This window comes from Panthera pardus, unplaced genomic scaffold (assembly GCF_024362965.1).
Source record: "Panthera pardus isolate Hobbes unplaced genomic scaffold, ASM2436296v1 HiC_scaffold_15, whole genome shotgun sequence".
Lineage (NCBI taxonomy): Eukaryota > Metazoa > Chordata > Mammalia > Carnivora > Felidae > Panthera > Panthera pardus.
In genome coordinates this window covers 15,593,786-15,882,143 of record NW_026526710.1, presented here as the reverse complement: position 1 = coordinate 15,882,143, position 288,358 = coordinate 15,593,786, and the positions used below count along the sequence as shown (strand labels likewise).

The 288,358-nt window shown below is 43.2% G+C and overlaps 5 protein-coding genes, 2 long non-coding RNA genes and 2 pseudogenes across 23 annotated transcripts; 5 read left to right on the top strand and 4 right to left on the bottom strand.

Annotated features, from left to right (window-relative positions):
* The first annotated feature begins 5,623 nt into the window (after window positions 1-5,623).
* LOC128777022 (uncharacterized) lies at window positions 5,624-13,655 on the top strand. Its single transcript, XR_008422166.1, has 2 exons — window positions 5,624-5,671; window positions 13,073-13,655. It is a non-coding gene; the product is annotated as an uncharacterized LOC128777022 (long non-coding RNA).
* On the bottom strand, window positions 13,372-31,572 carry PATZ1 (POZ/BTB and AT hook containing zinc finger 1). 6 transcript variants are annotated; one of them, XM_019426734.2, is made up of 5 exons: window positions 30,296-31,572; window positions 28,840-28,903; window positions 22,287-22,458; window positions 16,343-16,480; window positions 13,372-14,868 (listed from the first exon to the last, which is right to left on the bottom strand). In XM_019426734.2, the coding sequence occupies exons 1-5, from the start codon at window positions 31,564-31,566 to the stop codon at window positions 14,450-14,452; spliced, it is 2,064 nt and encodes a 687-aa protein (XP_019282279.1). In that variant the 5' UTR covers window positions 31,567-31,572; the 3' UTR covers window positions 13,372-14,449. The 6 variants fall into 6 exon arrangements, with proteins under 6 accessions (XP_019282279.1, XP_019282281.1, XP_019282282.1 ...); XM_019426736.2 differs by having other exon boundaries at window positions 13,372-14,865; XM_019426739.2 differs by having other exon boundaries at window positions 14,712-14,868; window positions 16,343-16,415.
* Window positions 31,573-64,117: 32,545 nt separating this feature from the next.
* Window positions 64,118-88,962, top strand: DRG1 (developmentally regulated GTP binding protein 1). The gene is made up of 9 exons (XM_019426741.2): window positions 64,118-64,267; window positions 65,115-65,238; window positions 67,163-67,338; window positions 74,397-74,466; window positions 77,482-77,651; window positions 79,656-79,786; window positions 81,477-81,644; window positions 81,920-82,042; window positions 88,328-88,962. Exons 1-9 carry the CDS (start codon window positions 64,226-64,228, stop codon window positions 88,425-88,427), a joined length of 1,104 nt encoding a protein of 367 aa, XP_019282286.1. The 5' UTR covers window positions 64,118-64,225; the 3' UTR covers window positions 88,428-88,962.
* Window positions 88,963-93,542: 4,580 nt separating this feature from the next.
* On the bottom strand, window positions 93,543-138,276 carry EIF4ENIF1 (eukaryotic translation initiation factor 4E nuclear import factor 1). Of its 4 annotated transcripts, none has more exons than XM_019426768.2 (19): window positions 138,164-138,276; window positions 137,100-137,219; window positions 124,939-125,012; window positions 120,871-120,998; window positions 117,838-118,124; window positions 117,346-117,547; window positions 112,477-112,652; window positions 107,399-107,534; window positions 107,006-107,185; window positions 106,041-106,273; window positions 103,105-103,176; window positions 102,469-102,649; window positions 101,410-101,489; window positions 100,946-101,088; window positions 98,164-98,248; window positions 96,744-96,882; window positions 95,319-95,663; window positions 94,880-95,044; window positions 93,543-94,296 (listed from the first exon to the last, which is right to left on the bottom strand). In XM_019426768.2, exons 2-19 carry the CDS (start codon window positions 137,190-137,192, stop codon window positions 94,055-94,057), a joined length of 2,961 nt encoding a protein of 986 aa, XP_019282313.2. In that variant the 5' UTR covers window positions 137,193-137,219; window positions 138,164-138,276; the 3' UTR covers window positions 93,543-94,054. The 4 variants fall into 4 exon arrangements, with proteins under 4 accessions (XP_019282313.2, XP_019282312.2, XP_019282314.2 ...); XM_019426767.2 differs by lacking the exon at window positions 138,164-138,276 and adding an exon at window positions 137,867-137,981; XM_019426769.2 differs by lacking the exon at window positions 138,164-138,276 and adding an exon at window positions 137,867-137,980 and having other exon boundaries at window positions 100,946-101,085.
* LOC109253625 (uncharacterized) lies at window positions 95,663-98,042 on the top strand. The gene is made up of 2 exons (XR_002074490.2): window positions 95,663-95,815; window positions 95,863-98,042. It is a non-coding gene; the product is annotated as an uncharacterized LOC109253625 (long non-coding RNA).
* A 4,180-nt stretch (window positions 138,277-142,456) lies between the features above and the next one.
* On the top strand, window positions 142,457-247,793 carry SFI1 (SFI1 centrin binding protein). Its single transcript, XM_019426763.2, is given in 35 exon segments — window positions 142,457-142,870; window positions 143,002-143,229; window positions 151,710-151,833; window positions 165,929-166,102; window positions 167,999-168,070; window positions 176,356-176,416; window positions 176,418-176,453; window positions 176,455-176,468; window positions 181,130-181,224; window positions 195,789-195,906; window positions 198,178-198,280; window positions 208,187-208,343; window positions 209,707-209,868; window positions 211,684-211,754; window positions 213,083-213,175; window positions 215,223-215,320; window positions 216,712-216,778; window positions 220,847-220,977; window positions 233,499-233,580; window positions 233,897-234,075; window positions 234,842-234,917; window positions 235,384-235,479; window positions 235,878-235,954; window positions 236,975-237,077; window positions 238,920-239,016; window positions 241,894-242,054; window positions 242,503-242,577; window positions 243,455-243,529; window positions 243,653-243,829; window positions 243,907-244,166; window positions 244,916-245,020; window positions 245,118-245,349; window positions 246,588-246,919; window positions 247,396-247,507; window positions 247,580-247,793. Coding segments are annotated over 33 exon segments (3,894 nt in total). The 5' UTR covers window positions 142,457-142,870; window positions 143,002-143,229; window positions 151,710-151,735; the 3' UTR covers window positions 247,685-247,793.
* On the bottom strand, window positions 160,705-161,071 carry LOC109253624 (40S ribosomal protein S20-like; annotated as a pseudogene).
* LOC109253499 (60S ribosomal protein L32-like) lies at window positions 166,175-167,987 on the top strand (annotated as a pseudogene).
* On the bottom strand, window positions 247,740-284,533 carry PISD (phosphatidylserine decarboxylase). 9 transcript variants are annotated; one of them, XM_019426773.2, is made up of 10 exons: window positions 284,449-284,530; window positions 280,433-280,541; window positions 275,683-275,762; window positions 271,731-271,906; window positions 252,262-252,427; window positions 250,625-250,861; window positions 250,320-250,458; window positions 249,969-250,115; window positions 249,588-249,748; window positions 247,740-249,026 (listed from the first exon to the last, which is right to left on the bottom strand). In XM_019426773.2, the coding sequence occupies exons 4-10, from the start codon at window positions 271,820-271,822 to the stop codon at window positions 248,802-248,804; spliced, it is 1,167 nt and encodes a 388-aa protein (XP_019282318.1). In that variant the 5' UTR covers window positions 271,823-271,906; window positions 275,683-275,762; window positions 280,433-280,541; window positions 284,449-284,530; the 3' UTR covers window positions 247,740-248,801. The 9 variants fall into 9 exon arrangements, with proteins under 9 accessions (XP_019282318.1, XP_019282316.1, XP_019282317.1 ...); XM_019426771.2 differs by lacking the exon at window positions 280,433-280,541 and having other exon boundaries at window positions 271,720-271,906; window positions 284,449-284,533; XM_019426772.2 differs by lacking the exons at window positions 252,262-252,427; window positions 280,433-280,541 and having other exon boundaries at window positions 284,449-284,533.
* Window positions 284,534-288,358: the final 3,825 nt, after the last annotated feature.

Here is a 288,358-nt window from a genome sequence, read left to right as displayed (position 1 = left end):
TAGTGGGGTAAAGTGGTAGGTATCTCATTGTGGTTTTGATTTGCATTTTCCTAATGAGTAATAACAAGATGTTGAGCATGTTTCCACATGTTTGTTGGCCATTCTTTGGAGAAATGTTTATTACAGTCCTTTGCCCATTTTTTAAAAAGTTTGTTTATTTATTTACTTATTTATTTATTTATTTAGAGAATGGGGGAGGGGCAGAGAGAGTGGGAAGAGAGAGAGAGAATCCCAAGCAGGCTCTGCACTGTCAGTGCAGGGCTCGAAACCACAAACCATGAGATCATGATGTGAACCAAAGTCAGACACTTAACTAACTGAGCTACCCAGGTGCCCCTGCCCATTTTTTAAAAATAGTTACATTCAAATTAGTTAGCATATAGTGCACCAGTGATTTCAGGAGTAGATTCCTTAATGCCCCTTACCCATTTAACCCATCCCCCCTCCCATACTCCCTCCTGTAACCCTCTGTTTGTTCTCCATATTTATGAGTCTCTTATGTTTTGTCCCCCTCCCTGTTTTTATATTATTTTTGTTTCCCTTTCCTTATGTTCATCTGTTTTGTCTCTTAAACTCCTCATATGAGTGTAGTCATATGATATTTGTCTTTCTTTGACTGACTAATTTCACTTAGTATAATGCCCTCCAGTTCCATCCACCTAGTTGCAACTGGCAAGATTTCATTCTTTTTGATTGCCAAGTAATACTTCATTGTGTATATATGTATGTGTGTATGTATATATACCACATCTTCTTTATCTATTCATCCATTGATGGACATGTGGGTTCTTTCCATACGTTGGCTATTGTTGCTAGTGCTGCTATAAACATGGGGGTGCACGTATCCCTTCGAAACAGCATACCTGTATCCCGTGGATAAGTGCCTAGTAGTGCAATTGCTGGTTCACAGGTTAGTTCTATTTTTAGCTTTTTGAGGAAACTACTGTTTTCCAGAGTGGCTGCACCAGCTTGCATTTCCAACCCCTGCCCATTTTTAAATTGGGTTGTTTGTGTTTTTTGTTGTTGAGTTGTTAGAGTTCTTTATGTAATCTGGTAGTAGATTTTTATCAAATATATGAGATATTTTCTTCCAATCTATGGGTTGTGCTTTCACTTTTTTTTTTAAATATTTATTTATGTGTTTATTTATTTATCTGTTTGTTTATTTTTAAGTAATCTCTACACCCAACTCGGGGCTTGAACTCACGACCCCGAGATCAAGAGACGCAAGCTCCAACAACGGAGCCAGCCAGGGACCCCTGCTTTCACTTTCTTGATAGTTCTTTGATGAATAAAAGTTTTCAGTTTTGATGAAGTTTAGTTTGTTTTGTCTTTGGTTGCTTGTACTTTTGGTGTCATATTTTGCATGTGTATATCCAGCGGTCCCAGCACCATTTGTTGAAAGACTATCCTTTCCTCATTGAATGGTCTTGGGACCTTGTGGAAAATCAGTTGTTCATGGATGTATGAATTTATTTTTGGACTCTTAGTTCTCTATTCTATTGATATATGTGTTTATCCTTATGCTGGTACCATGTTGTTTTGATTACTGTAGCTTTGTGAATTCCTCTACTTTTATTATTTCAAGTGTGCTTCTGAGTACATTTGTGTATTGTGGTCAGTATTTTGTATTTTCCTTTTTTTTGGAACATGTACTTCTTCTTGGATCATATGTATTATCAGTACCTTTGTCATTTAAAATAATTATGAAGTGTTTGTTTTATTGCCTTGCTGTGCTGTGCTACTTTTGTTAAGCTTTTATTTCACTCTATTTCCTGGGTTTCTTTTAACTTTTCTAGATAGCCTTGTTTGCACTGTTTCTTCTGGAACCAGACTCATTAGCTGTCAAGCCCCACCCCCTGGATGTCAGAGAATGCTAGCTGCGGTTTTTAGGTCATCTTCACAGAAACTCAGACCACTCCCATCTGCCTCAGCTCAGACTCAATACTTCCTGCCAGTTGTGAGTTGAATTTCTGGGGTAGAAGTCCTGCTAAGGAAACATATTTCTTGAAGCAGAGCTCTCCAGAGGTCAAGAGTGGCACCAACCTTACAATCTGCTGTATGCATATTTGTAAATTACCATTCCTGAAATATCATACTGATGAGACACATGGGAAAGAACCTATCTTTTGAACTTTTCTCATGCTGCCAAAACAAGCATTTACAAATGCTGTTTCCATATGCAATATGTCCCTGTCTTTAGAAAGGAGGAGCTTCCAGAGATTATGGGATTTGTTCAAGGTTACCCAGTGACCTTACAATGCTATGAGGAAAAGAATTCATCCACCACTCCCACTGATCCCTTTCTCATCATCATTACCCCGCACTCCTTCCCTATTGGTCAACAGAAGATAGAATTTACTTCTCAATATTTTCCCCAAGGGAGGTTTCAAGTTTCTTCTTCTTCTTCTTCTTCTTCTTCTTCTTCTTCTTCTTCTTCTTCTTCTTCTTCTTCTTCTTTGGTAAATAACACAGGTAAGGGGCCTCAGTGGATAACTTGCATTCATTGTACCACTCTTTGAAGGATCAAAATCATGGGTTCTGGCAACAGATCTATGAGAGAAGGGAGACAGGAGAGAAAATAATCGATAGCCTCAATGTGTTCTGAACTCTTTAGGAATTTTGGATGAGCAGAGATGCTCAGTTTTCCCCCATAACAAATAGGGTGTCTTCTGTGAAACTTGATTGTAGTGGTTATTGATCAAGTTGGAATTTTCAAACATATGCAAAAATAAAGGGAATAATATAATGAATTAGCAGGTACCTGCCACCCAGCTTGTAGAATCATCAACATGTGGCCAATCTTGTCTTATCTCTACTACCATTTACTCCTTTTCCCCACCGGATTATTTTGAACCAAAGCCAGTATACTGATCAAGTTTTCAGTTTCTAGTTGTTGTTGAAGTTATTTGCCTTAGATACTGGGATGTGTGCTCTCATTTAGATTACTTTTAGCATTTTTATTGAGCCTGACATTCTCTGGCAGGTTTTTGTTTTTTGTTTTTTGTTTTTGTTTTTTGCACTGGTAGAATCACAGGAGTTTTCTGGCTTCACACTCTGTTCTTTTGTCTCTCCCTCCCCAGAGTCCTATGACCCTGTCAGGTTTGATCCAAGTGCCTAGACCTCCACTTACTTATTCTCCTAGTTCACTAACTCTAAAGTATGAGGTTAGAGACTTTAACAGTCTTTGTCATTAATTACCCTATATACAGTGCCTAGCCTGGCATGTAATAGGTGCTTAATAAATGTTGTTGATGACTGAATGGATGAATTCCATATGGCTTTCCACTCACCTAAACCTCACAATCAGCTGTTTTAACAGTGCACTTGGTTCTATGTATCTTTTTTTTAATGTTTGTTTATTTGTTTATTTTGAGAGAGAAAGAAAGAGGCAGAGAGAGAGGGAGAGAATATCCCAAGTAGGCTACATGCTATCAGCACAGAGCCTGACATGGGGCTCAATCTCAGGAACCATGAGATCATGACCTGAGCCAAAATCAAGAGTCAGATGCTCAACCAACTAAGCCACCCAGGCATCCCTGGTTCTGTTATCTTCAGTGAGGAGAAAACTACCTGAGCCTCTTGAGAAGTAGCTTTTATCCTTGACCCCTTGTCTAGCTGAAGAATCTGAATTTTCCTGGCTCCCCCTGCTGGTCTCTCCCGGGTAGTTGCATACAGGTGCCTCAGGTGGCAAAGAATGGGAGCCAGAGCCAAGTTCTGCCAAGGAAAAATAGAACATTGTTGTGGAGTGCCCTAGCCAGTCCAGGCAGGTCTGAGGAGGAAGAGAGCAGCTTGTTGAAAACAGTTCAGGGAAGTGCAGCTTTCTGTATAAGAGGCAGGGATGGTAGCCCAATGCCAGCAAAGGTCGAAACAGATCTGGAGCCTGTAGCGCTAGAACTCCACAAGTATCACGACCACATGGGCCCATAAATGAGCTGGTCATTAGGTGGGGATCAGCCTCTACATTGACAATAGACATGTGCTCCTTGTCTCCTTAAGACAAAGCACCCTGAGGTCAGACATAGTCACCATGCAGGCTAAGTGGCTACAGAGTTTTATTTTGGCTTCCTGTGAAAGTTGAGGCAAGTGGGGTGGTGAATGTAGTTGGGAGTGTCCCTAGAGTTCATGGTCTTATGTTGGATACATGACCCCATCTCCAATTCTTAAGACCAATAATATAAAATCTCTGTGGAGCTCTGGGTGTATGCTCTACTGGGGCCTCCTCCCTCCACCCTCTGTAAAAACAATAAAATGCCCCACACCTACCCACTCCTTATCACATTTCTTTGTTATTTACATGTATTTGTCTTTTCCACAACGCAACTTCCCAGAAAGTGGGCTGTGGCAGAATACATCTTGCCAGACTCCAGCCAGCTACAGACATCAGGAAGAGGGTTAAAGATGGCCAGACACTAGGGGCAAATCCCCTCCTCTTCCTTTCAACCCCAAACCCCAAGTACCAAGGTAATTACACTTAAAGTTGAACATGGAAGTAGGCTTTTGTTACCTTTCAGGACCTAGAAGAAAACATGTGACTTTCCCCAGTATACAAGGAAAGGAACCCAATCCAGAAGAACCCAATGGCATGAAAATTGCCACTGGACAATTCAGGGGATGTAGCAGAGGCCAAAGCAGATAAATATGTAACATGTCAGGGATGCTAAATGCTAAGAAAGAAGAAAAAGCAAGAAAGAGGAATAGGGCAAGAGTGTGTTGTTTTAAATTTGGTGGTCAGAGAAAACAATTTTGTTGAAGTGAGGAGCAATGTCTGTGATCATCTGGAGAAAGAATATTCATGGCAGAGGAACTAGAGAGTGCAACAGCCCTGAAGCAGGAGTATGCTTCACTTGTGGGAGGAGCAGTGAGTAGACAAAGTGGCTGGAGCTAGGTGAGTGAAGGAGAGAGCAAGGTCAGAGAAGAAACCAGCAGCCAGATCATATGGGGGCTTGTACACCTTGGCAAGGGCTTTAGGTTTTGCTTTGAGTGAGATGGAACGCCACTGAAGGGGTTTGGAACCAAAAGCAATGTGGACTGACTTAGGTTCTACAAGGCTCACTCTGGCTGCAGTATAGAGACCAATCAGAAGGAGGCAAGGGTGGAGAAGGAAAACCAACTAGAAGACAGTTGCCAGAGAGAGGTGAGTGAGGTGGCTTGGACCGAGTAGTAGTGAAAGTGGGAAGAAGCTCTTGACTTGTAAATGTGGTTTAAAAATACAGTCAGCAGAGTCTGCTGATGGGTTGGAGGTGGGGTGTGAGAGGAGGAAAGGGCCATGGCTGCCTGCAAATGTTTTGGCCTGCGTCACTGGAAGAATGGAGTTGCTCTTTATTGAGATGAGGAAGACTGAGAGAAGAGCAGATTGGGGCAGAATGGGGAGAATTCACCAGTTCTGTTTCTACCTATTGAGTGAAATACCTATTTGATTTCTTAGTGGAGGTATCCATTTCAAATGATAGTAGACATTCCAAATAATAGGCTCCCCCAAAGAATAATAATAGCTAATACCATTTACACAATGCTTTACAGTTGGCAATGCTCCCACATACATTATCTTATTCTGTTTCCACATCACCCACATAAGGTAGTTTGTTTCTTTCCATTTTACAGGTAAGGAAGCTGAGACTCAGAAAGGTTCTGCACAAGAGAGGCAGTGTTTGAATGTTGCCTCACAGAGGTAGGTGGCAACCAGCAGCCAGTTAGCCTTTAAGAGTAGCAGTCAACCAAAAGAGAGACCACCTCTTACCCAAGGCTCTCAGGTAGGAAGACCTAGACCTCCCTAGCCCTGTCCCCAGCCCTCTCACAAAGAAGAGCCAGCAGGAAAGTGGAGAACAGGCTGTGTCCCCTCCCCTCCCCTCAAACCACCAGAGCCATGGCCAGGTCTAGCGTCCCTGGGAGGGGCAGGGCAGAAGCTTTGAAGGGGAACTTGAGATGGACATTTCAAAAATGAATATTTTTATTTGTGTACACATTTAAAATTAATCTTGAAGACCAGAGGGAGACTATTCTAATTCCTAAAAGTAGCTGAGAATCCGTGGCATCCATCATTAAGCTACCCAGTGAAAAAAAGGGGTTTGACATGGCGTCACTGAGGGCAGCCATTGAAAAAGATCAAAAACCTTTAAGTTTATACAGGATATGACACCCAGAAAAACCAGTGGCAATTGCATTTCCTTCCAGCCTTTTTCCCATGTATCTTTTTAACATTGTTCAGATCTTACCAGCTAGGCAAGTTTGTTTTTCCGTAACCTGTTGTTTTCTCATCACTACTTAATACAAACATTTCCCCCCAAGGTCTTAAACATTTTTTGTAATCATCATTTTCAAGTGGCTGTATACTAACCAGCCACTTAGGCTGCTTCCACAATTTATATACATCTTTGTGCATTAAGCTGTTGAGGGTTACCTTGCTAGATATCTCACAATGAGTAGACTTATTGGTTTAAAAGATAGAAACGTTTTTAGACTCTTGATAAATTCTAATAATTTTCCAGAAAAGTTCTTCTAGTGGCATAGGAAAATAAGAGTGAGCCTTGGAAGATCTTCTGGTTCTAAATCTCAGGCTTTTATTTATTTACTTATTTATTTTATTTATTTATTTTTTAAATTTCTGTGCTGGTCTTCTTGTGAAATGGAGACAAGTGCATGTGTCATGATCACAAGAATCAGAACCATGACCTCAGTAAACAGCAGTGGTGCTTGTTATAATGAGAGAAGATTTGCAGAATTCCTAGGAAATTGTCTTTGTTCAGTCACCCACACTGGCCCCCACATTGGAGGACAGTCTGCCCTCACCAGTTCTTCTTCTCAATCTGATGGCTGGCAGACTTTTCTCAGCAGCTCCTACACAGTCTGAAATGACCCTTTTTTCCCTCAGTGACATGAAGGGGTTTGTCGCTTTGATTGTCAGCTCCTATCTGGGCTTCAAGGGCAAATTTCCCCATGTCCTGCTTTCTCTGAGCTCCTTGCTCCTCCCACACCCATTCTACATCTTCAAGTCCTAAGGGTACCTCAAGGTCCTACTCTAACACTATCTTTTCAGACCTGGCTGGCACTTCATCCTTCTCCAAATCATCAGAGCATTTATTTCCCTTCACCTCTCACATTACATTCTCTCTTATGGTACAGACATCCATTTATGTGTATGTCCCATATCCTACTCTGTATTCGTAAGCTCCTTGAGAATGGGAATCGAGTCTTTCTTAGTACACAGAATATCTGTTCCATGAATTAGTGGTTGCTCAGTGCCAAGTACTATTCTAGGTATTGAGAATACAGAAATGAATTATCTTTGCATGAATACCATTTGCAAAGAAACCTGGTCTCATATGGGGAGATCAATTCATAAAAACGTGACGCAGAAGTAGAAATATGTGCAGAACAGAGAGATGGCACAGAGGGAAGCACAGTGATGGAGCCCTGGGCTCCACAGTCAGGCAGTTCAGGACCCCAGTCGGCTCCGCCAACTTCACAGCTGTGTGACATTGGTGGTTACCTTTTCTCTCTGGGTCTCAGTGAGAATAAATTAGTACCTACCCCACAGGGTTGTCAATACACATAAGGCCTCTAGTGTGGTGTGTGGCACATGGTAGTGACGTAATAAATGAAAACTGGGGTGCCTGGGTGGCTCAGTTGGTTAAGCGTCCAACTTCAGCTCAGGTCATGATCTCACAGTTCATGAGTTCAAACCCTGCACTGGGCTTTCGGTTGTTGGCACAGAGCCTGCTTCCAATCCTCTGTCTCCCTCTCTCTCTGCCCTTCCCCTGCTCTCTCTCTCTCTCTCACACACACACAAAAAGAAAAAGAAGAAAGAAAGCTATCTCCCTTCTGGAGGGGGAGGGAAAGCTGTGCAGACGAGGGGCCATCTGAGCTGAGCTTTTGAATAAAAATTCCTCAGGTAGGCAAGAGATAAGGACTTTACAGGCAGAGGAAACTACATGAATAAGCAAATAGTTTATCAGGATCCAAAAGCCCTGCCACTCATGGAGTTTGTGCTCCTTAACATGGACACCAAAGCAGTCAACAGGCTCAAGGCATGGATTTTGACTCAGAAGAGGAGAAAATCAGGAGCGAATGCCCTTGCAGGAGGGAGAGAGATGTCAATAATCACGCAGTTTCCTTTTCAGTGTTGCTGCAGGCTTTGACCTCTGCCTGGTATGGACAGGCCACCAGATAGGGCACCAGATTTGGGGAGGGCAACAGACTTTCCCTGAAGCAGAAATAAAATTTGCCTGTTGTGCCAATCCATAGTGATACAAAAAAGCTTTATTCAGAAGCACCTACCTCCACACTGCCTTGTCCTCCAAGGAAACTTGTTTTGTTAGGAAGAATTCTTCTCTTAGATAAATATTTAGCATTTCCTTTCACAGCAGTTTAGCAAGAGCTGCAGATCCAAACATTAATTGCTCTACCCTCCTCCTCTCCACCCCCGTGAGAACTGCTTCACAGGGCATGAAGGCACCCTCCACTCTTAGAGAGGTACAGAGGAGGGTCAGAGGTAGCCATAGGGAGGGCGGGGATCTGGCTGTGTAAGGACTAGAATTCTGGAGGCCCTGCTGCCAGGTACTCAGTGGCTAGGGATGATTATGTAAATTAGAGGAAGTCCCACCAGCCCACTTTCTCCAGGGCCCAGGATAGATTTTAGAGATGCTGCTGATAACATTAGGGTCAGTTTCAGGGTAACTTTAGGGTGAGTGCTGACTATTGTCACTCAAATGTAAGGGAGGGCATGACTGTGGAATTTCCTCTTGCAAGGGGCCCTCAAGAGAACTGGGAAATTCTGAATTCGCTGCCCAAGCTGGCAGCCATGACTTCATCCCTGGTGCTTCAGAGTCCAGACCTTTCAGAAAAGCCAGAAAGCAGATAGATAAGCCCTCAGAAGAACTGGGGCAGATGGTAATGGGATTCATTCACCACTTCCTCCAACTCCTTCCTTTTGCCAGCTCCCTGCCCACTCTCTTCCCTTTTTCCTTCCCCTCCTACTTCTACCCCCAAAAAGCAGACCTAAAGGAAAACAAAAGGACCAGGAAACAGGACAGGTGACCCCGGCAGACAGTTCTTGTTCTGAGCACATTAGGCCCTTCTTTGCGTGGGCTCTGAAGTTCTCGGAATGACCTTGGTTTGGCAATGTGGCATTGCACTCTGCATGGATCGATGGATTGATCCGAAGACCAAGAAATCACAAGCTCTGCGGGTCAGATAAGCTTAACTCACACAAACAAGGAGCCCGTGGTGGGCTGGGACCCCAGTCTGGGTGAAATCCAAGATTTGAAACCAGGGGAGGACCTGGAGAAACAGGCTTGGGCAGTGGTCAGCAAACTCTAGCCTCAGGGAAAGTCCAGCCTGCCACCTGTTTTTGTACAGCTTGTGAGTTATGAATGGTTTGTACCTTTTTTAATGTTTGGAGACAAATCAAAAGCAGCAGAATATTTTGTAACATGTAAAGATTGTATGAAATTCAAATTTCAGTGTTCATCAGTGAAGTTCTGTTGGAGCCCAGCCATGACCATCCATTTATGTACTGTCTGTGCCTGGCTGCTCTTACACAATGGCAGAGTTGAGTAGCTGTGACAGAAACCATATGGCCCACAAAGATGAAAATGTTTACCCTCTGGCTCTTTACAGAAAAAGTTTGCCTGCGTTCATTATTTTGAGAGCGTAGCCTGGAGAAGGAGATAGTGCAGGTAAACTAAAAGGGAGCTTTGTGTTTCCTAATGTGCTCATAATGGATCAGTCCATGTAATCCTCGCAGCAGCCTCGTGAACAGGAACTGTTTGCTATCCTTGTTTTCCACACGAGGAAGAGGAGACACACCTGCCAGAAGTCACCCAGTTAGAAAGTGGTGGCGCTGGGCTCTGCACCCAGCTGGCTATCCCCAGAGACCACTGTGAACCAGGGCACCGTGGTGAAGACCCAGGAGGGTGAGATTCAGATGCCCAGAGCCGCGGAGGGAGAGCCTCCCAGGTGGAGGGTGTTCCATGGGTGAAGGCCCGGGGCTGGCGATGAATGGTGCACACTGAAAATGTAAGGAGCAGAGTGGGGAGTTCCAGTTGGATGGGAGAGCTGGGGTCAAGCCATGACACTTCCGGTGCAGGGTAGTCGTGAAGAAACAGTCTGGGCCTACGTTCAGGTTCTCAGTGTACCTCTTAAAGCTGTGTGTTTGGGGCAAGTTGCTTAACTGTAAAAATAGTGTCTACCTCTTTGGGCAGCTGTAAGGACAGACTGAAGCAATGTGTGTGAGGTGTTTAGAAGGGCACCTGACACTCAGTAAACACAACATGTGCTGTTATTATTAAGGTTATTGTTGTCAGAAACTGGATGTGTTGAAGGTTGGCATAAACAAAGGCCTGATACATGAAAAATGAAAGCACAAGTGGGACTTGTGCTTGGGGCATATCAAGTAAAAAATGTGGGATAGGAGCCAGGGAAATACATACGAGGCAAGTTGCTGTGGAGAGTTAGTTTTGGGGATCCCCCCAAGGCTCTAGAGGGACAAAGGAACAGAGAGAGTCAGGAAGGGCTTAAAGTTCACTGTCACCCATCAGGAGCCTGGCTTTGTGCCCAGCACCTGGTATACATTATTAATCCTCACTACAACCCTCCCAAGTCAGTCCTGACACCCCCCATTTTACAGATAAGGAAGGCAAGGCTTGGAGAATTGCCAGAATTATAAGTGTCTCAGAAAGTATGTCCTAAGACTAGCCATAGCCCAAATGCAACAGGCCTCCAGGTCCTACTTTTGGCTATCAGTAGACAGATTTCTCAGTAGCCCTATGTACCAGAGGTTCCTTGGTGCCACAGGGCTTCCCTCACCTATGCCAGCGGCAGAGATGGGTGATCACTGCTGTGGGGAAGTGAGGCCAAGTCTTTGCCCAGGCCATCAGGCAGTGGCTGGACAGGCTTCTGGTGCAGCAGCTCTGCCTGGAACAAGTGACTTGGGAGTGGGGTGCAAGTCACCTGAGAGGGTTACCTAAGCATGAAGAGTGCTTACCCAATAGGGTCTCTGGGCACTCTTTCCAGCACTAACCGTGGCTTCCTCCGTGGCTTTTTTGTGCTGCACTGTGCAAGCCCTTGTCCCGGGGCCCTGGCAGAGTAAGGGCCTGCTCTGTGCTGAGCACGGTAGTGGACATTTACATGTGTGTAAAGGCACTGTCGCTGGAGCTTGGGAATGAAAGTTCTGGAGTCAGAGGTCAGAACTGAGTTTGTATGCTGGCTCTGACACTATGTGACCTGGGGCAGGGGTGGGTGGGATGCCTCTACCTCTCTGAGCCTGTTTGCTGGCCTGCAGGAGGAGGATGGTAATGGAACCAACTTTACAGGTTGTGCTGAGAATTAAGCACAGAAAATGTTAGCTCATGATGGTCTCCCCTACTCTTCATGCCTGTTTATCTGATGAGGAAATTGAGGCTCAAAGATTGCCCAGGGTTGACAGCAAGCAGATGGTGGATCTGTACAGCCAAAGCTCAGGGTTTTTTTTGTTTTTTTTTTTTTTAATGTTTATTCATTTATTTTTGAGAAAGAGAAAAAGTAGGGGAGGGACAGAGAGAAAGGGAGAGAATCCCAAGCACGTGGGGCTCGAACTCAAGAACCGTTGAGATCATGACCTGAGCCTAAATCAAGAGTCAGATGCCCAACCAACTGAGCCACCCAGGCGCCCCCAAAGCTCAGGCTCTTTACCCTTAACCATGGCAAAGTAATTCCACCTTTACGCACCCATGTTCTGCACAGCTTTCCTCCCTCTGGCCTGAAGGGCACAGGTGTACAGAGGAGATGCAGAGGTTGGGAGGCAGGCAAGGGTACCTCCTCTTGCTGCTCAGGCCTCCAGGTGAGTAGTGCTTTGGAAGAAGCAGCCTGCTTGCTTTGTCGTTCCCCTCCTGCCATGCACAGATACTGCTTCCTAACTGTGGTCCCTCCCTGTCCATGGACATGTAGGGGTTTTGCAGTGGGGGTGGGGGGTTTGGGGGAACAGGGCCAATGATGTCCTCAGCTCAGGCCAGATTCTCTGCCTTGACACCTGGAGGGTGCCACCAGCTGGCAGATCTTGTGGTCACAAGGCCACATGAACAGGGCCTCAGCATTTCAAAGTTGCCCTTTCCTCTGATACTGACACCAAATGGCCCAAGCCTCCATCCCACACACTCCACAGAACCCAGCAACTTACCCAAGATTTCATGTAGATGGCTTAGAGGTTTTTTAAAAAATCCAGCTCAGAGCTTTTGCCTTTAAACCAGAGCATCGTAATTAATATTAATGTGGGTCTAAATAATTTTGTGCTTTGTTTATTCCTCCTGGTCTATGTTTATTTTTCTCTCCTTTATCATTTTTTTTCTACTTGTTTGGAGGTTAAATGCTGTTTCTTTTAGTTTAGGGGTTTCCCTCTTTCTCGAGGTTTCTCAAGATGCCCAGGCTGATTTAAATCTGCCATACCCTCTCACTAAAATTCTTGCTCCCATTAATTCTTCACTCTGCTCACTTCTTGTCTCTTGTTTGCTGTTGTCTTTCCCCCTTCTTTTTTTTTAAATTAATTTATTTATTTTGTGAGAGAGAACACAAACAGGGGAGGGTCAGAGAGAGAGAGAGAGACAGAGAGAGAGAGAATTCCAAGCAGGCTCCACACTGTCAGCACAGAGCCCGATGTGGGGCTCGAACCCACAAATTGCGAGATCATGACCTGAGCCAAAACCAAGAGTCCATGCTTAACTGACTGAGCCACCCCGGTGCCCCTCCCCCTTGTCTTGATACATTCACCACAAAGGGTGCAACAACCTTTTACCTAACCCTGTAGGTAACATAGGGTTGGGGGGTGTTTCATGTTGCTGAACTTCTTAGAGCCCTTTGGCCATGAGAACCCTCTCCCTGCCCATGTCCCTTCTTAGGTCCTAGCTAGTCATTATATTGGGTCCCCTTTAACTCCAGGTCTTCTCTCCCAGAGCTCCACCCCCAGGCCCTCACCATCCTGGACCAACCTACCTACCCTCCCACTGTTACTATCCCTACCTTGCCCAGTTTTTCTCCCTGGACGTCTTGTTACCTGAACTCATGGTTAGCTCTGCTTATTTGTTAACTGTCTCTTTCCCAGTAAGTTCCACAAGGGTGTCCTGCTCACCACCATGCCCCCAGGGTCTGAGGCTGGGCCTGGCACACAGCAGTACAGACAACAAGGAGTGAGTATCTGTTGAACAAATGGGTGAATGCCGGCAGCAGAGCCCTCAGTGGGAACATCCACCTATCAATCCCAGTGCAGCTGCAGCTGGTGCAATGAGGAGGCAGAGAGGTCTCCTGAGATCCCACCTCTCCCCCAGGTGCCCACCCTTTGCATCCCAAAGACCCCCACCCCCACCCTTAGCTGAAAAACTGGACTCAGGGGAGCAGGCAGAGTAACGTACTAACGTTTTTAATACAGTCTGATCAGATCAATTCACAGCACCAGGTCACCCTGGGCCTGCTCACACGTGACACAGCCGAGGTACACAACAATGTCCCCACCTGCCAGCTCTCCTGCCTTCCTGGCTACCAACAACACTGAAACCCGCTACTTCCCTGACCAGACTGGCATTTTTAAAATTTTGCATAAAACTATTTCTTCCATAGACTTCAAACAATCAACTAGCCAAGTTAATTATGGTACATCTAAACAAAGTTTAATACTAACCCTAACGTGTGACTGCGGTTTACAAAGAGCTCTGTATCACCTGGGATAGCTTTCAGTAGCAATTCACTACAACTGGTCCTAAAAAATAACAATAATAATAATAATTAGAGAATTAAAACCCAACAGCAAGTTGAATGGTTAAAATCACATAAGAACTGGAATTTGGGGTGGGGGTGTCCTCAATAGCCCAGCTTGTCCTAGTAGCGAAATGCTAGCCTCTAGGTAGGGCTCAGAAAGGTCTGAGGCCCTCCAAGTCAAGGGTCAAGCTCAGGGGCTCTCAGAGGGCACTCACCCCATGGTCCATGGGATGCTGTAGGCTTCCAGCTTTCTTGAAAATAGTTGGGCATCAGCACTGTGTAAGTGGGTGGAGACCCTGATGTGGTTTCTCTTAAGGGATATGAGAAGGGGGAGGGGACCCAAATCACTGAGTTCCCTGAATGCCGTCACGTGTGGGTTTGGGATTGGGATCACTAAGAATTGAGCACCAGGAATTCCAGCTTCCACCCATTAGAGAAACCGGGACTGGTGTGGCCTTGGAGGCCTATGTAGTGTTTTCTGCCCTTGTCCCATACCAGGTCTTGCAGATATTTCTGCAGAGTATCAGATGAGAATCTATTTCTAAAGACCACTGAAGGGATGGGTGGTGGAGAGGGAGAGGGTGGGGTGACAGGGTGGGGGGAAGGGGGAGTTAAAAATGAATAAAAATCTCTCAGCTACAGAACCCAAAGACATTACTTCCCTCCGCATTCACAGCATTTCTCAGCGGTCCCCGGTGGCCATTTCCGTGGGGACACAGCATCTGCCTCACTTCCCCTCAGGCCCCATGGGCTGCTGGTCAACCTCGGGATCTACTAAAGATGATGCAAACGCTGACTGAACAATCTGAAACCCAAAGGACTCGAGGAGAGACATGTTCTGCTGGGGAGAAAAAGGTGAGCCGAGGGCAGGGCCCAGGTCCCCCAGGGGGCCCCCAAGCGCCCGGACATGCACCTTCTGGATGTGTTTGTTCAAGTAGGACTTGGAGCGGAAGAAGCTCCCGCATTCAGGGCAGGGGTACTTCTTCTCTCCGTCAGACTCCATTTTGTTTTTGGGGACTGCCATGTCGCAGGAGAAGGAGCCATTGGTGCTCTGTTTCTCAGGCGTCTTCAGGTCACTGGCGTCCGAGAGGTCACCGTAGGAGTCAGAGCTCTCAATCGGATCCTGATGTGAGCATTTCTGGCCTTCTAGGAGAAAACAAAACACACAGGAGAGATGAGGCCAGGCTTTGGAGATGCCCCCTCCTGGAGGGGTCGGGAAAGGCCAGCTCATAGGCCTGTGGAAGGCAGCGGATGGCCAGCCACTGCCCTGGCAGAACCCACGGAGGTTCAGCTGGTCAGTCTGGGAGCCTTGTGTGCCTATGGGCGTGAGACAGCAGGGCCCTGGGGCTGCCAGCCTCCCTCGCCGCGGACTCTTCATGCAGGTGCACGTGTATCGCTCACCACCATCTCAGCCTGCTTCAAGGAAGAGGGTACGGAGAAGGGGCCTCCACTGCTTCCACCCAGAACAACTCAAAGACCCCCAGTTCCTAGGCACTTTGCTGGCTGCCCCTGGGGGTAAGATGGCTGTTCTGATGATGCTGAACAGGTATATCAATGGCCTCACCTCCACACCAGACTAGCTGCACCCTAGCAAGGCAGAACCAAAGCCGTGAGGTCCTCAACCCGGCAGACCCCACTGATGGCTGAGACAGAAGCCAATCCTTTTCCCAATGCTGCAAACACAAGCCCTGCCCTTATTGCCTTCCTTCTGCCAAAACCCATCCAGGGCCCAGCGGCCAAAGCATAGAGATTAAAAAGTAACTTTGAACAACTCGGTCAGCTGACTGTCCCCACACAGGGCTCAGGACAAGCTGGGCCTCAAGACAATCCTCATTGCTCTGCCTTGTCCTGCCCACACTGCAGTCCACCAATCAGAAGCTTCCTGCCTGGGTTCAGAGAGCCATGCCGGGAAGGGAGGTCTGTGATGGGAGCGTGGAGCATGCCATCTCTGCCATCTCTGCCGTCTGCCAAGCCCCTGGCATCATCCCCAAGGCAACAACTAGAAATACCACAGAACAACCTGAATCAACACGTGAAGGTGGGCCCTAGGGAGCTCTCTGCAGACCAACTCCAAGTCAGAGGCAGTCACATATCTCATTTATCGCCATGCATTTCACAAACGCAGCCAGAGGCCCGCCAGAAAGGGCCACTCACAGCAACCAGTCACCCCTATCAAGGAGGAAGCCAGCCCTTGGCTCCCCCTTGCCCACAGGGTCAAAGAAAAAGAAAGCATTCAGCCGCAGCTCCACACCATCCTTAAAGGGCCACAGGCAATGGACAGGCCCAGAGTGACTCATCATGCAGGACTTGCTTCCAGCCTTGGGCCCGGGGCATCCCTGCAGGGCTCCAGACAGTGGGGGCTGGCCAGGAGCAAGGGAGGAAGGCTGGGGAAGAGGAGGCGGGGGCTGGATCTTGGCAGTGCCCTAAAAGCCTCACTCACTGCCCTGGAGTGAGATACCCACTTGTGACTTTTGTCCTGGAGGCCACTGCCACTCAGATCTCAGAGCCTCCTTGAGGCGGCCAGCAAGCCGGCAGCCTTCCCGCCTCCCCACGCCCGGCCCAGCGCCCCCACAACACAGTCTGCGCAGAGAAGCAAAGTGCAGAGCAAGGGGTCGCTTGCCTTTGTTGCCATAGGTCCTGGCGCAGTGGAACGCTGCTCCCCCATTCGGGATGGGCTCCTGGTGCCTGGAGACCTGGGGAAGGGGAACACCGTGGTGGGTTTTAACATGGACCTTTAAGTAGGAGGCAGAGGAGAAACCTAAACAAGACAAAAGGAGATGAGATCCCGCGGCCAGCACAGAGGTACCTCTCTGCTTCCCCCACGCCTCTCCTCTGGCCGCTTTGGCTAGCATTCCCAGGTCAGCTGCACCTAGAAGGGGCCCCCTTGTTGGTTCAAAAACGGTTGCAACCACAGGAGCCACCTGGCTCAGGACGGGTGGCACTGTCCTCGAATCGGCTTCTCTGCAGAGCCCACTCTGCAAGGCTGAGGTGTAGGACCCAGGCTGGCTGCCTGGAGGGATGGCCTGAGATCCTGCTCCTGCCAGGGCCAGAGGCCAAATGCCCCTCGGCTTGCTTGGTGCCTCAGTAATAAGCGGTTGGAGAAGATGTCCCACAGCCCCAGGTCAGCTGCAGAGACCCTGGCTAGAAATGTAGTCAGAAAAGCAATGAGGCTCAATGGCAGCCACAGGACTCCAGCCAGCAGAACGCCTGCTTAACACTTGTAAAGGCAAACTGCACAACAAACCAGATGGAGGCAAGATGAAATCCCAAAGGAATGCCTCCAGGAGTCCCCTTCCTTCTATCTAGCAGGACATGTTCTATTTTGCTAACTTTCTCACTTTCCAAATAACTGGATTTAGTAATTCTTCAGACCTTCTGAGGAACAACAAAAATAGCAAGTTACATTAAAGAGGCTCAGTCAGCTCTTATTCATGGTCATCTTTTTGGTTTGGGTTTGGAGCATCCATCAGGTTCACTTAAGGAAGAAAAAAAGATAATCTTTGCTTTCATTTTGGAGGAGGGGCAATCCAGCCATCTTGAAAACTGCAGCAGCCCAACCCAGATGTTCTGGTCAGTTCGAGCCATACGATAGCTCACGCTGGGAAGTGTAGATCTTGGGCCAACTTCCACACCAGCCACAAGTCTGAGGACATGAAACCAGGTGGGCCAGTCAAAGGAAATTGACTTGGGTTTTGCAGGAAGTTGTGTCATCAAACTCCACAGTGGTCAAGGATCAGGACGTGCTTTCAGCAGGAACCGAAGCATTTTAGCATAAGGTCCACCTGGTGTCTAGTGCCCTTTAATCTACTCCAGATCTGGTTGACACATTCTCAAGTGCTTTTATTCCCCTTTAAAATTACAGTTATAGGATAACAGTGGGATCCACTCTGAACATGTCAGAGGCTGCAGGGTACTGTGTAATGTCTGCACAAGTCTGATTTGGCATGGCCTTTCAAATGCTGCTGGAACAGTTTATTAGGTTCACTTTTAGCAAGTGATAATGGTGTGCCAGGGCCCAGCACGTTGCATGCTTTATTCTATAGAATTCCACCAGTCACCCTATGAGCTGGGAATTATGAATATACCTATTTCATAGATGAAAAAACAAGAGGGTTGGTAAGGTTAAGTGACTTGTGGTCACATGTACAGCTACTAGATGGCAGAGCCTGGACTCCAACCCCAGGACCATGTGCTACCGTGTGGTACTTAACCACTGAGAAGACTCTTTAGTAGGCCCTGGCCGCAGAAACATCCCTTGGATTTCGGTGGTAGGTTTCATTTATCACCATTTGCCCTTATGTATTTCCGCCATATTGGTGGGTTAGAATGGAAGCAGCCAGTAGACAGGAGCTGACCTGTGAAAATCTTTAACACACACTCCCCTGACAGTAGCAGTTGGTGGTTTCGGAGGAAAGGGGCACTGAGTGACTTTTCCTTTCTTTCCTGATACAGCTACTCTATAGACCCCTGGTCCAGTTTCTGGAGTCCTGCCCTGCCTAGTAGAGCCAAGTTATCCTGTGCTGTGACCAAGTAGTCTGCCTGGGGCCAACCACGGGGGACAGACTGGCTTAAGAGGGTCCCATATAAACATTCTTATGAGGGAGGCTGCAGTCAGGAATGAGTAGACAAGGCTAACAGGAAAGAGGACCTTAGCCCTGCCCCCTGGGATTGGTACTGTGGCCCCTGGCAACCAGCATAAGATATCAGGCCTTTCCAAGAACATCACAACTCCATTTTAGAAGGGATTTGTTTCGTTTTCGATTTTTAATTCCCGTGGAGCCTCGGAAGTGGTGTGAAGCCCTCTCCATGGTATAGCAGAGCAGGTCCACTGAGATTAAAGGGGACGGGAAAGGAGGAAAGGAGCACTGGGAATTATTATATTTACTCCTTGTGGAAAGAACTACACCAGGGGAACACAGCAAATGCTCAATGAAAATCTGCTGTGTTTTCCTGAAAAACAGTCTGAGAAACACATGGCTAGGTCCTCTTAACTTTACCCCAGCTGCAGACTGTACTATCTATAGCAAAACCACATGGCAGGGTAGTAGGAGTGGATCCACAGCTGCCATTTAAAGCCCAGAATTTAAACACAGAGCAACTCAGCAGCCAAGTGTTGGGATAAAACGGAAGCTGAGTTTCGGAGAACACATCTTTGAAGCCAGAAACGTTTACTGGGAATTCAGAACTCACCTGCCCATTCACCACTGATTAACCAAGAACCAGAGAGGCAGTTTGATCCAGGCACCAGAATGATGTCAAGACAGTGAGCACACACACATGTGACTTCACTACAACCAACAAGCTAGCCTCCCCCGCACTCCAGAGATGAAGAGTTCACAGCCAAAGACTGCTGCTCCTCCACGGCATTTTCTTGCTTGGTGCGCTGCAATTTGCACTTCAGAAGCAATCTCCTTTCACAAATTCCACTTACACAGAGGGGTCAGGGACTGCTTTCTTCTTGTCCAAACCCTGCTGGGACCATGCCCAACAGAGCTGTGCTGGAGGGAGGCACTAAGTAGGTTTGTATCAGCTCAGTCCAGGAGAATGGCAGGCTGGCTGTGTCCATTACTGGCACCGGTGACAACTTGCGTGCTCATCTCTGACTGGGGAGAAGGCTTCCTCCCCTTTAAGCAATGATGTTGGAGTTCAAATGCTGTCTCTGTCAAAGGCAGGTTTCCAATAAGCTATCCCTCTTTCTCATACCAGTACGTGTGCATATATACAAAGACCTTGCTACAGAAACTTTTTAAAAGGAAGAAAATCATGGTGAATCTACCAGGTCCTTCTCTCCTTCCCACTATCCAGCTCAACTCATTTCCTCAATTTGAAAATGAAGAAACAAGCTTTTTCTAGCATCAAAACTCCTTCCACTGCAAATAATCTTCCTCTACAGATGGTATGACCCACATCCTGGTATGTCTCTAGGACAAAGACAATGTCATCTATCTCAAATGTGGGGCTAGAGCAGCCAGGTTGCCTGCCTCCCTTCTTTCTCATTCTTCATGGGCAAGAGTCATTTGTGTGGCAAAGACCGGAGGATCTATAGGTAGTTAAGTTGACTGCCTGAGATTGAAGGGTGTCAGAGGGTACCTGATCCAACCTCGACCATCTGACCATCTGGCTGACATCAGCCTTTGCTTGAACCCTTGTGGACATAAGCACATTCATTTATTTGTGCTCCTCTTCCTATATCACAGCCTTGGTGGTGGGCAGGGAGAAGAATGACCCAGAGTTTTCTGCATTCTGATTCCAGGTCTCGATGTCTTTGGTATCCTTATCCTCTTCCTGGACAAACTACATTCCTCTTCCTTTTTCTTTTTATTTCCTCAGGAGTCGTCTCCTTCTATTTCTGCCAATGAATGAGTCTTGAGATAGAATCCCGCTCCTTTACTTCTTATAAAGACCAAAATTGTTTTCTCTTCCTCCTGTATGCGTAGGAGGGTGGGACCAGAGTCCTCTTCGTCTTGTTGGAGGGATGGGGCTTCCCATTCTGACTCTGAGACCCAGAGCTATGATCCAGATCTAGTCTTGGCTTTTCTGAGCAAAGGTGGGCTCTGCTTTGACTCTTCCAGCTCCCCCAGTCCAGTCACGTGGTCTGTGGCTGCTGCCCAAGTCCTGATGTACGCCAGTTGTTGGCTTTTCCACATCAGCTGTCTCCTAACTGGGTCGACTTTCCCTGCTGTTCCCTGCTGCTCTCAGCTCTTCTTTCCTCCTGAGCTGGGCCCCCAGGGGCCATGGCCCTGGGTCTCCCGTTCAGTTCTTGCCCGACTCGGCAATCTGAGCTAGGCTCTGAGTTTCACCATTAACATCCTTCTCTGCTCTCACTGTTTTCCAGCCTCTGGTCTCTGACCTCAGTTCTCAGATGGAGAACCTCAGGCTTGAAAACTTGACCAAACGCCTGCTGACGGCATGTTGCAGGTTTAGTTATTTGTAAGGAGCCGGTCGGGGGACAGGGGAATTCTGTCAGAAAGCCAGGTTAGGATGAAGCAAGATAAGAAACCAGCTTTTTCTAGAGCTGGGGCAGCCACAGTTAAGATGGTCAGCCACAGCCTGATAACTCCCTGCACGCACAACCCCATTGCCCACCCCCCAGGGGAAGCTCCTGCCAGAAAGGGTTCAACTGACGTGTCAGAAAGTAGGACAGACGCTTAAGCAACTTTTATTTCCACCTCCCCACTTTCACAGCAGATTTCCTGGTGGTACAAACATCTATATCCAGTGGCCTTCAAGGCAAACCCCAGGTGTGCAATCCCAGGGAGGGACCCAGCTCCAGGGCACCAAGAACACCCAGCTACTCAGCAGTCTCCCTCCACCAACGACCTCAGGGCATATGGAGATAGCAGAAGCACCCGAAGATTCCAGCCAAGGACTGCAGGGGTGCCTGGTCCAAACCAGAGTGTCAGTGAGCTGTGTCTTTCCTAACACTGTTACAAAGCGCAAGGATGGGACCTCCCAAGGATGCAGGTCCTTGTGGGGAGTTCAGAGATCTTTCACCTACCTTGTCTCCTGGGATCATCACAACAACCCTACAAGGTAGGCAAGGCAGGGTGTTCTTAACCCCATTTAAGTGATGAAAAAACAGGCTCAGAAAGGGGAAGGGAGAGCTCAAAGTCACAGAGTAGGGCAAGGTAGGAGGGGCGTGGACTAAACCCTCAGTCCAACTCCAGTTCAGTACTCAATCCACTAAGCCATACCCAAGACTTCCAGAGGCATTGGGACAAGAGAGTCCCAGGAGAAAGGACTTCCCAGCAAGGTCCCCACCTGGCCAAAGCAAGCACACCGTGCAGAAGCATCTTCATGCCCACCACAGACGGCTGCCCCAACCTTCGGCACAGATACGGCGCAAGCCTCCTCCACTGACACTGTGCTTGCATGACACAAATCTTAGCCCTCCAACCACCAACAAGCCCTGGCAGAAGCTCAGGGGCAGGCCAGACTTCATCCAACACAACACTGGGGCCACAGAACCAGACTCCACCTAGGCCCACCTCGGCCTCAAGCACACTGTCCTGCTCAGAGCACCGTCTATGTTCCTGTCTCATCCAGGCCACAGTCACCTGGGTTTGGGCTCTTTCCTGACCATTTGTGTTAGAAACTTTCTGCCCCTTGTCCATCTCCAGACTCAACCTCCTTCCTTGGTTGCTGAATTTCACATGCCAGTGAAATCAGCCAGTCAAAGCTCTCAAGCAGGACCCTCTTTTTCCCCCACTTCTTGGGGCTTAATGACTCTCCCACCAACCTCAGTAGTTCAGTGGTGTCTACGAAATGTATCCATCCTGCCATCTGCCCAGCACATGTGTTATGAGCCCAGACTTGGAAACAGTACTCTCTCCTTCCGTTCCCACTTGCTGATCTCCTGGGAACTCCTATCCCAAGCACCCCAAGTCTGGGAAGGAAGAGGTGGCAAATAGCCGCCTGGGCAACGAAGGTGTTTATCGTTCAGTGGGAAGGGAGGGCCGGCCGTGCAAGGAGTGGAGTCTGAGGCAAGGTGATCAGGACACCCCTGGCCTCCCACACAAGCTCAGGCCCATCCCCTGGAAATGAGGAAACAGCAGGGAGATTACCTCGATTACAAATACTGCAGAAGTTGCTGGGCCCCTCACTGTGCTTCTTCAGGTGGTCTGCCATGTACGCTGCCCGCAAGTACTTCCCACACACCTGACAAGGCACCTTGTCTTCATGACAAGCCAGGTGGGAGCGCAGACGGTCTCGAGTGGCAAAAGAAGCATTGCAGGTCTGAGGGCAGAAAGGAAAACGAGATGAGGTGAAAACTAGCATCACATTCCTGACTTCCCACCAAGCACACCAGGAAACAAAAACTGTTTCTGGCCAACACATAGACTCCCTGTAATAAAGAGAGCTTTACATGTGGCTCATGCTTTCTCCCCAGAATGGCAAGTAAGCTGCTCTTATTTTCCATGATGCCTCCTCATGAGACACCTGAGTTGGAATTATTGGTTCCAGATGGCTACCACAACATGTCCAGAGCCTGGTACATTAAGTTCCACACTCCTTTACAGAATAAAGAAAGATGAGGCATTTGTTCATTCTTAAACATGAAGAACTGACTTTAGTTGCACTGACTATAAGTGAATTTACAGCAGTAAACTGGCATGTGAACAGACCAGTCTTCCTGTTCTCCATCCTGAGTTTTCTCTACTTGCTTTATGCAAAGAATTCAATTTATCCACTTTATTCAAACATGACATTAGTCTTGGCCATGGGGAAATGGAAAGGAAAGGCAGGACAAAGCACAGAGATTACTCCTTATAATACTCTTGCGGGCTTGTATTGAGAAAGCAGCCCATAAAATGATAGTCGATTCTGCTAACGTGAGAATTGAGCAGAGAGAAGGAAGGCTGCATGATTCAGAAGCATTTGTGGGACATGAAGCTGGGGAAAAGCTGGTAATGACAAGAATGATACCACCCCACATTGATAGAGCATGCATTCTGTGCCAGGCAGGCACCACGATTAGCCTTTCGAAGACACTGATCTCCTGCAATCCAGCCTTACAGCAGCCCTCCAAAGCAGGCCATGTTATCACCCTCCAAGGGAGGATGGCCATAGAAAGCTGTGATGTGAGCACCAACTCCTAGCAAGAACCTGAGCGGATGACCCAGAAGCTGATGGTCAGCACCAGCATCCTGGGAGGCAGCCCCAGGTCCCCAGGCATTTCCTGTACCCGAGGGTCTGACTCAGTCTCAGTCCCTGACCTCCCCCCACCAAGAGCCCTTCCTCATATGGGGCTCACCCAGTTACCCCAGCCTTGGAGGTCACAGAATGTCAGGGAAGTCCTTGGGAGAGTTATAGTCTGGTGACTTTCAAGCTGTTTTGGTTCCATGGAGATGTTTTAGAGGTTCATGTCAAGTCTGACTCCTTTTCTGTGTGTGTGTGTTTACTATTTTAGAACCCCAAGAGAAAGCAACATTCACCTTTAAGTGCATTACAGAGTGACAATTAACCCACTGAAGACCTGCCACCCCATTAACTCTCTAGAGTGGAGCTGCTCCTGCCGTCTCTGTTTAACAGAAGCATAGCCTGAGATCCCGAGACCTCAAGGTAAATGTCTGAACCCCATCACCTCAGGTACAAACGTTTATCTCCTTACTGTGTAATCAAAGGAAGACACCAATGTATTCGATATCGTGGAGGCTAAAGACACCTCTGTTCCTACTCCCGTCCCAAATGTCTGTGCACATCAGGACAGGCCTTACCATTCTCGGTCATTAGCTTTTTTTTTTTTTTTTTTTTTTTCGGTCATTAGCTTTTAAGTAAATGTTAACACATTTGAACAGAACACCATATGCTAATGAGATACCACCTGTAACTGTTTTATGCCTTGAGTTTATTCATTTGACAAATGAGGAAGCTGAGTGTGGAGAGCGATTTGCCTGAAGCACAGGACTCTACTACTAGAGAAAACAGCAGTCAAAACACTGCCACTGCCAGGCCAGTCCCCTACCCGTCCTTTCTTCCCAGCTTCCCTGAGGTATCCCTCCCTTCCCCACTTTACAGCTGGCCAGACAGAGGTCCTGAGGGGATATAGGACTGCTGGAACAGGAACCAGCCCCTGAGCCTGTGCCCCTCCCATTTCCAGACTTGGCACCCATAGCTTCTGGAGAGTGAAAGGTACTGATATTTTCTAACGCAGTGTGTGGGGTGGCCAGGACTCCCCTGAAAGGGAGAGGTGACAGAATTTGTGCAGACAAACTCGAGCACTCAGGTGACTCAGGAAGCATGATGGGTGCTTGGTCTCAAGGCCACAAGTGGGCCCCACCTCAGGGACCTCATGATCCAATCGTAGGTGACAGTGGGGGGAACATTCCATCTTCCACCCAGCCCACCAGCCTATAAACCAGAAGGGGCTGCCAAAAACACCCCCAGGAGAGAGGGGTGCACCTGCCTTTTTATCTGGGGATAGAGCCAGCTTTGCCAACCAGTGACTTGAGGACCGGCTCCCCAGCAACGAGAGGCAGTGTGGTCTACGCCTCAGAACTCAAAGGAACCAAAGATGGACCAGGTGTAAGAAAGTGCGGTGAAAGACACATTCAGAATTCCATCTTCCGCGGTCCCTGGGAAAAGCGCCACTAGAGAGATGTGAAAGCGATGCCTTGTTTCTCTTGCCAACCTCCTTTCGGGGTCTGTCCTTTAAAGCATTGCTTGTCACACTGTGCTACCTAAAGATAATGGACAGCCAAACCTCAATTATCCACAAGTAGATTATCCATTTGAGGGATTAGCTAGGCAAAATTAAAATCCCAGACCAAGTAGATTTTCCCCGCCCCCCTCCTCCATTGATTATCTCTCAAGGAATGAAAGCTAACTTTGGCCTGAGCAAACATAATTAGGAATAGAAATCTGCTGCTGGGGGGGGGGGGGGAGGGGAGCACAAACACAACAAAAACTTTCACTGTATTACGAAGCCAAGCTGAAGTGATTGTTGGCTTCTCTGTGCCAGAATTGACCCTTCATGGCTCAAGTCTCCAAGGTTTTCGGGGGGAATTGTCAAAGTGTACAAGCCTGAGTCTAGGCCTGCCCGAAGTTCAGACAACACACAACATAAAGAGTCTGGGCACAGGACACAAAAGAGTGGCCAAAGGGGAGACAGATCCCAAAGAAAGGGACACCTAGAATCTCTATACTGGGGCCACTCAGGAGAAAGACATTTCCCATCCTAGAGACAGGGAGAAGACAGAGGGTCCCTGATGGGACAAGAGCGAGCCAGCATAGCATGCTCTGATCACCACTGATGTTTGGAATGGCCGCACCTTGCCCACGGCCCTGTGCATAGTCAGCCTATTGTTAGGAGCACACCTGCCAGGTCCTGGCCCAGCCACCCTGAGCTTGGGCCACCTCTGGTCATCACCACTCAACAGTGAGTCCTAGTCATGCTCCCTTCACTCCCCCGACAGTTTCTCCCCATCCCAGAATTCCTAAAGCTTTTCTTCCCAGAGGTTGAGCAGCTCAGGAATGGGGCCCAAATGGTATCAGGGACACTTAGTGCACATCCAACCTTTGGTGACCTTTGAAGTCTGGCAGCCTGGGGGTAGGGATGGAGGCATGGTCTTAAGCAGTCTTTTTTATAGCCCTGGAAAAGTCTAAGGGCAATAAATGGAGGCCTAGTGCCATTGTCCTCACTGGCCCCCTTCTTGGGGGTGCCAGCTCCCTTGTTCCCACTTCAATTCATTCCTTCTCTAATGAGCTATCCTCCAGCCCAAACCACCCCAACTTGCCCCTGAGAAGTGGGGCCACTGGAAGCAATGGGAGAGGTTTTGAGTTGCTCTGGTCTCTCAGCTTCAGGCCAAACTCCACATGGAGATAATGCCACAGCCCCACTGCACCATTAAGCCAGCAATGCCTGAGGCATCTGAGCCAGTTAAGAGAGATTTGTGTGTCACTGCCAAGCCTGAGGCTTCATGCCCCAACATTCAAATGGCCTTTTCACACAAGCTGTGGCATCAGTTTCTGTAACTGGCCCCTTTTGTCATCTATGGCATCAGGAGAGGTGGAGAGGTATACCCCGCGCCCAGCTCTTGCCCAGGGAACCAACTCCCAGAGAGCCCATCTCTTCACCTCTGACGCTTTCAGAATATACACGATGCAAAACAGATGCCCCTGCTGTTAAACAAAGTCCGGGCACAGCAGCTGGCCGGCCCAGAGCATGAAAGCCACCATGTCTTCACCTGCTGGGTCACCATGAGGGGCATTCTAGTTAAGGGGCTGGAGGTGGGGCCAGCGGGTCTGTAAGAGTGTGTGTTGGAGGGGCAGGGCAGGAGCGGGCTTGTACGTACACCAAGGGACAATGATGTCAGTGTTATGACAGAGACCAAGGACAAAACACACAAAGCCTCAAATGTTAGAATGAAAACTTTTATCATCACTCCTGTTATCCCCGCGGAGGCTGCGGGGGCTAAAGGGCACACCACTGGGATCTGAGGGGGGAGGTGTCTACATCTGCTTTCTCAGCCCCCAAAGCCATATACTGGGGTGACCCAATATAAAGCTACTGGTTAGTCTAGTTCCTGAGCAGACCTGCTAGTAAACCTCAAAAACACAAAAGTCTAACTCACTAGCCAGAAATGAAAGCAGGACCTGTGTGAGTGGGAAGGGAAGAGGGCAGCACGAGTTGACGCACTTGGAATTGGTCCATTCTCCTCTGGAGGGGGATTCACCCCTAGAGTAGGGGAGAGGGGCAGCCAAGCCCCATTCTAGAAACCCCACACCTTAGGGGAGGCCATTGTAGGGGAGGGGAAGCACCTAAACCAGTGACTTAGTTATTGGGAAAGCACCAGACTCTAAAATCACCCCAGCAAGGACAGGCAGGCACTCAGCAGTGCCATCTGTTAAAGGGGGAGAAAAAGGCAAGAGAACCCAGAAAGAAACCTGGAGGCTATGAGGGGGATCCAGAAAGGAGCTCCTTACTACCCCTGGGGTCCCTGAGCTGGGAAAGACTCCAAGTTACACAAGGAGGAGCTGGGCATCATGGGCAGGAATCATTGTGCTGGGCTCTCTGAAAAGCAGGGGTCTCAGAGCAACCGCCATTCCCGTTCCCCTCCAGAGAAAACCCTCTCTGGGGAGGCCGAGGCTAGCCTACAGGCCACTGAGTAAAGGCCCGGCTGCCCTCTGAGGCAGTCCAGCCCTGCCTCAGATATCCTGGCGGGGCTGGGCAGAAGAGAGTGCTGCTGGAGTGTGCTGGGCCCAGGTTTTCAAGGGCTGGGAATGATTTTTTTAGAGAAAGGGAAAAGGTGGTGTCAGGAACCGAATGGGACGACCTCCACAAAGCAGGCTGGGCAAAGTCCCATGATGGCAGGTCGCTAGGAAGAGATTCCAGGGGCGGCAGGCCGCTGCTGCTCCCAACCCACACCTGGAAAAAGGGCAGAGAGTGCAGGTTACCCCCCCAGGCCACCGGGCACGCCCCCACTGCCCTCTGGGCTCCTCCTACTCTGCCAGGCTGCTCAGCACACTACCTGGGAGAGTCAGAATGTGCTCCGTGATTAGAGAATCAGAGACAGAGAGAAGGCAGCGAGGCACAGACGGATCCCAGCATGCCCACCCTGCGTCCTTGTCCTTGGGGGAGGCTACCTGGCTGGCTGTGAACACCGACCACACCTGGCCCCTGGGGGCTCACTGCCCTACCTACAGTACGTCCATTCCTCCCTGCAGGTCCCCCTGAACCCTCCCCTCCCTCCTTGCCACCAACAGGATAAGAGAAACAGGTTATCCTACCAGAGGCTGTAAAACAAGCACCCACCACTCTGTCTCCCCCTCAGACGGCAGGAACTTGGCATAGGAGGGGAGATAGCCAAGAAGACACAGGCATTTTCCATCCACACAGGAATGCTCAGTGGCCAGGAGAGGAAATTCCATTTTCTGGTCACACAGGGCCCCCAGATATTGTTGAAGAAGACAAACCAAGGGTAAGAATCTTGCCCAGCCTTCCCTACCTACTGCTACACAAAGAGCTCACAAGGAGGAAACCACCCTCCTCTCTAAGTCCTCAGAAGCCCTAGCTGATGGCACATGTGGTTCAGAATGAGTTAAACAGGTGCCAGCACTCAGAGAATGAGACCATCCGCTCTCATCCTCCTTCGCTGTCATTCTTACTGCCACCCCTTGTGCCCTAAGCTCAGGGGACCCAGAAGGTCAGGGTGCCTGGCAGACAACGGGTAAGAGCTGTTAGCTGAATCACCAGGAGCTCCTTACAAACCCTGCCCTCTCCATGGTAGCCCCTGCAAACTGCTGGGAACCAGAAGCAGGCCCAATGGGGAGCCAGTGTCCCCAGGATGATACTTGCACAATGTGACCCACCATCCAAGGAGCTGGCAAATACCAGGAGAGGAAAGCCAAGCAAAAGAGCGAAGACAGAGGCAGGGTGGGAACCAGGACCCAGCAACCAGGAAGGAGGGGATATTAGCAGTTGAGGGGGGAGAGGGGGCCAGGGAGAAGAACAAAGGATGAAAGCAGATGGAGGGTGGGGAGGGACAGAGGGGGAGGTGTGCAAAGCGGTGGTGGTCAGTCAGCCGGCCCAGCATACACATCAGCTGGCTTGTGGCTGGGCTGTGAGAAACAGCAGCATTCTCTTTCAGCCCATCTCTGCCCTGGCCCGACCCCTACCTGACACTTGTGAGGCCGCTCAGAAGTGTGCACCTGCTTGATATGTCCATTCAAGTGATCAGGCCTGGAAAAGAGAACCAAGACGAGACTTTAAAACAAGACCTCAAAAGACAGGGCTACAAACTTGGCCAGACCCCCCCGCCCCCTGCACACACCCCATTGGAGAGGACTCTCTCTTCCCCATCCTAGCGTGACAAAGACAAAGTCACCACCCAGCTCCACAGGCCCAGGGCCTCTCTGCCCCGGTTTTCTCTAAAGGGGGAAGGGAAGTGAGTGTCTCTGACCTTGCCTACCCCCCCACACCCCCCCACCACCAGAAGCTCAAATGATTTCGAAGACCCGAGGACGTGGCTTTAGAATAGGACAAGGCTGCCTTACTGAGGCCTTTCTGGGAGGGGGTATGTGTGATTCATTGTCCAGACTAAAGCCCCTTAGAAACTCAGTATTCCCCTCCCCCAGCCTCTCCCACCAGGACAGCCAATGAATGCCACCCGGATGGAATTCAGTCCCCAGAGGCCAAGGGATAGAGCCTTAAGTCCCCAGCTGGGCTGGTAAACCAGATGCCCACTGGAGCAGGTGGGCAGGGGCTGCCTGACCGGTAAGACTGGTTTCTGGTTGGGGCCCCTCCAAGGGAGTTCTCCTTCTGTAGGTTCACACAGACACAAGTCCTAAGTATCCAGGCAAGTTAAAACCAGCCTTTTATTCTGAATATTCTCTTAAGATGAAAAACAAAATAGCCCTCTGCTCCCAGACAAGTCCTTAGTTTCCTATCAGGCTCACTAAAAAGTGAATCTAAAAGGACATCTTGACCCCTCCTCTCTGTCCTGAAAACATAAAGATGATCTGTGGGTTCAGTTAGGTTCTGGAGCTACCAGATCAGAGGAGATCAAAGATTTTGGTGCTAGGAGACTCTGGGTGCAGAACTCTGTGCCCCATGATCCCAGGAGGCTGAGAAGGGCGAAGCTTGAGTGTGCCCATCCAGGATCGCTAGTGCTCTGTTGGGGGAGGGATTTGGTGGCAGGGAGCATAAGAGTCCCAGATGCACTTGTTTCAGCCCCTCCCTGGGCAGCCATTCAAGCAGGGAAAGTCGGTGGAGGAAAAGCCTCCCGCCCCCAGAGGGGGCCCCACGCCTGGTGCCGGAAACACAAAGGGAGCCTGGGGAGAAGAATGGTGAGGCCCAGTGGCTGTGGCCAGAGGAATCCAGCCCCTTCCCACAAGGCCCAAAGGAAGACAGACAGTAGGGCACGCCTAGTGCCAGAGAACTTCCCTGAGGAAAGAGAAAGCAGCTCCCGACCACAAAACTAGGGCCATTAAAATACTCTCTGCGGTCTCCAAACCTGATGTGGCCCTAGAGGGTCAAGTGACTCCCACCAATCCCACACCCCCTGATCTTAGCAAGAAACTATCCCATGAGCCAGAAACAGGGCAGATCATGAGGAGGGACGCTATTCCTCACCTGGAGAAGCCTTTCCCACAGCTCTGGCAGATGTAGGGCTTGCCCACCGACCCATCGTGGGACCGCACATGGTAGGACATACGATCTTTTCTCTTGAACCGCAGCCCACACACTGGACAGGAATAGGGCTTCTCCCCAGAATGGGAAAGCTTGTGCCGATTGAGATGGTACACGTCTCGGAAGATCTTGCCGCAGATCTCACATGCCACCTGCTTCCTGGTCCGGCTCCTCTTTCGGGGGCCATCGGGGTCCTCAGAGATGGGTAGCCCATTCTCACCCAGCCTCGGAGGAGGAAGGTCGATATAGCCCAGCTGGAGGCTGGTGACACCATGCTGGGCCTCATGCTGCCGGAGCCGGTTGGCATCAGTGAACACCTTCCCACACAGGCCACATGGAAGGATGCCTGCCTCCCTCAGGCCCCCTGGAGACCCAAACATTGAGTCCAGCAAGTTGGCCTTCCTTGGGCGGCCCCGGCCTCGCTTGCCAGTCAGGGGAGGGGCACTGGATGCCACATTGGGGAATGGGGAAGTCAGCAGTTGGGGGGACAGGGGTCCAGCCACCATGGGCAAGCGGTCCACCCCAGGTAACACAGGCAGAGAGGCTTGGCTGGCAATGGCTGCACCAGCAGCCCGGGCTGCCTCCTCCTCGGGCTGCATGCTACCTGCGATGCCATTGCTGTTGGCTGCCAAGGCTGCCCCATTGGTCATGTCCAAAGGGAAGCCCAAGTCCGAGGTCCCAGGGGGCCGAAAGAGCATGATGTCTGCCCGGGCAGGGGGCACCAGGATCTGCACATTAGACTGTTTGATGACTTCCTGGCAGATCTCAATGACCGACCTCATCAGTAGGAACTTGGCAGCCGTCATGAGCTCGGGGAAGCTCTCCAGGCGAACCACGATGCGGGAAGTGTAGGCGAAGTCCAGGATGTCCCCAAACACCTTGGAGCTGATGGTGTGCATCTCCAGCTCCCGGCTGCCCCCAGCCCCGCCGCCTGGAGCCGCCGCTGCGCCCCCCACGTCAGCGGGACCCCCGTCTGCAGCTCCGCCGTCGCCCAACTGGGCGCTGAACACCGACTCAAAGTACTCGCTGCAGGCGGCCAGCACGGCGCGGTGCGCTGGGAAGCTCTCGTCGCCCACCCGCAGGAGCACGTCGCAGAAGCGCCCGCCGTTTTTGCGCTGCTGGTTGAGGTTGTGCAGCATCTCCGTGCTGTGCCTGCTCACCTGGTAGGTGTAGCAGCCCGATGGGCCGCAGGAAGCATCGTTCACCCGCTCCATGGCCGCCGCCCCCTCCCCACAAACCCGGCCGCGGCACTTGCCCGCCCCCCTCCCTTCCCCTAGGCAGTAAGAAACGGGGCGCAGTCGACGTTATCTACACTCCCCACACGTGCCGGCCCCGGGCTCTGTAGTCTCGCAGGTGCCCCGAGCACACACGCCCCCTGCCCGGATCGTACTGTCTAGACGGCAGGCCGCACCACCTCCCACATAGCTGCCCCCACCGATTGCGCGCTCCTCTCTCCTCTCCGCCCGCCCGCCTCCCTTCTTGGTCTACCTCCGGGGGGGTACGCGAGCAAAGAGGTGCGCCCCTCCTGCCAACGCGCCTGCCACCTCCCCTCCCGCCCGCCAGGCGGCGCCGGCGCGCAGCCAAGATGGGCGCGCGCGCGCGGGGAGGAGGCGGAGGGGTCTGCCGCGCAGGCGTGCGCGCGCGCGCCGCGGCTTTTCCCGGGCCCGCTGGGGGCGCGCGCTGCGTCCCCTGCAAAGCGCGAGCCGGGGCGGGGGCGCCGGAGCGGAGGAAACAAAAGGCGAAGGCGGCGGCGGCGGGGCGCGCACAGGGGCGGCAGCGCGGGCTTGGTCCCGGAGCCTGGCGGGCGGTAGCAACGGCGAACGCTGGAGCGAGCAGGCGGCGGCGGCGTCAGGATGGGCCCTTCCCCGGGCCGGGCGAAGGCGGCGGCGGAGCGGCGGCGCTGCGGCCCCGGCCTCCGTGTGTTCGGAGCGGAGGAAAGATGGCAGCGGCTGCACTTCCTCTTGCACTTTCACCCCTGGGGGGAGGAGAAGGAGGGGGCGATACCAACAACACCCCCCCCTCTCGCTTGCAGGGAGGAAAAAAAAAGAAACGGCGAGCTCGGCGTGGGGGGCCCCCGGCGCCCCCGGCCCTGCACGTGCGCACCCGGATCTCTGGCCCGGGCCGCCCTGCGCTGAAAACTTTACACTTTCTTTGTGCCGAGCGCCCCCCCCTCACCCAGCCGAGGATGCACGTCCCCCCTTCCCTATTTATACACCCCCCCCCCGCAGCTCCGCTCCCCCCGCTTCCTGCCCCCCCCCCCCCATTCCCCAGCTCCGCCAATGCTGGCGCAGACTGAGCCCCCGTCCGGCCCCCGCCTCCCCACCCCGCCCGCGGGGCCGGGGGCTGCAGTCTCAGCCCCCCCGGACCAATGCAAACGAAGCGCCAAGCCAGCAAACCAGCTCCCACTGTCCCTCCCTCCCCGCCGAGAGTGGCGGCGAGCGGACGGGAGGGAGGGGGTGAGGGACCGAGGGGTGCAGATCGGGGGCCCCCCAGCCTGTGGTGTGCACCCGTAAATGGAGCGGGCGTCGGTTACCCTTCGGAGCCCCACTTTGATGAGCGAAACCCCAGAAGTCGCCGGCGACCGCCTCCCTGCTCCCGACCCCAGAGAGGGCCCGGGGTTCTGGCTGGGGGCAGGCCGAACCTCCGGAGCTGCTTCTGCACCCCGCTCACTGACCGAACCCAAGGGGCTGCGTGCCTGGGAGAGCTGGGGAGATGAGGCCATCGTCCAGCCTTTCCCCCAAACACCACACGCCGAGCTTTGTGCCCCTGGGAGCGGGAAGTCACTAGCTCAGGGAAGCGACAACATAGAGTCAAGGGCGGTGGACAGGAGCAGGGGGCTCCGCGCACCCCGGCACCCCCCAGGGAACTGGGGTTACTGGAGGGTCCGGGGAGCGCTGTAAAGCCTCCTTGGGCCGATAGCATCCCCAGCGCCCGCAGCCCAGAGAGTCGACGAGCGCTCAAGCCACGGGCCCCGCCGGCAAGACAGGGCGCTTTGTCCCCGGCGGGCCCGGGGATGCTGCCGTGCGCGGGTTGGATACGGAGGTTCGCCTGCCCGGGAAGCGCTGGCGACCGCCGCCGGGCAGCGGTGCTTGGAGTTCGGAGCTGCAGGCACCGCGTGTGCGGGAGGGAAGTTCCCACAGTTGCAAAGAGGGAGCAAAGTATGTGTTCCAAACTTTCCACGGTTCCAAACTGAGCGCTTCCATTAAGAGAAGCGGTGTGAGGGGAAAAGCATTCTGGGTATTAGCATGCAAATGAACGGTCCCGGCTTCCAACTCCGCTCGGGATTCCCACTGCCGCGCGCCTCGATTTCGCTGAGCCACGCGCGCCCTGGGGGGCTTCCAGGCGAGGCGCCTTGGGGAGACCCGAGTTCGAATTCGAGACCTCGGCTTTCGGGTTGTGTGTTCTGGTGTCACTTGGCTGCTCTGAAGCTTCAGAGTCAGTTTCCTAGTATGTATAACCGGGACAGCAGCACCTGTCTCATGAAGTGATGAGGATTCAAAAGGTCACGTTTACACAGCACGCAATTCTGTGGTGGGTCTCTCTTCTCCCTCACCTCTGCCCTTCCTAGGGCGTAGTAGGTGCTAAACGCCTGTTGGAGAGAATACATGAAGCTTGGAGGCTTGAGGAAAGTTCCCTGTCCCAGGAGTTAGGCAATCTAAGTTCTAAACCCAAACTGGTTGTGTCCCCTCAGGCTAGTGTTTTATCCTCTCTGAGCCATAGCTCAGAGTTCTTGGGCGGACCCCAGGATCCACAATATTTGTGTTCAAAAGTGTGTGCAGGGAGCAGCCACCAAGAAAGAGGAAAGAGATCTGATTATTGAGTGCTTACGGTATACACACGTCATCTCTCTAAGTTACATGTAGATAGATACATTCTACCGCTGAAGAAACAGGGAAATGAGTGACTCACCCAAGGTCACACAGATCCAACCAGTTAACCTGAGTGTGCCCTTTCCATACCAGTGCCTCATGATCTAGGAACTGGCTCTCCAGTGCCTTGCTTAGAAGACCATTCTGTGACTGGCTTCATCCCAGAGGGTTTGCCCAGTGAAGATGGATTCACAGAGTGAGCTCAGGATGGACCCTCATCCACAGTGCAGTGAAGGTAACAGAAAATGCATCAGCCCCATTTGCAGATAGGAAGCCTGAGGTTCAGGGAGCTTGAGTGACTGGCCCAGGATCCCACCATGGAGAAATGGACAGAGACAGATCTAGATCTCAGTTCTGGCTCCAGCTGCATGTCACCTAGGCAGTAGAATTGTTACGGGAGCACAGAGACTGTGATGATCTCTCAAATTAATCTCTAACTCTACCTTCATTTTTGCCTATCTCTTTTAGGCTCCCTCCCAGGATTCCATTCTGTACTTCAGGCTACAAGGTGTGCTTAGAGGACATACTTTTTTTTTTTTTGTAATTGAGGTGAAATTTACATACATCACAAAATCTACCCATTTTAAAGTGTGTAATTCAGTAGCACACATGATATTCAGTGTCCTACAACAATACCTCTATGAAGTTCCAAAACATTTTCAACACTCCAAGAGAAAATTCTGTACCCATTAGGCAGTCACTCCGCACTTCCAGCCCCTTTCAACCAGCAAGCTGCATTATGTCTCTATGGATTTACCCGTTGTAGGTATTTAATATAAATGGAATCACACAATGTTTGATCTTTTGAACTGGGCTTTTTTTCACTTAGCATAATGTTTTTGAGGTTCATCCATGTTGTAGCATAAATCAGTACTTCATAATTTTTTATGGCTAAATTCCATTGTAGGGATATACTATCTTCATCCATTCATCCATTTATGGTCTTTTGGCGATTGTGAATAATATTGCTATGAACATTCATGTACAAATAATTGTTTTAGTTCCAATTTTCAATTCTCTTGGATATATACCTACCAATGGAAGTGCTGGGACATAAGATAATTCTATGTTTAACTTTTTGAGAAACCAAACTGTGTTCCACTGCTGTGGTACCATTTTACATTCTTACCACACACATATGTTTATAAGTAATTTTACAGTTGGTCAAGCTTCCCATTTTATAAATGAACATGCTGAGGCTCAGAGAGGTTAATCTCTCCAAGGTCACACAGCAAGGTCCAGACTAGAACCAAACTTTCCTGAGTCTCTAACCTTTCACCCACCAAGAGCCTCCCACCCTCTCAAAGGCCCAAACTACCATCCTGAGCATTCATTGATATATTTGACAAACCTGTCCAGTGAAGAACTAAGTTAACCGTATTTATGAAGCTCTTTCTCTTCTCTCAACATTTGTTGAAAGAGCCCACCACCATGTTCCCAATTTCCAGGCTGCACCTTGAAAAGATGCAGACCTTGCAATCCCTGCATCTGCCTCCTGCTGCTGGCCTGGCGGCCTCTCTTCTGTTGCCATGGAAACCACGCACCTCGTTTTGGCAGTGCACCAGCTGGACAGGGAACTGAGAGCATCCTTGTCTCCCAGGCTAAGTGGAGCTGTCAAGGTTATTCGCTCGCTAAGTCCGTATTTATTGAGCACCTACTAAGCACTAGGTTTTGGGGTTCTTTGTTTTAGGCGCTAGGGATATAGTTGTGGACAAGCTAGACCATGGATGGTGCCACCAAGGAGCTCACAGCCTCGGGAAGGAGACAGACAGAACACAAAGAAATAAAAAAGGCTTTTTCTGGCTCCTTTCCCCAGTTCTTCAAATTCTCCCATTTTTTCAAGCCCTGCTCAAATCCCATTTCCCCTGGGGCATCCTCCTCACAAGCTCAGATCCAAGCGATAGCTTCTCTCAGCTCTCACAGCGCTTTTTTTTTTTTTTCTAATTGCAAGTGATATGTGCATTGCAGAAAATGTAGAAAAGACATGAAAACACAAAGAAAAATAAAGATCTCCTGAAATCTTACCACCAAGAGGTAAGCATTTCCTTCTGGTCTTTTCCCCTTTCTACATGTGTATAATATTTTTCGGGTTTATTTGTTGTTGTTGTTGTTGTTGTTGTTGTTTTTTAACAGAACTGGGTCCTATTTTAGTTATTGCTTTATAATCATGTCTCATAATAATATATTTTCTTCTCAGCACATTTTGAAGTTCCCCAAGGGCATGGACAAGGCATTGATAATAACAGAGAACATTTGTTGAACGCAAACTGTGCCAGCCACGGTACTGAGTGCATTACTTAGTGTACCCTCTGTAGTTCTCAAAACACCCTTATGAGGTGTCTGCTCTGGGATTCTCATTTTACAAATGAAGAAACTCAGGACTTGGCCAGGTAAAGAAAGGAAAGTGATGGCCAAAAGCATGCATGAGACAGAGTGGCCCCTGGACCTTGATTTGCTCCTAGGGACTTCCTCATGAACCCCAGCTGCCAGGCTTTGTTGAATGATTGGCCATTAGCCAGGGACCCAATAGGAGGATTTGATAGAATAAAGCACAGGAGAGAGGCACCCTTGTTTCTGCAGGACAACAAGAAGCCTCCCCACCTGCCTTTACTTCTTTTTTTAAGTTTTTAAATTTTTTTAGTAATCTCTACACCCAATGCAGGGCTCGAACTCACAACCCCAAGATCAAGAGTCCCCCGCTCTTCCAACTGAACCAGTCAGACACCCCCCACCCCCTACTCATCCTTATTGGGCTTGCTTAGAAGGCCTGTGAGGCCAACCCACCTCCTTCGATGACTCTCTTATGCTGCGCTGTGTTTGGCTCTCTAATAACAATAAGCGACAAGATTATTCATGGAGTAATCACCTCCTGCGGGAGCAGAGCTCTGGGTTTGGAGCCAAACAGACATGAGTTCAATTCCAGCTCTGCCTCTTGCTAACAGTGTAGCTCTGGGTGAACTGGGCCAGTATACTTAGCTCCCCCAGTCTTTCTCTAAGACTAGAATGATTGCCCACTTTTTAGAGGTAACTGCAAAGTTAGGTGGTTCATCCAAGTCTGCACCGGTGAGGATGGGGTCCAAATTGAGTACAGCACCCCCTGACTCTGACAGCCAGGCTCTTTCCACTGAACCCTGGGCCTCTTTTCTTTCTCTTGACGATTGGGTTCCCTTTGTGACTGGAAAGAGTGTGCAAATCATCTGCCTGTTCTGTTCTTCCTGCTCTTTTAGCTTCACTAAGAATCATGCAAGAGGCACAGGCTCAGAAACTCCTGCCTCCTGCCCCCACCAGGGTTATCTGGGGCCCTCTTGCTGTGGTCTTTGGGGGTGACAGTGCTCCTGTGGGCCATGGTTTATCATCTGCAGTCATTTCCTGCCTCTGGGTCACCAACAGGACCTTAACTCTTTTTCAGTTAATCAGGAACAAGAAAGGAAAAAAATCCTCATAAGCAATTGTTCTACATTTTCTGTACTCAAATTTATGAAGACTCTCTTTTTTGTTCCTAATTAACTAAAGGACAGTGAAGGTGCTGTTGGTGACATGGGGGAAGGAAAACATGACAGGTGGTAACCTGTGACAAACACGCCAATGGCGAAAACTCTCTCTCTATGTATGTATGCATATATATATATATATATATATATATATATATATATATATATATGACAAAGAGTTAATCTCTTTAATGTAGATAGAGTTCTTAAAGATGGATTTTAAAAAAACAACTCAAGGTATTTTTTACTGTTTTTTAGACATTTTGTAAATTTGAAATTTTTGAAAATAAATTAATTTTAAAAATTGTGAATGAACTTAAATGCCACAATGAACTTAAATGTACACTTTAAAATGGTTACAACGGTAGGGCTGCTTGGGTGGCTCTATCAGTTAGGCATTTGACTCTTGATTTCAACTCGGGTCATGATCTCACAGTTCGAGAGTTCTAGCCCTGCCTCGGGCTCTGCACTGACAGTGCTAGGGATTCTCAATCTCTGCCCTTCCCCTGCTCTCCCTCTCAAAATAAATAAATAAACCTTATTAAAAATAATAAAAAAATAAATAAAATAGTTACAATGGTGGATTTTATATATGCATTTTACCTCAATTTAAAAATTCTTTAAAACAAAATTTTTTTTAATGTTTATTTATTTTTGAGAAAAAGAGAGCACGAGCAGGGGAGGACCGGGAGAGAGGGAGACACAGAATCTGAAGCAGGCTCCAGGCTCTGAGCTGTCCGCACAGAGCCCAATGTGGGGCTCAAACTCACAAACCATGAGATCATAACCTGAGCCGAAGCTGGAAGCTTAACTGACTGAAACACCTAGGTGCCCCTCAGTTTAAAATTTCTTTAAAAAAAAATGCCCTGCTCAATCGGTTAAGCATCCAACTCTTGGTTTTGGCTCAGGTCATGATCTCACAGTCTGTGAGTTCAAGTCCCATATCAGGCTTGGGATTCTCTCTCTCTCTCTCTCTCTCTCTCTCTCTCTCTGTCTCTTTCTCTCCCCACTCTCTCTCTGCCCCTAGCCTGCTCATGCTCTGTCTCTCAAAATAAATAAATAAACTTAAAACAAAATAAAAGAATGCCCTAAAGGAAAAAAAAATGTGCAAAGGGCACAAGTAGACAACTCCACAAAGAGGAAATACAAATGGCCTATAAAAACTAAATATTAAGGACACCTGCGTGGCTGAGTCCATTAAGCATCTGATTCTTGATCTCAGCTCAGGTCTTGATCTTAGGGTTGCGAGCTCAAGCCCTGCAGTGGGCTCCATGCGGGGCATGGAGCCTACTTAAAAAACAAAACAAAACTAAATACTAATCCAACATACCAATTGGCCTCTGCAGCTTCCTCAAAGAGGCTGTCTCTCAGTTAAATCCTGTTACGTTTCCAACAGCGCCCTGAGCTTCCCCAACACTGACACCACTACTCTTTAAGGTAATAATTACCCCCTAAATTGGGTTCTCTCCCACTAGACTGAGTCTCCAAGGGCAAGGACTCTTACTATTTTGACCCCACAGCATCTCCATTGCTCAGCGGAGTGCATGGGTCTCATAAATTTTTGTTGGATCAATACATGAAAAATCATTTTTGGCTATCAAATTATCAAATATTTTGCGACCTGCCACCATGGCTGGCAAGGGCCTAGAAGGATCCAGTGTTCTCATATCACGCTGCTGGGAGGCTACACTGGGACAACTTTCTAGAAAGTGGTCTGGCGACACATTTTAAAAGCCTAGGAAATACACTTCCCCGTTGACCCAGCAATTTCACTTGTAGGAATCTGATGAAATAAGCAGAGCTGTGCGTCATGATGTAGGTTCAAGGGTGTTCACTGGAGCACCGTTTTCTATGATGAAAACCGGAAACCATTTAATGTCAATAGTAGGGGTCAGTTGCATGAACAAAGGTGATGGGGCTTGGACTGAGTTAGTTGAAGACTCGGGGTGATGTGTGATCCAACCAGCAGCCCCTTTTCGGCACTTTGTGTCAGCACAACCAGACTGTGAGAAGGCAGAATGGTCCCTTGGGTCCACTCTGACTCAGGAATTTGGAGTGTCAGTCCAAGCTGGTTAATGGTCAGTCACCTCAATCCTGGGTTGGGGACAAGGATACATAGGTGGCGATACAAGCAAAACTTTGTGATTCTTGGTTCACATTTACAAAAACATTGCCAAGCTCTTTGAGGTTCCTTCCTAGGGTGACTCCCCAGCCCCCATCTGTGCAGACCTGACCTTTCAAGATTCACACAGAGAACCTGAAAAGTCAAGGTGATGGAGTAAACGCACATCTTCAGGCCTTCAGGTCTCATTTGGTTCTGACTTATAGCAACTGAGGTACAGAAAATAGGAAGAGCATCAGCTTCTTTTTTTTTTTTTTAATTTTTAAATGTTTATTCATTTTTGAGAAAAAGAATGTGAGTGGGGGAGGGGCAGAGAGAGAAGGGGACAGAGGATCTGAAGCGGACTCTGCGCTGACAGTAGCCAGCCCAATGCAGGGCTCTAACTCACAAAGCAGTGAGATCGTGACCTGAGCTGAAGTCGGATATGCAACTGACTGAGCCACCCAGGCGCCCTGGAAGAGTATCAGCTTCTTGTCAGACAGAGGTCTGAACCCACTTCCAGCCGTGGGATTTGGGGTAAATTTACTTTACTTCCCAGAAGCTAGGGCATTCTTATGGGAAATTAGTGAGAATATTATTATGCAGACTGCAAATGCAGAAGCAAATGGTAGCTATTTTGTTGTTATTGTTTTCAATTTAATGTTAAATGCTGTGATGAGGGAAGCACAGGATGAAAACTCATATCAAGGATGATGAAACCCAGTCTGGGGGAGCAGGGCAAGCTTCCTAAAGGATGCCACCAACACATCCTGAATGGTAAAGGAGAAAGGCCCAGGGTATTTCTTTTCTGGCAGCTAGACCATTCTGAGAAAGAATGTACAATATTCCAATGCCAGGTGATTCCCAAACCTGTCTGGAGTAGGGGTGAGGAGGTGGAGGGTTTGGAGTAGCAGGTTATAGCAGGAACTGCTATTCCATTCTATGTGAGGCCCCTGGTATACAGTAGTCTTTCGACCTTCACTTCAGGCATGAGGATTCCTGCTTTTCTGGTCCATGGCTTATTCTCCAAAAGAAACAGAACTAGGAGTTGTACCCTGGAAAATAGTTGGAGTTTCCAGTCTTTGTGACCCCAGCTAAGTCCCTTCCTTTCTCTAGGATTCAGTTTCCTCACCTATAAAACAAGGTGGTCGACTCAGCTGAAGGGTCTCAAACTCACATTCCTCCGGGGTCCAAGTAACTTGGTGAAGTGTGTGGGGTCCATTGGGGACTTCAGGGCTGAGGAAGACACCACAGAAAGGGATGACCAGAGTCCAGCCAACAGTGGGAATGTGTTGTCAGGTCTTCCCAGTGTTGTCAGGACCCAGTGTTGTCAGGTCTTCCCATTTTTCATGAGAATCTAGAAACTTGAAAATCTCTCATTTTTAACAAGAGATTGGGTAACAGTCTCAATGGTAACAGGTAACAATGTTGCCTTTTTGGCAAACATTCAGTAAAGTGGCCAAATGAAACAGGCCAGTGGGCCAGAGTGGGCTTCCAGCCCCCAATTTATCATCCCTGGGATGGCTCTTCTCAGAGGAGTCCTCTGACTCAGTTTGCCATTTTATGTGCCTGAAAATTGCTCCCGGAACTCCCCAATGGGCCTTTCTCTGCTATAGTATGTAATCTATGACCTTGGACAGTGAGATCAAGTGCTTTGAGCCTGCAGGCTGTACCCCCACCATAGAAGCCCTCTGAGATGGGGCCTGGGCCTTCAGATAAGTCTCTGGTAGCCTCCCAGAAACTTATATCTTTCTTAGAAATCCCTAGAAACCTTGGCAGAGTCCCCCACCCTTGGAAGACTCATATAATCTACCCAGAGTGGCAGGCAAATTGTATCTCAGAACTTGGATTCACAGGAAGTAAGCCTGGACTGAGCCTTAGGTATCATCAAGTTCAATTCCATCACTTTATGGACCCAGAGTGGGAAGCAATCTGCCCCAAATCCAGGAGGTCCAGATCCCTGCAGAACGGATGGTGGTTACTAGTGAGCACTTAGAGGAGTCAGGTAGGCCCGGATTCAAATCCTGGCTTTGTCACTTGCCAGCTCCTGGTGTTAGCCCTTTTTCAAGATAAATAAGTTTGTTCCATAATCCACTTCTGTTTCTTGCCTCTACAGAGGCACTTTGCTTGAAATCCTACAGGAATTCCCCTTTTCCTACAGTGTTTTCTTCTAAAAAAAAAAAATCCTTCTTGTTTTTCAACAGTCAGCTCAGATTTCAACTGCTCTCTAAAGATATTCATCCATCTATTAGTTTGAATAGGTTATACATTCACAAACACACTCAAAATTCAAATGCAGCAAAGTCCTTCTTGATCTCTATCCTTTATCCCAGTAACTTTGACCTCTCCCACCATTAAGCCACTGCAGTATCCAGGATGGGGTCTTGCAATGAAGGGGAAATGGTTGTGAAAATTAAGATTCAGCTCTGGGATGAAATCCTATGCAGCCGTTAAAAATGAGGTGAAAGAGGGGCGCCTGGGTGGCTCAGTCGGTTAAGCGTCCGACTTCGGCTCAGGTCACGATCTCACGGTCCGTGAGTTCGAGCCCCGCGTCCGGCTCTGGGCTGATGGCTCAGAGCCTGGAGCCTGCTTCCGATTCTGTGTCTCCCTCTCTCTCTGCCCCTCCCCCATTCATGCTCTGTCTCTCTCTGTCTCAAAAATAAATAAACGTTAAAAAAATTTTTTTAAAAAATGAGGTGAAAGAATTGTGGAAAATATTTACAACCTGTTCCTGAGTTGAAAGAGTAGGATTCTAATTTTATCAGGCAAAAAGAAGATAGAGAAAAAAAGGACCCTACCTGTGGCATTTAGTCACGGGCAGAATTACAGGTGAATTTGTTTTCTACTTCCCTTTTCATGTTATTCTTTATTCAAAGTTTTCTACATAACTGGGGTACCTGGGTGGCTCAGTCGGTTAAGCAGCTGACTGACCCTTGATCGCAGCTCAGTTCTTGATCTCAGGGTCATGAGTTCAAGCCCCACATTGGGCTCTGCACTGGGTATGAAGCCTACTTAAGAAAAGAGGGGCACCTTGGTGGCTCAGTTAGTTGAGCGTCCGACTCTTAATTGCACCTCAGGTCACAAGCTCGCAATTTGTGAGATTGAGCCCTGTATTCAGCTCTGTGTAACAGCATGGAAACAACTTGGGACTCTCTCTCTTCCTCTCTCTCTGCCCCTCCCATCCCAAATAAATAAATATACTTAAAAAAAAAAGAATTTTCTATATAACTATGTATGCACTTTGTAGTCATTATAAAATACCAGTTCTTTACATCATTGACTCTCTTATACTCTTTGATCACTGAACAATTCCAGTGATCAGTAAAGTAAGGACTATTATTCCCATTTTATAGATGCACAGACTAAGGTTCAGGGGGACCTAGGGCTTGCCCAAAGCCTAGAGCTAAGATGCAGAGCCAAGACTGAAACCCAGATCCTCCCAAGTCCTATTCTTTGCTTTCTTAAGGGAAATCCCCCAGTCACTTCCTGCATTCTCTTAGCTGTGCACATGTGGCATCTAAAGATTGTGCAGGGGACAGAGAGGCCAGTGAAAACAGTCATAAAGAGACATCCTGTACTAAGGCTGGGGGAGTTTTGTTCAATGTTGATTTCCACATACATATGGGCATATGTCCATACCTTCACTGTGTTGTTTTAGTCAAAGCTCCTTTGGAATCAAACAGCAAAGATCTAGTAAAACTAGCTTAAGTAGGGGCACCTGGGTGGCTCAGTCGGTTAAGCGTCTAACTGGCTCAGGTTATGATCTTACAGTTTGTGGGTTCAAACCTTCAGTTGTGCTCTGTGCTGACAGCTCAGAGCCTGGAGCCTGCTTCGGATTCGGTGTCGCCCTCTCTCTCTCTCTGCCCCTCCCCAACTCACACTGTCTCTCTCTCTCTTTAAAATAACTAAACATTAGAGGCGCCTAGGTGGGTCAGTCAGTTAAGTGTCCAACTTCGGCTCAGGTCATGATCTCGCCTGTTGTGAGTTCTAGCCCTGCATCGGGCTCTGTGCTGACAGCTCAGACCCTGGAACCTGTGTCAGATTCTGTGTCTCCATCTCTCTCTCTGTCCCTCCCCCACTCATGTTCTGTGTCTCTCTTTCTCAAAAATAAATAAACATCAAAAAAAAACCCCACTAAACATTAAAAACTTAAAAATAAATAAAAATTAAATACTAGCTTAAGTGAACAGAATATGAATTTACTGGAAGGGCACTGCCACATCTTGCCAAACCCAAAAGTAATGGGCCCTCAGAGGCCTGCAATGAGACATTTCAGGAAGGAGTCAGGAGTCCTGAGAATCAGTTAGAGCTCTTTTGGGTACTGGTAATAAGGTCAGCTCAAACTCGGTAAAAGAGGACTTTATTCGAAAGACACCAGGTATCTCCTAGAAGAAAGCAGAAATGCCAGAACTTCCAGGAGAGAGAAGAGCACTTTGGCAACCAAGGAAGTCCTTTCTCTCCATTTTTTGTCTCCAACATGTGCACCAGTTTCTCTGCTTCTCTGGTCTCTGTGGGGAATCCAATGTGCCTTGTTCCCCAGCATCCCAGTGTCATGTGTGTCATTCTAGCACACAAAAGACTGGACCTCTCACTAAATTCCTAGGGGAAAGACTAAGTGACCATACTTGGATCTGTTGCCACATGGGTCCAGTCAGCTCTGGTCACAGGCAGGATGGTACAAACAAAGCGGCCAGGAGCTGGCTCTTGTTTCTCCTTTCCCTGGAGCATCCTCACCCTCAAAGATTGGTTTCTCAAAAATTTTCTAAGTTTTGTTATGTTCCTCATCCCAGCCACACTAGACACAGGACTAGAACTGCTGAGCCCAATGCTGAATCCCTTGGGGAGAGAATTGGATGAGTCCCACTCAGATCTCAGTCCCTCAGGCTGACCGTGGTGCCAGTCTTTCTCCCCTAGGAGAAGGGGAGAGGTCTTGTCTTACCCCATAGCTGCCCTGACCCACACAGGGGGAGAAGGAAGTTCTCAGAAAATGTGGATTGTTATGAACTGGTCAGATACCTCACAAGATGAAGTTTCTTCCCAATGCAATTACATCATGTTGCACTGCTAAGCTTGAAAGCATCTTCATAAATGAGGCCCTCGCTTCATTATCTTCCATTGAAGCCCCAGAAAAACTAGGGCATCTTTTCATTTCAAAAACACCAGGGTTAGAAACCTTTGTGCACACCGACTAATTCAATTTGGCCAACATATTGAGCACCTACCTTGAGCTAGGCACTGTGCCAGGCCCTGACCATCCAAAGATAATGGAATATCATCTCTGCTCAGTAGATCCCTCCCCCTGCCCCCATTATTGTGTTTATATCAGTCAAGCTCATTTAGAAATCTGTTATTTCCGACCCAGCTGCTTTGGAACTTCCATCTGACTGCATTAGGAGGCACTAAATTGCATGAATTCATCTGAGAGTCAAGATCACAGGAACTAATAATGTACTTGATCTCCTTACTCTGAATCATCATTCTTTAAAACAAAAATATTATGAAGGCCATCGACAGTGGTGAAATTAATATCCGGTTGGGATTTCCCAAGCAGCCATGGAGGCCTGTCATTATGGAGTGGGATCTGGGCCAGACGCACTTGTGATGCTCTCTCTCCAATGTATGCTTTGGCTTGTTGTGGTATTAATGGTTCTGCTGAGGGCATGAGGGGAACACACTCAATATGAGAGGCATACCTATCTGGGTGTAAGTCCTGATCCCTCCATGTACTAGCTGGGATGGCTCACGTCCTCTCTCTGAGCCTCAGTTACCTCCTCTCTGGAAAAGGGCAGATTAGCTGTCGATTCTTCTGGGAGGAGTAGGAATTCCAGTGAGAAGCAAAAGGAAATTTTCTTTAAAAAAAAATTTTTTTTTACTGTTTATTTATTTTTGAGAGAGAGAGAGAGGGAGAGAGAGATAAAGCACAAGCAGAAGAGGGGCAGAGAGAGAGAGGGGGAGACTCAGAATCTGAAGCAGGCTCCAGGCTCTGAGCTGTCAGCACAGAGCCCGAACCGGGGCTCCAACTCAGAATCGGCAAGATCATGACCTGAGCCCAAGTTGGATGCTTACCTAACTGAGCCATCCAGGCACCCCAAGGAAAATTTCATATATTACTTCATTAGATAATGTCTGAATGAACTATAGAGAGCTTGTGTTTCTGTTAAGATATTCAAAACAAATTTTAAAAATTCAGAGTAAAATAGACAAAGGTAAGTTAAAAAAAAAGTTGCATATCAGCTTTTTTCATTTTCTCATTAATCCAGCAGCATCCCATGTAGCAAGCAGAGAGATGCTCCCTACATATCAACTTTAACATGCCTAGGCACATATTACTGTTAATGTCACATTGTACTCAAGCCAAATAAATGGTGCTGCTGTCTCAGCTGGGGTTTTTCTTTTACCGTGAGCACCTCATTCAAAGGCAGAGATCCTCAGATTTCTGGGATCTTGGCTGCCCCCCGGGCTGGCTGAATAATCGGTAGGATCCCATGCAAAATGAAAATGCGGGGCCCCTTTTACAACAAGCAGAGAAGGGGCGCCTGGGTAGCTCAGTCTGTTAAGTGTCCAACTCTTGATTTCAGCTCAGGTCACAATCTTATGGTTTGTGGGTTTGAGCCACGCATCGGCTCCACACTGACAGTGCAGAGCCTGCTTAAAATTCTCCCTCTCTCCCTCTCTCTCTCTGCTCCTCTCCTGCTTGTGCTGTCTCTCTCAAGATAAAAAAATAAACTTAAAAAAAAAACAAGCAGAAAAAAGTGTTGTTGAAAGTAATAACATGTTGGGGCGATTGGGTAGCTCAGTCAGTTAAGCCTCTGACTTCGGCTCGGGTCATGATCTTGGGGTCCGTGAATTCTAGCCCCGTGTTGGTCTCTGTGCTGACAGCTCAGAGCCTGGAGCCAGCTTTCAGATTCTGTGTGTCCCTCTTCTGCTTGCACTCTGTCTCCCTCTCTCAAAAATAAGTAAACATTTAAAAAAATTAAAAAAAAAGAAAATGATAACATGTAAAGCTTTTGCTTTCTTCTTGACTTGTTTTTTATTTGCTATATATTTGCTATTAATGTCTTTCTAAGAAAAGAAAAAATAAAATTTTAAGTTATTAGCATCAATATTACCATTTGGGTTTCTATTGTGCGATGCCAGTTTCCAATGCAAAAAATAGAATTTAACTCATGTGTGGAATCACCAAATTGACACAATGATATTTTATATCTTGTACACGCATTTGTGTTTTGTTCTTGCTATGACACTGGAAATGCTGCACAAAACAGACTCAACTGTTTTTCTTTCACTTCCTGATACATGTACATTCCATCAACACTCTCTCTCAGCTCACCAATGAGTAAAGAAAGACCGAAAGGGAAAGGAACTAAGGGTTGTCCTATCTTTCCCTTTTTTTCTGGCATTTTCTGCATAAGTAGTCAGCTAATACAGAGAAGGCACATGAGTAAGAAAGACTACAATAGGGTTCATTTGTCATTCGTGTTTCTAAGAATGTTAGTGACTTCTAACTTTTTTTTTTAATGTTATATTTACTTTGATGGGGGGATGGTGAGGGGCAGAGAGAGGGGAGAGAATCCCAAGCAGGCTCCATGCTGTGCCAAGCCCAATGCAGGGCTTGACCCCAGGAACCATGAGATCATGACCTGAGCTGAAATCAAGAGTAGGATGCCCAACTGACTGAGCCACCCAGGACTGTGTTCTCTGTGTTCAAGCAAGTTCTGATTCAAATGGAAAACATGTCTTCCCAGGACTGTGCCCCCACTTACTCATTCTTAGAATACCCCATTTACCTTGTATTTGCTTTGAGTCTCCCTGAACTCCCATGCTCCATGGGTTCACTGGAATTCTGTGCTCATGGGGCATCAAGAATGCTATGACCTTTCTTGGGGTGCCTGAGTGGCTCAGTTGGTTAAGTGTCCGACTTCAACTCAGGTCATGATCTCATAGTCCATGAGTTTGAGCCCCATGTCAGGCTCTGTGCTGACAGCTCAGAGCCTGAAGCCTGCTTCAGACTCTGTCTCCCTCTCTCTCTGCCCCTCCCCTGCTCACACTCTCTCTCTGTCTCTCAAAAATAAATAATCATTTAAAAAAATTTTTAAAAGAATGCTATGACCATTCTTGACATATAAGTATATATAATTATATAAGTACACCCATATTGTACTTGTTTCATTTGGTCTGTTGTCCCATAGGACTTCAGTTACAAAATGCCATTTCAGAGGTAAGACTATTAAGAATTTCAAGACGGTGACAGCAGGGCATTACATTCCAAGCTCAAGGCCCTTCTTGTTTTTTTTTAAATGTTTATTTTTTAATATTTTTATTTTTTAATATTTATGTTGAGATAGAGACAGAGAATAAGAGCAAGGAAAGGGCAGAGAGAGAGGGAGAGAGAATCCCAAGCAGGCTCCACACTGTCAACACGGAGCATGATGCAGGGTTTGAACTCACAAACCGTAAGATCATGACCTGAGCCGAAATCAAGAGTCAGATGCTTAACCAACTGAGCCATCCAGGTGTCTCTCTTTCCTTTTCTTAAGTGACCTCTACATCCAGTGTGGGGCTTGAATTCATGACCTTGAGATCAAGAGTTGCATGCTGTACTGACTGAGCCAGCCAGGTGCCCCTGTTTATTTTTTCTTTTTTAAATTGAAGTATAATTAATATACACTGTTATATTAGTTTCAGGTGTACAATATAATGATTTAACAAGTCGATGCATCACTCAGTGCTCATCAGGATAAGTGTACTTTTGATACTCTTTATCTATATCACCCCTCACCCCGTGCCTCCTCTCTGGTATCCACAAATTTGTTCTCTGTTTTTAAGAGTCTGTTTTTTTCTCTTTCTTCTTTGTTTTGTTTCTTAAATGCCACATATGAGTAAAATCATATGGTATTTGTCTTTTTCTGATTGACTTATTTCACTTAAATTATACCCTGTAGGTCTGTCCATGTTGTTGCAAATGGCCAGATCTCATTCTTTTTGTGGCTAAGTAATATTCCATTTTCCATTACACACACACACACACACACACACACACACACACACACACCCCACATCTTCTTTATCCATTCATCTATGGATGGAATGGACACTTGAGTTGCTTCCATATCTCGGCTACTGTAATTAACGCTGCAATAAATGTAAGGGTACATATATCTTTTCCAACTAGTGTGTTAGTTTTCTTTGGGTAAATACCCGGTAGTGAAATTACTGGATCATATAATAATTCTATTTTTAATTTTTTGAGGAACCTCTATACTGTTTTCCACACTGGTTATATCAATTTGTATTCCTACCAATAGTATACAAGGGTTCCTTTTTCTTTACATCCTTGCCAACACTTGTTGATTCTTTCTTTCTTTATTTTAAATGTTTTATTTATTTTTGAGAGAGAGAGAGAGAGAGCAAGCTGGGGAGAGGTAGAGAGAGAGAGGGAGACACAGAATCTGAAGCTGGCTCCAGGCTCTGAGGTCAGAACAGAGCCTGACATGGGACTTGAACTCTGAATGGCAAGATCATGACCTGAGCCAAAGTCAGACACTTAACCAACTGAGACACCCAGGTGCCCCATCATTTGTTGATTCTTGTGTTTTTTATTTTAGCCATTCTGACAGAGGTAAGGTGACATCTCATTGTGGTTTTGATTTGCATTTTCCTGATGATAAATGATATTGAGCATCTTTTCAAGTGTTTGTTCACTGAGACCATTTTATTTTGTTATGTTTTGTTTTATTTTATTTTATTTAAGATTTTTTTTTTATTTTTAAGTAATCTCTACACCCAACGTCATGCTCGAACTCACAAACTTGATATCAAGAGTCTCACACTCCACTGACTGAGCCAGTCAGGAGGACCATGTTAGATTTACAGAAAATCTGAGGAGATAGTATAGAGAATTTCTATATACTATACACCCAATTATTATTACACCCCTATTAATATACCTTTATTATTAACATCTTACATTAGGATGGTACATTTATTACAATTAATGAGCAATATTGATACATTACTATTAACAAAGGTCCATAGTTTATTAAGATTTCCTTGGGTTTTTACCTAATATTCTAGATCCCATCCAGGATACCATGTTACATTTAATTGTCTTGCCTCCTTTGTTTCCTCTTGGCTGTGACAGTTTCTCAGACTTTCCATGTTTTTTTTTTTCTTTATGTTTATTTTTGAGAGAGAGAGAGAGAGAGAGTGCGAACTGGGAAGGGGCAAAGAGAGAGGGAGATACAGAATCCCAAGCATCCTCCAGGCTCTTAACCTCAGCACAGATCCCGACGAGCCAGGAGATCATGACTTGAGCTGAAGTTGGACGCTTAACAGACTGAACCACTCAGGGGCCCCTCAGACTTTCCGTGTTTTTGATAACTTGACAGTTTTGAGGAGTACTTGTCAGGTATTTTATAGAATATCCCTCTATTGGGATTTGTCTGATGTTCTCCTCATAATCACACTGAGGTTATGGGTTTGGAGGAGGAAGACTGCAGAGGTAAAGTATCATGTTCATCCTATCCTACCAAGGGCACATATTATGTACATGATTTAACACTGTTGATATTGACCTGAATCACCTGGCTACAATAGTGTTTGTCAGAGTTCTTTGCCAAGTTACTCCTCCCGACCTCCACCTCCATACATACTGTACTCTTTAGAAAAGTCACTATGTAGAGCCCACACTTATGTTCCCTTTCCTTGTTGATGGAGTGTCTGTATAAATCATTTGGAATTCTACACAGATTTGTCTCTTCTTCCGATTGATGTATTTATTCAATCAATTATATCAGTATGGACTTGTGGACATATCTTACTTATGCTTTGGGTCATAATCCAATACTTCTATATTTATCTTGTTGCTCAAAGTGTTCCAGCTTTAGCCATTGGAAACTTGTATCTACAGGATTTTAGGTGAGGTTTTGTGTTGTATTTTTACAAAAATTAGGCAAACTGTACATATTAGTCTTAAATTGATTTTATATACTATATACAATGTCCATAACTCTTAGTAAAAATAGTACAGGTCTTACACATTCTTTTTTAATAGTTATGTAACATACCATATTGTTCATATACATAATGGATTCTATTGTTCCCTTACTGATGGACATTGTTTTAGGATTTTTTCTTTTCTTTTCTTTTGTAGTCACAAACAATACAGCCATAAACATTCTTGTACTTATTCCCAAAGTGGGAACGTGGGGTCAAAGAGCACGTATGTTTTGCATTTTAGTAAATATTATCATTTCATTTCCCAAAAGGATTGTAACCATTCACCTTTCTAATAGCAAGGAATGAAAGTGCCCTTTTCTCCACATTCTTATTAGCAGTGGATATCATTTCTTTTTTTTTTTAAGATTTTATTTTTTTAAGTAATCTCTACACCCAATGTGGGGCTCGAAGTCACAACCCTGAGATCAAGAGTTACACACTTCAGGGGTGCCTGGGTGGCTTAGTCGGTTGAACATCTGACTTCAGCTCAGGTCATGATCTCACAGTTTGCCAGTTCAAGCCCTGCATTTGACTCTGTGCTGACAGCATGGAGCACGGAGCCTGGAGCCTGCTTTGGATTCTGTGTCACCCACTCTCTCTGCCCCTACCCTGCTCACACGCACACTCGCTCTCTCTCTTTTTCAAAAATAAATAAACATTAAAAATTTTTTTTAAAAAAGAAAAAGAGTTGCACGCTTCAGTGATTGAGCCAGCCAGGTGCCTTGGATGTCATTTCTGTATTTTTATTGATATGATGGCAGCAAAATGCTCTTTCATTGTTTCTTTAACTGGAATTTCCCTGATCAGTAGACAGGGTAAGGATTTTTTTATGTTTATTGGCCATTTGAGTTTCTTCTTGGAATTGCCTGTTCATATCCTTTGCTCACTTCTCCATCAGATTGTTTAGCTTTTTTTTCACAATTTATAGAGGCTTTTTTGTATAGTAGTAATTGTAAATGTTTGTCTTTCATATGTGTTGCAAATATTTTTTTACCAATTGGTCATTTATTTTTTACTTTGTTTTGGTGTTTTCTGCAGTCCAAAAATACATATTTTTTTTGGTAGTTAAATTTGCCAGTCATTTCCGTTAAGGCCTCTGGGTTTGCCTTATTTTAGAAGGTTTCTCTCACCCACGGTTTTATAAATGCTTTCTTATGGTTTCTTCTAATACTTTAAATTGTGGTCATTTAAAAAAGATTTAAGGGGCGCCTGGGTGGCTCAGTCAGTTAAGCATCTGACTTCGGCTCAGGTCATGAGCTCACAGTTTGTGAGTTCAAGCCCCACATTGGGCTTTGTACTGATAGCTCAGAGCCTGGAGCTTGCTTGCTTCAGATTCTGTGTCTGCCTCGTTCTCTGCCCCTCCCCCATTCATACTCTGTCTCTCTCAAAAATACATAAACATTTTAAAAAAAGATTTAGTATTGTAGCATTTCATGTGAAATATAAGACTTATAACAATATATAGTTGACCCTTGAACAATGCAATGGTTAGGGATGCCAACCCTATGCCCAGTCAAAAATCCACGTATAACTTTTGACTCCTCCAGAACTTACATATTCACCTATTGTTGATCAGAAGCCTTACCGATAACATAAACAGTTAATTAACACATATTTTGTATGTTGTATGTATTATATGCTGTATTCTTACAATAAAGTAAGTTAGAGAAAATGTCATTAAATTCTACACCTGAAACTAATATTATACTGTATGTTAACTAACTGGAATTTATTTTATTAAAAAAATTGTTTATTGTTTATTTTTAGTTTTGAGAGCGAGACAGACTGCAAGGAGAGGAGTGGCAGAGAGAGGGGGAGACACAGAATCTAAAGCAGGCTCCAGGCTCTGAGCTGTCAGCACAGAGCCCAATATGGGCCTCGAACTCATGAACTATAAGATCATGACCTGAGCCAAAAGACACTTAATTGACTGAGCCACCCAGGTGGCCCACTAACTGGAATTTAAATAAAAACTTGAAAAAAAAGAAAAAGAAAAAGTGTAAGAATATACATTTACAGTGCTGTACTGTATTTAGTGAAAAAAATTGATGTTTGAGTGTACCTGCTCCATTCAAACCCATGTTACTCAAGGGTCAACTATAATTCCATTTACACCCCCAATATTATCCTTTGTCCCATTGTAGTCTGATATTTCATGTGTATATACAAACCTTGTAATACGATATTACTGTTTTTGCTTTAAACAATTGGCTTTTATTTTTTTGTTTTGTTTTTTGGGGGTTTTTTTAAGAGAGAGAAAGAGAAAGAGCTCTTGAGCATGGGAGAGGGGCAGAAGGAGAGGAAGAGATAGAATCTTAAGCAGGCCCCACACCCAGTACAGAGCCTGACTCAGGGCTCCATCTTATGACTGAGATCATGACCTGAGCCAAAATCAAGAGTCAGAGGCTTAACCAATTGAGCTACCCAGGCGCCCCTAACCAGTTGTCTTTTCTTTTTTTTTTTTTTAATGTTTATTCAGTTTTGAGAAAGAGAGAGAGAGAGAGAGAGCAAGTGAGGGAGGGGCAGAGAGAAAGGGAGACACAAAATCCAAAGCAGGTTCCAGGCTCTGAGCTGTCAGCACAGAGCCCGATTCGGAGCCCGAACTCACGAACTGCTAGGTGGTGACCTGAGCCCAAATCAGACACTTAACCAACTGAGCCAGCCAGGCGCCCTTAAGCAGTTGTCTTTTAAAGAAATAAGAAAACAGGGGTGCCTGGGTGGCTCGGTTGGTAAAGTATGTGACTCTTGATCTCAGGTTGTAAGTTTGAGCCCCAAGTTGGGTGTAGAGATTACTTAAAAAAATAAGAAAATGTAAAAAACAAATTTTCCAGTTTCACTGAGATATATAGTTAACCTATAATTTAGAAGAAAAATTTAAAAATATTTATCTACATATTTATTATTTACAGTGCTCTTTTAAAAATTTTTTTGAAATGTTTATTTTTGAGAAAGAGAGACAGAGTGTGACAGAGTGTGACAGAGAGAGACAGGGGAGGAGCAGAGAGAGAGACACACAGAATCTGAAGCAGGCTCCAGGCTATCCGTGTAGAGCCTGACATGGGGCTTGAACTCAAGAACTATAAGATCATAACCTGAGCCGAAGTCAAGTGCTCAACCAACTGAGCCACCCAGGTGCCCCTTAAGATTTTGTTTTAAGTGATCTATCTACCCAGAGTGGGACTCGACTTGAAACCACAACCCCAAGATCAAGAGTCACATGTTCTACCCGCTGAGCCAGCCAGGCACCCCCTAGTTCAGCAGTTTAAAGATATTGCTCTGATATCTTCTGGCATTTGCTACTGCTGAGAAGGGCGTTGTCACATTTATTCTTTTTATCTATATGTAAATGTGTCTTTTCCCTTCTAGCTACTGCTTAGATTTTCTCTTTATCAGTGTTTTCAGTGCTTTGAATATTATGTTTTCAGGAGTGTGTTTGTATTTATCTTCCTTGAGGTTTGCTGAGCTTCTTAGATCTGTAGGATGATGTTTTCTGCCAAATTTGGGAAATTTGAGCCCTTCCTTCTTCACAAGGTTTTTCTATCCTTTTATCTCCTTTTTACATTTAAAAAAATTTTTACATTTTTTACATATTATACATTTTTAATATTTTTTACATTTAAAAATTTTTTACATTTTAATATTTTTTACATTTTTAATATTTCTTATTACAGATATGTTACAGTTTGATATTACCCTATGGGACACTAACACTCTTTTCATTTTTTTCTCAACTTTTTTCCCTTTGTTTTTCAATTTAGATCATTGTTATTGATCCTTCAAGCTTTACTCTGCACTTTTTAATCTTTTCATTTAATGATTTTTCATTTAATGATTGTACTTACCTATTCTATAGATCCCATTTTTTGTATCTTCCATTTCTCTGCTGGGTGGTTTCCTTATGTTTATAATAGTTGTGTTAAATCCTTTTACTAATTCCAACATCTGGGTCCTCTTGGGGTCTTTTTCCATTGACTTTCTGTAGATTGTGTGTCTTGTTTTCCTTCATCCTTGCAAAGGTAATAATTTTTTATTGTATAGTAGACATGAATGACACATTGTAGGGCATCTGAATTTTGTTGCATGCTTTTTAGTGGTTTGAGTTTTGTTCTGGTAGGTGGTTAAATTACTGGTGGAGCCTGTTGTACCTATCAGGTTTGGTTTTAAGTTTTCTTTGGGAGAGTCTCTTGGTGTTGTGTTTGGTTCTAGGGCATGGTCCTTACTCTAGGACATAGTCCTTAGTCCCATCGCATGGCCTTTTGGAGTCTTAACTGAATGCCCAAGATGTTCAGCAGGCCTACTCTGGTTAGGTTTGAACTCTAACATGTTCCAACACTGAGCAAACTGTGGTATCTCTGATCAGCTCCCAGCCCTGAGCAGTTGTGCTCTGCTAATCCTCCCAGAGGCTCACTCTGTACACATAGCCCACAGCCCAGCCTTCTTTGGTCAAAGACTCAAGAAGTCTGTGTAGACTTCTGCCTCCTCCTACTCCCTGTTGCATTATTCTCTGCTCTTCTGTACCCTGACCTGCAAGTTCCTGCTGCTTCAGCATCTCTGAATACTGATTTCTGCCTCTTAAGCTTGGGAAGACCACTCCTTTGCTTGGGATTCACTGCATTTGGGTAATTATCCCCAGGCAGAAAGCCAGGACAAACGTGGGACTCATCTAGTCTATTTCTCTTTTTCTCCAGAATCATAGTCTATGTTGCCTGTTTTCCAATGCCTGAAAACAATCATCTCCAGTTTTAGAGTTGTTTAGTATTAGAGGATTAGCTCATCATCACTGGAGTGGAAGTCCTACTTAAAAAAAAATTTTTTTTTAATGTTTATTTATTTTTGAGAAAGAGAGAGACAGAGTGTGAGCAGGGGAGGGGCAGAGAGGGAAGGAGACACAGAATCGGAAGCAGACTCCAGGCTCCAAGCTGTCAGCACAGAGCCTGATACAGGGCTTGAACTCATGAACTGTGAGATTGTGCCCTGAAATGAAGTTGGATGCTTAACCAACTGAGCCACCCAGGCATCCTACTTTCTTTTTGTAACATCTTTCTTGTCTTTTTGTAAACATCTTTTTAGAGGTATCATTGGCATACAATACATTGTATACATTTACTTATTTAAGTTTTGCTTATTTATTTTGAGGCCAGGGAGAGGGACAGAGAATGAGGGAGAGAATCCCAAGCAGGCTCTGTAGTGTCAGCTCAGAGCCCAATGTGGAGCTCAAACCCACGAACTGTGAGAGCATGACTTGAGGCAAAATCAAGAGTCAGATGCTTAACTGACTGAGCTACCCAGGTGCCCCTACGTTGTACATGCTTAAAGTGTATAATTGATGCATTTTGATTTATGCATATACCCATGCAACCATCACCATAATGAAGAAATGAAGATGATGAACACATCTACTACCCCCAAGTTTCCTCTTGTCTTTAAAACTGAAGACAGTTCAGTTGTAAAACCATCTGTACTTGGTGCCTTCTAAGATGATTGATACTTATCTTTCCCATCTCTTTTATAGTTATTAATTTATTTAGGCCTTCTTTCTCTTCTTAGAGGAATTATAGGTTTTTGGTTTTTGGGGTTTTTTTTTGGCCAGGATATATTTCCCCTAGATTTTCTAATTATCTGGCATAGAGCTACACATAATATCCTCTTTTAATTGCTATTATTGCTGGTTATATTTCCTTTCTCATTCACGATTACTGTTTATTATTATTTTTTATATACTTTACCCTCTATTCAGGCTTGCCAAGATGTTTTTTCTCTCCTATTTTATTGGTCCTTTCAAATTCTTTAAACTATTTTTGACAAATTGTTATTATGTTTAGTTATTTTTTAAAGTTTATTTATTTTGAGAGAGAGCAGGGGGAGGGGGCGGAGAGATACGAGAGAGAGAACATCCCAAGCAGGCTCTGCACTGTCAGTAGGCGGCCCACGTGGGGCTCATATCTCACAAACCATGAGATCATGACCTGAGTCAAACTCAAGAGTCAGAGGCTTAACCTACTGAACCACCCAGGGGCCCCTATTTTGTTAATTTTAGATTTTAACTTTTTTGGAATTTTCTTTCTATTTTATTTGGGTTTACACAGTTCTTATACTAACTTTAAATTTTGAATATTTAATTCATTCATCTTTTTTTGAATAATAAAAACCTTTAAGACTCTAAAATTCACAGGGCACCTGGGTGGCTCAGTCAGTTAAGTGTCTGACTTCAACTCAGGTCATGATCCTGTGGTTGTGGGTTTGAGCCCCATGTTGGGCCCTGTGCTGACAGCTCAGAGCCTGAAGCCTGCTTCAGATTCTGTGTCTCCCTCTCTCTCTGCCCCTCCCCTGCTCACACTCTGTTTCTCTCTTGCTCTCAAAAATAAATAAAACGTTAAAAAAAAAAAGACTCTACAATTCCCTGTGAGTACATCTTTAGCAGTATTCCTATGTCTGGTATGAAGTGTTTTATTCACAAGATTATAGACAACTTGAAATTTCACTTTTTGATTTTACTTCTTTAGGAAAGTATTTCTTAATTTCCAAGTCGTTACATTTTCCTCCTATCTTTGTTGCTGATATTTAGTTTTCCCGGATTATGTTCAGAGAATGCAGCCTATGTAATCTCTACTATTTGGAGTCTTTGAAAGATTTTTAAAAATATTCTTGTATTGGGGGACCTGGCTGGCTCAGTCACTGGAGCCTGAAGCTCTTGATCTGGGGGTCATGAGTTCAAGTCCCATTTTAGAGATAGAGATTACTTAAAAATAAAATCTTAAAATACGTATTCTTGCATTTTTTTACTACAATGGTTTTTAGCACATTCACAAGGTTATGCAGCTATCATTACATTACATCATCACCTCAAAAATAAACTTCATACCCCTTAGCAGTTATTCCCCTCAGCCTTTACCCCCTAAAGTCCTAGGCAGCCACTAATCTACTTTCTGTCTCTATAGATTTGCTTATTCTGAACATTTCATACAAATGGAATTATATAATATGTGGTATTTTGGGTTGGCTTTTTCCGTTCAACGTAATATTTTTAAGTTTCAAGCATTTTGTAGCATGTATCAGTAATTCGTTCGTTTTTTCATTGTTGCATAATATTCTATTCATGGATATAACTACAGTTTATCCATTCATCAGTTAATACACATTTGGCTTATTTCTACTTTTTACCTATTATGAATAATGCCATTTGCTTTTTGTTTGCATTTATCTCACATATATATATTTTAACATATTTTTAAATGTTTATTTATTTATTTTGGGGGGGGGGCAGGCAGACAGAGAGAGAGAGAGGGAGAGAGAGAATTCCAAGCAGGCCCTACCCTGATGGTGCAGAGTTCGATATGGAGCTTGATACCATGACTGAGCCATCCAGGCGCCCCTATCTGGCATATATTTGACCATGTATAAATCTGTTTTCATTCATTCTTTTCTTTTAAGTAATCCACCCAACATGGAGCTCTGACTCATGTCCCTGAGATCAAGAGTCGCTTGCTCTATGGACTGAGCCAGTCAGGCACCCCCATTTGTTGAATTAATCAATCAATTAATTAATTAAAGTAGGCTTCACATCCAGTGAAGAGCCCAATGAGCTTGAACTCATGACCTTGAGATCAAGACCTGAGCTGAAATCAAGAGTCGGCCACTTAACCAACTGAGTCACCTGGGTACCCCCCATTCATTTATTTATAACCTTTCGTTGTCACATTGTTTAGGCTGGTCTACAAAAAAATCCAATTTAACAATATCTGTTTGAAAGGGGGAATTCAGCCTGTTTATTGTATAATAACAGATACATCGGATGTTATTCCTTTCGTTCTATTTTATGCTTACTATTTATTCTACTTTATGATTCCCTTTGTCCTTTTCCTTACTTTTATGCCTTAATCACATTTCCTTATCTCCCTGTTATGTTAGTAATCTATACACCCAAAGTGGGGCTCAAATTCACAACCCCAAGATCAAGAGTCACATGTTCTTCCGACCAAGCCAGCCAGGCACCCCACTCTCCCTGTTATTTTAGAAGCTCTACTATGCTATTTACTTCTACCATGGTTACCTTCCCATAGCTGTATTTTTTTATTAACATACTACAATTAAATAATGACTAAGTCTTTAGGGCACATTTATTTCTCTATTCTTTCCCATTCTCAATGCCTCCATTCCGCTACACTAGATTGACATTTCTAGTCCAGGTTTTTTTGTTTGTTTTTTATATTCTACCATTTTAATTAGATTAATTAGATTTATCTTTAATTCATTTCTTTGTTTTTTTATTATTTTTTTAATTTTTAAATTTTTTTTGTTTTTTAATTTTTAAAAAAATTTTAATGTTTATTCATTATTGAGAGACAGAAAGACAGCATGAGCATGGGAGGGGCAGAGAGAGGGGGAGACACAGAATCCAAAGCAGGCTCTGGGCTCTGAGCTGTCAGCACAAGAGCCCGACACGGGGCTTGAACTCACAAACTGCAAGATCATGACCCAAGCCGAAGTCGGACATTTAACCGACTGAGCCACCCAGGTGCCCCATTTCTTTGTTTTTTAAAGAGAAGGGAAGAGAATCTACTTTTTTAAAAATTTATTTATTTATTTTGAGGGAGAAAGAGAGAGCACGAGTCAGGGTGGGGCAGAGAAAGAGACAGAGAGAGATTCCCAAGCAGGCTCCATGCTGCCAGCACAGAGCCCAATGCGGGGCTTGAACCCATGAAACCAGAAGATCATGACCTGTGCCGAAACCAAGAGTAGGATGCTTAACTGACTGAGCCACCCAGGCCCCCCCTACTAATTTTTTAATGTTTAGTTTTGAAAGAGAGAGCATGAACAGGGGTTGGGGAAGAGAAGGAGGATCTCTCAGAGGCAGAGGATCTGAAGCAGGCTCTGCAGGACTCGAACTCACTAACTCACTGAGTGAGATAATGACCCTAGCCAAAGTCATTGAAAAATTGAGCCACCCACGTGACTTTTCGTTTCTTCTGTTTTGAACAAGTTTTTTTTTTTAATTTTTTTTTAACGTTTATTTATTTTTGAGACAGAGAGAGACAGAGCATGAACGGGGGAGGGGCAGAGAGAGAGGGAGACACAGAATTGGAAGCAGGCTCCAGGCTCTGAGCCATCAGCCCAGAGCCCGACGCGGGGCTCGAACTCACAGACCGCGAGATCGTGACCTGAGCTGAAGTTGGACGCCTAACCCACTGAGCCACCCAGGTGCCCCTTGAACAAGTTTTTTAAACACTTTTACAACTTTCTCAGAAGGTGGCTAAAGAAGGAAAGTGAATTATCTTTTTTGACAAAGTAGTATTTTGCTTTTTACCAAAAAAAAAAAAAAAAGAAGAAGAAGAAGAAGAAGACGACTGCCTATGTGACCACAATGGCCATCTCAGTTGGGTGAGCAGGATGTGTGTTGATGTTCAAGGATAATTTTCTGTTTGGGGAAGTCAGCATATACACTTACCCAGCCCAACAGTGCTCATGGAGAATACAGATGTGTGCTGTGCCTCCCTTTGCCCTGTACTTGTTCATCTGTCTGGAATGTTTCCTTTCTTCCACATCTGTTTCTATCTTCCCAGGCTCCTCTCTTTCAGAGCCCTTTTCTGACCCAAACCAGATGTGGGCACCTCCTTTGAAGCCCATAAGGTTCCTTGTTTATATCTCTTCTGATACTTACCTCATTCACTGGGCCTTGTATTACTGAGGTTTGAGTATTTTCATACCTTCACCTCTCCCCTCTTCTCTTTCTAGGAGAAAAAAATACAAGGTATCTTGTCTTTGTATCCCCAGTGCACATAGTCCCTGGCACGTAATCCGTGCTGAACTGAAATGACCAGAATGTATTATATGGGTCAAGGAATCGCCCACTTGGCAAGAAAAGAAAGAAAGAAAGAAAGAAAGAAAGAAAGAAAGAAAGAAAGAAAGAAAGAAAGAAAAAGAAAGAAAGAAAAAAAGAAAAAAAACCAGACTTTGATTTAGTGAGAAGTCTTTTGTATTTTTATTATTTGCATCTAAGAGACAAAATGTTTGTAGAGAAGAATTGTCTCCATCATGCCTTAAATGAGCACATTCTCCAGAAACCCCCTTCTAGAAGCAAAACATTTATCATTCACTAATGATATGAATAACTATCCTTCATCGAGGGCTTCCTACTCTCTATTGCTACAGTATCCTGGGAATTTTGATCTGTTTAGAAACTAGGCTTAAAAAAGTGGTAACATGGATTTTTCATGTGTCATTATCCTGTTACTTCTCATTCCATCAACTAGAACCAGGTGTTTAGCTCGTAATCACTATGGTGCCTGTAATGTTATAAATGCTCGTTTAGGGGAAAAAGGCATTTAAATATCTGTTCTGCTTCTTAAATTTTTTTTCTCTCTTTGTTCTTATTCTCATTTGTTTAATAAATATGTTTCAAGAGCTTGGTATAGCTGCCTCCATGCTGGTTCTGGAGATATACACTGCTTCTCCCTGTGGTCATGGGTTGGTGGGGAATCAGACAAGCAAACAAGCAGAGTGATTGCGCTTTGATGGAGTGGAGCCCTGTGACTGAAGAACCTGGAAGCAGACTCCTTACTAAGCCTTGAGTACCAAGGAAAGTTTCTCAAAGAGTTCATAAGACTATGAGGTTGAGGAAGAGTTAGCTAGAAATGGGTGGTGGAAGAAGGAAAGGGTGGGAGAATAGGATACTGAGCAGGAAAAAAAAAAAAAAAATGCCAGCGAACCCCAGCACATTTGAAGAAGTGCAATTATTTCAGAATGGTTGGAGTGTCCTGGCAAGAGATGAAGCTTTTTTGTCTTTCTTCTGTTTCATTATTTTTATTTATTTATTTATTTTTAAAGAAATAGTTGGGGCGCCTGGGTGGCTCAGTCGGTTAAGCATCCGACTTCGGCTCAGGTCATGATCTCACAGTTCGTGGTTCAAGCCCTGTGTTGGGCTCTGGGCTGACAGCTCAGAGCCTGGAGCCTGCTTCAGATTCTGTGTCTCCCCCTCTCTCTGCCCCTCCCCCTGCTCATGCTCTGTCTCTCTCTGTCTCAAAAATAAATAAAAACATTAACAATATTTTTTTTCAATAACAATAATAAAAAAGAAATACAATGCCAAGGCACTGGTGGTTTAGCCATCTGGCAAAACAGGTCCTCTACTGCAGTTAGTACCAAGCTGACCTGAGTTAGCTATGGCTCTTAGGAGCTGAGCTTAAAGGCCTGGCCTTGGCCTCCTAACCTAGATACTTCTTTTTTTTTTTTTTTTTTTTTTAATTTTTTTTTTCAACGTTTTTTATTTATTTTTGGGACAGAGAGAGACAGAGTATGAACGGGGGAGGGGCAGAGAGAGAGGGAGACACAGAATCGGAAACAGGCTCCAGGCTCCGAGCCATCAGCCCAGAGCCTGACGCGGGGCTCGAACTCACAGACCGCGAGATCGTGACCTGGCTGAAGTCGGATGCTTAACCGACTGCGCCACCCAGGCGCCCCTAACCTAGATACTTCTTAAGTGCAGAGACAGTGTCTGATTCACTTTGCTCTGTCCCCAGTTCTGGTACAGTGCCAGGCAGCAGTCAGACCTCAGTAAATATTAGTGGGATGAGTAAGACGGCCACCCAGAACCCTGGGGAAGATGAATATTACCCTTTGGCACACTTTTGACAGCTTGGGGCCCCCCAGGTGGGTCCTTGGGTGTCCTTGAACAATGAGGTTGTTAACTTAGTTGCAGGAGAACCTACTCACAGAGCAGCGATGCCCTTGATACTGTCAGCCAATTAATTCCTTAAGTACTTTGAGTTAGGAAAGACCTGCTGATTTGATTTTATCTGTCTTTTAAGACTGATCATCATATCCCATTCCAGCTGGACTTCCTCTCCTCTTCTTCCCTCCTCCATTACCAATGGTAGAGGATCTAATTACCTCATCACCCCTTAATTTATTTATGAAAAGGCTGAGGTTAAAAAAAAAGAACAACGAAACTACTAGGCCCTTTGGGGATCTGATGTAAAAGCTTTCCTTTCCCCATCCCCTCCCTTATGCCTAATAAAACCTCCTTTTCTGTCTCTGGCAAGTTGGACTTGTTCTTACTTACAAATTTATATAAATAAACTTCCCTCCCAGGGCTGAGTGGAGGCCAGCCTTGTGGGTTAAGCCTAGCCCAGGGACTCCCAGTGGATCAACCAATCTATCAACAAGAATTCATTGATCCCACAGGAAGCTGCTTTCAAAACCAGCACATAGCTCCTGGATGTCCTGGCTTCCTCTGCACAAGACATTCAGGGAAGAGGATTGTCTTTTGCAATTTTTAATTTTATTATTACACAAGTAATACATGCATAACATTCATCTTTTTAAAAAATTCAAAAGATGTAGATGTAGAATAACAAGTGAAAGTCTTTCTTCCTCTCTCCTTGTATCCCATTCCACTGTTAGGAGCTTGAGACTGTATCCTTTTATTCAGACCTTTAAACAATGCACTTTCATACACGTATACCTATATAAACACCTCATTTAAAAAAATAACATAAATGGGATCACAACGTAGGTGGTTATTTATTCATTTTTAAACAGTATGTCCCGTACATCTTTCCAGTCAGACCTCACAGATCCGTTTTAATGGCTCAAATAGTGTTTACGTTATTTATCCATTTCCCTACTGATAGGCCTTTAACATAGTTTCATAGTTTTCAGTATTACAAGCTATGTTACAAACACTGGTACTGACATTTATCCATTCAACCATGCACTTATTGCAGGTTCACCATGTGCCACACACTGCACTCGGGGTTAGGGACAGACAAAACAAGACACCTAAATATAGTTTTGAATGACTGAAAGGGGGCATTTTCTTTTTCCAAGAGGGCGAGACAGGCCGAAGATCAGTCTCTATTCAACCTAGGAGGCCGAGGGGTTCGCCGGGGTCTGTCCCCAGCTGTGAAAAGGGGCCTCCGGACCCGTAGGTGCTGGTGAGGAAGAGAAGTAGATGGTCTGAGTGAGCTTTTCACTCACGCCGGGCGTTGACGCCCAAGGTCGGAGGGCTGCGGCTCTGTCCGGCAGTAACCAGAAGCCACTATCACACACCACGCGCGGGGGGCCGGGCGCGGAAGAGTACGTGGGCGCAGGACCGGTGGGGCGGGGCCGAGCGGCGCGCGACCCTCCGCGCGCTCGGGGAGGTACAGACCAGGTCGGCCTCTCTGGCCCCCGCTCTCGCGGGCTCTATGACACCGCGCTGGCTCGCGGGACGGGGCGGGGTTGATTGAAGGGGAGGAGATTACCCTAAGCTGTACATCTCGCGGTGAACCTTGCGCGAAGTCTCTCGCGAGAAGTAGGAAGTACCGCGCTTGCGCGCTGCAGTAACGCCTGGTGGCCTTAGCAGGTCCGCAGGCTGCTGTGTGAGGGGAGGTAGGCTGTGTGCAGGCCACTACGCCCCCCCGGGTGACTCGCCGCCATGAGCAGCACCTTAGCCAAGATCGCGGAGATCGAAGCCGAGGTAATGGGCACAGCTGGCGCTTCACTCTCCCTCGGAGCGTTCCTTTTTCGGCAGTGTTGCCCTTGCCTGTACTCCCTTCAGCCGCGTCAGGACCGGGCCTGCGTTCTCCGACTCCTCTCAGCCCGGCCCCGTGTCCCCCCACTCCCCTCAGCCTCCGCCGGAGCCCCCCGCCTCCCCTTAGCTCGGACCTTGCACCTTGGTCGGTACCCCGTTCCAGTGTTCGGCTCCTGTCCGAACATCGTTCCTCTCAGTCTTCCTTTTCTGTGGTCAACACCGAATCCTCTTCCTCTCTGTGGTCCAGCCCTGACCAGCTCACGTACTTCGTTCAGTATCTTTCTTCAGCGTTCAAAACCCTTCTCCCTTTCCCCCAATCTCTACTTGATGGCTGAATTTCCCAGAGTATTGCTCCCGGGAATGGATCTGGGATAACATCTGTGGTAGCTGTTGATTCCACACGAATTACTATGTGATTGTATTGTCTGAAGTGCTCAGAGCTCTTTAAAATCGGGAAAGTGGTGACCCTGTATCAGACGGTGCATATCAGGTACAAGCATTGGAAAAGGAATCCACAGCTCAGTTTTAGTCTGATCTGTGAATGCTAATTGTAATGACCTTGGTCATGTCTTCTTTTTGGGCCTCAGTTGTTTGTTCTGAAGTGAGAATGGGCTGGATGATGAAGAGAATGGATTTTTACACCCCCCCCCCCCTTTTTAAAGTCTGACTAAAATGGGTATACTGACAGTAGGATCTGGAAAAAAAATCATTCAGATTCGAGGGAGCATTCATTCTGGATATTTTACCCTGTGGGAACTGCTTCTGATTTATGACTGTGATTCCTCCCTTACAGATGGCTCGGACTCAAAAGAACAAGGCCACAGCACACCACCTAGGGCTGCTTAAGGCTCGCCTTGCTAAGCTTCGTAGAGAACTCATTACCCCCAAAGGTGGTGGTGGTGGTGGGCCAGGAGAAGGTTTGTGTTTTTCTTAAGCATTGGTTTGTTTTGGTTTGGGGTTTTTTGGTGTATTTTCTATCAAAATAATATAGCTGTATGGTTTAAAAATAATTAAAAAATTTCTATCAAAGTAGGTGCTCCTGGTTGGCTCAGTTAGTAGAGAATGTGACTCTTGATCTTGGGGTTGTGAGTTTGAGCCCCACATTGGGTGTAGAGATTACTTAAAAATAAAACCTTAGGGGTGCCTGGGTGGCTCAGTCAGTTGAACATCCGACTCTTGATTTCAGCTCAGGTCATGATCTCACGGTTTGTGGGTTCAAGCCCCACATCGGGCTCTGCGCCGACACTGCAGAGACTGCTTGGGATTCTTTCTCTCCTCTCTTTCTGCTCCTCCCCTGCTTGCTCACTCTCCCTCTCAGAACAAACAAACAAATAAGTAATTAATTAAAACAAAAATCTTTAAAAAAGTCTATCAAGGTAGATTTGTATTTTCTAATTCTAAATTCTTGAGCTGTGCTTATTTCAGTCTGCTGATTTCAAAGGCAAATGAGTATTTTCTAGGTAATGAACTAGTGTTCTATATATATCTTTTTATTTAAAAAAAATTTTTTATGTTTATTTCTGAGACAGAGAGAGACAGAGCATGAGTGGGGGAGGGGCAGAGAAAGAGGGAGACACAGAATCAGAAGCAAGCTCCAGGCTCTGAGCTGTCAGCACAGAGCCCGACACGAGGCTTGAACTCACAAACCATGAGATCATGACCTGACCTGAAGTCGATCGCTCAACCGACTGAGCTACCCAGGTGCCCCTATATATCTTTTTTTAAAGTTTATTTATTTATGTTTGTAATCTCTACACCCAATGGGGCCCGAACTCACGACCCCAACATCAAGAATTGTATGTATGCTTTTCTCAGAATGTAGGCATAACCTATGTCCCAGGAGTTCTACTTCTGGGGGCAAGCCTATCAAAAATGCATACATAAGTCATCAAAAGAAATGTACAGACTTGTTCTTAATCCCAAGCAGAAAACTCCCAGATGACCATCAACAGCAGAATAGTTAAGTACATTGTGATATATTATATTTATAAAATGGAATGCTGGACCAAAATGAGAAATCAAATGGGACTGATCTATTGTCATAGAAGTCAGAATGGCAGTTATTCTTTTGTCAGTAATAGCAGGATTGGGGGATGAGGGGGCTTCTGAAGATGGTGAATATGATTTCTTGTGGTGGATGCTGATTACTTAGCTGGTTTGCCTTGTGATAATCAGACACTTTTCTATGTGTATCTTTATGCTTCAATAAAAGGTTTAAAAAAGAAAAAAAGACAGCCAGACAGGAGCCCTTATGTATATCTTGTATTGATCCCAAAGAGGTTTTCATTGGCTTACAGGAATATGTACATACATACATCAACAAAATAAAAAATAAGGATATTGGTGCAAAGGGAAATGTAAGTAGGAAGAATAAGTTGAAGCCAAGAGAGATAAAATTGGGACCAAAAATAATGTCATAAAGTCTGTACACTTCCTAGAGGAGGGCCATAAATTTGCCTTTGAACTTGTTTGCAGCCATTACCAAAAAAAAAAAAAGAAAAGAAAAGAAAAGCAAACCTAGTTAATCATACAGTTCTTAGAGTTTGTAAGACAAAAAAGAAACCCATTTTTTAGATCAATTATTATATAACCTTCGAGCCTAAAATACTATGGGTGCTAGAAATGTATATAACAGTGAAGAATAAAGTTTCTAAGTAAATATTCCATGTTAATTGCTCTAGGGAAAATTTTGTGTGCTTAAGTTCTGGAAAGGTAAACTGTAGAAAGCTGGAGAAATATGTCCTAGATGGATAGACTACTAGAATGTGAAAGGAATTACCTGAATCTCAACATTTTAAGAGATAACTTTCCTCTTCTTTTTGATATTTATTGATGTTTTAGGTTTTGATGTGGCCAAGACAGGTGATGCTCGAATTGGTTTTGTGGGTTTTCCATCAGTGGGGAAGTCAACACTACTTAGCAACCTGGCGGGAGTATATTCTGAGGTGGCAGCTTATGAGTTCACTACTCTGACCACTGTGCCTGGTGTCATCAGATACAAAGGTGCCAAGATCCAGGTGAGTCAGGCCTGCAGGCCACAGAAGGGAAGAAATCCAGTCTTTCGTTAATTTAAAAAGCACTTATGGGAAGCTGTGCGTATGCCAGGCCTAACCTTTGAACTACTAGGCCCTTTCTATCTAGCAAACATGATAGAATAGTACATACAGACAGTAATACAGTGGGATAGTTTCTGTCAAAACACATAGAAAGAAGGGACTGCTTTTTCACCTGAGTATATTGGGGGAAGGTCTGGTAGAACTAAAAAAGCTTCGTGTAGAAAATGACAATGGAGGAGTGTCTGGGTGGCTCAGTCGGTTGAGCGTCTGACTCTTGATTTTGGCTTAGGTCATGGTCTCATGGTTCGTAGGATTGAACCCCATGTTGGGCTCTGTGCCTTGGACTGACTATCTCTCTCTCTCACAAAATAAATAAACGTTAAAAAAAAAAAAAAAAAGAAAATGACAGTGGAGGTGGGTCTTGAAGTTCAAGTAGAATTTTATCAGCCAGAGAAGGTAAAGCGCAATTTCAGGCAGCCATAATGGTAAATAGCTTGCTGTGGTGCAAGCTTAGGTGTAGACAGGAGTGGTAGAAACTGAATCCGGAAAAGTAGGTTGGAGCTTAATTATGAAGGCCCTTCTGTGCCTGCTAAGGAAGTTGAATTTTATCTTATATGTAGCTAGGAACCATCAGAAGCTTTTAAAAAAAGAAATAACATGATAAAATCCTTTTTGGAAGATAATTCTTATCTGTGAGGCCTGATGAAGTTAGTGTCCTGAGTTTTTCTTAGATAGATGGTAGATTTAGGGCTCCCGAATGAAGAGTTCCTTTGGGTATGGAAGAAGGTGTACGTAAATGTAAGATATAACGGAACATATTCTTGTTGGCTGCACAGCTAAGAAAGCAAGATTCTAATTTTTTTTTTTTTTTTTTAAGATTCTGAATTCTATGACATTTGAATCTAGGCTGGAGGTTCCCAGACTTGCTTGATTCACAGCACCCTTAGTGTCTTAGTAATTATTTCCTGACAACTTTTCTTCTCTCAGTAATTTTTCATGGTACTCCAGGCCAAAATAAATACCTAATTGTTCAGTTTGTTAGGTCCAAGCAACAACCTAAGTATTTATGTCCTTACAGCTACAGTTATTTATTAATGGGATGTGTGCACTGTTGGGTACCACATAACTTCTCAAACCATGGAATCAGATTGGATACCACCACATTTGTTTCCTTTTCCACATTGATTTTTGTGTGGTGCTTTTTATTATAGCCACTGATGAAAAATCTAACTTCCCAAAATTTCGATCTGACATAATTGAAAGCAGTGTAGTAGGCTGTAGTGTTGAAATTGTGAAGTATGTGGAGCTAGTAGTTTCCTCATTGTCTGACATATATCAAGAATTGCTGTTTCTCTTGAAAATTTAGAATATCCCATGGGACTCTGAGTTCTCTGTGGTGCCACAGAGTACCTTGGCTCATTGTTAGGGAACTCTTGGTGTAAGCATTTGTTTTCCCTCTTGCTGAGCTATGCAGAGAGTTGTAAAGTGTATTCATACTTCTTTATTATAGAATCTGAAGTAGGAAGGGACCAGTATCTTGGTAATATCTTCTTTCCTTTTTTTTAATGTTTATTTATTAAAAAAAAAAATTTTTTTTTTTTTTAAATCAACATTAAAAAAAAATTTTTTTTTTTAACCTTTATTTATTTTTGAGACAGAGAGAGACAGAGCATGAACAGGGGAGGAGCAGAGAGAGAGGGAGACACAGAATCTGAAACAGGCTCCAGGCTCTGAGCTGTCAGCACAGAGCCAGACGCGGGGCTCGAACTCACGGACCGTGAGATCATGACCTGGGCCGAAGTCAGACGCTTAACCGACCAAGCCACCCAGGCGCCCCAAAAAAAAAAAAAAAATTTTTTTTAACGTTTATTTATTTTTTGAGAGAGAGAGACAGAGTATGAGCAGGGGAGGGGGAGAGAGAGAGAGGGAGTCACAGAATCTGAAGCAGGCTCCAAGCTCTGAGCTGTCAGCACAGAGCCCGACGCAGGGCTTGAACTCACAAGCAGTGAGATCATGACCTGAGAGGAAGTTGGACGCTTAACCGACCGAGCCACCCAGGTGCCCCATAATGTTTATTTATTTTTGAGAGAGAGAGAGAGTGTGTGTGTGCTAGCACTAGCTGGTGGGCGGGGAAGCGGGGTGGGGAGGCGGGTGCAGATCCAGAGGGAGACAGAAGATCCGAAGTAGGCTCTGACAGCTGACAACAGAGAGCCCGATGCAGGGCATGAACTTATGAACCTTGAGATCATGACATGAACCTAAATTGACACTTAACTGAGCCATCCAGGAGTTCCACCTGGTAGTATTTTCAATGGCTTTTTTTTTTCCTGCTGGTTAGGTGCCCATGCAGATCTTTCTGGTACTCCATGTTCAAATGTATATAATAAGAGTGAGGATGCTTGGGCATATCTGGACCACTGCTTGATTGCATCTTGTTTCAGAGTCTTACTGATAATCACAGTTTTGGCAGCTCCTAGAATAACCTCTTCCCTGATGAGATGCCATTGACATCTCTTTTAGGGCTTCTGAGTGTATCAGAATAAAGAGTTACTTAGCCCCTCTCTTTACTTGTGTTTCCCACAAAGCATTCATTTCGGTGTCTCCTGACCTTTTAGGTGTTTTCCCCCTTTTTTGCATGGTGCTTTCTTTTCTGCCTATGCACTCTCCTCTCTTTTTCCTTCCCTTCTGACTTTCTCCAGAAACCAAGTTAAGGAGTACACAACAGGATTAAGATGACTGCCCTCGAATGTTTTTTAAATTGGTTGTTTTGTGGCAGAGCACTCATTATCTGTGACTTGGAAGGGAGAGGTGTACAAAATTAGAACCATTTACTACTAAGAATTATAAGGAGGGAGATTTCTGGGTTTTTTGTTAGGAAGGATGATGTTTTTTAATAGTAAAGGTGTCTAAAAATGGAATGGTACCTCCTGAGACAAAGAATTACTACGTCTGTAGGTGACTGAACCACCACTTACCAGGGATGTTATAAAGAAAATTGATATATCACATAGGTGGAAATTAGCCTGCAGAGAGGATGTTCAGTTTTTAAAATTATGGGGCTTGTTTTCACCTTGCTAGTGTCCCTAGCACTCCTGTTGTTCTATGTATATAATTGATTTGCATATTTAAGTTAGTTGCTTTAACCTCTAAAGGCATTTGAGTTTGAATTAGTTTAACATTGAATTCTTAAAATCCTACAGTTTCATGATTTAAACAAATATTTATTCTTTTCTTATCTCTTGGTTGTAATATGAAATTCAGATATGTTAAGCATGGGTTATTTTATTGAATGAAATTTGATTGCCACGTCTAGAGCCATATCACCCTAAATGTGCCTTGATATTGTCTGAAATTTAGTTGCCACATTTAAATGGTTCATTCTAACCTTAAAGGTATTTCCCTCTCAAGACAAGCTAAAATTAAGTTGTTTTTACTTTTCTAGGGCCTCAATAAATTTTCCCCTGCGTTTTAGCTGCTATAGGTAGAAAACTTGTGTTCTTTTCTCTCAGTGTAATATTCTCTTTCAGATGCTCTTTTATATGATAATATAGTCATATTCTATGTTTAAGAGTTTTAGATTATCCAGATGGATTTTCCTTTTGAGTTTTTGATAGCATCAGCGAGGTTCAGTGTATATAGTAAAGCCTTTTGCTTATGTTATGTATATATATAATGTATATTATATTATGCTTATATAATTATATAGAATATATATTGTGTAAAATATATAACTAGATTATAATTATATAATTAAGTATAATATATAATTATATATATTATATATATCATATATAATACATATAGCAGAAAGATTTACTAAGTGTTAGATTATAGACTCTTTGGGAGAGTTGAAGTAGACTCTAGACTTAATTTCTAGGAACAACTGATGATGAACTTTTTGTTTTTTCAAACCTCTTTATTGAGGTATAATTTACATACAATAGACTAGATAAAGTATAAAATTTAGTTAGTTTTGACATAGCTATATACTGGTGAAAACATCACCACAATCAAGATCATGAACATACCAACCCCAGAATTTTCCAAATGCCCCCTCCCTCATGGTCCCCTTCATCTCCAAGCAATTACTTATTTATATTTTGTCATTGCAGATTAGTTTACAGGTTGAGTTGTGTATAAATAAGACCATGTGTAAATATAAACGTACTCTCTTTTGGTTAGCTTCTTTCATTCAGCGTAATTATTTTGAGGTTCTCTTGTATCACTCATCTTGATGCCCCTTATGTTAATATTCTACATAATCACAGAAGAATTATTAGAGATAGATTAATATAGATGCAGTGATCACTGAACTACAGACTTCAGATTTTTACCAATTTTCCCACCAAATGCCTTCTCATTCCATGGTACATTTAGTTCTTTTTGTTCATTCTCCTGCTGTCTGTAATAATTACTCTGTCCTGTCCTTTAAGACCTTGACACTTAAAGAGTACTGAGTAATTGTTCTGTAGAATGTCCCTCAGTTTGGGTTTGTCTGATATTTTCTCATAATTAGACTGAGGTTTTAATGTATTTTTGGCAAGAATGCCCTGAAGTGATGGTGTGTCCTTCTCAGTGCATCTTATCATGGGATTACATGGTTTTTTTTTTTGTTTTCTTTTTAAATTTTTTTTAACGTTTATTTATTTTTGGGACAGAGAGAGACAGAGCATGAACGGGGGAGGGGCAAAGAGAGAGGGAGACACAGAATCGGAAGCAGGCTCCAGGCTCTGAGCCATCAGCCCAGAGCCCGACGCGGGGCTCGAACTCATGAACGGCGAGATCGTGACCTGAGCCGAAGTCGGACGCTTAACCGACTGAGCCACCCAGGCGCCCCTGGGATTACATGTTTTAAATGCTGTTGCTGACCTGCATTGGTTGGTTAAATACATTAGTATCTGTAGGATTTCTCTACTGTAAAGCTATTATCTTTCTTTTTTAAAAAGTTATTACCTTTCTTTTTGTAGTTAATAAGTATCTTGGGGGAGGTACTTTGAGAAGATACAAATCCTGTTTCTCAAACTTGCCCACTCATTTTAGCTTTCATCTGTGGATCCTGTCTGCAGTAGTTATTACTCTGCTTCTGGCCTAATAGTGATTCTTTTTTTTTCTCTTTCCTACTACATGTTTTTAATTGGAATTCTGTTTGGAAGAATTTTTCTGTCTTATTTATTCAATAGTATGTATCAATGTAGGCTCATGGATATTTATTTTATGGGTTATAGTCCAGTACTGCCATTATTTTACTACTCGTATTGTTCCAGTTTTGACAATTAGGATCTCCTTCAGGTTGGCTCTTGTGTTCTTTTCCATAAGCCCCCATCTTTTTGAGAGTACTTATTTTTTGGCAAGACAGTGCTAATCTTAGATTTTTTTCCCTGCTCTAGCCCTGAAGTCAACCACTTCTGAAGGAAGTCTAGTTTCTTTTATTGGAGAATGATGTTTAGAAATCAAGATCTGGTGTGCTTATTACTTCCCATGTAGCCTTGTAAATCAGAGTAACTAAAGTTTCCAAGACAAGGTTGATGTATTCAACATGCATTATCTTTTGTGAAGAGAGAGGATTTTGTTGTGTTACATTAGTCTTAGAGAAGGTAACATTATTATGTAGTGAAGAATAGGGAGGAGATTTGAGTAGGTTCTTGAAAGGAAAAGTTGAACTGTTTAAACACCTTCTGAATTCTTTTTCATTGTGGTTTATTTAATGTGAAGTATGTTTTTATAAGGTCAGATGGGCTTATAGCAAAAGCTAGTTTTTGTTTTTTTTTTTTTTATTATTATTTTTTTAACGTTTTATTTATTTTTGAGACAGAGAGAGACAGAGCATGAACGGGGGAGGGGCAAAGAGAGAGGGAGACACAGAATCGGAAGCAGGCTCCAGGCTCTGAGCCATCAGCCCAGAGCCCGACGCGGGGCTCGAACTCACGGACCGTGAGATCGTGACCTGAGCTGAAGTCGGACGCCTAACCGACTGAGCCACCCAGGCGCCCCAAAAGCTAGTTTTAAATGATGTTTTGATGAGCTTCAACTCTGTTCCTTGTCCATTTATGTGGATAATTCAGTATTGGCCATGCAGTGGACCCTTGGTATTTTCAGATTTTGTATATGCTCTTAACTGTTTTCAGTGGACTCTTAAGGGCTTGTGACTAATAGTTTGCAATTTTGCTGAGATGTGCATTTGATTTGTGTGCTATGAAGTTGGTTTTTATGTTCTTACTGTTAGGTATACACAGTAGGACTTCTCTGAAGTTTTACTTTACTGCATTTTCTGGGCATTTGAGCAGTCATTTTCAATTGGGAACACACATCAGAGTCACCCATGGAGCCTTTTGAAGTACATATCAACATGTGAACTTTGCTCTTCTAAATTAGAATTTGCAGGATGGGGCTCAGATATCTGCATTTAAAAAGGTTTTACAGGTGACTATTCTGTGCTCACCAGCTTAAGAATGACTGCAGAAATTTTTGTGAATTGGGCAATTTGGAAGATTGGCAAAGCTCTGAGTGTATCATGTGAATATCAAGATCCGGCTATTGTCTACAGTAAGGAATTGGTGTGGGGGGCTCAACCTTCTGAAAAGAAGGGGAATATTAGGGGAATACTAATGCAGAATAATGAGTTTGGCCCTCAAAATGTGAGGGTTTTTTTTTTTTTTTTTGATTTAAATTTTAGTTAGCCAACATACAGTGCAATATTGGTTTCAGAAAATTAAGATCTTACTTGATTTGGACTGTGATTTTGGGCAAATCACTTAACCTGTATGAACCTCAGCCAATATCCTGGTCTCAGGGTTGTTAGACATTTTAAACTAGATGTAAAGTATATAAAAAACTTGTAGCTGACATTTGGATGCATAGTAAAGTAATACACAGCTTATAAGGAAGATCAGATTCGAATCCTTTATATTTTGGGTACTTGAAAAATAAATTATTCTATTTGATCTGTTTAGATTTATGACTGTTTTTTGTGTTTGTTTTTTTTTTTTCCTTCTCTCCTTTCCCCATCCTTAATCTTGCAGCTCCTAGATCTTCCAGGTATCATTGAGGGTGCCAAGGATGGGAAAGGCAGAGGCCGTCAAGTCATTGCAGGTGAGTGGTCCAGGGCTGCCATCATTCTGGGATATCATCCGTTTATCAGGTACTGTTGCTTTAGATGGGGACTGTTGGACGTAGAGATTTTACTACAATGAAGGGCATAGTTTTACTTGACTTCTTACTGGAATAGAATGTCAGAACCTGAAGGGACCTCAGAGAGTAACAATCCAGATCTCCATTTGAGGAGAAACATTAAGGACAGGAAAAGTGAAGTGTTTCAGTCCAGTGTAGCACTGTTTGTGGCAGATTCAGAAGGATTCAGAACTAGAACTCGGGTTTCCTGACTTCCACCCATGTCTTTCCTTCTTCTTTTATGTAAAGTAAAATGTTACAGGGGTGCCTGGGTGACTCAGTTGGTTAAGTGTCACCTTCTGCTCAGGTCATGATCTCGTGGTTTGTGAGTTCAAGCCCTGCTTCGGGCTTTATGCTGACAGCTTGGAGCCTGGAGCCTGCTTTGGATTCTGTGTCTCCCTCTGTGTTTGCCCCTCCCCTGCTTGTTTTCTCTCTCTCTCTCAAAAATAAATAAACATTTAAAAAAAAGTAAAAGTGTTATAAAAGGCCAGTCATAAATTGCAACAATCTGCTACTCCACCTCTCCTCACCTCCACCGTCATTCCCCATTGGCAAATATTGTCAACTCTTCAACGGTTCTTTCTGTTTTTTACCTTCATTTTTTTTTTTTAAAGTTCATTTATTTTGAGAGAGAGAGAGAGAGAGAGAGAGAGAGAACACACGTGTGAACTAGGGAGGGGCAGAGAGGGAATCCCTAGCAGGCTCTGCACCAATAGCACAGAGCCTAATGTGGGGCTTGAACTCAAGAACTGCGAGATCATGACCTGAGCTGAAATCAAGAGTTGGTTGCTCAACTGACTGAGCCACCCAGGTGCCCTTGCCTTCATATTTTTAAATATTATGCTTATATTGCCATTTCATGATTAATTAATTAATTTTAGATATCATCTGTTGGTTTCATGTCATGGTTGAGAATTAGCTCTCTTATACTCCATACAACTTTTCCTATTTTTTTTTTTAAGATTTTATTAAAAAATTTTTTTGTGTTTAATGTTTATTTGAGAGAGAGAGGTGCGCGTGTGAGCGGGAGAGCAGAGAGAGAGGGGAACACAGTTTTCCGAGGCCAGTACTGCGCTGACAGCAGAGAGCCTGATATGGGGCCCTAACTCACGGACTGTGAGATCATGACCTGAGCTGAAGTTGGATGCTTAACTGACTGAGCCACCCAAGGGCCCCAAGATTTTATTTTTAAGTAATCTCTACACCTAATATGGGGCTTGAATTTATAACCCCAAGGTTAAGAGTCGCTTGCTTCACTGACTGAGCCAGCCAGGTCCCCACCTACCCCTTGTCTTTCAAAGAAATTATATCACAGTTTGTAGTTAACTTATCAATTGTAATTTACATTATTATGTAATGAATATATAACTTTTGTTCAATGCTAAGATAAGTAGTGTGTTGTGACTTCGCTTCTTTTCTCTTGAATCTGTTTTTGAAATTTGTTTTTCATGGAGTTAGTAATTGTTTTGTTTTATTTACATTTCTGTGTTTGCTACTGTTTTTCAAATATTCTAACAGATCAAATGCTTATCCATCGGTATTTTTCTAGATACTTAAATATAGCTCAAGAGTTACTGATTTCATTCTTTCCCCACAATCCTGACACTACTGTCCTGTACCCTGTCTTCTTTCTTTTTAATTTTATTGTCTTTTTTAAGTAGGCTCCACGTGCAGGGTGGGGGTTGAACTCACAACCCTGAGATCAAGAGTCACATGCTCTACTGACTGAGCCAGCCAGGCACCCTGTCTTCTTGCTTTAATCTGGATTGGTTGCTTTCTAGATCAGCACTGTCCAGGAGTGCAGTGTTCTGAATCTATGCTCTCCAGTATGGTAGCCCCTAAGCATGTGTGGTTGATGAGTGCTTTAAATGTGCCTAATGTGACTAAGGAACTGAATTTCAATTTTTTTTCACTTTAATTAGTTTAAATTTAAATAGCCCAGGTGGCTAGTGGAGTCTATACTGGATAGTGCAGTGCTAAACTCTTTTGCATGGCTGTCATCCTGAGACTTTCTTCTGTGTTGTTGTGTGGAATCCTCTGTTTCCTAGAGTCGGTGTTCTTTTTGGGGGTCATTTTTGTTTTGCTGAAGCACATTCTTTAGTAAACTACCAGAAAAAAGATAAATTGATAGGTAAATTTTTGTTTTTTTCATGTTTGAAAGTGTTTTTATTCTACCTTTATATTGAATTACTAATTTTAACTATTTATAGAATCATATGTTAAAAGTTATTCGTGGATGAATATCAGAAACATTATGCTAAATTAAAACGGTCAGGAACAAAAGACTGTATTTTGTATTATTCCATGTATATGAAACTTTAAAAATTGCCAAACTAACCTATGTGACAGAAAGCAGATGAGTAGTTGAATGGGAATCAAGAGGAAGATTGATTTCAGAGGTGATGGAAATGTTCTGTATCCTGCTTGCTTATGGTGGCCATATAGGTATATATATTTGTCATTAAACTGTATGACATGGACACAGTTTATTTTTTATAAATTACACTGATTATATATAATATATGTAATATATGTGTATATAATTATGCTGGTAATAAAGTTGACTAAAAATATGCTAAGCAGATGATCTTTTTTAGAATTCTTACTGTTTTAAATCTTTCTAAACTTTTTCAGGGATTTAGGTTATTGCCTGGTTCTTATCTTCATTCTGACTTGTTTTTCTGCTAGTGTATCTAGAAGTTAACACATCTTCTAGAGATACCAGCAGAAAACAAGGCATACATTGCAAATTGACTTCTGGGATCGAATTTGGTAACCTTAAGAACTTCATGTGTGTCTTTATATTAATAGGAAAAAAAAGTCCTTTGTTTCTGAATGGAATTCTACCCCTCTCAATACTCCAGCTTTTGAGTATTTGGCTTAGTTAAGTCTTTAGTGACCTTTGCTTACATATAAATTATTTTTTCCATTCTTCAGTGGCCCGAACATGTAACTTGATCCTGATTGTTCTGGATGTCCTGAAACCTTTGGGGCATAAAAAGATAATTGAAAATGAGCTGGAAGGCTTTGGCATTCGTTTGAACAGCAAACCCCCTAACATTGGCTTTAAGAAGAAGGATAAAGGAGGCATTAATCTCACAGCCACCGTAAGTGGAGGTGACATGGGTGGGACAGGCTGCTGAAGGAACTGGGGTGGAAGGATGTTGACATTTGGAAATTACCTGGCTTCTAGCACTAACTGAGGTAACACAATAACCTTGTAATGACTGACAGAGTAGGACAAGAGTCAATCTCAGACTTACCTTTGCAACTTCATTTCTTCTTTTAGGTTATTTTTTGGTATGGTATGGGAGTATAGACCAGTCTTAATGCTTGCATAAAGTAGATGGCTACTAATATCAAGTGTTTTCATTCATTCAACACAGATTTATAGAGCGCCTACCATGGGCAAAATGTTGTTTTAGGCCCTTGTTGGGAAGGGAGGGAGGTTGGAAGAGGGAGCAAAATAGACAGAAATCTCTGTCCTTACATTCTGTGTGGAAAAGTAACGAACAAAATTAATGAGTCCATACAGTATATTAGATGATGATAAATCTAAAAATTAAACTAGGGAAAAGGGATGGAGAGTGTTGGTGGGGTTGTAACAGTGGGGGAGATAGAAGTGCTTGGTTGTCAAAAGATTTTGGAAGTAGCTGGTAGGAATTACACCTGATTTGGATGTGGGTTGTGAGAGAGAGGACTATAAGATTTTTTCCTCAGCTGGAAAAATAGACTCTTATTATTAAAATAGTAGCACTTTGGGTAGGATAGGATTGGAGGGGAGGGGAAGATCAGGATATTCGGTTTGAGATGCTAGTGAGACATCCAGGTATTACCATCAAATAGGCATATGAGGAATAATCAAGGCTGGAGGTACAAATTTGGTGGTTAGCAACTGTAGAGCCATGGGCTTAGCTGAGATCACTAGGAAGTAAGTATAAATAGAAAAGAGGTTCAGGGATGGAGCTTCCTCCCCAACTCCCACCCCATGATTATAGATTGGGGAGATAGGAAGAACCAGCAAATAAGACTTCTTAGAGGAAGAAGGAGGAGAACCAGAAGAGTTTGAAATCTTGGAAGCCAAGTAAAGAAAATGTTTCATATTGGAGGAGTAATCAGTTTGCTCCATGCTGCTTGCTTCTAAGTCATATAATTGAGGTCTGAGAATTTCCTACAACATTTAACATTCTAGAGGTCCAGATAATATGACTAGCATAAAGTTAAGCTGTCCTGACCAAAAGATCTTTCCCGTTATCCTGTCATAATTGAATTTGAACATTTCATATTATTTCTGAATTTTTTGCTAAGGCTGCCATAAAACTGCTATATAGATTGGGTGGCTTGAACAACAGAAGTTTATTTTCTCTTGGGGCGCCTGGGTGGCTCAGTCGGTTAAGCGGCCGACTTCGGCTCAGGTCACTATCTCGCGGTCCGTGAGTTCGAGCCCCGCGTCGGGCTCTGGGCTGATGGCTCAGAGCCTGGAGCCTGCTTCCGATTCTGTGTCTCCCTCTCTCTCTGCCCCTCTCCCGTTCATGTTCTGTCTCTCTCTGTCTCAAAAATAAATAAAACGTTAAAAAAAAAAATTTAAAAAAAAAAGTTTATTTTCTCTTAATTCTAGAGGTGCTGGGTATCTGAGATCAAGGTACGAGCAGGGTTGGTTTCTTCTGAGGCCCCTCCTTGGTTTGTAGATGGCTGTCTTCCCTTTTTGTCTTCAGATGGTCTTCCTTCTGTGTGTCTGTATCCTAATCTCCCTCTCTTGTAAGGATATCAGTCACATTGAATTAGGGCTCATTCATATGACCTCATTTTAACTTAGTTAACTCTTTCAAGACCCTATCTTTAACCCTAAAGGTCACATTCTGAGATACTGCGGTTAGGACTTCAACATATGAATTTGGGTGGGAGTGATTCAGTCTATAGCACCTTCATTTGAGTTTAGAAAGATTATTAGTTTTCAAGTATTTCCTAATAAAAGTCATTTACTCTCATCCAGGATAACAGACTTCAGAAATGAACTTGCTCCTTAGCTAGAATTATTCGGGTACAATGATGGATACTCTTGGGAGATTTTTTTGCTCTGTGACCAGTTACTGTCTTCTGTGCTCATTTAGTGCCCTCAGAGTGAGCTGGATGCTGAAACTGTGAAAAGCATTTTGGCTGAATACAAAATTCACAATGCTGATGTGACTCTGCGTAGTGATGCCACAGCAGATGACCTTATTGACGTGGTGGAAGGAAACAGGTACTGACTACATGTACAGTCTGGTGCTTGAGTTTCAATTTAAGCCTTGTAGTGGAAACATTGGATTATGAATCTGGATATTCTAATTCTGGATATCTTGATTTTAACTCTAGCTGTGCTAGTATCTCAGATAAATAGTGGGCCTTGGTTTTGTTAGCTGTAAATTGATTTTGGTTTTTGTAAATTGAAATTGGTTTTGATTTCTTTTTTTTTTTTTTTTTTTAATTTTTTTTTTTTTTTTTCAACGTTTATTTTATTTTTGGGACAGAGAGAGACAGAGCATGAACGGGGGAGGGACAGAGAGAGAGGGAGACACAGAATTGGAAACAGGCTCCAGGCTCTGAGCCATCAGCCCAGAGCCTGATGCGGGGCTCGAACTCACGGACCGTGAGATCGTGACCTGGCTGAAGTCGGACGCTTAACCGACTGCGCCACCCAGGCACCCCAAAATTGGTTTTGATTTCTAACATCCTTCTTTGCTCTTAAATTTGGTTATGATGGTTAAATTCCCCATTTCTGTTACTTGCTGTGAACTAGGTTGTCCCCTAAGCTGTGTCATACAATGGTGGAAGGGAGTAGTTCACAATCTGCTGTCCCAGAATTAATCCATCTGAGAAAGCCTGTAGGCTATCCTGTAGAACTCAACATACTGGGCTGTATCTGTTCTCTCTAAGGGTAACCTAAGGGTATGTAGCTAAAGCCCTATTTCATGAAAAAGTACTATTATTAGTATTTTAAATTAAATAATAATTTAAGCTACTGTAAAATTTTTTCCTGGCATTTGAGCATAATATTTTTTATTTTTTATTATTTTTTATTTTATTATTATTTTTAAAATTTTATATTTATTTTTATTTTTTCCTTTTATTTTTTAAATATATGAAATTTATTGTCAAATTGGTTTCCATACAACACCCAGTGCTTATCCCAAAAGATGCCCTCTTCAATACCCATCACCCACTCTCCCCTCCCTCCCACCCCCCCATCAGCCCTCAGTTTATTCTCAGTTTTTAAGAGTTTCTTATTGAGCATAATATTTTTTAGTTGCTTTCCTGGTCATTTGTTTCTATTTGTTGGATGGATTTATTTGATTTTCATTTGAAAACAAGCAAAGGCTAATTCTTTGAGTTAGGCCATTGTATAAGTGAGGCATTTGAAGCATGAGAAGTTGTGGCTTGCTATCAATAATTAGTAGCCTTGGCTGCCCTATTGATTGGACATTAGGATTGTGACTTTGCCAGATGTTATGTTTTTTATTTAAAAAATTATCATGAAATGTTATTAAAAGTTTATTTACATTTATAATTCATAAAACAACTTTGTAGGAAATTGACTCTGAGACTTTCCCAGGGACTTACATCTAGGAAGTGACAAAGGTGGGAGTAGATTTAGTCTGTGTGACTCCAAAGCTTGTGTTTCTTCTATTGCAGTATGATCTCTCAGTAATTAGCTGCATGGCTCAGACTAGGGCCTGAGTTTTGTTCCTTCTCAACCCATAGTTTACTTTTTCAGACATTTGACCTTATTTTAGTAGGAAGCCTTTCATGGGGAGGGATTGAGGGGTTGATCTGCCTCTCGTGCCTCTTGAGAATCTCTGATTTGGGGTCCTGAGCAAGGAGATGCTAATAATCACACTGAGAGTTTTGTCAAAGGCTCCAGACTAATGTCTTATTTTATTCTATTTCTGTAGAGTTTATATCCCTTGTATTTATGTATTGAATAAGATTGATCAGATCTCCATTGAGGAATTGGATATCATCTATAAGGTGCCTCACTGTGTCCCAATTTCTGCCCATCACCGCTGGAATTTTGACGACCTATTGGAAAAGATCTGGGACTATCTGAAGCTAGTGAGGATGTAAGTCTTAGTGGAAAGGGTCATATTGCTGTAGGAATTAAACCAGACTGTCCTAAAATGATACCTCCTGGAACTCATTAACATAATTTGTCTTGTATAATTAATATACAAGTATATTAATTTCTATCATGTGCCAGGCCATATTGTGGGCACTTTCTTCCTCAAGTTGAAAGTTATCTGTGTCTGATCTTCTCAGGGGTGATGGAGGGTTGATTTGCATTTAACACATGAAACGTTCCAAGAAGTAAGCAATCTCTGCTCCCTCTCTGTCCTAGTTACACCAAACCCAAAGGCCAGTTGCCAGATTATACATCCCCAGTGGTACTGCCTTACTCTAGGACCACGGTGGAGGATTTCTGCATGAAGATTCACAAAAATCTTATCAAAGAATTTAAATAGTGAGTATCATGGGCATGTAGTGCCTTCTTTTCCATGGGAGCTACTGATTCCACTAACTACCAATTCTTAGGGTAGCATTAAAGAAAGAATTAAAGAAGCATTAAAGCATTAAAGAAAATGGGCATCAGGGAAACTGCTGAAATGCTTGCTTGGTTAGAACTCTGCAATGTCTTCCTAAAACCATGCTAAGTTGGAGCAGGAAGAGCTCTAGAAGCCTCATCGGGTCAGGAGAGCTGACAGTACAAAGGGCTCTGACTTTATTCTGTTAATTCATGTTCCTCTTGGCAAACACAAATGTGAATTCTTCTTGCCAGGATCATATTGGCCTCCAGTGGTTACTGAGACCAACTCTAAACCTTAAGCATGGGTAAATTTCCCTAAATCTCTTTCATATACTTTTCATTGCTGATACAGGCTGAAAAAAAAAAATTCTAACAGGCTGAAAAAAAAAAATTCTAACATTATATATTTTTTTTTTTTCAACGTTTTTTATTTATTTTTGGGACAGACAGAGAGAGACAGAGCATGAACGGGGGAGGGGCAGAGAGAGAGGGAGACACAGAATCGGAAACAGGCTCCAGGCTCCGAGCCATCAGCCCAGAGCCTGACGCGGGGCTCGAACTCACGGACCGCGAGATCGTGACCTGGCTGAAGTCGGACGCTTAACCGACTGCGCCACCCAGGCGCCCTCTAACATTATATTTTGAGCTAAGTGAGCTAATTTTCTTTTTTTTTTTCTTTTTTTTTTTTCTTTTTCTTCTTTTTTTTTTTTCTTTTTCTTTTTTCTTTTTTCTTTCTTTTCTTTTTTTCTTTTTCTTCTTTTTTTTCTTTTTTTCTTCAACGTTTTTTATTTATTTTTGGGACAGAGAGAGACAGAGCATGAACGGGGGAGGGGCAGAGAGAGAGGGAGACACAGAATCGGAAACAGGCTCCAGGCTCCGAGCCATCAGCCCAGAGCCCGACGCGGGGCTCGAACTCACGGACCGCGAAATCGTGACCTGGCTAAAGTCGGACGCTCAACCGACTGTGCCACCCAGGCACCCCGAGCTAATTTTAGACTTACAGAAAAGTTGAAAAATTAGGTAAAGAGTTTCCTTATATCCCTCACCACATTTCTGATGTTACCAGCTCACATAACCATAGTACAGTTATCAGGAATAGAAATTAGCATTGGTATAGTATTAACTAATTTTTAGGCCTTATTTGAGATTTATTTATTTTTTTTATTTAAGTAATCCTACACCAAACATGGGGCTTGAACTCACAACCCTGAGATCAAGAGTCCCATGCTCTTCTTTTTTTTTTTTTTTTTTTTAAGTTTTTTTTTTGTTTGTTTATTTTATTTTTGAGAGAGAGAGAAAGAATGCGAGTGGGTTAGGGCAGAGAGAAAGGAGACACAGAAGCAGAAGCAGGCTCCAGGCTCTGAGCTGTCAGCACAGAGCCCAACGCAGGGCTTGAACTCACGAGCCGTGAGATCATGGCCTGAGCCTGAGTTGGACGCTCAACCGACTGAGCCACCCAGGCGCCCCATGAGTCACATGCTCTTCTGACTGAGCCAGCCAGGTGCCCTTTATTTGAGTTTTAATACCTTTTCTACCAGTGTCCATTTTGTATTTCAGGAATCTACGTGGCATATAGTTGTTACTTCTCCTTAGTCTTCCAGTTTTTCAGTCTCCCAGTAATATTTCTTTAGCCTTTCACTGTCTTTGATGACCTTGGCACATTGAAGAGTACTGGTCAGTTATTCTGTAGAATGTCCCTCACTTTGGGTTTGTTCAGTGTTCTCTCACGACTGAAGTGACACGCATTTTTGGTAAGAATATCACAAAAACTATGACATATCCTCAATGCATCCTATCACAAGAATCATGATGTCAGTATATCCTATTGATAGTGATATTTACTTTAATCACTTGGTGAAGTTGGTGTTGGTTCGGATTCTTTACTGTAAAAATAGTATTTTTCTTTCTTTGTATTTGGTAAATATTTTGGGGGAGTTACTCTGAGACTATGCAAATCATGTTTCTCTTGCTGATTTTAGTACCTATCAGTGGAGCTTGTCGGCAACTTTTATTGCAGTGTTGTTTGTCTAATGGTGATTCTTTATTTCCCTCTTTGATTTTACATTTATTTACTGGAGTTCTGTGAGTTAGAGCTATTGCTTCTCTCCTATTAATTTAATTCATAATTATATTGGTATGAGCTCTTGGGTATTTTTTCCATGGGCCATAATCCAGTACTACCATTATTTTGTTACTCAAAGTGTTCTAGGTTTGGCAGTTAGGAACTCCTTCAGTTGGCTCCTGTGTTTTTAGTAAACTGCCTTTTTTTTTTTTTTAAGCATTTCCTTACTTTTTGGCACTACTAGATGTTCCTGATTCATAATGATTTTTTCCCTGCACCACCCCTGGAATCAGTCACTTCTCCAAGAAGCCCTGGTATACAAGATGTGTGTGCTAGGTGTGTTCATTGTTAGTGGGCTGTCATTGTTTATAGGCCGTTTCAGCAGACAGCTAGGAAGTGTATGTATGGATACTAACCCATGCTTACATCTTTATTTCTGTATCTCTCTTGTCCTTCCTATTTATCCATCTATTTACCCACCCTCGCATCCTTATCTTAAAAACCATGAATTTAGGGACGCCTGGGTGGCTCAGTCAGTTAAGCATCCGATTCTCGTTTCGGCTCAGGTTGTGATCTCATGGTCGGAGATCAAGCCCTGCATTGGGCTCTGCACTGATGGTGCTTCTGTCTCCCTCTCTCTGCCCCTCCCCTGCTGATACACACACAAACACACACACACATTTTTTCTTTCTCTTTCGTAAATAAATAAATAAATACATGCATACATACATAAATACATAAATAAAAAACAAAAACCTGTGAGCTTATATGGTTACCTCTGATTCCAGTTCGACACCACAGGGTTTGTTTTAAAGCCTTTTCCTTTTTCTTATTTTTAACATCTTTCTTCAACCATGAGAAACCTGGCTATCATTACTTAATCTACTTATTTACTTAATTCTAGTATGTGTGTGTGTATGTGTATATATATATATATATATACATACACACACACATATATACATATATATATACATATGTAGTAGTTCAGAATTGCAACCTATAACCCTATGAGAAATATTTTAACTAACTGGATTACAGTATCTATGAATAGTTCTTTTCAACTCTATGGGCTGAAATTTAAAAAGTTGTTTTAAAATTGAAGAAAATAGAAAATCATTGTAGAAGATCAGGAAAATATGGAAATAATGACATTTTAAAAATACTTGTTTTTTGTCCATTGATTGATGAATGGATAAAGAAGATGTATACACACACATACATGCACTGGAATATTATTTGGCCATAAAAAGGAATGAAATCTTGCCATTTGCAATGATATGGATGAATCTAGAGGGTATAATGCTAAGTGACATAAGAGAAAAACATACCATATGATTTCACTCATGTGGAATTTAAGAAACAAAACCAATGAGAGAAACCAAGAAACAGACTCTTAATTATAAGAAACAAACTGATGGTTACCAAAGGGGAGGTGACTAGGAGGTGGGGGGATGAGTTTTAAATAGGTGATAGGGATTAAGGAGTGCACACTTGTCTTGTTGAGCACTGGGTGATGTATGAATTGTTGAATCACTATATTGTACATCTGAAACTAATATGACACTGTTAACTGACTGAAATTAAAATAAAACTTGGGGTGCCTGGGTGGCTCAGTCAGTTAAGCACCTGACTTCAGCTCAGGTCATGATCTCACGTTTTGTGGGTTTGAGCTCCATAGTGGGCTCTGTGCTAACAGCTCAGAGCCTGGAGCTTGCTTCAGATTCTGTGCCTCCCTCTCTCTCTCCCCCTCTCCCCTGCTTGTACTCTGTCTCTCTCTACCTCTCAAAAATAAATAAATGTAAAAGAATAAAAAAAATAATATACTTAAAAAAATAAAAATACTTGGGGTGCCTGGTGGCTCAGTCAATTAAATGTCTGACTTCAGCTCAGGTCATGATCTCGCAGTTTACGAGTTTAAGCCCCATGTCACCCTCTGTGCTGACAGGTCAGAGGCTGGAGCCTGACTCAGATTCTGTATCTCTCTCTCTCTCCCTCTCTCTTCCTTTCCCTGGCTCATGCTCTGTCTCTGTCTGAAAAATAAACAAAAAAAAAAATAAATAAAAATACTTGTTGCTGATCCTAAGAATATTAGAAGAGTGAAGACCTTTATTAAGCTTGACATTCCTTTAATCCAAAATAACTAAATTCCATGTGCAGGTGCTAATTTTCACTATCCTCAAACCATTATATTTTAGCATATATTTCAGTTAATGCAGGAGAGTCTTGTGAAGTTAGATATTTTCCATTTTCAAATGTGATAGATTTCTAGATAATTCTTACCTTCCATGGTGGCAGGACGCTGTTCTAAGCCTCTAGAGAACTGTAAGTTAGCCAGGGAATTAAATGAGGAAGGAGAAAAATATTTTGGAGAAGAGACCTATCAAAGCAAATAGAGGGGCGCCTGGATGGCTCAGCTGGTTAAGCATCTGACTTCAGCTCAGGTCATGATCTCACAGTTTGTGAGTTTGAGCCCTGCATCAGGTTCTGTGCTGACAGCCTGGAGCCTGCTTCGGATTCTGTATCTCCTTCTCTCTCTGCCCCTCCCCTGCTTGTGCTCTGTCTCTCTCTCCCTCAGAAATAAAATAAACATTTAAAAAATAAAAAATAAAAATAAAAAAACCAAACAGAATTTTGTTTGGTTGCTATTTTTCTGTTTTCTTTCTTTTTTTTAACTTTTAAAGTTAAAAAATTTTGTAGCACATGCACTAGGAAGGGGCAGAGAGAGAGGGAAAGAGCATCCCAAGCAGGCTCCAGGCTGTCAGTGCAGAGCCTGATGCGGGGCTCGATCTCACAAACCTTGAGATCATGATTTGAGCCGATATCAAGAGTTGGATGCTTAATGAACTGAGCCACCCAAGGCACCCATCTTTTTTTTTTGATGATGAAACAAAGAGCATTTTAACCATCTTAATAAAAATTCAGCTTTAGGCCTACTAATTATAACATTTGTCCTTGTTGCATTCTTTTTATGTCCTTGACCACATGTACATTTCCTTTGATCATTTACTATGTGTTTTCTGTGTGTTGCAAGATTCACATCATTTTTATAACCATGTTTTTTGTATTTTTTGCTACTTTACATAGTTTTCTTGTCTTCATACACAGACCTTTCCCTTTTAATTACTTTAATCTAGGATTAGTAATAATATGGCCTTTGATATGTTTTGGTGCATTGCTCTCCAAAAGGGCTGAACCTGTTTACACTGCCATCAATAAAATAGGAGGCACTGATATTGCCGCAGGCATTGAATATGATTATTAAAAACTAGTTTTCTAGTTTAAGATTATAAAATGGTCACCTTGCATTTATCTTGCTTGTTAGTGCATTGAAAAATTTTATGTATATTTGTTTTACTAATGGTGTTGTATCTGTAACTGTCATTTATCTGTTTTCCACAAAGTGAAATCTCGTTCAGTGATTTCTTTTTGGAACATAGGTTTTTAAAGATGTTTTGTTGCAAAGACCATATAATTACAACATGGCCACCTTTTTCTATGGCTTGGTACAAAATTCTTAGCCTCTGTGAGGCAGGTCTTAATGTTTTGTTCAATTTCCGTTACTAGCACAACAAATTTTTAGTATTGGAGGCCTGTAGATAAAAATTATCTTCATAAATTCAAAAAATCAGGAGAACATACTAGTTACGGTGTCTTGGGAGGGAGGAAGAATTTTCCTAGCATGGCTGAGGAGGGAGGTGCTTTATGGTTTTAGTAGACCCAATAAAAACTGGTATTCGGTAACAGTCTGTAACTGACAGTATAAGAATCAGTTTTCAGTCTGAATTATTTCAGTGTATTTTTCTATAACCCTTATTTTTTCCTTTTAATTTTAAATTAGTCTTGTAACATTTCTCATTTGTGTTTTTTCTCTTTGACTTTCCTAAATTGGCTCTGGAAGAAGAGGAACCACACAACTTCCAAAATTTTTTGCCACTTTGTATCTGAAGGTGCCATTGTGCTATACTGCCGGGAAAGCTAATACCTCTGGGCTTTGAATTTGGTCCTTGACTCTGGAGAGGGGATTTTGGCTGTTGTAAGCCTATAGTTCTTAAGAGCTAGAATGCTAAATCTGAGCAGAAAGGTGGCATCCAGGTAAATAGGGTAGAAGCTAGGTGATTATTTACACTGACTATTTTTTTTATTTCCCTTCTCTACAGCGCTCTGGTCTGGGGTCTGTCTGTGAAACACAATCCTCAAAAAGTGGGTAAAGACCATACGTTGGAAGATGAGGATGTCATTCAGATTGTGAAGAAGTGAAACCTACTCCTCTGCCGGGCCAACCACAAGAGCTTTCCCCATGACTAAGCACCCTACCCGAGACCCCTTCTGGCTTTGGCAGCCAGTGGATCAGGATTCAGGGGAGGGAAATGGAGGCACCCAAACTGGAACTTTACTTATCTTAACTTGGTGTCACCTTGTAAATTCAACTGCATAAAGGACCTGGTAAGCCAGCCAGCTATATGCAGTTCACGTGTCATTGTCAGAATTTGTTTTGGGATGGACTGAATGAAGATGACTATGTACAGTGAGGCAGCTGCAGAAGGGGTTATTTGGGAGCTTGGTTTTGAGTGTGAAATGGATAAAAATGTGACTGCAACATCTTACTTGATGTTTAGTCATGGGAAACCCTTCCAACTGGATGTGGCCTTCACTCTTCTCAAGTGGCCTTTCACAGATGATACTGGAAAGAGGAAGGACTTGATGTAAGTTAACTGATTATTCCCTGCAAGGCTAGCCCATGTGGGAGATGGTGTTATGTAGCAGTTGAGTAAAGTACTCTGACCAGACGCAAGATTTCGAATTGCATGGCCACTTCTAATTAGCTTTGAAACCCTGCATAAATTATACAACCTCTATAACCATCAGTTTCTTCATGTAACATGGAGATGGTAATAGCACTTGTGTTCTAGAGTGGAGATTGTTAGTATTAAGGGAGATAGTACTTGTCAAATACTTAGCACGGTATCTGGCATGTAAGTGCTTAGTGAATGTTGGCTCTTATCATTGGTCTCTTTCCTTTACCTGAGCAGAGGTTTGTGTGTCCACATATGTGTATGTATGAAGGTGGGATGTTAGATGGAAAGGTGAGGTCAAGACTATTTAAGAGGGCACTAAGGGCATAATCAGAGGTTTTTCCTGGAAAGACAGGAATATAAAGGGATTTCCTTGAATATTGGGAAATTTATTGGCAAAAATTTTTGTGCAGTAGACTGGGTTAGTGAGAATAATGGCAAAGGGAAGGTGTGGGCATGTACGTACCGAGATTGACTTGCTCTGTGGAAGAAGAGAAGTCAAAGATTATTTCAGTATGGATTACAGGGGTGATAGAGAAGGGTAGTCCCTGAGAAAATTAGGAAGGGAAACAGATTTGCAGAAAGACAGTTTGATTTTAGGTGAAGTGAGCTAGAGCTTCTAACAGGTTGTGAGGGCTGAGGATGTGGGATTATCCATATACTCAGCCTTTTCCAGTGCTTGTTACTTATGCTACCTGAGTGACAGTTGTTTCCCTGATAGTTTTCCTGGAGCTTGAGCTCACCTCTGTCCCCAGACATAGGAGATAAGCCCCTCAGGCCTGGTGTCCCAGTCACTTTGCAGGATATAGACCTTGATATCCCTGGTGCATTCATGATAGAGGCCATACTCTAGAGCCTACCCCAATTCTTTAGAGAAACGTTGACTTTCTGAGCTGTGAGATTTCCAGCAAGGTTTGCTCTCCAACCAGAGCAAATACTGTGTTTCAGGGGAGTCCTCATGTTCAAATTCACATCATTGGGCAAGAATTTAGCATTGCTAAGATGTTGGGTAGGGGAGGTTGCTGAAATCCAGTTCATCCAGGGACTTCTGGTGTGCTTTGAATAGGCCTTGCTTCCATCATTCAACATCCTCCCCTCCCTGCATCATTGGCCCCTTGATGCTTGAGGAGAACATTACCCTACCTTTTTCCTTTCTTTCTTTTTGGGCTCAGACTTGAGAGTTCTGGGAGAGGAGTATAGTTTTGTGTTAGAAATGCTGTCTGGGGTAGGGCTGCTAAGGAGAGGCATTCCCATAGTAAAGGCTTTCTCTTGAACTCCAAGACTACAGTGGTTTGGCTTTCAAAGCTTGAATTCCCTATACAGTTACATACTCCATTTCTTTCCTGGTTTTTAAAAAAAAATATTTTTTTGTTGTTGTTGTTTATTTTTGAGAGGAGAGGCAGACTGCAAGCACAGGAGGGGCAGAGAGAGAGGGAGACACAGAATCCGAAGCAGGCTCTAGGCTCAGAGCTGTCAGCACAGAGCCCAATGCAGGGCCCAAACCCACGAGCCGTGAGCTCACGACCTGAGCTGAAGTTGGATGCTTAAACCGACTGAGTCATCCAGGTGCCCCTTTAGTTTTTTTTTTTTAAGTTTGAGAGAACTTGTGTGTGTATGCCCGTGGGGGAGGTGTAGAGAGAGAGGGAGATAGCGAGAATCCCATGTGGGGCTTGAACTCATGAACCGTGAGACCATGACCTGAGCCATAGTCAAAAGTTGGACACTTAACTGACTGACCCACCCCGGCACCCCTTAAGTTTATTTAAACAATCTCTACATCCAATCTGGAGCTCGAACTCACAACCCTGAGATCGAGAGTCACATAACTCTAATGAGTGAGTCAGCCAGGCACCCCTTTCCTGATCTTTTTTATAGCACAGATAAGCAGACTCAGTGTCCTGTGCCTTTAATGTTAGAATGCGTTTAGTTGTATTTTACAGCAAATACTAACTAAACCAGCTGAAGTGGAAGGAAACTTGGTCTCTCACATAAGTTGTCTGGAACTCACTCAGATGGGCTCATAGCAGCTGTGATGCCATTGAGGATCCAGATTTTTTTATCAATCTACTCTGTCCACTGTAGTTTGGCTTTGCTGAGCAGCTGGCTCCCCTCACAATCACAGAATACGATTTACATTGATGCTTTACATCAGCATCTAGAGGATACTAAAGAGGGCTGGTTTTTATCTTTTTTGGGAAGCTATTTCCCAGAAACTGCCCAATTTGTCCTGTGTCTTACGGCCTAAATTGGGTCACATGCCTATTACACAGGGTTTGAACCCACAGACCGTGAGATCATGACCTGAGCCAAAGTTGGACACTCAACCAACTGAGCCACCCAGGCACCCCGCCTATCCTTGAATCAGTTGTTGGTAAAGGACATAGAATTATTGAAGAATCAGAGTATACACCTGTAAGTTATCTTCATTCCTGGAGTTTGTGCTCTTCTCTTTCATTTACAAAGAAGTCAGTGGATCTGACTTCGGTTTTTTTAAAGATTTTTGAGAGTGAGAGCACAAGTCGGGGAGGGGCAGAGAGGACTGAGGATCCGAAGTGGGCTCTGTACTGACAGCAGTGAGTCCAATGTGGGGCTTGAACTCACAAACTATGAGATCATGACCTGAGCCGAAGTAGGCCGCTCAACCTACTGAGCCACCAGGTGCCTCTTAACCGTTTTGTTTTTTAAGTATAGTTGACACACAATATTACATTAGTTTCAGGTATACTACAGTGATCCAGAAAGTTTACATGTTATGCTATGCTCACAGTTGTAGCTGTCCCCATACAGCATCATTGCCTGTATTCCTTGTGCTATATGTTTTATTCCCATGACTTCATAACCTCTGTGTTGCACATCCTTCTAATCCTGATTGCTTCTAATCTCATGCCTGCTAGACTTCCAAAGTTGGTCCATTTAAGACCTCTCTTGTTAGCTTAGACATCACTTCCTTCTGCTCTAACCCTTTTATCAGGTTCTTAGCTCCTTAAAGACTGAATTAGCTTCCTGTTTTGCTTCCGCTCCCCCCACCCCAACACCAGAATAGTTTTGAAATCTGTAGGTCTACTTTGTAATGTGCTAGCGTTAGCAGCATTCCCTTATTTCCTTCTGGCTGTATCTTACCAATCAGTGGCTAATGGCTTTGCCAGTTGGTTGGCGCCTGTGTTCATTTTGATCCCTACCAGCTTCTAGCCTGAAGAGAAACCCTTACTGGCAGCTCCAGCTGAATTCTTCCCACCCTACTTCTACAACTCTTGGTTCAACACCAAGGGGAAAAGAAGTCAAAGAGGACAACACAGGAAAGGTAGAACTGGATTCAGGCATCTGTGTTCTCCCATTGTTACTTGAGACTGCTTTCTAGCTTACACCTGTGGCATTTGTAAGACTTCTAAACATAGGATCTATTTCTGAAGCTACGGCATCCCACTGAGTAAATCCCATGGGGGTTTGGGGAACAGGAGGATTAATGAAATACTTCCTAGGAAGACTTCATGCTCAATCCACAAAGCTAGGTTTAAGGCAACCTGGTTTTTTATATTCCTGGAAGTGATAGGGTGGACAGCTCCAGGTTTATAGGCAATGCGCCTAACACTGAAGACTCAGGCTGTTTTTTACCCTTGCAGTCAAAATCCAACTACCTAGCCCTTCACCTGTGAATCCAAGAACAGCCTCATTATTTGACCCTCTAGCATGAAGTCAAAGTAGTTTGATGGCCCTAAACAAGTACTGAGAACTAGGGCAAATTAACTTGAGAAATAAGTTACCACCTCAGATCACTAGGACTGAAAAACCTTCAGTCAGGAAAGGGGACTCAAGACCATAGCTATAGTATTCTTGTAGAATCCTGTTCTCTAATGCTATGCATATAGTTAAGGTGAATAAAAATAACTGTGAGCTGAGGAATGAGATACAAAACACAAGAAGACTGCATCAGTCTTAAGGATAGTTTCATATGGAAAAAGAATGGGTTGAATGAGAACTAGGAAGCCCTATTTTTCTTTATAGGTGACTTTGAGCTGGAGAACAGGATGCCAACAGACTATTCAGTTCTACCCTAGTAAATGTGGATTTGTTTGGGAAAAGCTACCATATGCATGATTACCCAATAAATTGTTTTCACTAGGTGGTTTTAATCTAAGATATTACACATTATAATCTGGTGTTAACCACAAGGCTTTCTATAGGGCCATTACAGCCTAAGCTGTCCCATTAGAGTCTTCAAGGCCCAGAAAATGTGGACAATGTTTCATCCTCCTAAATGAGATCGAGCTCAATTCTGAGTTTTAAAGGAAAATTAAGGGGCACCTAGGTGGCTCAGTCAGTTAAGGGTCCGACTTCAGCTCAGGTCATGATCTCGTGGTCTGTGAGTTTGAGCCCTGTGTTGGGCTTTGTGCTGACAGCTCAGAGCCTGGAGCCTGCTTCAGATTCTGTGTTTCTCTCTGTCCCTCCCCTGCTCACACTCTCTCAAAAATAAACCTAAAAATTAAAACTTCAGGTTCCCTAAGGGAACCTACTGAACCTCATAGGTCAGCTGGTGGTAAATGAGAAGGAATGAATTAAGAAACACAACAGTGCCATTCACTTCATTCACACACTTAGCATATGCAACTTTAATCAACCAAAAGAAAAAGTCCCAAATGTACAAGTGAAAAAAATCCAAACTGTTGACACAGGCTTAACTAATACCAGCTACTTTTATATACAGCTGTATAAGTTCAAAAAAGCTATCCTATATGTATATACAAAAGTTGTTTATACACAAGTCTGTACATAGGGTCTATACATTTATTTCCTTAGAACCCTTAGGTGCCACCTCTTGGTGAAGACACCAACACTTCATTCACATATCTTACAAAAGAAAAGACTATTTCCAGGACTGACAACACTGTGCATCCTATATTCAGACCATGTAGGCTCCATTCAATTGGTTAAGATCCTTCTGTCAATGCAGACCACACCAGGTGCCTGGGCTTCCCTAAACAGCTTTGCACAGAATGCTCCAAAGTAAAAGCCTGTAAATCAACCCAAGATGAAGCAGAATCCTGATGAGGGTACCACCGTAGGTCCAGGCATAGGTGAGCCTGCCTGCCCTGTTCATTGTCGGTATTCCAATTCATCTACACTGATGACTTTGGCAGGCATGGAGGGTAGGGGCTGCTGTAGCACATCTGAGCCAAACCACTTGGCAAGGCCCACTGGGGAGCTGCTCCTCTGGCTGGGGCGGTGCTCCAGCTGAGAGTGCATGTGAGGCAGGCCTGATCGGGTGGGCACATTCTGAGGGTTTGTCTGAACGCTGACACCTGCTGCCTGGGAACCAGAGCCTGGGGGATGAAGAACTATGGGGATAAGAAAGAAGGGTTATCACTCAGCATGTAGGGGAAAGTAGTTCTGTATCAGAACTTGCCTTACTCAAATCCTATTCATAAAACTACAAATAGAATTCTTTACCAGAGGATTTATTATAGGGCTTAACTCCTTTGCAAAATACAAGACAGTACCTTGGAAAGCAGAGCTATTCAGAAGTCATCCACATTGAGAAGCCATCCTAAATGGCACGTCCACTACTTCCCATGACAAGCAATCATATCATAAAAGTACTAACATTAGATGGGGAGAAGGCATCTACTCTGTACAGTCCCTGTGCCGAACCTCTGTCAGGATTCTCAGCCTCCTCTCTTCAAGAGGCAAAGGACAAAAATGCCAGAGCATCATCAGCTCTTCCATTGTCTTTACAGGGACAGGAGTTCCAAATCCCACAGAAGTGGGTTCGTATTCTCTGATTATCCCCTTATCCTGATCTTGCTAGGATAAGTTTAAAGAATGAACTGTGTTAATTCATCCCCTCCACTGGAAACTGGTCCAAAAGCTTTAAGCCTATTCAGCCCATCCCCAGCTCCCCTGGCCCATTCCTGAACCTACCTGAGCGCTGTAGCTGCTGTTGCATCATTGCCAGATGCAGAGGTGTCCCAGGACGAGGGTTTAGGAGAGGGTGACTAGCTGCAGGTAAAGGGTAGAAGGGTTGACCCAGGATTGGGCCTGATATTCCCTGTAAATGAGCCAGGTCCATCCCAGGAGGAAGCACACCTGTTGGACAGGGGGAAAAAAAGTGATGAGAAGTAATCTACCTGGAAATTTTCAAGCTTTGCTGATCTACAAGTTTAACAATGAACAGTGCTTAAGTTAGGTTCTTAATCTTTTAATGGACTAAGGGATAGACTGGATTGGACCCACTGCCCACCAGTTAGATGGAAAAATCTAGCAACATCTTTCTAGAGATAAGAAACAAACAAAAAAACCTCTCATAGTACAGTACTTCATCCATTCTGGCAAATGCTGTCATGCCAGGTCAGAAACTTACCAGCTTGGAGCAAACTTGGAAGATGCTGTGGATGTACTCCCTGGGCCAGCATCCTTTGGACCAACCCTGGGTGAAGCTGGTGAGCAGGCCGAACGATTGGAACATGGGGGACAAGGGGAACTTGGTGGACAGGGCGGAGAAAAGGTGTTCCTGGAACTGGGGATGCCAAGGTGGGTGTTTTTCTCCCAGTTGCTTTAGGTCGATAATCTTGCTCTTTGGTGTAACGGTTGGTCTGAGATAGTGGGGTAGAACATGAAGACCGCTGCAATGTTGACAGTTTGGGATTTGTAGTGGGAGAAGAGTCTCGATCAGCACTGGGCACAGAGTTGGAGGACACTAGGTTCTCTGTAAGGACCCAGACAGAGAATATTTTGGTACTGGCAAACTTCTCCCAAACATGCTGTCTTCCCAACGATCCAGTAAATCTCACTTCTTAGGAAGTTTACAATCTTATTTGATCTTACAAATTCACAGGATTGTTTCATAGGAAACACCATGTACCTTATGAATAGGCCTAGTCAAGGACACAGGGGTAGTTTGTCAGGGACAGAGCTGGAACAAGACCACAAGTTTTCTAGTCTCCAAATACATTGCTGGAACAGAGTTTACTCTTCTAATCTTCCCAACCCAGGAATAGCTATGGGCAAGTGAATCTGGCTTATGGTCTGGTGGTCTAACTCAGGCACCTTGCTCTGCCTGCCCATATGGTTGTGGTCTGGATCTGTGTGGGAGCTAGTACTATCCTAGATTAACATGCTTTTTTAGCCTAAGGGGAAAGTCAAGTGAAAGTAAAATTATGCAAATCCACTGCAATGGAAATTTAAATTACAGACTAGTGAAGAAATCTGAATTGCTTTTAGTAGGACAGGATTTTTTTTTTTTTTTAGAAGCTTTCTCACAGGCAAAAAGCTCTCAGACCAAGATTCTAGACTTGTGCAAACCTATTAGAACCACTTCACCATGTCCTTGACAATCCCAACTGTGCAATTCTTAAAAGCCTTGCTCACATTTTCTATACACTTCTAAAAGGCTTTCCACACCTTATTATTCACCCATTGCACAGATTTTGTTGGATACTTAGTCTCTGTAGACCAGAGAGAACCTTTCAGAAGTAAAACTGGTTGTACCATGTTAATTTAATTTGCTGAATGTACTAATAATTCAACTATGAAGCCTCAATAAGGATTCTAAACGAAATCTCATTCTTCGTCCTGTACCACTATTAGATTGGTCAGAATTTCAAGTGGTTAAGCAACCGTGAAGCTGGTTGAACACTTCTCATTGTCAAACACAGAACTGTGTATTCCAAAGCAGGCAGGGGTTTTGTGCAGGGATTTGCAGAAAATCAGGTCAGCTGATTAGCACTCAAGCCCATGCTCTGTCACATACTCTTTAGGCAGTACACCCTCAACAGCTCTGCAGTACCTTCACTGGCCTTCTGAGTGTCCTCTTTACTGTCACCAAGAGCTGCTGCTGCTTTTCCAGATGCTGGCTCCTCCTTGCTTTTCTCTTTGCTCTCATACATCTTACGAATCACTGAGGTAGGGGTGAAGGAAGGAGAAAGCTGCAGAGAAAAACAGTATTAGCACATTCTCTAACTGCCTTTCCTAATCAAGCCAGAGTTAATTGGTCAAACTGAAGAGTCCCCTTATTGGCTACACGTGGCAGAGGCCAACTCCAATGTTCTGGTGTTTACCCGCTAGAGGAAAAGAAATAGGTGGGCCATATGGGTGGTGTCCCAAGTGCTTCATCCCTTGCTCACATCTCACTTTCACCAAAACCTAGACTTAACTCTAGCACAAAGGTAGTTAAAGCATAGAACTTCAACCTACCCATCTGTGTCTGTGGTGATAGGGACCTACCTATGCAACCTCTACTTCAGCCATTTTCCCAGCCTGGGATTAGGCTGAGAACAGGGGAAGAACATGGCCAGAAGTATACTCTAGAGCAAGAGCCCTGTCAACTGGGAAAGGATAATTCAGAGACAACCTCAGAACCTAAATTCCTCTATAGTTCTAATTATATCCCATCTTAACTTGGCTACCAGGAAATTCACAATTATTTTAATAATCTCCTCAGGCCCTAGGACTCACCATTTGGGGTCATTTTTTTCCTCATCTCTTCACTGCCTGTTTTTACTTTGATGATTTTACTGTGCATGTGACTTTTCTCATTAACCCTAAATCCTTGATGGTAGGAGACAGGGCATGAATTATGAACACAAGAGCCCCTTCTAGTAATGCAGAGACCCATTTGGGGTCCTGAAGCAGAGTAATAGTTTTTCCCTTTGTCTATCAGCTTTAACTAGGTGATAAAGATCTTTGGGGGATAAAACTTAAAAAAAAAAAAAAAATGCTGGTACATGAATGAGTCAGTGGTAAAACTAGATTTATCATCATAAAGAAGCAAACTCCTTTGTCCTAGCCTTAATTCATATCACTGAGACCTGAATCTGAACTTGTGAAGTCTCCACTATGTTTCATTGGACTCCTCATGATCCAACCCCATTCACCCCTCCATCTCACCTATCTTTGGCCCCTATCCTCCCCTACTCCCCAATCCAACTGTTCATTTGTTTGAACACACTACATTACCTTATATGTTGTAGATCATACTCCTCTATCTGCTGGAACAAACTTTCCCCAGTGTAGGGGCTTCACTAGAATCTTAAGAGTTAGACTATATCCTGAAAGGGGAAGACCTAATAAATAAGCAAGTGTGAAAGACTGAGTCAGTTATTCCTATGGAAGGCACTCAAGGACACTTTGGGGCACAGAGTGATACAACATAGGTACAATTGAACGGAGAAGACTTGAAGTTGTTCACAAAAGCAAATGTCACTGACCATGCTTGTGATGGAGGCAGCAGGGGCAGGGGAAGAGGAATTCCCTCGGTGCACGGGTGCTGGTGACTTGGTCACTCGTTGTTGCCTGTGAACAAACCAAGTATCAGTATGAGCTCCAAGCTGCTCCAACTCCAAATCCTAAAACCACAGAATACTCAAGACCAGCTTAGGACTTTAATATCCTGTTTCCCTCATCCATTTCAATTTCCCAAGCATTTATTTTAAGTGCCTAATATATGCAAAACCACGTGCTAAGTTCTAAGGGAAGACAAAAGATTAAACATGGTCCTGGGCCTTGCAGGAACTCTTTTGTCCACTGGGGAGACGCTAACCTAGGGGAAACTAAGGTATGTACACATTAGATACTAATAAGGTGTAATGGGAAAATGAGGTATAGAAGGAGTGACAGAATACTCCTACTGAAGGGACCATGGGAAGGAACTGCATTAAATTGGGTGTGACCAATGAGAAAGCTAGAAGATGGAGAACAATGATTCAGGTAGAAGGATCAGGTATACGGCCTTGGAAATGTAGAGTTATCCAGGGCTGGCATATACTTTACTTGTAGACTATGCCAGTGAGGTAGGTTAAGGAGGGCCTTCATTCTGTGGTCCAGGTTGTGCTCCAGAGAGTAGGGAGCAATACTGATCAGCACAGGGCCTGGCACAGAATTGATGCTTCGTGAGACACTGGTTCAAATAGAGGGCCAAGAGCTTCAGCTATTTTAAGACCCAGTTACATGCAGCATTCCCCGTCACTCTTGGTCCACACACAAGTCTTGGGAAGACTTGATCCCAAGTCTTCCAAATAAAGTTTAAAACAACAGACTTCTCTTTTCTCCCCGTTTTATCCATTCTCCCTTAACTTGGAGAAAACAGATGATGAAGATGTAAACAGGCTGAGAAAAGAATGAATTATATGAGCTCACTGGCTAATGAGAGTTTCACTGCATTTCAGCTGTCAGACCTTGTGCCATGAGGGCCAAAGCCTTAGTGATTCTGGAAATTCCTAAATCATAAAGATGAGAATGCTAGACCATGGCTTCTTTCCAGTCAGTACCAGATAAGCCCCACTGCTGCCACAGAGAATCTGAGCATGACAACAAAGAAGAAACAGATCAGTAGTACTCTGAGTGATCATGAGGAAAACCCCAAGTCTGGTGGTTCTGCACAACCTATCATATATTCCTTCTGATAAACATACTTGTGCTAGAAACTGGGGTAAGTGCTGGCGATCCAGCAATAAAACAGACAAAAAAAATCTCTGGCCTCATTACATTCTTTTGTTTGTAGGGCAGAAAAGTTACTATAGGCAGAGAAATAGACAAAACATAAATAGTAACCTGGAAGGTGATAAGCACAATAAGAAAAAATAGAGACAAGGAGAAAGGCATATCTGTTAGGGGACATAACTGTATACAGGGTGTTCAGGGAGGGCCTTAGAGGTTGACATTTGATCCAAACAACATAAAGGCTCTACTGTGACACTGACTTGGGTCTTCATTTTGAGTAACTTGCATTTTAAAAACCTAAGTTTCTGTATCTGTAAAATGCAGTTATTTACACCATCTACCTCAGGATTGCTGCCAAGAACAAATAAAATTATGGATATCAAAAGTGCTTTGAAAGTCAATAAATCAAGTCAATGAATTATTAAGAAACTACATTATATTATAGAGAGAAATCCAGTGACGGGTTCAATAGACCAGTCCTGAGATCTCCCTTTTAGGGTGAGGGCTACTATATATAGGATGCATTTATGCAAGAATACACAGTACTTACTAAGTCTCAGTGTCTTCTGAAAGGGTCAACATATAAAAACAGATAAAGCAAGACAATGAGACACTGATACAATTTTAAGAAAGATACCAAAACACAAGTACCTCTTAATTACCAAGTATACTGTATGGGCAGGACTTAATGTTTCAGGGATAAACATTTTGGTGATAAAATTGAAGAAATGAAGGTGGCATTTCCTTTTATTTTTCTTCAATTTTTAAAAGTTTATTTTTTTAGTAATCTGTATACCCAACGTGGGGCTTGAACTCATGACCCTGAGATCGAGTCACATGCCCCTCCTACTGAGCCAGCCAGGTGCCCCAGTATTTACTTTTAAAGGCTGGATGGGATGACTTCTGAGGGAGGAAAGGGGTATTACTGGGACAGGGCACATAGGGAGCTTCTGGGTAGCTAACAAAGGATTTTGTCTTGTAATAAGCTGTACATTTGTTTAATGCAGTTTTCTCTGTTTTATTTTACAACAAAAAAGAACAATATTGCTAGCCCTTTCCCCCTAAGTAATGGCTTGTTTTACTACTTGTTGCAAATATCGGAAGGAACAGGAGACTGAAGTCATTAATCATTTGTTAATAGCTTTGATCAACAAACCTTAACTCTGACCAACAAACCATGGATCAACAAACCTGCATCAAAGGACAGTTTGGTAACTCAACAAGGAATCTGTAGGGGAAGAAACTAGGTGGAGTTTTACTAAATTTTCATCATCTAACAATTATAAATAAGGAGCTATATTAGCTAGCTACATCTGTAAAAATGAATCCTTTAAATCAAGAATATAAAAATCATATATAATGAAAAAAGCCTATGTCCCTGCAGAATTCAATCATATCACTTCCTCTACTGAACACTTGGGAGACAGAATTCTCACCATATATTGTACAATGTAGCAGTGTGTATCACAGAATTTTACTATGGATAACCAATTTGCTAATCTGATGAAAATTAATATGCAAATCCCCACAAGGGCAGGATTAGTAACTTACCTATTTCTGAATCCGTCTCTGGTTCTGTCCACCTGTGGTTTGCCAAAACCAGGCTGGTAGAAGTTTGCTGCCTGCACCGCAAGGTCATGTGGCAAGGCCAGCCCCTCCAAAGCTGCCTGTTGTAATTCTAGCTGGCTCATCTGCTGAGCAGAAGAGGCAGAGGAAGATCCAAGAAAAATGAGGACAGTCAATGCACTTTCTACAAAGGCCTCTCTTCACTCTTAGAAAGGTATGTTTATGCAGCAGCTGAGAGAAATTAGATACTGCAAACCTGACTAAACTGTGCTGCCACCCACCGAACAAGATTTTAACAAAGTGTGACTTTGTTCACCAATTTTCTGGCCTTCATTGAGCTTGGTTTATAGTTCAAACTCACTTCTAAGCATTGCAACAATTTAATTTTCCATCCCACAAGAAGGATGAAAAACAAGCGAAAAATTGAGTTAGAGAAAGTTCAGACTGACCTGGGCCGTGACTGGGCTCATGGGTTTGCGCATGCCTTGGAATGGATCTCCAAGTAGCTGCTGTGGTCCTGGTGTAAAACCTGATGGGAAAGTTGCAGATTCAGTGAATGTCAAGAGAGCACACATCCATTAGAGAGACGTTATCACTAATGCATGCTGCTTCTTACTGAACACCATCTCTTTCAGGGAAGTGTTGACTTCCAGGCTGATGATGTCCCTCTTCTGTAGTCCACACTGGGTGATGTGGACCTTAATCAGAGCACTTAATGATCCAAACTGCTATATTCACATCTTCCCCACTAAGCTTCAGCTCTGTCCCTTCAGAGCTGAGAACTCTCAGAGAGAAGTGCTCTTTACTCAGTGATTTGGCTCCTTATCACGGAAACAGCTGACAACCAGAGTCCAGTGCTTTGAGGTTTACATTCTTTCCATTCTATCTTGCGAATTGTGGAAGGAAGATTACAAAAACTTACTCTCAAGGTATGACTGGCAGGGGCCAGAGTGGCCAGCAGCCTAATGTGGTCCAAGGTGACAGAAAACAATGAGATTTTGCACAACACTTATGTTAGACCGCTTTCTAGAACTGCTTCTTCTATTTACATTCTGTATCAGCCACCAGTGCTCACAGTTAACTGCATACCAACTTCATTAGGTTGGTAGAGAGCCACTAGCCTCATTTCTACTCTATCAAGGAAAAACCTAGTAAGCCAAATTAACTTTTTTGGATTGAGTTCCCAAAATAGGGAACAAGACTAAAGAGCTAGATCCAATTTATATAATTGTGATCAATCTTAGGAGAGAAAACTATAATATGAACATATTTATCTAGAAGGGCAGCCAGATAAACTATCTTCCAATTTTGTGCCTCACCATACCCCCCAAAAAAAGCATAATAAATTCTCAGATTTCTTCTTAAATTCTTCAAGGATACCCATGAAAAAGACTTTGCCAGTTCTAGGGGACAAGTATAACCTTTGTGGTGGTTTAGGGGAGAATGGACAGACATCTGTGCACAGCAGCATTTACCACCCAGGCGCCCCAATGCACAGCAGCATTTACCAATTGGTGATGGTATTCTAGGACGAAGGTAGTCTGCTGAGGCTGCTCGCGTTTGAAACACCTGTGACAAGGGAGGAGAAGGTGCTCTTTGGCCTAATAAAGATGTTGTAGGCTCCAAACTCCCCATAAGGCCACTGAGAAGATTGGAAGAAGGTCTCTGAACTGGTGGACCCAGAAGTTCCTAAAGGCAGAAAAAGTAATCCTTGTGAACAAGCCTATTTCTTTCTCCTAGTCAGAGGCTATGAATTATGGATTAACTTTTGGAAGCCAATGATGAATCTCTCTCATGCTCCACTGAAGGAATTGGCACATGTACATGCAACACATTTCTCTCATTGTTCAGCTAGCAACATTTGCTTTAAGTTAGTGCTACAAATATAGGTTAGATACTTTAAATTTCTATAGAAACTGCAAACCTGTAAACTGGAAGTCAAGAGCTTTGTCATCTTCAGCCACCTCCCCACCCCACAATGAGATTAACAGTGACACAGAACTATGCCAGGTAGCAACAATGTACCCTCAACTGTCAGACCACATGGATCATTCTCTAAGGCCCAAAGTTGGACCACTACACAAAACCAGTTCAGAGGACTAGTGTTCAGGACTCCGAGGCCATGGTATAAGATGGTGAAGTACCTGCAGGATGTTCTTAGGGACAGGCTGGCCTGGAATCTCAGCAGGGGACATCAAATGGCTTTCAAGGTTTCGCTAAAAAAGTCAAAGGAAAACTTATTTTAACCTTCTTACACACACAACTTACAGATTAATTGGGGACCACAAGAAAGCCTTAAAAACTCCCCAGGGAGTTGGCACTTAAGCAGAATGATGTCCAAAGCACAGAAATTTAAGTTAGATCAACCTGTTCCACTTGCTCATCACACACAGGTCCCAAAGATCTGGAAATGGAAAGAATCTGCACGTGTACATGCAAAGTCCACTCAGAGACCCTCAGATGGTCTTTTCCTCCCTGTGGTAACCCTAGTGCATTTCACTGTCTCTACTACTGTGACCCAAAGAAGAGAAAAAGGAAATGGTGAAATAGAGGAGCACCTAGTAAGAAGCAACAAGAAGGAAATTTTGATAATTTATAGATTTTAATTTTCAAGGCAACCTTTGCTACCCATTATCTTTGAAATAGGATTTATAGACTACAGATGGTAGTTAAAAACCTAGTAAACAACATTAAAGGTTGGCCAGGATTGTTATATTTCAGAGATTCACATTTCAGGAAATTTAAACTTTAGTATTTTTAATGAGCTGTTACAAAACGGGTCTCAGGACAAAATTCAGATCCTCCACTTCTTGTGCTTTTAATGCAGCAGCAGTCATCCAAATGACATTACCTCCTGCACTTCAGGACATCCTTATGTCCACTTAGCTCTGCCTGAAGTGCTTTCTCTGGTACACAGTTTTCTTTTCTACTAGATGAAGCTGCCAAGGTCCACAGCAATGTCCTCAGGCATGACAAACAACCCAAAGATCTCCAAGTGTTTTATTGTTGGTTTTGGAATTGGGTCTGCAGATGATTTTAATAAGAGATCTCAAGAGTCATTTAATTCCATCTAACAAAAAAGGGCAACTTTATACTACATGGCTTACTGTATTTGGAGGATAGAGTCTCTACAATTCAATTTGAAATGGAGGTTAGATGGAACCAACATGTCCTTTTTTGGTGATGAAACAATATGGTTGAACCTAGACAGATGGACGCGGATAATAGTATATACATAACACACACAGCCATAGTAATTGACTTGATTTTAAAATAGACCATGAGTTAACAACAACATGCTCAAACAATACGTTGGGATAATACCTGGTGTGCTAAACATTAGTTTCCTTGTTGCTTTCTTTTCTAGGTTAGGTTGAGTTTGTGTTACTTTTTGTGTAGCAACTTGAATTATATCATCCATCCCTTCACATAGGTGTTTGAGGCTCACTCCCTTGGCCAAATATTATTTCAGACCACTGAAACCCCAACATCAAACCAGTTACCCTCACAAGGCAGGGTCAACTGTGTCAATATCAAACCCTAGCATCACATCTGAAACAAAATGTTCAAAAGCATCAGGTAAACTTTTGAATCCTCCTGTTCCCACTTCTTTACTCATTCACACTAAAAGAAGGTACTTAACAAGAATTGACTCAAGCACTTGACTTACAAGCACACAATCACCGAGACACAGATGAACAAGTAAAGTATAGTTTGCGATCTTTTAATCTGGTGCTCATGTGAAAGCATCCGGATCTAGTAATTCTTTGTATGGACGTAACTCTGAAGCAGTTTAAGAGAAAACATTCCCCTATAACTGGCATGGTGTGGTCAGATACAAAGGAATGAGTCTACTTAAGATGCTTTCTTCCAGAGGTAGTATGTCAGTCCTGGCAGTAAGGCCAGGAACAATGGCATCTCTGTTGGAATCTGTCAACTGCTGGTCAGATGAAAAAATTCCCACAATCGATTGCGCCTTCCCTTGGTACAAGGCACGATGAATCAAACAGCTACTGATACCATGACCAACTTGTAGTTCCCAGAAATGATGATGTTAGAAGAAAACAAGAGGCTGGGGCACCTGGGTGGCTCAGTCAGTTAGGCGTCTGACTTCGGCTCAGGTCATGATCTCACAGTCTGTGAGTTCGAACCCCATGTCGGGCTCTGTGCTGACAGCTCAGAGCCTGGAGCCTGTTTCAGATTCTGTGTCTCCCTCTCTCTCTCTCTGACCCTCCCCCATTCATGCTCTGTCTCTATCTCAAGGATAAATAAACGTTAAAAAAAAAAAAAAAAAAGAAGAAAACAAGAGGCAAAACTCAATTTAATAAATTTGTTGTAACTTAGCAACAAGAATAAATCTATGTTTACGTTTTTATTGTTCATGTTTGCCCTGCTTCCCTTATCACCTTGTATCATCAAGGGACAGCAATACTGACACAGGCCATGGCTAAGAACCACCGCTAATGTGTTATGACAAAGACCAGTACGCACTATACACCTGCATCTGCTGGCATGCAGTCACTACCTAACCAACTTCATGCCCCAGGATGGTTTTACATGTCACAGCTTTTTCTAGTTAGTAAATTAACAGAATGCAATGGTCTTGAAAAATCCATCTTAGATACTTCACAAGTTATTCATAGCACTGTCAACTGCCTGATCAAGAAAGCAGGTAATTCCCGGTGTATAGGAGTGATTAACAAATGTAAAAAGAAAGATGTACTGTAAACATATGGTGAATTATTTTGGCTTAAGTAGCTGAATGAATAGGAAACTTTCTCTAGAGTACAATCCAAAAATATTTTTACACCTTTTTTTTGCAATGACTTAAAGTTATATCTGAATTTTTCTATCTTTATAAACTATCACCTATAAAAGATCCATCAACCACAAGCTGCTTTTTCTAGTAACAAATAGCACAGTGATAATTAAAGAACACACAAAAGCATCAAGGACCAAATGCCTATTAAAGAACTTCCAACTTAGAATACCATTTTTTTAAAAGTCCATTTATTATAGAGGGAAATGGAACAGAAAGAAGGAATAGGAGAAAAGGCTTGGGTTTGTGCCAAATACTTACGCTGACTTTGGGCTGAGAAGGCAAAGTCCCACTTGCCTTCATGGTGCTCACTAGTTTGTTGAACGCGGTCATATCTCCATCTTTTTTGAGTTGTCGATTGCTGGTTACAGCACTCAGGGTCTCCTCTAAGTGTTCTGCCATGAAGGGAGTTGAATTCTTCACTTGCTGGTCCACCTTCAAGCCCTTGAGCCCTGCTTCTACCTCTTCTACTGACAGCACAACTCCTGAATGCGCTGAAACATTGAGAAAATCCAGATTAAGCCAAGTAAGGGAGTATGTGGTAGGAGTTCTCTGGGGCTATCATGATGGTTAAAGTGGAAATTTATTTCACAGTTGAAGTGAGGTTGCCAGAAAAGGTTGATGCCCTAATTGACAAACTGATAACCCTTAAAATCACAGCTGCACAGTGGAAATAAGGCCATAACTATGTACTCAGTACGAAATGGCATAAACCGTAAGTGTTACAATGCTAGAAACGGGGGACCACTTGGGGTGTAATGCTTTAAGACTTGATAAGATCTTTAATGTGCATCTTGCAGGAGGACCTCTCATAATAAGTCTTCTGGAGACTTGTTATCAGGGACAAGAATCCCAGATAGCCTAACATCAGTAAGGTTGCTACCTTCGCTATGGTTATTTTATCATTAAGGTTTTATGTTGAGAGTGCATAACATAAGAAAATGGCAGACTGGGGCAAACGTGTGAGAAGCTGCCAAGTTATGCCCAGAACTATAACATTAGCTGGAAGTGTTATGATCAGGATCCAGGTAATAAGGAAGACTTGGATGGAAAGTCTACTGACTACCAGATTCTCAAAGAGGTGGTACTGTTTGATAAAAAGTTTTTTGAAAAACATTAAATAGAACCCACTATCTGACTTTTGATGAAATAGCAGTATGTTAGAACCAACTGCCTGATATCCACACTTTTTCAAATGCCTAAAGCAGACTCTAATAAACACTTACAGCTCTCCTTAAGCTTTTCTTTATTTGCAGAAAGACTGGAAAGAAGAGGTTTTAAATCCACTTTGGCTTTCTGTAGCATTTCTAAAATATCCACTTTATTTTCAGCATGGTCTTCCAGTGGGATAGGAGCAAAATAATTCCCCGAGTTCTGTCCAGGAGAGAGGATGGCTTGTTCCAGACCTAATATTGCAAGTAAATACATTTATAATCAATTAGTCCCAATAAAACACAGAAACAGATCTCCAACAGTATTAAGAAGGCATAAACTGAAGGGGTTTTTAAGTATCCAGAGAGTCTTTAACCCTAATGGACCCTAACTAATGAAGACAGAATGAACCATTATCAGAGAAAGCTCCAATCTACATTCAAGGTCAGAATCTGAAGCCATTTTACCTGCTAGTCTCTCCAGTTCTTCATGTGGTGTTGACCCGAGACTGCTGGATCGGCTTCCTGATCGGCTCGGGTTAGAGAACCACCTACTGAACCGACTGGCAGAGACTGACCCTTCTCCCAAAACATCTTCTATCATCTAAAGGGAAAGACAAAAGGAGCTAAGATAACAATTTCTAGGTGAAAGGGACAACAAGGTTCAAATTTTAAGAAAAGGTCACTTACTTTGAAGCTTCCTTTGATGCTGCTGACCTGAAGGTAAATACTCTCAGAAATTACGATTTTCAACATCTTTAATTTTTCTTCCCCTCCAAGGTCATTTGAGTAACCCAAAGGTAGGCGTTACTGATCATGTACTTTCTAAGCATATAACGAAAAATCTCTTGCCATATAATGTGTTTTGGATTTCTATCCTTTGCCTCATTAGAAACTCCACGAACTACTTAATGTTCTCAGAGGACATAGTTTCAAAATCAAAATCACCATAATAAAGCATTCCATTGCCAAGCTGATGAGTGGTCTTCAACTAAATATTAAATATAGAGAGATGATGACAGCCCTTACTTCAAACTTCAACTTTCTCAAGGTTGTAACGAACATCAGAAAATTCAATGGTGACAATTTCGGAAGCCAGAAGCTAAAAAGTAGAGCTCACAGAGATCATAATTGCAGTCAAAGTTTAGAATGTGTCAGGATGTGAAAGATTAACTTTTAACTGTCCTCTAATATTGGTTTATTTTTTTAAACGTTTATTTATTTTTGAGAGACAGCACGCGAGCAGGGGAGGGGCAGAGAGAGAGGGAGACACAGAATCCCAAGCAGGCTCCAGGCTCTGAGCTATCAGCGCAGAGCCCGATGTGGGGCTCAAACTCCCAAACTGTGATATCATGACCTGAGCTGAAGTCGGAAGCTTAACTGACTGAGCCACCCAGGTCCCCTTGCCGGCATGAATTTAATAGGGAGTTTGCAGGTGTTTGTTTTCTTTTAACCCCAATCTCAACAGTTTTCAGTTTAGTAAGAACAATTAAATGATGCATTATAATCAGAAATAATTTCTCAACACTATTTCATAATAATTTCCATGATCAATCCTTCTTAAAAACTAGATTGAAGCATTAAAAAATGCATATTTTAATTCTACGCTATCATAAATCCAGTTAAATATCCAAAGTGATCTTTATGCAGTGTTCTTATCAATATTTAGAAAAGACATGGTAAAGCAAATGTCAATCCAAAAAATGAGGCACATCCTTGAAAGTAAGGCATAAACTTTCATTTCTATACCAATGATAAAGAGAAAACAGGTTTTCCCCCAAACTGGTACACGGATGGCAAAGTTAGTGACTGTTTCATCTAATGCCTGGAACCCCCAATTTCCAAAGCGCAGCAACAGCAGGTTACATTCTTTTATTCTCACCTGGGAGAATTTCCTCATAATGTACCCAAACTAAGCCACAGAGTGCTTCTCTTGAACACAAGAATGAAGGATTTTAACTCATGACCTTTATTATTTGTGGCACTTCTATTTTCTGATTCAATTTCAATCACACTTCACTTGTAAGACTCACACACCTTCAATATTAATGCTGTCAAGTGTAAATTTTTTGCAATAATTAAAATATAAGAGAAACATTATTAAATATTTTTTCACAGAAAAATTGAAAATTATATCTAAAGTATAACCATGTCAGTGACAAATAGGAATTATTTTAAAACTAAAAGCTATAGCCATTAAAAATGTTATAATGTTGAAGAGTTTGACATTTTATAAATAGCAAAAATCTCTTTGCATTTTAATCCTTTTATTTCCTCTGACCATAGTGTATAGGAAAAAGGTCAGAAGATACACAGGAAGAACATGAAAAAGGACATGAATATAAAGTAACTGGACATTTTCTAAAGATATGACAGTAAGTGTTGAGAAAGTCATTTCCTTCCATACTTCGATCAATGACCAACTTTGTTTCTGTTAGAGTGGTTTTATTATAGCTAAAACATAAAAAGTAGAAACAAAGTTACTCATTCAATTATTTATTAAGTAGGCTCCATGCTCAAGGTGGGGCTTGAACTCACGACCTTGAGATGAGAGTCATGTGCTCTACAGACCGAGCCAGCCAGGCACCCCTGACACTAAGTTACTCTTACACACATTTATTGGAAATTCCGCTTTCAAGAAAGTAAAGCATTTTAAACCCCAAAGGAATCCTGAGAGGATTCATCTAGGCAGTCATTATTACCACACAGCAAGCAAGGATGATCTAGCAGTAGTTAGATTTCCTGCACCTTGGTACAGGAAATGGAGAGCTGGACCCACTGCTCTGACTTCTTGGTTAAGACATCCTCTGTGAACATTCTTGTCAGCTATCAGCTGTTCAAGAAGAGGAGCCTATAAATGTAATCTGGTAGGTTTCATCTGCTCCTTCTAGATTTTTAATAACCTTTCAAAGTAACTTATGACTATTAGTCTGGTCCTTCAAACAAAAGTCATTTGATAAGTCTTATCTTAGGATTCGTATTATTCTGATCAGATACTGTAAAATATTTTCTTTGACAATGACTAGCTTTTACTAGTCATTGTCAATGACTAGTAAATGATTAACATTTTTCTTTTAGTACCTTCCACTTTTATGGAAATTTCTATATTTTTGTATTTGTTTCACTCTAGTTTGACTTTGGGGATTTGCAATTAATGTACCTAAGGCTATACCTTTTCTTCTGAGCATATTTCTGATCACACCACCAAGGGTTTTCTGTGTCATGGTCCTTGTTCATCACTCTAAATCATTTACGATTTCCACTTTGATTTCCTTTTTCTTCGTTCAACATACATAAGCATCTGTTACATGTCAGGCCCTATAGTAATAGTTGCATCATATCTAAAATAAACTTATTTTTAATTATTTAACTGAAATTACTTGCACATGTGATCCAAATTTTCAGTTTGCATAGATTTTTATGACTTTCAACTTCTAATGTGATGTAATCCCAGTAAATATAGCCTACAAATACAGGTATAATTCTATTTTTATCTATTAATACCTAACACTGGTAGAGCTTACTAAGTGCCATGTACTACTTCAAGCACTTTATATAACACTTGTCAACTGATGCTCAAATCCTATATAGTTCTTATTTTTCCGAATTGGTCATTTAATGAGCAAATATTAGAGTTATACAGCATAATCAGTATTTTTAACTGATCCCAGTTTTGCTTTTAAGTGAACCTATAGAATATACACCTTAATGAGCAGGACTTTCATGAAAAACATGGAGACCTCTTAGCCTAGGAGCAACTACTGCTCAGCTTTAGCCAAATTTTGGTTGAGGGTGAGGGCCAAATATAGTGTGAAGTTCCTATTCCTCCTTTTATACTTTAGAGGCAGTATAGTTATGGTGAACTGAAAACAAAGACTCTTAACTGAAAATGCATGAATCAAAATTCAGTTTCTACCACTTACTACATGTGTGACTTTGGGCAAGTTATTTAAACCTGTGCCTGTTTCCTCGTCTGTAAAGGAAACTGTAGTAATTAATTTATAAGGGTTTTGTGAGGATTAAATGACTTATTGTATGTAAAGCCTATAACAATCAGCACTCTATGCGTGTTACCTATTATCAGGTTTAGTTTTGGATTCTTCTTCTACGTAGGCACACACGTTAAGCTTCACAGGTGCTCACATTTAGAGCCATAATACACCTATAAATTTTTACCTTTTGCTGTGAAAACCTTTTATAGTAAGATTTCCACCTAAGAGAGTGAAGGGGAGGTGGGATGGGGAAGCCACTAACGTCCCCTCAAAAGCTAAGAATTTTACACCAAAAAAATTAAGCTCACATCTGAATGCAACATTTCTGCTCACAGTGAGCCAAAGGACTACTACTGACTGGCTGACTATAAGTGAGAACCAAACACACAGTTACCTGAAGAGTGCTCTAGACAAGTGTGTTCTTGGACCACACGGAGGTAAGTTGAGAGAATGAAAGTAAATGCTTAGAAACTGCAGCAATTTGGCACTGCTGTGACTTTTGTACTTTATACTCAAGTATTGGTTCTCAATGGACTGAAAATAGAACCTGGCCCCTCACCACAGAGAATTTAAGAGGTACTGCCCTAGAACTCACCTGCAGCCCCATACCTATTAGTGCTAGGCAGTGTCTGCTCACCTGTTCCGGGTGGCCATCTTTTGAGGACTGGGACCACAAATGACAAAGGAGACAAGCCAATATTGCCTGTTCTGTCACACCCAGTTCTCTCTGCTCACGGGATAATCAAATAAGGAGCCATCATAGTTGGGAAGTACAGTCATTTAAATTCCATGAATCACCAATTTTAAAGGACAGGTCAAATGTATTTGCTATTGTAAATGGGACCTCTAGAACGTACAGATGCTTTTGGGCAAATGTTTTTAAAATTCTGTTTCATCATGGTTCTCTGCAGTCTTTCAACAACCACAGAACAACTTCATTTCTGTGTGCACAGGTCAGAGTGCTATCTTTTCTCCAATTTGTTGAGGCTATAGTAATCCCTAAATGACCAAAGGGGCTAGGAGCAAAGACAGCAAGTGAGGATTTGGGATGCTTACTGATTCTACTTTGAAAGTTGAGAAAAACTGGACCTCAGTTAGTTTAGCAGCAACACTGAAAGTATTCCAAGTTGCTTTTCATTGAAGATTTTCAGAACCATCACACCACAAAGTTACCACCTAACAAGTCAACCTTACCCAAGGAATGTACATCAGCATGATACTAATCACCAATTATAAAAATCCACCCCTGCAGCAAGTCTAACAAACACTTAACTACCTAAAAATAAAAGCAATGTTCTTAACATCTAAAGATTTCTTACTTCAATGCTACCAGACTAGAAAAAGAGGTAAGTGGTACAGAATTCTCAACTTGGTCATTTCCACTCAGACTCCCAAAACAAAGCCACAAAAACTCAAATAACATTTAAGAATAAAAGCCAAAATCCCCAAAACATCTACCAAAACAATACTTTAAAAAGAGGTATCTGAGATACTTAGGTCAAATTTAACCATATAGTTGCTCCATCTCATTTATAAGTGTGCTGCTACACTCACCGAAGCCAAGCATGGCACCTTATCAAGGTTAAAGAACTCATTAAAGTCAAATTCTCCTGGGGACTGCTCAGGCAAGACGGCATCCCTTGGCACTTCCTGATCAGCAGCAGGCTCCTGTGCCAGGATGACCTCCACCTCATCCTCTTCGGCCACTCCTCCATTGCACTCGACTATGCCTGAAAGCAAAACCAGGACAAAAACAGACTTGATCAAGTGAACTGCTCTAGACTTATTCTGTGGCCTCAGCCATCATCACACGTGCAAAAGAGCCATACATAACTTTAAAGACAGACCTTAGGTGCCGATATAGCATTTACAACAGTAAAACCATTCGCTTCCTATGGGAGCTAGGAAAAAAGCCCTAGTAACAAGCCAGAACACCAACACAATGCAGTAAAGATTATGGTCCCTCCACCACCCATTCTTCAAGTTTTCCGTAATGCAGCAGGTTCTATTTCTAATGGGATTTTTTTTTTTAAGACAGTTTTTTGCAAGTCTCTTGCTGCTTAAAAATGGAACAAAATTAATTTGGCTCTGCCTTCACCCACGTGATCTATACCACTGCTTTAAGTCAGGGTTCAACAATCTAAGGTATTTATGTGAAATCTGGCATGAGGGCAATTTTCACTTGCCTACAGGTTGGTTGTAGCTCATCCTTCAAGGCAAACCTCAAATGGTACCTCTTCTGGGAAGGCTGACCTGCCTACCTATATTTACCCTGCCCAGAAAAATTAATCACTGCCTTCTCTATAATCCTTGTGTTGTCTCTCAAAGTGTCTAGTGATACCAACCTTCCTGAAGGCAGGTAATCTGCTCTAATCAGTTTCGTCTTACTCTCAAGTGCCTGGTATATTTAAAACTTAGTATTGTTCGGTTGTTGTAATTAGGATAAGAAGGTAGGGTCTAAATGAAGCTACCAAGTGTTAACATTTGAGGAACCTAGTATCTTCGTTTTAGCTGGGATATGGGCAAAAGGCAAAATACTTAGGATAAAAAATTTTTCTTCTTTTAAAGAAGTGCCCTGAGATATACTAGACATTCAACTTTCTAAAAAATGTTTATTTACTTATTTTGAGAAAGAGAGCATGAGTGGAGTAGGGGCAGAGAGAGGGAGAGAGAGAGAGAATCCTAAGCAGGCTCCATGCTGCCAGTGCAGAGCCCAATGTGGGGCTCAATCTCACCAACTGTGAGATCATGACCTGAGCCAAAATGAGTCAGATGCTTAACCAACTGAGCCACCCAGGTGCCCCTAGACATTCAAGTTTTTTGTTTTTTTTTTTTAACATTTATTTTTGAGACACAGAGACAGAGCACGAGTGGGGGAGGGGCAGAGAGAGAGGGAGACACAGAATGTGAAGCAGGCTCCAAGCTCTCAGCTGTCTGCACAGAGCCCGAAGTGGGGCTCAGACTCACGAACCATGAGATCATGACCTGAGCCAAAGTCAGACGCTTAACTGACTGAGCCACCCAGGCGCCCCATCAAACTTTTTAGTTTGAAGGACAGAACTCCCAAAGCCCCACGCTGCAAAAGTACCAATGTAAGAACCACCTGTACTTTCAAGATCTACAGCAGACACGAAGTCTTCCCGTTTAAAAAAAAAAAAAAAAAAAAAAAAGGCGCCAAATCTTGGACCCATCCCTTCTCAAAAGTCCCTAATAGTTACCTCAGTCTTGTTATTAATCAGACCAAGAGACACTAAATGCCATCAGCTGCTTTCATTCCAGTAATGCTTCAAACACTGCACAGCAAAGCAGGGAATTCAATAACTAAAGGGTTAAGTGGCTTGCTTACCCAAGGTCTCAATACTAGCCAAGTGGCAGAAGCTTTAACCCTAAGATGGCCACCGATACTCTTCCACACCAAGCTCTGAGTATTACAGCAGCACTGCTCCTCCACAGGGGTGGCTGCCATCTAACTACTGTGAGCCTTCTGACAACCAGTGAAACAGACAAGGTTTGTGAGCCATCGATAAAGCAATCAGCAGTCTCCAGTGGGTTAGAACATACTTACTGAAAAGAGAAGCAAATACTATCCCTTAAAAACTGACATTTAAACTAAAATGACTATTTGGTGGAGGTATCCTCACTTTACAAAGAAATTGGGCCCTAGAAGAATTAACAATAGCCTAATCAATGCCCAGTTTGTGTCCTTTTCCATTAGAGCAGTGCTTCTGCCTGATCCATTTTACTAAGCAGAAGCTGCCAGCCCACCTCAGGATCGACAAGTGATAATACATTTTGCTGTAGTTTTGGGTCCCAACTTAAGGATGAAAGCCAGAAACAAGAGTATGTACTTGGTTCATACATTTACAAAAGAAATTTTAATATTTCTCCTATGCCTTTATTTTGTGTTGAGATGAGAAGATCTCTTAACAGATAAATAGCTTTTGCAGACAGCAGAATGTTCCACATGCAATTTTATGCCAGTGTCAAAGTTTCTGGAAAGCAGACAGGGTCTGTCAACTGAGAGTGGGTATGAGTGGGTAGGAATATGCACTAGTAGACAAACACAACTGGCCATTTATCATGGTAGACTCAAAAGGCAGAGGCCCAGAAAAGATAACTAGGGGCAAGTTTTACCACATTCAGAAGGACCACATACTTTCATTAGAGAGAAAAACTGAAATTTTCTTTTCTATCAATGGAGGGATTTAGCTATTTCTGACTTCTACATAATTTATTTTCTGGTTACAGGTGTAATGCACATTCAAATTGTTTCGTTAATATTACCATATATGCATCACCTGTCTAAAGTGAGTACTCAATACACATCAATTTTAAAATCATACAGGCAGTGAACATGTTTGTCCTATTAACTGCTACACTGCCAGCACTAGTATGTGCCTGCAGAGAACTGCTACATAAAAAATTCAGGGGAGGGGGGCCTTGGTGGCTCAGTCAGTTAAGTGTCTGACTCTTGATTTCAGCTCAGGTCATGAACTCACAGTTGTTGGGCTGGGCTCCACACTCAGCATGGAGCCTGCTTGGGGTTCTCTCTCCCCCTCTCTCTTTGCCCTCTCCGCTTGTGTGTGCATATGCACGTGCTCTCTCAAAATAAAAATTAAACAAAAATTCAGGGTAAAGTTAGAATACAAATAAAAACTGGACTAAAAGGCACTCATCATCCCCCCCTTCATTTTTGTAGCCAAGATGAAATTACGGGGTACCTGTTTATCCTAAATACAGTGGTTAGGACAGCCTAGGGACCACTGGCAATTAACTACTGGGATGAGTGAGCTAGGACTCCCGGATTCCACATGGGGCTCTGCCATGAAATCCATGTGACAGGGTCTTGGGTTGTCCCCTCTTCCAGGCCTGTCTCTCTCTGTATCTATAAAGTAAGGAGGTGATACTCTCACTCCTTTTGGTTCATCCACTTGTTGATACAAGAATGGTTGAAATTCACATTGCAGTTGAGTTATGAAAACATGTGCTTCTTTTCACAAGAAGCCTTATCTTTATCATTATGTGAAAAGACCACACTGGGCTGGTGCTCGTTAGCCTGAGAATGACACAAAGCCATGTCTCAAAGGTTATTTAAGAGCAAAGCTTTACAAGTTACCCACTGATGTCATGCATCACTCTAGGGAACAACGTGTAACAGCATAAAGATAATGGTAATGTCTACGGTATTTTAAAGATATTACAAAAAAAAAAAAAAAAAAAAAGACAAGTGATTTCTCCCTTTCCTTTCTCTTAAATTCCACTAGCTCATTTTCTACACAAATATATCTTAGCCTTATAATTTTAAGGTGGCACTACACATTTATGTATCAAAATTTCTTTTTTTTTTTTTTTTTTTTTTTTAAGTAATCTCTACACCCAATGTGGGGCCTAAACTCATAACCCTGAGATCATGAGTGGCACACTTTACCAACTAAGCCAGCCAGGCACTTCTAAAATAGCTCTCCACTTTTGTTGCCTAGTAGCTGCCAAAAGGTATTTTCCAACTAAACGTGAAGGCTGAAGAGAACTGGAATTTACTGAAGAAGTGCCCACAAGAGGCTGAGCTCTGATGTTCACATTCAATCTTTAATGCTAAGAGTAACCCTTAAAGTTATAGAGTAGGCACTGTCTTCATCTTACAAAGAAGTCCACCTATAAAGAGTTTTATCAAAGATTATCCGTTTTGTAAGCAACTGCCCCAATACTCAAATCCAGGCTAGCCGGCCTGGCCACCTCAAAGCCAGGCTACTGGAAAATGACTAATGGGACCCCCCAACTCTGCACCAGGCACCTCTCACACTGTTAACTCTGGCTTTTCAGTTTAGTATGGGAGCTACCTGACCTTATCTCATAGTTGACTGAGTCTGGGAGAAGCCAAGTCACAAACAATTGATGTAGGAAGTCTAACAGTATGGTGAAAAAGGTGGGCCTCTGAAGTACAAAAGAAGTTGCTCAATTCCCAATTTCACTACTTACTTTGTTAGTGTCCACAGACAAATCACTCAAGCCTTCTGTGCCTCCATTTGCTCATCCACAAGATGGGGAAAGAAGTACCTACCTCATAGGGTTGTTAGAAGTAGGATTACACAGACAAAACACTTACCACTGGGTCTAGTGCTCAATGAATGAAACTCCTCCACTATTTTTACCACATTTCTTATCTCTGGGGAACCCTTTTACGTACACAGTACTCTTACAGGGGAATGTGAGACTTTTCTGTTTAGCACCACAGGCAGAACAAGCTGAGGATATAGTATCCACACCTAATAAATTCAAACTTAGCAGCTTCAAAATCAGGCTGCAATGTTAGAAACTTGCTACTTCCTTGCAATGGGTACAGTTGTTCCTAAGTGCACATTCAGGCCAATTACAAGCACATCTCATTTTAGAACAGTGAGCTCCCCTCTCAAAGTTTTTGCTGACCTTCCTTCACAGAGGCTGTCCGTCGCCTTGTTCTTTTTCTCCCCTTGTGATCTTCTTCCAGTATCTTATCATCAAAGCCAGTCAGCTCAATGGTTTCAGACTGACTTGTGGGTCCAGCTGAGAACCATTCTGGTTCTTCTTCTGTGTAGGAATCATTTCTTCTTCGCTCACCAAAGACACGCTTACTATCCCCAAACTCCCTCTGGAAAAGTACACAATCAAGATAAAAAATAAGGTTCTAGTTAAGGCATTTCTACCTCAGTCAAGGTCTTGATGAATTAGGTAATGCTCAATAATGTAATGAAGATACTATGCTGCAGACTTGAAGCACCCCCACCCCCACCCCACCCCACCTCCAGCCCTCTTTCTGCTCCTCTCTATCTGGCTTAAGAATGGGCTCTGTTCATCCAGCATCTCAAAATAACCTGGTATAAACAAAGTGCATATCAAGTCCCTAAGCACATGAGGGGCCAGAGGATCTAGAAGACAAACCCTAAATCGCTTGTCCTTATAGTCCCTCTCTCGATCTCGGTCTCTCAAGTCCCGCAGGTCCTTATCACTGAGTCGGTGATCCTTCTCAAAGGTCCGAGCAGAGATTATTCTTCCACTGCCAATCCTTCGTCCGCCAAGCAGGCGAAGCCCATCACTGTCTTTTTCCAATGGACTTCCTGAGTGCCGGGAACTAACAGCGGCTGTCACATGGCAGCCCCCTCCAAAGCTTCGTCTCTGTGGGCTGAGAACAACATCTAAGTCATCTTCTTTCACACGCTCTCGTGGATCTGGAAAGGTGGCAGAAAGGGAAAGTTAAGCAAACCAGTAGGGTATTTTTATTTTCTCACTGGTATGTCCATGACTAGTGGTGGTGAGAGTATTGGAAAAGAATTACCACTGAAATAGTTACAGAGTAATATGTACATTACATATTTAAATAAGACTGAGTCTTTTGCTTTTTCTCTTTGGAGCAATAAATGTACTTCATAATGATTTTCCAGGATTACTCTCCACAATCCCTAAGACCTTATGTATTAGAAAATATCTTGTCAATTAAAAAACTATACTAGGTGTCAGTATTTGAAAGAATAACTGAAAAGCTGAAGTGTTTCAAAAACAGGTTAAAGTGTTTCTTCAACAAATGGTATTTAATAGGTGTATACCCATACGAAGAACTTGAACTGATACCTGGTACCACATACAAAACACAAAATAGATCATAGATCTAAACTATCTAATGATAGAAAACTTCTAGAAGAAAATATAAGAGAAAATCTTTGTGACATTGGGTTAAGCAGAGTTTTCTCAGGCACAACACCAAGAGCACAACCCACTAAAAAGAAGAAAAAGCAGGGCGCCTGGGTGGCTCAGTCAGTTGGGCATCTGACTTCGGCTCAGGTCAAAATCTTACGGCTTGTGACTTTGAGCCCCACATTGGGCTCTGTGCTAACAGCTTGGAGCCTGGAGCCTGCTTCGGATTCTGTGTCTCTCTTTCTCTGTCCTTCCCACTTGTGCTCGGTCTCTGTCTCTCTCAAACATTTAAAAAAAAAAAAAAAAAAAAAAAAGATAAACTGGGATTGATCAAGGTTTAAAACTTCTGCTCTTTGCAAGGTACTATTCTGAGAATGCAAAAACAAGCCACAGACTGGGAGAAAATATTTAGAAGTGTACATGTGATAAATGACAGACCTATATCCAGTATGTATAAAAACTCTTCAAATTTAAAACACAATCGGATTTAAAAATGGATAAGTGCTTTGACCAAACATTAAAGAGGTATCTGGATGGCAAATAAACATATGAAAAGATACTCAACATCATTAGTCATTAGGGAAATGCAAATTCAACCATAACGTGATACCACTACACATCTATTAGATTGGCTAAAGTCGCAAAGACTCATCATTCTAAGTGGTGACAAGAATGTGGAACAAACAGAACTCTCATACACTGCTGCCAGAAACGTAAGGTGGTATAGCCATGTTGGAAAACAGCTTGGCAGTTTCTCAAAACGTTAAACATACATTAACTATAGGACCCAGTCATTTTACTCTTAGGTATTTACCCAAGAAAAAAGTGTATGCCTATATAGAGAATTGTATATGAATGTTCATAGTTTTGGTTAATTGTCAAAAACTGGAAACAACTCAAATGTTCACCAACAGATATATGGATAAACTGTGAATTCATACAATGGAATACAACTAGTCAATAGAAAGGAACTATACACCCAACATCACGACTGGATCTTAAAATAACTATTCTGAGTGAAAGAAGCTACCCAAAGAGTGTATACCGTAGAATTCTATTTATAATGAATTCTAGGAAATGTAAACTAATCTGTAGTGATAGAAAGCAAATCAGTGCTTGGCTGGAGGGGTGGGAAGTAGGAGTTGGGACTCACAGAGATACTAGAGAACTTTTGGGCATGATGGAAATGCTTATTCCTTTGATTGTGGTAATAGTTTCACAGGTGTATACACTGTCAAAACATCAAATTGTACACTTTATGTGCAGTCTATTGTAGGTCAATTATATCTCAATAAAGATGTAAGAAAATCAAACATGTCACCACACTAAAATTCTTCCTAGAAAAACCAGAAAACTGTAGTCCAAGTAAGGAAAAGCTCCTTTAATATTCTCACCAGAAATAATACCTAAAATGGTATGTACTTCTCCAGAATTTCCGTGTAGTGTCTCCATGTTTTCCAAAAACCAGACACAGTATGGACAAGCTTCCAATTTACAGTTTAATACTCCTACATATGGATGTACCAAAGTTTACACAAACCGTTTCTACCACTGGCCATTTAAGTTGTCTAGTTTTCATCACTTAATAAAATCTCCATGCACATCTTTGATGATTCTCCTAAAATTGTTTGATTCTCCTAAAATTACTGCACTAAGCATACTGTACAATTGTGCAGAAGGATCAAATATCTCAAGGTAGAGTCACCCCTATCTTCTTTGCCAGTTCCAAATTTGTTTTATGATGGTATTTCCACTTATCACAAAAGAAGCTCCCTCTGCAACAAGTTCCTTGACTAGTTTCTATACTGCCAGCCTCCATTTCACTCTTCAGTATCTTTTCTGGTTTAAATCAGTAAAGGTACGGAAAATCTAACTTCAGTCCAGTCTCAAACCATATCCAAACCCTGTATTAAAATTGTAATCTACTATTAAGAACTGCCAGACTGTTTAATAACTGAGGACTAGGTCTCATATATAAGACTAAGCAGAACCAGATTTCCAGCACAGCATTATGCTCACTACCATGCTCGCTACCCTTACTCAGTTACCCTATCGATGAAAAACATCAGTACTTTTAATTCCAAAAGCACATAGTCTAATACGGTCTACTTGTCACTGCTATATAGGAAGGCCAAGATTTTTCTCTGCTAATCAGGAAAAACCCAACTGATAAATCAGTTTCCTGATCATGACATTTTCCCTGAATAAAACTCTCCACTAAGAATGAAACTAGCAGCAAAGAACACTGTCTCCAAAATTGTTGCCCCACTTCTACATGCTCACCTACTATCCTGCGCACAAGGGAAGGCCGGTCTGAATCCAACTCTTTCTTCAGACTTTCCACTGGTGAGTTCCTCCCTGAAGCTGGATAGAGAGAGGCATGCCACTTTTCAGGGTCCCAGACGCCATCACTATAATAAGTCAAAGGGTACCAACAGTTAGCACTTACACCCATAGATTACATGTGTGGTCTGATTTCTAAACTTCTTCAGGCAGTAAGTCATGGAAACCCCTTTCCAATTTAAAACTTCATGGATACCATTAGAATGGTTAGCTCTTTCAAGATGGAAACAAAAACAGCTACAGACAGTCCCTGTGGTTCAACTAAAGATGGTTCCATTTTTCAATGGTACACATTCAGTAGAAACTGTGCTTTGAATTTTGAAGTTTGATCTTTTCCCAGGCTAGCAACATGTGATCCAATAACCTCTTGTGATGCTGTGTACCAGCAGTAAGCCACAACTCCTAGTCAGCCAACGTGAATACAAGAGTAAACCACACCATTCTGTACCCAACCATTCTGTTTTTTACTTTCAGTATTCATATATATATATATTTTTTTAATTTTTTTAAATGTTTTTATTTTTGAGAGAGAGAGACAGAGTGCAAGCAGGAGAGGGACAGAGAGAGGGAGACACAGAATCTGAAGCAGGATCCAGGCTTTGAGCTGTTGGCGCAGAGCCTGATGCGGGGCTCGAACTCACAAGCTATGAGATGATGACCTGAGCTGAAGTCAGACATTTAACTGACTGAGCCATCCAGGAGCCCCTCAGTACAGTATTCAATAAATTATATGAGATATTTAACACTGCATTATAAAATAGGCTTTGTGTTCGATGACTGCCCAACTGTAGGCTAGTGTAAGTGTTCTGAGCACTTTTAAGGCAGACTAGAGTAAGCTATGATGTTTAGTAGGTGAGGTATATTAAATGCATTTTCGACTAATAATATTTTCAACTTATGATAGGTTTATTTATTTTAAAAAAATCTTTTTTAATGTTTTATTTATTTATTTTTGAGAAAGAGAGAGACAGAGCATGAGCAGGGAGGGGCACAGAGAGAGGGAGACACAGAAGCTGAAGCAGGCTCCAGGCTCTGAGCTGTCAGCACAGAGCCTGACACGGGGCTTGAACTCATGGACTGTGAGATCATGACCTGAGCCGAAGTCGGATGCTTAACCAACTGAGCCATCCAGGCACCCCTTATGAGGATTTATTGGGACATATACCATTGTTAAGTTGAGGAAGATCTGTATAAATTAATATTTTGCTGTTTTTCATGCAACACCAATAGTCACTTGAAAACCAGTGATCTGTGTATAAATGAAACATCAGATCACAAACCTTGGGGTGCATATGGATTACAGTAACTATGCCTGTCCTATACAAAAAACATGCTCCATAATATGGATTAGTTTATTGAAGATTAACACAATGGAAGAAAAAACCCAGTTTACTGCAGATTAGTGTAAGGGAGGGAGAAAAACATCTCTCTAGAAGTAGTGCCTAGAATGCTTGGTGTGTACTTTCCAGAATTTCTACACAGTCTTAGTTTTTCCCCAAAGGTTTAAAAAAAAAATTTTTTTTAACATTTATTCATTTTTGTGTTTTTTTTAAAAATTTTTTTTTAACGTTTATTTATTTTTGAGACAGAGAGAGACAGAGCATGAACAGGGGAGGGGCAGAGAGAGAGAGAGAGACACAGAATCTGAAACAGGCTCCAGGCTCTGAGCTGTCAGCACAGAGCCCGACGCGGGGCTCGAACTCACGGACCGCGAGATCGTGACCTGAGCCGAAGTCGGCTGCTTAACCGACTGAGCCACCCAGGCGCCCCAACATTTATTCATTTTTGTAAAGCATAGAGAGACAGAGCGCGAATGGGGGAGGGGCAGAGAGAGAGGGAGACACAGAAACAGAAGCAGGCTCCAGGCTCTGAGCTGTCAGCACAGAGCCCAACGTGGGTCTCGAACTCACGGACCACGAGATCATGACCTGAGCCAAAGTCGGACGCTTACCCAACTGAGCCACCCGGGTGCCCCTCCCTAAAGGCTCTTAATAATGTAAAGTGTGTGCTTTGGGTTCTATTATGTTACTCCCTAATGATAAGGTGGCAGTTGGTACAGTGTGCAAAGCAGAAACGTTACAGCCCAACGATTTGGGATCAAATTCTAGTTTTGCCATTACCACCTTGGACCTCCAGGACAAGTTAATAAGCTATGCCCTTCACTATTCTTTTCAAAGGACTTCCCAAACCCCAGACTAGACCAGGCTGTGCTATACACTAGCAGGGTACTCTGCACTTGTCCTTCACAGTCTATAATGGTGGTAATGATAAACTCTTGAGTATTTGACTGTATCCTTCCACGGACCAATGTTCCATTAAGGCAATTTCTGATAGTACCTGACATAGTATTTGCCACCTAACAGGTTCCAACTGAACATCTCTTGAATAAGTGAGTCAACCTCTCCATCTCTAACACCTCACAATAAAGGAAATATCACCTGTCTTCTGGTATGTTGTGAGGATTATTTGAAGTTTAAGAATCAAACAAATTTTAATTCTGAGAAGAGAAATAACAGGATGACAAGCTCTTTCCTCTTTCTCTCTTATTTTCATTACTATTACTAGCACATCTTTACTTAGAATAAAAGTGAGTAGGGGCGCCAGGGTGGCTCAGTCAGTTAAGCGTCTGACTTTGGCTCAGGTCATGATCTCACGGTTTGTGGATTTGAGCCCTGTGCTGACAGCTCAGAGCCTAGCTTCAGATTCCGTATCTCCCTCTCTCTTTGCCCCTCCCATTTGCGCTCTCTTTCTCTCAAAAATAAATATTAAAAAATATATATTTAAAAAATTTAGAATGAAAGTATGTGTACCATAATTTTATTTTATGCCAAGAAGAAATAGATCTAAGAAAATTCAACTTGAGGCATAAAAAAGATTGACAGCTTTAATGAAGGAAAAAACCCAAACAACAGCTTATCTGAGACTTATCAAAAAATCCTAACCAACTGGAACCGCCTTTATTCAAGTATCATCTTCATCAGCAGAAAATGGTGAGGAGTCCAGACTTAGCAACCTTCTGAGGAGTAGATATACAAATAAAAACAGTATGCCCTATTCAACAAAGAAACTAAACATAATATACTTTATACGTTAAAAATGTGGGCCATATGAACCATTTACCTTGATATTTAAGAAGTGACCTTATAGTCTTAAGATGACCATAACAAGTGCAATGTAGGGTGATTGTAAACATTTTCAGACCGTAATTTGGCTCTAGTCTTCTCAAACCAAAGCGTTCTGCTTATGAAGCAGCCCAAGATGCAAAAGGGCTCGTCTGAATGGCTGAATGGTTTTTTCGTTTGGGAACAGGAAGGATGGGGCAATGCTACATGGCTCAGAGTCCTCCTGATCAGCTTTCTCTGGGCAGGCCCTTAAAGGACCCCCAAAGTACAGTGTGAAAACCACCACTGACAGAAGACCCTGGAGAGGACTCATGTGTTTAACTCTTAAAATTGCTTTCTCACTATGTGTCTCTGACCAAGTCATTTTCTAACTTTAGTTTCATTATCAGTTTGTTGAAAGGGAATTGGGTTAGTTGTCCTTAGAGTCCTGTAAAGCTCAAAAAATTTTTTTAATGTTTATTTAGAGAGCACGCGTATGAGAGAGTGCACGCACAGAAGCAGTAAGGGGAAAAGAGACAGGGAGACCGAGAATCCCAAGCAGGCTCTGTGCTGTCAGCACACAGCCCAATACAGGGCTCGATCCTACAACTGTGAGATCATGATCTGAGCTGAAATCAACAGTTAGACAACTGACTGAGCCACCCAGGCATCCCTTCAAATTTTTGAATAGTTTAAAGCTAATAATGAAACCAATGAGGACAATGCAGGAAGCTATTTAGTTGATAACTTATCTATGATATATTTGTGTAGAAGCCCTAAATCATTATCCCTGAAGTCTCCCCCACTCATCATTCTACCAAAAAACTCCAAAACAATTCTTAAATTACCATGTTTGGTAAACAAGACGTTGACTAGGAGGAGCACTCCGCTCCCCCTTCACCCATACCTGTCATATTTTTCAGAGAGGCATGATGGCCTCTGTTTGGAATGAGGGCGTTCTTTTATATCCAAGAGCTCCTCCTGGAAAGAGAAACCAAATGGTGATTTTGAGTAATATTTCTCATGCCACATATTTTCAACTTATATTTGTTCTCAGTAATGACTGGAGTGCCTATCTTAAGCATGTCACACAGTTCTTATTTTTTTATGCCTTGACTTATTCCAGAAAGGACTGGAGTTAGCTCAAGATTCTTACAAGAAGATGCTCAAGCAGAATTGGCAAATAATAGTGATTAGCTTTTTTCTAAAACAATTCTCTCACAAATTGCCATCCAATGACATAGTTATAGTCGACCACACTGAATGCTCATCAAGGTACGGAAGCTTCAGGCTTAAATAAAATTTCCAGTTGATTTTTCTACTCTTAAATGTATTAGAGGCCAACTTACAAGTAGATAGTTTTAACATAAATTTGCAGAGGAAAAAAAGCACAAAGCACACATCCATTTACCATTTATCTGATCTGCCTGTTAACATTTTACTTTAGCATTTGGGTTCCCCACACCTTTTTTTGTTTTTGTTTTAAACCATATAAGGGTTACTCCTCAGTACTTCAGTGCTTATTTCCTAAGAATGAGGATACTCTTTCATAGTCTCTTATCTGGTTCCATGAGAAAATTAAGCCTTATAAAAAATAATTTGAGTGACTAGTTTTACCATTCTCCCAAGGATTATGCTTGGCCTGTATCATTGCAGATGCCTAAGAGAGAGGCAAATCCATTACAAACAACACATGCCTGAGGGCCTAAGGGCTTACTTGTGAAGAACCTAGTTAAAAAGGGCTGTCAGTTTTATACAATTATAAATGATACTTTTATCTAACCTACCCCTCCAGATTCCAATTTGTCAATTGACCCAACAAGGTCCTTTATATTGTTTTACCCTCCAACACAGGACCCAGTCTAGAATCAGATATTGGTTGTCCTATTTCTTTGGGACATTTCTACAACTGGAACATCTCTACAACTTTTGTCTTCGATGACACTGACTTTTCTACAGAGTGCAGCCTTTTTTTTTTTTTTTCTAAGAGAACATTATTCATTTTGGATTTATCTACTGTTTCCTCATGATTAGATTGAGGTTAAGTATCCAAGGAAGAGAATACTAACCCCAGAGATGTTGTGTCCATCTCAGAGCATCACCTCTGGACACCTGTGATGTCCATCTGCTGCTTAGTAGTGGCAGTATGTGGTCTGTAGGGAGACTGCAAATATCCTGGTCTTCATCAAAATTTCCCCCTAAATTTAGCATCTATTGATGAATCTTGCCCAAATTGATCTTGATTTCCCAACTCTAGGCCTCTCTCCATATTGACCAGTCAGCACTTGGCATTTCACTGGTAGGGCAAACACTAATCCTCCCTTTTCCCCTCCCTGTGTGTTTACCTATTATTGGCATGGGCTCACAGATACCTAATTTTTCCAATGGTCTATAATTCATTAATGCCCTTAATTGTTTAGGGGCTCAAATTAGGAGCCTCTTCAAGCTGGTTCCTGGGTCCTCTGTACATTCCCCATCATTTTCTAAAAAGCCCTTCCTTACTTTCTGTCTTATCTTGTACCATCCTAGCCCTAGTGTCAGCCATTTTCTTTGAGAAATCTGAGTTCCTTTAAGTGAAGCATGGTATCAGAAACCAAGGTCTGGGAACTAAATATTCCCATTTGCTTCTCGGTTCTCTCAGAACTAGGAACCATGTGCAATTACACATGCACATATATACCTATGTGTTAATGCACACACATCTGCTCATACACCTGCGTATACACAAAAACCCACGGCCTTTTTATTTACATTTCAATACTTTTACGATAAAGTAAAAAAGGCAATTCCCAACCTTTCACTACCAGTAAAACGCTACAACTGCCTTGCAAAAAGTATATACATACCACTGTGCCGGGGCCTCTGCAAGCCTCACAATAGAATGCTTGCTGCTGCTCTGATCACTGCTTCCCATATCTTGGGGTAAATATGGAGGAAGAGATTTACCCTTTCAGCCTATAGGAATCATTGCACGTAAGCATGCCATGAGTTCACTCAGCGTCTTCAGACACTTGAAGCATCTAAATATTTTCTCCATGATCGCAAAATGCCCTATGCCCAGATGACATTTTAATTTTTAAAACCAGATTATCAATCATGCATTTGCATTGTTTTAGGATTTATGAATTATAAACAAATAATTTGGGAAGAAATATCTAGAAAAATGAAGAAGTCTGAGATAAACAAAATTCCAAATATAAGAAAGTATCTAGAGAAGGCCCCAAATTCTGAAAAAATTGTCAAAGCAACGACCTACAACCTAGAAATCATCAGTAATGACTCAAGTCCAGTGAAATCTACAGGGCAAGTGCGGTGTCAGTGGCGCAGGGTGACACAAATTTGGCAGTGGGTGGAGGAAGGGTGGATGGACCAATAGCAGTTACAATGAAGTAAATATTACAAGAAAGAAATCCTGAGGACAGGAATGCTTAAAACATTTTCCAGCAGAAACAGGAAAGATCTTACAATACAGGAAATACTTATACATATACTACAGGAGAAAATATTGCAAAGCAATTTTCTGTTATTAGAAGCAACCCAAAGATTATTTCATATTCCCTTACTCCACCACCCTCAAATACAAATATTGAACTGAACCCTAGTATACTATTAAACTAAGGGCAATATATTTTATACTTAAATATGTATGCTTTCATATACTCAAATTTCTAAACAATAAGGCTTTGTTTGAAACTTTTAATCCCCAAAGGTTAACAGGGAGCCCAAGTGATAGGCGTTTTCTATTACTACTACAGCTATCTGTTGAAACTCATGATTTTACTGATTTATTTAGGAGTCAACTGGAAAAGATTTAACATTTTAACATAGCCACAAAACATGCTGGAGGACCAAATGTTCTATTTGTGGGGAATCAAAAAAAATATTTTCACAAAGGTAACAAACAGTCTTACAAAAGGGAAATGGGGAGACTAAGGAGAGAGGATGACAAATTGAATGTGGAATCCCAGATGGGATCCTGGAACAGAAAAAGGACATTAGATAAAATAAAGGACAGGTAAGTAAAGCATGGACTCTAGTTAATAACATGTATCAGCATTGTTAATTGTAACAAATAGACCATACTAACATATTAACAGGGAAAACTCTACTATATTCCCAGTTTTTCCATAAATCTCAAACTGTTCTAAAAGATAAAGTTTACTTACTTCTACCTCATATCATATACAAAAATGAACTCAAAATATATCAAAGACATAGATATAAGAGCTATAATTATAAAACTCTTTGAAGAAAATGCAGGTGTAAAAAGTTCATGACCTTGGATTAAGCAATGTTCCTCTAGCTAGGACACTGAAAAAGGGTAAGCAACCAAAGGAAAAAACATGTGAATTGGATTTTAAGTTTAGGAACTTTTGCGCTTCAGATGACTATCAAGAAAGTAAAAAGGCAATGCACAGAACAGGAAAAAATATTTACAAATCATGGATCTGATAAGGGTCTAGGGTCCAGAATACAGAGAGAACATGTAAAATTTAACAACAAAGGGGCACCTGGGTGGTTCAGTCAGTTGAGCTTTTGACTCCAGCTCAGGTGATGATCTCGTAGTCGTGGGATTGAGCCCTGTGTTGGGCTCCACACTGGGCATGAAACCTGCTTGGAATTCTCTGTCTCCCTCTCTGTCCCTTCCCAGCCCATGCTCTCTTTAAATAAAACAGATAAAAGATTTCAATAGATTTTTCTCCAAAGAAGATACATAAATGACCAACAAGCACATGAAAGATGTTCAAAATCATCTGTCATTAAGGAAATGCAAGTCAAAAGCACAGTGAGATACCACTTCACGTGTACTAAGTTGGCTATTTAAAAAGAAAAATGGGAAAATAACAAGATTGACAAGGATGTGGAGAAATTACAGCTGCCAGTGCAGCTGCTCTGGCAAACAGTGGCAGTTTCTCCAAAAGTTACAGTTACTATATGACCCAGCAATTACAGTCCTAAGTATATACCAAAAGGAACTGAAAAAATTATGTCCACACAAAAACTTGTACACAAATGCTCACAGCAGCATTATTTACAATAGCAAAAAAAAATAGAAAGCCGTATGCCCATCAACTGATGAATGGATAAACAAAATGTGGTAAATCCATACAATGGAATATTATTTGGCAATAAAAAGGAATGAAGTACTGATACATGCTATAACACAAACCTTGGAAACATTACGTTAACTGAAAGAATCCAGACAAAAAAGGCCACATGTGGTAGGATTCTGTTTATATGCAATGTTTAGAATAGGTAAATCCATGGTCAGAAAGTAGATTAAGGCTTGCCAGGGTCTGGGGAAAAGGGATAATGAGAGTGACTACTAATGGGGGTACAGAGTTTCTGTTTGGGGTCATGAAAATATTTTGGAATCAGATAATAGTGATGGTTGTACAACTCTGAATTTACTGAAGACCACTGAATGGTACACCTTTAAAGGGGTGAATTTTATGTGAATTATGTCTCAAAAAAATATTTTATTTTGAGAGAGAGGAGGAAGTGGGGAGGGGCAGAGAGAGAGAGATTCCCAAGCAGGTTCCAAACCCTCAGTGCAGAGCCTGATGCAGGGCTTGAACTCCCGAGCCGTGAGATCATAACCTGAGCGGAAATCAAGGTTGGATGCTTAACTGAGTCACCCAGGCACCACTCAATAAAAAATATTTTTCAGTAAATTAAACTAAGGTGTTCAGTTACCCAGAGATTAATATTTTATTTAATTTCTTTCTTACAGACTTACTGCTCTAACCACAGACTGATAAATGCCAACTATCCTCAGATGAGAGTTGCTTAGGTTGGTAAAAATGTTTTAATTTTCCTTCCCAAGTTATTCCAGTTTTCTTTGTTGACTTTATATGCTTAACGTATACTAGGTGTTAATAAATATTCCAGGGACTGATTATACAACTTGACAGGCCTATAAGAGCACAGGGTAGAGCAGTGAGCCAGTTGTATACACTGGCATTAACCATGCCAGCAGCACAAATGGTGCTGCTGACCAAGCGCAATGGCTAAAACATCGCCCACCTGTCTATAGAGGATGAAGAGCCATTTTGTTTAACAGGCTGATAACTGGGAAAACAAAACAGTTCTTGGATTGTAAAAGCTGCTGGGAATAACTTTAAACATCTAGATAAAGTTCTACTTACTGTTCTTGAAAGCAGGGCTTCTTAAACCAATTTCATGGCCTCAAGGAAACCATATGCAAAACTGCATTTGTGCAATTTCTGCAGTGAGTACTCACACCTTCAAAAGATTTCCGATGGGCCCCAAAGAAGTTAAGAAGTGGTACTTTAAATGGTTGTTTCTGAAAATGTGGCCCAAAGTGCACTTGGACATTTAGGGACAATGAGAGCTCCTCCTCGTGGGGTTTAGAGAGTTAGATCTGTTATACCTTCCACCAACATCTTAAGTGGCATCAGATGGTATCCCAGACTAAGAAGCTTCCCCATTAAGGTGGGGAGGGGAGAAACCATGAGCTAACTCAATACAAAAATTGCTTTTTTCATAGCTGTACACAGAACATTTCCTGCGTACCAGGCTTAGTATCTAGAATACGCAGATGACCCTTGGCCCTGACCCCATGGCTCTCCAGTTTCTCAAGAGAAGTGTTCTTGAACTTGCCATTTCATCAAGAGCCCTTTAAGAGCAATATTCCAGAAAAGGCAAACTCTTTGGGATATTTTCAAAGAAAACCTTCAACTTTGGCTAAAGGCAAAATACGTGGAAAGTGTTCTCTGAGCTGGGAATGCTCCTTCCCTAAGAATATTTCAGGGGGTAATGGGAGATTACCCTTTTGCAGACTCCTACGAACCCACAGGAATTTACTAATTATAAACAAATTCAGGGGGCGCCTGGGTGGCTCAGTCAGTTAAGCGTCCGACTTCGGCTCAGGTCATGATCTCGCGGTCCATGAGTTCGAGATCCGCGTCAGGCTCTGTGCTGACGGCTCAGAGCCTAGAGCCTGGAGCCTGTTTCAGATTCTGTGTCTCCCTCTCTCTGACCCGCCCTCGTTCATGCTCTGTCTCTCTCTCTCTCAAAAATAAATAAACGTTAAAAAAAAATTTTTTTTTATAAACAAATTCACTACAATTACCATCTGGACAAGAGAACAGTTAATATGTGAGACCTTACTTTTTGCACAGGTTTTAAAACCTGACTAGGCAAGAATAAGCTGCTAACTGCCCAACAGCCATTTTCTTAGTTTTAGCAGCTAAACTAACATTTTCCTTAAAGAAAATGTCAAGCTTCCCAAAACAATTTGAGGAGTACTAATATGGGCACCCACTTTTAGTGATCAATATTAAAGTAAAAAGCAAATGAATGTGAATATAAGCCCAAAACAACAGTGGTTAAAATCCACATCCAGTTTCTTGTTGCAGAAATCTCATGCAGAAGCAGCTGCAGGTTCTGATGACATTCTTATGTTCTAGAAGAATTTCACATGAGTCACTGACATAAGATGAAAGGGGAAATATTTACCTTTGTGAGTTGAATTCAATTCACAAGAGCAAAAAGCTCAACTTTTAAAATATTAAGAGATATTTTATAAAAAACCCAAAGTTTTATTTCATTGTTAATGGTCAAAGCACTGTAGAAGTGACCCAGTACCTTATTAGTGTGTGTGTGCCTGGGTCTTCCTAAAGAGGCTCTGCCTAAAGAAGGCAAATGTCCCCAGAACAGTGTTTATAGGTTGGGTCATCCCCCTTTGACATTCTCTCCCAGTCCCCATCCTCAATACAACCACTAGCACTGGGACTGGTCATCGGGCTCTTAGATGGTTGCTGACTGACCAGATATTCATTCTGTTGAGTCAGATGACTTTTCTGAAAGGATTAGAAACCTGTTAAAAATAGATCACAAGGAGGTAATGGTACCCACAGATGATAGCCAGGGCAACGGTGAAGTAACAACATAGGGAACACATGGGATACATCCACCATCATTTATGAAGTTTGTTGCTGTGGGCACCATTTATAACAGTTCTTACAGGTAGGTCAGAATTCAAAGGATCCTGCAGAGCTGTTAAGCAGGACCTCAGACCTGGATTCATCCAAGCATCTAATGGTGGCTGATCTGATGCAAAGACTTTCGTCTACTGAAAGATTTGAAACTAAGAAAATGCGAATGGGGGAAAAAAAACCCACCAAAGTCTGTTTTCTCCATTAATCTGGCCAACACAAAAAATTAATCTTGGCTTTTAAATGTGTTTATACAATGGGTAAAAACAATATAAAATGTTAAGTAGGTAAATACTAGAAGAAAACTTAAAACCATTTTTAGGGTAGTGACATTACATCTTCAATAGGGCTTTCTGGTTTCATATTAAACTGGAAATAGTTACTGTGACATTTAAAAATTAAGCATCTTGATCTGAAGTTGGTATCTAAAGAAGATATCTTTTAATACCCTCCTTATTACATCCTAAAGAGTTTTTAGCACTTACTGTGCATCAGCCACTTTTCTAAACACTTGACATGCATTTTCTCATTTATTCCCCACAAAAATCCTATGAAGTAGATACTATTCCACCCGCATTTTACAGAGGAAAAGGATGAGAACCAGAGAAGCTAAGTACGTGACTGAAGGCCACACAAGGTAAGTAAGTGGTGATCCTAAATCAGGCAGTGGGGCTCAATGCCCCTGATCCTCTTGTCTTCACTGCTTCTCTGGGGAGGACAAGGAAGGTGCATGACACCTCCCAGCAGCTGCCACTCAGTGTTGGGTTTGTCCCTGCCCAGCGGGACTACCAGGAACCCTGAGCCAAACTGCCACATCCTTGGGTAGGCTTTCCTTAAGTCAGCCTCCCTTCATAGCATCCTTCACTGAATCAAAGGCCCAACCCACAAATCTTTATGTTAACAGTTCCAATTGTAAAATGACCGGTTTCTTATCTAGCTAGAAGTTCCCACCATGAGCAAGGAGGAAAGTATACTCATGGGGGCAAGAGCCCTGAATCCCCACTTTTCAAGATGACTTAGAATTGGAACAGGTAAGAAAGAACAACCATAAGACAGTATCTATGGTGTTGCCAGCTGACCCCCTGTAAGAACTTGTAGTTACCTAGTTTTCTGAACAGCTGAAACATTAAGAGGGTATAATGATTTTTCATACCATAATTCCCCAATATAAACAAATATCCTTAACTTTTATATTAGCTTAAGTTTGTAGCTAAGTATGTCACTGAAATGCCACCTGTTAGAGGTTACTTCTCAACTCGGTTTATGAAAGGTATCTATGAAGTTATCAAATTAGATATCTAAAAATTAGATCAGGTATAGTTAAACCTGATCATCTGACTAATGATTTCAAGCTAGGACTTAAATCATAGCCCCTCTTTTCTCAGAGGCTGGACTTCAAGTCTTATAACTGATTCTCTCCAAGAAGGCTAGGAGAATTACTCAAATTAGTCCACTTCTGGTGCCTTTTTTTACCGGTTTAAATTTTTTTTTTAGTATTTATTCTTCAGAGAGAGAGACAGAACATGAGCTGGGGAGGGGCAGAGAGAGGGAGGAACACAGAATCTGAGGCAGGCTCCAGGCTCAGAGCTGTCAGCGCAGCTGTCAGGGTTCGAACTCACGAGCCGCAAGATCATGACCCGAGCTGAAGTCGGACGCTCAACCAACTGAGCCACCCAGATGCCCCTTTTAAATGGTTTTAAAGCAAAGATATAAACATGGCTGTATCACGGTACCTAAGTGCCCATCAGCCACAAATCAGGGTGGAGTGCCTCCTCTGAAGATCCCTATAGACACCAAAATGGTGCCAAGGCAATGAGCACACATGAAATTAAACTCAGTAAAATCCAATCCCTACTTTTTTTAGCTGGTAGATTGGACAGGTATGATTAACACTGGGCAGTACTAAGCTGAATGTTAGCAGTGCCCCCTGCTTTTATACCCTGTTCAACTGGCAGGTGATAAAATTTGATAAGGAATCAGTGACAAGACACAGGAGCAGAGAAGGAGCAGCACCAAATATGTATGTCCTAAAATCAGTCTGTCTACTCAAAGAAAAAGAACATGGATCTGAATAGTGGAACAGTCCAAAGCATTTCTACTCTGTTTGAAGCAGAAGATGGTGTCACCAAAAGCAGGTACCACACCTCAAGAACTAGTAAACAACAAGGACCTCTGATGAAGGTAAGAAAAATTTGAATAGGCCTCAAAGTCTTTCCATTAATAAGCATGACCACCTTATCTTGTTTTCCTAAACCAACAGTTCTCAAACTTGAATCAGAGTCAGAATTCCCTGAAAGACTTGTTATATGTGAACAAGGCCCTATCCCTAGAATCTGATTCAATACCACTGAAATGGAGCTTGAGGTTTTATATTTCTAAGAGGTTACCAGTTGGTGCTAAACACTAGTTCAGAGACCACTGTTTGAGAACCACTGTCTAAAAACACTTTTAATCCATGACTTTGAGGGGGAGATCCCACTGTGTAACCTCCAAAAGCCCTTCAACATAATTCAAGCACTTTATACATGCACATTTAAGTGTCACCAAAACATAGCTTTTGGTCTTGGGAATCTGGCCTAGCCAAACGGACCTGAGTGAGCTTATAAATTAAGGGCTCAAGATTCCCAGAATAACAGGTGCATATGATACATCCACTTATACATTCCAATTAATCATCACTGAGGCTTAGGGGTAGGCCTGAAAGTACCTAATGTGATTCTTAACTTGACTTCCTAATACATTCGTGGAAACACAATGGACACCAACAGAACCCTAGGGAGTAATTATGCATCTGACTTGCTTGACAACATCAAGACCATATATCAAGTTCTCCAAGGAAGACTAAAGACTTGCTATTCAAAGTATGGTCAGTGGACCTGCAGTAAGGGCACCACCTGGGAGGTTAAAAAGCCAAAATTTCAAGCCCACTCCTAACCTAACAGAATTCATACTTTATAAGGGTTCACAGGTAATCCCCAGACAAACCAACATTTAGGAAGCAAGATGGACAATATAGCACAGGAGACTCTGATATGTTACTTTTAAAAGCACTAGGACAGGGGCGCCTGGATGGCTCAGTCAGTTGGGTGTCCGACTTCGGCTCAGGTCACGATCTCGCGGTCCGTGGGTTCGAGCCCCGTGTCGGGCTCTGGGCTGATGCCTCAGAGCCTGGAGCCTGCTTCCGATTCTGTGTCTCCCTCTCTCTCTGCCCCTCCCCCGTTCATGCTCTGTCTCTCTCTCTCAAAAATAAATAAAACGTTAAAAAAAAATTAAAAAAAAAAATAAAAGCACTAGGACAAATATCTGGACTTCACCTTCACGGAAAAAACTCTCGAATTTTGAACAGACTACTAACATCATCTCATAAAACAAATGAACGTTAAACTAAGAAGGGTCAAAGCCCTCTCATCTAGCCAATATGTTTTTTAGTCTTGTAGTTAACATTCCACATTTACAAGTTCTCACAAACACATCACCTATAAAAATCACTGAGGACAGTTTCCTTCTATTGCTTCTAAACTTTCTAGCCCATGCAGAAACATTATTATATGCTTTATTCCAATAGTTTGATCTCAGTATGTAGGTAAGGAGTAGGATGGCTGAAGTATTATTCCAGTTGTGCAAAAACAGACCACTTACTATAGTTCTCAGAACACAGGATTGTTTCAAGCTTTCTTCAGAGAAAGGCTTAGTTTGCCTCAAGGACTAGATTAAGCAGACTGTGAGAAACACATATGCATGAAACCACTACCCTAACACTGCCTAAACATGATCCTAAAAGTGCCATGAACTAAATCTTCTCGAATGGAATGGACAGTAAGCCAATTTCCAATCAATTTTGGTAGAGAAGACCATTATATCTAAGATTCACTGTCATTAACCTAAAAAACGTTCTTAATCATTTCTTTGAGGCACATTTATCTAAGTATGACAAAATTCTAAGACTATATTATCAAAAGTGGGCAATATTGACCTTCTTTATCTTTACTGTAGACACACACAAGTTCTAGCCTAAGAGAGATCAATAATACCTTCCCTAAAAATGACTTAAGCCTAAATATGGATATACATATAAAGATGGTCTATACATGCCACCCTTTGATCATTATGAAAGTGATTCAAAAGCCTCTCTGCCTGGATTCTACAAGTAGAATACCAATTAAGAACTTTTATTCAAAAAGTGCTAGGAAAGTTGAAATCACATAAGCATATAAAATAAGCAGTTCAAATCAGTTTCTCTTCATTTAATAAGCTTTTCTGCATTTGGAATTCAACTATCAACATTTTAGATAATGAATTTAAATTGTGAAACATGGCTTCAGCACTTTCAGGTTTGAGAAAAACTACATTTGGGAAGACCAAATCTGAATGAAAAAATGAAATGCTATCAGATTTTTTTTAATAGTAAAAATGAGTATTACTCTAACGGCAGTTGATACTTTATCAAGTAGTGGCACCAGTACACAAACAAGGCCTGACTTCAAAATATTAATCATTATTCTGGAAAGTCAGGGATGATAACCACATCAGAACCCTTGATTGGGTCCATACTTAGGAAATACAGATATGGGACCAACTAGAACATGACTCTTCCTGTCAACAGTCCCAAGCACATTTTTTGTACTCCAGCCAATACATTTCAGGGAACGAAAAATGAATTCACAGCTCACTGAGTCCTGTCAACCTCTTCAGAAACATTTAGGAGCCAGTAAGATACTGAGCAGTAGCTTCAACAAGTACAGAACCTTGAGTGATTTGCATGCAAAACTGGAATCCTTACTCTACAGCATATAAATCAGTAATATACCAGTTATGGTTGTTATAGAACATTTGAGCCAACATACACTGATCCACAAATTCATATGCCATCTAAGCCAATATTCCCTTCACGTGAAAACTACTCAGAAGCAAATTCTAGTTTAAACCGCGTATTCACACTTCCAGAAAAAAATTCAAAGAAATGCTTTACTAAATTTAGTAATATTTAGTCCATATAGTGAGTCAGAATGAGACTCCCACTTTTGATAATACTAATGAAATATCTACACAATGTTACCAACCTCCCCCACCTATAAAGAAACACTATTTCATTAGTAACAAAGCTTACTTTTGTATAGCGATGGGGGGATTTGGAGGCTGGTTGCTTCTTCAGGTCAAGAAAGGCATCTCCGTTTTCTGTTTCTCCCACACTTCTATCCATGGCTCCTTGGTCTACAATTCTTTGCACCTGGAAGATAAATCAGCAAAACTGTTACAGAGAACACTATGTTTTCAGAAGACTGTTTAAAACACTGAAACTCTTTTATCTCTTAAAATGACTACCTTTTAAAAACAAAGTCTCATTCAACAACTATTCCATAAACCAGAACCCACTTGGAAATAGAACCACTGGTACTTAGCTCTTCTAGTTAAGTGTTCTAAGCATCAAAGGGGTAAGGAAAGCATAAGTAGAAGGTGCCCAAATCAGGGTACAGCCTTCAAGCAGCTTTAAAACAAAAAGAAACCAAAATTAGTCACTGCCACCCATGAGGACCTTTCAGACAGCAGTGGGGAAGTTTTCCGAGTGGGGGCAGGTAGGAGACTAGTTGGGGCTGGGGATCCGGGAAGTCGGACTGTGGTAAAGTGCCTGTCACTTGCCAATGGACGGCGCCAGCTGCCCCTTGTTATCCAGAGGCCAGGGGCTGGGGCCCGAGCGCCCCCCACCCGGCCGGCGGCACCTGTGGCCATGTCAGGGGCGCCCATAGCAAGGAAGGGGCGAGATCCGGCTTCAGCTCCGAAACTCGGCTTTCCCGGGCCGCGACCCCAACCCCCAGCCCCTCGCGCAGGCCGCGGCCCAGCGGCCTCCTTCGGAGGAAGGGCGGGGACTGTACTCACGGAGGGGAGGCGGGCCGAAGGGAGCGGGGAGATCGAATCCCCCGGCCCGGCCGCTCCAAGCTGGAGTCGGCGCAGGCCCGCCGCCGTCCGCCCCGGCCCGGCGGCTCGGGCCCCGCCAGCCCGCCAGCCCGCTGCCCGCCGGCCGCCCCGCTGGCCTCGCGTCCCTGCCCGCCCCCCGCGCGTGCCCCGGCGCTCGCGCTCACGCACGCGACCCCGGGAGCAGCGCGCCCGCGCCCCTGCCCTTCCTGCGGCCCTTGGCGCGCGGCGCCTCGGCTCCCGCCGCCACCAGGCCCTTACTCTGTGCCTCCGCCGCTCGGCGGCCCTTCGCCTCGACCGCCGCTCCCCTCCCTACTGCCCGCGCCGGTCAGAGGGCTGCTCCGCGCGGCCTTCGCTCTCGCCCCCCCCGCCCCCCCGCCAGCTCGGACTGTCTCTCTTCAGCCGCCGTAACCACAGCCCAGCCCTCCGCCCCTCCTCCCGGGCCCCCTCCCCCTTAATAACTCCCTCCACGCACCCGGGCCCCAGCACCGCCTTCGCCGCCGCGCGCCCGGATGTGAGGTGGCCGCGGCAGTGCCGGGCGGAAAAGAGAAACATCTCGGCGCGCTCCTAGGGCGCCGGCCCTTGCGTGCGTCCGGCGGCGGGGAAGCGGAGGCGCCGAGGAGATGGCGGCGGCGGGGGCCGCAGAAGCCCTTACAGGTGCGCACAGGCGGTCGTCCTGGGCAGCCCTGAGGAGGACTCTGCGTTCCCACGCGCGCTTCGGGGCGGAGCAGAACCGGGCGGGCGGTGCTGGGAGGCCGAGGCCCCAGGCTGGCAGTTCTCCCTGGAAGGCGGTGGCTCCAGCGAAGTGGGCTGGGGTCTGCGGCCTGGTGCGACTTGTGAGCGCGTCGACTTCGACGTTCGCACAGTTCGCAACGGCGGGGAAGCCTGGGGCTTCGGCAGTGGCAGTCTGAGGAGAACCTGGGGGCTTTTGAGCTTCCCAGTTGTGGGCCCGAATCTCAAGTTTTTCATTAGTGGGTGTAATGTTGGGCAAAGCCCGAACAACTTTTGAGTTTTCGCTCTCCTTTCTAAAACGGCCCCTCTCTATAAATTTATGAGATTGTGCGTTGTTGCATTAACAAACTTGCCGCGCGACTGCTTTCGATTGAGCGAAGGGCGACTGACAGATTCATTGAAAGGGTTTTTTCCCCCATCATAACTCGAACCTTTCCATAGCTTGCACAGGAAGGGGAAGGGCGAGTGTCAAGCGCTTAGCACAGTGGCGAGACTGCAAATGCGAACACAGATGCAAACATAATTTCCCTACTCTGAGACAGAAGAGTAACTGCCGTGCTGGGGAGGAGCGATCAGTAAAGGTATGACGGTGATCACCTGTGAGCCTGATCTGCGGTAATATCACGAGCCCCAGTCTCTGTCCCTTGCGACCGCCTGGGGTTGATGTGAAATGATGTGTGGGCGTAGATTGGGATTGGGCATTGAGTGATCACTAAATTCCCTTCCTAGGAGTCTTGCCAACCGAGAAAATTATGAAAACGTTTTTCATCTGGAACACAGAATAAAGTGTATACTATCTTTGCAGGCAAGAGGCGGAGGGAAACGTTTGCAAATTAGGCCTGAGTTCACATCCCAGCTCTACCATACACTACAGGCTGGGGAGAATTAGGCCATTTATTTATCCTTAGCCTTGGTTTTGTAGTCTGTAAAATTGGAAAGATAACCCACCTACAGGGGCTGTTGTCAAGATTAAAAAGGTTAAGGTGGTTAAAAAGCCTTATGCTGGTTTTGTGTGTGTATGTGTGTTTTAAGCCTACTGAGAGACACATTGTAAGTAATGAAACATTGTTCGTCTTAATATTTTAGAAATCAAGCTGCTTTTGGAATCCAGGTTCTTCAGAAGACTGAGGAAACGGTCTAATCCCATTGCTATCAGGAGTAGTGAAGAAGGCCTATTCTTTCAAGCTCTTAAATCCTGGCTCTGCCACTTAGTGTGAAACCTAAGCCAGTCATTTCACCTTCCTGGACCTGTTTACTCCTCTGTCAAAAAGGGACAGCAGTACCTATTTTTCAGGCTTATAGTGGGAATTAGAGATAACATTAAAAAAATTGCTCTAGTCAAGTATGGCTGTATAATCAACCATCCCCAAACTCCATTGGCTTAGCTCAATAATTATTTTGTACCCAAACCTTCAATTTAGGCCAGTACTACTGGGGACAGCTAGAACTAAATGGTCTCTGCTCCATTTAATAGGTGGAAAGCTTGGGGCTAGGATCATTTAGTGGCTCGCTTACTCACATATTTGGTGTTTGATGGTGGCTGTCAGCTGGGACTACTGGAGCAGTTGGATGGAAGTTTACACATGGCTTCTCTCTGTGACCTGAGCTTTTCTTACAACATAGTGCCAGGATTCCGAGGGCAGCCGGTTGCTGAATTGTCTTTTCTAATCTAGCCTTAGAGCCACTCGCTGTTCTGCCACAACAAACTATCTGCTCCTTAGATAGAAGTCACCAAGGGGAGGGGACTTAGACTACTTTTATATGGGAGAAGTGTCAAAGAATTAGTGGGCATATTTTCAAATTACCACAAATACACACAAAATCTGCTCAAGGCAATGTAGCTACCATGATAGAGGCCTGGTGCTAATTTTCTGGGCCCTCTGGTCTAGTTGGGATGCAGTCTTCCACCAGGCTCTTCTTCAGTACCTTGTAGAACCTTGGTCTTAACTCCCTTATCTTTCAGAGACTCAATTTGTCCTTGTGAAAAGAGAAGCAAATTAGTACCTGGGAATAAAGGTAATAAATAAAGGAGGGCATCTATAAATGTCTTTCACCTGTGCCATGCAAAAGCTAGATGCTTGCAAGTCCTTGTTTCATTGTAGCTTTCGAGTATCATTCTCCTTGGTAAGAATGATAGTTTGTAATTCTACAATGCCCCCCTTTGCAGTTAATAATGAATTTTCAAATATCAGTATGAGAAGCCTCTTTGAGAGAATAAGAGAAATTACTCTTGTTCTTTAATACGTATTTGTAAGGTCTTAGTTTAGGTTCAATTGTTGGCTCATAGTTTGGCATAAGGGGACTCAAAAGTTCAGTCTGTTGGGGAAATTAGCAGTCGAAGAGCAGTAGAGAAGCACATGAAAATACTAAAAACCTGGTAATTTTGAGAGCAGCCTCATCTCAGTTGGGATTACACCTCAACTACCCAGCACCTCTCTAAGTGGGCTTTTTCTTGTTCATTTTTTCCTGCTCCAAGGGTAATCCCTGGTTCCAAGAAAATAAAATTTCAACAGTTTCACAGGTATGTGGCATCATGTACTCAGGTTAAAGACCATAAAGAAATTAAGGGACTTTTAGAAGACCACACAACAGGGGCACCTGCATGGCTCAGTTGGTTGAGCATCCAACATAGGCTCAGGTCATGACCTCACAGTTCGTGAGTTCGAGCTCTGTGACTGACTCTGTGTTGACAACTCAAAGCCTGGAGTCTGCTTCAGATTCTGTGCCTCCCTCTCTCTCTCCCCAACTCACATTCTGTCTCTCTCTCAAAAATAAACATTAAAAAAAAGAAAAAAGACCACACAACAAATTCTTTGCAGAGCCTCTACCCTTTCTGGAACTTTATATCTTTGATTTTATTTACGGGAAGTACTTAAAACAGAAACGGATGAAATCATGCAAGTGCTACCGCACTATTATTCTATACAGTTATGTTCTAATCTTTCCTGGCAGGAGTAATTATATGCATCATAATAACTCAAATGAAAATAACCCTTCCTAAGTTAGAGTTGTTGGTAGTAAAGGCACATGACAGGAATAAAGTATCCACAAATCATCTAGAAAGTATAAAGTACTCATAGGACTAATTTTAGTAAATGTTAGTGTTAATTAGGACTTTGAAACTCACTCAATTAGTCATCCCTAAAAGATTGGTTTCACGTGTCCAGCTAAAGTGGAACGTCTTTTAAACAACTTGTTTTTGGCAACAAAAATTAGCACACGTAAAAAGCAGAGCAGAAATGCAAATTACCTGCGTGATTCTAATCCAGGGATATTCAACAAGTTATTTTACCTCATGTTTGTAATATATAATCTTCCAAGCATTTAAGTACAAAATGCTAGCCTTTGCTCTCTCCACCAGAAATCTCATGTGCTTTCAAATGTTTTATAAAGCATAGGAGAAAAGCATACAAAGATGCCCCACCTACTTTCTCTCACCCCTATTTTTAAAAGATCGGAATAGACTCATTAAAAAAAATTTAACGACTGTTTACTAACAATTAGTGATTGCTAATTACAATTTTAAAGGAAGAGTTAAGAGAAGATACCAGCTGGGGATAAATTAAATTCGGGGGCTGCGGAAAGACATCTCTCCCTCCCTCACCCTTCCAGATTGACTACGTCCCTGGTCCACGCGTGCGCGCCCTAGTCCTTAGGAGCTGGCTCGCACTGCCTGGGAACGCACCGTGGAGAACCAAGAGCCAGAGAGGCTCACGCGGTAGCCTGAAGGTGGGGGGGTGGGGGGAGGAGAACCTTCGTCATCGTGGGCCACCAGACGGGAACCTCATACCTAGTGCTTGCCGCACGAGGCGTAGCTCCGAGATCCGCTTCGAAACAGCTCCTACCCTTGTCTAAAAGTAGCTGTAGGAAGCTGAGCTGTGAAAGAAGCGAATGGGCCAGGAGGCCGAAAACTCTCCTTGGGGTTGCCCAAACGATGCATTCCTCCCCACACCTTGGGACCAGCTCGGCATTGCAGGTGCCCCTCGGCTGCCAGAGGGAGGCGTGTCATCTACCGGACGGAAGCTGCGCGAACTACAGGGTCCCAGATGGGGCGTCTCACACACTTGCCGCGTCACCGTGGAGACGGGGGCGGGGCCGGCGCAAGACTCCAGAGCAGAGGCGCGGGAAGCGCCAGGGCAGGCGGTGGCCGCGGGGGGCTAGAGCAGCGCCAGCTACGTCTGCCCACTCCCGCCGGGGCTTCTGGAGGCGCGAGGCCTGAGGGCTCAGCTTGTCCAGGTATGAGGCTGGATCGAATCGTCCCCAGCTTGTGAGTGGCTCGGCCTCCTCGGTTGGGCGGCGAGAGCATGTCCCTCCGAGTTGGGCCCAGTAACCTACTCTCCTCTCTGAGCCTCCGCTTCCTTCCCTAGAAGTAAGTGCAAGCGGTGCTGCCTACCCATTGACTGTGATTCGGGTGTGGAAGAGGTGTGAAGAGAGCGCGTTGGACTCGCGGAATCCGCCTTTCTCGCCCAGCGCGGAGCTCGCGTCCTTCCCGTCCGGGGCTGCTTCCGGTCAGCGACTTGTTGCCCAGGCCCCGGGGCGCCGCATCCTCCCGCGATTCTGGTGCGCTGAAGGCGGGTGCGGGTGCGTGCGTCCCGGTAAGGCTCTTTAGCTTGCGCGGTTCCCTGCTGCGTGGCCGGGCCAGGGACTTCTGTGCACAGACCTCAGGGTCCCCATCTGATCCCCGAAGGGCCCAACAGAGCAAAAACAGTGAAGCCTCTCCAGCAGTGGGAGACCAATGCTTCGTTTTTATTTCATAAGAGGCTAGTCAGCTTTCCTGTCAACCTCTGTGTAGATGCAGTCAATGTTGAACGGATGGTGTTAGGGACCTGAGTACCAGCACTACAGCTTAGCTAGTTACCTCAATTAGATACTTCGTTGGGAAAATGAAATGGCTACCGCCCGTTCAGGTGGTTGTTAAAAAGCAGGTAATTAATGAAAAATGCTTAGTACTATCTATACTTGGCACAGAGTACCCGCTTCATTAGTGGTGTTTTGTTTTGTTTTGTTTTTGGTCTATTCGTTTTAGATTTAGTGGTACCCGCCTAACTAAGTGCGTTGAAGGTATGAGACTTCTAATGTCAGAGAAGCCTTCCTGGAAGAAGTAGTTGAAACTTATTCTGGGGCTTAAGATATAAATATAGGCCTTTCTTCGCTTTTCTTTCGTAGGATCACTCATTTCTCATTGTTAGCAGCCACAAAATACTGTAGAAACTTCTTTAAGAAGTTAACTTCGTTGGAAGGACATGCTCTCGCCGCTCAACTGAGGAGGCGGAGCCCTCAGGCCTCGCGCCTCCAGTAGACCCGCCGGCAGTGGGCAAATATACGTGATTTTTAAAAACTAATATTAAAAGTTTGTAATAGAAAATAGCCCTATTCCCCAGTTATAATTTCCATTCTGCTAGCTCTTTCTCTGGCTCTTCTAGAAGTTGGAAGTAAATATCCTTATGGGTGATATTTCCTGATTTTTTAGTTTTACACATAACGTATTGACTGCTTCTTGTGGAAGATAAGTGCTTAGCTCAGTTTTCCTTCCATCTTATCGCCATTGTGGTTATATGTTAATTTAATGTTAAATTAATGGTCGGGGCTCCGGGGTGGCTCAGTTGGTTAAGCATCTGACTCTTGGTTTTGGACTCAGGTCTGACTCATGGTTGGTGAGTTTGAGCCCAGCATCAGGCTCTGCACTGATGGTGAGGAGCCTGCTTGGGATTCTCTTTATCTCCCTCTCTCTCTGCCGCTCCCCCGCTCAGGTGTGCACGCACACGCTCTCTTTCTCTCTCTCTCAATAAATAAACTTAGCAAAAAAATTTTTTTAAATTAATGATCAATGTTCTATAACATTTCATAGCTAAATCAAGTAGGGTACTGCAACTCTTTCTTCTCCATCCCATTATTTTTTCTGAGAATTAATAATTATCTTCTTTTCTCATTTGCCTGGTATTCCATACACAGATCACTAATTTTTTTTTTTCTGAGTGATTCAGCATTTCTTTTATGCCTATCAGTAATTTTCTGCAAAATTACTCTAAAAACGGTCAATTTCCTCTCTTTCTTGGAGATCCTCCTCTTCTCTAATCTGAACTGGTTACTCTGCGCCTGCTGTACTCAGTTCTAATCTGGAGACTTCTTTTCACATCTATCCTGGGATTTTCTTCTTTTTGATATTGTATTGAATTCATTCTTGCCTGTATTCCCGTTTTTTTCCCCTTAATTTGCTTCCTTGGTTTTTGGGATACCTTTTCCTGTAATAACTGCTACTTCTACTTCCTCCTTTTCTTTTTCTTCCTTAAACAGCTTTATTGTGATGTAAGTCACATATGATACAATTCACTAATTGAAAGTGTTCAGTATTTTTTAATCTATTGTTATGCAACCATCTCACCATACTCAATTTTAGAACATTTTCACCATCCAAAAAAGAAACCCTTATTTGTTAGTAGTAATTCCCTTTTCCCTTCAATCCTCCCAGCCCTAGACAGCCAGGAATTTACTTTATGACTCATAGATTTATCTGTTCTGGACATTTCATATAAGTGGAATTGTATGATGTTATAGGTCTTTGTAATTGGCTTCTTTCACTTAGCATGTTTTAGCATGCAACCATATTTTAACATGTAACAGTACTGTGTTTCTTTTTATGGTTGCATAATATTTCATGGTATGGTTATACCATATTTTGTTTGCCCATCCATGAGTTGATGGACATTTGGGTTTTCACTTTTTTGGCTATTATTAATGTCGCCGTGAACATTCATGTACAAGTTTTTGTATAGACGTTTGTTTTGAGTTCTTTTGGCTATGTACATAGGAATGGAACTGCTGGATCAAATGGTAACTCTGTTTATCTTTTAGAGGAACTGCCAGTTTTCCAAAGTGGCTTGCACCTTTTTATATTATCACCATCAGTGTATGAGGGTTTCACTTTCTCTACATCCTCACCAACACTTATTATCTTTTTGTCTTTTTATTTTGAAGTTTAATCTCTACACCCAACATGGGACTTGAATTCAAGACCCTGAGATCACATTGCTCCCTCCAACTAAGCCAGCCAGGTGCCCTAATCTTTGTCTTTTCGATTACAGCCATCCTAATGGTTATCTTATTTGATTTGCATTTTCCTGATGGCTAATAATGTTGAACATCTGTAATGTGCTTATTGGCCATTTATGTATTTTCTTTGGAGAAATGTCTATTCATATCCCTTGTCCATTTTTAAATTGGGGTTTTTTATGGAGTTGTAGGAATTTTTAAAAATATAAACTAGATGTGTCTCTTAGCAGATTTGCAAATATTTTCTCCCAGTGAGTGGTGTTTTCACTTCCTTGATGTCCTTTGTGTCCTTTGAAACACAACTGTTTTTAATTTTGACAATGTCTAGTTTTCCTGTAACTTCTCAAGAACCGGGTAGCCTAAGCTTTTTCTCCGTGCACGTGGGAAAAAGTGTTTGATCTACTCTGACATTTAGCCTCTGTGCAGGACCTCTCATTTGAGGATTTATTTCAATTTTGAGAGACTTTCTTCTTATTTCTTTGATCATTTCTTCCTCTTTCACTCTCATCTCTCTCTGGAATACCTGCTAGTTGCATATCTGATCCCCTGGATTGAGCCTCTGATTTTCTAACTTTTTTTTCCTTTTGTCATTCCCCCCTCCCTTTCTCTGTCTGGGACATTTCTTCAATGTTATCAGCCACCTTCTAATGTTTTAGCTCTCCTGTTTCTTGTTCTTCTTTTGTTTTCTTTTAAATAACCCTTATTTTATTCAATGGATTATATTATTCTATAGTATGTACTCTTTATGTTTTTGAGGATATTAACTATAAGAGTTGTCTTTTTGTTGTTGTTGGTTTTTTCTTGTGTTCCCCATATTGTCTTTGTTTCATCCAGAATTTTAAGAAACATTTTGTTATGAAATGTTTCAAGCACTTATAATATGTACCCATCACAGAGAAACCCCCCCCCCATATACCTTTATCCACGTTTACTACTTTCCCTCCCATTTTAAAAAGTCTTTTCCTTCATGATGGTTGCAAGATGGGGTTTTTCCAGCCCTACCTCTTCCACATTTCTCAGTGAGCATTCTGTGTATGGATGAGCCCTCCCTTCTCCCACATGTATCTGTCTCTTCATTTGTTTATTTTCAGCCCTGACTCATGAATAGCCATTTTATTCTATGGGTTTTATTACTGTCCTTAACAATTTTAGTGCTCAAATTTATCCTAACTTATCTGTAATTTTTTTGGTATATTCTGTAAAAGATGAGGTGCTGTTTTAAAAAACAACCAACACTGCTATCACAGTAAAAACCTTAATGGTAATTCCTTAATAACTTATTAAAATATTTTTTAGTGTAGAAAAAGTTTAGGGGTGCCTGGTTGGCTCAGTCAGTTAAGCTTCTAACTTTGGTTCAGGCTATGATCTTATGGTTAGTGAGTTCGGGCCCTGCATCAGGCTCTCAGCTGTCAGCACAGAGCCTGCTTCAAATCCTCTGTTCCCCTCTGTCTCTGCCCCTCCCCTGCTCACGTGTTCTCTCTCTCTCTCAAAAAAAAAAAAAAAAAAAAAAAAGTTTACATGTCCCTGATTGTTCCATGTTTTTTTAAGTTTATTTTTCTTTTTTTTTTCTTTTTTAAAGTAGGCTTCTTGCCCAGTGTGGAGCCCAAAGTGGGGCTTGAACTCATAACCCTGAGTTCAAGACCTGAGCCGAATTAAGAGTTGGATGCTTAACCAGTGGACCCACTCAGGTGCCCCCAAAGTTCATTTATTTATTTTTAGTAATCTCTACACCCAGCGTTGGGCTTTGACTCACAACCCCAGGATCAAGGGTCACACACTCTTCCAACTGAGCCAGCCAGGCATCCCTGTTTCATGTTTTTTTGTCTGACAGTTGGTTTGTAGTTAGATTGTTAAAATCAGGGTCGAAAATCAAGATCCAAAGTCAAAGTCCATATGTTGCATTTGGTTGCTATGCATCTTAAGTGTCTTTTTTTTTTTTTTTTTAAATTTTTAAAGTAATCTCTACACCCAACGTGGGGCTTGAACTCACAATCCAAGATTGAGTCACATGTTCCCCTGACTGAGCCAGCGAGGCACCCCTTTAGTGTCTTTTAATGTATAAGTTTCCCTCTCTTTCCTTTGCTGTTCACTTATTGAAGGAACTGGTTGTTAGTCTTGTGGTCTCCTACATCATTGATTTTGCAGAGTGCAGAATCATTTTTATTTGTTCCCTCCATTTTTTATAAGTTGGTACTTCATTGTAGATGAGGCTTGTTGATATTTAGATTCAGGTTCTTGGCAGGAATACGTCATAGGTTTTGGCACTTCCTCAGATTCCTGTTTTTGGAATTGGAGGTCACATCTTATTGGAGGTCACGTCTACATGTCTTGTGATTCTTGATTGTCCATTCGTACTTAAGTGTCAGCAACTGAGAAATGATTTGGAAGCTCCTAGTGTCTGAGCAGGACTTGTAGGTTTGTGAGCTCTTCTCTAAGGGCAAGCCTACGTTTTCACTGAGGGAGGTAGGCACGGGTATAAGAATCTTCAGGGCTGTTCATTCTTAGCATCTTCTGCAAAAATTCTTCCCATCTCCCATCTCTCCTGAATCCTTCCCATCTTCCCATCTCCTCCCTGATTGGGAGGTACCAGTCTAGCTGCCAGAATTCTGGAAGCAGAGTGTGGAGAAGGAGTTGGATACCCTGCCTGGCAGGGGTTGGGAGGAGACCAGGGCCCCCAAATGCTCACCATATAGACTTTCATTCAGTCCTCTCATTTGTGGCCTATAGCTATGATTGTGGGAGCCATTCCTTATTCCTTCTAGTTCTCAGCTCTTCTGGGATTCTATGGGCCTGCTGTCTTTTGTATCCCACACTGTAGATATTCACTTCTCAAAATGTTAGGCCAGTTAATTTTCCTCCATTTTCTTGCAAAGATTTGTGGAAATCTTTTCTATGATCTCTTCTATCTCTTGGACCTTAGGGTTTATACCCTTTTATCCTTTACTATCATCTTAGGATGTCAATATGTGGGTTTAACTGGGAGTCCACACCTACTAATCTCATTTTTCTTGGATTATCTTTTGTATTTGGTTATTATGTGTATTCCAACTCAGGAGCAAGTTCATATTCATACATACCCTTACTGAGATCTGTCTGGGTCTTTCCAGTATTTATATATCTCATCTGTCAAGTTCCAGACATTGCTTTAGATATTGGAGATATAGTGATAAGAAGGTCAGATATGTTTCTGTTTTCCTGTTTTCATGGGATTTATATTCTAGTAGGGAAAGCAGATAGTCACAAGTAGTTGAAATGTTGGCACAGAGTATATAACAAAAGGGAATCTTTGACTGCAGATAACATTCCATGGAATCATTATAACAAGACATATACCCAAGGCAATGACCCATTTATTATAACAGTATTTAGCCAAAAATCCCTATTTGATTATCCTTTAATTTACAGAAATAGTCGCTAATGGTGACCTTTGTTACTTGGAATGTGATACTAGAAAGAGTAGGAGGACAAATGTTTGATGTCAGTAAGGACTATTTTTTGTACAGATTAACTCTCTTCTCTAGCTAATTCCTTTTCTGATTGTCATTGAAATATATGACCTTGATTATAAGGGTGATTTTATTCTTTTAGAATGAATGTCTTTTTACGAATGCCTCACAATTACTCGACATAGGACAAGTCCGCCCTATTAGCTTTCCTCCACCATGTACTTAAATCTTACTCCTTTGTCTTACTACTTGAATTAGTTTCCAAAGGCTGCTGTGACAAAATGGTATACACTGGGTGGCTTAAAAACAACAGAAATGTATTGTCTCATAGTTCTGGAAGCCAGAAATCTGAAATCAAGATGTCAACAGGGCCATCCTCTTTCTGAAGGTTCTGGAAGAGGGTCTGTTCCATGTGCTTTTCTTAGCCCTTGATGTTCCTTGCCAGCAGCCCTTGGTGTTCCTTGGCTTATGGACACATCATTCCAGTCTCTGCTTTCATCATCACATGCTGTTCTCCCTGTGTGTCTGTATTCACATGGCATTCTCCTTTTGTGTGTATCTGTCCCTGTTTCTCATCTTTGTTTATAAGGATGCCAATCATATTGGATTAAGGGCCCACCTTATTCCAGTGTGATCTCATCTGAATTACATCTGCAAAGATTCTATTTCCAAATCAGGTCAGATTCATAGGTACTAGGGGTTGGGACTCTAGCATATCTTTGGGGAGGACGCAATCCAACCCACAACATGGCTATTCTTTGCATCAAGAAATGAATAAGGGGTGCCTGGGTGGCTCAGTCTGTTGAGCGGCTGACTTAGACTCAGGTCATGATCTCATGGTTTGTGAGTTCAAGCCCCATGTCGGGCTCTGTGCTGACAGCTCAGAGCCTGGAGCCTGCTTCACATTCTGCCTCCGTCTTTTTCCCTCTGCCCCTCCTCTGCTCTCTCTCTCTCCTATAAATAAACATTAAAGAAAAAAAGAAATAAATAAAAACATGTTATTTAGTTTGTAATGAATATAACTAGTAGAAATTATCACCCACTGAAAATGGGGACTGTATATAGTAATTTACTATTGACCAAAAACTGCCTGGAGATTCTTTTTTTTTTTTAGTTTATTTAAATTTATTTTTTATTTTAACTTGTTTTATTTTTTATTATTTTTTAAAATTTACATCCAAATTAGTTAGCATATAGTGCAACAATGATTTCAGGAGTAGATTCCTTAGTGCCCCTCACCCATTTAGCCCATCCGCCATCCCACAACCCCCCCATAACCCTCAGTTTGTTTTCCATATTTATGAGTTTCTTATGTTTTGTCCCCCTCCCTGTTTTTATATTATTTTTGTTTCCCTTCCCTTATGTTCATCTGTTGTGTCTCTTAAAGTCCTCATATGAGTGAAGTCATATGATATTTGTCTTTCTCTGACTCACTAATTTCACTTAGCATAATAGCCTCCAGTTCCATCCACCTAGTTGCAAATGGCAAGATTTCATTCTTTTTGATTGCTGAGTGATACTCCATTGTATATATATACCACATCTTCTTTATCCATTCATCCATCGATGGACATTTGGGCTCTTTCCATACTTTGGCTATTGTTGATAGTGCTGCTATAAACATGGGGGTGCATGTGTCCCTTCGAAACAGCACCCCTGTATCCCTTGGATAAATACCTGATAGTGCAATTGCTGGGTCATAAGGTAGTTCTATTTTTAGTTTTTTGAGGAACCTCCATACTGTTTTCCACAGTGGCTGCACCAGCTTGCATTCCCAGTCTAGAGATTCTTAAAAAAATTTTTTTAATGTTTATTTATTTTTGAGAGAGAGAAACAGAGTGTGAATAGGGGAGGGGCAGCGAGAGAGGGAGACACAGAATCTGAAGCAGGCTCCAGGCTCTAAGCTGTCATTACAGAGCCTGACATAGGGCTCAAACTCATGAACCATGAGATCATGACCTGAGCCGAAGTCGGACACTTAACAAACTGAGCCACCTAGACGCCCTTCCGGCTTGGAGATTCTTACATGTAACAACCAAAAGAATTAGTCTAGGCAAAAAATAAGAAATCTTGTCTTCTGCTGGTGTTCTTATGAAGGGAAGTTGGAGGTCTTGTAACATCACCTGGACAGGAAGAATGAGCCAGTTATAGCCTTTTTTTTTTTTTTTTTAATGTTTGTTTATTTAGAGAGAGCAAGCATGAATTGGGGAGGGGCAGAGAGGGAGGGTGAGAGAATCCCAAGCAGGCTCTGCACTGACAGCATGAAGCTTGACCCTGGGCTTGATCTCAGGAGCCATGAGATTATGACCTGAGCCAAAATCAAGAGTTGGATGCTTAACTGGCTGAGCCATCCAGGGGTGCTGCCAGTTATAGCCTTTTGGTGTCATTTTCTCTCCTCCCAGTTTCCTTTCTTATAACTTTTCAAAAAAGCAAGTAAAAAAAATTCAGACTTGCTATATTCATCTGTTGTTGAGTTAAGGGAGGGCAGGAGATTAGAAGCTGGCATGTACCCGTTCAGAAATGTGGCTGCTAATAGGCTTCAGGTAATTTACTCTCCTTTTCCTTCTTTTTCTTAAAAGGGGAAGATCAAAGACTTTTTTGATTCATGAAGAATCTGCTCACTAAGAAGCATATATCAAGCCGCTGGTCAAATTTCCATCCAAAAGGAATTAAGCAGAGAATGCAGAGGAAGGTGGACTCTAGGTGAGTAATAGGACTTGACAAAAAAACAAAAAAACTGAAATTATGGCCTGTATAAAAACATGTAAACATTTTGTCTATAAAAATAATAAATAATAAATAAGTAGTTTTTTTTCCTAAATCATGAATGGTGAGAAAGGAACTTCAGGTAAGGATTTTTTTGTTGTTTTAGGTTTCTCATCTAGAATGTAGAGTATAATGCACATTTCATACTTTATGTTACAGTTCAAAACCATTTTGAGTGTGTGAAAATATCCGTCATTAAAATTTTTATTTTGAGCAAGAATGATGATTTTCCCGTGGAAGTTATCCCTCCCCTCCACACACACAAGTGCTTTATTGAATTCAATTGTAGACTGACATGTATATAAAATGCTGTGGAAGGAGTGAGAGCCTCAGGCTATTGGCAGCTGCTAATAGCTTCTGTAATGTTTTATGATCTCTGAAATTGCTTCGAAAATTGTCAGTGAGCCAGTGGCGAAAGTAATAATGTATTGTAATGGTCAGAAGGAGGCCCAAGCCCAGGACCCAGATGTTCAGGCACTTGGTGGTGGAGGTGTAGACCTGGGCCCCAGCATCACCCGCCATCTTTCGGTACTTAGACTTCATGAAGTAGGTGAATGCCATGAAGGCCAGGCAGCACAAGTTCATGAAGATTGTGTTGAACAGGGAGCAGACAATGTGGACGGGCACCTATGTCTTGATGTGAATCACAGTAGTTGCCACAGGACCTGAGCTCTGGGGCACCCTGAGTACAGCCACCTTATGCTTCATCTTGAACATCTCATATGTTGTGGGGACACTGGTGTGGGTGCCAGGGAAGAAGGGCTGGGAATTGCTGTTTGTGGTGCAAGACAGAGCATCTGTGGTCCGGATGCTGGATGGTGCTCTGGGCCCTCCCTTTCCCCAGGAGTTCTGATTTCTCTTAACATTCCTTTTTTGGTGTTTGGGGAATCCTGAGGTTAGAAGTTCTAACATCAAGGCTCACTGGCTGTTGTATCTTTCTCCTACTTCTTACCATGGTTGCTTATAGCCTATACTAAGGTTCTTTTGATTCCAAATAGCAGAATCAGCTCTGGCTAACCTTGACGAAAGGAAGGAATTTACGAGAAAGACTGTGGTTTACTAACCAAGCTGAGCCACCCAGGGTCTCCTCCTTTATAATTCTTTTAATTTATGAGAAGTCAGTGGTAATGCCCTCTCTTTTATTCCTACTTTTAGTGATCTATATCTTCTCTCTCTCTCTCTTTTTCCCTAGCTTGTCAATTTTGTTGAAGGGTTGTTACGGTTATACTCTTTTTTCCTTAAGCTAATTTGAACTGGGTTTTTACTGCTTGTAGCCTATGATGCTAACTAACCTGTAGAAATTTTTTATAGAATCTATTAGGCCTTGGGGGCAAGGTCGAAGCCAGGGTATAATGGGAGGAACCTATTCAGCAGTGGTTTGGACCCTTCCTCTGAGTGGTCCTTATTGGTACTTCAGCCTCCAAAGCCTGTTCAGTCTGTATCTCAGCTCAAAATTCAGTCCTGGGAGAATGAATCTGGTTGGTCCGGTGTGACTCAGGTTTCTTCTTCTGTCCTAATCCACTGGGACTTGGAGGAGGGTCACAAGAGTTCCAGCATAGCTGCTGAGGTCTGCCCTTCCTGATCCCACAGAAAAGGGATCCAGCACCCTGACTGTGTTTACTGTATAATCTGTAGAGTACTCTGCAGGCCTGCCTTATTTCATCCTCTGAAGCAAGTTAACCATGGCTTAAAATGAAGTTCTGTGACCTCTAACTCTTGTTTAGTTTCGCTAATTACTGTACTGCTTTAGATGTGGGACCTTGAGAAGGGAATATGTTTGCTTAAAAAAAAAATTAAACTGTTAGATATAACACAGGTGCAGAAAGGTGCATAAAATGTACTGTTAATTATATAATTTTGAAATAAACATGTAATCACCATCCCCTACCCCAGGTAAAGAAATAGCATATTGTCAATACCTCAGAAGTCACTTTTACGTATCCTTTCCTTTTTTTTTTAAAAAGAACATAAGTAGTGATTTTTTTTTTTTAACATATCCTTTCCTAATCACACCCACTCCTTCTTTCCTAGAGTAAACTGCTGTCCTACCTTAATAGTAATCATTTTCTCAAATTTGTTTACATTTTTACCAGTTAAGTTGCATTACCAAACAATATAGTTTAGTTTGGCCTCTGCCTTTATATAAATGAAATTGTATGTATTCTTTTGTGTCTCGAATTTTTTCTCTCAGGATATTTTTATAATGTTGATTTATTTATTTTGAGAGAGAGAGAGTAAACATGAGCAGGGGAGGGGCAGAGAGAGAATCCCAAGCAGGCTCTGCCCTGACAGTGCGGAGCCCAGTGTTGGGCTTGAACTCACAAACCATGAAACCATGACCTGAGCTGAAACTGAGTCACACCCTTAATCGACTGAGCCACCCACCCAGGTACCTCTCTCAAGGTTTCAAGATTCCTTCGTGTTATTGTCTATAGTTGTAGCTTGCTCATTTTTCTTGTTCTATAATACCACATTATAAGAATATTCCACAATTTATCCATTCTGTTGATGGGCATTTGGGCTGTTTCCAGTTTTTGAACGTGATGAACACTCTCATATGCATAGTTTAGCACACAGTGGTTCTCAAGTTTGAGCCTGCATCAGAATGCCATGGTGGGCTTGGTAAACAGGATTGCCAGATTCTACCATCAGTTTCTGATTCAGTAGGTCTGGAGTCATGCTCAATTTGTATTTCAAGTAAGTTCTCGGTTGATGCTGTTGGTCCAGGGGTCACACTCTGATAACCATTATTTTAGGTATATAATTGGGAACAGGTTGCTGGTCAAAAGATAAGAGAATCTTCCATTTTTCGAGGTAATGGCTTTGTAAATTGGTTGTACTCGTTTGTGCTCTCACTGACCATGTTTGGATTTGTTACCCCACATCTCACCAACACTGTGCTTTGTGGTGGGGGTGTAGCCATAGCTCACTGTGCTTTATATTTATATTTCCTAATTTCTGTTGCTGTTTAGGACCTATTTTGAGGCATCTGTATCTTCTCCCTCTTTGTGGATCACTTTTTTCACTCTGGTATCTTTTGATGAATTACAGTGTTTTAAACTTTAACTTAGTAAAAATGATCAGTCTTTTTTATATATCTTTTCTGTCATGTTTTAAGGGATCTTTTCATTTCCTGAGGTCATGAAGATACTCTGTATTGCCTTCACTGCTTTATTATTTTGCCATTCATACTTCTTTCTCTAGACCATTTGAAAGTGATTTTTGTGTGTCATGTGAGTTTCCTTTTTTTTTTTTTTTTTTTTTTTTTTTCCATGTGGATATCCAGTTGTGCCAGCACAGTTTACTGGAAGGACTTCTGTGTATCCTCAACTTTATCATTCATCAAGGGTCCATTTAAGCTAAGGTCTGTTTCTGGGCTTCTACTTTGTGCCTGTGGTTGATTTGTCCCTGCTACAAAATCACTGTGTCCTGATTATATAGCTTGACAGTAAAGCCTGAGATTTAAATTTAAGTAAGGTCTCACCTAGTAATTTTTTTAATTTTTTTTTTTTTTTCCTGAGAGAGAGCATGCCTGAGCAAAGGAGGGGCAGAGGAAGAGAGAGAATCCTAAGCTCTCCACACTGGGTGTGGAGCCTGATGTGGGGGTCAGTCTCATTGATTGTGAGACCATGAGACCAGGACCAGAGCCTTTTTTTTTTTTTTTAAGTTTATTTATTTATTTTTGAGAGAGAGCAAGCAGGGGAGGGGTAGAGAGAGAAGGAGAGAGAGAATCCAAAGCAGGCTCCACACTGTCAGCACAGAGCCTGACATGGGGCTCGGATTTACAAACCATGAGATCATGACCTGAGTTGGATGCTTAACCAACAGCTACCAAGCACCCTGAGCCTTTTTTTATTTTTCAGTTTTTTTTAATGTTTGTTCGTTTGTTTATTTTTAAGTTTTAACTTTATTTATTTTTAATTTACATCCAAATTAGTTAGCATATAGTGCAACAATGATTTCAGGAGTAGATTCCTTAGTGCCCCTTACCCATTTAGCCCATCCGCCCTCCCACACCTCCTCCTGTAACCCTCTGTTTGTTCTCCATATTTATGAGTCTCTTATGTTTTGTCCCCCTCCCTGTTTTTATATTATTTTTGTTTCCCTTCCCTTATGTTCATTTGTTGTGTCTCTTAAAGTTCTCATATGAGTGAAGTCATATGATATTTGTCTTTCTCTAATTTCCCTTAGTATAATACCCTCCAGTTCCATCCACATAGTTGCAGATGGCAAGATTTCATTCTTTTTGATTGCTGAGTAATACTCCATTGTATATATATACCACATCTTCTTTATCCATTCATCCATCAGTGGACATTTGGGCTCTTTCCATACTTTGGCTATTGTCTGTAGTGCTGCTATAAACATGGGGGTGCATGTGTCCCTTCGAAACAGCACCCCTGTATCCCTTGGATAAATACCTAGTAGTGCAATTTCTGGGTCATAAGGTAGTTCTATTTTTAGTTTTTTGAGGAACCTCCATACTGTTTTCCACAGTGGCTGTACCAGCTTGCATTGCCACCAACAATGCAAAAGAGATCCTCTTTCTCCGCATCTTCACCAACATCTGTTGTTGCCTGAGTTGTTAATGTTAGCCATTCTGACAGGTGTAAGGTCGTATCTCATTGTGGTTTTGATTTGTATTTTCCTGATGATGAGTGAAGTTGAGCATGTTTTCATGTGTCAGTTGGCCATCTGGATGTCTTCTATGGAGAAATGTCTGTTCATGCCTTTTGCCCATTTCTTCACTGGATTATTTATTTTTTGGATGTTGAGTTTGATAAGTTCTTTATAGATTGGATATTAACCCTTTATCTGATATGTCATTTGCAAATATCTTCTCCCATTCTGACGGTTGCCTTTTATTTTTGCCGATTGTTTCCTTCGCTAGGCAGAAGCTTTTTATTTTGATGAGGTCCCAGTAGTTCATTTTTGCTTTTGTTTCCCTTGCCTCTGGAGACATGTTGAGTAAGAAGTTGCTGCGGTGAAGATCAAAGAGGTTTTTGCCTACTTTCCCCTCAAGGATTTTGATGGCTTCCTGTCTTACATTTAGATCTTTCATCCATTTTGAGTTTATTTTTGTGATGGTGTAAGAAAGTGGTCCAGGTTCATTCTTCTGCATGTCGTTGTCCAGTTTTCCCAGCACCACTTGCTGAAGAGACTGTCTTTATTCCATTGGATATTTTTTCATGCTTTGTCAAAGATTAGTTGGCTACACGTTTGTGGGTCCATTTCTGGGTTCTCTCTTCTGTTCCATTGATCTGAGTGTCTGTTCTTGTGCCAGTACCATAGTGTCTTGATGATTACAGCTTTGTAGTATAGTTTGAAGTCTGGGATTGTGGTTACCTCCTGCTTTGGTTTTCTTTTTCAAGATTGCTTTGGCTATTTGGGGTCTTTTCTGGTTCCATACAAATTTTAGGATTATTTGTTATAGCTCTGTGAAGAATGCTGGTGTTATTTTGATAGGGATTGCATTGAATATGTAGATTGCTTTGGGTAGTGTTGACATTTTAACAATATTTGTTCTTCCAATCCGTGAGGATGGAATCTTTTTCCATTTTTTTGTGTCTTCTTCGATTTCTTTCATAAGCTTTCTATAGTTTTCAGCATATAGATTTTTCACCTCTTTGGTTAGATTTATTCCTAAGTATTTTATAGTTTTTGGTGCAATTGTAAATGGGATCGATTCCTTGATTTCTCCTTCTGTTGCTTCATCGTTGGTATATAGGAATGCAACCGATTTCTGTGCATTGATTTTATATCCTGTCACTTTGCTGAATTCATGAATTAGTTCTGGCAGTCTTTTGGTGGAATTTTTAGGGTTTTCCGTACAGAGTATCATGTCATCTGCAAAGGGTGAAAGTTTGACCTCCTCCTAGCCAATTTGGATGCCTTTTATTTCTTTGTGTTGTCCGATTGCACAGGCTAAGACTTCCAATGCTATGTTGAATAACAGTGGCGAGAGTGGACATCCCTGTCTTTTTCCTGACCTTAGGGGGAAAGCTCTCAGTTTTTCTCCATTGAGAATGATATTAGCATTGGGTCATTCATATATGGCTTTTATGATCTCGAGGTATGATCCTTTTATCCCTACTTTCTTGAGGGTTTTTATCAAGAAAGGATGCCGTATTTTGTCAAATGCTTTCTCTGCATCTGTTTAGAGGATCATATGGCTCTTGTTCTTTCTTTTATTGATATGATGAATCACATTGTTTTGTGGATATTGAACCAACCCTGCATCCCAGGTATAAATCCCATTTGGTTGTGGTGAATAATTTTTTTAATGTGATGTTGGAGCCAGTTGGCTAATATCTTGTTGAGGGTTTTTGCCTCCATGTTCGTCAGGGAAATTGGTCTATAGTTCCCCTTTTTAGTGGGGTCTCTGTCTGGTTTTGGAATCAAGGTAATGCTGGCTTCATAGAATGAGTTTGGAAGTTTTTTCCTTCCATTTCTATTTTTTGGAACAGCTTCAAGAGAATAGGTGTTAATTCTTCCTTAAATGTTTGGTAGAATTCCCCTGGAAAGTCATCTGGCCCTGGTCTCTTGTTTTTTGGGAGATTTTTGATTACTAATTCGATTTCCTTACTGATTATGGGTCTGTTCAAATTTTCTATTTCTCCCTGTTTTAGTTTTGGTGTTGTGTATGTTTCTAGGAAGTTGTCCATTTCTTCCAGATTGCCCATTTTATTGGCATATAATTGCTTATAATATTCTCTTATTATTGTTTTTATTTCTGCTGTGTTCGTTGTGATCTCTCCTCTTTCATTCTTGATTTTATTTATTTGGGTCCTTTCCTTTTTCTTTTTGATCAGACTGGCTAGTGGTTTATCAATTTTGTTAATTCTCTTAAAGGACCAGTTTCTGGTTTCATTGATCTGTTCTATTGTTTTGTTTGTTTGTTTGTTTGTTTTTATTTTTTTGGTTTCGATAGCATTGATTTTTGCTCTTATCTTTATTATATCCTGTCTTCTGCTGGTTTGTGGTATGTTTGTTTATTTTTGAGAGAGGGTGCATGCATGAGTGGGGGAGGGGAAGAGAGAGAGAGGGAGACAGAGGATCTGAAGTGGACTCTGCGCTGACAGCAGAGAGCCCCATGTGGGGCTTGAACTCACAAACCATGAGGTCATGACCTGAGCCGAAGTCAGATGTTTAACCGACTGAGTCACCCAGGTGCCCTCCTAACCTAGTATTTTTAAAAGACTGTCTGTAAGCTATTCTTGATCTTTGCAATTATATATAAGCTTCAGAATCAACTTTCAAGTCTTTTCCGCTTCACACAAAACAAAAACTGTTGGGGTTTTAATTGGGATTACTTTGAAGATATAGATCAGATTGGGAAAAATAATTGTATTTTGGTGAGTCCTAAAATTTTCCCTGTAAGAATGTTTACAACCTTATCCCCCCCTCCACCTCCAGTAATCACTACACCCAACATGGGGCTTAAAATCATAACCCCAAGATCAAGAGTCATGTGCTCTACCGACTGAACCAGCCAGGTGCCCCAAATGTTTACAACTTTCGTTAGATTTACTCCTGTGCTTGGTGTTTATGGTTTGAAAACAGTATATAATAGTTTTATTTTTGTTAGTTTATAGAAATACACAGATTCTGAATTTCTGAATTCACATAATCTCCAAAATTTCTTTTCCCCTTAATCTCTTGGTGTTTTCTCAGCACTCTCAGAGTTATTCTGAGACATGTGTAGAGCCTTATAAAATTTGACTTGCTCAACAGGCACATTCTCTACTGAGATGGTACAAGGAATGCTTTTCCCTTTCTTTTCCTTTGTTTTTATTGAGGTATAATTGATGTACAACATTATGTTAGTTTCAGGTATACAGCATAATGATTTCTGTGTTTGTATATATTGCAAAATGCTCACTACAGTGTCTAGTTAACATCTTTCACCATACGTAATTACAGAATTTTTTTGTGATGAGAACTTTTAAGATTTACTCTCTTAGCAACTTTCAAATATGCAATCTAGTGTTATTAACCATAGTCACCATGCTGTACATTATATCCCCATGACTTATTTATTTTATAACTAGCAGTTTGTAGCTTTTGACTCCCGGCACCTGTTTTGACCACCCACCCCACTTCTGGCAACCACCAATCTGTTCTGTGTATCTGTGAGCTTGTTATTTTGTTTTTTGTTTTAAGATTCCACGTATAAGCAAAATCATATGGCATTTGTCTTTCTCTGTGTGACTTGTTTCACTTAGCACAATGCCCTCAAGGCCACTGATATTGCAAACGGCAGGATTCCATTCTTTTTTATGACTGAAGAATATTCTATTATATATATTATTACCACAATTTCTTTGGTCATTTACCTGCCAGTGGACACAAGTTATTTCCGTCTTATTCCTTTATATTATAAAGGAATAAGACGGAAATAACTTGTGTTATATATATGCTATATATATATATATATATATATACACATATGTATATGCTATAGTGAACATGGGGTTGTGTATATCTTTTAATTTTTTTTTTTAACGTTTATTTATTTTTGAGACAGAGAGAGACAGAGCATGAACGGGGGAGGGTCAGAGAGAGAGGGAGACACAGGATCTGAAACAGGCTCCAGGTCTGAGCGGTCGGCACAGAGCCTGATGCGGGGCTCGAACTCACGGACTGCGAGATCATGACCTGAGCCAAAGTCAGGCGCTTAACCAACTGAGCCACCCAGGCGCCCCGTGTGTATATCTTTTAGAGTTACTTCAGATAAATCCTCAGAAGTGGAATTGCTAGATCATATGGTAGGTCTATTTTTAATTTTTCTTTTACCTTATAATCAATTTATTAAAAAGGTTGATTTAAGCATCTGTAATGGTGACGTCAACCTCAATTCCTGGCTCAATACTGATGGAAGTAATCTGCTTAAAAATCTCAGAAGGATTGTGCAAATCAGTGAGTCGCTTATGGATCCTCATATGAAAACGATCTCAAGTCTTAGAACCGTCACCACAAGGAGTTTCTCTTGTAATGATTCTGAGAGTCTTGGTAGGCATCCAAACTGGTCCTTTCACTTTTCTTTTGTGCCTCTGATCAAGTCAGCACATACCTTCTCCAAAGATTTTACATTGTGGCTGGTTATAGTAATTCTGATTTGGAGAATTGCCACCTCTTGTTCCATGGGTGTCTTCCTGGTGTCTTTAGAAGCCATGGCTGCATCCTGGCTTCCTGAACGACTTGTTCCTCAATAAGACAAACAGCGATGAGTCAGGAGCAGTCTATCTTAAATTTTTTGAGGAACTTCCATATTGTATTCCACAGTGGCTCCTGGAGTTTGCATTTCCACCAATAGTGTACAAGGGTGTTGTTTTCTCCACATCCTCACCAACGGTTATTATTTCTTATATTTTTGATACAGCTGTTCTCACAAGTGTGAGGTGGTATCTCATTGTGGGTTTTTAAAAAGTTTATTTATTTAGAGAGAGAGAGAGAAAGTGTGCACGAGTACAAGGGAAGGGCAAAAGAGAGGGAGAGTCCTAAGAAGGCTCTGCACTGAGAGCAGGCTCTGCACTCAGCGCAGAGCCCAATGTGGGTCTCAGTTTCACAACTATGAGATCATGAGCTGAGATGAAACTAAGAGTCAATCACTTAACATACTGAGCCACCCAGGCACCACTCATTGTGGTTTTGATGTGCATTACCCTGATGATTAGGTATGTTGAGCATCTTTTCATGTACCTGTCCACCATTGTATGTCTTCTTTGGACACATGTCTATTGAGATTCTCTGTCTGTTGCAAACTATGAGTCTGGAGTTCTCTCTTGTCCAGCAAGAGAGTGGATGCAGAATTGAATAAGAGAAAGGCTAGTGTCTGGGAGGAGACAAGAGCCCCGAATGGGATTTTGTCTCTGTATTTATTGAGCTCTCATGATCTTACACATGTGGTGACGTGAAGAAAATAGTCAGGTAGTAATCATTAACTTGTGTGTGTAAAAAGCAAGGGCCTGGGTGGCAAGTGGCATTTGTGATCAGAGCCCAATAGTATATTGGTGCCAGATGGAAAGTAGTTTACTATAACGAGTTACTTGTGATCCCATTATAATATCTTGCTAACTAACCTTGGGCACTTTCCCCCTGTGGTGGCGACTTTCAGCCTTAAGCTTTTTTAACTCATTTATGTAAGTATAAGGAATTCTTGAACCTGTTTCCCCACATCTGCCCATTTGTAAATTGGATTGTTTTGTTTTTTTATTTTTATTTTTTGCTGTTGAGTTGTAGGAGTTCTTTATATACTTTGGGTATTAACCCCTTATCAGACATATGATTTGCAAATATTTTTTTTCATTCAGTAGATTGTTTTTGCATTTTGATTATTTCAGTTGCTGTGCAGAAGGTTTTTAGTTTGATTTAGTCCCATGTGTTGATTTGTGCTTTTGTTGCTTTTGCTTTTGGTGTCAAATCCAAAAAAATCAGTACTGAGACCAGTGTCAAGGAGCTTACCATTTATGTTTTCTTCCAGGAGTTTTATAGTTCCATGTCTTGTGTTCACGTCTTTAATTCATTTTGAGTAAATTTTTGTGTATGGTGTAAGATAGTGGTCCAGCTTTATTCTTTTGCATGTAGCTGTCCAGTTTTCCCAACATCATTTATTAAAGAAACTTCCCTCCACTATATATATTTTTGGTTCCTTTGTCATAAATTAATTGACTATGTATGCATGAGTTTATTTCTGGGCTCTCTATTCTGTTTCATTGTTCTGTATGTCTGTTTTTATGCCAATGCCATACTGTTTTTGATAACTACAGGTTTGTAATATAGTTTGAAATCAGGGACCAGGGGGTCTCCAGCTTTGTTCTTTTTTCTCAGGATTGCTTTGACTACAAGGTCTTTCTTGGTTCCATACACATTTTAGGATCATTTGTTCTATTTCTGTGAAAAATGCCACTGGAATTTTCATAAGGATTGCATTGAATCTGTAGATGGCTTTGGGTAGTAAAGATATTTTAACAATATTGATTCTTCTGACCCATGTCACAGAGCGTTTGAGGTGACTTGATAGAATACTGCAAGTAACAAGAATCGACTATATATACATTTTTGATATTGACTTTGTATCAAATAGTCTTGATAGATTCTTATAAATTTTAGTAATATACCTGTAGGTTTTTTGGGGTTTTCTACATGCATAATCATGTCATATGCAAAATGACACTCTATTGCCCCCTCTCTAATCTTTATGACTATAGTTTCTCTTTTGTGCCTTAGTCTGCCAGCCAGGACCTCCAGTACAATGTTGTACAGAAATGGTGTTGGTCTTACTTGTCATATTCATAATCTCCAAGGGAAAGCTGTCAATGTTTCACCTTAAGTATGGTATCTGCATAAGTTTTTCTTAGATAGCCCTTAGTAGATTAAGGCTAGTGTAAGATTTTTGTCATGAATGGATATTGAAAATTTTTTAGTCAACTCTGTTTTCTGCATCTATTGAAATGACTATATGATTGTCTTTTCTTTTTTAAATCTTTATTTAATGTTTATTTAATGTTTATTTTGAGAGGGAGAGTATGTGTGCAAGCAGTGGAGGGGCAGAGAGAGAGGGAGATCCCAAACAGGCTATGTGCTGTCACCAAAGAGACTGACACAGGACTCAAACTCATGAACCATGAACCATGAGCCATGAGATCATGACCTGAGCTGAAACCAAGAGATGGATGCTTAACCAACTGAGCCACCCTATATGATTGTCCCCTATATGATTATCTTAATGGTTGATTTTTCTTTTCTTTTCTTTTTTTTAAGGTTTTATTTTTAAGCAGTCTCCACACCCAGTGTGGGGCTTGACCTCACAACCCTGAGAGCAAGAGTTGCACTCTCCACCCACTGAGCCAGCCAGGCTCCCCTTCATGGTTGAATTTTCTAATATTAATTAACCTTCTCTCTTTCTGGAATTAATCCTCCCTCATATTATCCTTTTTCTATGTTGCTGACTTAAGTTGGCTGCTATTTTGTTTAGATTTTTATGTATATATTCATTAATGAGATTGATATAAATTTTTCTTTCTTCAAATGTCCTTGTTAGGTTTTGTGTTAAGGTTATGGCTAGTCTCCTAAAACCACCTAATTTTATATAGATTTTGGGTGGGTAGTGTTCCTTTTTTATTTTTTTAAAATTTTTTTTTTTTCAACGTTTTTTTTTTTTATTTTTGGGACAGAGACACAGAGCATGAACGGGGGAGGGGCAGAGAGAGAGGGAGACACAGAATCGGAAACAGGCTCCAGGCTCCGAGCCATCAGCCCAGAGCCTGACGTGGGGCTCGAACTCACGGACCGCGAGATCGTGACCTGGCTGAAGTCGGACGCTTAACCGACTGCGCCACCCAGGCGCCCCTGGTGTTCCTTTTTTAAAAAAGAGTTCTCAGAGTAGTTTATGTGAGATTGGCGTGAATTTTTCCTTAAATTTTGACAACAAATCATCTAGGCCTAGAGTTTTCTTTGTGGGAAGGTTTTTATTACTGTTTATTGTTGCTAATGGTTATTGGACTGTTCATATTTTATACTTCTTGTGTGGTTTTGATAACTTTTTTTTTTGTAGCTGTCTATCCATTTTACCTGCATCTTCATATTATTTGTATCAAGTTGTTTATAAGTATATTCTTAGGATCTGTAATGATGTTTCCTTTTTCCCCCTAATATTGATTTATTTGGCTTTTTCTCTCTCTTCTTGACCAGTTTAATTGACTATTTGTCAATTTTATTAGTGTTTTTAAAGAACTAACTTTTCTTTTTGATCTTCTCTATTTTTGTTTTCTATCTATGCAAAAAAGAATTAACATTGCAGGCTGGAGACTGCTATTCTTAGAAAGTCCTGCTTGCAGGGGTACCTGGGTGGCTCAGTCAGTTAAGCGTCTGACTCTTGATCTCAGCTCGGGTCATGATCTCAGGGTTGTGAGTTCAAGTCCTATATTTAAAAAAAACGTAAAATAAAAGAGGGGAGCCTGGGTGACTCAGTCAGTTGAGGATCTGACTTCTTTTCAGGTTATGATCTTGTGGTGCAGGAGTTCAAGTCTCACATCAGGCTCTCTGCTGTCAGTGTGGAGCCCACTTCAGATCCACTGTCTCCCTCTCTCTGTGCTCTTTCTCTCTCCAAACAATATAAACATTTAAAAAAAAAGAAAAAAGAAAAGAATGTCCTGCTTACAAGGTTGACCCCTGACATGTCTAGAAACTTAGATTTGAAGAGGATTCTCACCAATCCCCAACTGATAAGGATAGTTAACTGTGCCTGAACTGTTTGTGCAAACAATGTGGTATATGCTGAATACCTACTCTCCTTCTAGGAGTCTAGAATTTTGGTATGTGATTGGTAGAGGGTGCCTGTAGGACCAGCACCCAGTAAAAACTTCGGGCATTGAGTCTCTACAAAGCTTCCCTGATAGACAATACTTCACACACGTTCACACAGTTCGATGCTGGGGGAATTAAGGGTATCCTATGTGACTGCCCTGGCAGAGGACTCTTGGAAGCATGCATTTGATTTCTAGCAGCCTTTGCCCCATTCCCCTTTTCTCTTGTGTCCTCTTGCTGTAATAAATCATAGCTATGAGTATAACTATATGCAAGTACTGAGTCCTTTTTTTTTTAATGTTTGTTAATTTTTGAAGGAGAAAGACAGAGTGTGATGGGGGGAAGCCAGAGAGAGAGAGAGGGAGACAGAATCCAAGTAAGCTCCAGGCTCTGAGCTGTCAGCACAGAGCCCAATGCGGGGCTCAAATTCACAAACTGAGAGATCATGACCGAAGTTGGACGCTTAACTGACTGAGCCACTCAGGTTCCCCCTCTGAGTCCTTCTTTCTAATCATCACTGAACCTAGGGTAGCCTTGGGGATGTTTGACACACCATTGTGAATGGCAGGTATTTCTATCTGAGATTGGGCTACTTATTGTCCATATTTATCAGTCTGTCTCATTGAGCTTATCTATTTAATTTCACTTGTGCATTAAAAGAGATTTGCATCACATACAGAGATAATTTGATTCTCCCTTTTCCCCGTTACTCCTCAAATTTAAGGTCTTTTAGGGATGGTGCAGTTAAGAAACCTTATCCTCCAAAGATACTGGCCAATAAGAAGTCGTCTGCCTTCTCTGGGATCCAGAGAGAGCTACCTAGTGCTGGTCATCCAGTGCAGTATCATGCCTCACATGGTTGGACCCGAAGGAACCAGTTACGAGAATTGCGCATCAGGTGAGCTTGCTGAGTGGTCATCTGCCTGCAATGATGTTTCCATTGTTCTCCCTTCTTGGTTAAAATGAGGGAATGATTCTTCTTTTCGTATCTCAGTTATTTAGGTGGGGACTTTGATGCCTGCTCTTTGTGGCAGAATGTTCAGAAGAAAAGGACATTTAGGAATCTGCAGACTTAAAATCTGTCATTCTGTGTTTTCATTCATATTCTCTAGTTGGGCCCCACAGTGTGTTAAGCTATAAGGAGTCTCCAGAAAAAGTCTAAACATAGTCTGAGAGAAATTAGTGTTTTCCACTACTCTTGATTAGGTCTACCAAAGGCATTCATTTATTCATTTAACAAAAATTTATCAGGCCTTCTCTTCCTTGGCGCTGCCTGTGACAGCCATTTCCTGTTGGCATCATAGCTGCCCTCGGACCTCTGGTGAAGCCCAAGGTCATTAAAAAGAGGACCAAGAAGTTTATCTGGCACCAGTTAGAGCAGTAAGTCAAAATTAAGTGCAACTGGCAGAAACCTAGAGTCATTGACAATAGGGTGTGCAGGAGATTCAAGGGCCAGATCTTGATGCCCAGAATTGGTTACAAGAGCAACAAGAAAACAAAGCACATGCTGCCCAGTGGCTCCCAGAAGTTCCTAGTCCACAGTGTCAAGGAGTTTGAAGTGCTGCTGATGTACAGTAAATCCTACTGTGCAGAAATTTCTCACAATGTCTTCTCCAAGAACTGCAAAGCTGTTGTGGAAAGAGCAGCCCAGCTGGCCCTCAGAGTCACCAATCCCAATGCCAGGCTGCACGGTGAAAAAAATGAATAGACAGCTTATGTGCACAGCATATTTGGGTTAATAAAACCATAAAACTACAAAAAAGATTTGTCAGGTACCTATTTAGCCAGGTGGTGGGCTAGATGCTGAGCATACAAGATGAATAAGACATTCCTGGTCCATGACCTCATGAAAGCTTAAAATCATGTGGGCTTGACAGACTGTTAAACAAGTCACAACAAAGCATGATAAGTGCCATAAGAGGATGTGGCACTGCGGGCCACATGGTTGTAACAGTTCCACTGGTGTAGCCAGCAGGAACTTCCCAGAGGAAGTGGGGTTTAAGTCAAGTCCTAAAGGATAATGTAAGAATAAGCTGGATAAAGGGCAGAAGGAAAAAGAGTGTTCCAAGCCAAACCTGGAGACTAACTGGCCAAGACAAGCCAACTTTTTTTGTGTATACCAGGCACTGTGCTGGGTACTTGGGATGCTATGAGACATGGTCCCTGCTCTCAGGGGCTCACAGTCCAGAGCCAACAACAGGCACCCTGTGAGCCCATTACTGTGATTTGGTGTTATAACTTTACATTATACTAAGGGTTGAAACAGAGTTTTGAGGGTGTAAAGCTACTCACTATGTTTGGTTTGGGGAAGGTCCAGGAAGGCTTCACATAGGAGCAAGCATTGAAGATGAGCCTTGATAGGTAAGTGGGCATTTGCTAGGTATTTTAGGCAATAAGAAAAACACGAATAAAAGTATTATCATGTACTTCCTTTTCCTCAACTCTGAAGTCTTCATTGACAAAATACTTTGTATTGAAAATATTTTTTAAAAATAATCTGCTTGGGGTGCCTGGCTGGCTCAGTAGGTAGAGCATGCAACTCTTGATCTCAGGGTTGTGAATTCGAGCCCCACAGTGGAGGTAGAGACTACTTAAAAAAAACTGCTTGATCTTGGTTTTATAAGTCTGTCCCATCCTATGCTCTATTTGCTACAAGATCAGCTATGATTCACCTTTTGACTCATGCTAGCATCTCTCCCCCTGTGACCTTAGTTTCCTTCTGCTTTCCAGAAAGTTGATAACATAAGTCAAATGGAGTTTTAAAATGTGTATATCCTTTCTTTGCTTCTTTCAGATGCGTGGCCAGAAAGTTCTTATATTTGTGGATTCGAGTAACTTTTGGAAGAGTATTTCCCTCTAAAGCCAGGTAGTATTAGCTCAGAACACCAAACTTCTCTGAGTTTGTTCTAGGTTTTATTTTGTATTAAGCTCATGTGTAACCTTTGTTATGGCATGTGTTACAGTCTTCTCCTGCTGCCCTCCAGTGTCCAGCAGGCATCTGATATAATGGTGACCTAGCAGAGAGTAGTTTGAATGCATGTGTGAAGCAATCGGAAATAAACCAAGATAGCTAAGACCCTCTGTGTAAAGGTATTCTGAGTATTTGCCCAGAAATAAGCAAGTTCCTTCAGGACACTGTTGAGACTGACCACATTGGCATGATCTAGGACAGGACCTGGGGAAAAAGTTGCATTGGCAAGGGGAGTGAAATTTTAGTCAAGAGAATGTCCCTGTGCCACACCTTCCCTCTGTATGGGCCATTGCCCCCTGCTACAAGTTTTGGTTAAAATTGCTTTAACTGCAGTACCCAGAATGGATTGCTAGGGGGAGCCACCAGCATCAGGGACACATGCAAGAGGTAGTGGGGTTGGAGAGAAGGGGCCAGTGTATGGTATATTTCAGAGGAAGAATTGGCAGCCGTTGAGATGTAAGCATTTTTTTTTTTTAAAAACTGGAATGTTGTGGGTTCTTAACCTCTCTATTCTTCCCTTATTACAACCTTTCGTTTCATTTTTCTGACATTGTCACTTTAATATGAAACGTCATCCAAATTTTTTGATTCAAACTCCTTTAAGCAAATTTGGCCTGTGGGTGTTCTCTGAAATCTTTTTTTTTTTTTTTCGCTTTTTTTATTTCACTTTCATTTTTGAAGGATATTTCACTCCATAGAGAAATCTAGGTTGCCAGTTTTCCCTCCAGCGTTTTGAAGATACTTCATTGTCTTATGGTTTCCATTTGTAAGTTGTTAGTCTAATTATTGCTGTTTTGAAGATTCATTATCTTATTTTTCAAAGTTTTAATATGATATGCCTAGGTATGGATTCATTTTCTTAAAGTCTTAGCTCATGCTGACATAATAGGTCACAGGGTTTTGGTTTTTTGCTTTGTTTTATGTACACATCTTCCTGGCATACTTTCTTTGTCCAAAGTCATGTTATTCTCCTTTTCCTTTCTCATACAATCACTTACATGAGATTTGACCTCAGATACTTTGTTGCTCTTTTTATTTTTCTTCTTTTTTAACGTTTATTTTTGAGACCAAGAGAGCGAGAGAGAGCAAGAGAGAGACAGAGAGAGAGCATGAGAGTGGGAGAGGGCCAGAAAGGGGAGACAGAGAATCAGAAGCAGGCTCAGCACAATGAGCACAGAGCCTGGCGCAGGGCTTGAAACCAAGAGTCGGACGCTTAACTGACTGAGCCAACCAGGCGCCCCTGTTGCTTTTTTTATTTAAAAAAATTTTTTTTTTTAACGTTTATTTATTTTTGAGACAGAGAGAGACAGAGCATTAATGGGGGAGGGTCAGAGAGAGGTAGACACAGAATCTGAAATAGGCTCCAGGCTCTGAGCTGTCAGCACAGAGCCCAACGCGGGGCTCGAACTCACGGACTGCAAGATCATGACCTGAGCCGAAGTCGGCCGCTTAACCGACTGAGCCACCCAGGCGCCCCCCCTGTTGCTTTTTATGTGGAATTAATCTCTCTGAACTTTTAGAGCGAGGCAAGGTCAGTTAACTTTCCTGATTTCACAGAGCTGTCTCATTTGTAGTATTAAAAAATCATGCTGTCTTGCTCTATAGGATATCCTGGTTCTGTTCTCCTAAAATACTTGGTCTGATCCTCTCTTTCCTCTTCTCGATTGTCCCTCTCCTCAATTTCTATTCTACTCCCAGCAGCTTTTTCTCAGTATGAAGCTCTGTCCTAAAAGGGAGCCTGGGCCTGGCATGTTGGGTCTGAGACTATAGGCACTGGACTGCTCCAGCTGTTTCGGTTCTTTCTACATGAGCCGTGGTAACTGAGGGGACAGAGTTCCTCTCAGGTTCAGCTGCTAGTCTCAAATTGGGCCTCTGCACCTTGCAGTGACTGCTTATTGGCTGTTTGGAGGTTTTCCCATTCTCCAGCTCCTTAGATGCCACCCTCATTGTTCTTTCTTCCTCCTGTAGAAATATTAATACTATGCAGGTCTTTTGACTGTGGATGGTTTGTCCCTGTCTGCTTGCATTTTGGATTTATGGTGATACCTTGTCACTGGTTTTGTTGTAACTGATACATGAATTTTTGGTTTTGCTACATGGTTGCTGTGTGTGTTTTACAGGGATTCAGAGACAGGAAAACTATGTTGCGCCCTCTACTATCTTCACCAAATTCTTTTCCTACTTAATTTTACATTACTTAATATTTGACCCATATTTAACTGGAAACCTTTTTTTTTCAAGTAATACTCATTTATATTCCAAATACTTGGGAAATGCTGATTATATCTGTTAGAAATGCATTTAGGGCGCCTGGGTGGCTCAGTCTGTTAAACATCAGATTTCGGCTCAGGTCATGATCTCGCGGGTTGAGAATTTGATCCTGGAGTTGGGCTGTGTGCTGACAGCTCAGAGCGTGGACCCTGCTTCAGATTCTGTGTCTCCCTCTCTCTCTGCCACTCCCTCTACTCACGCTGTCTCTCCCTTTCTCTCTCTCTCTCTCTCAAAAAAATAAACATTAAAAAAAAAATGTATTTGATTCTAAATAAGAGAAACTCTGGCAATAGCTTTAACAAATTGGGATTTGCTTTTTCTCATAAGCAGTCTGGAGGATGGTGTTGGTTTAGCTGTTCAGTGATGCCATCAGAGACTCAGGCTTTTAGTACCTTTCAAGTTCACCATTCTTAATATATTGCCCCTTTGTTCTCAGAGGTGACACTGCATAGTTGCAAAATGAGTGTTCTATTTTACACAGGAAGGAGTAAGGGAAGGGTGGTGTCAGCTAGATCTGTCTCTTATGCAGGAAAACAAAACTTTCCTGAAAGCCCTCAGCTGCATTCTGCTTCTGCCTCATTGGCCACCTTTTGGCTAGCAAAAAAGCTGGCTACCTTTTGCTGCAAAGCAGGCTGGGAAAGAAACCTTTCCAGCCTCTGCAGTCGGATGCCTGTGAGGAAGCAAAGGCTTGACTCTGGATGTTGGGTTAGCCAGTGACAGATGTTGGCTATACTGCTTTGAAATGATCACATTATTATACTCTTTACTTTCTTTGCTCTTGAATAGTAAGGGTATGGAGGAAAGAATACTGAACTGGAATTGGGGAGACCCAAGTTTTGGTCCTAGCCCAGATCCTAGGTAATTGTTTGGTCTAGGATAAGTTATGGCTCTGGGCCTTCTCAAATTGTAAAAAGAGAGAGTGAGAATGCTATTTGTTGTCTAAGCATCTATCAGAGTTAGTATCCTGATACTGTGTTTCCATTGACTTAGAAATTTGTGATGTTTTTGTTTTTGTTTTTGTTTTTCAAGTTGTAATCTCTCTTTAAATCAAGTGAGTTGTTATTTGGGGGAAAATTTTACATACTGATCTTTGCTTTTTTTGTTATTGTTTTGGTCTTTTTCCATGTTATTTATTCCTCACTTTGAGGAATATTAGAGAATTATTTCATACCAGAAAATGCAGAATAATGCCTTTATATTCTTGGAAATTTTTTTAACTTTTATAAACTGGCATTGTTTTATCATTAATAAACTGAATCAAAATGATCATTGAATTAGTAGGGTGAAAATAATGCAGTATATGTCCATTTATAAGGTAGTCATAAATATGAGGTAGTTAGCTATTTTTCTGAAGAGGAGATCTAAATAAAAATTTTTGGCTAACTTGGGAAGTAGGTAAAATGCTCTTGTCTATTTATAGTATTTATTTATTTTCTAAGTTTATTTATTTTGAGAGAGAACAAGTGGGTGAGGAGCAGAGAGAGAGGGAGAGAGAGAATCTTAAGCAGGCACTGCAATGTCAGTGCAGAGCCCAACACAGGGCTTGACGTCACAAACTATGAGATCATGACCTGAGCCAAAACCGAGTGGGACACTTAACCAACTGAGCCACCCCAGCGCCCCTATAGTATTTATTTATTTTTGTTTACAATATTTAATTCATCAATATTTCTTCCTCATTCTTAGCTAATGGCCTTGCTTCCTATTTTCTTGATAGAAACAACAGAAGAGACTTGCACAAGCTCCCTCCACCACATCCACCCACTCACCGCGAGCATCTATCACCATGCAACTTGCTTTCCCTACTGTTAGGCCAGTGACCTGCCCTTGCTCTCATCTGCGGCAAAATTTTTGGCTTCTGCATTCAGTTGCCTTTGTGCCTACTCAAGGCCATCACCCTAGCAATTTTTTTTTTTTCTCTTTTCTGCATTATGAATTTTTTGCTCTCTACTGGATCATTTGCACCAGCCTATAATACCCTTTATTTCTCTTATCCTGAAAAAAATAAAATCTCTTTGGCTGTAGGTCCTCCTGCAGCTAGCACTCTGTATCTTTGCTCCCCTTTACATCAACTCCCCTGGCCAGACTCGGTGTGTCCAACATGTCTTGTAATCTCCCTTATATCTATCCCACTAGGCTTTAGATTCTACTCCTCCACCAAAACTATATTTGTTAAGGTCATTGCATTTGCCAAAATTAGTGGTAAATTCTGAAACTTCCTCTTACTTGGCCTACCAGGAAGCAAGACAGTCTGTCATTCCCTTCTCTGAGAAGCCCTTTCTTCTTGCACCTTCCAGGTTACCATCCTCTCATGGTTTCCCTTTTCCCTCTTTGACTGCTCCATCTTTCTTTTGTGGATTCCTCCTCACCTAAATACCCAGTGCCACATCTTTGTGCTGCTTCTGTGTACCTCACAATCGTGATAATCTCATCAACTCTCAGGATGATTCCCAAATATATACACCCCGCCCAGACCTCTCTCTTGTCCAGACTGCTATGTATGTGGCAATTCCACTGTGTGTCTAATAGATGTCACAACTTAACTATGTCCAAACCTGAAATCTAGAGCATCCCCACAAACCTCTCTGCTGAGCCTTCTCCCTCTCCGTTAATGGAAACTCCCATATTTCCAGGGACTTGGGTCAGAAACCCGGGAGTCACCTTTGACATCTCTCTCTCATACCCCAGTTTACAATGCCAAATGCCCAAATTGTGTTGACATAACTTTCAAGATATATTCAGACTCCACCTCTCTTCAGCACTTCCAGTACCACCCTGGTCCAAGCCATCATCATGTCTCCCCCTGAATGACTACAGTAACTTCACTGGTCTCCTATTTCCAGCCCTAGCCCCAGTCAGTCTTTTCACAACTGGTATTCTGAGTAAATCAAGTCATGTCCCTCCTCTGCTCAGATGGCTTCCCTTCTGGCCAAGAGTAAAAGCCATAGTCCTTATGGTGGCCTATAAAGCCAATTGACTTTTTTGTTATCTATCTATGGATTTTTAAAAAATTTCTGCTGTCATATTTAAAATTCCCAACATCTCTTTTTTGTTCTCTGAATATTCCTTTTTTTTTTTTTAAGAAATCGCATCCTGTAGGTTCATAATCTTTTGAAGTTAATGTAGCCATTTGTTTTTAAGATTTTTGCTTATATTGTCTGTTTCTTCTGAGCCCTTTTTTTCTCTGTGCTTTTGGTCATTGTCTCATATTGGAGCCTTGCCTCAAATATCAAAACATCCTTTCATTGTCTATTCATATTTAAGAGTTAGGCACTAAAATGCTAATTTTGGGATCCTTTCTATGTATGCATAAGGACTTATAAACTGAAGGCTTCACTTTAGGCTTTTGAGGTAGAGACTGGACAGTTTCACTGAGGAACCTCCAGCTGTCACTATCCAGAAGCCTTTTCTGTTAGGTGGTTGATCATGTTCCCCAGAGGAGAGGAATCCTCCAAATTCTTTCTGGGCTGGAGTGGCTTGGAGGTGGGTGGTAGTGATTATAAACTTGGAATGTGGATCTCACTGTTGAGTATGTGGACTCTCCATTTAAGACCCTCTCCAGATCTCTGGTGATATTCTGCAGTCCAGTGTTCCTCTGTTGAGCTTCTCCAGAGATAAACCCAAGTCTCTGCTTGGGTGAATAAAAGGATCCAGGGACCTAATTGCTGCTTATGCCCAGGCTTGCAAACAATCCTGTGTTTTCATCTCCACCCAGGGCTCCCTCATTCCTGATGCCTCATGTTCCCATGCCTGTCTGAGGTCTGTGCCACCAGCTGGTTGCTTCTTGACTCCCACAGAACAAGATACTTAGTACTCTCTTGTCTTTCTCTGATATGGTATGATATGTTGATTCAGTTCTCTGATATGTTGATTCAGTTGCCTGTGCTATCATTTAAAATTTGTTGACATCTCTGATCTATCATTGTTGCTCCTATTCTCTTTGTCTTTGTGAGTTTGCACCTTTTGAAATGTATGTGCTGTTATTTTAGTGGGGTTTAGGAAGAGAAGGAGGTTGATGGATAGTAGTAGATGATGGAAGGAAGTACATGTGCACATGGAAGTGGTTCTTTTCCATGAAATTTTTAAAAAATTGTGATCAAAGTGTTGTTTAAAAATTCTTCAGGGGCACCTGGGTGGCTCAGTCAGTTAAGCGATCGACTCTTGATTTCAGCTCAGTTCATAATCTCATCGTTTTGTGAGACTGAGCCTTGCATCAGGCTCTGCGCTGTGAGCGTGGATTCTTTCTCTGCCCTTCCCCCAGTCATGCTTTCTCTCTCTCAAAATAAACAAACATTAAAAAAAATTTTTTTTAACTATAGACACATGTAATAGGAAACACTAGTCTTCTATAATCTTCCTGAGAGAAAACCACTGGTAATAGTTTGGTATTGTGGAGATGTTTTCAGGCTTTTAATATGTATAATATAATTATTTTTATGTATGCAGAGTACATGCATATAGATGTATATGTTTTTATGTATGTCTACAATATGTATGTGTGTGCATACATTATATATGTGTAAATATATACAAATTTGTATGCATTCTAACATAGGAGTAGTGGAAATACAAAAAAAATGTAACTTTAGAGGTGCCTGAGTGGCTCAGTCGGTTAAGTGTCCGATTTTGGTTCGGGTCAGGATCTCATGGTTTGTGAGTTCAGGCCCCACATTGGGCTCTCTGGTGTCCAGCTCAGAGCCTGCTCCTGATCCTCTGTCTCCTTCTCTCTCTGCCCCTCCCCCATTTGTTTGTGCTGTCTCTCAAAAATAAATAAACATGAAAAAAATTAACTTAGAAAATGGTGTCATACATACTATGAGGTAGCTTTATTTTTTCACCTAACCACTTCTCTGGAACATCTCATTTCAATATCTTTAGCTCCACTTCACAAAAAATGACAAGGTGAAGTTAGTTGAATTTAACCTATCCATCCCTTTGAGGGACATTTGTTGACTTTTATCCTCTTTTATTATGAACAAGAGCGAAGTGAATTTCCCTATGAGTATTTTTGCTAGCTAGTTTTTAAAACTCGTGAGTGGTGAGGAGGAAGCACATGTTAATAAGCTGCAGAACTATGAAAAGAAATTCAAAGTGACTGACAGGCACAGAGTTCTTGAATTATCAGTCACCTCCACAGTGCCTGTTAGCATCAACACAATCTGCCATTGCTCTTGTTTTCTTTCTTATTACCTTTGTCCTCTCTTTATTGCCTCTACGTATCTTCTGCTGTTTTTATAACTCTCCTGGACAGATTTCAGTGAAACTAATATGCTCTGTTCTTATTAAGTACTAGGAATAACATTAAGTATTTGCTGATTTTATAACTTTTAATCTCCTCTATACATAAATGTGAAGTGTAGTTACTACTTTAAAAATATTTTTTAGGGCCACCTGGGTAGCTCAGTGAGCGTCTGACTTTGGCTTAGGTCATGATCTTGTGGTTTTGTGAGTTTGAGCCCCACATAGGGCTCGCTGCTGACAGAGCCCGCTTTAGATCCTGTCCTGCTCTCTTTGCCCCTTCCCTGGTTGTGCTCTCCCCAAAATAAATAAATATTAAAAAAATAATAATAATAAAAACATTTTTTTAGTCTGATGAAGAAAAAAATGAAGAATAATTCTCAACTCATGGTATTTGAAGTCAGATTTTTATTTTACTTTAACCTCCTCAATTGGTAAGATCTGTAGTATAACATTTTTAGCTTTTTTCCTAGTTTAAGTACTTTTCTTTCCTAGTTTAAATACTTCTAATATTTGATCTGAAAATATTTTTTTATTCTATTCTGGTGTTATCAAATAATGAGCCATGCTTTTCTATGAGAATGTAACAGCAATATTAAACTAATTTGGGAACAAATACCCAGCTCCCACATCATCATGGATTTTTCTCTGATTTTTGTTCATTGCCAAAGGTGTTACTATGAGCAGAGAATACTACGGAAGGTCTTTGAAGAATGGAAAGAAGAGTGGTGGGGTTTTCCAGCGAGAGTGGAAACTCTGTGTTCAAGCAGGACTGCCACTATAGGTCAGGTTTCATGTTATATTACTTTAATTTTGCTGATTCACATTATGAAATAGTTATCTGTTGGCATATTTCTGGTCAAAAGGAGAAAGTTTTTTTGTCCCCCAGTTTTATTGAGATATAACTGACATATAACTGTATGAGTTTCAGGTATACAGCATAAAGGTTTGACTTACATATATTGTGAAATGATTACCACAATAAGTGTAGTTAACATCCATTGTCTCATAAAGATACAATAAGAAGAAATGGGAAAAAAAAAGAAAAAAACTTTTTTAGTTATAATGAAAAGTCTTAGGATTTATTCTCTTTTATATATATCATACAGTAGTGGTAACTATAGTTATCATGTTGTACATTTCATCCTGAGGACTTACCTATTTTATAATTGGAAGTTTGTACCTTTTGACTACTTTCCTCCAATTCCTTCTCCCCCTACTCTCCCACCCCCACCTCTGGTAACCACAAATCTGATCTTTTTCTATGATTTTTTTTGGTTCGTTTTTAGATTCCACAGGTAAGTGAGATCATACAGTATTTGTCTTTGTCTGACTTAATCATTCAATATAATGCCCTCAAGGTTCATCCATGTTGTCACAAATGGCAGAATTTCTTTGTTTTTTATTCCATTGTATATATAGACCACAACTTCATCCATTCATCCATCATGGACAATTAGGTCGTTTCCATATCTTAGCTATTGTAAATAATACTGCTATGAACATGAGGGTGAAAATATCTTTGCAAGTTAGTGTTTTTGTTTACATTAGATATATTCCCAGAAGTGAAATTGCTGGATCATATGGTAGTTCTACTTTTAATTTTTTTAGGATCCTCCATATTGTTTTTTATAGTGGCTGTAGCAATTTACAGTCTCCACACTCACACCAGCATTTGTTATCTTTTGTCTTTTTGATAATGGTCATTCTAACAAGTATGAGGTGATAGCTCATTGTGGTTTTTCATTTCCCTGATGACTAGTGATGTTGAGCATCTTTTCATGAACCTGTTGGCCTTACATAGACCTTCTTTGGAAAAATGTCTATTCAGGATCTTTGCCTATTTTTTTTAAAATGGGCTCCATGCCCAGCGTAGGCCTTTGACTCATGACTTCAAGATCAAGAGTTGCAGACTCTACCAACTGAGCCAGCCAGGTACCCCTTTGCCTATTTTTAAGTTAGATTATTTGGGGGGTTTGCTATTAAGTTGTATAAGTTCTGTATATATTTTGGATATTAACCCTTTATCAGAATTATGGTTTGCAAGTATTTTTTCCCATTCCACAGGTTATCTTTTTCACTTTCTTGATTGTTTCTTTTGCTGTATAGAATTTTTTAGTTTGATGTAGTCCTACTTGTTTATGTTTATTTCATTGCTTGTGCTTTAGGTGTCATACCAAAAAAAATCATTTCTAAGATGTGAAGGTGCTTTTTCCCTATATTTTCCTTTAGAAGTTTCATGGTTTCAGATCTTATATTTAAGTCTTTAATCCACTGCAAGTTAATTTTTTGTGAGTGGTTTAGGATATGTGTCTGGTATCATTCCTTTACATGTGAATATCCAGTTTTCCCAACACCATTTATTGAAGAGATTGTCTTTTCTCCACTGAGTAGTCTTGGCTCCTTTTTCAAATATTAGTTGACCATATATACTTGGGTTTATTTCTGGGCTTTTGATTCTGTTCCATTGGTCTGTTTGTTTTCATGCCAGTACCATATGCTTTGATTACTATAGCTTTACAACATAGCTTTAAATCAGGAAGTGTGATGCCTCCTGCTTTGTTCTTCTTTCTCAGAATTGCTTTGGATATGTGGAGTCTTTTGTGATTCCATAGAAATTTTAGGATTGTTCTGCTTCTTGTAGAAAATGCCATTGGAATCTTGATAGGCTTACATTGAATCTATAGATGGCTTTTGGTAGTATTACTTTAATAATTTTAATAATATTTTATTAGTTAACACTTAATTACATAATTAAATTACATAATGTAATATAATTTTAATAATATTAATTCTTTTAATCCACGAATGGAATGGATACCTTTACATTTCTCTTTTTCAATGTTTATTATTTTGAGAGAGAGAGTGTGCACATGCGTATTCACACAAAGGGGAGAGGTAGAGAGAGAAGGAGGGAGAGAGAATCCCAAGTAGGCTCTGCATTGTCAGTGCAGAGCCCTACATGGGGTTCAGTCTCACGAACTGTGAGATTTTCACCTGAGCCAAAATCAAGAGTCAGACACTTAACCGACTGAGTTACCCAGGTGTCCCTACCTTTCTATTTCTTTGTGTCTTCTTTGATTTCTTTTGTCAATGTTTTGTAGTTTTCAGAATAGAGATCTGTCATTTCCTTGCTTAAATTTATTACAAAGTATTTTATTGTTTTTGATGTATTGTAAGTGGAATTGATTTATTTCTTTTTTAGATAATTCACTGTTAGTGTACAGAAATGCTACTGATGTGTGTGTTTGATTTTGTATTCTGCAAAGTTTAATGAATTTATTTATTAAATATAATAGTTTTGAGGCTGAGTCTCTAGGATTTTCTATGTATAAAATCATGTTGTCTGCAAATAGGCAGTTTTACTGCTTCCTTTCCAATTCTGATGCCTTTTAACTTTTTCTTGACTGCTTGCTCTGACTAGGACTTCCAGTACTATGTTGAATAGGAATGGTGAGAGTGGACACTTTTGTCTTGTTCCTCATCTTAGGGGAAAAGCTCTCAGCCTTTCTCCATTGGGTATGTGTTAACTGTGGACTTGTCATGTATGGCCTTTATTATATTGAGATATGTTTGGTCTATGCCTAATTTGTTAAATGTCTTTTATGATGAGTGGTTGTTGAATTTTGTCAAATGCTTTTTCTGTGTCTACTGAGATGATCCTATAATTCTTTTCTTTTATTCTGTTTAATGTGATATATCGCATTGATTTGGAGAAAAGTTTTGAATCATATTCTGTTTTGCTTCAAAATATTTTTAGAGTAAGTAAGATCAAATTCCTAAATTAAACCCAAGCACATGTGCATGTGGGCACACACAAACACACACACACACAGACACCTTTTTAATGTAAGTTACCGTTATGTGTTGGTAATGTTTATGATTTCAATAGTGTTTTCTCACTGACACTTCTGTATAATTTCTAATTCTGAGAGCATTCTGTTTTTTAAACTAATAAGTTGATTTAATTTTTTATTGATTATGGGAGAAAATATATGCCCAATAGCAGACAGTAAGAAAATAGAAATGGGAAGAAAAAAAACTCTAAATCTTGACGTTGGTCAAGGGATAAGTAGAGGAAAATGTAAAAATGGGAATTATATTAAATACACATTTTTATACTTTTTTTTTTTTAATGTTTATTTAGTTTTGAGAGAGAGACAGAGCATGAGTGGGGAAGGGGTAGAGAGAGAAGGAGACACAGAATCTGAAGCATGCTTCAGGCTCCAAGCTGTCAGCACAGAGCCAGATGCAGGGCCCAAACTCACAAAACATGAGGTCATGACCTGAACTGAAGTCAGACACTCAACCAACTGAGCCACCTAGGCACCCTTTTTATTATACCTTTTCTAATAAAAGATTAATGTACCTTATACATCATATCTTCTTAAAATAGTATTCACTCTCATAATCTTCTTTATTTAGGTTCTTTGGGTCAGAGTTTCTGATTTATAGATATTTCAGATAAAATATAGACAATGTTGAATCATTCTTAATAAGGGTGGTAGAGTAGGAAATCAAGTCTTAGTCGGGGCGCCTGGGTGGCTCAGTCGGTTAAGTGTCCAACTCTTGGTTTCAGCTCAGATCATGAACTCAAGGTTTTGTGAGTTCAAGCCCCACATTGAGCTCTGTGCTGACAGCACAGAGCCTGCTTGGGATTTTCTCTCTCTCTCTCTCTCTCTCTCTCTCTCTCTCTGCGCCCCTCCCTGCTCATGCTGTCTCTCTCTCAAAAAAATAAATAAATAAACTTAAAAAAAAAAATCAAATCTTAGGACATGAGATAGTGAAAATATGGGGAAACGCTGACAGTCTTTCTTTTAAAAAAAAAAATGTTTATTCATTTTGAGAGAGAGAATGCAGGCATGAGCAGGAAAAGGGCAGAGAGAAGAGAGGGAATCCAAGGAGGCTCTGAGCTGTCAGTGCAGAGCCCTATGTGGGACTCAGTCTCCTGAATTGTGAGATCATGACCTGAACCAAAATCAAGAGTCAGAGACCACCAAATGAGCCACCCAGGTGTCCCAGGACTGACTGTCTTAATGGGTACAGTGTATGTCTTGAGAAGGAAAAGACAAAGGAAAAGTGTCATTGACCATGTTTTAGTGCAGAGGAAAGGTTGTAATGTTTTATATAATGTGGATGATTAAGGTGATAATATTACTGTCATTCACCAGCTTTGTGAATGCTGAAGGTGAAGTTATTCTTGGATAATTCCAGCCTATTTTTCCTTAATGATTCTATGTGGTGAGGAGAATGACTCTGCATTAAGGAGAATAGGTTTCACTTTGATTGTGGGAAATGAAATTTTTAGCTTAAGAGATAGGTAAGACTTTTTTATATCAGAATCATCCATGTTAATATCTCCTGAGTACAGAACGGATTTGGTATATTGAGTTAGGAGTTTTTTTGGTTTAAAGAAATACCATTTGCTTTTTTTCACCTCCTTAGATATTACTTGTACAATCTGATGTTCCAGACCTGGAGGACCTATGTGCATCAGCGGCAAGAGATGAGGAACAAGTACATGAGAGCTGAGAATCATGGTGAGAAAAGGAAGTACATGTCTAAAAAAATTCCTTCATTTATTTGATTTTTTTTAATGAAGACTTAATTTTTTTAGAGTTGTTTTAGTTAGGTTCATAGCAAAATTGAGAGGAAGATTACAGTGATTACCCATTTATCCCCTTCCTCCCACATGCATAGTCTCTCCCACTATCATCATCACTCACCAGAGTGGTACATTTGTTACAATGAATCTGCATCCACACATCGTTATCACTCAAAGTCCATAGACCTCAGGGTTCACTCTGGGTGTTACACATTCTATGGACATGTATCTCATTACGGCATCAAATAGAATATTGTCACTGGTCTTAAAATCTTCTGTGCTCTGCCTATTTAGTTCATCTCCTCCCCCTTGCAACTTTTAACTGTCTTCATAGTTTTGCCTCTTCCACAATGTCATATAATTGAAATCATCTAGTATGGATGTAGCCTTTTCATTTTTTTTTTCAATATATGAAATTTATTGTCAAATTGGTTTCCATACAACACCCAGTGCTCATCCCAAAAGGTGCCCTCCTCAATACCCATCACCCCCCCCCTCCCTCCCACCCCCCATCAACCCTCAGTTTGTTCTCAGTTCTTAAGAGTCTCTTATGCTTTGGCTCTCTCCCACTCTAACCTCTTTTTTTTTTTTTTTTTATTTTTCCTTCCCCTCCTCCATGGGTTTCTGTTAAGTTTCTCAGGATCCACATAAGAGTGAAAACATATGGTATCTGTCTTTCTCTGTATGGCTTATTTCACTTAGCATCACACTCTCCAGTTCCATCCACGTTGCTACAAAGGGCCATATTTCGTTCTTTCTCATTGCCATGTAGTACTCCATTGTGTATATAAACCACAATTTCTTTATCCATTCATCAGTTGATGGACATTTAGGCTCTTTCCATACTTTGGCTATTGTTGAGAGTGCTGCTATAAACATTGGGGTACAAGTGCCCCTATGCATCAGTACTCCTGTATGCCTTGGGTAAATTCCTAGCAGTGCTATTGCTGGGTCATAGGGTAGGTCTATTTTTAATTTTCTGAGGAACCTCCACACTGTTTTCCAGAGTGGCTGCACCAATTTGCATTCCCACCAACAGTGCAAGAGGGTTCCCGTTTCTCCACATCCTCTCCAGCATCTATAGTCTCCTGATTTGTTCATTTTGGCCTGAATGTAGCCTTTTCAGATTGGCTTCTTTTACTTGGTAATATGCACTTAAGGTTCCTCCATATCTTTTATGTCTTGATAGCTCATTTCTTTTTAGTGCTGAATAATATTCCAATGTCTGGATGTACCACAATTTATCCATTTCTAAGAAGGACATCCTGGTTGCTTCCAAAGTTTGGCAATTATGAATAAAGCTTCTGTAAATCTCCATGTGCAAGTTTTTGTGTAGATATAAGTTTTCAGCTCCGTTGGGTAAATACCAAGGATTGCAGTTGCTGATCATATGGTAAGAGTATGTTTAATTTTGTAAGAAACTGCCAAACTGTCTTCCAGAGTGTCTACTGTTTTGCATTCCCACCAGCAATGAATGAGAATATCTGTTGTTCCACATCCTCACCAGCATTTGGTGTTGTCAGTGTTTTGGATTTTGGCCGTTCTAATAGGTTCGTGTAGTGGTATTTTGTTTTAATTTGTATTCCCTGATGACATATGATGTGGAACATCTTTTCATATGCTTATTTGCCATTTGTGTATTTTTGCTGAGGTATCTGTTAAGGTCTTTCGCCCATTGTTAAAGTTGGATTGTTTGTTTTCTTGTTGAGTTTTAAGAGTTCGTTGTATATTTGGGATAACAATTTTTTTTTATCAGTTGTGTCGTTTGCAAATATTTTCTCCCAGTCTGTGACTTGTCTCCTCATTCTCTTTACATTGTCTTTTGCAAAGCAAAAGTTTTTAATTTTAATGAAGTCCAGCTCATCAAATTTTTCTTTCATGGAAGATGCTTTTAGTGTTGTATCATACCCAAGGTTATCTGAGATTTCTCCTATATTATTGTCTAGGGGTTTTATAGTTTTGTGTTTTACATTTAGGTCTGTAGCCCACTTTGAGTTAATGTTTATGAAGAATGTAAGGTCTGTGTCTAGATTCTTTTTTTGTTTTTTTGTGTTTTTTTTGCATTTTTAAATCGAATCGTTTCCGCACCATTTGTTGAAAAAACTGTCTTTGGGGCGCCTGGGTGGTTCAGTCGGTTAAGCGGCAGACTTCGGCTCAGGTCATGATCTCGCGGTCCGTGAGTTCGAGCCCCGCATCGGGCTCTGTGCTGACAGCTCAGAGCCTGGAGCCTGTTTCAGATTCTGTGTCTCCCTCTATCTGACCCTCCCCCGTTCATGCTCTGTCTCTCTCTGTCTCAAAAATAAATAAACATTAAAAAAAAAAAATACTTTAAAAAAAAAAAAAGAAAAGACTGTCTTTATTCCATTGTAATGCCCTGCTACTTTGTCAAAGATAAGTTGGCTGTATTTACATGGGTCTGTTTCTGGACCTTCTGTTCCATTGAAGTATTTGTCAGTTCTTTTACCAATATCACTTTGTTTTGACTACTGTAACTTTATAGTTAAGTCTTGAAGTCAGGTAGTGTCATTCCTCCAACTTTATTCTTCTCCTTTAATATTGTGTTGGCTATTCTAGGTCTTTTGCTGCCTATAAACTTTAGAATCTGTTTGTTGATTTTGGTTGGAATTGCACTATGTAGATCAAGTTGGGAAGATCTGACATCTTGACAATATTGAGTCTCCCTATCCATGATAATGGGATATCCTTCCATTTATTTAGTTCATTGATTTCGTTCATCAGAGTTTTTCAGTTTTCCTCACACTGACATTGTATATATTTTGTTATATTTATACCTATTTCATTTTTTGGGGTGCTAATGTAGATTCTATGGGATTTTCTATGTAGATAGTTAAGCCGTTTGTGAACAGAGACAGTTTTATTCCTTCCTTTCCAAATTATTTTTATTACACTGGCTAGAGCTTCCAGTAAGATATGAAATAGGAGTGGTGAAAGTGGATACCCTTGCCTTGTTCCTGATTTTAAGGGAAAAGCATTCAGTCTTTAACCATTAAATATGACGTTAGCTGTAGGGGTTTTTTTTTGGTAGATGTCCTTTATGAATTAAGGAAGTTATTTTTTATTCCTAGTTTTCTGAACACTTTTATCATTAAGAGATATTGAATTTTGTTGGATGATTTTTCTGTATCTATTGAGATGATTCACACTTTTCTTTTTTAGTCCTTTAATATGGTGAAACAATTTTCTAATAGAGCAATTTTCTAATAGAGCAATTTTCTAATTTTGAACAATTCTTACATTCCTGAGATTAATGCCATTCTTTATATATTCCTGGGTTCAGTTTACCAACTGTTTTATTGAAGATTTTTACATCTATGTTCATGATGATATTGGTCTATAGTTTTCTCTTGTTGTAATGTCTTTGTCTGGTTTTAGTTAAGCGGTAATCCTGGCCTCATAAAATGAGTTGGGAAGTGTTTCCTCGTCTTCTATTTTCTAAAAAGGATTTGTAGAATTGGTATTATTTCTTCCTTCAATATTTGGTAAAATTCTTTAGTGAACTCATCCGGGCCTGGAGTTTTCCTTGTTGGTGAGTTTTGAAGTTTGAATTCAAGTTTTTGAGTAGATGGAAGACTATTTAGGTTACCTATGAAGCAGTTTTGGTAATTTGTCTTCCAAGGAATTAGTCCATTTTAAATATGTTGTTTAATTTATGGGCATAGAGTCATTTGAAGTACTCCATTATTATAATGTTAATGTCTGCAGGGTCTGTAGTGATAGCTCCTCTCTCATTCCTAATATTGATCATTTATATCTTTAACCTTTTATTCTTGATTAGTGTGACTAGAGCTTTATCAGTTTTATCCATCTTTCAAATAACCAGCTTTTACATTCATTCTGTTTTTCTGTTTTCAAGTTCCTTGATTTCTGCTCCTTTTTTTATTATTACTTCACTTCTGTACGGTTTGGTTTCAATTTGCTTCCCCCCCCCCCCCCCCCCAGTTTCTTAAGATGTAAGCTGAGATTACTGATTTGAGGCTTTTCCTTTTTTCTAACACAAGCATTTACGGTAATAAAGCTTCCCTTAAGCATCGTTTTAACTGCACCCCCCCAGATTTTAATATTTGCAGTTCTGTTTTCATTCAATGAGAAATGTTTTCTAACTTCTGTGACCCACAGGTTATCTTCCTTTTTGACCCACAGGTTCTCTAAAAGTGGGTTTAGTCCTATATTGGAGATTTTCTAATACCTTTCTATATTTATAAATATAGTTAAAAATAGGAGAGGAGTTAAGATGGCAGAGTAGTATGGGGACCCTGAGCTTGTCTCATCCCTGAAATGCAGCTAGATCAGCATCAAGCCATTTTGAACACCTAGGAAATTGATCTGAAGATTAATGCAACAATCTGCGTGATTTGAGCCAGAGAACTTGGTAGATATGCAGTGTGGAGAAGTGAATTGGGGGAGAGAAAAGCCGTGGGGCTGCTGAGGGTTGGGAGCCATTTTGACAGAGAGAGGACAGAGAAAGAGAAAGGAGGAAAGTGCAGTGTATCAAGATCACACACAAAAAAGCACTCTACCCTAAAGTAGCTGGAGAGAGAGAAGGGGTGAAAACACTCACGGGGGACTGGACAAGAAATCTGTTCCCCAAAACCATTGATGAAGAGAAAGGAGAGGGTTTCAATATCTCCAGGATTCTATAAACAGTCGAGCACAGAGTTTGAAGTTTCAGAGCTCCAGTGAGGAAGATGGGCCAATCCCAGGAGGAGGCAGTGTGATCTGAGGGGTCCATGTGCCACATGGAGAAAAGTAGTTCCCCTACTTGGAAAGCATTTGGTAGAGGCTATATAGCCTTCCCTGTGGGCAAAAATCCAGCAGACCCCAGAGAGCTGCAAAGCTTACTGATACTGGAACAAAAACACCAGAATGCAGCAAGACCTGGTGGTGGCTGTGTGTTGTTATTTACTATAAACTCTGAGTCTCTGCCACCGTCCAATCATGCAAACGCTTTCTGGGGCAAGTCAATACCTGGCCATTGCTCCACGAGACACTCCCCCAGAGAATCACCGTGGGTCCAAGCCATGGGGTCTCTGAAGTATGGGATTTTGAAACACATCCCCATGTGAGATAAAACTCTGAAGGGAGGTGCCACCTGGCTGGCAGACAGCTTGGACACAGACAGGGTAAAGGAGGGGGGAAGACAGATGCCTGAGACAAAGGAGAAGTGCTTGATCATGTGTTTGTGAGGGCACAAAATTCCTGCACCAGAGACTAGAGAGCTGGGTGAAGCCATTTTCACCTCTAGCACACACACAGATCAATCCCAGTGAGCTAAGCAGCACCACCAAGTGGAGAACAGAGCCATCACACCAAGCCCCACCCACTTGTGCCCTCCAGGCACATCCCCCAGAATAGGAGCACAAATCCCTTCCACCTTCTTAATCTAGGGACTATAATGTGCAGAGTTTCAATTCTAGGGGAAACTGGATGTAATTTCATCCAGATTTCATTCTGTTGGCTTGTTCGTTTTTGTTGCTTCTGTTTCTGCTTATGTTGTTTGCTTTTTTCTTTCTCTTTCTTGGATACAGAAAGAGCAAATTAATTTTTTGGTTTTTTATTCTAGTTTATTTTACTCCAATTTATTTAAAAATTTATTGGGGCGCCTGGGTGGCTCAGTCAGTTAAGCGTCCAACTTCAGCTCAGGTCATGATCTCACGGTCCGTGAGTTCGAGCCCCGCGTCGGGCTCTGGGCTGATGGCTCAGAGCCTGGAGCCTGCTTCCGATTCTGTGCCTCCCTCTCTCTCTGCCCCTCCCCCATTCATGCTCTGTCTCTCTCAGTCTCAAAAATAAATAAACATTAAAAAAAGTTAAAAAATTTATTACTTAAACTTTTTTTTTGTCTATTTTTTTTCTTTTTTATCAAGCTTCTTTCAACAATCAGACCAAAACACATCTAGGATCTAGATTCCTTTATTTGATTTTCTGCTTTGTTTTTTATTTAAAAATTTTTATTTTTTATTAATTTTTTTCTTCCTCTAAAATGACAAGATGGAGGAATTCATCCCAAAAGAAAGAACAGGAAGAAATGATGGACAGAAATTTAACCAACACAGATATAAGTAAAATATCTGAGCTAGAATTTAAAACCATGATTATAAGAATACTAGCTGGGGTTGAAAAAAAAAAAAAGCATAGAAGACACCAGAGAATCTCTTTCTGCAGAGATAAAATAAATAAAATCTAGTCAGGCTGAAATTAAAAATGCTGTAACTGAGATGCAATCTCTGATGGATGCCATGATGGTAAGGATGGATGAAGCAGAGCAGTGAATCAGTGATATAGAAGATAAAATTATGGAAAATAATAAAGCAGGAAAAAAGAGGGAAAGAAAGGCAAAAGCTCACAATACAAGACTTTTTTTGTCGTTTATTTATTTTTGAGAGAGAGAGCATGAGTGGGGGAAGAGCAGAGAGAAGGAGACACAGAATGCAAAGCAGGTGTTAGCACAGAGCCCAACATGGGGCTCGAACTCATGAACTGCAAGATCATTACCTGAACTGAAGACAGACTGAGCCACCCAGGTGCCCCAATCACAATACCAGACTTACAGAACTCAGTGACTTATTAAAGAGGAATAACATGTGTATCATAGGAGTCCCAGAAGATGAAGAGAGAGAAAAAGGGGCAGAAGGCTTATGTGAGCAAATTATAGCTGAAAAACTTTCCTGATCTGAGGAAGGACACAGACATCAAAATCCATGAAGCACAGAGAACTGCCATTAGATTCAACAAAAACCGACCATCACCAAGGCATATCATACTCAAATTCACAACATACACAGACAGGGAAAGAATCATGAAAGCAGCAAGGGGAAAAAAGTCCTTAGCCTACAAGGGAAGACAGATCAGGTGCACAGCAGGTTTGCCCACAAATACATGGCAGGCCAGAAAGGAGTGGTGGGATATATTCAGTGTGCCCAGTGGGAAAAATATGCAGCCAAGAATTCTTTATCCAGCAAGGCTGTCATTTAAAATAGAAGGAGGGATAAAGTTTCCCAGACAAAATCTAAAGGAGTTTGTGACCACTAAACCAGCCCTGCCAGAAATCTTAAGGGGGACTCTGAGTGGAGAAACAAAACAAAACACCAAAACAAAACAAAACAAAACAGACCAAAAGCAACAAAGACTAGAAAGGACCAGAGGACATCACCAGAAACATCAACTCTACAAGCCGCACAATGGCACTAAATTCATATCTTTCAATAATCACTCTAAATGTAAATGAGTTAAATGTTCCAATCAAGACAGGATATCAGAATGGATTAAAAAAAAAATAAGACCCATCTAAATGCTGCCTATAGGAGACTCATTTTATACCTAAAGACACGTGCAGATTGAAAGTAGGGGGATGGAGAACCATCTATCATGCTAATGGACATCAGAAGAGAGCTGGAGTGGCTGTACGTCTATCAGAAAAACTAGATTTTAAAACAAAGACTGTAACGAGTTGAAGGACATAATATCATAATTAAAGAAGAGCTAACAATCGTAAATACTTATGCCCCCAACTCGAAATCACCCAAATATTTAAATCAATTAATCATAAATATAAACTCATTAATAAAATACAATAGTAGGAGACTTTAACACCCCACTTACAGCAATGGACAGATCATCTCAGCAGAAAATCAACACAGAAACAGTGGCTTTGAATGATAAATTGGACTGTATGGACTTAACAGATATATTCAGAACATTTCATCCTAAAGCAGCAAATACCCATTCTTCTCGAGCGCACATGGAACATTATCCAGAATAAATCACATACTGAGTCACAAAATCAGCCCTCAAGAAGTACAAGAAGATTGATATACCATGCATATTTTCAGACCACAGTACTATGAAACTTGAAATCAACCACAAGAAAAAATATAGAAAGACCACAAATACTTGGAGGTTAAAGAATATCTTATTAAAGAATGAACGTGCTTGGCACAAAAACAGACACATAGACCAATGGAATAGAATAGAAACCCCAGAACTAGACCCACAAACGTATGGCCAACTAATCTTTGACAAAGCAGGAAAGAACATCCAATGGAAAAAAGACAGTCTCTTTAACAAATGGTGCTGGGAGAACTGGACAGCAACATGCAGAAGGTTGAAACTAGACCACTTTCTGACACCATTCACAAAAATAAACTCAAAATGGATAAAGGACCTGAATGTGAGACAGGAAACCATCAAAACCCTAGAGGAGAAAGCAGGAAAAGACCTCTCTGACCTCAGCCGTAGCAATCTCTTACTCGACACATCCCCAAAGGCAAGGGAATTAAAAGCAAAAATGAATTACTGGGACCTTATGAAGATAAAACGCTTCTGCACAGCAAAGGAAACAACCAACAAAACTAAAAGGCAACCAACGGAATGGGAAAAGATATTTGCAAATGACATATCGGACAAAGGGCTAGTATCCAAAATCTATAAAGAGCTCACCAAACTCCACACCCGAAAAACAAATAACCCAGTGAAGAAATGGGCAGAAAACATGAATAGACACTTCTCTAAAGAAGACATCCGGATGGCCAACAGGCACATGAAAAGATGCTCAACATCACTCCTCATCAGGGAAATACAAATCAAAACCACACTCAGATATCACCTCACGCCAGTCAGAGTGGCCAAAATGAACAAATCAGGAGACTATAGATGTGGAGAAACAGGAACCCTCTTGCACTGTTGGTGGGAATGCAAATTGGTGCAGCCACTCTGGAAAACAGTGTGGAGGTTCCTCAGAAAATTAAAAATAGACCTACCCTATGACCCAGCAATAGCACTGCTAGGAATTTACCCAAGGGATACAGGAGTACTGATGCATAGGGGCACTTGTACCCCAATGTTTATAGCAGCACTCTCAACAATAGCCAAAGTATGGAAAGAGCCTAAATGTCCATCAACTGATGAATGGATAAAGAAATTGTGGTTTATATACACAATGGAGTACTACATGGCAATGAGAAAGAACGAAATATGGCCCTTTGTAGCAACGTGGATGGAACTGGAGAGTGTGATGCTAAGTGAAATAAGCCATACAGAGAAAGACAGATACCATATGTTTTCACTCTTATGTGGATCCTGAGAAACTTAACAGAAACCCATGGAGGAGGGGAAGGAAAAAAAAAAAAGGTTAGAGTGGGAGAGAGCCAAAGCATAAGAGACTCTTAAAAACTGAGAACAAACTGAGGGTTGATGGGGGGTGGGAGGGAGGGGAGGGTGGGTGATGGGTATTGAGGAGGGCACCTTTTGGGATGAGCACTGGGTGTTGTATGGAAACCAATTTGACAATAAATTTCATATATTGAAAAAAAAAGAAAAAAAAAGAAAATACTTAAACCACACACAAAAAAAATAAAAATAAAAAAATAAAGAATGAACGTGCTAACCAGGAAATTAAAGAGGAAATTAAAAAGTACATGGAAGCCAATGAAAATGAAAACACAACAGTCCAAAACATTTGGGATGCAGCAAAGGCAGTCATAAGAGGGAAATACATAGCAATCCAGGCCTTCCTAAAGAAGGAAGAAATGTCTCAAATACACAACCTAACCTTATACCTAAAGGAGCTGGAAAAAGAACAGCAAATAAAGCCCAAAACCAGCAGAAAACAGGAAATATAAAGATTAGAGCAGAAATCAATGATATAGTAAAAAAAACAAACAAACAAACAACAGAACAGATCCACAAAACCAGGAGCTGGTTCTTTGATAGAATTAACAAAATTGATAAACCGCCAGCCAGATTTATCAAAGAGAAAAAGGAAAGGACCCAAATAAATAAAATCACGAATGAAAGAGGAGAGATCACAACCAGCACCACAGAAATACAAACAATAATAAGCGAATATTATGAGCAATTACATGCCAACAAATTGGGGAATCTGGAAGAAATGGATAAATTCCTAGAAACATATAAACTACCAAAACTGAAACAGGAAGAAATAGAAAATTTGAACAGACCCATAACCAGAAAGAAATTGAATCAGTAATCAAAAATCTCTCAACAAATGAGTCCAGGGCTGGATGGCTTCCCAGGGGAATTCTACCAGACATTTAAAGAACAGTTAATACCTATTCTTTTGAAGCTGTTCCAAAAAATAGAAATGGAAATAAAACTTCCAAACTTATTCTATGAGGTCAACTTTACCTTGATTCCAAAACCAGACAGACCTCACTAAAAAGGAGAATTACAGACCAATTTCCCTAATGGACATGGATGCAAAAATTCTCAGCAATATGCTAGCAAACCAAACCCAACAATATATTAAAAGAATTATTCACCACGATCAAGTGGGATTTATTCCTGGGCTGCAGGGGTGGTTCAGTGTCCACAAATCAATCAATATGATTCATCACATTAATAAAAGAAAGGATAAGAACAACATGATCCTCTCAATAGATGCAGAAAAAGCACTTAACAAAAAATAGCTTCCTTTGTTGATAAAAACCCTTAAGAAAGTAGGAGTAGAGGGAACATACTCAACATCATAAAGACCATATACGAAAGACTCACCGCTAATATCATCCTCAATGGGTAAAAATTGAGAGCTTTCTTTCTAAGGTCAGGACCCGTGACAGGGATGGCCACTCTCACCACTGTTGTTCAACATAGTACTGGAAGTCCTAGCCTCAACAATCAGACAACACAAAGAAATAAAAGGCATCCAAATTGGCAAGGAAGAAGTCAAACTTGCACTCTTGCAGATGACATGATACTCTATGTGGAAAACCCAAAAGACTCCACCAGAAAACTCCTAGAACTGATACACGAGTTCAGCAAAGTCACAGAGTATAAAATCAACATACAGAAATCAGTTGCATTTCTATATGCCAATAATGAAGCAGCAGAAAGAGAAATCAAGGAATCGATTCTATTTACAATTGCACCAAAACCCATAAAATACCTAGGAGTGAACCTAACCAAAGAGGTAAAAGATCTGTATGCTAAAAACTATAGAAAGCTTAAGAAGTTGAAGAAGACACAAAGAAATGGAAAAACATTCCATGCTCATGGATTAGAAGAACAGTTATTGTTAAAGTACCTACGCTACCCAAAACACTCTACACATTCAATGCAATCCCTAGCAAAATAACACCAGTATTCTTCACAGAGCTAGAACAAACAATCCTAAAATTTTTATGGAACCAGAAAAGACCCCAAATAGCCAAAATAATGATGAAAAAGAAAACCAAAGCTGGAGGCATCACAATTCCAGACTTCATGCTATATTACAAAGCTGTTATCATCAAGACAGTATGGTACTGGCACAAAAACAGACATATAGGTCAGTAGAACAGAATAGAGAACCCAGAAATGGACCCACAAATGTATGGGAAACTAATCTTTGACAAAGCAGGAAAGAATATCCAATGGAAGAAAGACAGTCTCCTTAGCAAATGGTGTTGGGAAAACTGGAGTGACATGCAGAAGAATGAACCTGGACCACTTTTTTACACCATACATAAAAATAAACTCAAAATGGATGAAAGACCAAAATGAAACACAGGAAACCATGAAAATCCTAGAGGAGAACACAGGCAACAACCTCTTTGACCTCGTCCACCGCAACTTTTTACTAGACATAGCTCCAGAGGCAAGGGAAACAAAAGCAAAAATGAACTATTGGGACCTCATCAAGATAAAAAGCTTCTACACAGTGAAAGAAACAGTCCACATAACTAACAGGCAACCAACAGAATGGGAGAAGATATTTGCAAATGAAATATCGGATAAAGGGTAAGTATTCGCAATCTATAAAGAACTTCTCAAACTCAACACCCCGAAAACCAAATAATCCAGGGAAGAAATGGGCAAAAGACATGAACACTTTTCCAAAGAAGACATCCAGATGGCTAACAGACACATGAAAAGATGCTCAACATCACTCATCATCAGGGAAATACAAATCAAAACCACAATGAGATAAATACCTCATACCTATCAGAGTGGCTAAAATTAACAACTCTGGAAACAACAAATGTTGGCGAGGATGCAGAGAAAGGGGAACACTTTGGCACTGTTGGTGGGAATGCAAACTGGTGCAGCCACTTTGGAAAACAGTATGGAGGTTCCTCAAAAAATCAAAAATAGAGCTACCCTGTGATTCAGCAATTACACTACCTAGGTATTTATCTGAAGGATACTGATTTGAAAATGCTGATTTGAAGGGGTACATGCACCCCAATGTTTATATCAGTACTATTAATAGTAGCCTGAGTATGGAAAGAGCCCAAATGTACACTGATGGATGAATGAATAAAGACGATGTGGTATATTTTATACAGTGGAACATTAGTGATCAAAAAGAATGAAATCTTGCCATTTGCAACAACGTGGATGGAACTAGAATGTATTGTGCTGAGTGAAATAAGTCAGACAAATATATGATTTCACTCATATGTGGAATTTAAGAAACAAACAAATGAACATAGGGGAAGGGAAGGGAAAATAAGACAAAAACAGGGGGGCAAACCGTAAGAGACTCTTTTTTAAAAAAACATTTTTTTAGGTTTACTTGTTTATTTGGAGAGAGGGAGGGGGAGGGAGGGAAGAGGAGAGAGAGAGAGAGAGAGAGAGAGAGAGAGAGAAAATGGGTGGGGGGAGGGGCAGAGGAGAGAGAGAATCCCAAGCAGGCTCAACACTGACAAAGCAGGGCTTGAACCCATGAACTGTGAGATCATGAGTTAGACACTTAACCAACTGAGCCACCCAGGCCCCCCAATAAGAGACTCTTAAATACAGAGAATAAACTGAGGGTTGCTGGAGGGGTGTTGGGTAGGGGGATGGGCTAAATGGGTGATGGACATTAAGGAGGGCACTTGTTGGGATGAGCACTGGCTGTTGTATGTAAGCCAGTTTGACAATAAATTATATAAATAAATACATGTATGTATGTAAGTGATGTAAGTGATGAATCACCAAATTCTGTTCCTGCAAACATTATTACACTATATGTTAACTAACTTGGATTTAAATAAAATGAAAAATATAAAGAAATATTCAAAATATCTTTATTGATGTTCTAATTTACTCCATTATGATCAGAGAACTTAGTATGACTTCAGTTCTGTTACATTTGTTCAGATTTGTTTTATTTTGTTTCAGAACATGCTTTGTATTGTGAATATTCTATCTTTGAGGAATGTGCATTCTTCTGTCTCATATTATTATTTAAAGTTATAATGAATACAGCTATATTATGGGGTAGAAAGAAAAGTCACTTGAATTCTTCAGATAAAAAGAGTTGTTTCTGACCTATGACAGTTGTCTCAGGCTATGCCCACAGACCTCAGGGAGTATCTTTTCACTCTCATACTGTTAAGTAAAAAAGTAACAAGTACTTTTAGGCCTTTGGGAAGTGTGGTTCTCTAAATTGTCTAGAATCATGGCAGAGACCATTAATGCAGATTCTTGTATACCACCCTCAGGAAAATAACAGCTTGCATTTATTGGGGACACTTTTCATAGATGATCTCATTTACCCTTGGCAAACATACCTTTAAAGAAGGCGCCATTTTATAGATGAGGAACTTGTATGATGTTACTCAGCCTAGTGATAAGCTCAGTATTCACACCTGGTGTGTCTTACTCAGGAACCCAAACTCTAAACCACAGCAGCATTGCCCGAGGGGCCTAAGGAAGCTACATGTTGTATTCTCTGTGTTTTGACTTGATTGGTTAATTGCTATGAAATAGAAATAAAGCTCTTGTCTTACCACATTTTGAGAAAGTCTTGAACACCGTTGACATAATTTTGTTTTCTCCTTTGTGTTCTGAAAAGAACAGAAATTAACTTCATTAGTGATGGCTTTCATAATGAAAATGGCATTACTTCAAAGGGAGACCTATGGACCTTTACACTTCCCGTATTTAGTAAATTCTCTTTCTTCCAGGAACACTACTGGTCCTTTTTATTCTGTTTTCCAAGCAGATACAGATAGTATCATTTTCTTTTGTCTTGCTTATTCTACTTTACAATTATTATTTCAAGCAGCAAGTTTTAGAACATAATTTTTTCTCCTTTAACTTTATGCTGTGGGAAGTTTTAAATGTCTACAAAATTGGAAGATGAAATAATGAACCTCCATGTACCTGTCACTCAGCTTCATCAGTTACCAACTCATACCAGTCTCACTTCTCAGCTTTTTTGTGTTATTCACATTATTTCATCTGTAAATATCACAGAATATACATCTAGAAAGAATATCGTTTAAAACAGAAGATTTCTGAACAGTGTAGTATATTTATTTTCCTTTAAGTGGTTTGTAAATGTCATCACTTGTATAGCCATTCTTCACCTGTCCTTTTGTCTTTATTCATTTTGTAGATTTTCACAACTTTTCCACCAGGGGGCACTTGAAGGCTGGATGAATTTAGATATTCAAAAGAAGGGTGAATACAGAGAGCCCATGAGCTTCTCTATAACCCAGAAGTACTCTGTTATCTTTCCCTACTCCTTTTTGAAAATCTTTTTGATGCATCTAGATGCAAAGCAAAAGATGCGGCAGGCCTGGAAGTCCTGGATGATCTACGTGGTTTTTCGGAGAACCAAACTTCAGATGCAGACCACTGCCCTGGAGTTTAGGCAGCGGAGTATTTTATGGTGAGTGTGTTCAATTGCTCTGCAAATCAGCAGCTATCATTTGACCTCTGTTTTGTATTATGCACATAAATACCCACCTTAGGGGTGCCTGGGTGGCTCAGGTGGTTAAGCATCTGACTCTCAATTTTTTCAGCTCAGGTTATGATCTCACCGTTTGTGAGATCCAGCCCCCTGTTGGGCTCTGCACTAACAGCATGGTGCCTGCTTGGGATTCTCTCTTTCCCTCTCTCTCTGCCCCTCCCTTGCTTGCTCTCTGTCTTTCTCAGAATAAAAAAAAACATTTTTCTAAAAACCCACTGCAGGGTGTCTGGGTGGCTCATTCAGTTAAGTGTCTGACTTCAGCTCAGGTCATGATCTCACAGTTCAAGGGTTTGGGCCCTGCATTGGGCTCCACGCTGGTGGTGTGGAGATTGCTTGGGGTTCTCTCTTTCTCCCTCTCTCTCTGCCCCCTCTCAACCCATGCTTTCTCTTTCTCAAAAATAAATTAATTTTGTTTAAAAAACCACCTTAAAACAGTGTTTCAAACATAGTTGATCCTTAAATAAATATTTATTGACAACTTGTTCAACTACACTGTCAGGTTTTCACATAATCAGCAGTAACAGTAATTGAGTACTTACTGTGTCTGAGTAAACACTGTTGTTTGTGTGTTAATTTTTTAATGTAAAGTCTCATTTCATCATCACCATAAACTAAAATAAGTACTGTTTTTGTAAATATTAAGATACACAGAGTCCAAGGGCACCTGGGTGGCTCAGTCATTTGAGTGTCCGACTCTTGATTTTGGCTCAGGTCATGATATCACAGTTTGTGGGTTTGAATTCCACGTCGGGCTCTGCACTGACAGCATGGAACCTACTTGGGATTCTCTCTCTCCCTCTCTCTTCTCTTTCTCCACTTGTGTGCACACCTGCATTCTCTCTCAAAGTAACTACATAAACTTAAAAAAAAAAAAAAAAAGATAACACAAAGGGTCTTAGAAAGGTTGAGTAATTTGCCCGAGCCCATATAAGTTGTAATTGGTAAAATAGGGCTCAGCTACCCATCTTTTTGATGCTAAAGCCCATTTTCGTAACTGCCCTATACAGCATTTCATCAGCATTGTCCACACCTTGGAGGGACATGAGTTAGTTGACTTTGAAAACCAGACATGTATAACAATGAGCTGCTTTTATAGTGGGACTGATCCCACTGAATGTTGTCTCTGGTTGGTCCTTTAGGTGTCCTGAATGGCAGCATATTAAAAGCTCAAAAGAGGTGGACCCTCTGATATAGATAAGAGCAGAAGGTTTGCAGCTAGACTGACTTGAGCTCAAATCCATGTTCCCACATGTATAGTTGTGTCCTTTCACCTCCACATTTCACTTTCCTCATTTGTGAAATAGGTACACCTTGAAGTGTCTTTCAGGGTTGTCATGGGAGATAAATATGATGACATCCGAAGTATTTAGCATGGTATCCAGAACATCAGTACACCTAAAACTTCTTTTTTATTTTAAATAACCTCTTTAAGTTATTTAAAATTTATTTGGCAAATATTTTTGAATGCTTAATAAGTGTGCATTTCTATCAGAGTCTATGGGGGATGTTTTTACATAATTTTACTTATTTACGGGGCTTAAAATGTTCCTAGTCCTGTACTGGCTGCTGGGACTGAATTCAGGCAACTTGTAATCCCCTAAGTGCTTATAAAGGTAAGTAGTAATGTAAGATAGCTTGAGATTTTGAAGTGAGTGATGCTGCTAAGCATGGCCCAGGTTAGGGCGACATAAAGATTTTGCTAGGTTAGAGTGACCAAAGTGAGTGCCTCTGTAAAAAGCAGAGGTTGCAAACTCTCATTTCCTCATTACTGTTTTCCTACAGCTAATTAGAAAATAAGCAGAAAGGACGCCAAGACTGGAGATCTAAAAGCCATGTTTTTTGTAATTTGTTTTGTGAAATCTCCTGATTTTTTTTTTATGTTGGCAATAATTCATATTTTTAAACGTGTGTGGTTCCAAATAGAGCATGTCTGGAGTTTCTAAGACTGGAGCTGACCTTAGGAACCATCAGTTTCCAGCCCTAATTTAGCTGTTCTAGGACTGCTTCTCGTTTTTTTTTTTTTTTTTTTTTTTTTTTTTTCCAGCAGTGGCTCCAACAGATGTCAGTCGAGATGGCACAGTGAGGGAATAGAGACTTGAGACGAGGGTCCAAGGCCCAGCCCTCATTGACCTTCTCTTTTCTGGGTGGCTTTTTTTTGACTGGTTCCATCTTTGGTTTGTTCTTTGACAGGGTGTGGTGGAGCCACTGGAGGCAGCAGCTGGGATGGGTCCGTGTGGGCCATGCCCTCCATGCATCAGCTGTGAAGCACAGGGCCCTGAGCCTCCAGCTGCAGGTGAGTGCAGCAGACTTTGGCATAGGTGTCTTCTGTCCATGTTGTCAAACCCACAGCCACAGAGGGCAGGGTTGGATTCCCAAGAAGGCTGGCCATCATGCTGCTGCCTCTCTCCTAGGCCCTCTCTGCAGCTAAGGGGGTCAGGGGCGGTGGGCGGGGGTGGAGGGCAGAAGCAACATAGAAGGCTGGGTTCAATGGATAGAGGCTGCTATTAGGAATATGCTAGGGTCATCTGGGTGGCTCAGTCAGTTAAACATCCGACTTTGGCTCAGGTCATGATCTTGTAGTTGGTGAGTTCAAGCTGCACACCGGGCTACGTGCTGACAGCACGGAGCCTGGAGCTGCTTCAATCCTGTCTTCCATCTCTACCCCCACCCTCCCACTCAGGTGCACAGGCACACATGCACTCTCTCCCTCTTTCAAAAATAAAATAAAAAACATTTAAAAAATATGCTTAAATGTGATTACCAATGGTTTGTATGGTGCATTTGCTAATCATGGAGCTGGAAAGGCATTTATGAATTAGTTACAAATATGATTAAAGAAACAACAGTATATTCTTTATTTCTTTATTGCTGTTTTCCTATAGCAAGTTAGAAAATAATGAGGGCAGAAAAGAAACTGAGACTGTAAAGAAAACCTGACTTCTAAATACAATTTTGCTTATATTGAGGTTTCTTTTGAGGATGCCACTAGCTTTTGGCCAGTAATAAAGGCCTAACATCTGTACTAAGACTATGCTGTGGTGAAGCTTTCTTATGACCTTTGATAGACTCTGAGTTTCTCTCAGTTCTTTGGTCTGCTGAGTACTTCTAGGGCCTCCATGTCAGTTATAGAGAATAGAACAGGGAATAGGGAATAAAAAGAAGTGACCTTTACTATATATAGGAGTAAATCTCTTTTTAATCTGACAACATGTTGCATCGTCAGTGCAAAGGTGTGCAGTATATGGAAATCACATGCAAATAGCATATACAATCATCTAGGTCAGGGGTCCACAGAGTGGCCCACATGTCATATTTGGCCTACAGTCTGTTGTAAATAAAGTTTTATTGGGATGCAGTTACACCTGCATTGTCCAAGGTTGCTTTCAGGCTACAAGGGCAGAGTTGAGTAGTTCCCACAGAGACTGTGTGCCATGCAAGTCTAAAATAGTTATTAATTGACTTGGAAGAAAAAATTTGCTCAGGGCACCTGGTTGGCTCAGTTGGTTAAGTGTCCAACTTCGGCCCAGGTCATGATCTCTTGGATCGTGAGTTTGAACCCCATGTCGGGCTCTGTGCTGACAGCACAGAGCCTCTGTGTCCCTCACTCTCTGTCTCTCCTCCTCTCACCTTTCTCCTAAAGAGCCACTCCGAGAGCCTATAAACCCATTCTGCTGGTGCTATTGCTCAGAACACTTCAGAATTCCCTTTTGATTGTTGTCTTCAAAGCTTGCAACGACAGATTTGACTGAATAGTTTTAGTGAGAGCAGGTTTTCATGGTTAGTGGTTGGATTTAATGTATAAAACAACCCAAGGTCGGGGCACCTGGGTGGCTCAGTTGGTTGAGCGTCTGACTTCAGCTCAGGTCGCGATCTCGCGGTCCGTGAGTTCGAGCCCCGTGTCAGGCTCTGGGCTGATGGCCCAGAGCCTGGAGCCTGCTTCCGATTCTGTGTCTCCCTCTCTCTCTGCCCCTCCCCCGTTCATGCTCTGTCTCTCTCTGTCTCAAAAATAAATAAAACGTTAAAAAAAAAAATTTAAAACAACCCAAGGTTATTCAGAGTCAAATTCAGTGAAAATTATGAATCATCAAGATCATATTAGTATATACGGGGCACAGGGTGTCTGGGTAGCTCAGTCAGTTGAGCATCTAACTCTTGATTTCAGTTTGGGTCATGATTCCACAGTTTAACAGGCTCTGCACTGATACTGTACAGCCTGCTTGGGATTCTCTCTTTCTAAATAAATAAATGAACTTAAAAAAAAAGATATTGATACGGACCAAAAGCTGTGTGAAACTCTAAGACCAGATTTTATTATGCAGATTATGAGTAATAGTGCATTATGTCTAGTAAGTACCATATGGTTTACCAAGAATTTATACTTAAGTCATTTCTTTTAAGCCTCATGACATCTCTGAACTAGGCAGCATAGACATCATGAGATATGTGAAATTAAAAAAAAATTTTTTATCAATTTGTGTACCTCAAACATAGAAACACTGAATATAAAACCTTTATAAAAACATGAGCGGATACCCAAGTAACCACTACCCAGATTTAGAAGGTGTTCGCATTTTCCATACTTGTTCAAACACTGCTCAAGCCCTGCTCTTCCTCCATTCTGCCACCATCCATCCTCAGAGATGTCCCCTGCACTGATACAAGGTTATCATTCCCTTGTGTTCTTTTTCACTTGTAGAAATGTGTGCATACATACCACAAAGAAGAAATGTTCTGGTTTTGTGTAGTTAGGAAATTGATGAATGGTGTCATACTGGGCATTACTATGCAGCTTGCCTTTTTTATGCAACAGTATATTTTTGAGGTGTATCCTTGTAGGTATGTAGAGATCTATTAACCGTACACTATGCCATTGTATGAATAAGGTGCAGTTTATCTGCTTCAATAGTAGTCAGTATTTATGCTAATGATGGACTATTGATTACTTCTACATATTTTCAATTACAAATGGTTCTGCAGAGAGCATTTTTAAACATATATTCTTGTGCAAGAGTCTGAGAGATTCTGTATTCTGGTTCCTGGAAATGACCTTGTTGGTTCATTGGGTATTCATCTCTCTGTCCTTATTAAGGATTGCCCAGTGTTGTGCCAATTTAAGTGCTAACGTTTCAGTTCTCATTTCTTTCTGCCTCCTTAGCACTGTGCATTGCCAGACTTGGTCATCTTCACCAATTTGATAGGTATGGAACAGTAATTCACTGTTGCTTTAATTTGTGTTTCACTGATTCCTGGTGAGGCCCAGCATCTTTTCAGATGCTTGTTTGCATTTGGGTTTCTGCTTTTGAGCTTGTTTACATTCCTCACTCTTTATTATGTTGGGTTATTTGACCTTTTTTGTTTTTTTAATTTTTTAATGTTTATTTTTAAGAGAGAGAGAAGGAGATAGATAGAGCATGAGCAGAGGAGGGACAGAGAGAGAGGGAGACACAGAATCCTAAGCAGGCTCCAGGCTGCTCAACGCGGGGCTCAAACTCATGAGCTGTGAGATCATGACCTAAGCCGAAGTCTGATGCTTAACCGACTAAGCCACCCAGGCACCACCCCCCTTTTTTTTAAAATACTGATTTGTGGACATTGTTTTAGATTCTGCTTACTAATCTTTTGACTGTTAGGGGTGCCTGGGTGGCTCAGTTGGTTAAATGTCTGACTCTTGATTTCGGCTCAGGTCATGATCTCACGATTTGTGAGTTTGAGCCCCGCGTCAGGCTCTGTGCTGACAGTGTGGAGTCTGCTTGGGGTTCATTCATTCATATTCTCTCTCTCTCTCTCTCTGTCTCTCTCTGTCTCTCTCTGTCTCCCTCCCTCTCATCTTCTTTCTCCCTCCCCCCTCAGGAATAAATAAATAAATTTAAAACAATAAAAACCAAAAGCTAATCTTTTGAGTGTTATATACTTTACACGTACTTTTTTCCAGCTTTTTAAAAATTTTTTTTTGCTTTGCCTATGATGCCTTTTTTTCCATACAGATATTATTAATTTCACCCTAGCCTAATTTATTCTTGTATCTTATGGGTTGGTCTTTAATATATTTTGGGTTTAATTTTATAAATTGTGTGAAAAGGGTCTTAATTTGTCATTTTCCATATGGATAATTAATTGCTGCAGCACTATTTGCTGATTCATCCATCCTTTATCTTTTTTTTTTTTTTTTTAAGTTTACTTATTTATTTTGAGGCAGGGAGGGGCAGAGAGAGAGAGAGGGAGAGAGAGAGACTCCCAAGCAGGCTCTGCGTGGGGCTTGATCTCACAAATTGTGAGATCATGACCTGAACCAAAATCAAGAGTCAGGTGCTTAACTGACTAAGCCACCTAGGTGCCCCTGTCCTTTATCTTTTTTTATATGATTATTAATCTACTTTCACTATAAAGTCCCAGTTATTCATGGGTCTGTTCTGGGCTCTTCATTCCATTGGTCTGTATTTCTCTCTCTGAGCCAATACCACACTATTAATTGTGATTGAATAAAGCAGGTAAGAAAGACTACCTAGGTTTCTACCTCAATCACCTATTTGCTTTGTACCTTTTAATGAGTTACCTACCGTCCCTGTACCTTAGATTTTTTTATCTGTAAGTAGATAATAATAGTGCCTACCTCATAGGTTTGTTGAAGATTAAGTGTGATGATACATGTACTAGGCTTAGAGCAATACCTAGAATATGGAAAGCTCAGTAAGTGTTAGCTGTTTATTACTGTTTCTACTTTTACGAGCTATCTCTTAAGTCTTTATACATGAAAAAGGATGACCTGTTTTATTCTCGATCTTTGTAAAATCACCTTACCTATTCTTTTTACTCTTTCTTACTAATTTTAGGATCAACTGTCAAGTTCCACCTCTAAGCCTACTAGGATTTTTACTATAACGCACTGACTTTTTACATTAGATTGGGGAAAATTGTCATGTTTATGATACTGAGTCATCCCGTCCATGAACTTGATCCGTCTTGTGATATGTTGATGAGCATGAGAGGGAGAGTAGGAAGGATTAGGTCATGAAGTACATAAGGAGGCAGAGACTGTAGGTTAGGTCTTGCAGGCTACACCCATGAAGGCTTTGGTTCTTATTCCAGTGGAGGTAAGAAGCTGCTGGCTTTGAGCGAGGGTGATATGATCACACTTACTTCTTAATGGGATCCCTTTGGTTCATCATGTGCTGCCTTTTGGGAAGAAAGAGAGGTGTGTGTGTGTATGTGTGTGTGTGTGTACACACGTGTGTTTATATTTTTGAGAAGAACTAAGGGAAAAATAAGCCCAAAACTAACAAAAAGTGGTTACCCGTAGGGGGTCGCAGGGAATAACGTGGAAACAAAATATTTCTGTGATTTCACTTTTTTATACAATTTTAACTTTGAACCGTGTAGATATTTTATATAATTAAAAAAAACCACTCAAGTGAATCAAAAAGGAAAAAAAAACAATCCCTAGAATTTTGAGGCACACCAAAACAAACTTAAATTTGTAGCCATGACTATACAGAGAAAATAATTACTTCAAATAACTTTAAAATAGAATATTTTGACTGTTCATCCCTAGTGGGATGCATTCTAAGGACACAAAGAACTTCTAGGAAATCCAAAACCCGCATTCAGTAGTCTTATTGTTCATGGCAGGTTTAGAAACTATTATAGCTACATTGTGAAATAGAGCAAATGACTATGGCAGTGGCATTGGGAATCATGATTTTCACTTTAAAAGAAAAGATTACAAATATAAAAGAAATTAAATAAAAAGCCCTGTCATCTGAGATTGGAAATGTAAATATCAATATGGACTTAAGATGTTTTTTAACCTTAAAAAATGTATTTCTAATTCTATTTACTGAAAAATTAGAAGCAATGAGTAGCGAGAATGTACGGCATTTAGCATTCCCAGTGCCCAAGTTATGGTCTCTGTTATGTCCTGGCTGAAAGGAACTGAGGCTTTTTGGAGAAATGGCTGATTCCAGGTCTAGAGCAGGATATGGACATCATAAGCCCAGGATATATTCTGCTGGAAAGTGAGGAAATTAGCAAAGGCTAATGGAATTGTGTCAGAACTCAGCCAAAAGACTCATAGACTTACGATAGAACAATTGGGACCTCAGAAAGTAATGACTGCAGTGAATGAAAACACATCAAATATATAAAAATCCATGCATGTATAATGGGGGAGGAGGAACTCACTGGTCACATATTTGGGTTGTTAGAGCATTTACTCAATTAGAAAATTAATGAAAGCCTAGGTGGCTCAGTTGGTTAAGCATCCGAGTCTTGATTTCAACTCAGATCATGAGTGAGTCCCATGTTAGGCCGAGCACTGGGCATGGAGCCTGCTTGGGATATATTCATTCTCTCTCTCTCAAAAAAAAAAAAAAAAAAATTAAATTAATGAAAACAAAAAATCAAGCATTTTCCCTGCCTTTCCTGTATAAACTATATCTTTGCAAAACCAGAGGGTAGGCCTCTTTACAAAATTCCAGTTAGTAGATGCAGAAGGATTACTAGAATCAGAAAATCAGTTTTGCCACCCCTAATGAGAAAATGGATCTAAGCAGCAACCACTGACTGAGAAGACCATGAGGAAAAGTAATGGAGGGATCAGGCTAACTTCATCCGAAGCCACTGACAGTCTTGACATGGCTAAAACTGGGGCAGCCAGCCATGACGTGCCTCATGATGCGAGGTAGTGGGAGGCCCCAGCACCACTTGAGAAATGTTCTTGCCTAAAAATTTGAACATGACTCCAACCAAGTCTAACATGAATCTAACTATCAGTTCCCAGGAAATATAGGGATCAAGGAGAAAAGTCAAAGACCCTTGCTGAGACAATCAGCCAAATCTAAAATGTGGGACATGTTTAGTGTCTCTGAAAAATTGGTTGCATGAAAGAGGAAAAGAGGCAGGAAAGAAAACTGTCCCATAAAAAGGAGAGATTTAAGTGACATAACCAAAATAAACCAAAAAGGATCGCTCTGGCTATGTAACCAAACCACGCAAGTGTTCATCCATCCAATGCACGGCAAGCCAATAAAAACTGATACCAAACTTTTGCTGTGAAGAAAGATAGGCTACTTATTAGTGTGGCACCACCCAGGAGAACGAGAAGGTAATGTTCAAAAGTCCCAAACTGTTTTGGGCACCTGAGTGGCTCAGTTGGTTAAGCATCCGACTTCAGCTCTCTGGGCTCTCTGCCGTCCGTGCAGAGCCCACTTTGGATCCTCTGTCCCCCCTCTCTCTGACCCTCCCCTGCCTGTGCTCACTTGCTCGCTCTCTCTCAAAAATAAACATTAAAAATAAATAAATGAAACAAAAGTCCCAAACTCTCTAATGGCTTTACAAGCAGGGGTTTTTAAAGGGTGAAAATTCAGGGTAAGGGTTTCAGGGTCTTGGATCACACTTGATTAGAGTTAGGTCAGCTATCACATTTCCTTCCTTGATCATCTTGTCCCTTTTGGCATCTCCCAGTCTGGTTTCAGTGTGATTGTAGTGAGATGGTCGTTCTGCTTCAGGGATGCGGTCGTTCTGCATTATGGGCCTGGAACTGCAAAACATTCTTAGGGATTGCATTAGCGATGTCATCTCTAGAGTACAAAGGCAAAAGTTCTACATCCTGTGACTATCACTAAGCTGCAAATTATTTTTTTTTTTCTGGCAAACACAGCACATTGTTTTTGTTATCTCAGGCAGAACAGCATCCCACAGAGTTGTTGAGAGGCAAGTTTATGTTACTCCCTGAGGCATCTTTACAGGTTTTTTTAAATAATAAGTAGGGGCTACGTGACTCTGGTCAGAGGCAGCTAGAAGCCATATGTCTAAATTGTGGGTTCCAGGGAGGCTTGCATCCCTGGTTTCAGCTGTTGTGTTAAGAATAGACCATAAAAGATCAAGAATGAAAGCAGGAAGAGCAGTTAAGAAGCTATTACAAAATCCCAGGTGGGATTCTAGACAAGGAGGATAGCAAGATGGTGTTGGATTCTGGGTATACCTTGAAGGTAATGCTGACAAGACTCGCTAACAGATGGTTAAGACGTAAAGCTTCAGAGAAAGAGTCCAAGGTGACTCCTAGGTTTCTGGCCTAAGTAACCGGAACAGTGGAGTTGCCATTTACTAAAATGGGGAAGATGGAGGGGAGTTAGCTCCATTCTGAGCTTTGTGTCTTCAGCCTATATTATAGGCCTTTTGAACATCCTCAAGGAAATGTGAAGGAAGCAGTTGAATATATGTGGAGTATGGAGGGCAGGTCCAGACCTGAGATGTAAATTTGGGAGTTCTTGGCATGCAGTTGGTATTTAGTCATGAAACTGCATCAAAGGACAAAGGGAGTGAGTATAGCTTGGGGGGTCGTGGGGGGAGGGCGATTAGTCCCAGGACTGAGCCTGGGAGGAATAAAGGCGAAGGTAGCCTGGAGAATCTGCAGGCCTGATTGGCCATGTCAGATGCTTCTGGCAGGCCAGGGAAGGTGAGGAGTGGAATTTGACCTTTGGATTGAGCAACGCGGAGATCATTGATGCTCTTGGTAAGAGCAGTTTCAGTGAGCCTGATGGGGAGAGGATTCATGAAGGCCTTCCTGGGAGAAGAGAAATTAGAAAATAGACCCTTCTTTTGAGGAGTTTGGAAAGAAAAGAACTCCAGTGTTAGCTGGATGGCAAAGTGGTGGTTTGCTTAGGAATCTGATTTATTCCTTCCGGGTAGTGTTTTTTGTGACAGTAATCTTTTCCCCACAGCTTTTTATTTTTGACAAACACCAAATGACAGATACTATATTCTCTTCACTGGTTTATCCTATTGCTAACATCTTCCTACATTTGCTTTCTCTAAGTATATCAATATATTTCTTTATATTTTCTGAGTCGCTTAAAGTTGCAGACATAAAAGTTTACCCTAAATATTTCAGCTTCTATCTCCTACAAAGATGTTCTTCTATATAATCACAATATCATTATCATATCTAAGACATTCAATATTAATATGGTAATATCTACAATACAATTCATATTTAAACCGTAGATTATTGCTATTTTAGTGTCAGGTCCAGGGTCCAATCAGAGGTCATCTGTTGTTTTCGGTTGTCATATCCCTGAAAGGATTTGTGTTTTAGGATTGGAGAAATAATAGCACATTCATACGCTGATTTTAAAAACCTAGTAGAGGGTGAAAACCAATGATGCAGAAGGGGGAGAAATTGCCAGTAATGAACCTGAGAAGGTGAGAGACATGGGATGTATCCATAGTCAGGGGTGAACTTCTGATGGAAGGGAGTATGGATACTTTATTCAGAGTAGCCAGAGAGAAGGCAGAGCCTGTGGGTAGGTGGGTAGGTAGATGTGAGAGAAGCTTGAGAAAATTCTCTTTTGATAGCTTTTATTTTCTTGGTGAAATAGGAAGAATGGTATTCAGCTGAGAGGAAGGAAAGGAGAATAGGTGTTACAGGTTTAAGAAAAGAAGGTATGAAGTTGTCATCTGAGACTGTCATCTTCAAACTAGGGCATGCATATAGCTAGGCACACATGAAGACTTTGCTAAGGGTGCACAATTATGGATAGTCTTGAGGGAATCCTTTTGTAGACCCTCAACTTCTGCAGGTCACACTTCCCAGAAACTAATGTGCCTGAGACGATAGGCTTCCTCCCACTTGGGAGAGAAAGGCAGACCCTCGTCTATCCCAAATCTGAATTAAATATATCACCCCTTGGATTGTCACAGCTTCTTGTCTGTTCGTTGATTTTATTATATTCCTCTTTTTCCTTGTTGTTCTTTTAAAAAAAAATTTTTTAATGTTTATTTATTTTTGAGAGAGAGACAGAGACAGAGCATGAGTGGGGGAGGGGCAGAGAGAGAGGGAGACACAGAATCTGAACCAGGCTTCAGGTTCTGATTCTGAGCTGTCAGCACAGAGACTGACATGGGGCTCGAACCCACAACTGTGAGATCATGACCTGAGCCATAGTCGGACCCTTAACCCACTGAGCCACCCGGGCACCCCTCCTTGTTCTTAATCCAGAAAATAAATTACTTTCTGGAAGTAGAATGTCCTTCTTAAAGAGCCTTTCACTGCAAATTTCTATAGCTCGTGATCCTGCTTGGGAGTTGTTACTTCCTTGTTTCTAGTTTTAGCTTTGTATCTCAGTTTCTCTTTTCCCTCACCAGTACTTCACCTCTGTTTTCCTGCCTCTCCTGTGATTGTTGCCTTTTCTCTGGTTTTCAGGCTTGGTCACAGTGGCGGGAACAGCTCCTGTATGTCCAGAAGGAGAGACAGAAGATGGTCTCCGCAGTGAAACACCATCAGCATTGGCAAAAGTGGAAATCCCTGAAGGCCTGGCTTGGATACCTGCAGGTCCGCAGAGTGAAGAGACAGCAGAAGGGTGAGCAGGAAGTCCCAGGCTCCAGAGACAGAGGATCATGTCACAATTTACAGTCTTCTGCCAGTGGTGCTGCTCTTTATTAGGAGAGATATAACCAAAGGAAAAAAAAAATAGAGATAACCACATTATGCCACAAATTTTGGAAAAAAGAGATTGAGGAGGAACATACATCATCTTCAATTCACATTTAAGTTATTTCCTTCTGGCCTTTTCCACTAAAAATATTTTTTTTTCAACAGGGTTTAATTATTACATAAATACTGTGATTATTTATGATTAATAGGATACATACAACTTTGTATCTTTTTCTACACAACTAAACATTTTCCTATGTCTTTCAATATTCTTCATAAATGCTATTTTTTTAATGATTGTCTGCATTTTGTAGGATGGCTTACCTTAATCTATTTAGCCACTCTTGTATCTATAGATATTTGGATTGTTTCTACTTCTCCCCAATTATGCAACCCATGTGATTTAGGATATTGAGGGTTTTTTTAACCACTATTCTCATGGTTTAGTTTCCCAATTAGAGTTCAGAAGTAATAACACACTGACCATGATCGTTGGTACTTTCTGTACTTTGGTTTCTGGAGCCCACACAGAAGTGAATCAAGCAGCGTGCTAGACAGGGCTGGCTTTCACCCAGGCCTCCCTCCTGGGCTGCCAGGCCAGCAACTGCCTTTTGGGAGAGTTTGAATGTGTCTGTCTGAGGATAATGAAGGAGACCCACTGTCTGGTTGCCCAAGCCTGGAAGGTGAAGGCACGAAGCTATTTAGCATGATAAACTGTTATTTAGGCACTGACTAATGTGCCTCTCTTTACAGCATTTGAATTCCAGGACCAATTGCCTTCCACTTCCTGGACTTCAGTTCATCAGGCCATTAGCTAATTAGTATTAAAAGCAGGTGACTGGCAGCCAGGATCAGTCTGGCTAAAAGCTCGAAAAACACCTTTGCCAGCGTGGTGACCAAGTTGTGTCATTGAGTCAATCCCTGAAGTCCCACCCAGGAGACATCAGTAAAGAGGCAAATGTGAAAGAGTCTTCTTTGAAAGCAGCCGCCACCATTCCTGGTCATCAGTAGTTAAGTGGAAGCCTCAACTCTTTAATAGAACTGATTTTGTAACATCCTCCTCCCTAAAATTACAGACCTTTTCTCTTTCCTTGGAGAGAAGAAGTGTAGCTAAGGGCTTCCAAATTACCCTCCCCTGCCTAAAAAAACTTTTATTTTAGAATTCTTTGTAAGAACATCCTCGAATCCCTGCTGTCTGCCAGTAGTAGGGTGCAGCTTATCTTAAAGATGCTTCCAGCTCATCTCTCAACCTTGCAGGGGGCAGCACGTAGTTACTTTCTTTGTTGCAGACATGGCTGAGCGATTCCACCGGGTCACTGTGCTCCAGACACACTTCTGTGATTGGCAGTGGGCCTGGGAACGGAAGGAGAGTTTGTATGCTGTGCACGCACGCGTGGAAGGGCTGGCCAGGAAGATGGCAATGCGGCGGGCCTTTACTCATTGGAAACACTGTATCCTTTTCAGTCACCCAGCCCTATCCATCACCACAGCCAGGGCATCATGAGCTCAGCAGCCTTTGAGACAAAGGGCAGGAGATATTTGGAAAACAATTACTGACAATATAAGGTGGTCCTGATCTCTGTTTTCTTTTTAAAAAATTTTTCACTGGACATGTGCTTACAAAAGAGTATGTGTAGTACACATTAACAGTTTAATGAATGGTATTAAAATACTTATGTACCCACTACCCAACTCAAAAATTAGAACCTTGCTGGGGCGCCTGGGTGGCTCGGTCAGTTAATTGTCCAACTTCGGCTCAGGTCATGATCTCACGGTTCGTGAGTTCGAGCCCCACATCAGACTCTGTGCTGACAGCCTGGAGCCTGCTTTGGATTCTGTGTCTCCGTCTCTCTCTGCCCTTCCCCCACTCGTGGTCTGTCTCTCTCTCTTTCTCTCTCTCTCAAAAATAAATAATAAAAAAACATGAAAAAATTTAAAAAAAATTAGAACCCTGCCGATTTGCTAACACTGTTCATCCTTGATTGTATTCCCTTTCCTCCCCCTCAGTGGTAATCCCACTATCCTGAATTTTATGTTGCCATTTCATTGCTTTTCTTTACCCACTAGGTGGTGGAAATAGCCATGGCTGTGTGTTTCTTGGCAGCCCTAACATTATGATCATAGTTTCCATTTATTGTGCTTTACCATGTACAGACTATGCATTATCTGTTTAACCCTCATAGCAACCCTGTGGAGTAGATGTCAGTATTTCCATTTTATAGATAAGGAAACCGAGATTCAAGGGGGCTCAATTATTGTCAAAGTCACAGCATATCATTGGGCAGAGCCAGGAGCTTTTAACCCAGGCATTTGACTCCGGTGCTTTGACTCCTGTGCACATGTCCATAATCACTGCCCTCATTACAGTATGTGCCCAGATGTGCAGATTCAGTCAAGGAGGTGGGGCTTGAGCTGACTTTGTCCTCAAGGATCACCTAGCAAAGTCGGGAAGAGTGTTTCAGGTGGAAGGAATGGTGTTTACACATAGATGAAGAAAAGATCCAAGGGCAGTGACAGGGATCTGTTACAGAGCTGTGGGGGTGTGGATGGCTGTTGGGCAGTACAGGTAGATGCAGGCTAGGGAACAGCTTGTAGAGCCCTGGATGCAGTGGTCAGGAATTTGGGCTTTCTCCTGATGGCGCTGGGGATCCTCTGGAGGTGTTTAAGAAGTGATGGAGCAGGTTTGTACTTGAGAGGTCTGGATTACAGGGCAAAGCTGGCACGAGGAGAGCAGTTACATGAGACTCTCGCCAGTCTGTGTGAGGAGCAAGTCAGATGCACTGCAGGGCATCAGGAGTGGGAACAGAAAAGCAGGAGAGATTTCAGAGGAGACCAGATGGACTTGGCAGCCCAGTAGATGGAGAGAGTGGGAGGACAAGGTTTGAAAATAACTCCAAGGTTTTTAGCTGAAACATCTGACTGGGGTTTTGGTGCCAAAACAAAGGATGCAGGAAGACAGGAGAGCTTTAGATAAGGTTACTTGCAAATGTTTACTGTAATTCGTGGCAATTTATCTCAACTGTTCTTGCCTGTCATCAAATGGGCATCAGAAGGGAGAAAGGCAAGGCCAACTGTTTGATAAGCAACTCACACAGTTTCCCTTTGCCTCCTCCTCTTCCTGGGATCATCAGGAGGAGGCAGAGGTGGACGTAGGCCACCTGGCATGCCTATTTTCCCTCAACCCAGGACCCTCCCGATGGGTCACTGGGTTGCAGTGTGCTGGGGTGGGAACACTTTTGAGATGAAAGGCCTTAACTCCCTGGCGGATGTGCTGCTGTGCACTGAAGAAGCGGCCCAGTGGAAGGCGGCAGAAGATCACAGCAGACACAGCTTGCTGGTGAGAACACGGAAGCCTCTCAAGGCCTTTTTTTTTTTTTCTTCTTCAGGAACTGCCAAAGTTTTAGTGTTTAATCTTTAACAGCACAACTGACCAAGGTCCAAGATGTGACATTACCATGTTTAAAAAACTCTATAAACTAATTATAAAAACTATAAACTAATTATATAGTATGTGATAAGAAGAAAGCACATTTTGTAATAGAAAGCCTATCTACACACAGGAGTTGCTTCAAAACCATAGTTACCAACCCTGCTTAACCATCCACTTTTGGGGAACCCAGGCCCACATAATGCTCTTCAGGTATATCTGGTTGTGGGATTAGCTTCACTCAAGAAGCTCTGTTCCATTGTATGTGTCCCTGTTTTCATTTTGGATAAGAAATGGTAATGGTGTGGGGTCAGAGGGTCTGGAGTTGTAAGGGAAACTTGGAGGTGATCTAGTACTGCACTTTTTTACATGGTGGGCCCTCTTTTTCTTCTTTTGTTTTTAAGTACTCTCTACTACACCCAATATGTGACTTGAACTCACGACTCCAAGAGCAGGCCCTCTTTTTAATTGTGGGAACCTAGTCTGTGAAATCAATCAACGTAGAAATTCTGCGGATGAAGCAGAGTCTGGGGAGTAGTCCCTCTTCTGCTGCTCTCCCCAACCCTCACCACATAAGGAGATCTTCAGACACTTTCAGGAGCCTCTGGGGTTCCACAGACCACAATATGAAAACCCCTAAACGCTTCACTTCTGTCTCAGAAAACTGGAGCCCAGGGCATTGGAGAATAGGCTTTGCTTAGGTGACATGTGAGGCAGTATTGCTGGAGCTGGAGCCAGTCTCGCATCTTGCCCCTACCCCTACCCCAGCCCCCCTAACTCACCAAGGCTTCCCTCTCCTCCTTTTATTCTATTCTACAAAACTACTTTCTAATTGTATAAGTGTGCATGTTGACACCCCCTCCACACACACATGGCTTGAAAAAAACACACCATAAGCTAAAAGTCTGTCTCTTTTTCTGAGAGGCAAAGTTGATGTTTTTAACCTTTGTCTGTAGTGTTCCCTCTGGGCCATGGTATCTCTCCTGGTCAGAGGTGAGGGTGTGTTTGTTCTTGTGCAGTAACAGTGGACAGCGGAGGATCAGTTAGACAGCTATTTATTAAGTGCCTACTGTGTGGGCTGGCTTGTATCAGACTCCCAACTGAATCTCAAAGCAGAAAGGATCCCAGGGACATGGGAGCAGCTGTGAATATCCACGACTGAGCCTCTGGCTTAGCTGCTCTTACTTTTACAGATGCTGCTGATTTGTAACTAGTTGTGTCCTTCCTTCTATTCACAGCACTTCTGTTTTCGAGCCCTAAAAGACAATGTGACCCACGCCCGTCTCCAGCAAATAAAAAGGAACCTTGCTCACCAGCAGCATGACATAATGGTGAGGGTCATCTGTATGAAGGGACCTCTGATGGCCATTGTAGAGTTTTGTCCAGACTTTTTAGACTCCAAAACCTTAGTGTCCATTTTCTCTAGTTAGCCATACTGGCTAACTCTTGGTTTTCCCTAATCTCATTTTGTATCTGTTTGCTCAGAAACTTGATAGCAGACTCAGAGGTCAGGCTCCTGATCTAGGGAATACACTTTGAGTCTTGCATTCCAGGTGGTGTTTGCACTGGGAATCTGTTGTCTTCAGTGGTTGGTTTACCTGAGGGCAACAAACATCCTATCTCTACTTATAGATCGCGTTTCTGGGTTTAGGAGGATGGGGTTTTTTGGTTTTGTTTTTCATTATGAAAATGTCCAAACATACAGAAAAATATAAAGAACAGTATAATGAACATTTATATACTTACAATCTAAATTCAAATATTAGCTGATTATTAATATTTACATTTTTTTGCTGAATCATTTTAAAGTAAATTACAGACAACATGAAACATTACGCCTAAACTTTTCGGCATGCATCGCCCAAAAATAACATTTTCCTTCATAACCACAATATCATTGTCATCCTTAATAAAATGAACAGTAATTCCCTAATTTGATCCAATGCCCAGCCAATATTCAGATCTTCACAGTTGCCCTCAAAATGTCTTTATAGATGTTTTTTTCAAACCAGGATCCAATAAAGGGTTGGTGACTCACTATATTTGGTTATATCTTTAAGCCTCTTAATAACAGCCCTCCTCCTTCTACTTCTTTTGTTTAACATGTTTATTTTGTAATTGTAGTAAAAAAAAATAACAAAATTTATCATCTTAACCACTGTCAAGAGTACAGTTCAGTGACATTGAGCACATTCCCATTATTGTGCAACCATCACTGCCATCCATCTCCAGAACTTTTTTCATCTTGAAAAACTAAAATTCTGTCTCCATCAAACACTAACTTCCCACTCTTCTCCCCCCTCCACCCCCAGCACCTGACAACCACCTTTCTCCTTTCTGTCTCTATGAATTTGACTACTGTAGGAACCTCATATTTACAGTACATGCCCTTTGTTTGTTTTAGCGTTTATTTTTGAGAATCGGAGACTGAGCATGAGCAGGGGAGGGGCAGAGAGAGAGGGAGACACAGAATCTGAAGCAGGCTCCAGGCTCTGAGCTGTCAGCACAGCTGAGATTATGACATGAGCCAAAGTCAGATGCTTAGCTAAGCCACTCAGGTGCCCCCAGTACATACCCTTTTGTGACTGACTTAGTTCACTTAGCATAAGGTGTACTTTTTTTTTTCAATCACACTGATTTTTGGAAAAGGAGGGCCAACTATTTTGTACAATATTCCATACTCTCGATTTATCGGTTTCCTTGTGATGCCATTTCATCTTTTTTTAAAATATTGTTCGTGTAAACTAATGGTTAGATTTAAGGGCTTGATTAGACTGAAGTTAAACTTTTTTTCTTTTTTTTTTTGGCAAGCCTATTTCATAGGCAGTAATATCTGATAAGATCAGTTTTAACTTTTAAAATGGCATTGTTGGGGCACCTGGGTGGCTCAGTTAAGCATCCGACTTCAGCTCAGGTCATGATCCCATGGTTCATGAGTTTGACCCCCGCATCAGGCTCTGTGCTGACAGCTCAGAGCCTGGAGCCTGCTTCGGATTCTGTGTCTCCCTCTCCCTATCTCTCTCTCTGCCTGTGTGCCCCTCTTCTCTCTCTCTCAAAAATAAAACAAACAAACAAAAAAAGATAAAATGCCATTGTCTTCTATGAGGCCCAGATGAGGAATAGCTTCAGCTTCTTCATTCTGATTTCCATAAACTGGAAAATCCATCTTTTTGCCTTTTATGTTGGCCCACAATAGCTCTGTATAGCTTAGCTGTAAATATTTTGTAAACCTGTTATATGTTGGGTACTCCTGGCTAAGGTAATTCCTGCTTTGGGGGAACTTGTAGTCTTTTGGGGTAAGGATTTGCTAATAGATTAAGAGAGATCATTTTACCTTTTGGCTTAATAAACCTCTGTTTCCTTCCTGTTTTACTTCAGCTGCTGCACAGGTTCTGGAACCTCTGGCAGTCTCGAATTGAGCAGAGGGAAGAGAGGGAGCAGCTCCCCTCACTGCGTGCTGCCTGGGACCACTGCAGGTAGGAACTCTGGCCTTCTCCTAGGGCTCTCTGGGGACTGACTCGCTGCACTCCAGAAGTGAGCACTTATTGTCCCTGCATGACTAGGCAGATTCAGAAAGGCCCTGCTATAAACCAGCAGTTCCTGAGCTTGCATTTTCCTTTTAGCTCATCAGATGAGAGGTGGAGTGAAGATGTTTGTGTTGGTTCTTGGTCACCATAGTTTAAAGTATGTACCTGCTGGTTCTCTGCCTCAATCCTTCAGGCTGCAGTGACGTTCACATCTTAGAATTCATGCATTGGTAGTGTTAAAGAGAAGGTTTAGGCGAGTGAGTATTTGTGGCTTGGTCTTGAAGAATGCAGAGAGTGTCTTGAGTTTTTTGGAGTTAATTATTCAATTAAAATAAATAAGCACTACATGTCTGTGAGGAATGCAGGTATAAAGTGAAAACTGAAAGCTCTCTGAATCCCTCCAATTCCTAAGTCCAATTCATTAGGTTCTTCAGAGGGAACCACTGTTCACTTTCTTGCTGCCAGAAATGTTCAACGTGCCCTCCTCCCCAGTAGTATAATCAACTTAATTTGCATAGTTGTAGGTCCCATTTTGGAGCACTTTTTTAATGAGTTGTTGAGAATCTCATTATTTAACTAAATTTGGAGTTATCAGGGTCTGTCATTGCTCTAAATCCTGGTTTACAGAACTGAATGTGGTTCTCACTCTTAGTATCACTTTTGTGAAAGGAGCTTGTCACAGACCCAGGTGGTCCTACACAAGCCCCAGACTAGTCATAAAACCAGAAAGTTCAGGATAGTTAGGGGATTTCATATGTATTACTCAAGTTCCAGAGACACTGTGCTTGGTGATCTACTTAGGTTTGTAAGAAAGTTGTCAAAATTTGGGGGCAAGCCACAGCCCAAAATCGGGTTGACAGATTTCATGTTGAATAATAGGTTCTTATTTCTCTCTCTCCCAGAGTGAAACCCATGGGGTGCCTTTAATGCTAAGATGTAACCACACCCAGACTTTCCAGTCTTAAAAAAACAAGCAACATTTTTATTTTTATTTTATTTTATTTTATTTTAATTTAATTTAATTTAATTTAATTTTATTTTATTTTATTTTATTTTAATATTTCATTTCATTTCATTTCATTTCATTTACTTACGAGAGTGAGTGTGCATGGGAGCAGGGGCAGAGCAGAGGGAGAAAAAGATTCTTAAGCAGGCTCCATGCTCAGCACAGAGCCCGATGCAGGACTTGATCTCACAATTGTGAGATCGTGATCTGAGCTGAAATCAAGAGTCAGACACTTAACCAACTGAGCCACTCAGGTGCCCCCAAACAGCATTTTTAAGACCCAAAGCCTGAAAGTGCAATAGGCAATACCTTGGTGTTATGTGTTTTATTTCAGAATAACGTTGCTATGCAAGTGTATCAAATTGTGGTTACTGTATACTCAGAAGAGACGATACAAGCAGGTATGGAGTACTTCATAGTAGATAATTCCACTGGGTTACATTCTTGGATCCATTTGCTTTGGAAAGATTCTTGGAAAAGACCTATACTAAGGGGTCTTAGTGTTCTGATTTGGAAGAGGGGTTGCTGTAAAAAGCTCAAAGGTATTTCCCCCAGATCCCTCTAGTGACATTGGAAAGTTTCCATAAGCCCCATTCCTTCATCTGCTGGGAAAACGCACATGCTGAGAGTGATGAGCTCTTAACCAGCCATTCCATTCACATCATTACTCACTTATTATATTAGGTGGCCAACCTTCAGGAAGTACTGGAAAAGGTACAGAACGTAAGTGCTGTGTCTGAGCGCTAAACAGTGTGAGACCTGTACCCACAGCAGGTGGGAGGATGTGAGGGTCAGGCTGGCAAATTAGTAAAGGTAGATTGAGAAAGGATTCAGTTCCATTTTTTTAAAGTTTTATTTAAGTAATCTCTACACCTGACGTGGGGCTCAAACTCACAACCCCGAGATGAAGAGTTGCATGCTCTTCTAACTGAGCCAGCCAGGCACCCTCTAATCAGTTCCATTTAAGAAAGACTCATTTAGCATCTGCTGTACCTCAGACACTGCTAAGCACTGAGAATACAGTTGTGATACAAACCAAGTAAAATTCCTGCTCCCGCAGGCCTTGTAATTTAGCACCAGGGTGGCAAATTAGCTGTAATGATGGGAGCAGCTGTTGAGAGTGCTGAACCAAGGATTTCAAGGCCACCTTTAGGCTTGGGGGAATTTGTGTTCAACTGATAATGTCTGCATGGGCATTGCAGTAGTAAGTGGTGCTGCCCATGGCTCTTTTTGGCCATCCATGGTGAAATGGAGGAAGACACAAACCAAACTCCTGCCAGTTGTTTTTCTGCTGCCTTCTCCACCCCCACCACCGTCTGCTTCTAAAGTCTAACACATGAATCTGAAGAATTTGGCTGTTTCCTCATAGTGTTGAGATAGAATCTGAATTTTCTAACAAGGTGTACAAACTCCTTTGGGAGCTGGTCTCTGGCTGTTTCTCTGCCCTTTCCTATTACCACTCTGTTCCTTCATAACAGCTAAGCTGCAAGTCCTTCCCTGAATGTGCTTCTCACTGTACCTGCACTTTTTTTCTTAAGTTTACTTATTTATTTTGAGAGAGAGAGATGGCAGGGGAGTGGCAGAGACAGGGAGAGAGAATCACAAGCAGGCTCCGTGTTGTCAGCACAGAGCTCAGTGTGGGGCTTGATCTCACAAACCATGACATCATGACCTGAGCCAAAATCAAGAGCTGGTCGCTTAACCAGCTGAGCCACCCAGGCATCTCTGTACCTGCACTTCCCTGTCCCTCCTACCTGTTCAGCTCAGGTGCTACCTCTTTCCCCAGCGCCACACCATGTGTGGTTTTACCAGCATATTCATCATATCATTATGTAGGTGTCTACATGCCTCTCTCCTGCCAGACTGTGAGCTACTTGAGGGTAGACCCTGTCTCTTTCTTCTCAGCTCGACAGTGTTGACAAAGGGAACGTGCCAACTAATGTTTAGACAAATGAATGAACAAACAAGTTAACAGACAGACTGCCATTGGTTGCTTTGGAGTTTTTCCTAAAGATCATCCCAATTCTTGCTCTTTGGGTGGTATCAGCCTAGGGCATCGTTTGCCTTCCACACCTGGAAAATGCTTAGAGTTGCTGCATTATTTGACATTCCTTTGGATGATGTGGCTGTTTCTGAAAGGATGTTGCCACTTGGTCTCTTAAGCTCATTTAATGCAAGCTCACCAGAAGATAGAGACCTTTTAGAAAAAGAATCTGCTTGCTAGGGTTGAAAAGTGTTTATTTAAGGTGGAAAAGAAACAGAGAGTCTCCTATTTTCCTCCTGGAAAAAGAGAGTCCCTGGACACTGGGACCCAGCATTGGTGGAAAGGTCAAGGCAAGTGTCAGTGTTCTTATCTCTCACACTGCTCTTACATGGCCTGCATAATATAGAAGGTCTGAAAAATAGTAAGAGCCCTTGCTTAGTTGCTGTTGGATTTTTTTTTCTTTTCAAATCTTTAGCTAACAATCTGAACGTCATCTAAGGAGATGACATCAGAGAACATCAAGTTCTTTAGGGAGAACATCAGTTCTTTCTATTTCAGGCAAAGATAAAAATATTATTCATTGTGGGTTTCTTTCTTTTTAAAAAGTAATATGTAAAGAATGGCAAAATGTTTGCTAATTGTTGGGGCTAGATGGTAAGTTCATGGGGATTCATTATAGTATTGCTTCTACTTCTGTTTACATTTGAAAATGTAAATGCCCTTAAGCAATATATAGACATTATAATTTGAGAAGTGTAGGAATACATAAAAGAAAAAAAAAATAAAACACCCATAGTCTTAAGATAACATTTGGTGAGTAAGTCTGGTATCTTTTTTCCTCCGTGTGTGTGGGAGTATGTATATCATATATTCACACACACACACATATGCTTACTGTTCAGTTATCTGTTGCTATGTGAAAAATCACCCCAAACCCAGTGGCTTAAAAAAAACAACCATTTTGGGGCGCCTGGGTGGCTCAGTCGGTTAAGCGTCCGACTTCGGCTCAGGTCACGATCTCGCAGTCCGTGAGTTTGAGCCCCGTGTCGGGCCCTGTGCTGACTGCTCAGAGCCTGGAGCCTGTTTCAGATTCTGTGTTTCCCTCTCTCTCTGACCCTCCCCCGTTCATGCTCTGTCTCTGTCTCAAAAATAAATAAACATTAAAAAAATTAAAAAAAAACAACCATTTTATTACGCCTATGGATTCTGTGGGTCAAAAATTGAAAGAAGACATAACAAAGGTGGTTGGTCTTTGCTCCATGATTACTGGGGCCTCAGCTGGGAAGTCTGATGGCAGGGCATTAGGATCATCTAGAAGTTTCTTTACTCACATGGCTGGTTCCTGGACTGGAATAACTCGAAGACTGAGCTCATCTGGGATTGTTAACCAGAGCACCTACATCAGGCCTCTCTGAGAGGCTTGGATTGCCTCACGCATGATGATGGTGGCCTCAGGGCGGTCAGACTTCCTGTGTCGCTGCTCACTCCAAAAGTGTCACAGTGAACCAGACACAAGCTGTGTGGCCTTTCATGACCTAGCCTCCGAAGTCACATGTTGATATTTTCACCATTCTCTGTTGGTCAAAGCAGTCACTATCCTGCCCAGATTCAAGGGGATGGGACTTTTCAGTAAAGGAAGACCCAAGAATTGGAGGTCCTGTTTTAAAATCTACCACGTTTTATCCCAAAGTTTTGGATCATGAAGGCATATGTATTTTTTTATGTTGGTTTTCTGTCTTCCTACTGATATTTAGTGATATAGTAGTAGCCTTTCATAATTACATAAAAATTTAAAGAATCTGTATTGCAAATGAACATCATAAACAAAATCAAAAGATATATTACAGGGTGGGAACAGTGTTGTTAACACACATGACAAAGAACTGATAAATTTTGTAAGGTTCAAAAAGCCCATTTATATCACTGAGGTAAGCACTGGCAGATGTAAAACAGGCAATGGTATGAACACTTAGTACATAGGACAAAACATTTAGATATATGCATGTATATATGCACACACACACAAATGTGTGAAGAGATGCTCAACCTGTTTTTTTTTTTTTTTTTTTTAATTTTTTTTAACGTTTATTTATTTTTGAGACAGGGAGAGACAGCATGAACGGGGGAGGTCAGAGAGAGAGGGAGACACAGAATCTGAAACAGGCTCCAGGCTCTGAGCTGTCAGCACGAGCCTGATGCGGGGCTTAAACTCACAGACCGCGAGATCATGACCTGAGCCGAAGTCGGGAGCTCAACCGACTGAGCCACCCAGGCACCCCTCAACCTGTTTTTAAAGTAAAAATCTCTTCCTTCTCATATTTCATTCTTCACCTATTGTGTTGACAAAGATTAAAAATAATTATCTTAATCTTTTTCTCAATTTTGTGTAGAAAGCAACTGTCCCTCTAGAGTGTGACCCTGAAAGGTCATTTTTTTTTTTAATAATATAATGTACAAATAAAGGCCATTCATTGTTTTACTGTAGCGGCTGCAGTCCAGAGCAGACAGTCACTTCCAGCAGAGAGCCCTGCCTGTGGCCTTTCACGCATGGAGAAAACTCTGGCGATGGCACCAGCAGGAAAGTGTCCTCAATGCAAGAGCAGCACTCTTTCACAGGTATGCTGTGCAGCTCCTGTCTGTGCAGGCTTCTCAGGTCTAATTCTGCTGCCCCCACTGCCATTTGTGTTGTTTTTCTGCTTCCTAGGCCCCTAGGCCCTGGTTCTTCCTGGTTTTTCAATTAGGTGGGCTCATTGATTTCATGGAGCAGGAAAAGACAGCCACTATTTCTCCTGGGAAAGCTTTTGCTCATCTTTATTGCAAATGCTTTCAGAACAGCCCGAGTTTTATGCCCCTTTCCTCATTGCAAGCCAGTGTGAGCTCCATTAAAGCTGCCCATTAGCTTTCTGGATCAGAGTGTGGTTGGACCTTGCTTTGCCTTGGCAGGCATTCTCGAGTGTGATTTCCCTGAAATGCTTGCTTCCTGTTCTGCTAGACCTGAATTTCTGAAGTTTGAAATATAGTCGTCAACAAAATTAGGATGGGCAAAGAGCAGAGAGCTGTCTTTTTAGCTCCCACAGAGGTAAAATTTGCCCATAGCAGATCCTTGCTGCATTCTGGCAGAATATAACAAAGAACTTAATAATCACTGACTGTGTGTCTACCACTGTGGTGGGTGTGGTGTGATGGGAGAAAGGAAACAGATATATAAGCTCATTCACCTATGACATCACCAACTTCATTAATAATTTTCCTTCTCACAGCAGTCCTAAGAGAACAGGCTCAAAATGACAAATGACTCCCCCATGTAAAACAACCAGTAAGTGGCAGAGCCAGGTTTCAGTTCAGGTCTCCTTGACTCCAGGGACTTTGTGCTAGATCAAAAGGAAGATCTTTTTGATGACTTTGTAGAAACTTTCAATCTTTGTGAGGAGGTAAGACTGATACACAAGAAACAATTGAGGAACCATTCCAGAGACTAGATCCATGTGTCCTCAATTATGTCAGCCCCGAGTTCTTCTAGAGCTCAGAGCTGGTGCTGAGGGAAGTCCCTGGGGGAAGCATGCTATGAGCTGAGGGGTGAGGATGGATGGCAGGAGTGGGCAAGATGAGGAGGACCAGACCCAGGGGATCACCCAGGCCCATAGAAAGATAACAGATATTTAAGCAGGTGCATGTAACTAGTAAAGTGATAGTTGTGGAGATTGCCCTGAGAAAAGTGTATATCAATTTAGGACAGAGAGACCAAGAGGTAGGGATGTAGGAGAAGTTACAATGATTTTGACTTTGAAGGACTCTGAGTGCTAGTCTGAGGGGATCAGCCAGAAATCTGAGTCCTTAGCACAAAGTTCAAGGAGAAGATTATTAGGGGGAAGCCCTGAGAAATTAGAGGCTGACAAGGGGACAGCACTTACCTTTTCCCCTTCTGCAGACTATGGCTTCACCTTTACCTAGTTCCTGTATTGATGTCTGATATAAGATTCCTTTGAAAAATGTCATTAATACTTAACACACACACACACACACACACAGACACACACACACACACACCCTTTGTTTCTTTTACAAAGTCATGATTTATTCTGTTGCTTTTTTGTATTTTGGCATGCTGCAGAGACTTTCACATTTTGAGAGTACTTTCAAAATAGCCAAGAGGAGGGGTACCTAGGTGGCTCAGTCAGTTAAGTGTCCAACTTCAGCTCATGTCATGATCTCACAGCTCATGAGTTCGAGCCCCGAATCGGGCTCTGTGCTGACAGTTCAGAGCCTGGAGCCTGCTTTGAATTCTGTGTCTCCCTCTCTCTCTGCCCCTCCCCCGCTCATACTCTGTCTCTCTCAAAAACAAATAAACATTAAACACACACACACACACACACACACACACACACACACACACACACACAATAGCCAAGAGGAGTTTCTAAAAGAATTTTTGTTGAGGCACCTGGGTGGCTCACTCGGTTAAGCATCTGACTCTTGGTTTCAGCTCAGGTCCTGATCTCAGAGTTTCATGGGTTCGAGCCCCACACTGGGCTCCATGCTGACCATGTGGAACCTGCTTGGGATTCTCTGTCTTCCTCTCTCTCTCTCTCTCTCTTTGCCCCTTCCCCACTTGTACTGTCTCTGTCTCTCTCAAAATAAATAAATAAACTTAAAAAAAAGTAGAAGTTTTAAAAAATTTTTTAATTAAAGGATTTTTGTTGGGGATCAGTCTTGGGTGATTTTACAGTTATCATTCGTGAGACAAAAAGGTGGAGGGTGAATTGGAGACGGGAAGTAGGCAGAAGGCTTGGAAGATAACCAAGGTCTGATGTGGATTTAGCCTGATCTGGATTTTATCTTGTTTTAGTTTAGTTGGATCTTTTTAGAAAACTTAGTTTTTTAGGTTCCTGCCTTTCTGGTCATGAGGGAGCAAAGTGATGGAGAGCCTGGCTTGGAAGCTAGACAGGCCCGAGTTCAGACCCTATCTTATAGGGTTGTCATGAAAAGTAGTGAGATAATCCATGTGGAATACAAACAGAATGTCAGCACAAAATATCAGCCTTCCTCCTAACCCCTAGAATTGATTTGTGATTCCTACAGTAAATGAATATTCATAGGTTTCGTACGGAGTTTAGCAAATCAGAGTTCCCCCAAAATATGTATGTTCTATTTTTCCATAATTCTTAGGATATTTTTTAAATATCTTAGGAATATGGACAGAATTTATAGTGGGAACTCATGAATGACAACTAAAAATTGTCGTTTCTTAACCTACCAGTGAAATACTATTCTGAGAATGAGACAAGACTGTTTTGTCTTTTTTTTTTTTTTTAATTGAGCTAAAATTAATAGTGAAAGGCACATATGTTAAGTAAATAGTTTGATGAGTTTTCACAAATTGTATACCTGGATAATCAACAACCCGGTCAAGATCCACAACATTTCCATCACCTCAGAAAGTTCCCTCATTTCCTTCCAGTTAATTCCTAACCCCCACATGTAACTATCATCCCAGGTTAATTTTGCATGTTTTTGAACTTTATATAATGGGATCATACAGTGTATGTTCTGTTGTTTCTGGCTTTTATTATTTATCTTTTGAGAGAGAGAGAAAGAGAGAGAGAGAGAAGGGAAGGGCAGAGGGAGAGAGAGAGAATCTTAAGCAGGCTCCATGCCCAGCACAGAGCTGATATGGGGCTTGATCTCACAACAGTGAGATCATCCCCTGAGCTGAAATCAAGAGTCAGATGCTTAATCCATTGAGCCACCCAGGCGCCCCAGTGTCTGACTTGTTTTAAAGTTCAATGTAATATTTTTGAGGTTGAGCCATGTTTCTTGTTTACTGAGTAGTATTGTATGAATATAAGACAATATTTTGATCCATTTAAACATATGAGTTGTTGCCAGTTTGAGGCCATTATGAATAAATCTGCTGTGAACCTTTAGGTGGATGGTGTTGTCATTTCTCTTGAGTAGATACTAGAAGCCGACTTTTGGATCACAGGGTAGAGATGTGCTTAATCTTAATCCTACAGGGGGTCATGTCATTATACACCCACCAGCCTGGTTGTTCCACATCCTCATCAACATTTGGTTTTGACAGTGTTTTTAATTGAGCCACTCTGGTTGATGTGGAGTGCTGTCTTATTTCCTGTCAACTAATAATGCTGAGCATCTTTTTAAAGCCTCATCAGCCAGGATCAAAAGTCTGTAGTTTTACCAAGTCAGATTGATTGCCTTTGAAGGAGGGAATTCCAGAGGAATTCTGGAATGGTGCTGTTTCTGAGGGAAAGGAATTTGTAAGGTTTGTGTTCCCACTAAAGGATTCTGAAGAGGGAAAAGAGAAACAGGGATTAGTTTTGGATTATTCACTATTTCTTTCTTTCTTGTTTTTTTTTTTTTTTTTTTTTTTTTTTTTTTATGTTTATTTTTGAAAGAGAGCAAGCAGGAGAGGGGCAGAGACAGAGGGAGACAGAGGATCCTAAGCAGGCTCTGTGCTAAGAGCAGACAGCTGATGTGGGGCCCCAGCTCACGAACTGTGAGATCATGACCTGAGCCGAAGTCAGACACTCAACTGAGCCACCCAGGTGCCCTGGATTGTTTGCTGTTTCTGAGGCAAAATTAGGAGGGATGAGCAGTGGGGTTCACTAGGGAGTACTGTTATGTGTGCCCTCAGGAATAAATGAAAACAGCAAAGCTTGTCTGGAGCATCATTGGTAAGGAAGAAATCACCACTCAGAGTAAAGAAGCCCTCGTGGCATTTTACAACTAACTGCTGCATACCTTGGGAGAAACCATTTCCTTGCAGCTGGCTTTATGAATTAACAGTATTTTTTTGATGAGCAAGCCTGTTTAATTTTGTTACAGTCCAGTTCATCAAATTTTTTCTTTTATAATTACTGATTTTTGGGTTTTCTCCAAAAAAATATTTACCTATACCCAAGATCTTAAAAGATATTTTCCAACATTTCCCCTGGAAGGTTTATAGTTTTAGCATTTCATGTAGGTCTGTGATCATCTTGAACTTTTTTCTGTATATGGTCTGAGGTAGGAGCCAAGAATTAACTTTTTTCTGTTTTTCAGGTTTTTCCAGTACTATTTGTTGAAAAGACTTTTCATTCCTGAATTGAATTACCTTGACACCTTTGTTGAAAATCAGTTGCATCTATTTCTGGACTTTCTCTTCTGTTCCATTTATTTACTCATTTATCCTTATGCTGTTACCATACTGTCTTGATTATTGTATCTTTATAGCAAGTTTTGAAATCAGTTCTTCAATTTTATTTTTCCTGGGATTTTTTTTTATTTGGGATTGCACTGAATCTATATAGATCAATTTAGGAGAGATTGGACGTCTTAAACATATTGATACTTCCAATAAGTGAACATGAACGTCTCTATTTATATAGTTTTTCTTTGTTTTCTCAATGTTTTGTAACTTTGTATAGGAGTTTTGTATGTATATTATAAAATTTATTCCTAAATGCCTTTTTTATGATACTGTGAATAGAATTATTTTAAAAATTCATTTCCAATTGTTTGTCCTACAGTATAGAAATACAACTGATACCTTGTGCTTTGTGACCTTTCTAGATTCATTTACTGATTTGAGTCTGTTGTGAGATGAAGCCCCATGTCAGCTCTGTGCTGGGCATGGAGCCTGCTTAAGATTCTCTCTGTCTCCCTCTTTCTCCCTCTGCCTCTCTCTTCTTCTCTCTTTCTCTCTAAAAAATAAATAAAAGCCAGATACAACAGAACACATACTGTATGATCCCATTATATAAAGTCTTGTCTTATTGCACTAACTAGCATCTCCAGTAAAGTCTTGAGCAGAGGTAATGAGAGGATACATAATTGTCTTTTTCCTATCTTGGGAAAACAAAAACAGTTTTCACCATTGAGTATTTTTATAGATACCCTTTATTAGATTGACAGTGTTCCCTTTTGTTTATTGAGAGTTTTTATTATGAATGGTGGTTAAATTTTTCCAGATGCTTTTTCTTTATTTATTGAGATGATCATATGGTTTTCCTGATTTCTATATTAAATCAACCCATATTCCTGAGATATAGAACCCCCTTAGCCATGATATATTATCTTTTCCACATGCTGTTGATTTTTTTAAAATATTGTAAAAGTTTTTGTTTATTTGTTTTGAGAGAGAGAGAGTTAGGGGGAGGGGGCACAGGGAAAGAGAGAGAGAGAGAGAGAGAGAGAGAGAGAATCCCAAGCAGGCTCCGCATCCCAAGCGGCCTCCGCATCCCAAGCAGGCTCCGCATGCAGGGCTCGAACTCACAAGCCATGAGATCATGACCTGAGCTGAAATCAAGTGTCACATGCTTAACCAATTGAGCCACCCAGGTGTCCCTCACATGCTGTTGATTTTGGTTTGTTAATGTTTTATTTGAAAATTTTACATGTACTTTCATGAGGGATATCGGTCTGTAGTTTTCTTGTAATGTTTGTCTTTCTTATTTCTTTCAAATTTTTGTAGAATTTAATAGTGAAATTATCTGGACCTAGAGTTTCCTTTATGGATATGTTTTTGGTTACAGATTTAATTTTGAAAATAGATACAGAGCTACTGAGAGTTTCTTTTCATGTTAGTTTTGATGAGCTGTTTTTCAAGGAATTTTTCGTTCTATCCAAGGTGTCACATTTAGTGGCAGAAAGCTGTTCATAAAAGTGTTTTTGACTCTTTTAATGTCTGTAGAATTAATGATGATACTACCCTGTTCATTCCTGATTTGGGTAATTTGTGTTTTTTCTCTTTTTTTCTTGATTAGTCTCACTAGGAATTATCAGGTTGTGTGTGTGTTTTTTTTTTAACTTTTGCTTTACTGATTTTCTTATTGTATATTTTTCTTACGTTGATTCCAGCTCTTCATTTTGCTTCTCTTTCTACTTACTTCGGATTTAATATGCCCTCTTTTTTTTTTTCTTAACCTTAAGATAGAAGCACAAATCACGGTTTTTGGGTTTTTTTTTTTAATTTTATTTATTTTTTAGCAATCTCTACACCAGCATGGGGCTCGAACTTATAGCCCCAAGATCAAGAATCACATGCTCCGTCAACTGAGCCAGACATTCACCCCCACCTTTTCTTTTTGTTGTTGTTCGATTATCCATTTTAAATGTTCAAATAGGAATTTTCAATTTCAATAGGAATGTTCAAATAGGAATTTTCTTGATATATTGTGGTTTTTTTGTTTTTGTTTTTATTTATTTTTGAGGGGGGGGAGAGCACAAGTGGGAGAGGGGCACAGAGAGGGAGACACAGAATCCAAAGCAGGGTCAGAGCCCAATGTGGGGCTTGAACCCACAAACCCCGAGATCATGACCTGAGTCACAGTTGGATGCTTAACCAACTAAGCCACCCAGGTACCCCGATATACTATTGTTTTTGACTGTTTTGACATGTTTTATGGTCGCATATATGTGGTCTCTTTTGGTGAACTTTTGTTTTTTCCCATGTGCACTTTAAAAGAATGTTTATACTACAGTTGTTGGGTATAGTATTCTATAAATGTCTATTAGGATGATTTGGTTGGTAATCATCTTCAAATTTTTATATCCTTACAGGTTTTTTGTTTGTCTACTTGTTCTCTCAATTACTACAGAGGAGTGTTAAACATCTCTAGCTATGGGATGTCTGGGTGGCTTAGCTGGTTAAGCATCTGACTCTTGATTTCAGCTCAGGTCGTGATCTCACGGTCATATACGATCAAACCCCGTGTCAGGCTTTGTGCTGGGCATGGAGCCTCCTTGGGATTCTGTCTCTCCCTCTCCTTCTGCCCCTCTCCCACTTGTGTGAGCATTCTCTCTCTCTCTCTCTCTCTCTCTTTCTCTAAAGAAAAAAAAATCTCTAGTTATGATTATGGATTTGTCTATTTCTCCTGGTAATACTAACAGTTTTGCTTCATGTTTTTGGAAGCTCTGTTATTTGGTCCATGTACAGTTATGATTGTTATGTTTTCCTCATGAATTGCCCTTGTATCATTTTGAAATGAACCTTATTTTTGGTACTAGTTCTTTTCTCAAAGTCTACTTTGACTTAAAATATTCTCACCAGCTTTTTTTATATTTACAGTTTACATGGTTTACCCTTCCCACTCTTACTTTCAGTTTGTTTGTCTTCCTATTTAATAAAGCATGTCCTGTAAACAGCATATAGTTGAAGTTAATTTTTTATCCAGTCTGACAATTTCTGCTTTTTAATTAGTGTGTGGTTCATTTATATTTAATGTAATTGTTGATATGGTTGGGCTGGAGCCTATGTCCAGTTTTTGTTTCTCTGTTCCTTCTTTTCTGCCTTATTCATTTAAAAAATTTTTAATTGTTCATTTAAATGAAAAATTTTAATTGTTCATTTAAGTGGACAATTTTAATTGTTCATTTAAATTTTAATTTACATTAAAAGTAAATTAAAATTTACATTTTATTTCCTATATTGACTCTTTAGCTCTATACCTTTTGTATTTTTAAAATTGTCTTTCTAGGGATGCCTGGGTGGCTCAATTGGTTGAGTGGCTGACTCTTGATATTGGTTCAGGTCATGATCTCACAGTTTTATGGGTTTGGGCCTTGTGGTGGGCTCCGTGCTGACAGCACAGAGCCTGCTTGGGATCCTCTTTTTCTCTCTGCCCCTCTCTTGCTCATACATCCTCCCGCACGCGCTCTCTCTCTCTCAAAATAAATAAACTTAAAAAAAATAAAAAATAAAATTGTCATTCCAGGAATTATAATATGCATCGTTAATTTATTACCTATTCTATCATACCACTTCATGTTAAGTGTAAGAATATAAAAACAGTAGAATTCCTTTCCTCTCTATCCTTGATGGTATTTATTGTCCTACATTTTACCCATGTAATGTTACTATTTTTGCTTTAAACAGAATTCTTTTTAAAAATTAACAGGAGAAAAAAGACAGTCTTTTATACATACTCACATATTTTCCATATTTAATATTCTTTGTTTCTTCCTATAAATCTGAGTTTTCGTCTGTATGCTTTCATCTTTTCAGCCTGAAGAAGATCCTTTAGCATTTTTATAGTATGAGTCAGCTGGAGATGAATTATCTCTGCTTTTGTTGATGGTTCTTTCACTCTCACTCTCATTTTTAAAGGACCTTTTCCTGGCAGTGCCTGGGTGGCTCAGTCCATTAAGTGTCCAACTCTTAGTTTCAGCTCAGGCCATGGTGTCCCAGTTCCTGGGTTTGAGGCCCGTGTCAGGCTCCGTGCTAACAATACAGAGCCTGCTTGGATTCTCTCTCTTTGCCCCTCCCCTGCTCATGCTCTCTCTTACTTACTCTCTCTCAAAATAAATAAACTTAAAAAAAACAAAAAAGGACCTTTTCCTAGATATGGAACAATGAGTTGATTTCTCCACCCCTCACTCCTGAGTTATTTATTTATTTACTTACTTAAAAAAATTTTTTTTAATGTTTATTTATTTCTGAGACAGAGACAGAGCATGAGTGGGGGAGGGGCAGAGAGAGAGAGGGAGACACAGAATCAGAGGCAGGCTCCAGGCTCTGAGCTGTCAGCACAGAGCCCGACGCGGGGCTTGAACTCACAAACCATGAGATCATGACCTGAGCTGAAGTCGGTCGCTCAATTGACTGAGCCACCCAGGAGCCCCCCAAGTCTTTTAAAGACACCTTCCCTTGTCTTCTGGCCTCCATTATTTATGTTGTAAAGTCACCCATCATTTTTATTGTTCTTCCCCTGGATGTAATCTGTCTCTCTTCCTTTGCCTTTAAGATGTTTTTATTAAGCTTTGGTTTTCAACAGTTTGGAGTGTGATATGTTTTAAGTGTAGTTTTCTTGTGTTTATCCTGCTTGGGGTTAGTTGAGCTAACTTGAATCTGAGGTGTTTCCCCCTCCACCACCACCACCACCAAATTTGGAAAGTCTTTTACCATTATTTCTTTAAATAATTTATCTATCCTATATCCTTTCTTCCCTCTTTCTATGACTCTATAATTACACAGTGTTAGACTGTGTGATGTTGTCCCACAGGTCACTGAGGCTCTGTTTGTTTTTTTTTTCTTTTTCTCTCTTTTTCAGATTGGGTACTTTCTATTGATCTTCCAATAGAAAGTCTTTAGTGGTCTCTTTCCTTCACTTTCTCATTTGTAGCTCATCCAGTGGTTTTTCTCCTTCAGATATGGTACTTTTCAGGTCTAGAATTTTCTTTCTTCCTTTCTTTTTTTCCAATTCTGGTAAAACATAACATAAAACTTACCATATTGGTAATTTTTAAGTACACAATTCAGTGGCATTAAGCACATTTGCGATATTATGTAGCCATCACCACTATCCATCTCCAGAACGTTTTCATCATCCCAGACAAATTCTGTATCCATTAAAAATTAACTTCCCATTTCCATCTACTCCTAGCCCCTGGGAACCTCTCATCTACTTTCTGTCTCTGAATTTGCCTATTCTAAGTATCTCATTTACATGGAATTGTGTAATAGTAAACCTTTTGTGTCTGGCTTATTTTACTTAGCATAATGTTTTCAAGGTTTATCTGTGTTGTAACATGTATAAAAATTTCATTCCTTTTTATGGTTGAATAATGTTCCATTGTATATACCACAGTTTGTGTATGTATCCGTATGTTCATAGACACTTGGATTATTTCTGCCTTTTAGCTATTGTGGATAATGCTGCTGTGAGCATCGTTGTACATACATATGTTTGGGTCCCTGCTTTTAGTTCTTTTGGTTTTATATACCTGGAAGTGGAATGCACCAAATCATATGGTAATTCTACATTTACTTTTTGAGGAGCCACCACAGCATTTGGTTCTTTTTTGTACTTTCTATTTTTCTGTCAAGATTCCTTGTCTGTTAACTAATTTTGTTCATCTCTTAAGTACACAAACTTGGGGCACCTGGGTGGCTCAGTCATTTGGGTATCAGACTCTTGATTTTGGCTCAGGTCATGATCTCCCAGTTCGTGAGTTCAAGCCCCACATTGGGCTCTGTGCTGACAGTGCAGAGCCGGCTTGGGATTCTCTCTTTCCTTCTCTCTCTGCCCCTCTCCTGCTCTCATTCTTTCTCTCTCAAAATAAATAAATAAAACTTTTTTAAAAAAGTACACAAACTTATTTATAATAACTTTCTAAGTGTTTGCTGATACCAACATTTGTGTCATTGTCTTGTTGACAGCTATTTTTCCTTTAAAGGGTTTTGCATTTTATTCTGGCAGGCAATAGTTGCTGTTTCTTCTGGTGGTTCCTGTTGATCGTATCAAGTATGATTCTGTTCTTCATTTTTGTGGGTCTGTGTGTGTGTGTGTGTGTGTGTGTAAGATTTTATTTATTTTTTTTTAATTTTTTTTTTTTTAACATTTATTTTTGAGACAAAGAGAGACAGAGCATGAACGGGGGAGAGTCAGAGAGAGGGAGACACAGAATCCGAAACAGGCTCCAGGCTCTGAGCTGTCAGCACAGAGCCCGACGCGGGGCTCGAACTCACGGGCCGCAAGATCATGACCTGAGCCGAAGTCGGGTGTCCAACCGACTGAGCCACCCAGGCGCCCCAAGATTTTATTTTTTAAGTAATGTCTGTACCCAGCATGGTACTTGAACTTACCACACTGAGATCAAGAGTTGCCTGTTCTATCAACCGAGCCAGCCAGGCACCTCATGTGGAAGCTCTTTAAATTTTGTCTTCAGTGTTAGAGCATAGCTCTTGTTACTGAGGTTTAGCCTTTCTGAATTCTGATGTTCTCAGCAAAGTCTCTCCATTCAGGCTGGGTCAGAACTCCATCTCCCAGCCCTTTCTAACCTCTGGTCATCTCCATCCAGCTGTCAGCCCTGATATCAGCTATCAGCCTCACAGAGCCTGCCTGTACAGTGTTATATGTAGATGGAGCAGACTCACATGGAAGTTTGGGTGTTCCCCTTATGGAGTGTGCAAGGTGTCTGTGAGCATGCCTCTGGGGCAGGGCGAGTTCTCTACCTGCCCAGGTTCAGGAAGGCCACATGTGTCCATACAGTCTTTCACCTGCAGTTTTGAACTCTAGTCTCTGCCTCAACTCTGTGAAACTGTCCTTCTCTGCTTGGATTCCCTCCCCCTGCCCCCATGGTTCAGAACATGCCCTCGGGCAGAAAGTCTGGGCAGCCAGAGAGCTCACCTTACTTGTTTCTCATCTTTAAGTATCACAGTCTGTGTTGCCTGCTGTCCAGGGCTGAAAACAGTTGCATCATATATTTTGTTCCATGGTTTTACCAATGCACAGCTCCTAGTGGCCATTGACCAGTTGTCCCAGTGCTGCTTTTGCAGGATTTGACGTCATTATGGTGAGTAGGGAGTCCTAGGCAGAGGTGACGAAGCAGTGGTTCTCAAACCTGTCTCCTTGTCTGTCTCACTTGGAACACTTGTTTTAAACATCATTTCTAGGGGCCCACTTCAGACCTACCATTTCCTGGGGCCAAAATTATTTCCCGGAGGCCTGGAATCTGTTTTCAACCACTTCCCACAGGGATTTATGTAGCAGCAACCTGGCTGGTCAGAATGAACTAGAAAGGCTTTCACTAATGATCATTGAGCACTGTTAGTAATTCAGTGTGGAACTGAACTGATGAAGAGACAAGGTCTCAAAGTCAGTCTTTTTCGTACTGTGTGAATGCTTCGCTGACACCAGAAATCACTTGGAGAGTATTGGGTTGTCTGTGGGGCTTTTTGGTTACTGTTGTTTGCTTTCCTGGTCTTTCTCTTTCCTTCCCCCCATATCAACTTATTCACCTTTTTTTTTTTTAATGTTTATTTATTTTTGAGAGAGAGAGAGAGAGAGAGAGAGACAGAGCACGAGCAGGGGAAGGGCAGAGAGAAAGGGAGACACAGAATCTGAAGTAGGCTCCAGGCTCCAAGCTGTCAGCACAGAGCCTGACTTGGGGCTTGAACCCGCGAACCATGAGATCATGACCTGAGCCAAAGTCAGATGCTCAACCGACTGAGCCACCCAGGCGTGCCATCAACTTATTCAATAGCATAAGAGGAAAAATCCAATTATTTGGAACTTCTCATTCTTATTTGTAGTTGCTTTGTTTTAAGTCCATTATTATGATGATGATGTTTGCCATTTTATTTATGTATGTATGTATGTATGTATGTATGTATTTATTTATTTAAATTATTTTAGGGAGATGTTGGAGAGGAAAGTATTTGCTGTTTGGTGGCAGAAGATGTTTCAGCATCGAGAAAACCGCCTGGCAGAGAGAATGGTAAGTGGCCATCCCTGAGGAGGCAGGACCTGTTTCAAGTCTTTGCACTTGCTGCCTCTTCTGCTCTGGATGTTGCCTGGAACCCAGACCCACACCGAGGGGTGTTCTGCCTGTGACCAGGACTCACGAGACAGGGCAGGGCGTGGGGTGCCTATTGACTTTGTCAGCAGAGTCTATATGTGGCTTCTAGGCCAGGGCAGCTTGTTAAAGCCCATTTCTTTGGCCTTGGTCATTATTTTTGGCCTGTAGATTCTTCTTGGCTCCTGTACCCGTGCTACCTGACCCGCTCTGTTCTTTCCCTGCTGTCCTGCCCCAGGCCATCCTTCATTCAGAGCGGCAGCTTCTGCGAAGGTCCTGGTCCACGTGGCACCAACAGGCAGCAGCTTGTCACCAGGAGCGGCAGCGGCAAGCAGTGGCCTGTGCCCACCACCACCACAGACAGCTCAGGAAGGCTTTCTGCATCTGGAGGGAGAGTGCCCGAGGGCTGAGAACAGAGTGAGGGGCTGCTTCTGGCCCAGACGCTCTGCCATCTCAGGCCAGCTTTGACCATAGTGGCAGTGCCATCAGCTCTGAATGCCCATCGGAGAGTCCTGTTAGCCTAGACTCTGGTTTTAAGTTCCAGAAATTCTACCTGATACAGTCTATGCAAAACCAGGGCTCAAGTGAAAGTATCCTGAGGTACCTCCTGGGGCTCCCAGCCTCAGGAACTCAACTAGGAACAGACATGCTTCATGGATCTGAGGTCCTATCCATTGGATGCATCCTACTCACTTGTTGGGGCCCATTCAAAGTGACCATGACCAGGGACTAGACTGATGAGCCCATTTCAGAGTAGCTGACCTCCCCCAGGACCAGCGGCTACAGCCTGGGGACAGGTTGTAGCAGTTTTTACCACACTGTGTGGTCAGAGAGAGCTGGGGCAGACAGCCCACATGGATACTACAGACACTGTCCTGCTTTGATGCCTTTCTGCACCCACTTTGTGCTGTGAGGATCTCCCCCACTCTCAAATTCTGGCCACATTAACCTCCTAAGTTGCCTGCACATGAACGTGCTTCACTGGTACTTGAGCCCTTTAGTTGTATGCAGAAATTTGACTAGGTGCTCACTTTCCTGAGGTGAGAGCCCACATCCTTTGGCAGCTCTTCAGAGAAGGTCTTGGTCCCCTTCTCCTCCAATTTAAGAAGCACTAGGTAGGGGCCAGGGACCGTGAGGGGTGCCCAGGTCCAGGCTGCCATGCTGACTCCAACCCTCCCCATAGGAAGATGGGCCTAATGCTGGCTGCAGAATTCCACTCGGTACGGCTCCTCCACTGGGCCTGGAACAGGTGGAGGGAGGTAAGGCTTTGGCATAGACGCCCCCGCATGTGGTTGTGGCCAGGCAGAGCTGTGTGTCAGCGTGACTCAGAGCGGACATATGGCTTCTCTGCAGCCTCTCGGCAACCACCTGCCTCTGAGCATGGGGGAGAGGCTGGGCAGCAGAGGAGGAAACGCTAACCTGGTTTCGTGAGATGATTGGCTCAAAGTCCCTAATATTCTTTTAGGTTCTTGCCTGAACCCACTGAACATAAAATTCCTGGTCTAACCATTTATAAGCATCCTACTTGGGGTAAAAAGTGTTTAGACCATCACCATTGCTTGAGCATTTACCCCGAGTCAGGCACTTGCCCCACCTGATCCGCACAAAGCCCCCAAAAGATATCTATTCAGAGATGAGGACTCAGGCCCAAGTACCCAGGCTGGGTGTAAGACAGAGGCACAGCTGAGCCACCCCTGGGCCCCTGGCCCTTCTTTCTGTCCACAGTGCCTGGCCCTGCGCGATGCCGAGCAGCGGGAGCTGACGCGCGCCAACCTGCATCACCGGCACACGTTGCTGCACAGGGCGCTGCACGCCTGGGGGGTAGGGTCTGCTGCTTTCCTCCATGTCCCGCCTTGCCGAGGGGGCGGGGGTTGCTGGAGACTTTGCTTCCCTTCCTTGTTCTCCCTGCCCCTACTGGAGTGAGTAATTCCACAAGCCTCACAAAGAGCAAGGTACCTGGACTGTGGGTCTTACAACCACAGGGCTGAGCTCTTTGATCCTCCCTCAGCAAAGTAAAAACAAGTGTTGCTGGAGGTACCAGCCTTACCGTCCAAGTGGCCTGTTGTCCGGGCACTCTTCTGACCTTGGGACTCTGGGCTCTTGGCCTCTGCCCCCTCTGTGGTGAGTGCTCTGGGCATCACAGCACCTGTGAGGCCTGCCTAGATATAGGGAGTGGTGTGGGCCCACAGCTGGCTCCTAGTCCTCTTGGTCTCCCACAGACTTACCAGAGCCAGGTGCAGAGCATCCTACGGGAGGTGGCGGCCAGGGAGAGCCAGCACAAGAGGCAGCTGCTATGGTGAGTCTCTCGGCATCTCTGGGCCCAGCCCGAGGAATGGGGCGCAGACTCCAGAGCCGGGCCAGACGCTCACAGCGTGGCTTTGGCGTTTCCACAGCAAGCACCCCATTCATTGGTTCATCTCCTGTCTCGAATTCCTGCTATGTGCAGAGTGGGGTCTCGAGGAGGCAGCCGTCACTTGGACATCTGCGAGAACTCCCACTTGTCTTGCTCCTCTCAACATGGCTCCCTCCCCTGCAAGATTGAGCACCTCCTGCTCCAGGGCTGCAGTGGCTCCCTTGGCCTCAGCCCCGCCTCACCTGCCTTCCCGCTTGGTCCTCCAGGCCTTTCACTGATTCCAGAGGCATCTCTCACACCCTTCAGTCACTTGCTCTCTCAGCTCCAGCTCTGTCATGAGTCCACCCTCCAGCTCTTGCTAAACCAGGCTGTATACTCACTGCTTCCTGGCAGAGCTCCCTCATTCTGCTCTTTATTTTCCTTCCTCTGGATTTGTTCAGCATATCATATTCCAGACTGCTTGTTGGTGGTGGGTCTTGTGGACTTAACATCTCCACCCTCCAGGGAAGTGCCCGTCCAGCTCTTTAGACAGAATGAGGAAGAGGGAGTCCCTGAACTAACTCAGCAGCATGCATGGTGATGGGGCTCCAGTGCCCTTATGCCATCTCTATCTGTGCCTCTCTTATGGCATGACTCACCTACACTGTCACCGTTCTGTGTGCCCTGTAGCACATTAATGTGTGTGGATGTCGTATTTGGTCTTGTTCACCATGGTGCCCCCAATGCTCCCCCAGTGCGCCCCCAGTGCCTGGCACAGGGCAGGTGCTCACCGGCCATGTGTTGAGTGTCTGTGTCAGCATAAACATGGCTGCCAGTGAGACCAATATTGTTAGGGACAAGGAGTCCAAAGTACCTTGTACCTCGACTGAGGAATGAGTGGAAGAACCAGAAACGACCCACAGAAACCTTGTACTGTCTCTCCACACTGGTGTCACCCCCATCTCCCCGGCCTGTGTCCTACAGGAATGTGTTCCATCGTTGGAGAGAGAACACCATGACCCGTGTGAATGAAGCAAAGAAAACCTCCCAAGCAAGTGCTCACTATAGGCGGACCTTGTGTTCCAAGGTGAGGCATGAGGAGACCAGCTGGTCACCCAGGAGGGTTTGGAACCGTGCTTCTGCGAGGGGGTGGCACCAAAGATTTGCACTGAACGTGGAACCTGGGAAATGGGCTAACACCCTCCTCTATGCATACATAACAGCTGTGTGAGCATTTAGTTGGGTTTTATTTATTAATTTTTTTTTTTTTTTTTACTGAATTAATAACCAATATCCATTAAAACAAAAACATAGTGAGCAAACTGGTTCTTACCAGAACCAGTATTTCCTACACATGTGGAATTTTCCACTGGGACAAACTAAGCATGCTTCTGTCTTTTTATCAGAAGAGGTTGCTCACTCATTGTGGCTGGTTTTGTGGCTGCAGAGGCTTTCTGGAAAGCATAGAGCACCCCAGGAATGTGAGATTGTTGGTCATCATCCGTGGGAAGTGGCCCCCAAATGCTATGTGTGGGGCCTGTCCCCCGTGCTAGAGGAGGGAGGGCATGCCAGGATGCAGCTGTAGGAAGAAGGCATGTTACAGATGGGGAGGAATGACAGAAGTGGTCCCTGGACTTGGGGATGTTTTAGAAAAAAGCAGTTTGCCAGGAACCCAGAACAGCAGTGGTTCACCTGCTTGAAGGCTAGGAGGCACTGGTACTGGTCCTGACAACTCTGAAGCCTCCCAAGGATGAAGAGTAACACAAAGTCAAGGCCCAATCTGTTGTCAGAAAAGCTCCAAGGCCAGCCTTGGAAGGAGGGTCAGGACTCTGCTTCAGGGCATGGAAGGGAGAAGGCCTTTTTGCAGGGAATGGCATTCATGCCTGGGCAGCAAGTGTCCCCTGGCTGCTTGACTTCTTTGTAAAGTGTTCTGTTAGTGTGATTTCGTGTGTGTCTCAGTGTGAAAGATTTGCATGCAGGGGCACCTGGGTGGCTCAGTTGGTTGAGTGTCTGACTTTTGATTTTGGCGTAGGTCACAGTTCATGAGATTGAGCCCCATGTTGGCTTCTGTGCTGACAGCATGGAGCCTGCTTGGGATGCTCTCTCGCGCGCTCTCTCTCTTACCCCTCCCCCATTCGTGCTCTGGTGCATGCTCTCTCTTTCAAAAATAAACTTTGGGCACCTGGGTGGCTCAGTTGGTTAATCGTCTGACTCCATTTTGGCTCAAGTCATGATCTCACTGTTTGTGGGTTCAAGCCCCACATCGGGCTCTGCACTGACAGTGCAGAGCCCACTTGGGATTCTCTTTCTCTCCCTCTCTCTCTGCCCCTCCCCTGCTTGTGCACTCGCTCGTGCTCTCTCTCTCTCCCTCTCTGTCTCTCAAATAACCAGGGGTGCCTGGGTGGCTCAGTTGGTTAAGCATCCGACTTTGGCTCAGGTCACGATCTCACGGTTTGTGAGCTCAAGCCCAGTGTTGGGCTCTGTGCTGACAGCTCAGAGCCTGGAGCCTGCTTCGGATTCTGTGTCTCCCCCTCTCTCTCTGCCCCTTCCCTGCTCATGCTCTGTCTCTCAAAAATAAATAAACATTAAAAAAATTCAAAATAAATAACTAAAAAAAACTTGCATGCATATAACATATAGCTTCATTTAACAAGTAATAATAGAACAAAAACCCACATAATGACTTTTTGATGGCCGGTAGGAAGTTTAAGTTCTTCTATAGAATAGTCCCATCATCTGAGATACTGGGCTTCCTGTGGGGACTGGGGGTTTGGTCATTGCCTGTGTGGCTGGCTGGCGTTTCCCAAAATGTGCATGTGTGCCGTGTCCCCAACTGGCTTATTCCATGAGGAGCTGCCAGCACAGTTGGGGTGTCCTGGGAAGTCAGGATGTGCCATGATCACATCTCTGCTCTTCATCTGCCCCTTAGGTCCTGGTCCCGTGGCGGGAGGCTGCATCAGTGCAGATATACTACCGACAGCAGGAGGACTATGCCATTAAGGAGGCCCAGAAGGTGCTGGATAGGGGTGAGCAGAGTTCCTGGAAGCTGGAGAGAGGATTGTGAAGGACACAGAACTGTCTTGTGTTCCATTTGCTTCCCCTCAGTCTTTGTATTCTTCTCCTGTAGGTGTGTTTCCTGATGCTAAAGTACCTTAGGCTAGGAAGTTTAAAACATCAGAAAATTGTTCTCTCAGTGTTCTGGAGGCCCGATCTGAAATCAGGGTATTGGCAGGGCCATGATTCCTGTGAAAGCTGGAAGGGAAAGTCCTTCCTGGCCTCTTCCAGCCTCTGATAGCCCCGGTGGTCCTTGGTGTTTGTGGCTTATAGACTCATTACTCCAGCCTCAGCCTCTGTGTGCACAAGGCTCTCTCCCCTGTGTCTCTTCTTAGAAGGACACCAGTCCTACTGTATCAAGAGGTCCACTCTACTACAGGATGGGGTCAGTTAATTGTGCTGACCCCCTTGCTAAATAATACACCAACCCTGAGGTTCCAGGATAAACATAAACGTGGGAAGGGGTAACTGTTCAACCTAGTACATCATAGCATTCTGTTCCCAACCAATCCCAGCCAAACACTTTGTGTTCATTTTTTTTAATGTTTATTTTTGAGAGAAAGAGAGTGTTTGCGGGGGTGGGCAGAGAGGGAGAGAGTGAATCTCAAGGAAGCTCTGAGCTGTCAGCAAAGAGCCTGACGCAGGAGTCAAACTCACAAACCATGGGATCATAAACCGAGATCAGATGCTTAACTAACTGAGCCACTCTGGTGTCCCAGACCAAGGCTTAAAATCTAATTCTTTTTTTTTTAAGTTTATTATTTATTTTGCGAGAGGGAGGGAGAGAGGGGAAGAGGAGCAGAGAAACAGGGAGAGTGAGAGAATCCCAAGCAGGCTCCACATTGTCAGTACAGAGCCCAACACAGTGCTCAAACTCACGAAGCATGAGATCCTGACCTGAGCTGAAATCAAGAGTTGGATGCTTAACTGACTGAGCCATCCAGGTACCCAAAAATCTAATTCTTAAAGAGGGGTCAAAGGTAGGGTGGTTTCAATTGTAAAGTCCTTCCAGGGGCTGGCTGCTTCTCAGGTCAGCCCCATCACATAGGATCCTGCTTCCTTGTATATTTAGGGAGCAGTGTCCTTGGGCAGTCTGAATACCTTCTATAAAAAGCCTGGAGTAGATGGTCCAGACAGGAGCAGAGATGAGATGCAGGGAAACTGAGATCCATGTCCCTGAAGTGGGGTATCCAGCACTCTGAGGGGACAACCAGTGCTTAGAGTAAATGAAGATACAACTGGAAGTGAAAACAAATGGAAATGGTTTAAATCAGACCATAGGGAAAACAGATCAAGTTGTTAGTTTGCTCCAGGACAAAAATTGATCAACTTTGGTTGGGTTCTGACTTTGGTTGTGTTGATAAACACAGATCTTTGCTTTCCTCTGGGCAGAACCCTGGGGTCAAACATCCCACACCTGCTCCACCCCTAATGTGCTTCTCTGTGTCCTCATGCTGCCCTTCACCCCAGAAATCAGTGCTGCGTTTCCAGTTCACTCCAAAAAAGAAGCTGAGGGGCTCAGCTCATCCCTTGGCCTCTATTTGAACAGAGCTTTGGCATCAAGGGCTGCAGAGGCCTTGCCAGTGCCAGTGTGGGTCAGGCGTCCACACTCGGCCCAGGTGGTCACGGTGGGTGTTAGAGGTGACAGGCATGGGGTGCAGCCTGAAGCTGCTTCTCTGCAGGACCAAGGGGCAGGCAGCTTTCCATAGAAGGGAGTGACACCGTGTGGTGGGCCCTGCGTGGGGCCATTACAGGTGGTACAAAGGATTTGGGAGGCCACGTGACAGGACGCTGTGCTTTCAGCAAACTGCAGATGCACACAGTACCTGTGGAACCATTTTTGGGCTTAGTTAAGGCCTCGGGTCTCAGGCACACCTTGGCAGCCCAAGGATGGGGCCCAGTGCTGGGGGAGGATGAACTCAGGGCAAGGCGTCATAAAACACATTCAACAGAATGCCTAGTACAGGCGGGGTCAGATGCTGGCTGTGTGACCTCGCCAAGTATTCTTTGAGCCTCAGTTTCTCCATCTGTAAAATGGGAGTAATAGTACCTGCCTCTTGGGGTGGTCCTGTGGGTTCAGTGAGACACAATAGGCACACTTGAAGCAGTACCCAGCACATATCAATCAGCACTTGGTACTAATGCTCACCTCCAGGCGTGTGAATCATCCTTCCCTGCCCTCTCCAGCAAGTCCCAGAGGACACCCCATCTTGGCATCAGTTCCCTGGTACCAACCCTCTTCTGTTGTCTCTAAAAGAAACTTCTCTCAGGGCCTAAGAAAAGGGAAAAACCTGAAAGAAAAAAATAAAAACAAAAAACAGAAGAAAGTGCTTGCTCCCTCAAGGGAGAATCTGGTGACATAAACAAAATGCATTATGTAGCCTCTGCCTGCCTGCAGTGCCCACAGTGGCAGAGGACATGGCCCAGCAGACACTGTGCCTGGCTTGAGCTGCCTGGACCAAGCCTTAGTTTCCTCCCGGGCAAAATCGAGCATGGCACCCCACTCCCTCAGACCGAGGCAAGGGTCTTATCCACACCCCCGGCAGCATCCTGAGGATGCTCCGCAGGGGTGCTGCAGACCCATGGCTGCTGTGGACAGGCTGGTGGCTCTGGAAGGCCCTTGCAGTAAACAGCAGACCTGGTTCCGGCCTCCAGGGTGCTCACAGCCACTGAAGGTGCCAGAGCTGTCCTCAGAGTGGCCACTGTCTGCATGTGGAGGTTTTACTGAGTGCAGCTGACGCCCCAGTTCCACCCCCACACGACCTTTTCTGCTCTCTGAATTTCCACCATTGCAGAGTTGTCCGTAGAAACCCTCCAAAAGAGCAAACTCTGACTCAGATCTGCCCTAGGCTGTCTCAGGACCTGGTTTCGGCGCTGGCGGGACCGAGGCCAGAGGGCAGCCCAGCGGAGAGCCCAGCTCAAGAGGGCAGCTGGGCATCACCACCGGTGGCTGCTGCTGCAGGCCATGGCCCAGTGGAAGGTGCACCATCTGGGCTGTGTCAGGAAGCGGGTGAGGCAGGCGGCAGCTCCCCACGTGCCGCTGTACAGAGGGGGTGCTCCAGGCTGGGAGACAACCATCTGGGGAAAAGGAGGGCCTTTCTGTAGAACCCACGACCACCAGGATGGGTGCTGGGTAGTTGGGGTCCTGTAGGCACAAGATTACCGGAGCCTTTCTGAGAAGACTGAGGGAAACCAGTTTCAGGGTTGGGTCTCCACCAGGCAGAAGATAGCCCAGCAGAGAGATCTGATTCATTCTGAAACATGGGATACCAGAGCTGGGAGACCTCCAGAGTCCCGTAGACACCGTGCCTGGTACGGGAGGCCCTTGGCTTCCTCCAGAACTCCTCTTCCTGGGGATGGGAGGACAATTCACTTGGGCCCAGAGCCTTTCACCCTCTGGCTGCAACCAGGTGTTTGTGCTACAGGGCCCTGATTGCTTTTGTCTGTTCTCTTCCCAGCTCCTGCAGAGGCAGGGTGCCCAGCTCCTGGCCCAGACTCTTAGCCGGGCCTACTTCCGCCAATGGAAACAACAGGTGGGAGCCAGCAAGAAGCCCCTTCCCCTTCCCACTGCCTCCCAAGCCCATGTTTAACTTTTTTTAAATTATTATTTTCATTTCTTTTAAGTAATCTGTACACCCAATGTGGGGCTTGAACTCATGACCCTGAGATCAAGAGTTGCACGCTCTGAGGTGCCTGGGTGCCTCGGTTAAGCATCCGACTTCAGCTCAGGTCTTGATCTTGCATTTCGTGAGTTTGAGCCCCGCATCGGGCTCTATGTTGACAGCTCAGAGCCTGGGACCTGCTTCAGATTCTGTGTCTCCCTCTCTGTCTGCCCCTCTCCCACTTGCACTCTGTTTCTCTCTCAAAAAAAATATTAATAGCATTAAAAAAATTAAAAAAGAGTCTCACAGTCCACTGACTGGAGCCAGCTGGGCACCCCCACATTTAACATTTTTAATTCCACCCTCATCCTAGGGCCCCCCCCCAACCTTAATCATTTCCTAACACTGCCACTTCTTCTACCTGTGACCTGTACAAGCTCAAGTCACTTCAGGGCCCGATTTCTACAGTGTCACATTAGAAAATATTTCAGGGGTAATATCCAAAAAATTAACATGAAATGCATGTCTTTCCCAAGGACTTGATAAAACACCAGGCAGGATTGCATCATGCCCAGCAAACCTTCATGTGCGGGTGTCTGGTGAGCCCAGCACACCGCCCCAAGCTGCTCCCTTCCCTAGGAGCTTTTTGCCTTTGTTCTTCCCAAAGGATCACTCCTTGGCCCACCAGCACTGGGCCCTTCCTAATGGAAGGAGGGCAGCGAGAAAAGGGTCTCAGAGTGACCAGGACGCTGTGGTCGGGGCAGCCTCCTTAAAGGCTAAACTTCATAATCCTCTTTTTGACCCCTAGCTGGCGAACAGGAAGCGAGAGCAGCGGGGCACAGCCCGGGCCTTGTGGTTCTGGTCCTTCTCACTACAGGCAAAGGTAAGGGGGGCTCCACACCCCACTGCCCCTGCCTCTCCAGGAGAGGGCCATGCACAAAGGAGGGCACACCCTCAGGGGGAGGCTTAAGCAAGGTGAACTGGGCCTCATCTCCTTTCCCTGGAGGTGTGGGCCGCGTGGCTGGGCTTGGTACTGGAAAGGAGGAGAAAGAAGGCGCGACTGGAGCGAGCTGTTCAGGCCTACCACCAGCAGCTCCTTCAGGAAGGTGCCACACGCCTCTTACGGTTTGCGGCCAGCATGCAGGCCTTCCGGCAGCAGCTGCATGCCCAGCAGCAGGTGCAGGTGAGCCCTGGGTCCTCCACCCCTTCTCCTGGGGAACAGGCAGGACCAGGCATGACCTGACCAGAGGCCTGTTGCAGGCAGCCCACAGTCTCCACCGTGTGGTCCATCGCTGTGCCATGCTGTGGAAACAGAAGGTTCTGGGCCAGGGCAGGGAGCCTCAGCCCCTGACATCCACCATGCCCAGCAGGAGAGTGACATTTGACAGTCCCCTTTCCACCTGTGTTGCTGCTGGGGCTGGGGATGCTGCCCTGGAGGCCAAGAGGACACGAGATCCTCAGTCACGGGGAGCTCTGGGCAGCTTGGCCCTGGCTGCTGGAGACTCCCAACTTCTAGAGCTGTGAGTAGCCCAACCCTCACCTCGTCCTCCTTTCTTCCTGTCTGGGCAGAGGCTTGGACTGTACAGGAGGGAGGTCATGGCTGAGCTGCCTGGACCCCTCTCCAGCAGAATCCTGTCACATCCCTCCCATTCCCATTGGGTCCCAACTGACAGGACCGCATCCTCTGTTCCTGCAGAGCATGGGGGAGAGAACATGTAGTTTTAGGAAAAGGAATATGGGCTGTAGGGCAGCCCCGCCCTTGTGCCCCCAGACCTTCCAGTCTCCCTGCTTCTCCACGTACAGCTGAGAAATGGGCTCCCTCTCGGAAACCCTACTGCTTGTGACCTGGCCCATTCCTGCACACCGGCTCCAAGTGACCAGCACTACCTGAGCCTGGCAGAGAGATTACCTGTGGTGGGGGCGAGGGGGGGGGTTTGGGTATTGGACTGGGCCTCAGTCCTCTCTGCCTCCCTTACCCCCAGCCCTGATAGGGTCTGACCATGATGAGCCTGCTCCCACCCTGATGTGGGAGGAGCACCGGGTTGCTATAGAGGTCAAGTGAGATGATGTGGGTGAGGCATCCCCACGTCGTCAGGCTCACTTCATTGGAATTACTGGAAGTACTATATGGCCCAGGATCACTTCTGGTTCACCACTTACCTTGGGCAAGAGCCTCTCCTTCTCTGGCCCTCAGTCTCCCTGTAAGATTGGAGGGGTCAGACTGGGTGCCCCAAGCAGCCTAGAGGAACAGGCCTGTGTTTCTTCCCAGCAATGCTGCCCGCTTGGCAAGAAAGCAGCCTCGACGCCCACATTTCCTGCTGGAGCCCGCGCAGAGCCAGGGGCCCCTGGGGTGTCGTACCCTTGGGAGACCAGGGTATGTTTTATGGTCCTAGGGTGAGTGGCCCCCTTTCCCTCCTGGTCCTCAGGAGGGTACTGTGGCCTGACCACCTCCTGCCCCTCCCTCTGCGTAGGCCTGAGGCACCGTGGGAGTGTGACCCAGGTGTGACCCAGCCAGCGGGCCCTTCCCTGATGACGCCTTGCCTGCCAGAGGCCTGGACAGCACTGGTCCCAGGCAGCCCCCTGCCCCAGCCCAAGACCCTACCAAGTCACCCTGGCCCAAAGTTGCCCCCCACATTGAATATGGGCCCAGAACTGCTGCCCCCTTCCTCCTTCATGCCATGTGGGGTGGAAGCACCTGCCAGGGTAAGTCCTCCTGGTCAACTGGGGTCTCATTCTTTGGTCTGGCCTTCAGTGCTCTTTCTCATGTACTCGGTGCTGTAGCCGGAGCTGTACTCACTGCTTCCAGAGCACTGCCAGCTCAGGAGGATGCAGCGAGGCCACTCATGCATTCACCAAGTGTAGGTGTCCCTGTCCTAGGGACACAGTATGGAAAGGCTGCTAAGGCCCCCCTTGTGAAGCTTCTATCCTAGAGGTAGAGACCAAAGAGCCCCAAACATAGATGAAGACACTGCAGATCATGGAGGGTCCTGCAGGCCCTGGGGGAATGTCTGGATTTTAAGGAAAGTAGGAAATGGTGGGGGCCTGTTGGCTGCTGTGTTCCCATGGCCCAGCGGAAGGTGCTGGGAGCCAGGATCAGGTGGTGGCTGTGGGCAGAGCCCATCGTGGGAGGCAGACTAGGCAGGACCCGCTCTGATGCTCCAATGGGTTTGATAAGGGTGAGGAGGGAATCCAGGATGGCTCCTGGGTTTCTGGCTTAAGTAACTCCAGGAAAAACGAGTTCTTTTACTGAAAGAGGGAAATGGGGGTAGGGAGCCCATTTGGGGTAAAGCCTGAAGAGTTTATCTTAAACCTGTCAAATCTGAGATAAAGCAACAAGATTCTGGGTGTGGTCAGGGCTGGAGAGCAAAACTCAGTCCACATAAGGTGAAGGTAAACCCTTGGGACCTAAAGAGGTCACCTGGGAAGAAAGGGGCAGAGGCTCCTGAGGGCATGTGACATACAAGTGAAGAGTCTGGGCAGGGATGGCCAGGTGGTAGAGAAGGTCCCAGTGCTTGGTAACGGAGGAGACAGCAGCAGGGTTGGGACACCCCCAGAGTTGGTGCCCGAAGAGAGCTGGTCAGTCGTCACCAGAAAGGAACGGAAGGTGTGGGGTTTGACGAGGATAGTTGCCTTTGACCACTTTTCTCCCTGAAGCGCAGGATCCCCGCTCAGAGTGAGGTGAGGGTAAAACGGCTGCTTGGGGAGGTAAAGAGCCAGGCTCTGGGGAAGGGGCGGGACTGGCCTGCACAGGTGTGGAGTGTTCCTTGAGCTGCTTGTGGGACATCCTCCTATCAGGTCCTGAAGAAAGGGGCAGAGCCAGGGCCAGACTAGGTGAGCTGGCCAGGTCAAGTCCTGTGGCCTCACCTCCCCATACCCCTGCAGTGGGTAGCCTGGGTGCCCCTCCCCAGCCTTCCTTCTGCTCATCTGTCCTCCCTTTACAGGCATCTACACAGCCCATCACCCCTGGGCTTGTGCCCCAGGCCTCTCCATCTGCAGCCAGTGTCCCCCACCCCCACCTGCTGCTTCCTGGGGACTTCACAGGCACTGGGCCCGGGCTAGGCTCTGCAGGCACAGGTCTGTGCCTAAGGCCTGTCCACACTGTGAGCGCTCAGGCCCCTGCCCGGAATCCTTCCATCCAGCCGTGGCATAGCCGGGAGGGTGACCAAGATCAAGCTTATTCTCCTGTTACCATGGGCCATACTGACCTGGAGGCCGAGCTTGAGGGCATCCAGCAGCAACTGCAGGACTACCAGACCATGAAGCAGAACCTCTCGTAAGACCCAGAAAAACCCCAGCCGTGTCCCCAGAACTGGCTGCCAGGTTCCTTGGGGTGTTTTGCCTGTGCCCACCCCCCACACGTGGCACCTTTGTCCCTCAGTCCAGCTCAGGTCTGCCTCACCTGTGGGACAGAGGATAAAGGGGAGCAAAACTTTCAACCTAAGTCAAGTGCGAGGCCAGCGGTCCAGTGACTGTGTACGATGAAGGTGCAGAAAAGACAGGCCTGTGCACAGGGGGCTGTCCTGTCTTGTCTGTGATCCAGGTCCAGAGCCTGTCTCCCCCCACACCCAGGAAGAGGGACGGGGAGGAGTTCCACCAGGGCCCACCTGAGTTGCCTGAGCTGGTGGTGGAAGCTGACAGAGGAACAGAACCCTCCCTGCCCCAACCAGAAGTAGCAGATGTGCTGCTTCCCTAGCTGGAGGCACCGCCAAGGGCCTGGCCGGGCTGGCAGCAGATGTCTCACTCCCTCAGGTCCTGCCAGCGGCAAGCCAGAAGCCTGCGCCGGTGGCTGGAACTGAGCCAGGAGGAGCCCAGGCCTGAGGACCATGAAGCAGAGCAGCAGGTGCAGGAAGAACTGCAGGAGGTGAGACCCCAGGCAGCCCTGGGACAGCTCCCTTGGCTGTGCTTTGTCTCAGCTCAGCCTCCTGTCCCCCAGGTGGAGTTGCAGATCCAGCAGCTGGCCTCTGAGCTCCAGGCCCAACGCCAACCCATTCGTTCCTGCATCGCCCGCGTCCAGGCCCTGCGGCGGGCTCTGTGCTAGTCATTGCCCCAGGGAGGCCTCAGCCCACCTCCAGGAACAGAACGCAAAGCTGCAATGAGTTTTATTTTTTATTTCAAAATGTCGCAATTAAATGAATTACTGTTCAGAAGTCTCCCACTTTTCATACAAAAATACTGTGCTACTGATACAGTTGAAAGAGTTCAAATGGCTTCTCCTGCAGGAGAAATTCACAGCGTCCCCAGGAAACCTGAACCCTGGTCCCACTGTCGGTGGCTCCCTAAGGATTGTGTACCTGTTACCTGGGGACAGGTGTGGTAGGCACGGACCTGCCCCCTCCCAATACACCAAGGCTCCTCCTCTGCTTCCAACACAAGCCCCTGAATCAACAGCAGCAACTTACCATGTTTTATGTGGGTCTGGATATGAGTGGGGGACAAGCTCTCCCCTGGCCCCCATAGGTCACCCCTGCCTGCCTGTCCATTCACTTTGGACACCGTTCAGGGGATTCAGTAACTGGTCTTGCTTACTGGAAAGAGGACTTGCCAGCTCCGGAAGGTCACTCAATGGGACCTGCAAAGCGCCATGCCATTAGACCCCCTCAGAAGACGCTGGCAGAGTCCAGGATGATGCGTTCAGCCACAAGTGCAGAGAGACAGCTTTTCCCAAACAAGCAGGGTGGGATGAATTGGGAACAGAAAGCAGTTGTGTTAAAGGCCACATGGCCCTGCTCTGGGGGCAGCACAGCCCAGTCAGTGCAGGAAAGGCAGAAGGGGAGGCCAAAAAGCAGTGCGGAGGATACATAGCCAGTTCTGTCTTACAACAGAAATCAAGACCAACTTAACACCCAGCCAGGAGACATAGGTTCTCCAGTTTATACAGATTAAAAAAATCTCCAAAAGGGAATTTGAGATTATCTTGGCCTACATGTTCTTTCTCTTTAGAGTGGGAAGAGGGGACCACATAGGTCCAGGGTCAACAGGGGCTCTGACCTCATCTACATCTCTGGGACAGCAGAAACTAGTCACCCAGGTCCTGCCTGGTCAGACTCCACAGCCCTGAGACCCCTCCCTGACCAGCCGCGGAGGCTCCCCTCTAACAGACCCTCCTGTTTCTGTTTGGAAAAGCACCCACGGTAGCCACCACCAGGAGAGAGGCTCTAGAGGGAGCCCAGAGCCTCCCCAAACCGAATCTTCTGTCCAGCTTTCAGCTTAAAGTTGAAGTCCTTGGGGGCCTCGAAGATGAGCACGATGGTAGAGCCCAGGTTGAACTCGCCCAGGTGCTCTCCCTTGCGCATGGGGATGCCCTCCTTGTTGGCATGCGTCACGAAGCTGAAGTCATTGTAGGAACCCTTGCTGTAGCGCGGGCTATTTGTGTGCAGGTCCTGTGGGAGGCCAGAGGCACAGCATGTGGAGTCTGCTCCTGGACTCGGAACATGCCTCTGCTGCCTGTCCCCAACCCAGACTGGAAAGGGAGCTAGGGACAGTGATTTGATGGGCCAGGTCTAACCATAGTCCCCAGTATCAGCTGTGAACTGGGACCCAGAAAGACATAGAGGAATCAGACCCAACTCTCCTCCAGCATCCAGGGTGGGTGAGGCGCAGTCACAAGCTGACACCAAGAAAGGCAGCTCCCGGGGAAGGACAGGCAGTGGCCACCCTCTCACACGCTTAGCCTCCAAGCAGCACGCCTCACCCTGAGCTCAATGTTCTTCTTGGGTTCCCAGTAGAAGCAAAGTGCGGGCTGGGAGGTTAACCCCCTCCCTCTCTAACCACCTCCAGACGAGCAAGTGGCAGCACATCTGGGGTTGGGGCTGGCAGAGCAGGAGCCCAGGACCCAGCCCCTCCTCAGGGCAGCTGCTCAGCAGGGCCAGTAGATTTGGTTGCATGGAAGAGGAGGTGGGGGGACTCCAAGTGCCCCAGCCCTTGGGCCTGGCTCTGCTTACCCGGTCAAAGTAGATGCGTATAGAGCCCACATTGGTGGCCCCCACGGCCGTCAGCGAGAAGAAGCCGTGTTTCCAGTCCCCGGTGAGGACCACCCGTTCATTGTGGCAAAAGAGCTCTTTGATCCAGCGGGCCATGCCAGGGTTCACGGACATCAGGGAGCCTGTGGGGGTAGGGGCACTGTTATTCCCCACCCAGCAAGAAGACCAGCCTCCTAGAGTCCCATGTCCACCCATATCATTCCAAATGCAGAGTGGGCTAGACCCCAGGCTGCACCTTGCTGCCCACATCCAGCCAGACTAAAGCAGTCACCTCCCCACCTCAGCACTCCAAATGTGGAGCCCCGGTCCCTGGACACCAAAAAGCGGGAGGCTCTGGCCAACCTGGGAAGTGGCGCCGGTGGGAAACGGTCCAGTCAGTGGGAGAATGGAAGCAGTGGTAGTCGCCGGGGGCCAGGTAGATGACACAGTGGTAGAGCTCATTGCCTTCTCGAGTGACCAGCTGGTTCCTGAAGGAGCCGCAGGGGGTAGCTGTGGGGGGCAGACACGAGGGCTAGGCTCTCAGACAAGCACCTGAGCCTGTGTAGTCTGGACGTGGGCTCCAGGGAGGCCATGAAGCTCCACACAGTGATTCCTGGCCCTTCCCTCCCCAACCCATTCACGTCCTTCTCCCGGACACCCAGCCCAGCACTACTGCAGCAGGGCCGTGGGGGCCACCACCAGGCACCAACCCACCTGGCGGGAAGGGCAGGTCCTCTGTGGAGATGCGTGGACCCAGGAACGACTCCAGCGAGTAGGTGACCCCCTTCACCTGCTCCACTTCGCAGTTCTTCACCTGCCCAAAGTTCAGGATCTTCCCATCTGATGGGCTGATCTGAAAGGGCAGAGAAAGGCTTGCCACTAAGGGAGGCAGGGGGATTCCCCCAGCCTGAGAGGAGTACCCATGGGCCACCAGTGGAGGCTGCCGGGACTGGTTCCCAAAGACACAGGTGACAATCCCATTTCTGGAGGGAGGAGTGGAGGGCAGGATTGGGCCTCACCACGCTGTGCAGGCCACACACGGGCCGGGCCTGCGGCTTCAGCTTGCGCCGGAAGAACTCGCTGAGGTTGCGGTAGTGGTGCAGGTCCTCCACGGCGGCCTCCTTCATGTTTACCCCGAAGGTCCAGATATACAGGCTGTACACAGGCCTGCGCAGCCAGTGCGGCAGCTCCACCTGGTTGAGGCGGCCCCAGGCCCGCGACAGCAGGCGCGTCGGCACCGACTTGTACAGGGCCACCTGCAGGCCACAGACAGTCAGATGAGTGGGCCGCCCTGCGTGCCCCCTGCCACCCCCCAGTCAGCCACCACCTCTGGCCACCTGGGCACCCGCGATGGCTTTGTGATGTGGTTGTTTCCTACTAGGAACCAGACTGAGCTTCCCAAATACTCTCACAGACCAAATACTGGCCGAGACTGTGACACAGTGACCTAAACTCAGTATTTCAGTCATTTTATACACAGGTCTAACAGCAACTACCCTGGTCCCCAGGAGAGACTGGCCAGCACAGTCTCACTTCTTAAGGAAAGGAGGGGCATAAATGGCTCTGATACCTGCACAGAGACGCTGTGGCAGAAAGGGGCAGGACCCTGGGTGCAGGGGAAAGTTTACAGCCCAAAGCACACATTCTGGTCCAAACAGAAAGCGGAGGGAATATGGCCCACACATGGTCGGGGACTTTCATATGAGGATGCGCTGTATCACTGTCACCCCCACCCCAGCCAGCAAGCACCCCCAGACACAGCTGCGCCCTACCCAGCCTGCCTGAGCTCCGAGGCACTCTACTGTGAGGGACTGGTCCACAAAGCTGTCTGCACCTGGGGCTGCTGCCCCGAGGCACAGGGGAATCGGCCCCAGCTGTCTCCGTTGGCACCGCGGGCCAAACTCCCAGGGCCAGGCGACCTGGAGGGGGAGCGCCTCTTAAACCCCAGGTGCCGCTGCCACAGTGGGACCTGCCTCTAATTGGCAGCTGCTGCCTGTCAGCCCGACCTAGACACCAAGTCCCCACGGTGTAAGTATAATTTCATTCCAACTTTAAACACCTCTACAGTGCACTGAGCTAATGGCTCCCCAAACTCCTCACAGCTGACGTGCCCATCTCAGCATAGGGTGCCCTACTTGGGGTCAGCCTGCCCAGAGAGCCCAGGGCAAGGGAGCTGGCCCTCTAGGGAATGGTGGCCAGGTCACTCCCTCATCCAGCTCTGCCTGGGGCTCCCACATCCTCAAAGGCATCCACACCCGAAGGGGCCCAGACAGGCACCAGCCTTCCCGAATCACCCTCTGGCATCCTGGAATTGATTCACATTCTTCTCAAAATCACCTCTGAGCTCTCTTCTACCTGAACCCAGGGAATCAGACACCATTTTCTGAATGCCCAGTGTGGGTTCCTCTCAGAAACAGGGCCCCTAAGTGGCACAAATGCAGGCAAGGAAAACAGGCGGTGCACAGCAAGCCCTCAGGGCCACCAACCAGCCTGGCCTTCCCAACCAACTCGCCTGTCAAGATGACAAACCAGGGGGCTCAGCACCCACACTATCACCTCTAATCTGACAACTGTTTCCTTCTCTGTTTCCGTGTCCTGGGTCCCAACCTCAGGCCTGCGCCCAGGGCGGCCGGGCCAGCAGTCTGTGCACACTTACCCTGCTCACGGGCCTCCATCCCACCCGGCTGAGCGGTCTGAGGGCACCGAAGGGCAGGAGGTAGTAGAGGACCGTCAGGGGCCAGGAGCGCAGTTTCAGGGCAGGTCTGGACATACAGCTCAACTGTCCCAGCCTCCGCCTCAGTGCCAGCTGGGGGAAGTGCAACCTGCAGAGCAGATGTCCGCGCACAGCCAGGTCAGCAGTCAGGGTCTGGGAGGCCCCACCCCACCCTCAGCAAGCTTGCCTCTCTCTATGGAGTCCAGCAGCACTGCCATGGCCCCTCAACACAAGCCCATTCTGAGTTGGGGGCTCAGCTGCCTCTGGTCGGCAGACTCACATCCCAGTCTCACCCACCTGCCTACCAGCTTAGGAGGACTAGGAATCAGGGGCAGCATGGGGAAGACGGGGTGCACAGCCTGCCTCACAGCCCCCAACTCCTGGGACCAGCTCTGCCCACAGAGGCGCCAGGAAGACAGTCTGATCTGGAGCCCCAACAGTGCAGAAGCACAGAGCAGTGGGGAGCTACGGCTACCATCACACTGCAGGATCTGGGAAAATCTCTTCAAGGCTCTGGGCTTCTTGTTTCCTCATCAGATAAATTAAGGGATTGAGCCTGGCAAGACCCCAAAAGAAAACACCCATGAACGTGTACCTGCACACATGCACACCCCTAACAGCTACAGCTCCATCCACCTGCCTGGTCTTTCTACAACACATCAGGTTCTCCAAAACAGACTCAGAGGTTGGTGGGGGGAACCTCCCCAGAAACCCTGAGACCACCTCCCAGGTCTGCCGGGGTCACACACCTCAGCCAAACCCCTCCTTTCAACAAAGCCCAAATTCAGTGCGTTCAGCACAGGCTCAGCCTTGTGGGGATCTGAGGCTGGGTGGGCATTTTCACCAGAACCCTGGCCTCCTGAGACACAACAGGGACACCCAAGTCCCCTGGTCTCATGCCTAAGCACTAGAAAATGTTCCTGAAGCCCCAGTGCAGCCATCAGAAGACCACCTTCCCACCCGCTCTGAGAATGTCCCCAGGCCTAAGTTTCCTCATTTGCAAAAAGACTGCATTCAACTGGATAATCTAAGGCTCCCATCCACTCTCAGAGAAGCCATGTCCTCTGCCCCCAGTTGCTGAACAAACCAAGGAACAAAGAGGCATCTCAGCTGATACCAAAAAGAAAAAAATGGAGAGCCAAGCTGATGGCCGGGCACCTGCTATTCAATGATGGCAATGGAAGATGCTTCTTTCCACAGCTCACCAGACTCCCTGCGTTCATTCTCTCCCAACCCACCCCACCCCACTGTGTTTTCAAAAGGTTCAGGAAGGTAGTAGGGGCCAAACAAAGCTGAACAAACTCCTGCTGTCCCCAGGGCTTCCCCCACCCGCCCTGATCATTGCAGAAGCCCAGGGACCAATCCTAGAAGAGTGGCACCTCTCCAGAGCAGGGTGGGGAGCGCCTGGGGGTGGGGGCCTGGGAGCAGCAATTGGGGAGCAGCAGACACTAGGCCACCAGCCCGCTCCGCCTCCCCAGGTACCTGAAGCGGGCTCTCCGACTCAGGCCCCCCGGGCCGGGCCCCTCCAGCCTCGGGGGCTGATCCCCCTGCCCCCTGCCGCCACCTCCACCTCGGGGCCGCTGGACGTGAACTCTGACCTTCCGGAGGTCGTGGCGGGGCACAGTGAGGTTAGGACGCGGCCGGCAGCATCTCACCATTTCGCTGCTCGGAGCTCCGGTCCTCGCCGAGCCTCTGACTGACACATGGTGGGCGGCGCCAGGCACACTCGCCTTTGTTTCTCCTCCTTCCTCCCTTCCCCCCAGCCAGGAGCTCCTGTGCTGTCACCACTCCTTGGGCTGGCCGCCTCGTGGCTGGTGGGCCGCTTCCCAGCTCAGATGGGTCCTGTGGCTCACTGGGCGCAGCTTAGAGGTTGGGGCTATCGTGAAGACAGGCACTGGTCACACCTGCTTGGGAAGCAGTGAGGGCCTGAGGCCTCGGACACAAGCCCCTGCCCTCCACCCACTCTGCCCCCAGGCTGGGCCACCTGCCCCCTCCAGCGCAGCGAGCTAATGCCAGAGAAGGGACCAGGCGCCTGTGGGCACAAGCAGCACAAGCTTGGAATCTGAGCCCTGTGCTCCAGGCGGGCACCCAGCGTCGGCCTGTCTGCAGCTCGGGCGGCCCCTCCCTCACCAGGACCTGACCCATTTTCCATTCAGGTGACAAAATAGCATCTGAGGAATGAGGGAGCGGGAAGACAAGAGAGACACGGTGGGTGGGGGTCAGACGCTGGAAACCTGACCTGCTCCAGCTCTCTCACCAGCCCCCCACAGCCAGGCGTCAGAGCCTCCCATCCCGGCACAGACCCCCCCCCCCCCCAAGGCCTCCTCAGCAGATTAGCACACTCATGACGTGATCTGAGGGAAAACCAACCAGGACTGAAGCCCAAACCAGCCCCTCACTCCGATCTTTGCTGTGGACAGCACTCTGGCCCTGCCTGGTGATCTGGGAGGACACGCCCACAGGCCCTCACAGATAATAGGAAAGGAGAGCAAACATTCCACAGTCATTGCTGTCTGAGCCCAGGGATAGTCAAGGACCCAACCAGCCTGGCCTCCAATCCCAACTGCAGGCTACAGAGGACAGGCACTTGCCACCATCTTTAGACGCAGAGATGCAGGCCCTGGGAGAAGCTCCCAAGGCAGAAAGCTGACCCAGCAGAGGTCAGCTGGTGGCTGGTGGGCCGCTTCCCAGCTCAGTTGGGTCCTGTGGCTCACTGGGCACAGCTGAGAGGTTGGGGCTATCATGAAGACAGGCACTGGTCACACCTGCTTGGGAAGCAGTGGGGGCCTGAGGCCTCGGACACAGGCCCCTGCCCTCCACCCACTCTGTCCCCAAGCTGGGCCACCTGCCTGCTCCAGCGCAGTCCCAGGCCAAATGCCGACCCCCGCACAGCCAACTGACTCACAACAGAACAAGAGGCCCCACTCAGACCCGGCTCCACCCACACAAGGGTGAATGTCTGATGCCCTGGCAAAGGCACCTCAGCCAGAGGTGAAAATGCCAGTCCCTGGCGAGTCAAATCCCTGGGAATGTAGTGTGCAGTGGGAGCCAGCACAGGTTGAGTAACATCCAAAAGTAAGCATGGATTTCCAGCCCTGACCAAGGAAGTGGCAAGGCCTGGCCACCCCGGACCCAGACCCCTCCAGCAGAGATCATCCCCAGGCCACTCACCTGAGTGGCAGGACAGCTCACTATGGGTGGGCACCTGGCCTCAGCCAGAAGCGGATACGCACAGGAGCCTCCTCTGACCTAAGGGCCAGGCCCCGGGAACCATGGACACCACTGTGTCTATCCCTCACCCATACTGAGCCTCCTAACTTTCCCATCTGTGACAGGTCACTTCAACTATATCACCCATGTACTGAGCACACACCCCACCCCTCCATGGCCCACCAGGCAATGGGGCCCCACAATGGCCTCCTGTCAGCTCCCCAGGCCCAAAGGGGTGACAGGCAGTCAGGACCAGGCACAGTGCTTGAAGTGCTTGACTTCTAGGACAAGGCTCTTTCCCCCACTCGAGAAAGCTCAGACTGAGTGCACACCTGGGATTTCCGGTGAGGCCAGTGAGGCCTTGTGGAAGAGGATGGGGACCCCAGTCTCAACCTGCCTATTTCCCCCACTATGCTACCAGATGGGGCAGTGACCACTGCAGCATGCTGCCAGAAAGGCACATGCTGGAGCCCACAGACAAACCTAGCTAGACCCAAAACCTCAGGTCCTCAAAAACAGATTCCTGTGTATGCCTCTGCCATTTCATTTACCCCAGGGCCCCCAGTGTAGGGACTTGGCCAGGCCTCACGGCCCACCACAGTAAACTGGGCCTTCACCCTTCCTCCTGCAGTGCAGGGTGCTCAAGGGGGCCCAGTTCAAGTTGCTGCTATCCTAGACTCTAAGAAACTGCCCCCACAGGGCCAGGAGGATGTCCTGAGCCCTCAGTCCTACCTCCACCACCACTCTACCCCCTCTTCCGAAATGGGTCAGGGACCAGACTGTCAAGTTTCTTCCAAATCACAATGCATGGGCCCCAAAAGGTCCCCAGGGAGCACACATGAATTCACCTGTCCCCAGGTAACAGGCTTGGCACCCTCTGTCTAGCTCAAAGCTGCAGGATGGAGGAAAGGGGCTCCCCTAAGGCTCATTCCTTCCTGCTTCCCAAAGGCAGAGCCACTTCCTAGGCCAACAGTGCTCCTGGCCTCCCCATTATGGTGCCCCACTTGCCCTCCATTCCTGCAATGACCCTTGGAGCCCAAGCCAAAATTTTCTTACTCTCTGGCTCCTTGGAGCCAGGCCCAGATGAGGAACCCAAAAGCAGGACTCCCTGAAGCAAGGGAAGTACAGTTACATTCCCTCTCTCCTCCATCTCAAGGACACTCTGTGGAGAGGAGTTGTGAGCTGTGACCAGTAGGAGTTTAAAGTTATCACAAGGCCTAAGGACCAGCCATACTGAACGGGGGAACTCAGAAGCTAGGCTTTGGTGGGGGAGGGGGACAATCCAGTTACTGCAATCCTGGCTGCCCTACCCTGAGAGCTGGGAGAGGCCTTGCAAGTCACAGGTGCTCTGTGGCTATCAGTTTGGCTATCTGGAAATGGGAAGGGTCACTCCTCCTGCTCACCCCCTCGAGGCTCAGATCATAGTAGCAACACTGGCCCAGAACTCTGCTCTGCTCAGAAACACCATGCCTCACTTTCACCCAAGACCTGGTGAAAGTCTCATCCCCTAGACCTGACTCCCAACACCCCACCTCCGTTTCCAAACCCAAACTCTGGGAGCACCGAGGTATGCTCCCACTGGCAAGAGAGCAGGGACAGGGTGGAGTCAGTAGTTCTGAAAGAGCCCAAATCACACGGACACTTGCTGCCCCTATGAGAAGATTTGACGGCCCAACAGGACCAGGTAGGGGGTCACCTTTGTCTGGACGTGCTATTCTGGGTATTCACACCCGACCAGTGCTGCCATGTCCCCTCACAACCTGTAATGAAGGCAACAATAACCCCCTCAGTGGAATGGAACGTTCCAACTGAAGTCAGATGGACAAACCCAGGCCAGTTACCAGTTACTACAGGTGTGGGGGCAGGGGGCCATGCTCCTGACTGGTTCCCTTGGACTTTGATGGATTCAGGTTGGAGTCTGGACAAGGTCAGGAAGGCAGGGACGGAGTCAGACTGTCTGTCCCCCGCCCCCCAATAAGCTCTCCCTGAGCACCAAGGGCCTTGCAGCCAGGCACACAACCTGCCAGAAACAACCTAAGAAATTTGTTCTTGCTCCCTGAGCAGAACTCTCACTGGGTGCCAGGGTCACTCCCCCTGAAGCCGCAGCAGAAAGCCTCAGTGTCCCCGTTTCCCCCAATTCTGTGTCCATCTGCTTGACTTTCTGGGCCCGCTTCCACCTTGGAAGGTAGGGCCACTACCCGACACCCCCAGCCCCCCACCCAGCTCACCTGAAGCATGACACAAACAGCTGTGTCCAGGTGGGACCACCAACCCTTCCTCCCTGTGTTCCAGGACTAGAAGCAGACAAAACTTCAAAAACAGAGAACAGGGAAAATGGATTCTCCCCAGGTGAAACGGGTGAGCCATCTTGGGGAAGCCTTGGGCAAGAGAAGAGGAAGGAAAGAGAAGGACCCAGAGATACTTCTTTCAAGCCAGCAGCCAGGGAAGGGTGGTTGGAGGTGGGGACAGTCCTCCCTGCAGCACGGGACTTCTAAGAAATTTAAGAAACCCAGAAAGGAAAGGAACCTTCCTTTGGGGATAGGGCTCTGTGAAGGGCAGCTTGTCACCCCCTTCTCTGCCCCTCAGGTGAGACCCTGGGGACACCTACAGGTCCCACTGAGAACAGGGCAGCTTTCTTCCCTAACTGGTGCCAGTCACTGAGGAAATCTTTCGGAGCAAGAGGGAACTTGGAGCCCCAGCATTTTCCCTTTCCCGGCCGGCTGAGGGCCAGGAGATGCTGCCCGGCCTGGCGGAAGTGAGCTCATCCAGGACGGCCCGTGACCCACCATGTGGGCAGGAGAAGCCCGTGAAGGGATGAAGACTGTGGGGTGGGCTCTCCAGCCCAGGGCCCCGCAGCTCCAAGGGGCGACCGGCACCCAGGGCGGCCCCGCTACGGGCTCCGCTCACTCACCAGCAGGTAGTCCGGTCTCGCTGGGTGTCAGGCGCTGACGCCCAAGGAGGCGCCACTCGGAGAGGAAGCCCCGGCAGGCAGGCGGGGGCTCGGCTCTGGCCACTCGGACCACCCAGGGCGGGGATGGAGGGCGGACACCAGAAGCAGTCACGCTCCGCCCTCGGGCCAGACCCAGCCACCGGGCCCAGGGCCCCTTTAAGAGGAGGGGCTGCGGCCAGGGAACCAGCCCCGCCCGGTCACGGGATTTCCCGGCGACACCTCCGGGGCCTGGGGGCCATTCTTCCTCCTCACTCCAAACTGGGCAGTCCCAGGCTTCAACGTGTGGCTGACCTCACCCAGGGCCAGCTTCCTGGGACTGAACAGAAAGCCACCTCCAGCTACCTTTTATAGCCCTCGAAAAGGCATCTAAGTCCTTGGCTCTTTCCCACACCCCACCTGGAAGGCGCAGGATGCCCCCACCTCCACACACCCTCCCCCCCCTCCAGGCAGACACTCCTACCATACAAATCCCCTGCCACACAAAATCTGGGATAGACCCCCAAAGAGACCAGACTCAGTAAAAGCAAAGTTCCCCTCTGGCCCCAGGCTGTGAAGTGATTCATGCAGTGTCCTTCTACCCCAGTAGATGGCAGGGCCCAGCGGTGGGCGGGGGAGGTCAGCACCTTACACCCCATGCCTGCAAGCACTCGCTCCACATAGGATGAAGAGACATTTTCTAGGTGAGTTGGAGTGAACGGGGAACACCAAAAAAACCCAAAAAACAAACAAACGGTGAAATTCAGCGGTCAGACTGCCTCAGAAGGCTGTCTTCATGCTCTAGGCCACTCAACAAGGGTACAACCCTAGAGCCTTCTGATCACTGAAAATTTAATTTTTTTTTAATATCTATTTATTTTTGAGAGCGAGCAGGCGTGAGTCGGGGAGGGTCAGAGAGAGAGGGACAGAGGATCCAAAGGCAGCAAGCCTGATGTGGGGCTCAAACTCACAAACTGTGAGATAGTACCCGAGCTGAAATCACTCAACCAAATAAGCCACCCAGGTGCCCTGAGAATTTGATTTCTAAAGCAACATTTGGAACAGGAAGAAAGAGCCTTTAGGCTTGCAAAGAGATGGGCAGCTGAGCCCAGGCAGCCTGGAGCAGGACATGGTGGCATACAAAGCCCCAAACACCTGTTCTCATCTGGATCCACTCTGCAAGTGCTCTGTGACAAGCTACAGACCTGGGATGCCACAGCGGGGATAGGGGCAGAAGACGGGCAGGGTCCCTCCTCGTGGACTTCCATAATGCTGGACACTTCTAATGCACAGCAGGAATAGGGCAGCAGGGGTGTACTATGTAGAGTTCCAGCCCTCTAGGGCTCAGGTTCCAGCACAGGGGCTGCACCTTGCAGTCTCCCAGCCTAGGCCCACAGCATTCTCTGAGCCTCAGTGAGACTTAAGACCCCTTCTCACCCCAGAGCTCTAAGCAAACACACCGTGAAATGGGATAAAAAGTAGTGAAAGCACAGGAAGATAACAGAATCCTGGCAACACTAAATTCCAGAACCAGAAAGATCCTGGAGGACCATTCTGACTTCCCCAAAGCCTCCAGTACTTCCAGACCAGGCCTTGTCCAAGTTACACTTAGGGGAGGAAAACAAAAGCCCAGGTTCTCATTTGCTGAGCAGCCTCTGAAACACCAATGCTCTCCCAGTAAAATGAACAACAGGGACACTCCAGGTCTACCAGGGTTCCTTTGTAATCATTTTAAGCCTCTCAGGAAGACTGGTGTTTAGAAAACTCATCAACCAGCCCACAGGTCTGTCCTGAGATTAGCCTTCTAACCTGACTTCCACCACGTATGTTTCAGTAAGGAAATGCCTTCTAGATTCCAGATAATGGTTAACAAATGATTTCTGGGAAAAACAAAAGTTTATGTTCCCACCCTGAACGAGGTCCCTTCCAGCCACACTGGGTCCTCCTACCTTGTTGGTACTCCCCTGGGTGGGAGTGCCACCTAGCGCCACCGCAAGGCTCTGCAGGCCCCAGGCCTCTTGGCCTCCAGCACCCGTGGACAGGTGTCCCACGTCACTCATGCCACTGTAGTTCCCTGCCTAGTGAATTTCATGCACTACTGTACAAGGGGATGAAGGTAGCAGTAGGGCAGGGGAGGCAGGTGCTTTCTGCTAATTCTCATTCCCTGGGGGCTGGCAGAAGCCTCCTGAGGAAGACCAGTGATGGCTGGTGTCTCAGGGCTGGTGGCTGGTGCAAGAAGCCACGGGCACGTTAGCAGCCTCACAAACGTGCCCTCAGGCTATTTCTTCATCTGAAACCTTCTCCCAGCCCTACCCCCTTGCATTTGCCAGCGTTTCTCAGCAATCCCACCAGCAGCTCCTGGAGGAGGGGGCACGGAGCAGGGGTGGTCTGCAGCACAATAAAGGAAACTGTGATTTGTGGCAGAACAGCCTGGCAGAAAGCTCCACACAGGGCCCTAAAGGTTTCTGAGTCAGCCACCCTGGACTCCTTCCAGACCCAGAGCTCAGCTTTATCTTGTTCCTCATCTTCTTCAGGCAGTCCTCAGCTCTTCCACACACCACTCAGAGTTGTCCCTGGGCTGGGGCAAGCGGGAAGAGGCAAAGCAAAGCCTGAGTGACCTGGGGGTGTGGCCGCCACAGTTCCTCCCAGATAGGGGCCCTGAGGCCCCTGAGATGCCCTCTTGACCTTGAATGAGCCCAAGATTCTCTGAGGACAGAGCTGGGCAGTTAGTAAACGACACCTGAGCAGAGAAGTGGGATCTACTCCCCTGCCAACTTGACTGCTCACTTTAACATCCACCTTTCCTAACACCTATTAGGTAGGAAGTAAAACAGTACAGGCATACCTCAAAGATATTGCTGGTTTGGTTCCAGCATACTGCAATAAAGCAAATATTGCAATAAAGCAAGTCAAATGAAGTATGCCTGGGGGGTTCAATCAGTTAAGCATCCAACTCTTGATTTCAGCTCAAGTCATTATCTCACGGTCCTTGAACTTGAGCCCCACATAGTGCTCTGCACAAATAATAGGGAGCCTGCTTGGGGTTCTCTCTCTCCCCCACCCCCCTGTGTCCCTACCCGTGCATTCTCTCTCTCTCTAAAGAAATAAACTTTTAAAAAATGCAAGTCAAATGAATTTTTTTGATTTCCCAGTGCCCTTTCCCCACTCATGCTCTCTCAAAATAAAACTTTTTTAAAAAACCTTTTTAAAAAAAGCAATGTATGTAATTAAAACACACTTTATTGCTAAAAAATGTTAACCGTCATCTGAGCTTTCAGCAAGTCGTAGTCACTAATCACAGATCACCATAACAAACAGAATAATGAAAACGTTGAAATACTGCGAGAATTACCAAAATATGACACAGAGACACAAAGTGAGTAAACACTGTTAGAAAAATGGTGCTGACAGACTCACTAGATGCAGGGTTGTCACCAACCTTCAATTTGTAAAAAATAAAATAAAATAAAAAACAAAAAAATGCAATTACCTTCAAAGCACAATAAAGCAAAAGCACAATAAAATGAAGTGTGCCTGTATTTACTGAATTTCTACACCCTGCCAGCATAGAGCGAGGTATTTACACATACATCATTCTCATTTAACAACCTTATGAGGGAGTTTATAGTAGCCTGTTTACAGATAAGAAGAAGAAAGCTATAGTAATTATATAAAGTTGTAAAAAAAGTGCAGAACATGTTCAATACTATCCAGCGTCATAGGCACCACAGCACAGAGGGGTATGCTGAATGCAGGCAAATGGAGCTCCAGGCGGGTGGGCAGGAAAAAGGACATAGGGTGATATGTGGGCACAGGCTGATCTGTCCTCCCTCATTCCTTTTAATGAATTGGAATGTTGCACCATACATTTTTTAAGTTCTAAACTGAGGCTGGAAATAAAGCGTTGCTAATGCAGGGAGTGAACATGGATGTGGGCCCAGCTGCTCTTGACTGAGGCCTATTGTCTATGCCACTGGTCCCTGAACACCTCACACCTTGCCACAGGACCCCATGGCTAGGCCAAAAACAAACAACAAAACCAAGATGTTATACTCAGATGCATACTAAAGCTTTTAGAGGTGAAGTTTTGTAATGACTGCAACATACTTTCAAATGATTCAGAGAATAAAAGATATATATACACACGAAGATAAAGCAGGTATGATAAAACATTAACTGTTCAATCAAGAGGTGTGTAACTCTATTCTCTTGACTTTTCTACTCTATTCACAATTTAAGAGTTGGAAGTTTGCTTTAAACCACAGAAAATTCCCTAAATTCTATTACTGGGTGGGGGGAAAAACCCAAGACCAGATTCCACATACAGAACATCTCCTGCTGATAGGTGAGGCAGAACAAGTCAGGTCTGTTCTCAGCACCCGCTGCTGCTGCTTCACATGGAGGGACTCAGGGCTGAACTTTTTATATGCTGTCCACTCAGCCAGGTATGTTCAGCACCCGAAGTGCCTGGCTCCAGGCTGGGTGCCTCCAGGCTAGGTGCAGGTGTTCAAGTGAGAGCCCTTTGCACCTGATAAGAAAGGCCAGCTGCCAATCCCCACTTGCTCTGCAGTCATAGGCCCACCTCTGTCTGTGGATCACCTCTGGAGGCTGGCAGGAAGAGAGACAGGAGGACTGCTTCCTCCCCAAAGAGTCCACCATTTCCAGCAGGCCAGCTTTCCTACCAGATGCATCTCTGTTCTCAGGTCCAGCAGTCAAGAAAAAAAGGACACCCTGGAAATGCCAGAGACCAAAGGAGTCTGCCACCAGATGTCATCCTGCATGGAACTCAAATCACCTAGGTGTTCACAGGAAGCCTTGGAGTCACTATGCTGCACAGGTGTGCACTGTACACTTTAGGTTTACAGATGCAACACACTTCAACCCCTCTTGTTAAGAAATGCCTATGAAGGTTTTGGTTCCCTTTTTGACAATGAGGACAAAAGGACAATGAGGACACAAGGACAGCATATCTGGAATCACAACTACCACACAAACCCAGAACATGTGACAGCTGCAGGCACACCTGGTTGTCTTCTATCCCCTGTGCTATTCATGCAAAGCCAGCTCTCTACAGAGAGATGCCGGTGTCAAGCACCCTCCTTTCTAAGGCCAAACACCAGGCCTTGGGCAGCCTAACTGAACAGGCAGTTTGACCACAAACCCAGAACTTGTCCATGACATCATGGGTTCCTGAGAAGAAACTCCTGAAAGCAGCTCCTCAACTCTCGGCTCCTGCTCTAAGGCCAAGGGCATCCTCATGGTTTGACAAGGCTGGGAGCCCTGTTTCTGGAGGAGCATGGATTCCTTGTTCTATGCCATTCGGTGTAAATATTAAATTTACAAACACCATGAGCCGATATAAACAGAAGAAACATGTGAAAAATGCTGAAGTGGACTTGATTTAAAGAAAAGCAAATTACAAAAAAAAAAAAAAGAAAAAGAAAAGAAAAGTACAAACCGAATTAAGGTAACAGAGTCTAGCTGTTGCCTATTTCTTCCCCAGCTCTCTGTCAAGAGCTACTTCACCCCTCCATACGCTCGAGTAAGAAAATCATGAGTCATTGCCCCATCTCTCCCCATCCAATTCCTCAGTGCATCCTGTTCACTCTCCCCTCAAAACACACCGAGAATCAAGCCCTTCACCCACCCCGATCCAAGCCACCACCTTCTCTCGCTGGGATACCATCAGAGCCTCCCACCAGTCTCCCTGTCTCCACCCCAGCCCTCCTACAATCTATCGCCACAGAAGCCAGAGCGACTGGAGGGGATCATGACTGCCCTCCCTGTTTTCTAACATTCTGTCATAGTGTTATATCATCTCTGTCATTTAAAAGAGAAGGAGAAGGGCTCCTGGGTGGCTCAGTTGATTAAGCGGCCGACTCTTGATTTTGGCTCAGGTCACGGGATCAAGCCCTGCACCCAGTTCTGCACTGACAGCATGGAGCCTGCTTGGGATTCTCTCTCCCCTTCTCTCTGCCCCTCCCCAGTTTGCACATGCACTCTTTCAAAAAACAAACACATAAACATTAAAAAAAAAGAAAAGGAGATAGATTTCCACAAGGATGTTAAGACCATCCAATGGGAAAAGGACAGTCTTTCCAACAAATGGCACTGAGAAAACTGACAACCACATGCAAAAGAATGAAGTCGGACCCTTACCTTACACCATTAAAAAAAACGAACACAAAATGTACCAAAAACCTAAACAGAAGACCTACAATTTTTCTTAAAAAAAAAAAAAAGAGAGAGAGAGAAAGGCCTAATTTTTCTTAGAAGAGAATCTTCACAATACTGGATTCAGAATGACTTCTTGGATAGGACAACAAAAACATAAGCAATAAAGGTAAAAATAAACTAGACTTAATCAAAATTAAAAATTTTTGTGTATCAAAACATGTTATCAAGAGAGTGAAAATACAATCCACAGAATAGAGTATTTGCAAATACATGTATCTGGTAAGGGTCTAGTATCCAGAATATATAAAAAACTCCTGCAACCCAACAACAAAAAACAAACCACCCAATGTAAAATGGACAAAGGCCTTGAATAGACATTCCTTCAAAGAAGATATATAGGGGCACCTGGGGGGCCTCAGTCGGTTAATCATCGGACTTCAGCTCAGGACATGATCTCATGGTCCGGGAATTCAAGCCCCACATCGGGCTCTGTGCTGACAGCTCAGAGCTTGGAGCCTGCTTCAGATTCTCTCTCCCTCTCTCTGCCCCTCCCCCATTCGTGCTCTGTCTCTATCTCAATAAAATAAAATAAAAACATTCAAAAAAAATTTTTAGTAAAAAATAAAAGAGAGGGGCGCCTGGGCGGTTCAGTCGGTTGAGCGTCCAACTTCAGCTCAGGTCATGATCTCACCGCTCATGAGTTCAAGCCCCGCGTCAGGCTCTGTGCTGACGGCTCAGAGCCTGGAGCCTGCTTCCGATTCTGTGTATGTCTCTCTCTCCGCCCCTACCCTGCTCACACTCTGTATCTCTCTCAAGAATGAATAAACGTTAAAAAATTTTAAAAAATAAAAATAAAAAAGCAACAATGAACTGTATACTTAAAAAGGGTATGTTTTATTGCAAGTAAATGACAATACATGAGTAAAAGTGACTTAAAAATGAAATCATGATGGCAGCATTATTTACAATGGCCAAGACATGGAAATAACCTAGTGTCCAATAGATAAACAAGTTGTGGTGTATATGTATGTCTGTGTGTGTGTACGTACATACATCATACATACATACATTGGAATCTTTTTCAGCCAGAAAAAAAATGAAGAAATCCTACCACCTGCAACAACATGGATGAACCCTGAAGGCATTATGCTAAGTTCATTAAGTGAGCCAGAGAAAGACAAATACTGCATGATCTCACTTATATATAAGTGGAATCTAAAAAAATGAATACAAGGGGAAAAAAAAAAAGAAAAACCAAACTCAAGAAGAAAAGGGATCAGAGTATAGGGGGTGGAGCAGAGGGAGACAGGGAATTGGAAGAAGGTCAAAAGGTATAAACTTCCAGTTATAAGAGAGATAAGGACTAGGGATGTAATGTACAAAATGATGCCTATAGCTAACACTGCTGTACATCACATAGGAAAGTAAAGAGAATTAATCCTAAGAGTTCTCATCACAGGAAAAAATGTTTTCTTTTTTCCTTTTTTCTTTTTTAAAAACGTTTTCTATAGAGATGATGGATGTTAGCTGTTATTCTGGCAATCATTTCACAATATATGTAAATCAAACCATCATGCTGTATACCTTAAACTTACATAAGTGATGTATGTCAATTATTTCTCAATTAAACAAAAAAATTAAGTCACCTTTGAGTAGCCAAAATATATGTAAGTAGGGAGAGACGTTCTGGAAAGATACAGTAACGTTAAAAACGCTTGCATGCTTAGGGGCGCCTGGGTGGCTCAGTCGGTTAAGCGTCTGACTTTGGCTCAGGTTGTGATCTCACAGCTCGTGAGTTCGAGCCCCATGGTCAGTGCTGACAGCTCAGAGCCTGGAGCCTGCTTCCGATTCTGTGTCTCCATTCTCTGCCCCTCCCCCGTGCACTCTCTCGCACTCTATCTCAAAAATAAATTTAAAAAAAAAAATGCTTGCATACTTCTGGAGAGCAGGGATGGGATTAGTAGATGGGGCAGAAAATGGAAGATATTTTTATGTAAAGCCTTCGGTAGTATTTGAATTTTTATATAATCATGTTTTATTTAAAACATTTTAAACATTTCGGGGCTCCTAGATGGCTCAATTGGTTAAATGTCCAACTTTGGCTCAGGTCATGATCTCACAGTTTGTGAGTTCAAGCCCCATGTCAGGCTCTGAACTGATGGTGTGGGGCCTACTTGGGATTCTCTTTCTCTTTCTCTCTCTCCCTCCCCCTCCCTGCCCCTCCCCTACTCATGTACTCTCTCGAAATAAATAAACTTAAAAACATTTTTTAAACTATCTCATTAAAAATTAACTTGGGTGCCTGGGTGGCTCAGTCAGTTGAGCTTGGGTCCAACTCTTGATTTCAGCTCAGGTCATAATCTCTCGGTTAGTGAGCTCGAGTCCCACATCGGGCTCTGTGACAGTGGTGCAGAGCCTGCTTGGGATTCTCTATCTCCCTCTCTCTGCCCCCACCCTTAGAATAAATAAACATTTTTTAAAAATTAAAATTAAAATACATATTCCTAAACATCTAAAAGCCCGGAAGGGCTAAGTTCCCCAAAATGTGAACTGTGGTTTCCTGTGCATTGTGGGATCGTGGGTCACTACTGTTTTCATTTTCATATTTTGTAATGTTTTCTGATTTTTTAAAAAATGAACATTTACCTTTACAAGCAGGTAAATGACCAAATTATTTGGTCTCAACAGGCTACTTACTTTGCTGCTAGTTGCAGAATTCCCTTAATCACATAAAACAAACACACAGGTTTCATTTCTACTCAGCCAACTACATGTGCTTCTTTTCCTACCATGAAAAGAATAGGACTCTCAGAGCAGGCAAAGAGGCTAGAAACATTTTCTTAAATGTGAAAAACAGAACACATGAAAATGAAACACACTCAAGACCCACAGCTGAGTTCAAGTCTCCTTAAATCACATCCAACACCCACCTCCCCTCTGCAAGAGCCATGCCCTCTCCCCGCACCCCAGAGTAGAGCTTGCAGTGAGTGAGATGGCACACATTTTGGAGCAATGGTTTCTTCTATACTGTTAGAGAGGGAGGAGAAAGGGCAGGGGGGTGGACAGGAAGAACTGAAATAAAGGAAAGAGATGTATATAAATTCTTCAAGAGTATTATGATGGGGGATGGGTGGCATAATATGAATTCTCAACCTATGTAACTACAGACAACTTTTCAAGTCAGTATACTCAATTCACCTCATAATTTAAACAGGCGGAGCCCTCACAGAATGGAGGTACCTTGAGTACACAGCAAGCCCCAGTGGGCAGGTTAAAGCTCACCTCCATCTCTTGCTATCACTGTCTAAATTCTGTACTAACAGCACCTTTTATTGGCAACATGGTATTGTTTTAAAGAGTATGGGATTGGGCATCGAAAGATCTCTGTTCTGGAACCCACTCTGCTACCAAATGGTCTTTCTTTTTGTAAAATGGCTCTAACACCGGCCTTTGCCACCTCAGTGAGCTGTTATAAATAAACGGATTCAGAAAAAATGTGAGGTGCTGGGGTACGTGGGTGTCTCAGTCAGTTGAGTGTCTGACTCTTGACATCAGCTGAGGTCGTGATTTCATGGTCATGGCATGGATCCCCACATTGGGCTCCATGCTTATTGTAGAGCCTGCTTGAGATTCCCTCTCTCCTCCTCTTTCTGCCCCTCCCCTGCTCATGCATGCACACACACGCGCACGGTGCGCTCTCTCACTCTCAAAATAAATAAACTTTGAAAACAGAAAGAAAGAAAAACTGTGAGGTGCTATTCAACCTAAAGCATTACAAACATGCTCTTAAGAGTTTTGATACAGGGGGGTACATGGCTGGCTCTGCCAATAGAGCTTGTGATTCTTTTTTTTTTTTTTTTTTTTTTTTTTTTTTTTTTTTTTTGAGAGAGAGCACAAGCAAGGGAGGGGCAGAGAGAGGGGGGAACAGAGGATCCAAAGCCAGCTTCGAGCTGACAGGCTGACAGCAGCAAGCCCGATGGAGGGCTCGAACCCACAACTGCAAGATCATGACCTGACCCAAAGTCAGACACTCAACCAACTGAGTCACCCTAGCACCCCTAGAGCATGTGACTCTGGATCTTGGGGTCATGAGTTCAAGCCCCATGTTGGGCACAGAACTTACTTAAAAAATAAAAAATTACCAAATTACAAAAGTTTTGGGGCATTTGGATGGCTCAGTCAGTTGAGCGTCCAACCCCTGATCTTGGCTCAGGTCATGATCTCACAGGTTCATGAGTTTGAGCCCCTCACAGGGCTCTACACTGTCAGTGTGGAGCCTGTTTGGGATTTCTCTCTCTCTGCCCCTTCCCTGCTCATGCACGCATTATCTTTCTTGTTCTCTCTCTCCGAAAAATAAACAAACATTTTAATTTTTTTTTACTTTTTTTTTTTAATGTTTATTTATTGTTGAGAGAGACAAAGTGTGAGTTGGGGAGGGCCAAAGAGAGAGGAAGACACAGAATCTGAAGCAGGCTCCAGGCTCTGAGCTGTCAGCACAGAGCCCAATGCGGGGCTTGAACTGACGAACTGTGAGATCATGACCTGAGCTGAAGTCAGACGCTTAACCGACTGAGCCACCCAGGAGTCCCAAAACAAACATTTTTAAAATATTTTAAAGTTTTGATAGAGAGGGATGCCCAGATATTTCTTCAACACAAGAGAAACTTACAGGATGGGAAAGGGGAACAAAAGCTTCCTGCTGGCACACTGACCAACAGGAGCTAGCAGGACTGCTTCATGTGTGGGGAAGGCTACATTGCCCCTAGACCCATGTCTATCTCCTGGAAATCCAGAAAATGCTATTGGTAAAACAAAATCACCCAGTCACCTCAACTGTGCCACTGACCCCAGGAGCTCATCTCAGCCTAACTACCAGCCTGTCTTCTCTTAAGCTCTGGAGATGCCTGACTTGACCCAAGGATATGAAGAGATTATATTCCAGCAAAATCACCCACAGAAATTTTCATTTGCCACTTAAAAAACAGAGCCCTGAAGGGAACCTTACAGCTCATCTGCCCATGGTTCCTACACTATCATCAGAATCCTCAAAGGGGCTTTTTAAAAACAAAAATCTTGAGTCTTGCTCAAACTTTCTAAATCTCCAGGGATAAGAACAAAGAATTCATAGTTTTAAAGCTCCCCCACAATTCTGATGATTGACCAGATTGGGGTACTCTCATTTTTCATGAGACGACAGGGGTTAGGTGGGGCAGGGGTAGGACTAGGATCCAGGCCATGACTCCTAGTCAGCACTCTCCCTTCTCACGACCTGCTGCCTCTCTGGAAATCCTACAATATCTGGTCAGAGTCCAGACCATTTCCCTTTCATAAAGTGAAATGCTGGAGTCCTGCCTGTAAATCCAGCAGTCCTATAGCCATTTTACTCAGTCAAAAGAATCTAACAGTATCTAACTTAAATCCAGCTCTGAACCAATAGGGGCTTCAGATCTTGTGCAGCACTGAGCCACTCTGATCCAGTATTCTGTTACTGTCCAGGCCCTAGAACTTATAAGCCAATCAACCCTGTCCTCTTTACAAACAGTCGTCTTTCAGACATTGACTCACGTATGGCAGTAATTCCAATTATACAACTGGTGAATGCTAAAAAATACGACTGACATTAGTCTTTTATGATTTTAGAAGTCACAGATTTCTTCCAAATGTAGATTCTCTTGGAAGACCTTTGAAATGGGTCTCGAGCTCATTGCAGGGTGACTCAGCTTGACAAATGCTTGGGGTCAGAGAGAAACCATCTTGAGTGGGGTCATTGATCACAGTCTTACAAGTATCAGCCTAAACAAGAAGGTACGTTTACAGAGGAAACCATCAATGTCACGGGAAATAGAGTACAGCAAAATTTCAAAGTGTGACTCACATACTACACAATTACCCTTCGCCAAAAGGACTTTGTCATATACTACCAGAAAACAGAAAGCCTTTTTTTTCCTTGGTCTGAGATAGGCTATTATGAAGCCCAAGGTGTATGAATAGGCCAGAAAAAGGACAGACACACGGGGAAGCAGGTATCTCCTTGGGTAACAGCCACATCTGGATCTGTATGACCAGCTGAATAAGTCACAGTTTTATAGGACTGGTGGAAATCAGGTGAAATCTTTACACTAGATTCTACTGGAGGAAGAGGGTCAAAACCAAAATTCAAAACAGGACTTTAGGAGGAAGCCTATAATGTAGCATGTAATGCCAATGCCAACAAATATTCCTAGATAAACTATGCTAGAGCTGGAAGAAATCTCAGTTGGGTTCCAATCCAACCTATTTTATAGTTGTTTATGACATAGTCACACAGAGAACCAAATGGCAAGTGACAGGTTCACGTTCACACCTACTGAGGAACATGGCTGGAACTCGCCTTTAAGACCCACATGCCTTGGTCAGTGGATTCAGCAGAGCTGGATTACTGATAGGGAACGGCTCATGAAGAAACCCAACAGCATCATCTAAATACCATAAAGTCTCTACTCTCACCCCCCCACCCCGGCTTTTACCCACTGGCTCTACTAATATTTCAGATTTTTTATTTGCTAAATTATGGCTGAGAAGACATTTTTAAGCTTGCATCTTAATACTCAGTTCCAAATTTACTGACTGTCTACTCTAAGTTACCAATCATTCTGGGCCACTGGAGCACAGATGAATAAGACAGTTCTATTGTACATCATTCATGGTTCAACAACATTGAAGCCTGCCCCTACTGAAAGGTCCTATTGTCGGGGAAGCATTTTGAGCAATAAAAATAAAGGAAATTTGATTATTTCAGTCTGGTTCCTGGTGAGAAGTTATCCACATCCCAAAAGTCCAACTGTTTCAGCTTATCCTCAGAGAAGGGCATGAACTCTGAGGATTTCAACAGCAGGTAATGAATTTCTCCTCAGAGCTGTTGGGGAGATTAGGAGTAAGTGTGGACACAGAAGCGAAGCCCAACATGACACCAAAGGTATAATGTCTGTGTCTGGCCAAAGACCCACTGGAGACATGAGCTCCAAAAAAGAACATTGCAGTTTTTCAAACATTTCAACTTTGGGGCAATTTAAAAAGTTGTGTTAAATGAGAATTCACGGTGACTGCACCTTAGTCCTACCTCCCAGGGACCAGCAAGTTTGGGTGGAATCTCCAAGCCCAGCTTCTCCAGCTCTCGCTCCCTGTACTTCTCATACTGCCGGTAACCTGCATACCCGCTGCCTGTCACCAACAGAATGGGCAGGGGGCGCAGCAGGAACAAGGTTCGAGCAGGGGCAGTGTGGACTCTTCTGGCATCTGTTAACAAAAAAATAGAAAATTCTGAGACTGGGAGAAGGGACAGGGATGAGTCATGCAAACAGCACCAAAAGGAGGCCCAGGAAAAGTCACGCATCTTAGAAGCCCTCAGTAGGGGTGCCTGGGTGGCTCAGTCAGTTAAGCATCTGACTTTGGCTCAGGTCATGACCTCACAGTTTGTGGGTTCGAGCCCCACATCAAACTCTGTGCTGACAGCTCAGAGCCTGGAGCCTGCTTCCAATTCTGTGTCTCCCTCTCTCTCTGTCCCTCCCCCATTCGTACTCTGTCTCTCTCTCTCTCTCTCTCTCAAAAATAAATAAAAACAGGGGCGCCTGGGTGGCGCAGTCGGTTAAGCGTCCGACTTCAGCCAGGTCACGATCTCACGGTCCGTGAGTTCGAGCCCCGCGTCAGGCTCTGGGCTGATGGCTCGGAGCCTGGAGCCTGTTTCCGATTCTGTGTCTCCCTCTCTCTCTGCCCCTCCCCCATTCATGCTCTGTCTCTCTCTGTCCCAAAAATAAAATAAAAAACGTTGAAAAAAAAAAAAAATTTAAAATAAATAAATAAATAAATAAAAACATTAAAAAAAAAAAAAAAAAAGAAGCCTTCAGTAAAGGTTACAGGACCCTAAAGGGGTATGATAAGCAGGTGCAACCTTGAGTCACTAGTAAGACCCTTCTGTCTCCAAATCTTACCAATAAGTAAGGGACAAGCATCTTTCCTGTGAAACTACAATGCACCTCAACTGCCACCATAGCCAGAGAATTTAACATGAAAACATTGAATCACAAAAGAGATCAAGTAGCAAAACTAATCAAAGTTGCCTGGCAAGACACCACCAGGTCCACAACTGGGAGTCAGGTATCACTTCTCATCCAGCACTCTCTGACCTTACTTTTACAATCCAGGCCCAATTCTGACTGGACACTAGTATACTACAATGCAAACTCTCATAAATTCTTACAATTTGATAATAAAAAAGACAACCCAATTAAAAAATGTACAAAGGATTTGAATAAACATTTCTCCAAAGAAGATATACATATGACCAATAAGCACATGAAAAGATGTTAAACATCTATTATGGGTTGAACTGTGTCCCCCCAAAATTCGTATGCTGAGTCCTAATTCCCAGTACCCCAGAATGTGACTTTACTTGGATACAGGGTCTCTAGAGAGGTAAACAAGATGAAATAAGGTCATCATGGTGGGCCATAATCCAATATGACTGGTGTCCTTATAAAAAGGTAAAATCTGGAGACAGACACGCTTATAGGGAGAATGCTATGTGAAGATGAAGGCAGAGACCAGGATGATGCTTCTACAAGCCAAAGACCGCCGGCAAACCATTAGAAGCTAGACACGAGGCATGGAACAGATTCTCTCTCATGACCATCAGAAGGAAGCAATCCTGTGACACCTTGATCTCAAACCTCTAGTCTCAGAACTTGAGTAAGTTTTCTACTGTTTAAGCCACTCAGTTTGTGGTACTTTGTTACAACAGCTGTAACAAACCAATACAACATCATTAGTGATCAGGGAAATGCAAATCAAAACCAAACTGAGCTACAACTTCACACCCACTAGGATGGTTATAATCAAAGACAATTCAGGGGCACCTGGGTGGCTTAGTCGGTTAAGTGGCTGACCCTTGATTTTGGCTCAGGTCATGATGTCAGGATTGTGAGATCAAGCCCAGCGCGGAGGCTGCTTGGGATGCTCTCTCTTCCTCTCCCTCTGCCCCTCTCGTGCGCACTCTCTCTCAAAAAAATTTTTTAGTTTAAAAAAAAAAAAAGAAAGACAACTCAGTATTGGCAAGGATGTGGAGAAACTTGAACCCCCATACACTGCTGGTGGGATTTTGTAAAGTGGGGCAGCCACTTTGAAAAAGAGTTTGTCAGTTCCTCAAAATGTTAAACATAAAATTACCACATGACCCAGCAATTCTGTTCTTAGGGATATTCCTGAGAGAAACGAAAGATACATCTACACAAAAATTTGTGCAAGAATGTCCAACACCAGCCAAAAAACAGAAACAATCCAAATGGCCTTCAATTGGTGAATGAATAAACCAAATGAGGTATATCCATATAATAGAATATTATTTGATAATAAAAAAGGAATGAAGTATTGACACATGATATAACATGAACCTTGAAAACAATACATGAAAGAAGCCAGCCACAAAAGGCTGCATACTGTAGAATTTCTTTCACATGAACCGTCCAGTATAGGAAACATACTACAGAGACGTAAAGTAGATTAGTGGCTGCAAGGGACTGCAGGCTTGGGGCGGGGTCGGGGGGGTGTTGAGGCACAGTGAGGAGGGAATGAAAATGTTCTAAAGTTAAATAGTGGAGGGGCACCTCTGCCCTTCTCCCGCTTCTGCGCTCACTCGCTCTCTCTCTCAAAATAAATAAATAAACTTAAAAAAAACTTTTTTTTAAATAAATAGGAGCACCTGAATGACTCAGTTGGTTGAGTGGCTGACTTCAGCTCAGGTCATGACCTCATGGTCTGTGAGTTCAAGCCCCACATCAGGCTCTGTGCTGACAGCTTGGGGCCTGGAGCCTGCTTGGATTCTATGTCTCTCTTTATCCCTTTCCTGCTCACACTCTGTCTCTCTTTCTCAAAAATAAACAAACATTTTAAATAAATAAATAAATAAATAAATAAATGTTTTGCTTTCACTCTCATCAACCATCTCATTTTATCCCCAAGATCTTCTCACTGGACAAATGGCTTCTGATATGATAGAATAAAAAGGATATCTAGGTGGTGCCTGGGTGGCTCAGCTGGTTAAACACCCAACTCTCAATTTTGGCTCAGGTCATAATCTCACAGTTTGTGAGATGGAGCCCCACATCAGGCTCTGCACTAACAGCACAGAGCCTGCTTAGGATTCTCTCTCTCTCTCATTCTCTCTCTCTCTCTCTTTTTCTCTCTCCCTCTCTCTCTCTCTGCTCCTCCCCTGCTCACACATTCTCTCTCTCTCAAAATAAGTAAACTTAAAAAAATGGTATCTAAATAGTAAAGACAAGACACATTCTTGTACAAGTTCAAATGGCTGCTTACAATATCAAAAAGTTCACAATCCACAGTTTTGATGAGGGTGTGGGGAACTGACACATTCACGAGCACCTCCTACTCAAACGCATATAAAGTGGAACAAGCCTCTTTGAAGAGCAATTTGGCCTACATACCAACTTGCAAAACACATAAATCTTCTGATTCAGCAAGTCTAACTCTACAAATTTATCCTGAAGCTGCACAAAGATATATTACCACAGAAATGTATAGTAGAGAGGTCCTTGGGTGGCTCAGTCAGTTGAGCGTCTGATTTCAGCTCAGGTCACGATCTCACAGTTTGTGGGCTCGAGCCCCACATCCAGCTTATTGCTGTTAGTGCAAAGCCCACTTCAGATCCTGTCCCCACTCTCTGACCCTCCCCTGCTCGTGCTCTCTCTTAATAATAAACATTAAGGAGAAAAGAATAAGTATATAGTAGAAAAAGCCCAGAAACAATTTAAATGTCTAACACCAAATGGTACAGTCATTCAATGGAATACTATGCAGCCAGTAAAAATGATCAGGTCACAATCACTAGTGCTTCAGTAATAACTATATGCCTGGTACTCTAAGCACTCCACAGATATAAGGTCATTTAATTTTAATTTAATTCTAATAATTTCCCAATGAAATAGGACCTGTTTATCCCAGTATACCGATAAGCAAACTGAAGCACAGAGAGGCCAGCACTACCTATAATTGCTACTTACTTGTATAAAAGGCTCTGACAGGCAGCTTCCTTAAGGACTGTAGGAAATGGCTCAGAACAGTGTTCTCATGGTGGAGGAGGCTATAAGCAAACAGAAATGAACTGTTAAACATTTACCTTAAAATTTTTAAAAAATTAGTGGAGCAACTGGCAAAACTTGAATACAATCTATAGATTCACTAACAATCTTATATGAATGTTAATTTCCTGGTTTTGACCACCAATGTGGTTGTGTGAGAAAAATGTTCTTGTAGGAAAAAAGCCGAAATGGTTCAAAGTAAAGGAATATCAAATCTGTAATTTTCTCTCAAGTGTTTTGGAAAAATATATATATACACACACACATACACCTGAAGAGGGGACAGGGAGGGAGAATAGTAAAGCAAATACAGTCGACATCTGGGGAATCTGGGTAAAGAGTATTTGGGAATTCTATTTTAACTTCTGAAACTATTTCACAATAAAGTTATTTTCTTAATTAAGCATAATATCATAACAGGCAGTAAAGCCAGCACTCTTACACAAAGCCGTATGTTTCTGTACCACAAAAGAACTCTACACAGCCTTGTAAACATCTAACCCCCAGGGGAGGCCAGGTGGCTCAGTTGGTTGGGCATCCGACTTCGGCTCAGGTCATGATCTCACGGTCCATGAGTTCGAGCCCTACATCGGGCTCTGTGCTGTCAGTTCAGAGCCTGGAGCCTGCTTCGGATTCTGTGTCTCCCTCTCTCTCTGCCCCTCCCCCACTCATGCTCTGTCTCTCTCTCTAAAATAAATAAACATTAAAAAACAATTTTGTTTTTAAAACATCTAACCCCTACGCATTAAAGAATCTAACACATTTTAAATTTTAAAAATCTGTCCTGGAAAAAAAATGACACAAACCATGTGTAACTATTCTAATCTACTTCAAGTCTAGACAGCTCAATTTAGAATTTCTGGATTATCTTTTGTGGCTACTTTGCTATTTTGTCAAGCTATGCTGACAGATTGAACACGTTTCAGGCCTCCTGAGAAAAAAATTACCAAGGATAGCTTTCCACTCTAAGAAAACATTATTATTTTTTTTAATGTTTATTTATTATTGAGAGACAGAGAGAGACAGAGTGAGCAGGGGAGGGGCAGAGGGAGACACAGAATCTGAAGCAGGTTCCAGGCTCTGAGCTGTCAGCACAGAGCCCAACACGGGTCTCGAACTCCCAAACCACGAGATCATGACCTAGCTGAAGTCGGACGCTTAACCGACTGAGCCACCCAGGTGCCCCTAAGAAAACATTATTTTTGACTCAGTTTGTTTCTCTTTCACCTTCACCCAAGGAAACTGGACATTTTCCCAGTGGCAATAAATGACTGCCAGCAAGGAAAGCATTTGTGAATTTTCATTTCCCCTAATCAAAGAGCACACATCTCATTGTCAATTCAGATAGCACTTCGGTTTCCCCAAATTTTGACCTGAAATCTAAAGTAAAGAAATTAGTAAAAAAATAGTAAAATAAAGAAAATAGTCCTTGTCAGTAAGCACTTCTTTTTCTGCTGAGGCCTTTTATGTGAGATGGAATAATTTATTACAAATGTCTACATTGCTACTTTTATGGAAAATAAAACTACATTTATGACCTTCATACAATAATACACATTTTCATGGATATTTAGTAGTTATGTCTTATATACATAGCCTGCAAACATGATCAGATTTAGGCACCTTTTTTTTTCTTTTACTTGAAATTGACTTAAAAACACCGTCACAGCATGGTGCTAATATGTGGGAGAATCTGATTCTCCCACAGGCAAGCCAGGTTCGTATAGAGAAAAAGTATGGAATCATGATAATCATCACCACTAAGGCCAGAGAGATGTACAGCTATTAACACAAAGGGTATGTTTCAGTATATGAATGTTCTTTCAGCAGTGAACAATGCTCATCTCTAAGACTGGAAACTCCCACTACAAAAGCTAAAAGCCTCAAACCCTGCTTTCCAAACAGAATTAGAACAAGAAGTGTAAAAACTGACTAAAGGTACATTGTTGTGTTCTGTACACTGCTGTATTGTGTTCCAGAATGAATGCTGAACCCCCCAACTAAAAGAATGTTTGCAGACTGCTGAATAAGGATTTTCTTCCCTTGGCTGGGGAGGTACAAATGGGAGATAATGGTCTATCCACTGTAACCAGACACACAGCACTCAGGTGGTTTGTCTTGCATATGGGCCTTCACCTCAGCACGCCTGCCCAAGAACACAGAGCTCAGTTCTCTCATACACCTCTGTAACCCCGGCTCCTGGAAAAAAATGCCTGGCAAATACCCCATTACACTAGTTAGTCTTTTATAACTGGATCATTCGTATCCTGAGATAAATGCTGTATATTCTCCAATCTTACATAAACACTGTCTACCATGGACCCTTCTCTAGCTTCCACCCCACTTTTCTTCTCTCCTTCATAACAAGCTCTTAAAAAGAGCTACATGCACTGTCAACTGTAAAAATCCTAGAACACAAGCAGTAACTTCTCTGACATTGGCTGTAGCAACTTGGTTCTAGATAGGACCCCTGAGGCAAGGGAAACAAAAGCAAAAACAAACTATTGGGACTACATCAAAATAAAAAGCTGCACAGCAAAGGAAACAAAACTAAAAGGCAACCTATGGAATGGAAGAAGATGATATATCCAATAAAGTGTTAGTATCCAAAAAATATTAAAGAACTTAAAAACTCAACACCCAAAAAAACCAATAATCCAAATAAAAATGGGCAGAAGACAGGAGCAGACATTTCTCCAAAGAAGATATACAGATGGCTAACAGTCACGTGAAAAGGCACTCATCATCAGGCAAATCAAAACTACAAAGCAATATCGCCTCACACCTGTCAGAATGGCTAAAATCAAAAACACAAGAAACAACAGGTGTTGGCAAGGTTGTGAAGAAAATGAAACTGTCTTGTACTGCTGGTGGGAATGCAAACTGGTACAGCAACTGTAGAAAACAGTATGGAGGTTCCTCAAAAAGTTAAAAATAGAACTTACAATCCAGGAATTACACTACTGGGTATTTACCCAAAGAATACAAAAACACTAATTCAAAGGGATACATGCAGCCCTATGTTTATAGTAACATTATTTACAATAGCCAAGATATGGAAGCAGACCAAATGTCCATTGACTGATGAATGGTTAAAGAATATATGGTATACATATACAATGGAATAGTATTTGGCCCTCAGAGGGAATGAAATCTTCCCATTTACAATGACACGAACGGAGCAAGAGAGTATAATGCTAAGCGAAATAAGTCAGAGGAAGACAAATAACAAATGATTTCACTTATATATGGAATTTAAGAAACAAAACATTAAGAGAACTGGTTGTTACCAGAGGGAGGTGTGTAGGGGATAGATTAAATGGGTAATGGGGATTAAGGAGTGTACTTGTCACGAAGCACCTGGGTGGCTCAATTGGTTGAGTGTCCAACTCGATTTTGGTTCATGATCCCAAGGTCTGTGAGTTCGAGCCCCACATCAGGCCCTGCCCTGGGAGATCCTCTGTTTGGGATCCTTGGGATCCTCTCTTTTGCTCTCTCTCTCTCTCTGCTCCTTCCCGACTCACCCGCACACTCTCTCTCAAAAATTAATAAGCAAACTTAAAAAAAAAAGAGGGGGCACCTGGGTGGCTCAGTCAGTTAAGCATCTGACTCTTGGTTTCAGCTCAGGTCATGATCTCACAGTTTGTGGATTTGAGCCTCGTGTCAGGCTGTGCTGACAATGCAGAGCCTGCTTGAGATTCTCTCTCTCCCTCTCTCTCTGTCCCTCCCCATCTCTCAAAAAATAAACATTTAAAAAATTAAAAAGAAAAAAAAAAAAAAACAGTGCACTTGTCACATGATGAGCAGCATGTGTTGTATGGAAGTGTTGAATCACTGTACATCTGAAACTAATATAACATTGTACATTAACTGGAATTAAAATAAAAAGTAAAGAAAAAAAAAAAAGAGCTATGTTCACTGGCACTATTTCCTCACCTCTAACCCTCTCTTAATCCTGCTCAACCAAGCTTTTGTTTCAACCATGTCACCTCTTGTCAAGGTCACCAACAACTTCCAGGTTGCCAACACCAATGCATATTTCTTGAGTCTCGTGTTATTTGACCTCTCACAGAGCATCTGCCACAACTGACCCCTTTCTCTCTTTTTTACTGAGGTATAATCGACATATAACATTGTTAGTTTCAGGTATACAACATAAATCAATATGTATATATACTGTGAAAAGATCACCACAATAAGTCTGGTTAACATCTGTCACCATACAGTTAACAAAATTTTTTTCTTGTGATGAGAACTTTAAGATTTTTTTTTTCAAAAGTTTATTTTTGAGAGAGAGAGCCAGAGAGCAAGCAGGGGAGGGGCAGAAAGAGAGGGAGAAAGAATTCCAAGCAGGCTCCATGCTGTCAGCACAAAACCCCATGCGGGGCTTGAACTCACAGACCATGAGATCATGACCTGAGCCAAGATCAAGAGTAAGATGCTTAACCAACTGAGCTACCCAGGTGCCCCAAGACATAAACTTTCACTGTGTTAAGTCACTGAGATGCTGGGGTTTACCTGTTACCATAGCAGCATTACTATAATATACCATTTCAGCAAAAGGCACCCTTTACACAGCTACACAAGTCAAAACCCTGAGACTCATTCATATAGAAGACATTTCTCTCTCATTATCCACATTCAATCCACTGGCAAGACAGGAAGACTCTACCTTTAAAATATATTTATCTGTCTAGGAGCACCTGGCTGGCTCAGCTGGAAGAGCATGCGACTTGTTCTCGGGGTCATGAATTCGAGCCCCATGTTGGGTGTAGAGATTACTAAAAAAAAAAAAAAAAAAAAAAATGTAAAAAAAAATTATACACACACACACATAGATATAAAGATATATAGATGTATATAAATATATCTATTTCTCATTGCCACCACTACTCACACCCTAACCCAAGACACCTGATTCTCTTAAGTGATTGAGAAAGTCTGTTCTCCACTTTCCACTCTTGGCCCTCTATATCCTATTCACCACAAAACAGCCAGAGTGACCTTTTCAAAACAGAAAAGACCAGACCCCATGTACTCGGTCCTTGCTGGATTCTCAGATATCCTACTGCTGTCTCCTCCTTACTCATTCCAGTTGCCACTCCTAGTACTCACCACACCTTTGCCTCTTTCCACACCCTTGCATTTGCTGTTTGTTCTAATGGGCACACCCTTCTATGTGGCTCACTCCCTCATCATTCAGTTCTCTGCGAAATGTTCCCTTCTCAGTTTGTCTTACCTGACTACCATGTGCCCTTTAATCACCTTCCTTTATTTTTTTCATGGCACTTCTCACTACCTGAAACGAAAAGATTGTGTGTGTGTGTATGTATATGTATGTATGTATATGTATGTATGTATATGTGTGTGTGTACATATATATATATATATATATATATATCACCTATTTGTTTACTTTGCCTGCCTTCCCACTGAACTCCAATCTCAATGGTGAGATTAAACCCCAGAAGGATGAATGGATAAATTCAATCAGCTGACTCTTCTAGGTGGTGACTCAAGTGGGCATGCTGCACGCAGGTGATTAAAACCCATGAGTGAGCACATAAGTCTGAATGCATGACTTACTGCCACTCATTAGCAATGTGACTTTAGGAAACTCAATTAATTCTATGCCTCAATTTCCCCACCTGTAAAAACAGGATCCCATTGACACTACATGAGATAATCATAAAAAACCAGCACCTAGCTACATATTACTACTTTTTAAATGTTTATTTATGTTTGAGAGAGAGAGAGAGGGAAGGAGCCCGAGCATGAGCAGGGGAGAGGCAGAGAGGGAGAGAGAGAATCCCAAGCAGGTTTCACACTGACAGCAGGAGCACAATCTCACGAACCAAGAGATGCATGACCTGAGCCAAAATCAAGAGCTGCACACTTAACCCACTGAGACACCCAGGTGCACCCCATTACTATTTTTTAAAGTAACAGAGTTTATGTTCAGCTGGCACACACTGGGATGGCTATATCAACTGTCTATGACCAGGGGCCCATGGCTAGCTCAGTCAGTGGAACAAGCAACTCTTGGTCTTGGGGTCATGAGTTTAAGCCCCACGTTGTGGGAGTAGAGATTACTTTAAAAAAAAACTGCCTATGACGAGTATCCACACTGACTGGTCTATGGCCATACTGTCATGGTTAAAAAACACTTTTGGGGCACCTGGGTGGCTCAGTCAATTAAGCATCCAACTTCAGCTGAGGTCATGATCTCATGGTTTGTGAGTTCAAGCCCCACATCAGGCTCTGCTCTGGGATCATGGAGCCTGCTTCAGATCCTCTGTCTCCCTCTCTGTGCCCATCCCTCATGTGTTCTCTTTCTCTCTCAAAAAAAAAAAAAAAAAAAAAATTAAAAAAATAGAATTAAAGTCATGTAAACTTAAAATCTTTTAACATCATCCCTGGTGGTGACATTTTAACTATAATCCTTCTATCTCTCCTGCCCCCTCCCCTTTTTTTTTTTTTTAACATTTATTCATTTTTGAGAGACAGAAAGAGACAGGGCATGAGTGCTGACAGCTCAGAGCCTGACGCAGGCTTGAACTCTCGGACCATGAGATCATGACCTGAGCTGAGTAGGAGCTTAACCAACTGAGCCACCCAGGCACCCCCATTTTTTAAAAAAAATTTTTTTAGCATTTATTCATTCTTGAGAGACAGAGAGAGACATAGCATGAGTGGGGGAGGAGCAGAGAGAGGGAGAATCGCTCCTGCTTTCTGAACATACGAAGCTTTTCTAAAAATGAACTGGCAGACCTCCTGAAGGCCTTATTCCACATTCTATCTTGTGTTAGTGTTTAGTTGAGTGTTTTCTCTCTCTTCTACTAGACTGCAAAATTCTTTAAACAAAAAGCCCATTCCAAATGCTGTATTTTTAATTCCTGTCTTTGTTGTTCCTTTCCCCCATGGTCCCTGGCACCATGGTTTGCAGTGGTAGGAATGTCAATATTTCTGAATGAAAGCCTTGTACAAGCCAACCACTCCTTAGGTACTAAGGAGTCAGTGTATGCTTGCCTGAACCTAAGAGTCATCCAAGACACTTGCAGTCCCAAGCTACTACACCTAGTAAATCTGAATTTGGCAGCAGGATGGGAATATATCTGGGAATCTCAATTTCTAATAAATACCTACCCTATTATTTTATCAAACAAATTTGGGAAACATGGCCCTTAATTATCACCCAAGACGTTGTTTTCTCTTTGTTCTATCACCTGCCACACGTCACCCAGTAACTGTAAAACTCCCCTGCAATATGAGGTTTTCATCTGTATGTCTCACAGCCATGCTTTAAAGCCTATGAAAATGCTGTTTTGGTATTTGTTATCAACAATATATAATACCTTTGAAAATTAAAAGCTCTTATTGTACCCAAATCCTCATCCTTTCCAATCACTGCACCTAAATCCAATCTCATTTATCTATATTAATACTAAAGTAGGACTCCCCACCTCCAACCCTTTTTTTTAATGATGGTGAGCGAGTAAATCTTCCTCCTCATCTAAAAAAATATTTTAGGAATGCCATTTTTTAGTCATTCTAACTCATGACACAGTTTAGGTGAATTCACGGCTGACTGATTAACAGCACATCTGGTATTAATATCGAAAGCAGACACCCTCCTTTCCAAATCCCAACTGTTACCACACGTTGCAGAGCCCCCTCCTGAGAGAACTACACCATTTCTGAAATAGTCCATGATAGGAGAGTAAAGCTTTCATGGTAAGGACAATCAGTTTCTGCTCACTTTCAGTCCAAATCCAGTATCCTTTTATTTCCCCAAATCACAATGATAGGTCACCTCTGGTCATAGAGCAAGTTTTGGTCAATGCTGACAAAATTAACCCTGCCAGAAAAACAAAAATCACTATGCGTCTCCAAACCTTCTCACTTTGAAATGACACCAAGCAGCCGACTCTGAGTCATAGCTACCCACATTTTAATCCATTTTCTGAGAGTCCAAATGGTCCCTAGCTATTTGTGGATAATAAATGCCCTCATGGTGGACAGCCTAAGGGAAAGGTCCTTGAGTGAGAGACAGAGGTAGCCTGGTCGGGGTCCGGACTCTGCTACTAATTGGCTGGGTAAAAATGAGCAAGTCCCTCCCTCTCTCAAGGCCTCAATTTCCACAATTCCAAAAATAGCTGGATTTAGATGACCTCTCACGTCTCTTCCAACTCTAAGAACTTAACAGTTGGGAGTCAACCAGAGTAACCAAGACCTAATTTCTTAACAGACTATTTGCGATTACTGAATCCAACCTCTTCGCTTCAAACACCAAGAATCCAAAGTAAAGACCCCAACTTTCAGTCCAAAGCTCTTCCCACATCTTGTCGCCCTTCCAGGAACACAAATCCCGAAAGAAGCGTTCAGTCCAGCCTCGACTCTAGTGGCGGGCAGGCAACCATCTGTTTTGTTTGGTTTTCTTGTTTTTCTCCCTTCTGGACTTCCACTTAGCTGTAAAAGGCAAAGCGAGAGCGCTCAGGCTAGCCCCAACTAAACCCGGACCTCCCTACACGCCGGGAGTCCCACCTGATTGAGGCGAAGGTGGATGGCGCCGTCTCCACCCGACCCCTCCTCAGGTCGAGCCCGTAATAGGGAAACGACTCCTCCTCCCGACTCCGGTTCGGTCTAAGCTGCCTCCGGCCCTGAGGCAACCTCCCCAAGCAGCTATACCTGTTCCGCCACGACGTGACACCGCGCAGCAACCTCAGGCACCGCGGCCCCACGGACGTCGCCATCTTGTCTCCTCCTTCTCGGTGGGCCACGCCCCCTTTTCCACACTCGTGGCGCACACGTGTGACGTCACGAGTTATCGAGCTCACGGGGCCAATAAGGAAAACGGTGGGGTGTGGGCGGAGACGGGTAAGCCCCTCCCCTTGGCCGCTGCCCGCCCCATCAGCCTGGCTGTTGGGTCGCCTCCAGAGCTAGGTGGGTAGTTACCTGCTGTGCTAAATCCGGGCCTGGGCGCAGAGTCGCCAGGCTTCTTTCTTTCCTCTGGCTTCCGTTTCCCCGTGCGCCTGGAAAATGAATCACCCAAGGCCCGAGAATGTATCAACTTAGCCAATTCCCTTATTTACAGACGGGGAAGTTAAGAGGGTCCACCGCTCAGTTACCATTTATTCCGTGCTTCCTAAGTGCCAGGGTCTGTTCTGAGCACTTTGCGTGCCCACTGTCTCCTTTTTTCCCAAACTGGAGAAATACACCTCCACTTTTTCCTCCCCTATTCTGCTAATTACAGTTGCTTTCAGACATTTGACACAAGAGGAATGTATTGCCTGGTGCCTGCAATTATTTCTGTGTGGTTATTTAAGCTCAACTAGAACACAAGCAACCCTTCCATGGAGCATCAGATTTCCTGTTGGAGGGGAGACACCTCCCTCTATAAGCCTTAAAAGACTGAGAAAAAAACAAGTATACAATTGGTTTTACTATTCAATTGAGAGTAGTAACTCAGAAGGAGGGGGCGGGGTTGTTTCAAAATGAAGCACATTTAGGACAACAAATATCCACATGCAAATGAAGTGGACCCTTACCTTATAACTTATACAAAAAGTAACTCAAAATGATTTGAAGACCTAAACTTAAGAACTAAAACTATAAACCTCTTAAAAGAAAACATAAAGGAAATCTTCATGATAATTGGATTCGGCAGTAATTTCTTGAATATAACACCAAAACGCAGGCAACAACAACAAAATAAATCAATTGGACTTCATCAAAATTAAAAACTTTTGTGCACCAAAGAACACTATCAAGAGAAATCAAAGACAACCCACAGAATCCAAGAAAATATTTGTAAATCCTGTATCTATCTGATAAGCATCTAGTATCCAGAATATATAAAGAACTCCTAAAACTCGATAATAAAAAACAAACATGGTGCCTGGGTGGCTCAATTGGTTAAGTGTCTGACTCTTGATTTCAGCTCAAGTCATGATCTCACAGTTAGTTAGATTGAGCCCCGTCAGGCTCTTCAAGGAGCCTGCTTGGGATTCTCTCTCTTTCTCTCTCTGCCCCTCCCCGATGTGCGTGCTCTCTCTCTCTCTCTCTCTCTCAAAATAAATAAATAAACTTGAAAAAATAATAATAAAAAACAAAACGACTCAGATAAAAAATGGACAAAAAACTTGAACAGATATTTCTCCAAAGACGTTATACAAATGGCTAATAAGATCCTCAACATCACTAGTCATTAGGGAAATGCACATCAAAGCCCCAATAAGATACCAACTTCACATCCAATAGAATGGCTATTATAATTTTTTTAATGGAAAATAACAAGTGTTGGTAAGGATGTGGAAAAATTAGTATCCTTGTGCATTGCTGGTGATAAGGTAAAATGGTACAGCTGCTATGGAAAACAATTTGGTGATTCCTCAAAAAGTTAAACATAGAATTATCATATGATCCAGCAATTTCACTCCTATATGTATATACTCAAAAGAATTGAAAGCAGGGACTCAAATACTTGTATACCAACATTCATAGCAGCATTATCACAAGAGCCAGAAAGCAGATTAATAAATGAATGGATAAACAAAATGCGATATATCCATATAATGAAATATATAAACTTTAATTACATTATGGTAAGTAAAATTAGTCAGACACAAAGAAACAAATATTGTATGATGCCACATGAAGTACCTAGAATAGGCAAATTTATAAACAGAAAGTAGAATAGAGGTTACCCAAGAGGTTGAGAGGAGGGGAGATTAGGGAGTTAATGGATACAGAGTTTCTGTTTGGGATGATGGAAAAGTTCTGGAAATAGTGGCACTTGTTGACTAACATTGTGAATATACTTAATATCACTGAATTACACACTTAAAAATATTGTGTATACTTTATCACAGTTTGTTTAAATCAGCTGATAACAAATGTTGATAAGGATATAATGCAGAGAAATCACAAACTTCATCCTCCACTGGTAGGAATGTAAAAAGATGCAGCCTCTTTGGAAGACAATCTAGCAGTTCCTCGATTAAATATAGAGTCGCTGGGGCGCCTGGGTGGCTCAGTCGGTTGGGCGGCCGACTTCGGCTCAGGTCATGATCTCGTGGTCCGTGAGTTCAAGTCCCGCATCGGGCTCTGTGCTGACAGCTCAGAGCCTGGAGCCTGTTTCGGATTCTGTGTCTCCCTCTCTCTGACCCTCCCCCATTCATGCTCTGTCTCTCTCTGTCTCAGAAATACACGTTTTAAAAAAAAATATAGAGAGTCGCTGCAGTATGTCCCAGCAATTCCATTTGTAGGAATATACCCAAGAGAAATGAAAATGTAAAAACCTGTCCACAAAGGTTTTTATGCTGTGTAGAAACAGCACAAATGTCCATCAAACTGACATAGATATGAAACAGATTAACAAAATATGGTACATTCATACAATGGAATATTATTTATTTGGCTGTAAGAAGGAATGAAGAACCAATACATGTCATAACATTGGTGAACCTTGAAAATATGATGCTAAGTGAAAGAAACCATGCACAAAGACCACATATTGTATTATTCCATTCATATGAAATATCCAGAATGGAGAAATCTACAGAGAAAGAAAGCAGAGTAGTGATTGCCTAGGGCTGGGGAAAAGGGACTGAGAGGATGGGGGATAAGGAAGAGTATGAGATTTTTAAGGGGTAGATGAAAATGTTCTAAAATTGACTGTGGTGATGATATACATAAGTGTGAATATGCTCAAAACCATTGAATTGTCAACTTAAAATGGGTGAATTATATGGTATGTGGACTACATCTCAATAAAGATGCTTAAAATTTTTTATTTCTATTTATTGCTGGAATACAGAAATATACTTGATATTTATATTTGAGCTTATATCTAATAAGATGTTTGGTGTAGGTGTTTATAGTAGATATTTTTCTGATTAAAAGTCTTCCCTTCTGGGGTGCCTGGGTGGCTCAGCTGGTTAAGCGTCCGACTCTTGATTTCTTCGACTCAGGTCATGATCTCACAGTTTCTGAGTTAGAGCCCCATGTTGGGCTCTGTGCTGACAGTGCTGAGCCTACTTGAGATTCTCTCTCTCTCTCTCTCTCTCTCTCTCTCTCTCTCTTTCTCTCTGCCCTTTCCCCGCACATGTGCACACACTCTCTCTCAAAATAAATAAATAAATAAACTTAAAAAAAAAGTCTTCCCTTTTAGGGGCACCTGGGTGGCTCAGTTGGTTAAGCGTCCAACTTCGGCTCAGATTATGATCTCACCATTTGTGAGTGTGAGCCCCATGTCGGGCTCTATGCTGACAGCTCAGAGCCTGGAGACCACTTCAGATTCTGTGTCTCCCTCTCTCTCTCTGCCTCTCCCCACTTGCACTCTGTCTCTCTCTCTCTCTCGAAAATAAATAAACACTAAAAAAAAAAAAAAAAAAGGCCTTCCCTTTTATTCTTAGCACGTGCAAAATGCTTATTATGAGTGTATACAAATGTACATTTGGGCATTTTTTAGGATTACCATATATTGTTGGGCTTTTTTCCTACTAAATTCTGTTAATGTGGTAAATTAGATTGATTTTCTTTTATTTTTTAAAACAAATGTATCAAAATATAAATTCACATGTTACAATTCACCCAT

Coding starts and splice junctions, on each gene's coding strand:
- PISD (XM_019426771.2), bottom strand. CDS start 284,513: ATGGCGACGTCCGTGGGGCCGCGGTGCCTGAGGTTGCTGCGCGGTGTC. Junction 252,428..271,719: donor CCCTGGGAGGTAGGACTAAG/GTGCAGTCACCG, acceptor TCTGCTCTGCAG/GTTGCACTTCCCCCAGCTGG. Junction 249,027..249,587: donor TACGCATCTACTTTGACCGG/GTAAGCAGAGCC, acceptor GGCCTCCCACAG/GACCTGCACACAAATAGCCC.
- EIF4ENIF1 (XM_019426768.2), bottom strand. CDS start 137,192: ATGGATAGAAGTGTGGGAGAAACAGAAAACGGAGATGCCTTTCTTGAC. Junction 118,125..120,870: donor CCTTGTGCGCAGGATAGTAG/GTGAGCATGTAG, acceptor CCACCTTTCCAG/ATCCACGAGAGCGTGTGAAA. Junction 96,883..98,163: donor CTGCCTCCATCACAAGCATG/GTCAGTGACATT, acceptor TTTTCTCTGCAG/CTTTCTCCTTCCTTCACCCC.
- PATZ1 (XM_019426734.2), bottom strand. CDS start 31,566: ATGGAGCGGGTGAACGATGCTTCCTGCGGCCCATCGGGCTGCTACACC. Junction 22,459..28,839: donor AGCGGCCTCACAAGTGTCAG/GTAGGGGTCGGG, acceptor TTCTGCCCTCAG/ACCTGCAATGCTTCTTTTGC. Junction 16,481..22,286: donor CTGCAGTATTTGTAATCGAG/GTAATCTCCCTG, acceptor TGTCTTGTTTAG/GTTTCTCCTCTGCCTCCTAC.
- DRG1 (XM_019426741.2), top strand. CDS start 64,226: ATGAGCAGCACCTTAGCCAAGATCGCGGAGATCGAAGCCGAG. Junction 64,268..65,114: donor TCGCGGAGATCGAAGCCGAG/GTAATGGGCACA, acceptor CCTCCCTTACAG/ATGGCTCGGACTCAAAAGAA. Junction 65,239..67,162: donor TGGTGGTGGGCCAGGAGAAG/GTTTGTGTTTTT, acceptor TTGATGTTTTAG/GTTTTGATGTGGCCAAGACA.